At 45.2% G+C, this 241255-nt stretch overlaps 6 protein-coding genes and 1 long non-coding RNA gene across 7 annotated transcripts; 2 read left to right on the plus strand and 5 right to left on the minus strand.

The window, feature by feature from the left end:
- Positions 1 to 1976: 1976 nt before the first annotated feature.
- Positions 1977 to 4226, minus strand: LOC134431807 (uncharacterized). The gene is made up of 2 exons (XR_010031112.1): positions 4107 to 4226; positions 1977 to 2776 (listed from the first exon to the last, which is right to left on the minus strand). It is a non-coding gene; the product is annotated as an uncharacterized LOC134431807 (long non-coding RNA).
- A 150-nt stretch (positions 4227 to 4376) lies between these two features.
- On the plus strand, positions 4377 to 9251 carry LOC134432007 (gamma-secretase subunit Aph-1b-like). Its single transcript, XM_063180380.1, has 7 exons — positions 4377 to 4567; positions 5684 to 5854; positions 6922 to 6995; positions 7164 to 7286; positions 7637 to 7764; positions 7985 to 8108; positions 8343 to 9251. Exons 1-7 carry the CDS (start codon positions 4455 to 4457, stop codon positions 8378 to 8380), a joined length of 771 nt encoding a protein of 256 aa, XP_063036450.1. The 5' UTR covers positions 4377 to 4454; the 3' UTR covers positions 8381 to 9251.
- Positions 9252 to 9954: 703 nt separating this feature from the next.
- On the minus strand, positions 9955 to 25284 carry CA9 (carbonic anhydrase 9). The gene is made up of 12 exons (XM_063180121.1): positions 25127 to 25284; positions 18198 to 18221; positions 16872 to 17042; positions 14579 to 14721; positions 13838 to 13930; positions 13535 to 13601; positions 13209 to 13366; positions 12910 to 13045; positions 10821 to 10844; positions 10616 to 10642; positions 10385 to 10478; positions 9955 to 10242 (listed from the first exon to the last, which is right to left on the minus strand). Exons 1-12 carry the CDS (start codon positions 25245 to 25247, stop codon positions 10179 to 10181), a joined length of 1122 nt encoding a protein of 373 aa, XP_063036191.1. The 5' UTR covers positions 25248 to 25284; the 3' UTR covers positions 9955 to 10178.
- A 20327-nt stretch (positions 25285 to 45611) lies between these two features.
- On the minus strand, positions 45612 to 71993 carry LOC134432237 (myosin-IIIb-like). The gene is made up of 30 exons (XM_063180756.1): positions 71868 to 71993; positions 71733 to 71798; positions 71528 to 71658; positions 68729 to 68831; positions 65671 to 65773; positions 65043 to 65199; positions 64637 to 64739; positions 64242 to 64370; positions 62941 to 63049; positions 61707 to 61823; positions 61171 to 61271; positions 60626 to 60712; positions 60390 to 60455; positions 59976 to 60089; positions 58918 to 59049; positions 57615 to 57707; positions 57239 to 57304; positions 56829 to 56948; positions 55856 to 55941; positions 55564 to 55611; positions 54004 to 54051; positions 53739 to 53830; positions 52440 to 52571; positions 51976 to 52091; positions 51463 to 51662; positions 49433 to 49522; positions 48411 to 48576; positions 47808 to 48080; positions 47508 to 47581; positions 45612 to 46408 (listed from the first exon to the last, which is right to left on the minus strand). Exons 1-29 carry the CDS (start codon positions 71991 to 71993, stop codon positions 47531 to 47533), a joined length of 3225 nt encoding a protein of 1074 aa, XP_063036826.1. The 3' UTR covers positions 45612 to 46408; positions 47508 to 47530.
- A 1331-nt stretch (positions 71994 to 73324) lies between these two features.
- On the plus strand, positions 73325 to 86622 carry ARHGEF39 (Rho guanine nucleotide exchange factor 39). The gene is made up of 10 exons (XM_063180087.1): positions 73325 to 73416; positions 74742 to 74926; positions 75842 to 75936; positions 76335 to 76455; positions 77467 to 77585; positions 79277 to 79347; positions 81090 to 81218; positions 84777 to 85006; positions 85874 to 85962; positions 86136 to 86622. Exons 2-10 carry the CDS (start codon positions 74780 to 74782, stop codon positions 86149 to 86151), a joined length of 1017 nt encoding a protein of 338 aa, XP_063036157.1. The 5' UTR covers positions 73325 to 73416; positions 74742 to 74779; the 3' UTR covers positions 86152 to 86622.
- Positions 86623 to 87696: 1074 nt separating this feature from the next.
- On the minus strand, positions 87697 to 88610 carry MRPL17 (mitochondrial ribosomal protein L17). Its single transcript, XM_063180085.1, has 3 exons — positions 88401 to 88610; positions 88223 to 88291; positions 87697 to 88152 (listed from the first exon to the last, which is right to left on the minus strand). The coding sequence occupies exons 1-3, from the start codon at positions 88572 to 88574 to the stop codon at positions 87898 to 87900; spliced, it is 498 nt and encodes a 165-aa protein (XP_063036155.1). The 5' UTR covers positions 88575 to 88610; the 3' UTR covers positions 87697 to 87897.
- A 1703-nt stretch (positions 88611 to 90313) lies between these two features.
- CCBE1 (collagen and calcium binding EGF domains 1) lies at positions 90314 to 186316 on the minus strand. Its single transcript, XM_063179978.1, has 11 exons — positions 186212 to 186316; positions 186016 to 186096; positions 115070 to 115122; positions 109771 to 109905; positions 108946 to 109083; positions 103743 to 103849; positions 98728 to 98848; positions 96582 to 96721; positions 96455 to 96490; positions 95877 to 95912; positions 90314 to 94371 (listed from the first exon to the last, which is right to left on the minus strand). The coding sequence occupies exons 1-11, from the start codon at positions 186310 to 186312 to the stop codon at positions 94138 to 94140; spliced, it is 1182 nt and encodes a 393-aa protein (XP_063036048.1). The 5' UTR covers positions 186313 to 186316; the 3' UTR covers positions 90314 to 94137.
- Between the last annotated feature and the right edge of the window lie 54939 nt (positions 186317 to 241255).

Here is a 241255-nt window from a genome sequence, read left to right on the forward strand (position 1 = left end):
GAGGGACAGCTGTAGAAGCTAGCAAATATTAATGCAGCAGACAAATGTTCAGGAAGTTTCTTCCTGGCTTGCTGTACTTTCTCCAACTCAAATTGAAGAGCAGCCGGATGTGTCTCATTGCTGTTACCAAAATGGGCTGGATTTCCTGGGGATGCCCAAAGCCATTATCTAGTCCTGCCCTTCGCTTCGGGCCCCTCTGTGATGTGGACCAAGCCCTGTTGTCCCACGCTACCCAGCGGATATCCCTCTAAAAGCACATCCACACACTGCCAGGAAACACAATTCATGCTGACCCCTTGTCGAGCCAGACCCAGCAAGAGCCTGACAGGGATAGCTTTTGTTATCTGCTTTCCTTTATTTGCTGTGCCTCTCAGGTCAGGAAAGGAGGGTGTTGAGATTGCATCTCTTTCCTGCCCAGGTGCTGCTGGCCCTCCGCCCTCTCCATGGCCCAGCAATTCTGTTTTGTGGTTCTAAGGCCTTCTACAGCAGGGAAAAAAAGCTCCCTGTGTATGCGGTGCTCATCTTCAGTTCATCTTCCCAATGTTGCAAAGTCTGCTGTGAGCTGCAGCCTCCCACTCTCAGCCTGGAGGAGCTGGAGGGGAGGACAGTACATGGTATCTTGGACTGCTGAGCTGTTCCAGTGCAATGGCTGGAGCTCCTCCTTGGGCCCGCCTTCCTCTTCTGCAGTGCATCAGCTGAGCCATTCTGTTGTTTAGTCAAAGCACCTTCCAGGCAGGAGCTTGTCTGGCTTCAAAAAGGACCAGCATGTAAAAGCACTTCTTCTCTGCAGCCTGCACCCTGCACTGCAAACAAGCCTGCCCTGTGCCCCGGTCAGGGTGCATCCCAGTGCCCAGCCTCTGGGTGCCCTTCGCCTTCCTGCTGGGACAAAGAGCCCTTTCACACCCACTGTTTTTTCCCCATTAGCTGCTGCTGCTGCCTCCTGGTTTGGAGCAGTCCACTTGGCTTAACTGTTTACACCTCACTGCGCGGGGCTTTTTATTCATTTGAATGGCCTGTGATTTGGCAGTGGGATCCAGACGACTGTTCCCAGGTGATGCTCAGCCTGAGAAAGACATGAGCTATGTCATGGTTCAGCAAAGCTTTGCATTTCCTCCATTCTTCCACCCATCTCCTTTCCCCTGTGGCCTCACAGAGAGAGAGGTGGGCCAGGGAAAGCTCTGGGAGCATGGGGCACTGTGGAACTGCTGGCATGGGAGCATGTCTCCCCACAGGTGTCACAGCCCCACGATGAGAACCGAAGCGCCTCTGCCCTCCTTCCTTCCTTCCTGTCTCTCCACCTCTCCCATGGAATTTCAACCTTTGGATTTCTTTCTTTTGGCCTGGCAGACTGACGATCTCCCCAGAGAGTTTTCAGCCCTGCTGTTGGTTGCCACCCGACTGACATACCAGAGCATGAACTTTCAGCAGCCTCTCCCCTCTGCTCCAGTTTTCTCATCTCTCCAGTGCCTCATTTCATCTCTGAATCCTTGCCATTCAACACCCTTGAACTACGTGGTGGAGTAGGAGGACCACACAAAGAGCATCTGAGATACTTTGATGAAACTTGTCAAGCTGTGCAGAGCCAGGCGCAGACTACTGCCACCCCTCAGTCTCTCCCTGCATCTATAGCTTTAGACGCTGGGGAGAGGGCCAGAAAAACCGTGTTGCCAAATCGTGAGGGTTTTGCAAAGCTCTGGGGGACTTCAAAACAGGTCAGGCCCCCTAAAGCCAAGTGCCACATAAATCTCCCAGTCCCCAAATCCATATTATTGACTTGTCAAAGTCAGCAGAGGACAAGGCAGCTGGAGGGAAGCATGGAGGGCCATGACCACGTGTTGCCTGGGAGAGTGGAGTGTGCAGTACAGGAGCGCACGTGGCCTCTGCTCCTCTTGCTCAGGCGATCTGGGAGCAGCACTGGAGCATCTCTGCTGCAAGACAGGCCTACCACAGGGTGACAGGCAGAAAGGACTATTGGGGACAATTCATCACATTGGTTTAACAGTTGTTAGTGACAAGGTTGATTTATTGCCTTTCAGAGCAAAAGAAAATAAATAAAAATCACTTGTTATCAGGGCTGTGTTATGCAATACCTTTCTTGCAGGATGTCTCCCCTATGCTGTTTATTGTCTTTGTGGATTGGGCTAGGATCATCATTTTGGTGAACTGCATAGTATTATCTTAGAAGATGATAAAATTACCGGTCTTGATTCTATCACGCTGGTCCATGCTTCAACTGCTAGGTAGGTCCTGCTTTAGAATCACAGAATAGCTGGGGTCAGAAGGGATCTCTAAAGATCATTGCCCCAATGAGGAGGGGCACTCTAAACTAAATCATGTTACCCACAGCCCCCTCCAGCCTTAGCTTGAATGTTTCCATTGGTGATGGATGTGGTGATCACAAAGATCTGAGACCATTGTGGGCACCTTTGAACTTCTGGTCATTGTCCTCCTCCTTGCTGCTGCAGCTGTCCTGCTCCCTGTAGCTGGCAGAGGCATGCTTCCTTTGTCTGTCCAGCCAGCAGCCCACAGTGACCCGGACCAGGGCTGATACAGCATCTTAAAGCAGCCACTGCTGCTGCACTTCAGAAAGGAGTGGGGCTTCCACGGTGCCCCTCTTTCCCTCTATCACCTGCAGCAGCCAGGTCACCTCATGATGCAGATATTCCTCACACACTTCTGTCCATTTGGCTGTGTCCATGTTGGCCTGGTCAAAGTGCTGCAGTCAGGGCTGGATGGTCAGCAGAGCCAGGAAGAACACAAGTCTTGGAGCCAAGGCCTGGTGGATGGAAAGGGAGCTCATCAGGTTTGGGTGGGAGGCAGCAGGGGGCTGGGAACACCCAGGATGTCCCCAAAGCCTCTCTGAGCACCTGCTACCATTGAGAGCCCTAAGCCCCTCGTCCAGCCCAAGCACAGTTCTGTGGCCTGTCCCGCCCTGAGGTGCTTGCAGTTTTTTCTCATTAGAAACACCCTGGGCATTGCCACCAACCCTCTCCAGCCCAGCATTCCTCCGCATGCACGCTCATTGCTCAGCAGAATCCAGGTGTGCTGGGGCTGGTGATGTCCCTGGTGGCACCTCCTGCTGTGACCCATCCTCCCTGATGTCGCAGCCACCAGAGCCACATCTCCCAGGCTGGCAAGCCCCAGCCTTCATCTCCACCCCTCGGTGGGTCCTGGCCATCCTTGCCAAGCTCCTTGAGGCTGTCTAGGCCAAGCAGGCAGAACCCTGAGGCTGTAACTGTAACTAACACAGGGGTTCTAAGTGGATGTCCTCCGCTTACAGAGTGAGGTGTGACTTTCTCTGGGCCAGGCGGGCTGACTCTGGGCTGTTTTTCAAAAAAGTTATGAAATCTTAGGCAGGGACAAAACTATTGCCCTCTCTCCTCCTCTGTGATCCCTTGTGCTGGGGGCACGACTTGGCCCTGTAAACCCTGGTGATCAAGCCAAAATATCAGTAATGTTCCCTGAACAAGTGGAAAAGATCCTGTGATTTTCACTTCCAGCTACCAACTTGCTGGCTGCGAGGGCAAGCCATGAGCTGGTGGGGATATGCTGGGAGCCACATCTCCCTGCTCCCCTGGGATTCCCCTGCTTCAGGAGAGCCCTCTGTACTCCATGTTGGAGTGCTCTGCTGTGAATTGCGCCTCCTACAAACAGGGCCTGTTTTCCATGATGTAACAAAAGCCTTTCCAGACCCCTCAAAAGCCTTCTCTGACCTTGCTACATGTGTGCCAAGACTGGCATGGGAGCAGTGTTTCTGCCGGGTCAGCAGAACTCTACACCCAGTGCTCCTGTCCAAAGTCTCCCGGAGGCAGGAAGGGTGTGTGTGGGGGTGTGGGTGCCTGTAAGCGGGAAGCGCCCTGAAGTGCCTTTCCGTGTCAACCCCGTTGAAATGGGGCTGGACTGGAGGTGCCAAGCGGAGGGAGCACAGAACCACCGAGGGCGGGGCAGCCTGCACACCTCGCCCAGCCCGTGCTCCTGGGGGTGCCCGTGGGGACGAGGCCAAGCTCCCCTGGGCACAGGCTGCGCCCCCACAGGATCACGGGGCCTGCCGAGCTGGGAGGGACCCACGCGTCCAGCTCCGGCACAGGCGCCCCCGAGGCTCACACCGTGCGCTGGAGAGCCTTCCCCAGACGCTTCTGGAACTCTGCCAGGCTGGTGCTGCGACCCCTTCCTTCCCCAGGGAGGCCGTCCCGGTGCCCCACCCGGCCTGCCCGGGCCTTTCCCGGGCCTCTCCCGGGCCTCTCCCGGGCCTTTCCCGGGCCTCTCCCGGCATCCAACGCCGCCCGTAACTGACGGGCCCGGGCCCGCCCCGGGACGCGGCTTCCGGCGGCGGCGGCGCGCGCACGTGTGACGTCATCGGCCCCGGAAGGGCGGCGGAGGGGGAAGGGGCCGCGGGGCCCGTCCGGTCCGAGCTCCGGCTCCGAGCCCGGTCCCGTGCCCCCGCTCCCGCCGAAATGACGCTCGCCGTCTTCTTCGGGTGCACCTTCATCGCCTTCGGGCCCGCCTTCGGCCTCTTCATCTTCACCATCGCCCGCGACCCGCTCCGCATCATCATCCTCATCGCCGGGTCAGTCAGCCATGGGGGCTCCGGTGCCGCCGGGCTGCGGGACCACGATCGGCTCCAGGAGCGGCGTGAGCGGGGCGGGGCGCTGGGATCAGCTCCGGTGCTGCTACCAGAACGATGGTGGCGGGGGCACTGATTCTGCTGCTGGTGCTGGTCCCAGTTCGGATGCAGTGGGCTGCTGTTCCCAGTGCCTCAGCACGATCACTGTAGTCGCGACTGGGGAGCTGGTACCAGTGCCGGTGCTGGTACGGTGTAGGCGTGACAGGGGTGCTGGTACCACTATGGGTGTGACAGGGTGGTGGTGGCATCAGGGCTGTGAGAGGCATGTGACTGGTGCTGACTGAGGCACTGTGGTGGCTGCAGAAGGCACGCCAGTGCTCACACTGGTGCTGATGTGGGCTCACTGGGTCACCAGTGCTCACACTGATGCTGTTGTGGGCTCACTGGGTCACCAGTACTGGTGCTGGTGCTGATGTGGGCTCACTGGAGTCACCAGTGCTCACACTGGTGCGGATGGATGTAGGCTCACTGGAGTCACCACTATGCATGTTGGTGCTGTTGTGGGCTCACTGGAGTAACCAGTGCTCACACTTGTGCTGTTGTGGGCTCACTGGAGTCACCAGTGCTCACACTCGTGCTGTTGTGGGCTCACTGGAATCTCCAGTACTCACACTGGTGCTGCTGCTTGCATGACAGGAGCACTAATATTGTTTGTCTTACTGTCACAGCACATAGTAGACATGAGAACTCATACAGTACCAGTGGAGGGTTGGTAATGGTACTGGTGCATGTGTGCAGCTGGGAAACTGGTACCAGTACCGCTGTGGGACCAGAAGGACGTGGTACTGGAAGTAGTACTGGCATGGATATGAGCCTGGTGCTGGTACTGCTGTGGGCACAGCAGGGGCACTGGTGCCAGTTCTGGTGACCAGTGGGGCAGGTGTGCAGGCACAGCACAGCAGTGAGACCCATCTGGGCACCACCTGCCCCGCACCAGTACCAAAGTGGCACTGGTGCTGGTTGGGGAGTGGGCACGGCTGGGCACAGCTGCCAGTGCCAGTCCCAGCACAGTGGGGACTCTGGCACAGCACTGGTGCCAGCAAGCTCTGTCTCTTACAGGGCTTTCTTCTGGCTGGTGTCACTGCTGCTCTCATCCCTCATCTGGTTTATCGCAGTGAAAGCCAGCGACCCCCAGGATGAGCGGCTGCAGAAGGGGCTCCTGATTTTTGGGGTGATGTTCTCTGTGCTGCTGCAGGAGGCCTTCCGCTTCCTTTACTACAAGCTCCTCAGGTAACGGCATCTCTCCCACTGTGCCAGCGCTGCTGGATGCTCTTCCCAGCTGTGGTGGTGCCAGTTTTGCCTGTGAGCTGCTGGACTGGGGGGAGTGTCAGGTGTGGTGGGAATCTGTCTCAGTGCTTACCCCAAGAACGTGGGTGGCGCCTGTTTCAGTGTGTTGACCCCAGTGGGTCTGCAGAGCAGCCCTAAGGTCTGGAGCATCTGGTGCCCTGATTGAGCAGCTGGGTCACAGTCTCAGAGCAGCCTGGGCAGCTTCCAGTCTTCCTGATACCATTGTCTTGGAGTGCAGGGGTTTTGCTGCCAGGGGAGCACGTGCTGCACCCTGTCCTGTGGATGGACAGACACTGTGCTGGGGCTGGGCAGGCAGGCACAGGGAGGTGTCCTTCATACTCCCTGGTCTTCCTGGGAGAATGCAGGGGCAGCCGTGTGGGCAGGCTCCCTGTGGCAGGGCCCTGCCGGAGGCGGGCAGACAGAGGGTAGCAGAGCTCCACGGAGCAGCCTCTGACATAAAACCGCTGCGTTTCCTTTGCCTTGCCATCTCCGGTCCCAAGCACTGCTGTTCTCCCTAGGCTGAGGAACTGCCTGGCATCCTCCTGGCCTATCGCACCTCTAGTTGGTACAAATTGCAAAGCCTCTCCTCTCACAGTTTCTCTCCGCACTGAATTTTTTTAACTCTTCAAGCTCTTCCTGCACCTCCTCCATTGTTAGTCAACATCTTTCTAAGTGCGGAGATCAGGTACGGCCTCCCATGCCTGCAGTGGGGCTGCTTTCCATGCGGGGGTGCTGCTTGCCTTACACCCAGCGTCCTGCTCACACCAGCCCTGCTCTGCCGGGCTGGCTGGCACCCGCATTCCTCTGTGGAAAATCTTTCTGTGTGGCCTCACGTGATTTTCACATGCCTGGTTTGTCTGGTGGTACAGTCACACGGACGGTCTCCGTGGTGGGTGTTGCTCGGGGAGGGGGAGGTTGCCAGGAAGGTGCCATGGTGCAGAGTGAACACTGCACCATGCCTCAGGAGGTGGCTTGGCTGTGCTGAACTCCAGTGTGCTCTCACTCCACAGGAAGGCCATTGAGGGGCTGGTGGCCCTCAGTGAGGACGGCTGCTCCCCCATTTCCATTCAGCAAATGGCATATGGTGAGTGCTGTGCAGAGTGGAGCACCCTGACTGTGGGGCAGTGGGTGGGGCTGGGCAGGGCTGAGGATGGTGCTGGGAGCAATGGATTTCTCATGCCAAAGCTCGCTCAGAGCTGCATGGGGTGACCCTTGGGAGGTTCCAGGTTTAACAGTGTCCCTGTCCTGGCAGTGGCTGGCGTAGGCTTTGGTCTCATGAGCGGCGCCTTCTCCATGATCAATCTCCTGGCAGACGCATTAGGGCCTGGCACTGTGGGCATCCATGGGGATTCACAGCTGTATTTCCTGACCTCAGGTGAGTAACTGGCACCCTTTGCTCACATCTCTGCCCCACCTCAGATGCAGCAGATGAGATGCTGGAGTTTTCCCTCCTACATTGTCTTGTCCATGCTGCACTCTCACCTACCTGAGACCCTTATAATCCCCTGTCACATATCTCTGTGGCAAACCCTTCTTGCTGTCCCCTGTGATCCTCCCTGCTCTTCATTTCATGTCTCCCATATGTGGAATCTGACCCAGCACCTCCCAGTCCAGCCAAACTGTTTCTCTACCCTCTCTTTAACGATTCATCTCCATCTCTTCCCCAAGTCTGCTGGCTAAGTCAAGTGGGTGAGTCCCTGGTGACGCCTCTTCTTCTCCCTGCAGCTTTTATGACCATGGTGCTGATTTTCCTTCACACCTTCTGGGGGATCCTCTTCTTTCATGGCTGCGAGCACCGGCGCTGGTGGGAGATCGCAGCAGTCGTTATCATGCATCTCACTGTTTCGGGGTTGGTGAGTAACTGGGAGCAGGGCTCTGTGCTGGGACCTGTATTCAGAGTACTGGTCCCTGTGCTGGTGGGAAATAGCCTTTGGCACTAGCAAAGGAGCTGGCTCTTCACAAACCAAATCCTGGGGCTGGTGCCGCCTGTCTCACTCCATTCATTGAGGTGACAACACTGTCCCTGTCCTCTCCTGCCTGTTCACCCTTCTCTTCTCATTCCTCTCTCTGCAGTCGTTTTGCAACCCCATGTACGTGGGCAGCCTGGTGCCCTCCTACCTGCTGATGGCTGCTGCCGCTGCCTGGGCTTACCTGGTCTCGGGGGGATCCGCGCAGAACCTGCAGCGCTTCCTGCTCTGTAAGTGCTGCTCCAGAGAGGGGGTGGGAGACACTCTGAGTCTCATGGGGTACCCAGACTGGTGCTAGGATGGTGAGAGGTTGTCCCAATGTCTCAAGCAAGGGCATCATCCCCTTGTCTCCCAGAGCAGAGGAGCAGGTGGTTTTTGAGGCCGTTGTCAGGTTGTCGCCTCTCCTGCGGGAAGTGGGGTGGAATTTGGTGAAAACTCACTGTTTCTCTTCTTGGTTCCTGCAGGTTTACAGAGCGGAGCCAGCCCCCAGCCAGGATCCTGAGGCTCTGCAGGATGTTCCGGTCCCCAGTCACCCCTCCCCTCCCCTCCTATCCTGGCGGCAGGATCGGCCATCACCTTCTTTGCAATATCTTTTCTCCTGGACTGGGGGACCCTGGCCAGCCCTGGTGGGGCAGGCACTGGGGTCCAGCTGTGGCAGCCAGCCAACCAGCGTGGCTGAGACTGGCTCACTCCAACGCCCCTTTGGGAGTCCTCATAAAACACCTCAGTTTTGGGGGACCCAACTTTGCTGGCCCTGCTGTGAGCTCAGCCCCAGTTAGCCTGCCTGTGACTGCCAGAGGCTTGAGCCCAAAGAAACCCATCGCTTCTCCCCCCGCTGCCACAGATGTGCTGTCCCCCATGCCAGGGCAGGGGGCCCGCATTGCCTCCTCGCTGCAGGGTGGAGGAAGGGGCTTTGCAAAGTGCTGCCGTGCCCTGGGTCGTGGCTGACTGCTGTGCTCCTTTCTCCACCTCTCTGCCCAGTCCTGCTGCCCCAGGAGCCACAGCCCTGGCAGGGCTGAGCTGGCATCCTGGTGCAGCAGGATGGTCCTGGGGGACCCGTGGGTACTGACACCATGCAGGATGGGAGGAGGAGAGGGAAAAAGACAGTATCCAAAGGACCCAGTGGGCATGGAGGGTGGTGGAGGGTTTGGGAGGACATGCAATGCCACAGCTGTTGCCGGCACAGATTTGGGAGGGGGTTCAAGGGACCATTCCAATGGATCATTGCCCTCTCCTGTTCTTGGGGATTTTCAGGCGGGTACCAGCCCTGGTTCTGTGCCACAGGGCTGGGAGGGAGAAACTGCCATCGGGCTGAAAAGGCAGTTTTATCCACAGTGGGCTTTTATACCAATAAAATTAAGTACCACAGACAAGTGGGGTTCTGTGTGGCCAGCAGCGCTGCCCTCATGGGGAGGGTACAAGCAGTGGTAACAATGGCTTTGTGGTGGTGTGGCTGGAGGGGGATGGTCTGGAAGTTGCAGACCCTGTTTGCCTGCAGGCCTTGCTCCTGCTCTGTCCATCCTAACAGTGACTGAACTCTAATTTTACAGCTTTGGGGTGGAGGCCACTGAGGGCTGTAGCTAGGGAGGTTCCTCTCCCACACAGGGCCAGTTTGTTAAGGTTTTGTCATGTCCATAAAGCTCCCTGGGACTTCGCTCTAGCTCCACAGGAGCCATCATGAAAGGTGGGAGGTAGCCACAGATCTAGGGTTGTCCTGGCTAATCTAGCTGTGATAAAGCCAGAGGTGAGCTGGGTGGGGGCTGCCCAGCAGGCAAGCAGTGGCTCTGCCACCTTCAACTCTGCCTTTCTTCAGCCTTACCAAGCCACAGCTATGTTTTTCCAATGCTTTGCACAAATAAGAGGAGGAAGAAGTCCCAGAGTGATGGAGGGCAGGGCTGGGCTGTAGAAGAAGCCTTGTGCTGCTTACTCTGGAGCTCTGCCCAGTGCACAGAGGCTGATACTGTCTTTGCTGGTTGGGAAGGGGTCCCTGCCCACCCCTCTCCACTGTGATTTCAGCTGAACCAGGGTGCTCTTTCCTGCCCCACAGCTTCCCACAAAGGCAACAGAGACATCTGGTACCATGGGAGGATTTTACTTTTTTTTAATGAGTTTTTACCTTTTTTATAACAAAAATATCTATTGGGGCCAAATGCTGCCCCCCAGACAAACAGTCCATGTGGGCAGCCCGTGCAGCCAAGGCGTGCTGGAGCACTGGTCTTCCTTGACCTGGGGTGGGAGTGAGGGGAGGTGGGGTGACAGGCTGAGCCAGTGGGGCTGGGACTGCCACAGAGGTGTGGAGTTCACGCAGTGTTCTCGGTGCTGGCTGCCGTGTAGATGACCTTGGATTTGGTTGGCGAGTCCAGCCTGGTGGGGAAAGAAAGGGGGAAACTGTTAGACTAGGAGGGAGGTCTTGTTGCCTGAAACCACCATTAAACCCTCTTCTTGTGGGGCCCCTGGACCAATCCTGCCCCCAGGCACTGTCCTCCTGTGTCTCCCCATTGCTCACCGTGTGTTCTGGCTGCGGTGCTTATAGATGTACAGCAGGAAGGCCAGTGCTGTGACAGCAAAGAGCACCCCGAAGAGCACAGCCAGCACATCTCCTGCAAGCCAAGCACAGCCATGTTACAATGGGGATGGTTCCCTGTAACTACTGGCTGAGCAAGAGCAGGCAAGGAGTAGGCTGGTAGCCCAAGGGCAGAGGGGACACAAAGAACCAGCCTTGGCTGGGCACACTTACCTGCATGAAATGAGCTGGAGTGTCCTTCTGAAAAGGAGACAAAGACTGGAAGATGAGAACCAGCAGCATGGATGCTAGAGCAGCCCTACAAACCCACTGTGGCTGCCCACCCCCAGCTCAGCACGTGGCTTGCACAAGACCCCAATTCCCAGGCAGGTACACCCCCTGCCCACCTTCCCCTGCTTTGTGCCAGCCCCTCACCTACCTGCTGTTGCTGAATCATCACTACCTGTAAAGAGAGACAACACAGTCAGGGCACAGCCTTTGAAGTATTTGGGAAGTCTCAAGCCTGAAGGCCTTTAGGTTCCACTTCCAAAGTAGGGCTGCCTACAAGACTCCCATCAGCTGCCACATCTCCAGCAGCTCACAGTATCTTGCTGCAGGAAGCCCAGCCCTGACACCCTGCCAGAAGCGTGAGAAAAGGGAAGAAAAAGGGATCCCTGAACCACAGCCTACACCTGAGCCTTGCTGAGCCCAGCCAGAAACTTCCCCCACTGTTGTTGCTACAGCCAAGGAAGCAGGCTGCTGAGCACTGCGGCACCCCATGACTGCACAGGAGACCCCAGAGAGGCACCTGGGCAGAGCCCAGCAGGCAGCAGCCATGGGGACAGTTGCCTGAGATGGTCAGCAGCTCCCAGGGAGGAGGCAGCCACACATTGCAGGTAGGGCACCTGGCATGGGGATGGCTTGGTGGCCCTGCATGCTGGGAGGGAGCTGTGCTGGGCAAATGTTTGCCCAGCATGAAAGCATGGTTTTTAAAGAGCTGCGTTATCATCTGTACATGGCTCGGGTATGGTGCACAGAGTGGCACTATCTATGGGCTCTATCCAGCTACATGGCTGCTGCAGGAAAGCTGCCACCTCCACCCAGCAGCTTATAACAGGAGTGCTTAACTCCAGCTGGGGGTGACTGTCAGAAAGATCAACAAGCAATGGCACAGAAGGCGCAGCTGTAAGCAAAACAAGGTGTGATCCATCCCTCTCAGTGCTCAGCAGCCCCAAGGGCTAAAGCAGGCAGTTAGCACTGATGTGGGGAGAAACCCCCAGCAATCCTGTGCATGCAAGGCAGGGGACCAGTAACGTCATCCAAGAGTACTGGGACATTCTCCTGGCACTTGTGGCTTTGTTACAGTGGGGATTTTTGTATAGAAATAGCAAATAATGGAAAAAAAAAAAAAGTAGAGCTGGCCAACTCCCCCCTTGCCCCAGTGTTGGGAGGCTTTGGAACAGCTTCTGCAAGAAAGTAGTAAAAGAAAGGCTTGGAGGTAAATGGAAAATATGATAAAGTATCTAAGAGGTTTACCAAAGATAGAGCATGCCAGCCTAACCCGATATCCTTCTTTGATAAGTGATATTCTAGACAAAGAAAATGCGGTAGATTTTATCTCTCCCAGTTCCAGTGAAGCATTTGATGCAGTGCCACATGGGAAACTGCTAGCCAGGCTGAAGACCACAGTGATTAAAAGCCTAGAGCCATTAGCAAGCAGGCTGCAGGTGGAACGGTGAGGGAAGTGCCTTGCACCACATTGTGTGGTTATTGAGGCATTGCCCAGAGGCCTGGGACCAATCCTGTGCTGTTCCTATTAGTCACCTTCACCGAAGGTGTGGGAAATGCCATCAGAACAGAAAAGGAACAGGATGTTGAATAGAAAACCCCAGTGACCTCAGGGAGCAGCAATGGGCAAAAACTCAGTGATGCAGAGCAATAGTCACACCTGATGATTAATAGTGATTTCTACTCATGCCTGGAAATCACCAATGCAAGTAAGGCCTTCAAGGAGAAATAGAGGGTGGGCGTTCAGGGAGCCCTCAGGCAGGGGACTGTGTGCTTGGCCAGGATGGCTGTGAGGCTGTGCTGACAGAGCACAACCTTCAGCAGGAGTCCCCAGCACTGCCCTTCCTGCAGGATTTGGGGAGGGGTGTTCACTGCAAGCTCGTACCTCTGGCAGCTCCTACTGAATTTATCTATTGCTTTTGGGATTGAAGTAGCTAGCTGGAGTGCTAGGACCTGCCTCTTTGCTCCTGACCATGCATCCCCTCGTCCTGCTGCTGTTACATCTGCAAGACTAAGGATAAAATAAGTTTCTATAGACCAGTCTTCCCCAGGCAGGGTGAAGAAAGTGCAGAAATGGGAGAGAGCAGGACCCTAAGACCATTGTGCCACATGTCACTTGCCAGGCAGGTCTAAGCCATGCTGTGTTTCTGCAGGATACACAAAGCACTGAATCCTGCTGCTGCCCCCCATCACAGCATCCCTGCTGCTGGGAGCAGCCTGAGCACACTCAGCACTCTTACCAGGAATGTGTTTCACTGAAGGGGAGGTCTGGAAACTCGCCAGCACCCGCCGCCCGTGCAGGCTCTGCACTGGTCGGTAATTGTTCTGCAAAAGCTCGTCCTCAGGGCTTTTCAGGGTGGAAACCAACAGTGACATCTGGAAGGAGAGCGATGTGAACAGAATAGCATATAACATATGTGGGAATAACATCCCGCTTTTGGGAGCAGATGAGCTGCAGAGCCCTGGCACAGGGCACCCTCACCAGCTCACAGGGAGAGGCTGGGAAAGACCCAGTGCAGAGCTCATTGCCCTGACAGACCTGGTGATGAGAGAGCAGCATGGTCTGGTTGAAGATTGTCCACTTGACTGTCTGGTAGCAGGGAGGGGTGGTCAGAGAGCCATTATAGTGAAAGTAGAGGTTCAGGTTGGCAGGCAGCAGACCTGCGATGTTGAATCCAGGCACCAAGGTTTCTTGTCCTGGGAGAGGACACATAATGGGAGTGAGACTGGTATAAACCCCTTGGAGGGCAACAGCATGAAGATCATGGGCAGTGTGGCACTGCATGTGCTGCAGCTTTGCTGAGCAGCTGGTTTCTCTGCTGGGCTGCAGCCCCTGACACAGTATGAGGTGGGACAGGGCCTTACCTACTTCTTCGATTTCATGCAGATGCTTAAGTATTTCATGGTAGTATTGGTTCTCCCCATGCCCAACCTGCAACACAGAGACCCCAAGGTAGCAGCAAGGCCACGGGATGAGATGGTGATGGCAGCAGGGAGGTACGGCTCCTTGAGAGAGGCACCCAGTGACATCTTCATTCTTATCAGGGCTGATTTGCCCTTTCTCTCCCCTTCTTCCAAAGTATATTTGCACCTCTGTCAGTCCCCAAAACTGTGTCCAACTCTGCCCACCCCAGTCCCATCCTCCTGCTGCTGATCCGTGAAGCTCACCTCCAGAAAGGCTCCCAGTACAGCCAGGCCATCTGGGTGAACCATTGCTTCTGTAAGGCTGTCATACTTGGTATTGTAGTGGACCACATGGATCTGGAAGGGAAAAATGCAATTCCAGTGCCCGATGGATGCCACTGGGAGATGCTCACTCCCACAGGGCTACAGCCTGCTGACACAAGGGCTGTGAGACAAATGCAGGTGGGATGAGTACCACTGCGAGGAAGGGAAAATGCTGGTGGGTCTGCTGGTGCAAAGCAGCCAGCATGAAGCTCTGTCTGCAGGAACTTCCCTGCTCATAAACAGCAAATCAGTGCTCTGTCCTGCATAACAGGGGCTAATACTGCAGAGCCAGGCTCAGTTTGAGGACAGCAGCTAGAGAAGGAGGGATAAAACCAGATGGGAGCTGGCAGAGCAAGAGGACAGTGTGTACAGAGTAAACAGTCCCTGTAGCTCCCAAAGCAGGCTCACAGCCTCCAGAAAAGCTGGCTTCCACAGCCTGGGGACGGCCGCAGCTCCTGCACCATCAGCCCAGGACCAGGCTTGTGCATGAGTCTGGCTCAGCATCAAAGTGTGGCCTGCCACAGCAAACTCCATTGCTGCAGAGCAGCCCAGGATCCTGGCCAGGAGTTACAGCCCACATCCAGAGACAGCCATGGGCGAGGAGCATGAGAGCACTCCGGTGCCTCCTGTGCCCAGCACCGCGAGGGGAAAGGTGCATCCAGCACCGTGAGGGCTCCTCACCTCGGCAGCAAAGCGGCGCCCGTTGAGAGTGTGCTCGGAGCCGGGTCCTGCCGGGGAGCCCCAGTGCAGGTGCAGCTGCGCAGCTCGGTACTGCTGGGCATAGCCACCAGCCAGGGCCAGCGAGTCGGGCAGCTCAAGGACAACTGCAGAGCCAGAAGGAAGAGGTCAGGAACACAACACAAAGCCCAGCCCATTCCACAGGTACGCAAAGGAGGGAAACAGTCCCTCTGGGTTTCTAGAAGCTGGTCACAACAGAAAATCTTGCTTTCCATTTGTCATGAGGCTGTGGGCAGGCCTGCCAATGCGGCAGGGTTCAGCTTCTGACCTAAGGTTGTAGGACACTGCAGTAAATATGTCAGCTTCAAAAAGAGCTGCTATGAAAATGCTGGAAAGTGAAGAGCCCCTCCACAAAGACTCCTGGGGCCAGCTCCAAGCCAAATGTTATCCAACAATTAATTCAGTAAGTGAGAATAATATAAAGAGACCGTGAACAAAATTCATAGAGAAGAATACTGGCAGAGTGGTGGACATCTATGAGAGCAGGGCAAAGGGACAGAGAGCTGCAACTCTTGGCGAGCTGGGACCTTTCAAATAAAGCAGCCTGCAAGTGTATGACAGCACTAGAGCTAGTGCCATAGAGGCATTAAATATTTTGAAAGTACTTAGAGCTAAAACTTTTGCCCCTTCGGATACCATAAATTCATACTTTGATTTTTCTTTACTTTAGTGTGGTTTGTCCAGCTATTTTGGACTACTGCAGCAATGTGGCAAATCTAAAACTGAGTTACCTGGACATGTGGCAAAAATATCAGGAACATCTTTGGACCCTGAGAAAGGCTGTCTTATCCTTTTAAGCACCTTTTCCTGATTTTTAATGTAAAGTCTTTTCCTTTATCCTTTATTAAATGGGGTGTCCCTTAGTTACATCACTAATAGGGCACAGATTTGGGATTAACTGCATAACAGGGCTGTGATGAGTCATTGGCCATCTCAAGTTCCTTGCCACTGGGTTCAGAGATAGAAAACTCAAATACAGGAAGTGAGAAACTGTTCCCTCCCAATGAATTTATCTGTTTTTACACTTCTTTCATATAGGTAAACCATTGTCTTCTTTCTCCTAACTACCTGAGTCATTTTCAAGCCCTCAAAAAATCTTATATAACATTTACACTTTGTTACCAAAATGAGTAACTGTACAAATAGCTAACTAGGCTTGCAACTTTTTATTTATTTATGGCTTTTCATAAGGCAGAACAGTGGTTGCCACAATAAAAAAGGCGTCTTAAAAGCCTTGTGAGAAAGTACTTCCCCTCTCCCCAATGAAAATGCTCTCACTGCTTTTCTAAACACCAAGCAACACCAGATGCCAGGGTGTCTAAAATAGCAACTACTGAGCTCAACTAGTTTAACTCTGCAGGCACATTAGGGCAGGAGGCCACAGTGTAGAGCCCTGTGCATGCAGCACGCAGCTGATCTGACCATACACAGCAAGCCTGACCCGTCAAGTTTGCTGTACACACAAGTCAGCTCCATCTCGTTGGCCACCAGGGCAAGGAGGTGCCTTATCACACCATCAGCAAGTTCCTAAGGCCCTTTCTCCATAACCCTTTCTTAGCTCAGGGGCTGGCCAACATCAGTGTGCACAAAACTTTCTGCCTCCTCCAAGAAAAAGCTGGTAACAACCAGGTCCAACCATGCTCAGCTGTGGAAAAACGTGGTTTTCCTCCATATCTGGAATACCCAGGCTGATACTAAAATAACATGAATAAGTCGTGTCCAAAAAGTTGTTTACAAAAACCATGCTGGTATTGGAGAAGGGAAAACAAAAACCTATGAAAATTTCTTAAGATCTTGAGATAGAATCCTCAAGTACAGACAAAGTAAGGTGGCAAATGTTGTGCCCTAAAAGACAGGTGTAAGTAGCTTAAAGTCTAAGCCGCATCCAAAGACTGATGAGTCCTTTGAAAGTGAAATGCAGAGGAGGAACCAGTGGCTCAAAATGCACATCAGAAATATCACGGACACATTTTTAAAGAAGATGTGGAGTTAACAAATTTCTGGAGCTGGCTCCCAATGGCTCTGGACATGTTGGGGCTTCTCACCTTGTCCAGGAAAACAAATGGACATGTAAAATTTCTATAGCCTGTTGCTTCCCTTTTGGCCTAGAAGGCAACAGGGTCACCGCCTGCTTCGCAGAGCCCAGGGGAAAGTCATCAGAGAAGCCCAGTCCTGCTGGGAGAGTCTGAGCATCCTCTCCTTGTGCTCCAGCCCCTGCAGCTGCCTCTGCCCCCACCTGTGTGCCCGTTGTTCTTCAGCTTGAGCAGCTGGTTGGCGGGCAGGCTGTACCCAGAGAGCTGGATGGGCCGCAGGTCAGGGCTGAAGATGGCCTGGGCTGTGTCAACATTGATGGGTGACTGCTTGGTGCCCCCGCAGTCCAGGTAGTCTGTGCTCCAGTGCTTCAGGTCTGGTGACAGAAGGAAGGGAAGGACTGTCAGTGAGATCCTCAGGGTGAGGAGACCTCCAGAAAGAAGACTTGGGGTGCTGGGGAAGGGGACTTGCACTGCCCGGGGAGGTAGCCATGCACATAAGTTTAGTTTCCATGAAGTTAGCTTGGGAGCAGCTTTATGTCAACATGTGACTGAACGCAGCTGTATCAGGAAAGGTCTCAGAGCATGGTGAGCTGCCAGGAAAGTCTATTTTTGGGGTGTTTAGGAAGAGTGCAAGAAGATCATTTACAAGTGGATTTGGCAAGCAGAGGAGCTGCTGCCCTGCAGCTCATCACACACAGGCTGCCCTGCACAGCCTGGCCTCCGGCAGGTACCACCTCAGGGCTGCTGGAGCAAGGTACCACAGTGCTCCTGGGCTCTGTGGCAAAGGGACAGCTGACATGGCTGGGCTGCCGCTGAAATGGCCACCTCTTCCCAGCACTACAGCTGGGATAAGCACGGCTGATGGTCAGAAACCTCCCTTTGCACTGCAGAGGACTGCTTCTAGCGTGTCATGGACCAGTGCAAACCCAGGCTTGTCCCCAGGCCAGCTCCTCACAGGACCCCTGTAAATATGGAGCTGGGTGTGAGCAGCTGAGCCAAACCCCAGAGTGATGGGGCAGTAGAGGGTGTATCTGTCACAGCACTGTGGTGATGCCCACCATGGGTGCTGTGGAGAAGCCCCCCAGGCCGTGCTGCAAGGGCAGGGCCAGGCAGGATAGGATGGGGAGGGAGGGTGACAGAGGGCAGAGGTGAAGACAAGCTAATCCCTGGGCTGGTCAAAGTCCTAACATGGGCTGCAAGTCCAGCGTGGGGAGAGCAGCCTTTTCCCCCCTTGGCACAGGGTCGGGGAGCTCTCATTGAGGGAGGAGCCCTTCCCTGAGGGTCATCCCCCACACCCACGGGGCTGGGAAAGCCCTCATTGGAGCTGCTGCTTCCTGGTGAAATCAGATCAACCTCTGGCTCTTCAGCCCATCCATGCCTGAGTGCGGGCGCTGTGTCAGGGTCAGGCAGGAGGGAAGGGTGAGTCGTGGAGTGTGCACGGAAGCCTTGTAATAATTAACCACAGCTGGCTCTGTTCCAGGATCTGCTGGGTAGTAGGAAAAAAGCAGAAGTAACTGCAGGGTATTTACCTTCATAGCTCCAGTGGCTGTGGCCTTGAAAAAAAAAGAAAAGAAAGAACCACATGAATGGAAGGGAAAGGTTGTCAGCAAACACACCTCTGCCAGGCAGCAGGTCTCCAGGCTCCCACTGCCTTCCATCCCCCTCCCCACCTTTGCTTTCCCACTCTCCCTCTGTCCCAGCAAAGGGCATGCTCCCAGAGGGTATTGCCTCCTCGGAGCACAGGTAAGTCCCTTGCAGTTGTCCGTCAGAGGGAAAACCCCAGGTCTGACATTTTGTCGTCATTCTCAAAAAAGAAAAATCAGAGACACTGGCTTCCATTACTGAGCAGCTGTACCAGCTCCAGAGCAGCCAGAACTTCCCACTGCCCAAGGACAAGGCACTTCACAAGGGCAGCTCTCACACTCCAAGAGGAGTTTGGGCAGCAAGGTGCACTGCACCGTGCAGACACCCTCCTCCCACCTGGGAAAGCTGCCCTGGCACTGGCAGCAGAGGAAAGAAATGAGCATCAAAACCTCCTTACATCAGTGAGCGCCTCTGCAGTGGGGATGGACTTTCACGGGAAAATGTGCCAGGCCAAATGCTCAGCTCTTGTTCCTAGCTGTAGTTCTTATGATTCACCCAAATGCCCACACAGGGCTTCATAAGGTCCTACCATGCAAAACCTTTTCCTTTGGAAAAGCAGGAGGGAGGATGGGGCATCCCATGCCAGTACCTCTGCACTTCTTGTGTCACCCATGGGTCACAGCAGGGCAAGATGTGACCTGAGCTTCCCACAGCTGGTGGTGTACCAGATCTCTAGATCTAATGTGCACATCTAGAGGGGAAAAGCCCTCCTGGGAAGGTCCTGAGAGTACCCAGTACTTAAAAGGCTGGCCCTTGCACTGTCACTCTCCTCCAGAGCTGCCAGCAATGCCTGAATTCTTGGCACATCACTGGAGCTGGCCCTAGAAGTGCACCAGAACCTCTTCTCAGATGCCCCTGATCAAACACCTTTGCTATCACCAGCCCCTCTAAACAACCAGCTCCAGGCAAAGGGATGTGAGGCTCAAATTTTCCCCAGGCAGGAAAACATGGCCCAAAAGGATAATGTGCCTGCTCTGGCTGGCACAACAGGTAATTCATAGGCTCCTGCTCTGTTTTGTCCTTACCAGCAAACTTGTCGCTGCAGACAGGCTGTTGGCACTTCCCAGCCCTGGAGTGCAGGAGCAGAGAGTGCCAGGATGGGACAGGTTTGGGGCAAACGGGGGCGTTCATACAGCAGCAATGACATGGAGGAGCATTTAAGAGGTACAGCTGAGCCCAAATATCATCTCTGTCCCTCGGTGGGGCCATTTGGTGGGTGTCTGCCAGCCTGGCCAGATGCAGGAGGGTCTCAGCCGGAGCTGTCCCGGCCCCCATCCCGGCTGCTGACAAGAGCCATTGACACGGTGCTGCTATTAATAGGAGTGGATTCCAGCTCAGGGGTGAGAAATGAGGAGACAAGCTTTCCCAGGCCCAGATGTCCCATGCAAGGCCCTAACCCAGCAGGATCCTGCCCTGCACTCAGCAAGGATCCAGGCATGGGCACTGCTGGGGGTCTTGGTGCATGTGCTGCTGGGGAGCGTGGATCACCACAGCCAGGCTGGAATGGGAAGGGCTGGAGGGTGTTCAGGGCACTGTGTGTTGCAGAGATGGGAACAGATCTTGGGGCTCTGTCCTGTGTGACTGGTGACTCACTTCTGTCACATTTCTGACACTCAGGAGCAATGCTTAGGAATCTCTTTGGTATTCCCAAGGGCATAGGAGGAAGGAGTAGCAAGCAGAGGACCGGGCAACCTCTGCTGTGTGCACCAGGACACGTGGGCTGTGGGACAGACTGCAGTGCCCTCTCCATGTCTGCTTGCATGGCACTGCCCAGGGATGCACCCAGCTGTGCTACAGCAAGCTGAGATTCACCCATCCTGCCCACCTTGCTCACACAAAGGGTACCTGCTACCCGGGCACCGGCTTTGCACAAAATCCAGAGAACATGGACCCTTCTCCAGAAACACAGTATGTCTTCTCTCACACTGCTCCCACTCTCCTACCCCTCCTGGCACTATTTGCACAAAGAAACACTCACACTGGGGCAGTCCTGGCACAGGTAAGGCACAGCACCTCAGGGCTGGCACATCCTTCACTGCACATGCCTCTACTGGCACAGCCTGCCACAACACCCCACTTTTTGCTCACCTTCAGGGACTCTGCCTGGACAGAAAGCAGCTCCAACATCGTATCACAGACTGAGCAATAGCCCTGTGCTGATACCTGCCCTGCTGTGTCAGCACTGTACCAATTACCTCAGGTTCCCACATCTCCCAGCACACGCCTATTCCCACAGCCGAGGGGTCTCTGGACCCTCCTCACAGCCTCCTGCCAGCTCAGCTCGGCAGCTCTGGACACCCCAAAGGCTGCAGCTGCACCCAGGAGCCAGTTCAACCCACCCCAACCCAACAGACTTCCTCAGGGATGTCTCAGCATCAAAACCAAAAGGATCTATGAGCTCTTATACACCCACTGAAGTCCCCTTGAGTGTGTTTTCCCATCCCGTGGATCTGGGTGCAGTGATGGCACAGACAGGCCGCCCCCTTCAAGCAGGCATCTCTCAGGCGCAGCTGTGCAGGTCTGGGCCCCCCTGGCACACGCACCGAGCGCTGCAGGAGAGCGCCGAGGCGAGCCCTGGGTCAGGCTCTCAGCATCGGCCCCTGCCTCGGCACGGCTCGGAGCAGCCCTGCACCAACTCCTCCGATCCCTTCCACCTGGAGGCATTTGCAATCTCGCATCCCTTTTCCGTGAACATTAACCCACTGCCCTGCCCAAGCGCCGATTTGCATAGCTCAGTCTGCCTCCCACACCTCCCGCCGGAGCGCGTCCGCTCCTCCCGAGGGCCGTGCGATGGTGCCAGGTCCCCCTCCTGCCCGGCTGCTGCCGCTCGCCGCTAAAGACGTGGCAGCCCCTGGGCAGCGGGTGCTGCAGCTCTTGGCGTGCCCTGCCTTCCCTCGGAGCACCCACTGGCCCGGCAGGGACTGCAGAGCGCTCCCAAAAACGTGGGAGGACACAGCCCTGGTGATGCGACGCGCACAGCTGGAGATAACGTGCAAGAGGAACGTGCAAGAAGAGAAGTTCCTTGCAGGGGTTCCAGCAGGAGAGCACAGCAGGGTGCTGACAGGATCTGCCCGCCCTTGAAGGCAAAAACGCCTCCGTTCCCAGCCGCGCAGAGCCCGCCGGCTCACCTGAGTGCCGCCTGCCACCCGCCTTTCCCCAGCGGCCCGCGATCCAGCCAAGTTTCCCACGAGCTTCCCCCCTTCACACCCTCCCTTTGTGCTTTCTCCTGCTGTTCCTTGCTCCCACTCAGCCCTCCCATTCTGGGATACAGGCTTTGCTGCAAGTGCCAGCTCCCTTCCCTCCTTGACATCCAACACCATCCAAAACACTTTCCCGCCGAGCTCAGGCGGACGCTGCCATTACCAGCGTGCTGCTCCGCATGTCCTGCAGTCCGGGAGGAAGGGTAGGAGCAGCTTTTGGCAGCCTGAGGAGCCAGCTCAACCGCTGGCTGCTGTGAATTCCACGTAAGAAAGGCACCGATGCAGCAGGCTGCACCCAGGAGACCTCACCAAGGGCACGCAGGGATGGACTGTGCACCCAAAGGACTCAGGATCATTTGCACAGACCAGGAGGCAGCCCGCAGCAGGGACAAACAATAAGGAAGGAGACCAGGGGTTTGCCCAGTAGGTCTGCACCTTCTATCCTGACTTTTTCATATTTTAGGTTTTGTGCAGTCTGAGGCTGCTGCAGACCACCTGATAGCACTGAGACACGTGCATCTCACAGCGTGGATGCTGCCTGACAGCAGCACAGCCACTCCTGCTCTCTGCTCGCCTTGAACTCTAGAAGCTCAATGGCTTGTGTGTGGCATGCAGGACAGTGAGCTCACTTCCAGCTCTTCCCTCCTGCTCTCTTATCATCTGGGCGCACTGTGCCTTGTGCTCAGACACAGGGAGTTCTGGCATCCTGCCAGAGCCCCCTCTTCCCACTGGGACCCAATCCTGAGCCACATCTGGCTCAAAGCCCCATGGGATGAGGTCAGCTCACAGATGCCAGACCAGAACCACTCTGCTGTCCCAGGCTGTGAAGGGATCAGTGGAGCTCATGGCCCAGAAGAGACAGTAAGTGGAGTGTTATTCCCAAGGGTCAGTAGGCTAGGAGGTACCAGGCCATGCAGAGATGCACAGAGTGCAGGTGCCAAAGTAGGGAGCAGCCACAGCAGCCAGGTCCCAGCCTACAAAACACATCCAAACACCATGTCATTTGAAGGCAGTGTCCTGATTGTGGAACCTGGACTGTGCCACTGTGCTCACGCTGCCCAAAGCCAGCTCTCCAATCTGTGGCAAACACGGCACAGGCACAGGGTCTGGGCAGGGGCATGCATAACCCAAGCATCCTTCTGCCAAGCCCCACAGGAAGCGTCTCTATGGGAGGCTGTGCAATCCCAGCCCCATCTTCTCTCTGGTTTCTCCCTCCAGACGGACCCGACGCAGCAGCACCCATGTGCTTTCGGCCCAGGACACCACTCCATGTGCTGCCCATGGGAGCGCTGATCCCTCCCAAACCTGGCTGCATTAAAGCCCCTTTGTGTTTATAAACTCTGACCCACTGCAAGCCTTTGGGATCAGCCTTTAATCTGCCACTGGCAGCACAGGCCGCTGCAGGGATTGTTCTTTGTTCTCCTGGTGGAGAACTGCTTGGGCTATGGATCCCAACACTGCCAGCTCCCCCCAGGAGGGGCAAGGGTTTGGGTCAAGGAAGGCATAGGACAGGCTTTAGTCCAGGGAATGTTCCTGGAGTATTGCTCCTGCTCCTTCCAAACCCAGCTGCCCCAGCAATTGTTGGGGGAAACAGGAAACAATCAGAGTGCTGCAGAGAAAGGGCCATCCCAACGAAAGGGAAGAAAATGGGGAAATCCCAGAGGACAGGTCAGTGCTTGGAGCTGGGGAGAGAGATGAATAAGAAGTATTAAGCAAGAAAGATAGGTTCACTTGGAGAAAAAGGACATTGGAGAATGAGCAAGAAGAGGATACTGAGAGCAAGACACATCTGAATAAGAGGGAGAGGAAACAGGGAAAGGGAGATGCTGTTTCCCAAAGACACACTTAGCGTGGGACTCAGGTCTCTGGGCAAGCCAGAGTCTTCTCAGGGAACAACCTCATGGCAAATCCCTGAGCACGTGCTGAGTCCTGGGAAGCCACCAGCCCTACCTCATGCACTAGCCTGGAGGAAGAGGAAACCAGCTCCCCACCCGGCAGAGGTGCTGAGACACGCAGGTCCTGGCAGCTGGCAGGAGCCTTGCAGGGTTCCAGCCATTACCTGCTTCCCATGGGATTCCATCCAGAAATTCAGCCTCTTAACACTGCTATAGCATGGGCTAACTTGCCTGTTCCCTACTGACCTCCTGGCCACCTCCTTTCCTCTTCTCCATCCCCGTCCTCCCACCCAGCCATCCCAAGCCTCACGCAGTGTCCAGCCCCTCGGCCAGCGCAGCACACCGGCATGCTGAACGCCCGACACCCTCCCACCCTGTGGCCTGGGTTACTTAATCTCTGTGGCAAGAACCGTCTGCATCCCCATCTCTGTCCAGGGCTCAGCCCGGCAAGGGCGGCAAGAGCGGCTCTGCTAAGTGATTCATTGGAATAACAAAAGCAGCTCCTGGCACAAAACAATTCCTGGTCCTTACCATAGGGCAGCTGTCCTGGCACAGGTCAGGACAACTCCTTACCAGAGGCAAAACCAAGGACACGCTATGAGGCTGAGCCCGGGAAACAAACCCGTGGGCAAAGCGGGAACAAGGAGCATGAACAGGGACAACAAAGTCCCTGCGCAGGACTCAGCCCCAGAAGAGCAAATCCACAGCACTCTCCCAAAATTCCTGCAGAGCGCTGGCGGTGCCTCAGCCTCCAATCAGAAAAGGAACCAACCCCAAAGACCCAGGACTTTTTCCCTGAACCTGTAACTCCGAAAGCCCCCACAACACCAGCAAGACATCTCACGGGGAGGAGGAGGAGGGGCACACAACCCTGCAGCCCTGCGTTCTGTCACGTCCCCCGTCCCCCATGGTCAGCCCCCCTCCAGCTCTGCAGCAGGGCCAGACCCCGTTCCCTGGGGCCCGCGGGGGACGAGGTGGGCGCAGGGCAGCCCAGCCGACATCCTGCAGGGTGAAGGGGCCCGGCCGCCGTTCCCCACGCCGGGAGCGGGGCTGGAACCTCCGGGCGGACCCCGGGAGCAAGCAGTGACTGCTTGGTGCACAGCCCTTGTAGCCCCATCGCAGGAAGCTCTGAGCCCCTCAGTCTGATGCGAGAGGGACTAAGCGAGGGAAAAGGGCTGCGGACAAAGCGAGGGCCCAGCCCCTGGGCAGGGGTCGGGCCAGTGGAGCCGCACGGGAGTTGGCGGGAGCGGGGACAAAGGCAGGGACGTGCTGGGGGGTGCAGCGCCCGCAGCTGGGCGATGCTGGGGGGGCGCATCTCCTCAGAGGCACCTCATCCTGGGACGCACCTGGAGCCCTAACACGGGTGCAGCAGGAGGCACAGCAGCCCCTCCACACCCAAACCAAGCAAGGGGAGAACTCCCAGGCATTGGTGATACCTCTCCGCAAAGCATCAGACATCCCAAATCCAGCACGCCTTGCACTGGGGCGCTCCGTTCACCAAAGACCCCCAGCCTAGCAAAGGAGGGAACCCTGCACATCAGGGCACTCCATGTATCGGAGACCCCAAACTCAGCACTGGGGTGCTGCCCGCATCAGGCTGCTGAGGCACTGGCGGTCCCAAACTCAGCTCCGAGGCGCCCCGTGCACCGGAACCCCAGAGGAGCAGCGGGGCGCCCCACGCCTCGTGGCGCCCCGCGCACCGAGGGACCCCCCGCTCACCTTTCCCCGCGGAGTGCGGGGTCTCTTCGCCGCCGTGTTCCTGTTCGGAGCCGGCACGGCCCGGGGAGGGCAGGAGCAGGAGCGGGAGTAGGAGCGAGACCCGCAGCGCGGCGCGGTTCATCTCCGGCAAGTGCGCGGGTGCGGGACGGCGGCTCCGTGCCTGCCCGCCCGCCCGGCCGCACGTAAGTGAGAGCGGGCGGGGAGGGGGAGGCGGCTCTGACTCACGCCTCCGTTACCTTTTATAGGGGCTGGAGCCAAAGTCTGCCGCCGCACGGTCCAGGCAGGTGAGCTGCCCGGCGCGGGACTCGAACGCGGGACTGCCCCGGGGGCGCCCCCGGCCCAGCCCAGCCCAGCCCAGCCCAGCCCGGTCCCACGCCAGGACACGCGGGGCCGCCGGGGCGGGGGAGCCCAGTCGGCTGCTCAGCCCCTTCAGCTACGGGGTGTTCCCTCTCCTCACCGATGGTTCAAGGACCCCTCACGGGTGGGGAGTCCCTCTCCCAGCAGTTGGTGAAAGACCCCTCAGCCATTGGGTGTCCCCTGTCCTCAGCGACGAGGGAATGGGCTCTCAGTACTCGGTGTCTCCTCTCCTCAGTGATGAGTCTGGGATCTGTCACCCATGGGTTTCCACTCTCCTCAGCAGTGGTTGTCTGCTCTCTTCAGCAATGAAGTTGGCACCCCTTGGCCGTGACTGTCCCCTCTCCTCAGTGGTCAGCCAGGGACCCCTCCATCATGGATGTCCTCTCTCCTCAGAGTTGACTGAAGAGCCCTTTGATAGTGGCCGTCCCCTGCCCTCAGTAATGGTGTTGGGACCCCTGAGCAAAGGGCCTCTCAGTGGTGGGTGTCCAGTCTCCTCAGCAATGGGTGAAGGACCCTGCCCTATTGAGATGCAGAATCTCCATGGCTGTCCCCTCTCCTCAGTGGGGAGTGAAGGACTCTGCTTGCTGATGGATAGTTAAGAAAAACATTTCTACTTGATGGCACAACTCCACTCTGGGCAGAAGTCTTTCTTCTGCTCCTCAGATGTGGCAGGAAGCATGTGGGTGCTGCTCTGTGTACGTACAGTGTACCTGGATACCAAAAAGCTTTGAACATGATTCTGCACCAAAAGTGACCAGGCACATGGACAGCAGACTGTAGTACATATTGCTAGATGCAAAGTGCTGCACATTTGGTGTAATCAAGGATGCACAGCATGAGGGTGAGCTTTAATCAGCTAATGAAACACATTAGAAGAGACCAGAGAGACGTGGTAATGTCAGCTCACCACTTGCCAAGAAAAAAAAGTGAAGCATCAGAGATTATCAAGAAAGAAACAAAACCCAAACCAAAACAAAAAGTCCCCCCCAGCCTGCTGTTGAATAAATCTTGGGTGAAAACTCCTCTCATTTTTTGCCCATGGTTTTGTTTCTCCCATCACAAAAGGGTCAGGGACAGAAACAGCATGTATGGGGGCCCCAGGGCTGTTTGGGGGCGAGAGTGATTTTCATGAAAAGAAGGAGCAAAGCAGGCATGGCTGCCCAGCCTGGTGGTGTGAATTCTGTGTCCATGGCACCCTGGCTTGTATCACACCAGAGAGCAGGGAATGAGCACTTACTCTCTCCAGATAGCAGATTTACAGCACAACCAACGAGAATCATCCAGCAGAAAGTTTGAGTCCAACCAGCAAATAGTTTTTTTTCATGTGGTGAAGAAGGGAATGGGAAAATCCTTTCTGTCAACATGTAATTTGTGCACACACAAAAAGGTACTGGACAAGTTAGTGGGATATTGTGCCTTGCTCTGTGGCACTGCTGGAGTCCCAGCTCTGTGCCATGCCCCATAGGCTCCACACCTCTGCTAAACCAGTTTGCCCAGCTCTTTCCCAGGCCAAATCACTGGTCAACCCAACGCCTTCCTTTACAAATGTGCTCAGCATAGCTGTGTGAATACATCCATATCCACAGGCTTGCCATTGCTGCAAGAAGGCTCGAGATCCATCAAGCAGTACAGAAGATCTGTCTGGGGCTGGATTTTTCCTTTTGCTCCTTCTGGAGCAGAAGGAACGCATGCCAAAAAGTTGGCAGCTGGGGACACAAGCTACCATTGCCATTGGCTACCTGGCACCACGGGCTTCTGCCTTGGGCTGTGCCAGAGATGGTCCCTCTCTTTTAGAAGGCTTTGACAGAGAACTCTGCTCCGGGGGTGACCTGCAGGTAGGATCAATGCAATTATTCTGATCCACCTCATTCCTTCCCACAGCACATAAACTGAACCGTTGGATAAGAAGATATTAATTTGTCCATGCTCAAGGAAGCAGGGCTGTGGGAGGAAAGCAAACCATAAACTGTAATTCCAGTGCACTCTCCTGCTCATATCCTGTGGTTTATCTAAATGGTCTTTATCCTGAAGGGAGATGAAGAAGGCAGTTATATACAGCAGAGGAATGACAGTCTACCCTTTTTTCAGGACAAGACCCTGAGGTTTCCCACCTCACACCTGAGTTTATCAATTCTGCTTGCTTCTCCAGGGAGGACACCCTGCGCTCTCTTTGCTGCCCTGACTTTCTTGGGTTTCATTGTCCTCTCTCTCAATTCCTCTCTGAGGATGAGCATATCATATCACAGCCACTGTAACTGCACGTGTCTCCTTTCCACCTATGATCTCTTACACTTTGTCAGCTCTTTTGTAGAGATGACACTTGGCAGCTGTGGACACTCAGAATGAAAGGTGACTCCATCATCAGGGCACTTGGTCTGGATGGTGCGTCCTGGGAGTGCTGGAGTTTGTAGATCACAGCCACATTCTGCGAGCCTTGCAGGCCACGCAGAGAAGGGCGCAAGGGGTTTGTTGTCCTGTACAAGCTTCACACCAGTGCTATATCCTCACCAAAAGCTGTCCCCTGGGACTACCTGTCAGAATTACGTCAGGGGAGATCTGATCAGGGGGATTCAGCCCCTCTGTAAACAGCCCAGCGCTGTGTCCTTCTTTGCTGTGAGATATCTGGAAATATGCAGCACCAAACTTGTGCTCAGCTCAGCACGGATCCAGCCCGAGGCACAAAGCACTGGCGTACCAGGGAGCTTCTCCAATGCTGTGCAGCACAAGATGCACCAGTCTGAGATAGAGTGGGTGTACTTCTGGAAACACTGGCTGGTCTTGTTTTAGCTCCAGTGCTGTAGGGAGGGACGACCTCTAAATGCTTGTAAAAGGGTTTATTCTCAGGAAAAGGATGTCATTCCCAGGAAAATTAACTCATGTTAAGGAAAGGCTTGGATGTCTAGAAGAATTTTGGCACTCTGGGCCTGATTCAAAATTGTACCAGTAATCCTTTCCCACGGGATATACTAGTGAATTCCTGAGCTTATTGAGGGCTTTTTGTTTGTTACTTTTAGTGCAAAAACAGTGGACACTATTTTATCAGTGCTGCTGTTGTGCCCATTCACAATTTAGAGTTAAGTTCCCTGGATGATTTCCAAACAAAATCAGGCTGATCTATGCCACTCACTGAAGTGAATCCCAGGTAACAGCACCTGCAGTTTGTATTTCATTGCTGAGATTCGGGTAGAATTGCCTAAACAACAGTCCCTCCTTTGAGGTGATCTTAGTCTGCTTTGCAATTGCAAAAGCTGCAGGAGTGTCTCCTCACAGGTCCTCGCAGGTATGTTTACTTTCACCTCCACATCTGTGCGTTTGTTGTGCCAGTGCCATCAGCTGCCTGAGCCCTACACCAACACAGTGCTTGTCTCCAGCAAATAACCAACTTCCAGTGCCTGAGGGTAGGACGACAAGGGATATTTTGAGGCAAGGACGTTAATAAGGTAGTTGCTTTCCCTTGGATGTCTAGGGTAATAGTCCCTGGTTTCAGAGTACCCCCAGCACCTGTGCTGTGGGGCTCTAGACCCAGCCTAGATCCTCCTCTGCTCTTCTCAGTGCCCAAACTGCAGGAAGAAGGTAGCCAGGGGAACAAACTGGCCTGAGAGCTCCTGGGCTTGAGCCGGCCTGAGATACATGAGCTGTTTTAAAACCACGAATTCTAGCAGCTGTAGTAGAGGTGGGTTTAAAAATACACATTTTAGTGTTTCTACACACAATTATAATGTATAATATTTACACAGTCAATGTTGCCTATTGGTTAAAAATAACTTGGATAATGAGAAGCAGAATTTTATTTTTTGAAGCTTGCTTCCAGATCTGAGTCTCAAAATACCAAAACTTCTTTAAACTGTGTGAGTCTGACTTTGGGCAGAATCTACATGGGAGCCTCTGGATCCTTATGTTCCAGATAGGAAAGCAATCTTCCCAGCAGCTGCTGGCAAGCACTGGCTATAGCGTTGTTCCAGCAGGACAAAAATGTGGAGATTTAAAACTGGCAGCACTCCCAAGAACACCAAGGTGTGCCACGATCTCTCTTTAGCAGTGAATACATCAATCTGTTTAGTTGCAGTAAACAGAACAAGAGTTTACCTATAGCTGTGTCCATGTGTCCAAGTTAGGACTGACAATCCTTGCCTGGGCATCGAGTTTGATACCTCTCTTTAAAAAGCAGGTTTGTGACCTCCCTCACAACCTGATGAAGCCACATGTGAAAAGCAGTGGCCATCTTCCTGCCCTGTGTTTTGCTGATCACGCTATAAAACCTCAGAGTTTATTAATCTTCTTTGAATTTTCCTTTAAAGTGAATTTGTTTGCTCCTATATGAAGGCTGCCCTTTTGGCAGCATTTATTCCTGGTATATTTATAGGCAGCAACTCTATCCCTTCTCAAACTGTGTTTTGAAAGTTTAGAATGAAGTCTGAAAGATTTTAGCTTGTCAGAGGCTAAATGCCCCTTCTACTCAGGATCTCGTTAACCCGCTGCACCTCTTCAAGGTCCAAGTTCTCTTTTCTGAATGCAGACATGTTAAATTATACATTTAACCTGCATGGAAAACTCATGTCCTGCCACATGTGGAACCATTCACAGTAAGCACACAATTAGGCGGCTCACATGCTCTTCTTTTTTTGTTTTCTTCCACCAGTTTGTACCAGGAGTTCAAATGAGCAGCTCATGACACAAGGTTCCATGACAGGTAGTCTTCACACCTCCGCTGCAACCACCTGATTTTCAGCTGCACTGCAGTGATTCCCAGTTTGTTTCATTGGGGCACTCTTCCCCCTGCTGCCCCCAGTGATAGTATTTATGAGTGTGGGTGCTAAAATCCACTTCAGTGCATTTCTTTACCATGCAGGCCTCTTTTATTTAAAGATAACTCATTGTTTTTCCCTTTTAAAATTGTTTCTTTGCATTCCTTGTCATCTTGACTGTAATTAATACTTACATTTAAAATTACTTTAAAAACTTATTGAAATCCTGGTAAAGGAACCCAGAACATTTCTTTCGTCCAGAGAGTATCTAGATTGGTAAGCTAAAAAAATCATTGTAGCAAATTTGCATTCCTTTCTTTTCAATTCTTCTTCCTGCTTATTCCACAACTTTTCCTCTTCCGAAGACATCCAGATCCCTTTTCTCCACTGAAATTGAGGTACCATTTTTAGTCTCTGCTGTGCCACTGCCTCTTGCTAGACTAGACACCAGACCTGTAGGCCAGCTATTGCTCTTTTCAGGTCTCAGGGTGCAGTTTTCAAGCCCTTTGAACACCTTAGATTTTAGGACACCTCTAGATTTTATTCTGGACGAAATGGCATGCCCTTACACCTGCTTTCTATTTTATCCTCTTTTTCTGTTCCCCTGTCTCACAACATGGAGGTGGATGCTTGTCTGGCTGAGGAGTCACACCTGACGCTGAATTTTCAATCCTCACACAGCTTTCCTTCCTCTCTGCTGCTCTCCGTCAAAGAGTGCTAAAGACCCTTTCATGGAGCTTGGGAGTTTCCTCTGCAGGTTCTCAGCTGGGAACAATTCTCAGGTTTTCCATGCACAACTTCAGCCCCGAGTCACCACATTCTTTGTTAACATTATTAACTACTTTTATTATTGCTCAGATTCTTTGTTCATCTTCAATGTCATTCACCATAGATATACAACCACAGAGGGCTGGAGTCACCTTCTAAAATATTTAGACATTATTCAGGTCACAAATTTGAAATGTTTTTTGTGCCTAGAGAACTAAAAAATTCCATGCCACTCCTTGTTCCACGCCAAGTCCTCGTGCTCCCCGGCCCCGGTGACTTCATTAACGAGTCCCTGCAATTCATTGCTCAAAGTTCTGTCCTTGAAATTAAGTATCATAATTGTAAACATTTGTAACCTTTTACTTGCTGCAATGAAACTCTTATCAGGGGATATAAGGTTATTTTCTGTAACCAGCCTGCATACAATAATTTCCACGCACATAAGAAACAGTGTTAATGACCACCCGCTCAGGACAGGTCCCTGGATGATTAAATTGAGCAAGCCCTGCTGGTGGCAAGCGCTTCAGAGCAAACTCTGAGTTGTGTTATGGTCACAGGAAGCTACCAAGCTACTCCCCCGCTGAGAACTGGCATTAGAGAAAGAGAAACAGTGTCTCAATGAATAAGAAATTGGCTGAGTTGAGGATCTTGCCTGTAACTTACAGAAAATTGTGAAATGCTTTCTGGTGAAATTTCCCCAGCGCTGTAAACTCTATACCCTAGAAACCATACACATTTTCGCTGCCTAGGAGATACTTGGTGCTGGTTAGGACTACTCAGACAGGTCACTGGCATTGTGGATCACTGTGTGGTGTACTGCATGATGACTTTTTCTTCCTTAAGAGCTTCTCCGAAAAGGAGAATCGAGTAGCAAAGCCTCTGCTGGGGCCATAAGACTGCAATACAAACACACAAAGAAAGGGGAATTTGTGGAAGAGCCGTTCAAAAATTCACTTTCAACGATTGTTACAGTGTCTTATTGACCTAAAGCAGTTAAAATAAAATAAAATAAAAGGTAGCTGGGATGGAAGATCCCAGTGGCTGGTTGGAGACTTAAGAGCTGCAAAAAGAGTCGTCAGACCATTCTGCCAGGCATCACCTTACCCAATCACCCTGGCACCCAGCCTGGCAGCTTGCACATGATCCAGTGTTCACTTCTGGGAAATACATAGCCAGAACTCATAAACCTTCAGGGGATTTAGGATTTTTCTTAGAACTCTCCTCCAATGGATGTTGAAATTACACACTCTGTACTTGTTTTTCATTTATCTGATTAACACAATGCTGCTGCTTCTCATTCTGCTGTGTGGCCAGTCCAGGATTCTGAGCTGTCCCTGTGTGTTATCCCACACGTCACTTGAAGTACCCCTCAATAGCCACCTTGATAAATTAATTTTTAAAAGCCCTTTTAATTAATATCTGGAGGACCCTTTTCCAGCCTCAGCGTCCATAATTTTTTCCTATGAGTTCTCCAATTTTCCATCAAAATAATTTCAATGATGTGGACACCAGAACAGGACACTTTACATGAGCCACAGCCTCACCAAAACTGCTTATGGAAGAGGAATCCCTTTCCTGTTCCCACATACTAATCCAAGATCCAGGATGGAAGGTGCCCTTGCCCAGGGCAGGAGGATTAGAACAAGATGATCTTTGAGGTCCCTTCCAACCAAAACTATTCTGTGATTCATTGCAATTCATCCTTGTCTGGAAAAGGATTAGCTCCTTCTGGCACAGTATCCTGGTAGGAATTCATACCACTCTGTTTTGTACACAATACTATTTTCTAACATCTGGATTTCTAAGGAAAAACCCTGTATTTGCTAAGCCTGCCCTGCTCCTTGTCCTCATGCATGGCTTTCACGTGCCATGATTTTGAAGAGATCAAAATCATGTCACTCAGGCTTCACAGTAAATCCTCAGTTTGAGCACAGTTGGGATTTTGCCAGAGGGCCCTGGTATTTACCTCCAGACTAGAGATTGCCCCCACACAGAGCCAGTATCATCAGAACTCCTGACAGTGATCCCAGCAGGTTGTTTAGCAGCAGGAGAGAACTGCTCTGCTCTACTCTCAGACATCCTCAGGAGCTCAGCTATGGAGTTCACATGCCCTGAGCATCTCTGACACTGCTTGTGTGGAAGCCCACAGACAGAAAACATGTCTCTTTAACACGTAGCAGGATATCCCAGGGCCAGGGCACGTCAATGCACTCTTTCACCACTGTTCTTAAGAATCATCCTTGTCACAGATGAGCTGGCAAAATAGGCTGAGGAAAAGGAAGTCAGATTCACAAATGACTCTTGCAGGGTTGTGACAGAGGAGAGGAGACCCAGAAAGACACATGGAAATCATGAGGCTCTGGCATATGCCAGAGAGAGGCCCCCAGGGCAGTACAGCCCAGCAGAGCACAGCTCATCCCCCGGGGATGCTGCAGCCTGCTGTGCCTCAGTGCCAGCTGCACACACACAGCCACGGGGCAGGGACTGCCCCTTTCACACAGGGGCGCTGCTCAGATGCAGGGGGTTGCAGCACACAAATAGAAGGGGTTTTATTCATGGCCACTTGGCTTATGACAATCGAACAGGTCTTAAGTCTCCTCAGCAGCTGTCAGCCTTTATCTTCCACAGCCGCACACAGGGGCCAGGCCCTGCTGCACACAGTGACAAGCAGCAGAGGAGTGTCAGGCAGGGATCTCAGGAGGGACGTGCAACCAGAGCTTCCACTGGCAGGGCTTGCAGCCACGTGATGGCTACAGAGCAAAGCTCACACCCGTGACTGCTGCACAATAGTGCAAACATAAAAGACCTGTATATCAAACAAGCCAAACAGCTCTTCACAGCAGGGCACAGCATGTTCTTCATCACAATGGGATGAAACTTTAATCACCTTGCCAGACTCAGGGATGAAGAAAAGGTGGAGGTGAGCCTGCTTGTCACAGCCAGAATGCCTTGTTTTCAACCATGCAACCCCGTCTGGGCACCACGGGTCTGCTGTGTACATCTGTGGCCAATATCCATGCACACATCAGCTGGAAACAAAATCACCATGGAGAAGAGCTGGGAAAGAGTCCTGGCTGGAAGCAGCCTCAGAGCCAGCCTTGCCTCCTGAGCAGACACTAATGCTGCTGCGTGACAGACACAGATGTGAGGCACCATCACAGAAACAAATTTTTTAGAACAGGAGCAGTACAGCCAAAACATGGTCTCTTGGACTGAAAGGCCCAGTACCCTCATCCCCTCTTAAATCCATTTGAGACTTCATAAACCCTAAGCCAGACCTGACAAGCCTCTATTGTAGCCTTATACCACTATAGAATTATAAAATAATTTAGGCTGGAAAAGATCTCTAAGACTATTGAGTCCAGCCATTAACCCAACACTGACAGATCCACGACTAACCCACATCCTCAGGTGCCAACATTTACATGGCTTTTGCACTTCTGGGGACAGCAATTCACTAACCTGGGCAGTCTCATCTAATGCTTGATCACCCTTTCAATTAAGACATTTTTCTAAATATCCAGTTTATAACTTCCCCAGTGCAACTTGAAGCCATTTCCTCTTGTCCTATCAACTTTTCCTTCCATAGGAAGGAAGGAAAGATCCCAGTTCTGTCTTGCCTGGTTTCTGTCTGCTGCTGACTTCCGGCTCATGGCAGTGCTCCACCTATAAGTGACAGAGCATTTTAGGAGACAGGCCAGCCCAGGGCCTTGAGACCAGAGGGGCCTGGGAAACCCAGCCCCCCCAGCTTGAAGGCTGTGAGCGATGTCTGCTGGGAACAGAGTGAACAGCCCAGCACCTCTCGGGTGAAACCTTTGGGGAGCCAGCAGGACTGCGCTGCCAGACTATGTCTGCATCAGATGCATGACACTGGGGCACTGTTTTAATTTAAAATGGATTAGGCTTTGTTTTCTTTTTAGCACAATAACATTGCACGCATTGTTGGGCGATAAAACCCACAGATAACTCTGCCAGCGGGGTGTTGGGGCGGACGTGATCGGCAGCACAGTCTGAGCTGAGTGAAGAGTATGGGGAAAGCCTATGGAAATGTGCTGCTGCCAGGTCCTGGGGAGGTCCTTGCACAGCTGCTGAAGGGCCCCTACCTCAAAGAAGGCAGAGGGTCAGCCCAGAATTTGGATAGCAGCTGGAGCAGGACATGGATGAGGGGCAGCAGGGACATGTGTGAGCCTTTTTGTCCCTCTTGCTCACAGCTGGGCTAGGGGATGGTGCTGATGACTCCTGGCAGGACACTGTGAAAAGGAGACAAGGATGTCTCAATTCACCACAGCATCTCTTAGTTAACTGTTGTTTTTCCCAATCTGGTTCTGCCTCTCCCTGCATGCTGCTCTCCTGTTTTTCCTGGGCTTAAGCTCTGCATTGAGCTCTGGAGCAAGAGGGGAGCATGATGAAGGTGCACTGGCAAAGTAATTTTGTTCCCTGGGTTTCTTGGCAGGACCTTGGTATCACATGCACCAGGTTCCTTCACTACCTTAATCCACGCCTTTGGCTGGCAGCAGCACCAGGCTAAGTAAGGGGTGTTATCCAGCAGTCCTGCCCTTGAGCTGCAGGAAGCACTCCTACAGCACGAGGCCTTTGGGTGTCTCAGGCCAAGCAGCTCAGTCTGGGAACATCTACCCATAGCCCGCTGTGGTGTTACAGATCAGCTATAATTTTTGCCTCCTACAGAAATAGAGGATTCCCTAACAAATCTTTGTAGAGCCTCAACAGCTCATCAAACCAGTGCTACCAAGCAAACTCGCCTTTGCAGGTTTCTGACCCAGTTGTTCCTGAACCTCCTCTTCACTCACATTTGCTCTTGACACGTGTGATGCCTAAGGAAGGTGATGCAGGCAGCAAAATGCAGCAGGAGTGTTCCCAAGATGTTCATCTAGCAGCTGGGGACCTGACCCCATGCAGCCTTCTGCACAACATTCTCCCAGTACTTTTTTGCCTGAAACTCTTCATAACCTCTCATGGCTTTTTTTAGCATCAGTTTTGCTGCTGACGTGCTCCAGACCAGGCAACCCTTGGTTCAGATGCTAACAGAAGGCACCAGGCTCTCCTGGGATCATTTGTCACTGCTACAGGGACTGCTGGGTCTGAGAGGGGCAAACCTTTTAGCAGGGCCTGTTGTGATGGGACAGGGGGCAATGGTGTAAAACTGAAAAAGGGTCAATTTAGATTAAATATGAGGAAGAAGTTTCTAACAATGAGGGTGCTGGCACAAGTTGCCCAGAGAAGCTGTGGCTGCCCCACCCCAGGCACTACTCAAGATCAGGCTGGCTGGGGCTTTGGGCAACCTGGTCTTGGTTGGAAGGCATCCCTGCCAATGGCAGAGATGACCTTAATTATGTTCTTCTCAATTTAATCTATCCTGTGATTCTTTGAACTCCTGTGGATGTGCTGTGGGTTGGGCTCAGAGCGTGCTGCAACATAATACTATACGTACTATCTATGTACTAATCCATAGCACGTAGTGCAACCATTGCTGCTGCCTCAGGCAGGAGTGCAAGACCTCAGGGCAGCATGAGAAAACCTCTAGCTCTGCGTGACACCAGTGCCCATCTGCCCTGGCCTGCCAGGAAAATGGAGAAGCCCAAACCAGCCAGACCACAAGTCCGTGCAGGCGCTCCCAGCAGAGAGAGGAGCCAGCAGGCAGCCTCCTCCAGGGAGCAGGAGCAGGGCAGGTGTTCTGAACAGAGCAGGAAACAAGAACCAATTCCTATTGCTGCCCCAGTGATGCCAGGACAGACCAGAGCCACCAGGAAGGGACACTGTCCCCAAGTGGGGGGCAGCCCCAGGCAATTTGCAGAGGCTGATGCACCACCAAAGTCTCAAGTGGACAGTCTGAGAAGACAGAAAATGAGGTGGGATGAACCAAGTGCTGGCAGCAAAGCCAACACACCCCCAGAGTCCACCTGGCTGGAGGCCTTGCGTGATGTGAGGACTGCATGAAAGCCTCCCCCTGGGCCACCACAGACTTCTGGCCAAGTGGTTCTGTGGTCTCTTGTGAACTTGATACACCATGAATGGACAAGTTCTTTCGTAGCCGCAGTTTAATTAGACCTTCATGTTACACAGAGACTCTTCTCTAACAGGTATAATTACAACAGGAATGCAGAGAGTACAGTTTTGGTTCCATCAGACGCAGATAATTTCCCCATCCCGCATAGTCTTGCAGCATATTATTTGTCTGACACATAAGATCCCATTTTCTTAAAAGGGGAAAAAGAGTCAGCAAAACACTTAGCAATAACAAATTAAGTGTCATTAAGTTGGGTAATCACAGGGCTGTGACTTACTGCCCCGATTTATCTACCTCTTCCTGCAGAAGCACTTCTCAGCACTATATCCACTCCTGCTGCTAAAGGACTCAGGAGCAATGAAGATCCTTTGCATTTGATCTGGACTGACATTCTTCTATCCAAAAAGCTCCACGTTTCACCTCCTGTGAGGATGACATAGACAGGACTCTGCCAAGTCAAAGCTCATGCTACAAATTAAAGACAAAAGACCAGCTACCAAAGAAAAGCTCTGCAAACAGTAGATTCTCCTCTCCTACACAAGCCCAGCTAGATCAACCATCTCCTTTGGCAGCAGTCCCACAGGAAGGGATAGAGTTTACATAAATGAGGCAAAAGAAGAGCAACTGGGCAGTTTTGGGCTGAGAGAGGCAGGGAAGGACTCATTCAAGTACAAATTGACCATGCACAGAGTGTATCAAGCCAGTGTGAAGAAAACCAATGAGAAGGTAACATTGAACAAAGATGTTAATCACCAAAACTGTTGAAAGACCACAGAAAAATGTGATAATTTAAAATATATACATATATTTAATACATATGTGAGAAGAGGAAGTAGAAAAGCTTCACATCATGCTGAGTTTGCCCAGTGCAGGCAGAAAACAACAGGTGTTTATTACAAAACCTGAACAACTGCAAAGTCATCTGCACATGCTGCAGGGAAACCTGGGCCATTTATTATTAAACAGCAAAGCAGCCTATTTCTCTAACTTTATCTTCTAAAGAGGACAAAAATCTGTCAGAGAAAACCTGGACATGGCAACCCCCAGCAAAAAATCCAAGGAACTCCTACCCCAGAGTTTGGAGTCCCATGCTCCCTGTGATTCCTTGTGTTGCTCTCCTTGCTCTGGTGCCCGTGGCAAGGCTGATGCCCAGAGACAGCCATGGGGCCCACGGAGTGCCCAGCCCTATGGAGACCTGGCCCCTGCCCCCTGCAGCAGGACCAGGAGGGGATAACAGGATCAAAAGAGCAGTAACAAGCTCTGGGAACTTGTCAGGCAAATGTGTTTTTAACCAAATCCCAAATGAGCCGCTGAAGGGAAGCATTAGTGCTGTCACGTGGAGCACATGATTTTGGAATTCATTAAGCCTTTGGTGCAGAGTTAGCAGTGCTGTCCCCTGCCCCAGCCATCAGCCATCTGGCTGAAAAGCAGCCAGGTTTCTCTCACCCCAGAACCAGAGGAATGGCCTGTGCCTGCAGCAGAGCACAGGGGCTACACAGAGTTAGAGCATGCATGCACTGACAAGCTGATTGCACTGATCCTGAGGAAAAATGGCACCTCTTCTTGGAGCCCTCAGCAGAAACATGCCTCTCCCCACGCCCTGAGATGCTTCCTCAAAGAAATCAGATGATTCCAGAGAATCTCCATTTCTTCTATTGCTAAGACAGTTTAGAGAGGAATGAAAGATTTAGTTAAGGAGAAGTGGAACTAGGGATAGAGGTTCTGCATTTAGATACTGAGAACTAGAACAGACACACCCAAAATTGGATGAAATCAGAAGAGAACTGCAGGTGAAAGCTAAAGGCAAATGTTGCTGAATGTTGTTGGCTACAGCACAGGGTTATGTTTTTCCAGCTCTATCTTGAATACAAAGTCCCCTCCGAAACTCCAACTCTCCCTTGTTTGAGGACAGTTTGTAAATTAACCTTGCTGTGGATGTGAAGACACAGAGGTGGCTCCAGGCTGATGTGAGCAGTGTGGTGCAGAGCTGCCTTGGAGCTGGAGCAGCCCCCATGATAACAACTCCTGCCCCAGCTCTGACATCAGAGAGCACTGTGGGCACCCCAAGCCAGCTCTGAGGAAATGGCTTGTGTTGGGAATACTGTGCTGTGGATCAACAGTGACAATCCAGGCTGGTTTCTACAGAAGCATTTCTCGGTCTTGCACTGGGAAATATTTTCCATTATCTAACTCGTCAGGATTGGAGTCCATTCCCCCTCAGTCTTCATCCAGCAGCAAACTCATAAGCATACAGAGACACAAGCTATCTCTTACAGCCTTAAGATGGGGTGATAACTGCCTGTTCCCAGCTGGGACCTGCCTGAAGTCATGGCCTCAGTTCCTCCAGGGATGCCACCTCATTGTCCCTGGGCTGTGCAGAGCTCCTGGGGTACCTGTCACTGTCCCCTGCTCTCCTCCCAGCACAGTGCACGCAGCATGGTGAGGCTGGGGCACTCTCAGCTCAGCAGGCCCTCAGCTGTGCTGCTGCTGTCATTCCAGCCAATGTTTGGTGAGACTGTGCCTCTGGCAGGGACTGAGCAGCTCAGCAGACGCCTGCCAGACCAGCCACAGCAGGGCTGAGTTGCTGGCAGACACCTCCAAAGCACAAAAGCAGCAGGAGAAACACTTTGAAACTCTTGCAGGTCTCCTGACACTGTGGTGTTTCTTACTAATTTTCCAACATCCTAATTTGTCAAATGTTTTTGCTTGACTGGAAGCCAAGCACAGCTTTGGGAACAAAACCTGTGGTACGCAGGGGGTTTCCCTGGCTGTCAGCTGCCAGCATCTGTGATACAAAGAGCTGAGGCCAGACACAGTAAGCAAACTCAATGCACAGACCAAAACACAAGCTGAAAATCTTTTAGCCTGCCCTGCCCTGTCCAGAGCAGCTGTGAGCCTCAGATGCTCTGTGCTTCCTCCAGAGATTCTGCTGGAAAAATGCAGCATTCCCAACATGTGATGAGAGCAAAAAATGCCCAAAGCCTCATGCAAGTGTGAATGTAGCACAGGAGGGGCTGAAGACTTACCAAAACTTTGCTGCTGGACTCAGGTCCATGGTGCTGCATGGGGCGTTAATTCTGCACCTTCTCTGCATGCTTTGTAACATCACAGAATGGTTTGGGTTGGAAGGGGCACTAAGATAATTTATTTCCAATCCCCTGCCATGGGCAGGGACACCTTCCACTATCTCAGGTTGCTCAGAGCCCCATCCACGTGGCCTTCAACACCTGCAAGGATGGAGCACCCACAGCTTCTCTGGGCCACTTGCGCCAGTGCCTCACCACCCTCACAGTAAAGAATTTCTTTCTAATACCCAGTCCAAGTGTATACTCTTTCCTCTAAAGCCCATTTTCCTTAGTATTATCATTACATGCCCTTGTGAAATGTTCTCCATGTTCCAGCCTCCTCCAAACTGGCTCTAAAAGAGTTCAGGATGAAACTACTGAAATCTGGAGTGGCAAAAGTGTGGCTGATAGGATTTTGTAATGGGTTTCCAGGAAACTCCAAATTCTGAAAATTTAAATCAGCATGTAAAAGAGAAAATGAGACATGTAGGAAGAGACAACTCATGCTTTTGAGGATATTTCAACACTTTCAGCAATTCTCTGAAGAAGAGTAACCACAACAAATGAAATGGAAAAACCGTAACAGTCTGTTAGAGTGATAAGCTGAAAACTAAATAAAACCGACAAATCCCAAACCACCAAACCATTACAAATGAAAAAAAAACATTTTCACCCTGGAAGCTTGCCATAAATAGTATAACAGAGGTGTGAAAGACCATTCAGAGAAGGTAGAGGCCCAGCCAAAAGCAAAATGAGTAATCCACACCAACAAGGAATGAAGGGAAATTTCCATCCTACAATCTCCTTGTGTAGGGACAGATGACTCAAGTGAAAGCAGTTAGCAGGGTATGTTTAAAAACAAATTGATAACACAAACAGTAAATGATACAAATGACATTTATCCAAGAGCTCTGGAGGAATTCCAACAGAGTGCCATGAAATAGCCTCCATGGGCACACAGAGAAATGGGATTAAAGGGGAAGAAAGAATCCACTCTAGCAGAAGAAAGTCATGTCTCACTCTTTAAAGGAGTGAGGAATCCAGTTTAACTAATGTAGCTGTACAGATGGATGTTACTGGGTGCCCAAAACATTTTCAGAAAGATCCCTCACTAAGTGTCCTTAATTGCTCTCCTCCAAACCATGCTTATTCCCATGGTTAAGAGCAAGGCAGAAGATAATGAATGGAAAATGGTCAGTGTTTAAAATGGAACACACCAGTGTGTCCCACTAGGATCTGTGCTACGGCTTGTGATTTTTGATGCATTCATAAATGAATGGTCTGTGTGTGAGCAGTGAGGGGGAAAAGTTTGATGGTGAGGCTGAAGAATGCAGTGTAGTGAAAATGAGTAAAATCTCAGAATGAAAGCTGGGGGATAAAATAACAAATTAAATAATAAAATAAAATGACAAATTAAAGTGTGGGTAAGCGTAATTTACAAGGAGAAGCTCTAACTGTGCAAAGGTGCTCAGACCAGTTATCCCCAACTGGGAAAGTGGCCTGGGGATCAGTTACAGGTTTTCTCTGTTCCTTCTCAGAGAAGGGACAGTGGAATTAAGAAGTGGAAAACTGGAAAGGGAAATGATGACTTGTTTTGTTTTACAGTATAGGGGAAAAAAAGCATATTAATTAAGTAATGACATAGCAGGTTGAAGCAAATTAAAGTACCTTTTCACTATGCATTGAGGAGTCTCCCTCACTGGAGATATTCAAGAACCATCTGGACTTAATCCTCTGCAAAGTGCTCTAGGATGTCACTGCTTGAATAGGAAGGTTGGACCAAATGTGGCCCTTTCCACATTTGGTCACTTTGTGACTCTGTAAGTCTGAGGAATTAATTAACTGGGATTTCCAGGATGCAAAACAATGCAGAATGGATCAAAGGCAACCAGATTCTCTTATGGAAGAACAACCCAGCAAGGACCACTAGGCAAAATGATGCTTTGGTCAGAATAAGATTAAGCAGTTTAATCTTGATTAAAGATTGGTGAAAATGTGGTTTTCACCAATGTGGTGTGGAGAAAGTATGGCTTTATTCTTACTCTGCTCCTCCATCTGCTCCAACCACAGCCCACTGGCCACTTTCACAGCCAGAATCTGGTGCAGGTTTGTCCCCTAAATCTCACAGTGGTTTCTGTGCTCTTGTGGTGCACCAGGTGGAGAAAGCTGATACGCAAAGCCCTTGTCAGAAAGCCAGTCCTAAATACAGCAAAGTCACACCATGCGAGAACTCAGTATGGGTAACAAAGTCAGCTACAAGACAGGCAATTACTGTATCGCAAGAGATGCTGTCACAACACTCCATGGTGACATGACACAGGCTGGAGTGACTCCATGGTGACTTAACACAGGCTGGAGTGAAGCTAAGGGTAGTGTGGAGTAGCCCTTGTCTGGGCTGAAGGCCAAATCAGTCTTTAAGACACATTTGGGGAAGGAAACATGTCAACATACTCTATAAAGTTGCCGAGGAAGAAAGCAGACAACACGAAGGCTGCCTTCATGAAAAGAGTGTAAGTGCCGTATCAGTGCTTGGGTTACAAGCATTCCTAAATTCCTAAATTCCTAAAATGTACATCAGAGAGGATGGCCAGACTGAGGAGCGGAGGAGAAAAAACAGAACTGTGAAAAAGGGGAACAGAAAAGGTTGAGAATGGAAGGAGAGTGAAAATTCTGTTTCAGCCAGCCTGGTGGAGAGCTGCTGGCCAGATACCTCAAGGGCCAAAGGTGAGACAGTTTTAGTTTGGACAGGACAAAACTAACCTGGAGTAGATCTCAGTCCAGAGGTGATTGACTAAAAGCTCTGCAGCCAAGATCATTCAAATGCAAAGGATAGAAGAAGGCAACAAAGGGGCACAAAACCCTTCTGCAAAAACAAGAAAGCAGGTTAGAGAAGCTCTCTAAAGGATGGTATGAAACACTAGTTATAGAGAAGGAGTGTAGGGGGATTACTATTAAGGCCCAGGTTATGAAATAAAATTAATCCCAAGCCTTCAGGCTCAGAGAAGCACTTCCAGTTCTCACTCCTGTGGATTGCAAATCCTTCTTGCTGCTCTTCCCATCTTCCTGTGTGCTGGCTCTTCCCAGCTCCCCACACCTGTGTTTCTGTTCCTATCCTTCCTCTCAGAGTCAGTTTAACTTCCATGGGAAATGAAATGCAGCGCTCAAGGGATCCACAGGCTGCCTGACCCTCTTCTGAGTGCTGCCCTGCTCACTCAGCCCAGTAAAGCCTGGTATTTGCACTCTCTGTGGGACAGCAAATGCATAAATCCTATAAATGTATAAATACATTTCATCACACACTAGCTGAACTATAGCATGATGTATCATGAAAGGTCTTCCCACCCTTGCTTACACGATTTATTCTTTGCTTTTTTCTGAGACACAACTTTCCAAGTGCCACGAGGTAAGATGCTGCTGTAGGAAATGAGGTAGGGCTGCTTCTGTACCTGCTGCTCTTCAATGAATAATTGGATTGTAGAATCACAGAAAGGCCTGTGTTGGAAGGGACCATAAAAATCATCTTGTTCCAACTCCCTGCCATAGATTGGGACACATTCCACTAGATCAGGTTGCCCATCTAGTCCAGCCTTCAACACTTTCAGAGACAGGGTATCTACAGCCTCTCTGGGAAAACTATTTCAGTGCCTCAACCACCCTCACAGCAAATGATTTCTTCCTGATATCTGATTTAAACCCACCCTCTGTCAGTTAGAGGACACTGCCTCTTGTCCTGTCAATACAGCCTCTTGTAAAATGTCTTCCTCCAACTCCCTTGTAACCCCTTTAGGTACTGGACGATGTTATAAAGTCTCCCCAGATCCTCTTCTTTTCCAGGCTGAGCAACCCTGACTGTCACAGCTTGTCTTCATAGGACAGGTCATCTTCAGTGAGAAGATGAAATTAATTCTTAGCTTTCCTACAGCGCTGACTTTGGCCATGAGCTGGGGACACGCAAGCACAGACCACAGTAGAGATACTAAATCTGCATTTTATTCTTCAGGAGCCTATTGTATTCCCAGCTCTTCCTCCAGTTTTTTCCAGCTGCTGGCACACATTTGTGCCCATGACAGCCCAGCACTAGCCACACTGCTCTCCAGAAGCTTGGCTAGACTTTGTGTGTAGGCAGGGCACTGGCTGTTTGCTAATGACTCTGCAAACCAGAGCACTGCAGAAGTTATGCCAATGTCTCCTGTGTTGCATAACCTCCTCTGACCAGCAGCTTCTCACCCTCTTTTCCCTTGGTTCCCTCCTGCCTTGTCACAGAAAAAGCAGAAGTAACAGATGTGGGAGAGACTTGACCTGCCAACACAGGTGTGCTGCCTGGGTCTGTGCCAGGCTCCTGGCTGCACACCCTGTGATTCAACTTGCACCCATTGCAACAGAGGCAACAGAAATCTGTGATTGATCTGCTCTGCTCTGGGGAAGCTTGCCAGATATGCCATGGAGATCTACCAGGGAGTCATCCTTAAGCCCCCACCTCATGTCATTCCTGTGTCACTTGCAAACTGTGCCGGCAGCAGCACCTAGGAAGAACTGGAGGCACTGCTGGGGAAGAGCTCTTCACCACCCTCCCTGGCTCAGCATGATCCCCGCCAAGCTACAGGAGCTGTTCTGCAGCTGGATCATAGCCCTGGGCGTGCACCATATTCTTGGCACAGGAAATAGGAAAGAGTTACTGAGGGACTTCATTACTGACATGCATTTCTCATACATGTCTCAGCTCTGTGCATGAGTTCCTAGAAGAGTTTTGACCACAAGTGGTTCTATGTGCTGCCCAGAAGGCAGGCTTCCCAGCAGCCCAGTGGTGGAGGAAACTAAGAAGAACCCTGGAAAAGAAGCCAAAGCTGCCCAGCAAAATGCCCCTGGGCTCAGCCAGGAATAATCTGCCAACAGCAGCCTTTGACTGCCTAGACTAGTTCTCTCCTGAACAGCTTCAAAGCAGCTGCCAAAACCCAACACGAGGAAGAGAAAAGGTGTGTTAAAGCTGCAAGACAGTGCTGGGGAGAGCCATGAACAGCCACTCCTTCCCTGTCTTGCAGCCAGCAGCGCTGCCTTGTGATCCAGTACAGTTCAGCACCAGAGCAGGGAAGAGAAACAGCCCCATGACTAAAGGCAGTGCTGAGACACTGCAACCCGCACCCTGTATCACAGTGATAACAGCACCAGCCTGGACACAGCCACGCTCCCAGGGACAGGGCAGGTGGGGTGGGCAGCTTGGCTGTCCTTCAGAGCAGAGCCAGGGAAACGGAGCCACAGGGAAATGAGCTGGCTGAGAAGAGAGATGTTACAAGTGGTGTAAGGAGCACTCCAGAAGTACTTCAGGCAGAAGTAAGTACAAGAGGAGTGGCTGTTACAGGTAGCAGTTGTATGCCAGGGTCAATGCCCCACGTGCCTTCAGCTTCTCCACTTTCACATGATCCCATGTCTACCCCCAGAACTGTTAGCTGCTCTCTTTCATTTGCTATTTGTGGCTGAACTGACTGCAGGTAACAACAATAACAAAAAAACCACTGAGTTTCTCCACATAGGCAAAAAAAGAGATTTATTTTAAAAGGTAGAAAAAACAGAACAAGTAGTATGGTCCTTTACATTCCAAGCCCTCTACTCATCCTCAGTGTAAAGCAGCATGTTGTCCAGCCTGGACTTGTAGAGATTTCAGCCAGGATGAGTGAGAGGGTTTCACCAATGATTCCCTGACTTTAGCTCTGGTTAAGGACTGTGGAGCAGTGTGCCAGCACACTGGTGCAAGGGCAGTGAATCCCCTTTACAAGAAAGACCTTCTTGACCTTGTCTCAGCTTCTGTTCAAGTGCTCCTGCACTCAACAAAAAGGACACTTCAGTTTTGTTTTTTACTGCCCAAGCCCAACTTCCCTTGGCTCCCAGAGCAGCAAACACACAGGACCAAAACAGAGAATATTGAAAGAGAAAGAGGTAGGTAATCAGATATTTGTGGCAGAAGAGGTCGTTGGGAGATACCCAGTTTGTGACTATTCACAGTGCTAGGCGGGGAGTGTCCAGGAACGCTGAGGTACTGACACACAGCCTGTCAGGCACTGTGGGTCTGTGCAGAGTGTGACTGTCCCCATCCTCTCCCCTCTGCCAGGATCAGACTGGTCTGGATGCTGCAGTCACAATCTGCCTCAGTGCTGAGGAAAGGGACCTTCTGCATCAACCCTGTCTGAAAGCACAGGGACAGCTAGGTGCAGCAAAGAAAAGTAAAAAAAAAATTAAAAAAGGAAAAAGGCGGCTGTATCTCTGGATGTGTTCACTGTTAGGCAAGGCCCAACAGCACTGGAAGAGGACAGATCTGAGCCACTTGGACCTGGAAGAAAGTCAAGAAACACAACTCACTGGAGGACACAGAAGGATTCCATTTAGGTATCCCAGTACAACAAGCTTGCAGTTATCTATGCAGATCCCTGTGTTTTATCTTTCTTCTGCCTAACCTCTGACACAGGGAGCATCCCCTTTGTACATCAATGAATGGGACACAGAGAAATGAAGCAACTAAGCCAAACATTTCAGGGAGAGGATTTTTTCAGCTATTGAAGAGTTCCTGTCTTTCTCAGCTATGAAGAGAAAGACAAGACAGACCCCAGCTAGAAAGCTTTGCTCCAGCATGACTTCCAGCATGGGAGCAGAACCATGCAGGAAACTTGGCAAGCTTGGTGTGTGGCTGGAAGCCCTGCAGTGGGTCAGCAGCCAAAAGCATGGCCTTCTGATCCCTCTCCATACTCAGTTGACACATACCAAGAATCTTCCAGAGGTGTACTACAGCTCCCAGCTGCCTGCAGCAGGTAAGTGGGACAGGGAAGCTGCACATCCACCAAATACTTTGGATAAGGCAAGGTCGGTCGAAAGGCCTCTTCTGACCCACTCCAGATCAGTGCCACCCACCCACTGTATCACAATCTCAGTCACTAGCAGTGTTTCCACTGCTGAGACTTTGTTGAAAGTCCTCTTTACATCAACAAAGTTGCTGCCTTTCCCCGTGTACTGAGCATTGCCTCCAGCTCGCTGCCTCTGCCACCCCGCAGGGCTCCCCACCACCACTGCCCCTCCACCCAAGGAAGCCACTGGAGCTGACTGCTGTGCCATTCATCCTGCTAGCCCTCATCCTCCCGGCCCCAGCCCTCCAACAAACTGTGAGCTCCCTCCAGCAGCCTGGCCACCCTGCAAGCACTCCCTGCACCACAGCTGCTGGGAGCCCAAACTTAGGCTGATTTTCCCAGGTTTCCCTGGTCTCTGTGTAGTCCTGGGATGGAAACTGACTGCTGCTGTCTGTTTTTCCTGCTCTACTTCTATGTAGCTTGTGGCCAAGAGATGCTACAGGTGAAACGTGAAGGGAAAAGTTCCTTTGCTCCTCCACATCCCAGGAAACAGCAATTGCTGCTTTCCCCCTGTACACCGCCTCCTCTTACCGTGTCACCCAGGCTGTGCATTCTCAGTGCAGTGAGCTCCTCTCTCTAGACATCTTCATGGGATTGGAAGTGAACTGTGATGAGAAGCAGAGAAACAGCATTGGCAGGGGAGCACAAGCTGGTAAAGGAATATTCCAAGGAATACAGTCTTGATCTCAAGACCACCAAATAAAACCTACGACCCAGGAGCTAAGAAATCAAGTGCTAACTGTGGAACCCTCTTCTCTCCTGCCTCTGGGCAGGGAAATTCCATGTGTGCCAGAGGGACTGTGGCTTAGCAGAGGACATGCCCCAGCTCACCTGCTGGATTTCCTGCATTGCCAGGCGTATGGAAGAGCGGAGGCGAGGGAAGGCTCGTTGGCTGCTCTCTCCAGAGCTAGGCTTTGTTCCACTCTTCTCTGGGGTCTGCTGGTTTTGGCAATTCTTGGTCCTCCTGAACCACTGCAGAGCAGGTGTGCCACTGGAAGGCATGGAGGGGCAGGACTGCTTCTCTGGAGGGGTCTCCCCCTTGTCTGCTGGTGAACTCAGGGTGAGGTTCTCCAGATTTTTGTAACTCAAGCTCTCACTGCTTTTCTGGAGAAAGGAGGAGTGGATTCAGCGGTGGTTTTCAGACCCTTCACACACACTGAACAGCACAACAAAGAGAAATACCCAGCTGTGTCCACTGCTGACATTCAGGGGGCAGCGAAGTGTCATCCACCTGCCAGTGCCTCTCCCCCATCCCAGCACTCCCCAGCTAGCAGTGTTTCCCAGTTCATGCAGAAGCAGCCAAGCTGCTTGGCCAAAATGGGACATCCCTCAACAGGAACACAAAAGAGATGCTGCTGCAGTGTCTCCAAGCACTCACTCCAGGCACAGTCCACGCCCCATCCCCTTTTCCCCCTGGAGACGCCGGGCACTCACCTGCCCACAGGGGACAGTCAGTGTCTCCATGAAGGGCTGGATGCCCACGCCCTGGTGGTAGCGCACCAGCTCGGTCAGCGAGGCGTGCGCCCGGTCCTCGCCCAGGATGACATAGCGAGCGTTGGGCTGCTCCTGGATCATGTAGTGTCTGCAGCGCCCTTCGCCCCTGGGGAGAGGGATGGACAGAAACAGTCACGACATGGGGCCTCAGACTGTCAGAACCTGGCTCCTGCTTCCTGCACCCGTGGTCCCCAGAGCCAGCTGTAATCAGGATCCTCAGTAACAAGTACCACGCAGAGGCAGGAGATGTGCTGGGCACGAACATGTGCTCTTAGGTGCTGCAATCTCCTTCCAACCTGGTTTGCCCTCTCAGCCACAGAGTACAGCCTAAGCAGGACCTCTACCCTTGGAGCCACAGCACCCCACCCACAAACAGGTCTATTTTTTCAGTAAGAGACAGATTCTGCAGTATCCCAGCTGGTACTACAAACTCCCTGAGGCATCCAGTACAGGAGAGGCTGAATATGATCGTCACTGGACTCCTCTGTGGAACAGGTAATGTCCTCCAGTCAAGCAGTTTTATAGAATCACAGAATTCAAGAATTCTATGAATGCAGAATTCCAGGATCACAGAATTTCATGCAGTACTCAGTTTCACAGAATTCCTTAGGATGGAAAAGCCTTGAAGATTCTCAAGTTCAATCCTTAACACAGCACTGCCAAGTCCACCATTAAACCATGTCCCCAAGTGCCACATCTACACATCTTTTAAATACCTCCAGGGATGGTGACTCCACCAGTGCCCTGGGCAGCCTGTTCCTGTGCTTGACATCCCCTTTCTGTGAAGACATTCCTCCTGACATTCAGCCTGAACCTACCCTGCCACAGCTTGAGGCTGTGTCTTCTTGTCCTGTCTCCAGTTGCCTGGAAGAAAAGGCTGACCCCCACCAAGCTGCAGGCTCCTGCCAGGAGTTGTAGAGTGCAATAATGTCTCCCCTGAGCCTCCCCTGCCCATCACCTACCGGTATGTCAGGATGTAGCCTGGCCGGCTCTGGCTGATCCGAACAAGGAAGCAACCCAAGGGCTTGTCAATCAGCAAGTTTTCAGCTTCCCTGGAACCAGGAAAGAGTTTTTCAGCAGAGAGCCAGCAGCTGCCTTGCCACACTGCTGGGTTTCACATCCTATCTCATGTGCTAGCCTGGCAGTGTCCCAGGGAGCCCAGCATCTGCCCCGTGTGCTCCTGGCTACAGAACACATCTCACAACTCAGATTGGTGGTGCAGAAGGCACCAACAGGCTGAGGAAGCACCACACTCTCAGCCAAAGCCTCTCCAAGCAGGGCTGCTCCAAACCTGCTCCAGCAGGTTTGATTGTGCAATAGCAACAGCTGCCTTCCAGCACCACGCATGCCACAAAGCACCACTGAGATGAGGAATCTGTGCATGTGTGCACTTCCTATGGTCCAGGGATGAAGAAGTCAGGATGCTGTGGGGTACTGGGTAAGCCCAGCACCTTGGAAAAAACACCAGCCTGGATTACACCACTCTGGCTTTCTAAACTTCCTGCTGGAAGGAGGTCTTCCCCTCCTCTGCCCAACAGACAAAGCTCTGCTTTGTGCTTTGCTCCAGGCTAAAGGTGACTGCAAATCACCAGGGCAATTTGGGGCTGCTCTGGCTGCTCCATTTCATGAGGCTGAGTTTATACTGCTGTGTGAAAACTTAAGTCTCTGCTTAAGCACCACTGTCTTTGTGAAGGATCTGCCACATCCTTCACTGTGCAGTGCTCATGGCTAGTCTATACTTGAATTTAGATTGTTTTGTCTTCCAGACACTAATTCCTCTCCTACATTATTTCATCTGTGGACAAAAGAATTATTACAGGTTAAGGCATCAATAACTATCATAAAAAAATTAAAAGAAATGCAGTTACCAGGGAGCTGTGAGCTAGAGTAGTGTCCTTTACCAAGCTAATGTGCTGTGTAATGTCTCTGAGTAAACAGAGACAAAAAAAATAACCCAAGAAAGAAGAAAAAAATCCAAGAACAAAAAAGAAAAAATCTGAAAAAATCCAAGAACATAGATCTAATAAGGTTGAAGGAGAATTGCAGTTTCAACAGAAAAAGAAAAGGAAACTAAAGCAAGATGATGAGGGTGTTCAGATGGCAGCAACACTGACAAAGGAATCCCACTAAAAGAAATTACAGGATATTGACAGTTAACAAGTGTGGAGCACCACAGATCAATTTGCACACAGGTGAGACTGTAATGCCATCCTGCTCCTGTATGAGTACTGGCATAATCAGCACCTCTCTGATTATGCCACTGCTTCACTCAGAAAGCAGTGCTTGACTCAGCCAGGAGAGAAAAGTGTGAGGCAGACCTGGTAGAAAAAGTTCAAACATTTAAACAAAGTCTTGCAAACAGGCTTAGTGGATATCTCTCCCAGACTAACTAGAAGCAAATGCCACCTATGCTGCATCCTCCTTAGACAGACAGAGGTATCAACAAAAACCCTTCCTCTGCCTGTATCAAAGGGCTTTGGTGGAGTTTTGCCACTGGCTACTCCCTAAAGTCCCTCTTAATACTATTTAAAATAAAAGTAAGCTGAATTCTATATTCTCCTGCTGTAAATTGGGGTCTTCTCCTGACCTCTAGTGAAATATGAAAAACTGTCATAAAGAATCAACCCAAAAGTTCATCTTCATGTCTCTGCAAATGGTCCAGAACAGGGAAAGTTCAGCATGTGTGTATTTTTTCTCTGATTTCTTTACAAGCCTCCCATCCCTACACAGGATCTGTATTTAGAGACACAGTGGACTTATGTACTATGAGTTTCCACGGTCTTTCCATGGACCTACATAAAGTCTCAGCTTTTACAACCTGTGACAGGGACTCCCAAGCTTTCCCTTAAGGGTTTGATGCTCACAGATTAAAAGGGAAAAGTTTTGCTGGTCACTCCCATTCCTATTCCACTTCCTTTCTGGCCAATCCAAGCTACACAGTCCTAAGAACACATTGATTTCCACCTGTGGTCACTGTGTCCAGAGGACTCACCTCCGACTGATCATCCCCTGCAGCCAGCTTGGAAAGGCCCCATCATCCTGCATGACCTTCTGGGCCTGTGTCTCTGTGAACCAGCGGAGAGTTGCTCCTCTCTTGAGTTTCCTCATTTTTGCTTCTTCCCCAGTCTGTTCCTCAGTTCCCAGAACAGGAGGAGGCACAGAAGGGTTCAAGAAGTTATCAAAAGGAGTGGACTGAAAGCAAGGAGAGAGGGTAAGTCAGCACGAAAGCAAAGTCAAAGGCAGGGGACATCTGAAGAGATCACTTCAGCAGGTGATTGAGTCCCTTAAGAGAAGATGAGCCACCAACTACTGAAAGCTGCTTTCAGTTCCTCAAAGGTCCTGACCATGCTTTTTATCTAACCACAGTAGGACTCACACTTCTCATGACAAGAATGATAACATTCTCTTGGGACTGCATGCAGGAGAACATGTGCATGCAGAAGGTGGATGGAGCAGGGAACCAGCACACCTGGGTCAGGGCCCCCAGCAGAGCCAGTATTGCTACCTCTGTCAGTTTGCTGCGTGGCCGTGGCACTGGTGGCTGCTGTGACTGATCAGAAGGATGAGGACTAGACTGAGGGCGCCTCTTTCGTGGCATGGGGACTGGAAGGGAGTTTCTTTCTGCAACAAGAAGAAAAAAGTAGGTGAACTCAAGCATCCCAAGATCCATGAGATCTATTATCCACAGGCCTAGGACTGGGATAGGCTCTGCTGCATGGATTATGTGGCAAACCACAGCCTGGCCCTCCTTCCAGCACAGCCAGGCAAATTACCTTCATTATGCTGCTTCTATTCCCCACAGACAATGCCACACTTCTAAAGAGCAGAAACACCATGAGCTCCCTGCCCACCACACTGATGGAATTCCCATCCCAGGGCAGGCCATCATGACCTGGAGCTCACAGCACTTCAAGGTGATCACCACACCAGTGGACATGCCCTGGGTCACTGTGAGTGGGAACAACTCACCCTGGGCCTCTGCTGCCAGTGCCAGCTGCCGGATTCTTTCTCTCTCTGCCTCCTCCTGTAGCTGCTGTGCTTGAGCTCTCAGCTCAGCCAACAGCTTTAGGAAACTCTTCTTGCATCTGAATCCCCTAAAAACTGTTCATAAAAAAAGATGCTGTTCATGACTTTGTCATTCTCTTGGGGAAGAACACTGGGTGATATTCCTTCATCCAGTACAAAGCCCTCAACACCTGAATCATATTAATAAAGAGCAATGGAAACTCTACTGTGAGCAGGCAGCCAAAACCCTGTGAGAACTGTCTTCTACTCACTAAGCTGCAAGATCACAGATTTATAGAAATCAAATTACAGATCTAAGCTCTCATCTCTAATGCCAGGCCACTGAATACCTAAAAAGAAACCTCACAGAAGGGCCTGTTAACCATCCATCTCTGTCCTTCTAGACACCATGAAGGAGACAGGATTTCCTTGATGCCAGCCCACAGGAAAACCTTTCCCATAAGCAGCCATTTGCAGGGCTCACCAGGAGGATTGCAGACATTGTGTGATCCCACCTACTCTACCAGTTATTAAAACACATGAAGTGTTTTTTAAGAAAGCTGCACCCTCTCATTTCCCACTACCCACACACCCTCCCCACAGATGACAACCGCGCACAGCTTGTGACCATCTGATGTTTGTCACACTCTTTGGTGCACAGCTGGAAGTTGCTCAGATGCTCCAGCAGTGCAACAACCCATCCAGAACAGAAGTGTAACAGAGGGGAGCTAAGCAGGGTGACAGCAGCCTCCTCCTCCCCCTGGATGCATAGTCCTCATGTAGGGAAGTACCAATCTGCCCACAGCCACCCTGAAGAGACTGGCTGCTAGAGCAGATGCTATGAGAAAAGGAAAAGGAAAAGACCAAACCAAAATTTCACCCCCTTTCGCCTGTCTCTGAAAACAGCAATGAGATCTGCTTCACTCATTTCCCTCTCTCCAGTTCAACACAACTCACAAACAATCCTTACTCCAGAGGACAGTGAGCCAGATTTCAGGACACAGCCAAATCATGTGCCTGCCTTGCTCAGCCCAGCTCTTCTGCACACATTTTCCCTTTACAAGGCTGACACTGAGGGCTCTCCCTGATTCAGGATGAGCACTGGGAATATTGGCATTTGCAAGAAGCACTTTCACTTCACAGGGCCTTGACATAGAGATGGCACCTGCCCTACCCTTCTGTCCTCTGCAAAGGTGGAGCAGGGACTGCAGAAAATGGCTTTCCTTCCCCTGGTCTGAGATCAGCTCCTGTCCCAGCACTCACCTTTCTGTATGATAACTGCTGCTCTTTCCAGTCGCTCCACATACTTTGCCAGCTCTTCCTGATGCCAATATTTAAAGAAAAGTCGAGACTTTCTATGAAGTTGGAAGAGAAAAATGCAGTGAGAAACACTGTCTAAACTTTTATCCATCACCCTTTGAAGAGCCCATTTCTAAAACCACAGAATTCTCCCTAAAGAGAACGGGTGACAGCTTACACATGTAAAATATTAGGCTTCCCATTCCCTACAGCAGTGATCCACACCTACCCACAAATCCAGCCTTTCAGCTCCGTACTTTGCAGTATCTCCAAGCAGCTGAAAGAGACAAAAAAAGTGAAATAAATAATTTTCCACCCAAAGCCAACAACAATTTTTTAGTTGCATAAAGGGATATAAAGTGCCTCAGCAATTCCCAAGAGTCAGTAAACTGGCTGTCAGTCTGTAATGCACCTTGAGGTACAGCTAGGATCACATTTGGGAAGAACATCTGCAAAGGGGTTCCCAGAGGCAGATTTACTTCAGCTCTCTGGGAGGCAATTCTGTAGAGCCTATTTTATTCTCAGAAGTGTTTTTCCTCATTCTGTTTCCAAGCCCTTTAGAGGACACAAGTTGCAAGGTCAGCAAAGCAAGACTTCTGGGAGAAAGTCTGTTTTCCAATTCAGTTTCATTTTGCAGACTCCAGTGATAAAATTTGGGTCACTCGGAAAGATTCCCTGACACTTGGAACTGAAAGCAGCTCTAGCTGCAACACATAGACAGCTTCCTCTCTCTCCTGCTAATCCAGGCTGTGAAATCATAGTGGCACTTTTTGCTAATATCTCACACAGGAAAGCAGAAGTGTTTTTCCTTCTATCTCGGCCAATTTCCACAGTGCCACAATCCACATCCACAGGATTTTCTTTCTGAAATGCATCCCATGATTTTTGTGCCTCTAAACACGCCACACTGCCTTTTTACAATAATCTCTCCCCATCTATGAGATTCTCTTGTGACCTCAGTTGGGTTTGAAATTCTTTCTATTCAGAAGCATCAGGAAGTTCAAGGGAGCACTGTGAAGGCAGGGGGAGCTACTGCCAGGAGAGAATTGTTCCAGGAGATCATTCAAACCCTTTTCTTAAATGACTTAAAAAAACCCCTCAGCTGGCTTCTTTACATGATTCATTCTCACTATCAATCACAGCTGACACTGGCAGGAAGGAGAGGCTGGGAAAGTGGAGAAGAGGAGGTGGGGAACTGCTGCCCTAGATGTAGGAAGGAAAACACTGGCAGGGTAAAATCCTACTTCTCTGCAGAGCTGGAAGGATGTTTATGTGTGTAACAGTTGGGTTCCAAAAGTGTTGATGGTATATTTTGCCTGTACAGAGACAAAATTCTTGGTTTAGAAACATCTTCTCTAGCCTGGGAATGTTGCCTGCCTGTTCAGCATTGTCTGTAACTTCTCCCATGGGCCATCAGGAAAAAGCCTGAAGAGGACCCTGGCAGCAGTACTTGAGTGCCTGCCATGCTGCGTTTAGTGGACACCCTTGACCATTATTGTCACTACCCAATTAAATACATGGGTCAGTTTTCATTTCACAGCACAACGACACTTGGAACACTTACAACAATTGAATTTAATTGCTACATAACAATTCAAGAAAAATTTAATTCATCATGGTACCAAATGCTTTTTAAACATTTAATGTCCTTGCCTGGGATCCATTTTTCCCATCACCACAAAATCCCCTCCTCTTTTTTCTGTCCCTTTTACTCAGTTTTCTACGCTACTCCAAGTAAAAGCCTCTGAAAAACAAACCAGACTGCACATAACAAAGTTAATGTTCCTACCTTTCTTTTGTGAGGGGGACACCAGGTTTAACTAGAAGAATTCCATATCTGTGGAAAACAGACCAATACAGACACATAAAAGCCACATCCTTGATGGGCTGAGCTGATCCCTATCACCCTGACAGCAAACAACAACAAATCACTATCTTTCCTACTCAGCCTCCACAGCAAATAACCCCATGACCTCAGACCACATGAACTTTGAAGAAACTCCTTCACTCATTGCCCCTATCTGGTTATCAGGGTAACTTCACAAATAATATCTAAGGAATATTCAGAGGTTTTAAAAGACCTTTCAGCAAATTCCTCAAAGGAGGGTCTCCAGGAGAAACCATCTCTTCGGATACGGATTGTCTCCAGCAGCCCATTGTACCGCAGCTGAAACAGCACCACAAAGAGGATCAGAGAAACAAAGAGAAACAGGTCATTATGACACTGGTTTTGTTCCTTTGCAGGCAGAAATTACTTCATTCAGCCCTAAACTTCCCCAGTTCAAAATGAAAAAGTTTTTTTCTGAAAATGTTTTTTTGGTTAAGAACTGAAGTTACCTCATCCTGTAACTCTGATGATTAACCACTCTGAGCTAGAAGTTGGAAACCATAAAAACCAATGACTGAAATAACTTCACCTTCCAGCCATGGGTACTGCTTTGCTTCTGTCCCTTAGAGGATAGCTTCATATTTCCAAATCTGGACACAGAAGTACTCTGAGGCATGGATGAACTTCCTCTTAATCCTATCCTTTCTTATATACATTAAAGAGGATGCTGAGCTTTCTGAACTCTTCCAATCATTTTCAGTATTCTTTAAGGCATCCATACCTCAGATCTGACAGAATATCCAACTAAAATCATATCAGTGCATTTCAGATCCTATCAAAGCAATCCCATCTTGGTTTCTAGTCAAAGTTGCCCTGGCTGATGGGTGAGAACAGTCTCCTCTGGGAAGCAATTTTTCCAGAGTACTGTCTGTACCAGTCCCTTCCAGGGGGAGATACAAAGATGAATCCTAGCGCCTGACAAGCAGATCTCATTGCATTCATGAAAAAGAAATGAGAGAGATCAAAGACTGCAAAATCTGGACCTAGCAGACTGTGTCACGAAAACTACCAAGTACTCAGAATCTTTACACATACATAAAGTATGGCCACTCTTTCTCTTGCAAGGGAAGACTCAACTGAGCCACCTTTTCACAGCCTTTTGGTGGAATCTGCCCTCCCACTGAGATGTGGCAGAAATCCCTGTAAAGGACTCTGTTTTTGCTCACCTGCAGCAGCACCACCTGGTTGTCCAGCACACCTGGCTCCTTCTGGCTGTTGGGCTTTATGCAGCGCACAAAGTGTGGGTTGGCAGAATACATCCTCTCCATGAGCACCATCAGGGAATGCTGGCAAGGGCAAAGGAAGACCAACAGTCCATCAAGCCAAAGCACTGCCACATGTGCAATATCCTTCAGCAAGGACTGTTTTCTCACCCTGCAGCAACTTCCTGGGTTCTGGCAACAACTGGGCCCTATCCCACCATGATTAGCCCTGCCTGGCCATCAGGAAAACCCCTGTCTACATAATGTCTGCTTTAACCATGCTTAGCACTCTGGAAGCAGTGCAGTGATACTTGCAGTGATAAAATTATCACTGCTTTCATCTCACGGGGCACCTCAGGACAGCAGTAGCGTACCCGGAACTGAGCTCCAGCAGACTGCTTCCGTGTGCTGTTGAACTTGTCATCTGCACCTGGCACAACCTGAAACCAGACCAAAACAAAGGATCAGCCCCAGAAAGAAGTGCTTGACTGGCAGCCAAAGAGCACTGCTGGAAGGCAGATGGCAAAAAAGGAGGGAGAATGGATGTAATGGGAGGAAAGACAAGCTAAACATATAAATGGGAGAAGCAAGCACAAAACATGGTAAAAACCAAAGGAGAAACTGTTACAAGCTGATTGCTGTCTGCTCTTATTTTAAACCAACTTCTGCCTGCCCTTTTCCAGACAGTTTCTCAAATAGTAATTATCAGGTAACATTTGTCAATTGTGATATGGACCTGAAGTGTCCTACCTTGGCTTTCACATGAGGCATCAGGGTCCCTGTCCTGGAGACAGTGGCTGGAAGAACAAAGACAATTAGCTGATTTTGTACCTTTGCAATGCACTACGGCTAAACATTCAAACCTCACTTCACACACAAACCTCCTTACAAATACTGAATCATAGGATGTTCAGTTTCACCACATGGAACTACTGTAGGAAGCACACAAGGCAGTCATTACTAATTTCTGCCACTGAGAAGACAAGACAATCAGGTTATTAAATAAACCTAAATGACTTCCAATAGAATTATCATCAATGGGCATCCAACAGAGCAGAAAAAATGGCACAGGCAGCAAATGGGGAGCTCACCTACAGCACTCAGGAGGTTATTTATCAGATAATCATAGATTATCAGGAGGTTATATATTTATATATCAGATAGCTTATAACTAATTCAGTGACAGGATGAGAAAACCAGGGAAGTTTAATTTACTAAAGGATCTAGTAAGAGTCTTGTGCACCCTTGATGTAATGGCTTCATGTGAGTCATAAAATCACAGAATGAGGTTAGCAGTGTCCTCTGGAGGTCATCTGGACAAAATCCTTTGTCCAGCAACCAAAGTCATTGCCCAGACTGGACAGCCAAACTGAGAACAGGTTGTATCTGATGTTTATGAACTTTAAAAGAGTTGGGACTAGGCTAAGTAACAGTGCAAAAATGGTAATGAAGAAAGATAGTCCTGAGCAGTAGCTGAAAAACACAGTGGAGAATAGAAATTAAATTCATCAGTTTCTTGTAAATCCCAGAAAGTGGCATGGACTGAATGGGACCAAAAAATTACTATACCAGAAGCACAGTGTTCAGCCAGCCAATTTCCAAGGAAGTATCCACCTGACCTTTCTCTAAATTTTTAATTTAATTAGAAGCCTTGGAGAATCTGAAGGCTTATTGATAACTGGAAAAGGGGAGTGTAGTGGTATGACCTAAGAGTTTTTTTAACAATTTGAGAAGCTCTGTTTTTAGAATCTATGGTCTTGACCAGCTTCATTTCTAGACAAGAACAGAGTGTGTAGAAAGGACCAGTGGAGACAGTCCTGCACTGGCCTTGGAGAAGATGGGAAGGCATCTGAGGGGTGGCTAATTCTCTGGAAGGGGACACACCTGCCTTGCTTTCCATAGCAGGGAATAAACATGTTGCTCTGACAGCTCCAGTGCAGGCTGCAGCATTCCCAGAGTCCCTCTGGTGCTGCCAGTTGTGAAACACACTCCGGGAAACACAGGAGCCTCATGCCCACACTTAACTCTTGCCAAAGTGAGCCTTGGCTCATGCTGCATGTGCAGAGGACTTGCCTGTGAACAGCACACTGAGCAAGGGGGTGACACTGTTGATGAAGAGCCCACGGACGCTGGCTGGCACGGTGTCTCTGTTCTTCTCCAGAAAGCCCTGGGCAGTATATTGTACCTGGGGAAAGGGCAGCAGGTCACTAAGGACAGCAGGGCACACAGGCTGGCTGTAAACGCCACTTCCACAGCCTGCTGGGAGCTGACCATGAGTTAAACTGAATGTACTCTGGCCTGCACATGAATTCTTTAAACAAATATGCACCCCAGATGCCAGCCCTGAGGAACCCAACCACGCACATGCCAGAGGCATCGGAACCACAGGAATGTGCAGCATAACACCAAGACATCCACTTTTTACATGTTAAATGTTAATTTTTGTAATAATGAATGTCACAAATAATAACTTAGTCAACAATGCTGAGTTTAGATTACTAAACTGCAAGTTGCAATGACCTGAATTGTCATATCTGCTCCTGTTCCAAAAATTACCTCCAATCAATTCAATTTAATGGGGACCAATGCTTTCAATATTGGTGGCAGTAAAGTTACATGCAATAATGCTAAGTCTCAAGCTGCTTAGATACCAGTGAATGTGTAAATAACTGCCTCCACTTTCAAAACATTCATTACCCTGCTGTTTACACAGTGCTCCCAGGCGTTTGCAAAAAAATAGTCACTGCTGTGTTCTGGAACCCATTAAGTAAAGAAAAAGCCTTTAACCTCTCCTTTGGTGCTGCACAGAGGACACTGTACTTTAATTTATAAAGTATTATTTTAGGACTAAAATCCTAATAGAATGGTGATTAGAAGAATAGTAGATTCTTGTAAATCTGCTACACTTCTGAGAGGTAGCCCCACTTTCCGGAGGGTAATTTTTACATAAATCCCAGGGAATTCTACCAGGCAATCCACTGGAACACATCACTTCTGTTAGAGTCATCCTCAGACCACACATTCCTTAACATCAAAGCCTTATTTGACAGGCAAACCCCCACCCCCTCCAACATACAGTCCAACAGCATTCTTCTTGCAAACAATACATACTTTCCCAGCATAGTGAATGATGCTGAAGCCCAAAACACGGCCTCGGGCTGGCTGGAAGTGTAAATGCCCCTTAAAGCTGCTGTTTAGTTTATCCACAAATGTCTTATCAGTTGCCTGCAAGAGAGCAGATTTCATAAGCTGCAATAGAGGCCTGATGAGGACACACAGAATCAAAACAATGTTGGAAGTATCCTTGGCTGTGCAGTAGTCTTCTGCTGTACCTTCTCTCTGACTCTTCTCAGGGATGCCAATGCCACCAGACTGCCTCTGATCAAGATGTCCTGTCTCATAAGTCACACATGGGGACATCTCTGTTCATCCTGCACTCCAGCCCAAGAGCTTTCTTTGTAGCCCAGATAGACACTGATATATTAGCCCCCACAATATTTTCCGTGCCTTCTGTCTCATGTATACCTGAGGGAATGCACTCTGCTCATCCAGAAGAGACAGCAGCCCAAGTGGCTTGGCCAGGAGCAGACTCTGCAGGAAAGAAGATGCATGGCAAATACATAAAGCACTGCAGGACATCCCCTCTCACCTTACCACCCTTTGCAGAGCTTCTTCCCAGGTGCATCTCCCTCCCAGAGAAAGAGCAAAACTTTTCTCTTGGCTGGATGGACCAATTACATTCTGTCAGTCCTCCCACTCACCAAAATAGGTTCATTATTTTTGAATGTGATAGTTTCCCAAGGCAGCCCTTCTTCCTTATAGGCAGCCTGCTCCAGCTGGAAAATGTGCTGAAATAAAGAAAAAAGAGGTTGAAGCACTCACTAGACTTGGCTAGACAAACCCTGAACACCTTCCTTCCTACCCAGAACAAGAGGACGGGGGTGTTGCACTCTCAGCCACAGCATGAGAGGTCCAAGATGTGGCTGCTGCTCTCCATGGTTCTCTGTAACCCTGGCACTTACTGGTGCTGGTGCATAAAGCAGGAACACTTGTCAGAGTGTAAGTAAGTGTCCCTGCTATTACAACTTTGATTACTGCTTGATCCATCTACCTCTTCCTTTTCTGTCCCAGTGGCTCCCCTACCCCAGCAGGGAAGGTTGCTGCTCTCCATTTTGGTTCACTATTCACTATTTCTGTCCTTACAGGCAATAGATATGTTTTTCCCCAAGCTCTCCTGCATGTGCCAGGTGGAAAAGTGTTCTGCTTGCCCTGCAATACAAGGTGAGTTCACCCCCAGCAGACTTACATGGTTGAAGAAATGCTGCAGCTGCTCATTGGCCAAGTTTATGCAAAGCTGCTCAAAACGATTCACTGCAAAGTTTTCAAACCCAAAAATATCCAAGATGCCTAAAAAAAGGGAAGAATAGCACATAGTGGAGCCTGCAGACCATTCCTGCAGATTGTTGTGTATACCAACACACAACTAAATCTCTTACCACACAGCTTTTGTGGCACAGGGAAAATGCACCCAAGAGAGACACCAGTGGCAGCTCTTCCACAGCTTGAAGAGTTAGTTAAGAGAAGACCCCCTCTAGCTTGGCTTCTCTGCTAAGCCAGAGTGCCCCAGAACAGCCTCAGTTACTTCAGATCAACTGACTGCTCAGAGCTGCACAAAGCCCAACAGACTTCATACTGCTGACTCTTATCTCTGGCAGGATCACTGTTTTGATAATGCACCCCAGCACACAAGCTCTGTGAAACCTCACGCTGTGCCCTGTCCTTCGTCATGGCTGAGGGACGCACATTTGAGAACAGAACAGGAGCAAGGCAGGCAGAACTCACCTATCTCCCTCAGTTCCACATCAGGATCCACGTTCTCAGCCAGCAGCTCATTGATCTTGCAAACAATCCAGCCAAACACTCGGCCATAGGCCACCTTTGCAATGGAGTCCCGAGCATCTGCACAGAGGAACAGCAGCAGCAGCTCACTGATGGGCTTCACAGGAGAGCAGGGCACACAACACAGGCTGTTCCTCTACACCCACCTCTAGCAATAATGGCTATATGAAGCTACTTTAAAGACCAGATAAACATTGGATTGTCCCCATCCTTTGCAAGTGGGTAAAAACAGCTCTTCAATTTCAAAATCTTCACAATCTTTCTACAAGATCAGCCACGCCTACCAGGGCATTTTTGAGTCATGCCACTTTTTAGAATAGCCAGAGACTTGCTTTCCTCTCTGAAGACACACTAAGTACGGATCCCCTCACTGCTAAACCAAGGGAGAAGCTCCAAATTTTACTTGGAAAATTGGATGGTTCTCTTCCTCCTAGCCCATAGTTGCTAAGTGTTTAAATTCTGTAGTTAAGAAAAGGACACAATTGATACAACCTTGCTGACATTCTAAGAAGGAGACCAAATTAACATTACTTATGATTAGATATGTATAGTTTATTGTCTAGAGAAATCTGTAAAATAGAACTAGCTAATCCCATTTTGTTTTCATTTTCTTCTTTCATTTATTTGAAGCAATAATCTCTTTTTAAAATTATCTTTTAAAGTACTATCATTTATATGAACTTTTTGGTACAGATTATTTTAGATTATTTTGTTTTATTGAAAGGAAAAATAACACTTTGTGCTTGCTATTTTACTCTTTTCACTCAATTTCTGACACTGTGACTGACATCTTGTTGCTCTCGTGGTTGTTTCTCCATCTATTACCTAGAGCTCTGCACACTGCCAGCACTCTGCAACAGGAGCCTTCCCCTGTTTTGCACAAATACCCAGAGTTTCTTTCTGGGCGGGACTGAGGCAGAAAGCAAAGTTAATTCCTTGGTTTCTCATTTAATCTCTGCAGTCTCCTGGAGACCAAACAAAAGCAGCATTCATGGCCCTCCATGTCAGTAAGCGACTAAACAGATAAACACTGACATACTTCCCTCTGTGTGAGAGGAATGAAGGGGCACAGAAGGACATCTTTGTTCCCAACAAGCTGCACATGTGTGTGGGGATACCCTTCCATCAAAATCCAATCTTTCTAGCCAGCACATCTGCAATTCATTGTGTTTCCTACCTTCTGCCTGCTGCTGGGTGTGAAAGCGTTGGATCTGCTCGCCTCGGGTCACTGACGTTGTACAAATCAGGCATTTTAATAGCTCATCTTCCTGGACTCCAAACTGACCCTGGGAAACAGGAAAGAGAGGACAGTCAGTTGTAAACCCTCACTCTGCTCATGGGGATTGTGTCTGTGTGTAACGGGGTCATGACTCAGGCTCAGGCCTTTGTGAGCCCCACTGTAAGGCGAGTGCTACTGCTGGCACCAGAGTGAGATATGGGCTCTGATCTGCTCCACCCCCGCAGTGACCAGCCTCACACACCCGCTCCCAAACACTTTTTGTTTTGTCTTCCAGTGCTGCCACCTTTCACCTTCTTTGGGAGCCACACCAGTCCCTGCTGGGCAGTTTAATGACTTATTGAACAGCACCACACGGAGGTGACTGTGCAGGTGCTGAAGCATCTGAGCTTCAGAGTCACAGGAACCCACACCAGAGGCAGGAAACAAAGCAAACTCAGACACACACAACCCCTCAGTGGTTTAACAGGAATTCCCCTCCTGTGGGCAAGAAATGAGGAGCAGGCTTTCAGAAATAAGATAAAAAGAAGTTGGCTGCTGAACAGAAGTAGGCGGTTGTTTCTGGTATAGTGTAGGAGGGAAACAAGCAAAGAGATGGGAGTGAAACCAAAGAGCAAGGGTGCTGGGATTTCAAACAGGTCAAAATGAAAAGAAATACAAAGGGGAGAAGGATGTTACTTTTTTTCTGTCCTATGTTGTTAACAAAGAAGGATAACTTCTCCATCCCATTTAACAAAAATTGAATTATCCTGGGGAATACATACTTAATCTGTGATAACCTAATGCAAAATAATAGAAAGCTTAATTCAAAATAACCAACAAAAAATGACAGCACTTAGGGTGATATCCCTGGACAAAATCTGATGAAAACACAGAACTAATCTGCAGATATTGCACACCTGAATTTCTCCAAGGCATCAAACTCACTAACATAAAACATTTAGTTTTAAAAAGCTTGTGTTTTATGAAATCAGCAAGGTATATGCTGACTGCGCAAGACATTGGTTCTAGACACACAAGAAACAGAAGCTGAGAGGCATCTCTCTGGGTATGAATAGCAGTGAACACAGACGCTGTCATGGGGTCAAACTGTACATTTCCAAAAAAAAAAAAAACCTTTGTTCTTTAGAAACCCTCACATTCTGAGGCAGAAAACATCCTCTGGCAGCTCCTGCAGCCACACAGCCAGTGGGGAAGAGCATAATACCCATGAGGTTTCATGAAAATTTCTTGTGACTCACCGCTGCAGCCTTCAGCCATCCCTTGGAGGCCTCACTGACCTTCACAGACCCATTGCTCTCCTCAGGCTCAAAGGTCACATTGCCCAGAGACAACACACCAGCCAAGATAGCCTGCATGTCCACTTGCTCCTAAAACACAAAAGAAAGGTGACTGAAAAACCCACCAGCATGTAGCATGTACAACACAGATGACCCAGAAGTTGGAGAGGTTAAGGGAAGAGGCACAGGCAATCTGTGGGAAAAAGGTCTCCACAAAGTCTGGCAGACTCAGGTGGTCTGGAAGTAACATGGAAGATCTAGAGAAAGAAGTAGGTCTGAGCTTCAGGAGAGGAGCTACAAAGAAACCCTGTGCCTGCAGGAAGCACAGATGGAAATGAAACAGCCCCAGGACTAACCTGTTCTTGGAAGCCCACCATGTCAAGAGCATTGCAAACCTCTTGGTATTTGTGCTTCCAGTGTTCAGCTACTTCCTGTGTACCAAATCGTCCACTTATGTACCTGAGAAAGTGCACATCCCATAAAAACTGTCACACAATCAGCACTGTAACTCGGTCATCCCTGATGGGCACAAAGTAGATCACCAGAAGGGAAAAGAAACTTTTCCAAGGTAGCGCAGCAGAGACCCCTAACCTCCCAGCTTCCATGATGGTCTGTATCTCTTCATGTAGCTCCATTTAGATCCCACTCCAGCTTCCACTCACTCACAGATAAAACCCCAGTGCAGAGCAAAAAACTCCATTATGCTCTTTTCCCCTTCACCACCCATCACAAAGACTAAACTAGGGTCTGCCTTTGACGTACCTGTAGAGTGAAGGATCCAATAACCCATACATCTCCTTCTGCTCTGCAGACAGTCCAGCAAACATGTAGTAGAAGATGTGGAAATTCCTCTCCCCGGTATCTTGTCGTACCACCCGTGACTTCTCTAACAGGTACTCACTCAGCTTGGCACCTTGCACTGCACACAAAAAGGTGACAGGGTGGGGAACTTCACTCTGGAGGACATGAAGCTGCCTGGGCTGTCCCACATCTCTTCTTTGGTGCCAGGAGCAGAGAATTGTCTAAATTAACTTTCTTGTGTGCAAGACCCTCTAGGCTGCCCACTACATTGGAAATGGGCTTCTCCATGCATCCTGTGGTCTTAGAGATTTCTGTTCACCTCTTTCAGCAGAAACAAAGGCTTCTGGCATCATAGTATTACTGACACTTACCCTGCACTCTCACTCCCATACTCCCACTCTGTCCAAATCCAGGCCTAATCCCATCCAGGTCCTATCCAACAGTGGTTGCTCTGAGATTTTACTTAATTGCACACCCTTCTTACAGGGAGGCACATGCCAAAAGTTTACCCTCCACAAGTTTTGGCTACTCAGTCTACTCCCTCCAGTTCCTAACCACTCCCCAGGCTAGTAATTGCCCTTGACTTTACCTGTATTTCTCTGGAAACGCAGCTGTATGTATTTTCCAAAGCGGCTGCTGTTGTCATTCATCACTGTCTGGGCATTGCCAAAAGCTTCAAGCAAAGGATTCACCTAAAACAAGCGAAGAAGGAGAACAAACATTCTTCAGATTAAGCAATCCAATCTAACTTACTTAGAAAAATTTATCTTTAGCATTTTCTACTCAGAGTTCAGCTGGAAAAGGAACCACTCCATGAATATGGATGAGCACCTGTTTTTTCTCTGCCTGGATAAAGAAATTCAAAGAGGCAAATATCACAAAGACAAAGCAGTGTGAGATTAACAATGATCAGTACAATTGAACTGCTGGGATCTCAGTAAGATCATTGAGTCATTTTTTAGAAGATAAGGTTGGTACAACCTATTTCCTCACAGTACCTGCTGTCACCAGATAAATTGAGTGCTATACAACAGCTGTAAACAAAGTCACCATGGCACTCGGTTATTAAGTATGACAGCTTAGCTACTGAAATTTGTAGACATAAGGACAGTGTATTATAAAGAAATTAACAGAACAATCAGACCAGCTTGTTAAGCTGGATGCAAAGGTGGCAAAATGAGAGTTTTTCTATATTTGAGTAAAGAATGCCTGTCAACTGAAAGAACAATGCCGCAGAGTAGATGCTAGACAGCCTGTTGAACACAGCTTTAAGATATGATGGCAATCCCCCAGAGGACTAACTTTAGTCTTTGGATATATCTACAGGAACCAAGTAAGATGCACATTATTTCTTCACCATCATATCTAGGCTTTCCAAGGGCAGCTCATCTGGGCTGAAGTGAGTTATTTCCAGGGAAGGAACTGCAAGCCAGCTCTAGACACTCTGCAAACACAGCTCTCCAGCCTGCGGAACCTGCTCAGATCAGAAGCAGCCTGGCAGTGTGGCCCAAGCCAGCTCTAAGCAGAGACAGCAGGTGTATCAATGTCACGTTCCCACAGCCCAGCACAGGCCTTCACCTTGGACCCACCATGGATGACACCACACTGCATTAATTCACCATTCCTGGGCCCAAAGCAGAGCACGGGGCATTGAGTTTTTGTGCCAATATACTGGTTGCAGGAGGAGCTAAAGCTGGTTTCTGTGAGATGCCAGACACTTTCCCCGAGTCCAACAGAGCCATACAGACCTGCCACTGGCCAAGGCTGAGCCCACCACTGACAGCAGCAGTGTCTCTGGGATAAAAAGTGCTGCACACCCACAGAAGAGAGAGAGGAGTGGGAATGTGTGAGAGGAGCAGCTCTGCAGACACAGGTCAGTGAAGGAGGAGGGGCAGGAGCTGCTCCAGGCCCCAGAGCAGAGATTCCCCTGCAGCCCCTGGTGCAGCCCTGGGTGAGGCAGCTGTGCCCCTGCAGGCCCTGCAGGCCCAGGGGGGAGCAGAGATTCCCCTGCAGCCCCTGGAGGAGCCACAGCAGAGCAGCTGGGTGTGCCTGAAGGAGGCTGGGACCCCATGGAAGCCCGTGCTGGAGCAGGCTCCTGGCAGGAGCTGTGGCCTGTGCAGAGAGCAGCCCCTCACTGGAGCAGGCTCCTGGCAGGAGCTGTGGCCTGTGCAGAGAGCAGCCCCTCACTGGAGCAGGCTCCTGGCAGGAGCTGTGGCCTGTGCAGACAGCAGCCCCTCACTGGAGCAGGCTCCTGGCAGGAGCTGTGGCCTGTGCAGACAGCAGCCCCTCACTGGAGCAGGCTCCTGGCAGGAGCTGTGGCCTGTGCAGACAGCAGCCCTCACTGGAGCAGGTTTGCTGATAGCACTTGTGACCCTGTGGGGGGCCCACACTGGAGCAGCCTGCTCCTGAGGGACTGTACCCTGCAGAGGGGACCAGACCAGAGCAGTCTGCTCCTGAAGTAGCCCAGGGAGGGTCTTAACACTGGAGCAGCCTGCTCCTGAAGGAGTGCATCATGTCAAGGCACCCATGCTGGAACACTCTGTTCCTGAAGGACTGTCTCCTGTGGGAGGGACCCCATGCTGGAGGAGGGGAAGAACATGAAGAAGAAGACAGTAGCACAGGTAAACTGTGATGAACTGACCTCAACACCCATCCCCTATCTGCCTGTGCTGCTGGAGGGAAGAAGGTAGAGAAACTGAGAGCCAAGTTGAGCCTAGGGAGAAGGGAGGAATTGGGGAAGGTGCTTCAAGATTTGTTCTCATTTCTCATTGTCCTACTCTGACATTAACTGGCGATAAATTAAATTAATTTTCCCTAAGATGAGCCTGTTTCATCTGTGATGGTAGTTGCTGAGAGATCTCACTGTCCTTATCTCAACTGATGAGTTTTTGTTATGTTTTACTATCCCTGTCCACTTAAGGAGCGGGAGTGACAGAGTGGCTTGGTGGGCACTGGTTGAAGTTAACCTACCACACAGAGAAAGACCTCTAGGTTTCTACAGAAAATATGAAAAGACAGACTTTAAAATGAAGCTAAGAACTCACTCTTGTTAATCTATCACATGGACAGTTTAAAGTGTGATTTGTTTATATAAACCTCACAGCTCCCTGGGGAGAAATTCAAGTGGAAATATTTCAGACCAAAGAGTCAAATATGTTTCAAAATGAGCTAGCAAAGATATATGAAAAGAGCAAGCATGGCTGTTAGCCAGCTAGCAGGTATGTGCCTGACAGTATAAGTAGCCAAGGATGGGTTACTAAAGGGTGTATGAATTCTTCATCCCTCTGTACCATTAAATGAAGGTCTGATTTTTTAATGAAAGTGGCATGTTCTACCTTGTTTTACCTCAAACAGGAAATTATTTAGAGAAATGCCACCAATCTCTTGTAAAAGAGGACATCATAAATGATTGCAATGATTTTCTCTAATTTAAGAACCATCTCCAGCAAACAGAATTACTGACCTACCAACCCTTCTAATTTGTGGCCAGGTATCTCACCATTCTTATCCACTATTTTCTTATGTGTCTTGTGTGTGGCTCCCTGATTTCCAGTGGTGATTCACCAGCAGGCTTCCTAAGCCTAATGCAAGTTTTCTTGCAGCAGTGTTGCTTCTGCACCTTAAAGCACCATCCTGCAATGACCTACCTGAAGTATCTGCTGCTCCAGCTGTGAGTAGCCTTTGCATAGGTTCATTATGTGCTGCAACAACAACTTTGTACTCTCTGTTTTCCCAGCACCACTCTCTCCACTGCCAAGAAAAAGCAAAATAAATTCCATCAACCTTAAAGTACAGTTGTTCTGCCCCTTATGGCTCAAGTGCTCCATCACTTGAGAGTGCTCTGCAAGAGTTTCACAATTTTTTCAGCAAAATCACCTGTGTGACTAAAAACTCATGTGCCACAGCTTTACATGTGAACCATGAGGTTCTTCATCAGGGAACTTTTCCCCCTCTGCAAGGGAGTATAGATACACCCCATGCTGTCACTTCTGGATGGGATGTATCAGACAGACTATTTGCTCTGCTTCAAAAACCATCTGGTACATCAACTTCCTTGAAAATGCTGGAGCCAACAACTTCCTCTTTCTCCAGAGAGATTTGCCCTACCTACATTACTCCCACACCTGGATATTGATCATGAGATGCAGTGGCAGTCTCAGATCTCAAGTGTTTCATACATCCATGTGCCAGACAGCTGGGAATGCAGGTGCAGAGCTGCTCACACTCCCACAGTGCCAGCAGTGCACGTCACTGTGCTGTCACACATCCACGGTGCCTCCGCCTCCAAGTCAAACAACCAGCTCTTGGAAAGTGCATTTCCCCTGTCCCGGGAGAGGGAATGTACAATCATTGGGACAATATGCCCTTAACTGACAACATCACACCAGCTGAGAACTTCAGTATGTGCATGAAAAAAATGAATGCAGGAAATGCTGGAGGCATACTTGAGGGCAGGTCCCCATTTCCTTTGAGCCGACCTTTGAGCATGTGGTGTGGCTTTACTGCTTTGTAGCTGCCAGTGGCTCTGAGCTTGGTATCAAGTGTGTGTCATAGGTGGCTAAAAACCTCAAGCAGGTCCCTGATCTCAAGCACAGGTCAGACCAGCACCATCCAAAAACATACAAATGAAAAAGGACCATTTTGCCTGTTGAGAACATGCCATCAGTGCCCCTGCTCAGTATGCCAGGTTTATTTTTGTTTTTCAGTAACTCCCTTCTCCACAAAAAGAAAAATTCAACAGCACTTCCATGGCTCAAGCTTGACCTTAGACCTCCAACAAGCACAACACCTTCACAAGGCCCTGCAAGCACAGCTGGTGTGTAACTGCCCTCAGCTCTGAAGAAATGCTAAGTCATCTTCAGGTGACCCAGGTGCTGTACTGCAGCACATGCAGGCTATGACTAATGTCCTTTGGGACTGGGAAGGCAAGAGGAGCCAGTGGAATTTGTGGCTGAAGACAATTTGGTAGCAATGAACACTTATGATCTGACAGCAGCTGCTTCATCCAACATCACCTCATTGCATCAGGGATGCAATCCAGACCTCTCAGGCTCAGCTGGAGACACCAAAGAGACCACTAGGGACAGCAGATCCTGGTGTGTTTCTGTGGTGTTGTGGGGAACTGTGATCTAACAGGAGCGACCTCATCCTCCCTTCCCTGTTCACCCCAACTGTGCTCATGTAGGAAAATGTGTTAATTAGTGTTTCACCACCCACAGAGAGGAATACCATGAACTTCCTGTGACAGTAGCACACAGACCAGGTAAAAGGACAGGAGTATATCAGACTCACTTCTGAACTGCTGGCAGAAAACAACCAGACTGCTGACCATAAACTCTCACAGGTTACTCTTTCTTGTCTTCCACCTCCCAAGAGAAACACAATGACTGCTCTCTATCCCCCAAAGCCGCACCAGCAGTGCTTCTTCTACCCGTGACCCCACGGCCACCACTTGCTGAGAGTACTTCATGTAAAGCACAGGCAGCAATGGCCTGAAGGCTACAGAAATGAGTGGGGCTCAAGTGCCCCTCAGAGTCAGCTCCCAGTCCCACCAAAACGCTCAGCAGTGATTCAGCAGTGAACTTCCACACCATCTAGACCGAAAGTACTGATAAAATGATCAGAAGGCAAATACAAAGGAGCATTAAATCGAACAAGTTGGCAAGCAGCATTTTAACTGGGAGGACATTTAAACAGTTCTCTACAACACCCAGCTGTAGAGAAGAGGCAGTTAATGTTTCAAGGATCTCTCCTCACTTTTCAATGCTTTCTCTGCTAGTTGATGTTGTTTAAGGCTTTCTCTGCTAAATGATGCTACCTGCTGCGCTGCAGAGTTCAAGCAGACCAAGAGTGACAAAATGGAGTAAAATGTTCGTGATACTGGTAGGCTCTTCGGTTAAAAGAACAACTTTTCCCTGACTTCTAGAGCACAGAACTGCCCACGACTTTAAGATCCTCCCCAACCATATTCCCAAAGGTCTTAGAGCAGAAAAGCAAATTTTAATACTTCCTGCTCTTTGCTTACACTTGGGAAGCTCACTTTGTGAAAACTGGTTCTTTCCACTATCACCCTTCCAACTTTTACTACAGCTTTTACCATGGAAGTTGTGCTGCCAGAGCAGAGCACCCAATAGCTTTTCCCAGAGCAGGATTCCAGCGGCTGGTTCCCCACCAGAAGTGAACCCGGCATCTTTACTGTTGTAAAGATTGCTGGCCGAGCTGCTCCAGGAAAGCCAGTTTTGTCTGCCCACACGTTCTCACAACGTGCCCGCTCATCTGTCTCGAAAGTGGCCGAGATGAAGGATGTGTTGCCAGCGCAGATGGATTTTGACTCACCAATAGAACCGGAGCAGAGCTTCACCTTAACCCTGGGCAGGGAGATCCCAGCGGGAGCTCGGGGGCACCCCCGGCCCCCGCCGGCCCCGGGACCCCCGGCCGCCGCTCACCTGATGAGGATGCACTGGTTGCGGGGTCCGCCGCCCCCGCGGCCCAGCATGGCGTGGTAGGCGCGGCTGGCCACGGCGAAGATGTGGGGCGGCAGCGCGTCGGTCTCCAGGCGCCGGTACCGCTCGGAGACCTGCGGGGAAGCGGCGGCGGAGAGGGGTGAGCGGCCGGGGGGCGGCGGGGCGCGGCGGGGGGCGCGGCGCTCACCTCTCTCCCGTAGAGCGGCAGCGGCTGGAAGGGGTTCATGGCGACCAGGATGTCTCCGATGTCGGTCTGTGGGGACGGGACAGCCGGTCAGCCGAGCGCCCGCCGCCGCCCCCCGCCCCGGCCCCCGGCACTCACGTAGATGCGCTGCTGCAGGAAGCGCTCCCGCAGCCCGGCCAGCAGCGCCGCCTCGTCCAGCTCGGCCAGCGCCGCCAGGTCCCCGGCCTCGCCGGGCGAGGGGCCACGCTTCCCCGGCGGCACCATCGCTGCCCGCCGCCTCCCTGCCCTGCCCTGCCCAGCCCGGCTCGACACGGCCCGGCCCCGCCGCGCTCCGGCCCCGCCCCGCCCCGCCCCGGGACCGCCCGCCGGGGCGGAGCCGCGGTTTGAACGCGGGGCGGCGGCGGGACGGGCAGGTAACGGGCGGCGGGGGCGGCGTGCGCGGCGTGCGGCCGGGGTCATAACCATAACCATAACCATAACCATAACCATAACCATAACCATAACCATAACCATAACCATAACCGGTGTTTGTGTCCCGTCCAGTCCCGATCTCCACCCGAGGAAAAGTCCTGGGCAGGATGAACCCCTGAGTAGCCCAGCCTGACTTTGGTGGTAGCCCCGCTTTGGGCACAAGGCTCAACTGCATGACCCATAAAAATCCATTTGGCTAAATTAGTCCCTGATTCCACCAAGTATTTCCTGAATTCATGTCGCAGTCAGAGAAAAACATTTGGTTAAAGTTTAGTAAATGTTTTCTTAGTGTGCTCATGTGGTTTGGTTTTTAAATTTTTTTTTTATTACTGGAAACATTTATTTATTTGAAACATATTTCATTTGATTAAAAAAAAGGACCAAAACAACAACAACAACAACAACAGCAACAAAAAACCCCAAAACAAAACAGAACCCTGATAATAAGTAAAATACTTCGGTTTTGGTAAAGAGTAGCTTTCTGTTCAATCCTGTAAGACTTTTAATGCATCTTTTATCATCTACTGAAAAAATATAGTACCCTTGGTTTTGACTGATCCAAAATACACTTTTAGTACCCTGCAGCACAGGCGAATTTAAGGAAGGCTAGGCGCGTGTTTTGCTTCCAGTATTAACTCCTGCAGTATTTACTCCTTTGGTCCTCCGGGTGGCTGAGGAGTGGCTGTGAGCTCCAGGGTTTCTCCCTTCCCCTTTTTCTGACCTCTCAGTGTGGGATGTGCAGCCATGTGTCCCTTGGAGCTGACTCACCGTGTGTTTATGCTCCTGAGACACCAAAGAGGCTGTGCAATTAGAACAGGACATTTTTTGACGGTACCCTAAAAATTTAGAAATGGTGAAGGGGATGCTGCTAATGGTGTACTATAGATAGTAATAGAGGGTGTTCAGTGGTTTTTGAACGTGAGCTGGGGAGAAGCAAGCTGGAGCAGTTCGGCCACTTGTGGGTCAAGTGTTTTCTAGTGTACCCACAGGCTGCAGACAGCTCTCACCCTGCAGACCTCACACAGAATATATTGTGCAATAATGGGAATGTTAGAATTTCTTTACGTGAGCAGTAGATGGTCTAACTTGGTATAACTTGTTTGTTTTAATTATTACGTGTTAAAAGAAATTGATTGTTCTGGGAACTGAAAGCCTTGACTGCTGTCTACCTGGGCTAGAGGCGCTCTGCGAATGGCAGGACTTTAGTCGATTACTGGTGAGTATTTTGCAACTGCACTTGAATATAATGATGGAATGGTTTTGGTTAGGGTTAGGGAAGTCCTTTAAAGGACTAAAAAGACCATCTCCTTCCAACAGCCCTGCAAAGCCCTAGGACACCTTCCACAGACAGGGGTGGTTCAGGGCCCCATCCAGCCTGGCCTTGAACACTTCTGGACTAAGGCTAAGCTTGAGGTGGTGTTCCCTGCACTGCAGTGTGCACTGTTCCTCTCCATCCATGCCAGGTCTGCCCTGTTTGACCAACATGTGGTCTTGGCTAGGCTTGTGGTTGTGCTGTGATTGAATATGAGGGCAAGGTCTGGAGAAACTGCTGTTACTATAAAACACTGTGCATGTCCCTCAGCTCTCTGGACTTTTGGCAACTCATTGAATGAGTCCTGAAATTTTGTTTCAGATATTGATTTACACGTCTGAAATGTCTCTGGAAGATGGTGTTTGACAAATATCCTTCTCTATGATGACACATCTTTCTGTATTAGTGTATCTTGTCCATGTGGGAATCAGAACTTTACAGAGGCAACTCAGATTCCAGCAAAACGGCAGACTTGATGCTGGGGCAAGTGTGCAACTGCCTGCACTGCCTTTTCATCAAAAGAACAGTATCTAACAAGGTCTAATAATAATAGATAACAATATCTAATGTTCTGCAAAAATATGCCTCTTTCTCTGAGCGTGATAAACAATGTTTTTATGTGCAACAAAATCATGATACTGTTGCAGGAGAGCAGAACGAATCTGGCGTGATTCACGGCAGTTACTAGGCCTCTCTCATCTCCAGGAGCACAAAGACCAGTTAGAAAATGACAAAACAAACCACTGGCTTCTTAGTAACCTCCATGGGAAAACAAGCAAGAGTGTTCTCTTCTCTTTCCCCGTGGTGGTAGGGGGGAAGTCCTGTTACAGTGCCCCCATAAAACAAATCTTATTGTTATTTTCTACTCCTAACCACAGTACCTCTTCCACCCAGAAACTTTAGAGTTTAACAAGAATTTCAAGCAAAGAATGGGGAGGGCAAGGCACAGGAAGCAGTGGTTTGCACGTGGGATTGTGCACTGAGATTTGCTTGCAGATGAATCATCATATACTGCTACTGCTTTCTCAGCCTGGCCTCCCTGCTGGCGTTCCTGTTTGAGACAGGGCCTCTGTGCCTACAGGAGGGAATGCAAAAGGAAATTGTTAATAATCATTGCTGGCAGCTGACTGTCCTTATTTCCTAGGAAGGTGTTGAGTTTTTAGCTCAGAATCCTGCCCTGCAACATACGTTATTCTTTTGCTGTGTGCCCATCTTGCTTGGCTCTCCAGGATCCTTTACCTCCCTGTGTATCAACCCTGACTCTGCCATGAGTGCCTCATCCCTGCCATTTGTGGTTGGAGCAAACACTGTGGAAGACCAGCGGGCTCGCTGGGAGAGAAAGCGCAGCAGGACAGCCAAGGAGCTGCTGGAAACAGAACACAAATACCTTGAGCAGCTGGATTTGGTGCTCACAGTGAGTATTTCTGCCCCTTCTGATATGGGGGTGCCTCCAGACAGCACATACTTATTCGTGTTGCCATGGGGAAGGGTCAAGAGCAAGACTGTGGTACATCCCTAATGCCTGGGACACCTGCTGGGGCTGAAAGGGTTTTTTGTTGTTTTTCTTTTACCTCCTCTGTAATATTCAATAGCTCATGGGTTTGGCTTTTTGGCCTTGGCCTCTACACAGACATAAATCTTTTAAGTTTTGATTGAATAGGGTGCTCGCCCTAAGATGCTTGAGATGTATCAAATGTAGGGACACAGAAAAAAATTATGAACAAGATGGTGAAAAACAGATGCATTGGAGGATACTGAAATAAATTATTTTCAGTGCTGTGGTACTGTGCCATGTGTTCACAGTTATGGTCAGAGCTACAAGTAAGGCTTACGTCTGATGGTGCATATCTTAGGTAGACAGTCACAATATTTGATAGTTTTCCAAGCCAGAGAGTGTTCAGGCTGCAACTTCTGGCTTCTGCTGTGTGCCACAAGTGGCGTTTGAGTGACCTCAGAGATTAATTACCTTTGCAGCCTCCCAATACTTGAAGGGGGCTTATAAAAAAGAGGGAGAGTAACTTTTTACACAGGCACATAGCGATAGGACCAGGAGGAATGGTTTTAAACTGGCAGACAGTAGGTTTAGATTAGATGTTAGGGAGAAGTTATTTACTGTGAGGGTGGCGAGGCACTGGGACAGGTGGCCCAAAGAAGCTGTGGATGTCCCATCCCTGGAAGTGAGCAGCCAGTTTGGATGGGGCTTGGAAGATGTCTCTGCCGAGGGGGGAGCTAGGTGGTCTTAAAGATCTTTTCCAATACAAACCATTGAGTGATTCTATGATGATTTGTGAATGCTACCTGTTTGAAATATTTTTTTTTTCCTGCTTAGTACTTTGTGACAATTTTAAAGGCCAAAGGGACGCTGAAGCCTGCTGTGTTGGAAACTATATTTGGACCCCTGGAGTCCTTATATTCAGCCAGCCAGTAAGTGGACATAGGATGGAATTCCTGTAATTATTTTGGGAGGACCCTCTGTTGATGAGAAAGTAAGATTTGGGGAAATAAGGCTAACCCCTTGTAAAAGAGGCATTCACTTCTAGCACTGCTGGCCTTGGTGGCACTTGGAGGTGTCCCCAGCCAACTCCTGATCTGTATCACATATCTGGGTGCCCAGTTACTAGACAGTGGTTTAAGCTCAGTATGCCTGTTCCACAAGGTGTTCTGTGCTTACTCTCTGACCTTCAAGCACAAATTTGGTATAGAAACTGGCTATGAGGTGGAGAATGGTAAAGGCAGGTCAGCAAAGGAAGGAATCAGAAGGAGCTGTGAAAATGCCATCAGTAATGTATCCCTCACAAGCTATCTCTGCTCCTTGTGCCCAGTGTTCTGTCACTTCACCTGGAGAAAGGGAATTTGGGACCAGGACTGGAAAATTTTTGCCAGAGTCTGGATCTTTATGGCCACTATGCTGAGAATTTGGAGCATGCAAATAAAACCTTGAAGGTAAATATGTACTTTAGTCTTCATATGGTTTCTCTTTTTCCAATCTGTGAATCTGCCACATCTTTCCATTTGTTTTCTGTCTCTGGAGAGATCAGTTTTCTTACTTTTTCTGGCTTGATGAAATCCTGGCTTTCTTCCACAATAAAATGGTGACAACTTCTCTACTTAGAGCTTCAAATTTCTGATGCCTTTTCAGGTGTTTGTGTGTGTATGTGCATATGGTGAGCACTGCTTTCTGAAACAGTGTTCTGTATTTACTCCCACTCCTTCCTAACTGGCAAGTCTAGAGAGTTTCCAGGCTTTCTCTATGATACAGTGATCTCTTTCTAGGAATTGTCGGGTCTCCTAGTCTTTCCCATTACCACCAACTGTATCCCAGTAGTGGGATTTCCTCTTCCTTCACATTTTTTTTTCTATGTTGAAGACCATTTTTTCCTTCCCACTTATGTCTTCAAATACAACCTGTTTTCAAGAAATTTCTAATTTCTGCAGAATATATATATATATATATATATATATATTTATTTATTCATTCCAAAGTCGTGACAGATGTATCTGGAATTTAAACCACTTAACTCCTGGTTTTGGCAGTGCTTGTTCCCAGATACAGAATGTACAAGGATGTTTCCCTCTTTGCATGCATGTATTCATGCTTTTCATTTTCCAAGAGGAAAAGCTTTTTTGGATACTTGTCTTAAGGTGAGAGGAATGCAGATGTGCATTGCTTTTTGTTGAAAGGCATGGCAAAAAGCCACAAGTGCAGTCCTTGTTTTCCTAACTGAGTCAACCTTCTCTTTTTCTTTAATTTCATGTATGGAGGGGAGAGATCACACCCATTGATATGAACGATCAGGAGAAAGGCAATGGCTTGCTCATAGCCACAAAAGAAGTTGATGCTTGTGGGCCTGGAGTCCTAAACTCTAATCTGAAGTGTTCCAGCTTCTGGTACATACTAGGGCACATAGTTCTTTCTGTAGTCTCAAAGCTAAATCCCTTTTTTGCTGCACACAGGAGCAAGTGAGGAAAAATAAGTCATTCCGTCGGTTTAAGAAGCTCCAGGAGACTCGACCTCAGTTTCAAGGGAGGCAGCTAGAGGATCTGCTTCCTTTGCCCCTGCAGAGGCTGCACCAGTAAGTAAGCAATTGTGAGTCTTCAAGGGATTAGCATAAGAAGGGAAAAAGTATTGTATCATATTTTTCTATGAAAGGGAAAGTTGCCTATTGTGTCTCAAAACCAGAGCGTAGAGATAGCAATGAAACAGACCTAAGGATGTGCCTGTAAAGTGGAATCAGTGTACATGGATGGGAGATGATGCAGGAAGGCAGTTTTGTTTAGCCCTGGCTCCCTCCTCTATCTCTTGGATAGAATTGGATGCTTTCTGCTGTCTCAGTAGGCTACTGAAGTTTGGCTTTGAAAGAAAACAAGCTGACTGAAATGCTGCAGAAGTGGTGGTCTCTGCCAGCAATGCTTTTGCTCCATTTTTATGTAGATTGCTGACCTGGAGCATTGTGACTATTGGAGAGGGTTCTTTTTGGAGAGAAATGAGATTAATGAAGGAGAGCTTCTCTTTCCTCTGTGGTTATCAGGGCCGCATGCTTTCCACAGATATGGTGCCTATCACCTTTGTCTGAGCCTGGACAGATCCACTCAGGATTGCTGTATCTCCCTCTTGAGGCACCAAGCCTTCCAGTCTTCAAGAAATGTTTAGACAACATCACTGGATATTTGTGATTTTTAGAGTGGTCTTAAAAATGCAGAGGCATGAATTGGACTTGATAATCCTTGTGGATGCCTTCCAGCTCAGGATATTCTATGATCATCTCCCCTTTGAAGAGCCAGACTGACTGGCTGAGGAGAGTGCTGCATGCACCCATAGGCAGCCCTTTCCTGGGGAGGGTGTGTGGGTAATAATGGTGGGAACGCAGATTCTGCTGCTATAGATCCAGTAGCTGTTTTTCAACAATGATCTTATCTACACTAAAGCAAACATGAGAGATTGAGCACCTCTTTTCTTTGAAAATAACTTGGAGAGATCAGATACCACAGTCTTTCATGTAACTTTATGTAATGTTTTTAATCAGCTTGGCAGAACTAAACATGAAACTGATTGGTGGGTTTTTACTGTAATTCTTTGGATAATTGTTTTAAATTTGCAAAACAGCAGTATATTTGTTGCTGTCCAACTATTTGGAAAAGTATGAGCTTTTTGATAGAAAGTCCAATTTTTTTCATTAATCAGTTCTATCATGTTCAAATGTCTTTAAAACTCTTTTAACATATGCACTAGGTCATATGAGTTCTGCCAGTTTGTTTCTCTGTTAAGTTCCTTCTGTTTGACTTTACTGGGAGAAAGCATTTGCAGAGATCTTATCCTCTCCAGTAAAGACTGGAAAGGAAAAAAGAAAAAGACAGGACTTAGTTCTTATAGAAATGCCTTTATTTTCTTGTGTGGGCAGGAAATATGGTATGAATACTACCATTCATATACTATTAAAATAGATAGTTCAAAAAGAAATTTGTTCTTATTGAAGGCAATAACAAAATATGAGTTCTGAGACAGCCTCATGATCTTAAGTGATTTGTGAGTCTGCTTCTATTAGATGCCCAGGAAAACCCAAAGGTTTGCAGATGTACAAAATACTTGGGTTATTTTAGCTGAGACATTTGATGATAAAATGAATGAATGAAGTGTGACCAAAACTGCCTGATTAGGCTTACTCTGCCTCCTGGCTGAGTGTTGTTCACTGTGCTGTTCTAACAGGAGGTGCTGCTGCTGTTCCTGGTATCTTGTTGTGAATTAAACCTGCTCTCTCCACCTCAGGTACAAGCATTTCTTCAGAGACCTGCTGGAGAACACCAACCCAGACACTGCTGAGTACCAGAAACTTACAAGTAAGTACTGGCACTTTGATCAATGATACACTCCTGCTAAGAATATTTTGACTCCCAAATACTGCCTGGTTCCAAAGGAAAAAAAAATCTTCCTCTCTCTCTGGGGTTCTAGTGGATTATTATTTTCCTTCTCCATCTTGATCAAGATATCTCTGAGAACATGTTAGGAATAAAAATATGGAGTAACTGCCTGTGAAAATGGCCTAATATTTAGGTTGGAGAAATAGCAGCTGTTTTTTTTTTTATATTCTGCTGCTTGTGAGGCACGGGAACAGGTAGCTCAAGGAATTTGCTGATGCCCCATTCCTGGAAGAGTGCAAGGCCAGGCTGGATATGGTCCTGATCAATGTGATGTATTTGAAGGTCCCTGCCCATGGCAGGTGGGTTAGAACAAGATGATCTTTAAGGTCCCTTCCAACCCAAACCATTCTCTAACTCTCTTGGTAACATGCCTCAATTTTCTAGGATAATTCATGACCTTCATGCTATATCCAGTCACTAGAAATGTCCCCCAGGGCTCAGTATCAGGGTCAGTCCTGTTTATCTTTATTGATGATCTAGGTAAGGGAATCAAGTGCCCCCTCAGGCAGTTTGCAGATGGCACCAGGCTGGGTGTGAGTGCTGATCTGCTGGAGGGCAGGGGGGCTCTGCAGAGGGATCTGCACAGGCTGGATCCACAGGGCCAATTGTGTGAGGTTCAACCTGGCCAAGTGCTGGCTCCTGTCCCTGGGTCACAGCAGCCCCTGCAGCTCCAGCTGGGACAGTGGCTGGGAAGCTGCTGAGTGGGAAAGGCCCTGGGGGTGCTGGTCAGCAGTGGCTGAACATGAGCTGGGGGTGCCCAGGGGGCCAAGGAGGCCAAGGACATCCTGAAAGTATCAGCAATGGTGTGGGCAGCAGGAGCAGGGCAGTGACTGCCCCTCTGTGCTGGGCGCTGGTGAGGCCACACCTCAAATCCTGGGCTCAGTTTTGGGTGCCTCACAAGAAAGAGACTGAGGTGCTGGAACGTGTCCAGAGAAGGGGAACAGAGCTGGGGAAGGATCTGGAGCACAAGTGCTGTGAAATATGGCTGAGGGAAATGGGGGTGTTTAGTCTGGAGAAAAGGGGTGACCTGAGCACTCTCAACAAGTACCTGAAAGGAGGTTGTGGCCAGCTGGGGATTGGCCTCTTCTCCCAGGTAACAAGCAACAGGAGGACGAGAGGAAATGGCCTCAAGCTGTGCTAGGGGAAGTTCAGAATGGACACTGGGAGGCATTTCTTCATGGAAAGGGTTGTTAAACACTGGAATGGACTGCCCAGGGAAGTGGTAGAGTCACCATCCCTGAAAATTAATTCAAGAAATGACACTCAGTGCCATGTCTACTTGACAAGTAGGTATTCAATCCTAGGTTAACTCAGTTATCTCAGTAGTCTTTTCTAATATAAATGATTCTGTGGTTTTTACAACCAGTTAACACCACTTGTAGGGCATTTTCCTGTTTTTGCTTCCAAATCCAGGAAATTAGTCCTCTCTCTGATGTTTCATTGGCAAGTGTTTTCTAGAACTGCAAAATTGTTAGTTGGAAAGAGGCCTCTGGAGGTGTTCTAGTCCAATCTTTCACAGAAATTTCTGAATAAGCTGTTGTTGATACTTGGTTTAAAACTTTTCTTCCTAATTTCATGCTGTCTTTTCTTAGCAAGATGTATAATAAGGTGAAATACACATTCATTTGTGATAACTTCAAAGTATGCTGCTGTAATTTCAGAGACTGTGAAATCTGTTTGTGAGGTGTCTCACTGGGTCCAAGACATCTTTGATAAGAGAGAGAACTCCTTGCAGCTTCTTCGGGTTCAGAAATTGCTCAAAGGACAAAAGACTCGGGTTCTGGCCGCAGGTGGGTCTTACTGACAACTCTGTTTTTCTTCTGCCATGCTGAGATACGTGTACATATGTTCTCCTTCATCTCTGACTCAACTCACATTAACCAATTTTCCCCCTCTGCCCAAATTCCAGATAGGTGATAAAGGATTATGACTACTAATTCAAGCACTCTTTTTTTCCTTGTTTTTTTTTTTTTTTTTTTAATTAAGAATTTTTGAGTTAGGATAAGCAACAGCTTAATTGCCTGACATTCAGATAGGAGAAGCTGATGACATCTGGTTAGAAAGTTAGGAGTGTAAGTCCTGGGTGGGAATGAAAGAGAGACACTAAATTCTTTTGGCTGAGTGTAAGCAGTGGCATTATTCCTTCTCCATTGCAGGAATCACAGGTTCCTGAGTGTCAAAGGCACAAGAACTGTGGTGTTGTTCACATTAAGTTACAAGATTAATGGCATTCTGCACTCACCCTTCATGTGAAGAATTTTCTTTTATCTGCATGGTTAAACTGAGCCAGAAATCACTGTGCTTGTGTTGATTGTTGGGATAGTTAAAGCCACAGTCACTGGCATGTAAGAACATTTCAATGGATAGGTCTCTTATGTGACTGGGTGCTCTCCATGCCCAGACCACCCTCTGAGCTGTGTAGGAAATACTGTGAGAACTGTGCCCAGTCTAAGCAATTATGAGATGGTCATTTGGAGTTTCACCTGTAGCTTTACTCAACTCTGCTATTGCAGAGGTTATCCAGGCACAGTGCTGCAGCTGCAGAGGAGTGTTAAGTTACTGTGTGTGAAGGTCTCTAATGCAAGAACCTCAAGGCACTTGTCAATGTAGTTGTAATTAACATGTGTGGATTTTGGATGAAAAAATCTTTCCCCACTGGGATGGGGAAAAACTCAGGCAAAGCTCGTGGGCTGAGATAAAGAGAGTTTAACAAGTACAGCATAAGCTGTTCATGCATGCAAAACCATTCAAAGAATTCATCCACCATCTGCCATGGGAAAGCAGGTGTTCAGCTATTCCAAGGAAAGGGCTCTGACCAGAGCTCTACCACACATTGTAGTTACCTGGAAAGACAAGAGCCAGCACTTTAAAACTCCCCCCTTTCCTTCTTCTTTCCCCAACATAACAGGCTGAACATGATGCCATATGATATAGAATGTCCCTTTGGGGATTTCGGATCAGCTGTCCCAGCTGTGACCCTTCCCACATTCATGTGCACTCCCAGTCTCCTCACTTGTGGCTTGAGGAGCAGAAAAGAACCTTGACACTGAGCAGTGCCTACACAGAAATAAACAAAAGATCCCTGTGGTGTCAATGGTGGTTTCAGTGCAAATCTAAACCAGCCGCTATGGGAAAAGATAACTCTTTCCCAACCAAACCAGCATAGGTAGAACAAAGTTTACTTATCAGAGGTTATTCTCAAAGATGCTCAATCAATGGGCAAATTAATTTACAATTCTCTTTCCTGTCCCTAGAATATTTGGTGCTGCCAGGTGAAAGGGAGCTAACACAGGTATGCTCTGATTATGCTGAGCAGAAGCATGTGTGGGGGTGCCTGGGCACGCTTGGGCTAGTGTGTAAGTAAAAAGGTCAATCAGTTATCCTGATTAATGTTGGAACTAATAAGATTAGTTCTAACAAACACCCCAAACAAACAAACATTAGTTCAAACAAACACCCCAAAGCAGTATAACTAGACCAAAGATGGCCATTGTCAAAGTGTTTGGTCCACCGATTATTTTGGTCTCTGAAAATTCCTAGACATAGTAGGATAAGTGTTGAGGGTCAGTAAAGGCATTTCCATTATCTAGGACAGAGAATTCTCGTAGTCATGTTTTCCATTGGCTGGAGTTACATAGTTATCATTGGATATGAGAAGCACAAATGTAAGAGGCAGCTGGCGCTTGCTAGTTTTGGGCCAGCTTTCCAGAAACAAAATAGCTTTTGCAGGACAGTTAAGATTGTGTCCTATTGCCAGGAAGGAACATGAGAGAAAACAAAATGCTGTGGGTTCAGAACAAAGGGGGAGTGTTGGAGAGGGGTATCTGTCATTTTCCAGTGTCTCTGAGATATCCTGCTCCCACGAAGGCGACTCTGCTTTTCTTGCTGCCTTCCACATTCAGGACAAATACTGTATCAGCCAGAACTGCCTCCTTAACTGAGCACATTGTTCTGTTATCCAGAGCTTCCCCTGGGATATTTTCTTGCCCTTCTTTCACAACAACTTCCTAGAACTTGTACACCTGGGCATGGATCTATATTCCAAGACTTCCAGTACAGTCTGGGCAGATTGTATGTCTGTGAGTCTGATCACAGCATAGCCTGAGGGAAGCAGCTCCCAGCCCAGCCCCATGCTTCTGACACTTTCCTCCTATTTGTTTTTATAAACCTGGATTAATTCCTCACTCTTCTCTTCCTCAGTTTCTTATTCAGGTAAGAGGAGTGATTCCAGTGGAATAAGCTAAGCAGGAATTCACTTGCTTCTTTGTTTTGTGACTGTTGCATTCAAATAAGACACAATCTACAATGAAATCCACTGTATTTTTATTCTAAAAGGTATTTATAGCTCATGCAGAAGCTAAGGCATGAAAGAGTGGCTGAAATTCCCTGGCAGATGTTTCCTAAACAAGATCAGGTGGCAATACCTTGTTATGGATTTACAGTTTTATAAATAATCTTCCTGACAGGTGTCCTCATAATTCCGATGAGTTGATGGCTATCTTCCACAATAATCTTAGTAAGAAGTCCTGCTTTATTTTATTTATTTCATTATTATTAATTTTAATTGCTGCTTACAGCTAGGTTTATCAAATTATTTTGATTACTTCCCTCCTGCTTTCTTTTGCTCTTTTTTTATCACAATTAATTTCATAGGTGGATGACACTGGGCTCTGTTTTGCAAGAGAGGTTGATAAGGTTGCCTATGCAGACCTTCCTCATTTTCTATCTCCTTTCATGCCTTCTCTTTAGAACAGTAATCTGCAATTGGTATTTTCTTGCTATTGTAGGTCTGTATATAGTTAGATGATCTGTGAAATATGGTTTTGTTTTGCTTTGGGGAGGTTTTTTGAGCTTATTTATTTTATTAGCACACACAAACAAAACAAGGAAAAAATGGTAAGTTTTCAAACCAGAAGCTAGTTTCTGTTATACCACTAATTACAAACAAGTGGGTAACACAATTTGAGATAGTTTATGTTGTGTTTTCTGAAGGCTTATGTTAATTTAAAGGTATGCATACTGTTCTCAAACTGTGTTTTTGTTCTGATCACTTTAAACAGACTTGCATATGATAATATCCTCTTAGTTAAAATAGCAGATTTATAACAACTTCAGCTGCTCCTCATACACTAAATGTTTTGAGCTGGTTTCTGCTTCTGCACGGGTGCTATCGGCGCTGGTGGGCCGGACCCAGCTGACATCCAGTGCCTTCTAGTGGCTGGAATTGATGTAGAACACGGCAGCTTACAAGGGTGGCTCATCCTGTATTCCTGTTTGTCTCATTACATCCTTTTTACTCCTGCCTGCCCTCCCTCAGCTCTCACAGCTGTCTCTGTTTCCATGCCCAGAGCGCTGGTATATCCGGGAAGGCTGGCTTCTGGTGGTGCCTGCAAAGGGAGAAGAGCTGAAGCGCAGGATGTTCTTCCTGTTCTCTGATATCCTCATTGCAGCGAAGCCCTGCCACCCGCTGCACCTGCTGAACTCCAACAAACTGTCCTGCCAGGCTGTCTACCCGCTCCACCAGTGCTCAGTGGATAAAGTGTTCGGCCACACGTGGAGCCAGGGAGGGCTCCTCAGTGTAAGTCTTCCCACCTGTGCCAGGCAGAAGTGCCAGTGGAGTCAGCCCTGTAAGCAGGCCTTCAGCTGTCTCAGCAGCAGAGGGACCGAGATGATGGCAGTGGTGATAAAATGCAGTGAGCAAGTCTGAGTTAGGACAACCCTTCCCTTCTTGAGTGATGCAGGTACTTCTCCTTTCGTGGAGTGGCGCCTCCTGCACACTCTGGGGTTACAGGCTGCTGGTTGCTTCACTTAGCTCAGTGAGGAGGCTCCACCAGGACTCTGACATGCCCTCATCATGCCACAGGTCTGGGGGACAGCCCCACACTCATGTGACAACGAATTACACTGATTACAGACTGAACACATAGAAAAACAGAGAATGAAAAAGATGTGGATGTTATTGCAACAGATGTTGTGCATCCAACTCCCTGAGGGCTGCAGATTCCTTGACAGGGACCAGTCTTCTCTCTACAACCCCCTTCTGCAGGGGTTTAAAAGTCAGCTCTTCCAAGGTTGCACCTGGGGCTGTGTTAGCTCTTTTCTTGTGAGCTATGACAAAGAACTTTGAGCAAGCTGTGACCTGTAGATGATGGTAGTGGAAGGAGCCCTAGGGACATGGAATATGGTGGAAACTGGATGAGCTGCTGAGAATTCTAATTGCTCACCTCCAAACAGGTCAGAATGAGCTGTCAACTTTGACTGGAAACAATGGACAAGACTGGCACTTGTTCTGTACTGTACAGTCTCTGGCTTCACTAAATTTTTCTGTGTGGGAAGAAAGAGGGTAAAAATCAGCATGCAGGGACTGAATTCAGTGGTGATGATTTTCCTTTTACGGCAGCTGCTGCCTTGGCAAGGAATGCCACAAATTCTGCTTGTTTTTCAGCTTTCCTTTCCACACAAGACACTGCTGTTGATGTCCAGCAACCAACAAGAGATCAATGACTGGTACTGGAGTCTCACAGCTGCAGTCAGGTGGGCATCCAGGCTCCAGAGGTGGAGGAGGACAGGACATGGAAGTGACCACTGACCCTGTGTGTGGTTATAAGGGCGATGGAAGCAGCCTGACCCTGGCAGCCAGGACACAAGGGAATAATGAGGACAGATTTCCCACATTAACTGAATTTCCCCTTTGTTTTGCTCTGCAGGCAGCTGAAAGCCTGACCCAACCGAGTACAAGACAGACTGGCAGGACAACCACCCTCGTGACAGAAGCTTCCACAATCTTATAAAAATGTTCAGGGACATATAGGAGCACTGGATTGAGGACTACACACTGTTTGTGAGATTACGAATGCTTTGTTTGTTGCCCTAATGTTCACACAGCTACTGCAAAAAAAAGCATTTGTGCACAAAACCCCCCACGTTATCAAGGATTTCCCCCAATTTAGCTTAGAAGCTTCTAGCTTTTTTGCACTTTAGTAAAACTCAAGATAACTTAAGGTCAAACAAATGGGAGTGTGACTTGCTTTCCCTCATTAAATGTTTTTTTAAAGGAATTTTGGTATTTTGTTAAAGCCTCAGCATAGACTTTTAATCATGTGGAAGTTGTGCAGCAGTTTGGTTCAGAAAATATCTATTTGAATACAGTCAACTGCAAAGAGAACACTTTCAAGGCTATTAGAAACAAAAAGATTAAAGTCTGTCTGACTGATCTTGTAGCAGTTTGACTGTTTTTTCTTCTTCCTTAAGCAGTACCACCCATCCTTAATTTCTCACTCGTGTTTATTAAAACAGAACTGGTACTATGTGAGGTAAGTGTCTCAAGGAGAGAATATATTAATGGGGGTTCTTTGTCTTTCCATACAATTAGCTTGCTACACAGGGCCACTTGTATAAATCCCTTAAATTTGTGAAACTTGGGAGGAAGAAATGCAACAAAGTTTAGGAAGCCACACTGGTTCCACTGTGTTTTGCCAAGAAAGGTTGGGCCAGGTGTTATTGAAGTCCTTTTCAATTGGGTATTCCATCCTGTGATTTTATGTTTGGGTTTTGTTTTGGTTTTTTTTTCACTTCAAAGTTACAGCTAGGACTTTCAAGTACTAGCTGTGCCTGAAATTAAAGACAAAGCTAACAAATTAAGGTTCTTATTGCTCAGTAGTTATATCACCCTGAAAAAGTTCTGCTACTCCCCGTTTTTGTTACAATAGAGTAACAGAGATGTCTTGCAATCCTGCCTTGGAAGCTGGGGTGCCTGTCAAGCTCTTGCTGGATTACTATGACTCACACCTTTGTTACCACCTTATAAGACAAGTTTCTTTTGGTGTCTCTTTATAGTACTCAGCTCAGTGTTACCATCTTACTTGCATTCAGTGCTTCTTAAACAGCAGAAGTATCTTATTTCTCACCAAACTTCCCACCTTGAAATGCTGAACACTGGCTCCTAGAACACATGGTTAGCAAATCCATTTTTCTGGAATAAGCTATTAACTAAAAAGCACAGGAATTAAGCCGAGTCAGGGGAGGTTTACTTAGGACATTTAGAAGAATTTCTTCACAGAAGGGGTGAATAGACAAAAAGGACCTGCCCAGGACGTGGTGGAGACATGGACATCACACGTGCAGACATTAAAATTAAGACTGGATACAGCACTTAGTGCCATAGTCTGGTTGACACGGTGGTGTTTGGTCACAGGCTGCATTTGATAACTTCGGAGGTCTTTTCTGCCCTAAATGATTCTCTGAACACAACTCAAATACAAGCAAACCGACTTTCTGAATAAAGTTTATTTACACAGAAAATACCAATCATCACGGCTCCTAGCTTGATTTCCTTCTCCTGCTGAGTGTCATCTTCAAACCACTGGGAGCAAGTGGTGACCCTCAGCAGCCCTCTCCACGGCAACTTCCCTCGCCCTCCAGCCCGCCTGCCCGCCTCACACACCATCCCTTCCCTGGGGCACGGGGGGCCTAGACGGGGGTGCCGCGGGCCCGCTGCGCGTCCTGCCGGTACCCCTTGAGCAGCTGGTTCAGCAGGGTCCTGTCGGAGTCGCGGCGCGGGCGGACGAGCGGCGGCAGCGGGTTCCCCTTCAGCTCGATCACCGCCATCTTAGCGCGGTCCAGCCCGTCCCGGTTGGGGATCTGCAGCAGCCGCGTGTAGCTGCCGGCGTGCGGCTGGAAGCGGGGCGCCAGCACCTTGAACAGCTTGTGGATGAGGTCCTTCTCCTGCGGGGCGGCACGCTCAGCCCCGGCTCCGCGGCGGGCCGGGACCGATGCGGGGTTGGGGGCTACTTACGGTCAGCCAGAAATCCGCCATGCGCATGGCGCGCTCGTCCTTGTCCCCCCGTTTGGCGTAGTCGATGAGCTGTGGGGAGGAAGGAGGCGGTGGGTGAGGAAGGAGGCTGTGGGTCAGGGTGCCTCGGCCGCCCGCCGCCCCCCGGCCCGGCCCGGCCCGGCGCGGTGCCGCCGCTCACCCGCTCGGCGTAGCCGCGCATCTCGTCGGCCCGCGCCCAGGGCGTCTCGATGCGCTCATGGCGCACCAGCGCTGTCACCAGGTTCCGCAGCAGGTCCAGGCGCGACCGCGGGCTGAGCCCGAGGCGCCGGTAGACGCGGCCATGCGAGATGGCGGCCGCCACCGACAGCCGCATCCCGCCGACCGAGCGCCCAGCCTCCGCTGCCGCCGCTCCCGGCAGAGCCCGGACGCCGCGCAGCCCGCTGGGAAATGTAGTCACAGCCGGAGTCCCGCCGCCCGGAACGGGTCAGGCTGGAGAGGCTCCACGGCGGGACAGCTGGTCCAGCCTCCGTGCCCGAACAGGGTCGTCCTGGAGCACACGGCACAGGAACGCGTTCATGCAGTTCTTGAGTATCTCGGATAAGGAGACCACGCAGCCTCTCCGGGAAATCTGTTCCAGTGCTCTGTCACCCGAACGGGTAAAGAAGTTCTTCCTTTTGCTCAAGTTCCTGTGCACCGGTTTCGGCCCGTTGTCCCGTGTCCTATCGCTCGGCACCACCGAGCAGAGCCTGGTCCATCCCCTGACCCCTCCCTGCAGACTCTGACAGACCTGGATGGGGTTCCCTCTCAGTCTCCTCTGAAGGATGAACATGCCCAGCTCCCGCAGCCTTTTCTCATAAGAAACACTCCGGCCCCTTAATTCCTTTTGTCACCCTCCGCTGGACCCGCTCCAGGAGCTCCCCGTCTCTCTGGCGCTCAGGAGCCCAGAACTGGACGCAGCGCTCCATGCTGGGACACGATCTCCGCCCTCGCCCTGCTGGCGCTGCTGCTCCTCACGGAGCTCAGCCCGCAGCCGCGTACCGGGACAGGGAGCCGGGACAGGGAACCGGGACAGGGAGCCGGGATCTCTCACCGGGACAGGGAGCCGGGATCTCTCACCGGGACAGGGAGCCGGGATCTCTCACCGGGACAGGGAGCCGGGACAGGGAGCCGGGATCTCTCACCGGGACAGGGAGCCGGGGCAGACCCGGGCGAGCGGGGAGATGCTCGCGGGAGCGAAGGTGTCGCTCCGCGGCGGTCCAGGGTCCCTGCGATCCTCTGTTAGCTCTTTTTAAAACTATCGGATGTAAGCCAATTAAACAAGCAGATTTTAAAATGTCTGACTTTAATGCACTGCTGTGTAGCTGGTTAAAAGGAAAAGGACTTCATCGTGCCGTACGACTACCATATGGCTTTCCCCAAATGCACACATCAAGTAACTGAGATCCTGCTTTCCACGAATTCTTGACAGTTCTGTTCTGTTAGGCTCATACTGTCACGGAACAGTACTACGAGCAGGAGTGTACTCCTCAGTACAACCGGGAACTCCTTTGTCTACCTTTCCATTCCTAGATCTGCTAACTATAGAATTTTGTCTTTAACACTTTGCTTCCACTATCTACTTTCTAAAACTGAAGACAGTTGTTACTATGACTATTACAACTTTTTCTCCTTTTTTTTTTTTTTCTCCTTTTTCCCCTCCTCGTGTTTCACTGTGATTTATAGACACTTTTCATTTTACTTTGTTTGCACATTTTCCCGAGTATCAGGTATTTCCCCATTAGCGGTGGCGGGATGCCGGAGAGCTCCGGAGCGCCGTGCTGCATCCCTGCGCTGTGCAGGAGCTGCGGTGCTGCATGCAGCCTCGTGTAGCCCTGATGTGGCACAGGAGCCACCAGCCATCCTCAGGGCAGGGGTGGCTGTGTGCTTTATTCCCCAAAGTCTGAAACCCACCCCAGCTTGCAAAAGCTCGTGTCCCAGAGTCGAAGAACTATGACAGTATTGTTCAGCTCCAAGAAAAGTGCTAGAAGGCAGCATAGGGAGATTTCCTGCCATCCGTTTCTTCCAGTTGCAGAGAAAGGGCAAAGCGTAATAAAAAACCAGCTACCAACAGTGTAAGAAAAAATATCTTTGTTATTATGAATACATCATAAAATCACAGTCATCTTATACACATTTTAGTATTTTATATATAAATAAAGTGAACAGTATAGTTATTGGAATGTGTAAAAGGAACAAACATATGGATGTTTTTAAAGTGTGAAATTAACAGATAATTGGACCCCACCCCCGCCTTTTGTTGCTGCTCTGGGACTTGGTACATTAACTGAAATACTTCTAGGCAGAAGGCTATGCAAGCTGTGATGCTAACAGTAACTCCAGGCACCACCCTAATTCCATTTACAATCCATTTTCCTCTCCTTTTCTTATTTAGCCTGCCTATATAGGAATTCTTGTGTGTCAGAACTACAGCTTTGCAAGAAGGACTAAATCTTTATGTACTTGGCACAGTATTGAAAGAAAACATTTTTCAAGATTCATGATTTTGTTAAACCCTTCAACAATCAGAATTTTCTTATCACTACCCACTCTTGCAAATGTTCCCATTAAATATATTTCTAATATTAATAAAATAACAAATTCTTTATTATCCTTCTGCTTATAATTTGATGTCTTAACATCAAAATAATATTTCTTTCTAATAAAATTATACATACCATTTATATGAAACAAAGTTGTCATGTGCATAAGCCTGGTAATGAGACTAGCCATGAGTGTAGAAGTTTCTACTTTCTTGTTTTGGATTCTTGGGAGAGTTTGTTATTTTTGGAGCCACAGAGTAATAAATAATTTGCAAGGCAATGACTTCTGTGGCTACCACTAACAAAACTTAAGATTGGAAATGATTCCTGTGCTCTGGCTTTATGAAACATTTGGTGTGCTCAAGAAAATGACACTTTTCTGAACTTTTTTGTGTTTACCCCAAAATCTGAACAAAATGTTGCTGATGCAATGTATTATGAGTGACCACGCAGGTAATCAGAAACGAGAAAGTTCCATGCAGAGATCTCAGCTGGATGTGGATTGAAGGCTGGCCCTTCCCGGCCAGCTGTGCCCAGAGGGACTCTCCCTGCTGCAGGAATTCCTATGTCCTGCCATGTGGTCTTTGCCATAGTGTTCCCTCCTTGCTGCTGGGACTCAAACAGTTTTGAGGCATGAAATCTGGGCAGAGGAGGGCAATGACAAGGGCAAACCCGAGGAACACATTCTGTCACCTTTCTTTTTTCATGTACTGTGAAAGCCAATGATGCCAGCTCCAGAAAGGGAAGTCATTGAGGTTTCCATTCAGAAAGGCATGGAAGCATGTGCTATGTTTCTATTCATGAATCTGTAGGAAAACTTGCTGTACTTACAGCAAAATATGTATTTTATCTGCTTTTCTGGTCCAGGCTCAGAATAGCTCCTCCCCGGGCACTTTTACACAGCAGGGCAATTGGCACCTGTCCCTGAAATTTGATGGTCAAACTGTGGGAACTTCTCATTGGGTATGTGCCTCTATTCAGAAAAGCAGAACTTAGAACTAAAATAAGTGCCTTTTTTAGAATACATCACCTTGTGGGCAGCGAGCATTAGTGTTTAGTTTGTATGTAGGAAGTGACTCATCTAACAGAGGTTAGATCATTCAGTATCTGATGGTCAAAAACCTGCAGCTACTAATTCTCTAGTGGGAACCAGCCTGATCCAGCAGGGTGCAGTGGTAAACATATGCAAGGGCTCCATAATTTGCTAGATTTAAAATTACAACATTTGACATTTAACAAACTTAATTAAAATTGCATATTCATAAATGATGTAATTTATACTTAGTTGTCTGCTTGAAATTAAGAAAATAAGACACAAATGCCTCAGTTCATGCTATCTTTGAGGTTTTTTCCAGCCTGCTGCATATAAGACCATCCCTCTTTTGGACACAGGTACCTTCCTCAAGTCTCCCTTATTATGTGATTCACAAGATTGCTTGGATCTGCAGCTGCTGGCAGAGCTCCTCCCAGACATAGGGGAAGCCCAAGGACCACAGGGTTAGATTTCTAGAATTTTTTTCAGCTATCCCCACGACTTAGGCATTGCTTTGTAAATATTGATACAGATATAATGTGAAAAGAAATACAGAATACTCAGTGTTCTTAAAAGCTAATGTCCTGGCTTGTGGCTTAGTGGCAGTGAGACGTTGGGAAATGGCTACAGGAATGAACACATCCTCTTAAGACAGTACACAGAAGTTATGGAAAAGTCTAGACAGACAGCTGTTTATGCAGCGTGACCTGTACTGATGCTGTCAGGATTGCACCAACTGTCTTTCAGCCCAGAGAATATGGAATGGAATCCAAACCTTTACATAGTCTGAAAAGGCCCTTCTTATATTTTTACCTGTATTTATTCTACTAGAACATGCAAGCCCTGAAAAACATGGCAAAGTAACAATTTTCTCTTTGCATTTGTGACATGGAGACTACCAAACACTAAACATACTGTAGAAGTAGCAGCTACACAGACACAACATTGAAATTTTGTGCTTAATATACTCCTTTATATTCTAAGCATGGCAAAGTCCTCAGCAGCTGTAGTAATCCAAAAGAAATGGCAACATACTTCATCCATGAGGTATGGTATAACTTGTGCATCCAATTTTCCAGTGTAAATAAAGGGCACTCCCTTTTATCCCCATTCACAAGTATAGGATCCCACGTGCAGTACCTCACCTTAGCCATCCTCGTACCAGTTGAAATGTTTTGTCATGTGCACTCCTGCACATGCTCACATTCCTCATACACCCAGCCAAACACACTGCCACTCTGTGTTCCAGCCTGGTGAAAGCCATTTAGGTTGGTCTCATGCAGCAGAGGAAAAAAACAGGTGGAAGCTCTTTGCAAACATGAGGCCTTTCTCTGGTCTTGATGTCACTCAGACTTCAGAATCTCACCAGGGAAGACATGCACCTGCAGGAGGTCAGATCCTGACTCTTTCTGCAAGGCTGGGATATATTTCGTTCCTGCCAATAAGCCTGCCTGATTCACTTTTGATTTGGTTTCCTGCTTTAAACATCCCCTTTATCTTGATTATCTTTGTGTAATGTATCCAACACAAATCTGTTGAGAAAGCTAACTGGCCTTCACACTGAGCAGTGGGGCAATGGTAAAGAAAAAGTAGTGTTTGTGTGTGTCTCAAAGCAATTTATGACACACACATCTTCTGACTGTCTTTGAGCAATACTCTAGCAACACAAAGCTAAATAATTTACTGATCAAGCAGCAGCACCCTTGTTTAACCCTTCAACTTTTTTTGCCTTTTTCTGCCTTGATGAGGCATAGTAGAAGGCGTGTCTCACTTACAGATGGCCTCTGCTGTGAAACAGGGGTCCGCTTCTCACACTCTCCTAAGCCTGGGGACAGTAGCTGGAGACTTGACTTTAGTGGTATAATTTATTTGCATTCATAAAGTAACTGTGGACCAAAGTGTTCACTATCAATATAATTCGAGGATGATGTTCAGCTAACCCTTTGTCCCTGGCAAAATTTGTGTACTGGGTCATTTGGACATAGAACGCAAAGTAGGCAGATGGAATGCTGTGGTCTGTGTTATTAGCTAGAGCATGCCTTAATCATACTATATGCTAAGAAGGTTTTTTTTGTACAATGCACAGTGCAGGCTTGGCAGTATGGAATTTCTGCAAGGAGGCTACCATGAACCAGGAAAGCTACAGTACAGGCAGCATGGTTCAGGAAAAGCAGAAAGAAAAATGGGAAATAAGATATATATATATATATATATATATATATATACACACACACACACACATATATATATATATATTACATTGTCAGTGCATTTTTTTTTATATTGAAGAATTCTAAAGAGGCTTTGTTGCTCAGCAGGAATAGCTAAGGGTGGTCTGCCTTCTGTATCCTGGTGTTTCTGGATGTTGCCCGTGGTTTGTAGTCTTCTCCGGATCCAAAGTCTACTGTGTCGTGATAGTTTGTGAATTCCTGAGGTAATGGAAACTCTTCTGTTGATGAGTGAGTCCTGTGTCCAAACACTCTCTCTTGCAGCTCAGCGATGTCGTTTCTGATGTCTGCCATCATCAGCAATAGGAAATCAAATGAACCCGGTGGGCCCTGCAGTCACAAGGCACTGCCGTTAATCACAATCCACCTCGCTCTTACAGTTTTCAAACTGGCTGATAGAATTACTCCTGCAGGGGTTGTTCAGTAAAATTCTGCTCAGTATCAATTCCTAAAAGCTAATGGTCTGTTTTTTAACCACCTTTAATCAGGAAACAATTTTTGAAAGAATCAGATGTTTTTGCAGACAGAGCTTAACATTTACAAAATGCTCAGTCCTTTTGTCACTTAACAGTTCCTTTGCTTCAAAAGAATATCTTCACACCTCATGGAAATAGAGGGGATTAATCTTGGTTTCTTGTCTTCTTGCTTATTAAACTGACATAAATTACATTCTTAGAATGATTAATCAACAAATTCTTTTAAGACTACTATTATTTGTCTTTTCAATATGGTAACCTTGCTGCAGTCAATCACTTTCTAAATATATTTATTGGTAATTACAATGCAGAGAGTATCTGATTTTAGAAAATTATTATTTCTTTTTAGTTGACTTCACACGGTAAAATAAATTGTTAATAATGAGCACACTCTACTGGTCACACTCTTAAAAATTAACTCCACCAATGAGAAAATACCATAAATGAATAGAATCACAGAGTGATTTGAGTTGAAGGGACCTTAAAGACCATGTAGTCCCAGCACTTCTGCCGTGGGCAGGGACACTTTTCAATAGACCAGATTGCTCAGAGCCCCATCCTGCTTGTCCTTAAGCACTTGAAGGGATGGGGCACCCAAAGCTCCTCTTGGCAACCTGTGCCAGTGTCTCACCACCCTCACAGAAGATATCCTAATATCTAATATCTAATTTCTAATTTAAACCTGCCTTCTTTCAGTTTGAAGCCATTCCTTTGTCCTGTCACTACGTGCTCTTGTGAATAGTCCCTCTCCATCTTCCTTGTGGATTCCCTTCAGGGATGCCATTAGGTCACCCTGAAGCCTTCTTTTTTCCAGGCTGAAAAATCCCAACTCTGTCAGCCTTTCCTCATAGGAGAGGTGCTCCAGCCCTCTGATCAGCCTGGTGGCCCTCTCTGGACTTGCTCAAACAGATCCGTGTCCTTCCTGTGCTAGGGACCCCAGAGATTTTTTAAACAAGTTCACCTGAACATAGATCACCAATATTCATTCCTTCCTCTGGAACTCAAAACCTCTAGTTTCCCAAATCTGAGAGAGGTGAGGGGCAGGATTTTAAAAGGTTCCAGGGATCAAATTCCTGTTGGGAGCAGAGGTTGAACTGCACTAAGTAGCACCTTGCATGGTTCTGCCTTCTAAGCGTATCACCTACTGCCTTCGGTTGCACACTCAGCAGAGGAAGAGGTTTGTAGGCGAAAACATTTGGATGAAAACAGGTAATTACTTTGTTTCCAACAACATTTTCTCTGTATGTAAATTATCTGTTATTTTGGCACAGGAGTTTTTTTTCTTTAACTTTTGGCTGACCTGTGGTTAGCAGTCAACATCACTCTGTTGTGGAAATTCCTCCTGTGTGGAATACTTACAGGTATCCCCTTTGGTCCTGGTGCTCCTCGCTCCCCCTGTAATCAATACCACCTCAGTTAGTTTGCTGTGACTAAAGCAAATTTTAAAAGTTTGCTTCTATATCCTCATCTACTCTCCCCAGATCAAGAATCATCAACTGATGCTTATTTGGAAAATGAAAAGGAAGTGGAGGAGGAATGCAAGGAGATTGCTGCTGATTCTAGTGGGAACAGAGTGGAGAATTTCTGATATTTCTCCTGGACAGTAACAAGTGAATCAATGAACATGAAGAATTCACAATGAATGAAAAAGGCTAAAGCATCAACATTTCTTCATGGAAAAGCCAAAAGAACTGCAGAGAAACAAAATAATTCAGTGTGGCATAGAGCCTGGCAGGACTATTTGCAAGACCTTAGGAATGGCAAACACAAAATAGCAGAAAGAAGACATGAAGGAGTCGGAAAACAGGATGCTTTCATCTTAAAAAAGGAAATGAAGTAGCAAAAGGGTGTGACTACAAGTGTGTAGAGTCTCTCTAGCAAGCCTGCACTTCACATGTGCATGTGCCCATGTTATAGAAATTAGTACCTCTCCTCACCTTGCTACCATCTCTCCCTGGGGCGCCAGGTGGGCCCTGCAAGAGAAAAGAAAGTGTCACAAGGGTGTGAGAAGCTGTGGAGCCAAGGGCACTTGTGCAGTGCACGGCAGGAGACAGGAATACTGACCACAGGGCCCCGTCTGCCCTGCTTAATGTGTGATATATCTGGAGATGGGCCCATTGGCCCCATCGATCCACGAGGGCCTGGCTGGCCAGGAGGTCCAGGTAATCCAGGAGCTCCTTGACTCCCTTTAGGTCCTGGAGCCCCTGAAATCAAAAGCAAAAGTTACCTGCCAGGGAAAGCCTTCACGACGCTTCATCAGTGCAAGAAATGAGGAATGACTTTTTTTTAAAGACCCAGTGGGCTGGTTACTTAAACACACCCAAATCCACAACAACACAACCAATTTATCTGTATCTGCACATCAGCAGCCATCTGAAACAACATTAACCTTTGTCACAGTAGCTTACAAGAGATGACTACCAAACAATTTAATCTTGTGTATAACAAGAATTTCAGTCTGCCAGGTGATTAGGGACACAGACTGGGAGTGAAAAGAAAAGCACAAACGCCTCATTTGCACACGAAGAAGAACAAATCACATTTAGGAGCATCTCATAAAAAGAAAGCCTCAGAAAACTCATGGGAATTTTGGGTCATGGGCATCTACATGACTGACACAAGCAAGCTCTTTCCAGTGGGGGGCTGCGCCTCTCTTTTGCCCAGTGCAATAGCCAGTGTGTTAGGGGAAAAAGAGGCTCTCTTGTTCCATTTTGCTTTATATAATTTTCAGCTTCTGCTGGTTCAGCAGAGCATATTACTTTTTAGGAAGCGCTCAGGCAACAAAATATATGTTTAGCTCAAGAGAAACTTGAGCCAGAAACATAAACCAGAAAATCAGGCACCTGAAACAACATTTGCAGACAATAAAGACCATTAAAATGCCCCTAGCTCAAATGCTTCATGATTGGAGGAGGAAACACTTCTCTTCATACTGAGGGCACATGAAAAACATAAAGAATAAAAGGCAGAGGGTAAAAAGCATTCAGCAGGACTGAATATGTACAGTTAAGATTTTCAAAAGGAGACAACTCAGGTTCGGTGAGGACTCCCTGGGACTCTCCTGGGGGGGGCAGCAGAGGAGGTGATCAAGGGTTTTAAGGGTTTTAAGGGGGTTTTTAGGGGTGGTTTTCAGATTTCTACAGTACCTCGGACAGCTCAGTCAAGGGGAAACCCAGTGGGTGGGAGACCTGCAGGGTCAGGCCTCCTCAATTCCTTGGAGGAATTGCAAAGCAGCCCACTCTACCCTTCAGAGTCTGTTGCAGAACTTCTAAACATACAGTCCTTGCACTTATGGAGAACTGAAGACTGAAGATATTCATTCTCCAGGAAAATGAGATAATGACTCAGAAAACAAAGCAAGATTGCAAAAGGGAATATAAATGGGAAGATGGGGTGAGTTCAGGAGGGAGTAAATCAATCTTCATAAGGAGTATTTGCCAGTACTCTGTAAGAATCCTGATGAAATCCAGCACAATGCTTGGATTTATTGCTGATCCAAAATTAGATCTGCATTCAACATAATTTGCAAAATTTTGAGTATTGTTGGCCACCAGATGCGAGGTGTCTGGATTAAGTTCGGGCTTCAGAATTTCTCTGTTTTTCACTGTGTTTCAATCTATAACTTAGCAAAGAAGGTGTGAGTGGAGTTATACTTTTCTTTTTCAGATTGCTTTCAATCTGGGATACAACATAAAACCAACAGATGAATCCTTGAAAATCAGACAAAGAAAAATAAAAGAGTTGGCACAAACTCCTACAAACTGAAAGCACATTTTTTCCTCTAATCCTGACTGTGAGCTAAAGCAATAGATATTCCTGAAATGAAATGGAGAGTGTTTTAAGACAGAGTTAAAATACAGGAAATGACAACTGCAGCAGGTGAGATATCCCAGGGAGAGGGAGAAATTTGACACATACAGGACAAACACAGCTTGCATGCCAAGAAACACACGGAATTGCAATGGATGATGTCAGACTGTTGGCAGAGGCTGACCATAACACCCATAAAGTTTTGTTTGTTTGTTTGTTTTAATTTAGCACAAATGCAAACATAATATATCAATCAAAATATGAAACATATGAAATCATATGATATGAAATGAAGTATGAAATCATGCTGAAGTTTACTGAAATCAGACTGAAGTTTACTTTTTTAGTGCTAAACATTCCTGCACAACAATCCTGCACATTTCCACCCCTCTGGTATTACCTGGAGGGCCTGGTTGGCCAGGCTGGCCTGGGGGGCCAGGGATATATGCATTAGAGGCAAGCACTTTTTCACCAGTGATTTGCTTGCTAAGATCAGCAGCATTATTTGGCAGCAAAGCAACCTGCCAAGGCAAAAAACAAAAAATCTCTGTAAGACTTAATTGTTCAGCCAGAAAAACTACATTTTTATTCAAGCTTTCATGTGAACAAACAGCTATTTAAATATTTCAGGAAATATAATGAGTTTATTCATATCCTTGATTGATATAATCAGAAAAACATTCTTATTCTGTGAGTCTGTTCACTTTTCAAGTCACTGTGGAAATACTGCAAGCCAATCCAACGGAGGACAGAGGAAATTCATCAGAGATACAGCAACAAGTTCTGAAAAACTTGAGTCTCATTACTGCTTCTCAGGAAACCCGTTTTTCCTTATTTGAAGTTTCCTCTATTCATTTACTGCCTTTCTCAGGGCAACATTTTCTCAGATATTTAAGTTCTGAATTGCTGCACAAGCCCCTAACTTTCCATAGGTTTTAATGAGAACCCTAAATCCTTTGTGAATCTGGCCCTGGAAAGTAACCACACTGTTTAACCCATCAGATGTCTGGATCTGCTCTGCACAGAGAGACAAAGTAAGTGAGAATACAAGCAGAACTGCATAGTACAGTTTAAACTGGCATTATCCATTACCTGTTTAATTATCCATGAAACATTCACCTATCCAGTTGAACGTATTTAATAATTAAACATATTTAGAAATATTTTGCAAATGTTTAGTCTCTTAAGAGGCAGCTGAAGGATGCCTGGAGGAGCCAAGAGGCTGGTGTGCAGTGAGGAAAGGAGTTTATTAGTGGTGAGTGGCTGCATGTAGACTTGGGGATTTTGCACTGCCAAATTGAACTGGAAAACTATTCCAGCATTAGCAGCGCAGACCTACCCCTGGGTGAACTTTGTTGCTTCTTGAATGAATTTGGCTCATTGGATAAGTTGATGCTGAATTCTGCAGCATTTGCCTGTGAGAGCTGCATTGAATAATATAGATGATGACTCCTGCTATTTGACAAAGTTTTTCATCAGCTATCTGGAATTCTCTGAGCTGGGCTGTTCTTAAGACTCCTATCTGTTTCTGTAATTATTTGACATGCATTCTTCTGCCATTACTGGAAACCTAATGTAATGCACGGGGAAAAACCACAGTGTTATGCACCTGCAGTACCTACTTGAACTGGGAAAACTTCCTTTGGCAAACATGTTATTGCTTAAGGATTACAATTTAAAGGCAGCCTGTGCTGCTTGTAGTTTGGGGTTGAATGCACAGGACAGTTCTGAAGGAAGAAAACAAATCAGGAAAAAAGGTTGAAAATGCTGGAATAACTCTTGGTGGCATTTCCGAAACACCAGTTTGATTTTGAGACTGGAACTCAAAATGTGATGACAGGAACACAAGGATTTATCAGACATTTGTGAGTTAGGTTTTGGAGAGAATTGCGGTTCCAAAGACCAGATGACTACACTATAGGCAAATTAAGAATCGTGACATATGTTTAACAAGAATTTGGTAGATTCACTCCACCCCTGCAGAAATCAGTGGCTGGATGAGATCATATTTTCACAGAAGTCCCAGAGGGTGTTTCTTATATTCTCACTCCTCTGAATTTGCTTTTCGCACAGAAAATGGGGATTCAGCACACCTCTAGCTCTGGGGTGAGCTGTCATCTGTGCTTTTTCAAGGGAAAATGTGTGTTTTGTTTACCAGCGACCTTGCAGCTTTCTCAGCCAGCTTCCCAGCCAGTGCAGCACAGACCAAACTGTGGGGCTGCTGAACAGAGGGCTACCCTGTGGGACACAACACCCTACCCCTGGAGCTGAGGAGGAAAATTCACTATCTGGGGGCTCTCACAGCCTCACTGGCCCGAGATCAGCATGGGAGCATGTACTGGCTGGCTCTGGTCAGCAAAGTTTTGTTTCCTAGAGGTGTGTCCTGCCCAGAGGACACACCTGTTCCTGGCTGGATACAAAGGAAAGGCTTGCAAGGACCATGGTACAAAACTTCCACTACATGACACAAATCAGTCAAGGACTCTGTGGTTCCAATGCTGCCAAGCAAAAGCAGAGACAAAAAAACAAATCCTGTGGCTACCTGAGAGTATTATACATTTAAAGTAGTTTTTTTGAGAATATTTTCAGTGTCATCAGTGGGTGCTTTTCCTTAGGGGTGATCACGACTGAGTGGCAGATTAATTGAAGCCCTCTTTTTAGCTTGCATGTAAATATCTAATTCTGGGGATCTACAGCTGTATCAGTTGATAAATAGATGTCACTTTGTACATAGACCCAGCCATGAATACTCTTCAGGTTATACTGCAAATGGTCAGACTGGAGTAAAAAGGTGCCTTTAGTGGCAAAGAATCACCACGAAGTGGATTTGGAAGTGTATTTTCTTCTGATGCTTAAATATTTACTTGTTCCTGCCAGCCAGGCAGGGTTGTTGAGTAAGTTAGAAAAGAAATCACATAGCTGCTGTGAAAGCATCTATGCATGCTTCCCCACTGACTCAGCTGGACTTGAAGTACACACTAGGGGTGCCAAAATACCCAGGCTCTGGTCTAGCTCACTGCTCTTTGATATCTTCTGGCCAGAAAATGGTTGTTACATGCTTTGGGCCAAACCATGTGTTTTTGTTGTTGACTCACATCCTCCTAGCTATTGGATATACTCACTGGCCTAATTTCTGTTTCACCTTTTAACTGAACCAGGATCCTAGTCCAGGGTAACCTTGGCTTTCTCCATCTTCAACTCCAAATCCCAATGGCCCTTGGAAAATAATATTTTGGTTGTTTTTACCATGTGCATTCAAATATTAGCAAGAGTAAATTCTAAAGAAAGGCTGTTCTAGAAATAAATCTTCCATGTGCTGTTTTGCATGTTGCATTTGGAGTTTTGCATAGTTTCTAGGAGGTCTGTGGTTTAGAAAATTGGACAGTGCTTGTCAGGAGTGATGTGGAACATGGCTTTCTAATTAAGATGTTTAAACACATCTGTGCAATAGGACCAAGCTTACTCTGTTTTTTTCTTCTTTTAATTGTTGGCTGCATGTCAGCATGCCAGATATATTTTCCTCAGTTTTTCAGCTTCCCACTCTTCTTCCTTTCATCAAGGTCTTAGATCAACCTAGGACTGCCCACAGACCTCTAGTCTATCAGGATAGTGCATCTCATTGGATGACAGGCTTTTCTGCTAACCACAATTTTGAATAAAGGTCATAAAATCTGAAAGCCTTAACCACAAGACTGAAGACTCATTTCATAAACCATCTCCCTAGCAGACAGAAATTAACTTTTCTATGTAAAACAGAACATCTTTAACCACAGCTATTGAGAGATGTCCTCCCCAGGAGAACTTGGCCGTGGCAAGTGGCTGGTGAAACATGAGGGTTGATGTCTCCCTGGGCAGAGAAGCACCATGGGGCCAGGTCTACATTCAGCATAGAAAAAAACTATTTTCTTTGGGGTAACAGTTGCTGAGGGTGTTGGGAACCTTCTCTTTCAGCTCCTTCTGTGTGGAGCACAACCCTGTGGGCTCCCTCTGAGGATGCCAAGTTGATCAAGCCTCACTAGGGGCATACAGGGGGAAAAATTAAGTTAAGGACTATGACAAGATTTAGCTGTGAAGCAAGAGTGAGCTGCTACACAGCTACTACACAAATGCCTACAGTGACAGGTCTCAGTGGTCTGAGTTTTCCTGGAATGAGTTTTGAACACAAGCATCTAACAGCAGAAGTTAGACACAAAAACCTCCCATTAGTTCCATCAATCAATTCTCGAGCAAACAATGTGGCCAACAATGTGACCCCCAGATCCTTCTCTGGAGGTCAGTGTGAGCCTGCTCAGCATCATGGAAAACAGCTGGAGAAACAGCCACTCAAAGGCATGATCCTTTTTTAACCTCTCTGCTACCATTTTTTTTTAAAACAGAATTTCCGTCACACACAAAATTCTGTCACTTCCATGTTTGTGTTCATGCTGATTCAGAAGGAATACATGATGTTTTGAGATTTTGGAGATAAAGAGTATCTCCAACCTCAGTAAATTTCACTTTAATAAGGAATATTTCTTTCTTCTTAATATTAAATGAGTAACATCAAATGCAATGACTGAATACGCCAAATTGTGTTTTGACACAATGGAAAGAAATTGGTTGAGTACCCTGGGAAAAATAATTGCAGCCTGTCAGCATGATCTGCTGAAAATGTTCCTACAGAAAGTTTCAATTTGAAAGAACCTTAGTGTTCAAAGGAGATGCCACCAGAAAAGGCATTACACCTGCATCGCTGCATATGGCTCTCCAAATCTGAGGCTATGTCTTTGCATTATCTCACTACTACTCTTTCATTATTGTACTACTAAAATGCAAAAGGAAGCTACATATGTGAGCAACTGAAGCCCAGGAAAAGTTTCTAAATGCATTATTCTCTACTAGCGAGGGAAGAGGTAAGAAAATACCAAAAGGTTTGTGACTGAGGGTTTTTCTTTTTTAAGGGGAAAGTCATATTTAAAGCTAGGGATATTTTTGTTTAGTCCCACACCTATTTGGCAAGAATCCTGTACTAGCATCCTATTAATGAAAAATCATGTTCCCAGATCTATGAAATGTCTTGCACATGCTTACTCTAGAGGTGAATCATTTCCAAAATCCTGTGCATTCAGAGTGAATGAAAAACTCAGGCCAGCACAGATTGCCAAGAAACCTAGGCTCAGCCTGGGATGGGTGTTTGTCAGACTCTGTTATCACAAGCTTGGTAACACAGCTCCATGAACTTGGGGACCAATCTGCTTACAAATTGTACAAGAGCATAAGGAAGAGATATCATTCCTATATGATTTTAAAATATATTGCCCTTCTCTTTGTATGTGCAAGAACCACATGTCAGTGACAGCTCCAAACATAGAAATTAACCTCAGTTGCTGTAAAACACGCAGGTCTGGTAAAGACATGAGTGATCAGTGTTCATACCTTTTGCTTCAGCTGTAAAACTGTCTGCTTTATTTGATGGAATTCCTTACAAGAGGCACAGCACGTCCCCGGTTTTGCCACATTTTCAGATTTTTCAGGAAGCCCAACTGAAAGAAAGCAGTTTCCACTATAAATGTAAAGATCCAAAGGACAGAAATTCATAAAGTGATAGCAAAAGCAACTTGAAGGTTGTTATATTTCCCCAGACTGTGAAAAGAGAAGGGAATCCTACCATTATTAAATCCTTGACTGGAATTTCTATGTAAGGCTGAGAAACTTTGCAGGGACAGCTCTGAGCACATTTTTAAAGCAGCTGTTTCCAGTTAACTGTCCCCAGAGAATTCATTTGTTTAATACCTGGAAAAGTTCACACCCCTTCTTTTATCTTTTTGTTTAGGGTAGACTAACCCCATAGATCTGAACTGACTTACAGTCCCCTGAAGGGCAAATTTTCATATGCTATAAATTACAGTAAAATCCCTCAGAATATGCTTATTTCGCTCATTTTGCACAAACTGCTCTTTATCATCATGGGTTATTCTCCATGTGATGGAATTAGCCTGAGCAGAGATGGGGATTGAGATTAATGACAGGGATTTAAATCCACACAAGAGGAAGGGTCACATCTGTTGATACTACTCATGAATAGGATCTTTACAAGAATCCATTAAATTGTTCAAACTGTGAGAGATATTGCAAATGTTATTTTTGTCCTTTTCCCAATACCATACACAGTCAAGCAGTTCTCCATTGCAAGCAAACAAGCATTGTTGTAACAGATGTCTGCTTATAGACAAATCTGGTTTCCAAACCAGAGGGTGACACATACTGGTAAACTCTAGGTGAATTTTTTTTTCACTTCAACATTGTTGAGAAATATCAAGTCTATTGAGGCTTTGCACATGATGTGTAGCCTTGTATGATGTTACCTGGGAGGGCTGCTGGGCGTGTTTGAACACTGACCTTTCAGAGCATGTCCCACAATGGAAAAACTCTGCAGGTGCTCTTGTTAAAGCCAGGGAATCTTCAAAGTCTTCCAAAAGGATCAACTGCATCATGCTGGGTTACTGTGTTACGCTTGTCTCTTGGATTAAATGCCCTTCATCTTTTCAGAAATGTGTGTTGATTTTGAAACATCTGTATCTTTTGAAATGAACCTTGAAGCTTCTAATACAAAAAATATTACGTGCTACTTGATTTTAAATATTTGCAAGGTCCAGTGTGGAAGACTACAACCATCTGATGGTTGTCTACGGACCACCTATGCACATATTTGGGAAGGTATGTTTATTCCATTGCCGATAATGGCATATTGATTTTAGAAGACAAAAGTTAATCTAGCTTATCTGCTAATCAGTTAGGAGAGAGATGTAAGGGCAAGATGCTGGAATAACCAGGAGCATTGGGACAGCTATTAGTACTGACTGGAAAATTGGGGCACAAAGGCCTGGCTTTTTTCCTCAGTCATGAACTGCCTGTTCCCATGGCTGCACTCCAACAGCCTTCCTATATTACCCATATTATTTACCATTTTTATGGCAGCAAGCACACTGCTATTTCAGCTTCCCAGCCCTTTCCCCAGCACAGGTTTTGTACCTGATCAGCTTTCTGTGCAGTGCTCAGATGGTACTACTTGATGTTTTCCAATGGACTCTACACAGCACAGAATAGAATTTCACCAAACTTCAGCTATGCTGGATCCAAAACTATTTAGCCACAAGACATCCCAGAGGAGCTCCAGCATTTTTGTGAAGGTACTGGAATACACAGTATATGCTGCTTTTCTCCTTCTCTCCTATATTCCTAATGTTAATAATTTTTTTGCCTTTAATTCCCTCCAAAACCTCTTTGCCCATAAACCTTTCTCTTGTAGCTGAAATAATCTTCACCATGCAGGGCATTTTCCTTAAGAGGGAATTGATGTGGTGTAATGAAGACACCACTTTACATTTCGGTAAAATAAATTTACTCTTGACCACAAGTCAGTTATTGCAGAGTTCTTCCTTCATCTCCAATTTTTCATCTTTCTTTAGAAAACCCCAGTGTCTTGACATGCCCATTTCTGGACCTGTGTAGGAGTTACATAGGGATGTATATGGAGCCATAAAAAAAAAAAAAAAAAAAAACAACCAAAAAACCCCCAACTTTTTTTTCTTTCTTTTTCAAAGACCAATAAAGTCTGGATTTTTTACTGTTCCAAAAAAAGATTTTTTTTTATATCTATCTCACCAAATGAGTTCTATCATTGTGTTAGGAAATGTTGCTGAAAGCAACACACAGTCATGTGGAGAAACTGCCAGAGCCTCTGCTGTTGGAAACCTAATGCAATCCCACCAGAATCTGTGGAATTATATGCAGATTAAGAAGTGGTGAATTTGGCCCTGTGTTTCATTTTAGAACCCAGTTTATCTTCCTGAAGGATGTGACACAGGGGGCTGACAAGCACAGATAAAACAATCCATGGAGACGAGCGCTGGGGGGATCAGCTAATGTTTGGGAAATGTCATACCAGTGAGATTTCTGCAAAGCTGGCTGGATTGACTTGTTGGAGGAAGAAGTCCAAGATCCTTGTATGAGCCAGCATGAGCTGCATCTCAGGAGAGAGGTGGAATCCCCCTAACTCATACCAGACAGAAGTGATGATTTGCCCGGGGAAGGAGTCATCCATCAAACATTTGCTCTACCCCCATCCAACCCTGTATCAGGACCAAACTACAAGAAAAGTCAGAACAAAGTGTGGATAAAGCCAGAATTCACCTAGGACGGGCCAGCAGAGGCAAAAGGCCATTAGATGGAGCCACCCACGCATGGCGCAGAAACCGAGGTCATGTACCAAGCTCAGCTGGGCCACCAGAGAGCAAGGCACTTAACATAACTTGTTCCTATTGCACAGACCTACACAAGGAAGCTGAAATTATTTTGAAGAAGGCCTAAAGCAGTCCCATTTCATAGAGGCTCTCAGAACACAAAGTCTAGCTTACACAGGATGGGAGCCCTTTAATCTTGGTGAGACGCTGGTGAGCCCTGTGGCACCTATTGCTGAGGGATCTGCTTGGGGAGTGCTTTGTGCATGGGCATGGAGGCCGTGCCTTGCTGATGCTGGGAGAGGAGGAGGAGATGCTGGCAGGGGAGAGCTCTGCGGGAGCTCTTCTGCGGGCAGTCTTTGCATGGGGGTTCTTGAGCTGATCATCTGTGTTGGATTATCTGGGCTCAGCCTGCTGAGATGGTTTCATCTGCCTGCTTCTGCGCGGGTAGCTGCATTGTCTCCATCAAATGAGAATGTGGGTGCAAGAAAAAATGCTCCCTCTTTTTGCGTCCACCAACTAACCCAAAGCTCGGTGTCAGGACACTTACAGAGCTGAAAAACAGGTGACCACATTACAGCCACTTACAGAGCCAAAAAAGTGTCTGAATCGCATCCTTTGGGCATGGAACAATGAGAACGCGGCTGTATCTCCCGGAAAACATGCACCCTCGTTAGAAATGGAGAGCGGTGACGAGGTTTTGCCTCTCCCACTAAATTTTAAAGTGAAACGTGGATGTTCCGGCTGCGATGAAGAGCGAATGATGCGTCCATGGGGCAGGCGCTCCGCTCCGCAGGGCGCGGTGCAGGGCTGGGGCCGGCCGCGGGGTGGGGATAAAGGCAGGCGCTGCTGGGGCGCTGCCGCCGCTCCGCGCACGGCCGAACCCTGTCCTGGGAACGGGCACGGACACGGCTCCTCGTGTCGTGTCCACCCGCGGTCCCAAAATTCCCAACATCTGTGTGGAGTACAGCGGGCTAACTGACCAGAAAGCATCCTTCTTTACTTCGCACAGCTGGCTGGGGTGATGTCTGCAGAGACGGTGGGTGTTTCATTCCAGGTTATCTACTGGAATTGGCACTTTTATGTGCTGTGTACATTCAGTGTAAAAATGGTGGTTTTCAAACAGTAGAATAATTTCTAAAGCCTTGAATATTTTGAATGGTTGGTTATCCTGAATGCTTTGGACATTACTGTATAAAGAAATTTGAACTACCCAGAGGAATATTTTAAAAACCCCTCCTATTTGTAGGGGGATTATCTAGGTTATTTATCACACACATGCACACACACTCTCTGATAAAGAAAAAAAAATTGAAACAATAAGGAAGAATTACAGCTAATGGAGTGGCCCCAGATACACATTTTCAGATGAAAATGAAAATTATAAATTGCTCTGGCCATCCGGTGGGATTTGGATCACACTGTGAGACCACATTCAGGCATTAATTGATGAACCTGTGGTAACTCACCATTCATCAAAAGTTGTCGGGGTTTTTTTTCAGACCACTGTTCTCTTCCTCCCTTCTTTTTAAATTTTCATATCAGTATTTATTCTGTAGTATTCTAAATGCTGTAATTTAATGACTAGGATGAGGTCAAACCTTTAAAATAATTTGTGCACAGCACATGTGTACACTCTGAACCAACAGTGAGATGCAAGAATGAGCCCTTACATTTGCCCATTTCCTATTACATTCCACTAAATAAAAAAAGAAGAAGAAAGAAAAAAATAAGACCCCAGGCACAGGACACGCAATTTGACATAATTACAGGTCAGCAGCATTTGGTCTTGGTCAATGTAATTTAGAAATTGATTTAAGCAAGGCTTAGAAAATGTGTTGGATCCCCAAGCACACAGTTTTGAGCCTCTAAGGGCCAAGGGGCACTAGCCATCCAACCTAGGGCCTTTTGCTAATCTCAGATGTGAGCGTGTAAATACAAATTAAAATTACTGAAATTATTTAATTTACAGGTGAAATCAGTGAAAATTTTTACGGCTCTTCATCTGGTAAGATTTTTTCCTGGGTCTCCCTAGCTCAGGGCCACAAAAAGTTATAATCCAGGCAGGTATTGGAGCAAACTATGGCTTTTAGCAACTGGATCCAGCAGGAATGACCTCACTGGAGCTGTAATGGTAAATTTCATTGTTCAGCCATTCTGCCTCCCTAGGCGAAGATGCCTTCCACATCCCCCAGTGTACTTGTGCATTGGAGGAGAGAGTTTGGCAGGGCTGCTCCGCAGGTGCTCAGGTGCCCAGAGAGCTGCCTGGATACCCCAGGAGCATCAGCTACATCCCAGCTTTGGACCCCTGGCTCCAAGTATAGCATTGGGAACAGTTCCTCTTCGTGACAGACCAACCCTTTAGGCATCCAGGACATTTAATCTGCACTAGCACCTGCCTTTATCTCCTTTGGTGCATGTCCTGCCATCCTCCTCCCGGACGTAGCCTTCGTGACACTCGCACCTGTAGCTGCCCACAGTGTTGACACAGATCTGAGAGCACAGGGTCCCGTTGCTCGTGGCACACTCGTCGATATCTGGAGAGAAGCAGAGATTAAAAATGCCCTGTAGCTGGAGGTTTCAGACCTCCAACACAATAAAAGACTTCCTTTAGAGGTAAAGAGAGATTTTGTGGTTAAACAAACAAGTAGTTGGAACACCACAATTGCAATTGAAGCTGGAGCCTTTGGTCTGGAGCTCTGTGCAAGACGCACTATTAGAATTATTAACACACCTGGCATTTTATCAGTGAACATTGTTTGAAAGTCTTCTTGCATTGAAAAGCTCTCATGCAAAGCTCAATCCTGGCATGGCAAACCACGCAGGGAGGGCAGGACTAGCCACAGCAGGACCACATGTAAATGATCCTGAATTATATACTGGCCGAGTCAAATCCCAAGGATTAGTTTTAGTAATTAGGCCTAGTGATAATGCTTCAATATTCAGTATATATGGCTCACAACCAGCAGGAGGAATTAAAGGAAAAATTACATAAGCCCAACACTTCAAAGTGTTTGGGTGTGTAAGTCTTGTTGTAGGTAATACCTCCTAATAATTTCAGGGAGATCTACATCTCTCAATTCTTAACATAGTTAACTGCCACATTTCTTGTGTGATAATATTGAGAATAAGAAAGATTTCAGATTCAAACTGACTCCTAAAAGTCTGAAGGGAGCAGGATAAATCATTAACCAGGGAGGAGCTCAACATGCTCATCTACCCACCCAGGCAGTAAGGCTTCTCTCTGTTCCTGTGCCTCTCCCGATCATAGCGGTATCCAGGATAGCAAGTGCATAAGACTCTCCCAAAATTATCTGTGCACTGCTGTTCGCAGGGAGCTTCAGCACAGACATCGTAGTCTAAGGGAGAGGAAAACATGGTTAGGAAAAATACCAAAGTCAGTAGATGGATGTAACTTAGATTGCAAACAATTCACCTCTCTGCTAATTAATGTAAAGATGAGTTACATTGTTTTTAAGGACTCAAGGAACGTAGATATAAAACATTCATGAGACATAAGCAAAGGAATATATTAAAATTGTAATTGCTTTTCACAGCTTTACAGTAATTAGACTATTTCTTAAAGCTGTTAAGCAAGAGTCACTTTTGCATTTGGCAGATTTTAGGAGTTCTTTTCACAGAAATATTAAGTTACCTAAAACATTCTTTTAGCTTTCTTCAACAGATTTTTAGGCCTGATAGCAACATTTCTATGCAGAATATTGTGAAAAACCACGAGGTTAACTGCCAAAGCCAGGCAGAAAGTCTATCACAAGGAAAAGTTAATTACATCACATGTTAATTGTTTGAAGCCAGATATAACCCTTCTGGCAAACAGTGCATTGTTACAAATTCATCTCTCTTAACAGCTGCAGTGTGCAGATCAGGGTATGTCATTGAAACCCCAAAAGACTGAAGTCCCTATTTGAAACCCAAAGGAGGGAAAATCTGTTTCTAATTTCAGTGCTGTGTAGCAGCAGAACTGAAGCCTCAGGGATGGACACCAGAGCACAGTGGGGTTTGACCCACATCCCTGTCCTGTCAGGGGCTGGATGTGGCCCCTGGCATGGTGCTGGTGGCAGGGCTGGGGTGAGGGACAGCTCCCAGCTATGGGTGTGAGGGTTTTGCAGCGCCATGGGGAATATCTGCCAGGAGACACCAGGACCTCGAATGGCATCTGCTCTCAAAACTAGCTCCGGGCACAGCCTGCCCAAGGTGAGGTTTTACACCAAAGCAAGTGGCAGGTCCTGTCACCATTCCAGAGAACATCACCCTGCAGAGAACATTCAGGTGGCTGTGACAATCCAGTGAGTGGGCACTGGGGGCCACAGCAGAAATATCTCATCCATGCCCCAGACCAAACCTGTCCAAACAAAATCTAAGTGGTTCAAGCAAGTTTCCATCAAAGCATGCACTGTGTTTCCATATACATAATTAAAACTCATTATTGACTCACCCTAATGACTAGCAGATACCTCTGGGTATGGTGATTGTTCCAAACAATTAAAATGAGCTAAGAGATGGTAAAGCAAATGAAAACACATTTTCTGTACAAAGTATATAGAGTACATGCCTAGCACTGGGGTTAAAAGTGACAGCATGCCAAAATACGGGAAAGCACAAATTGAGACTTAACAAGATGCTGTATCTCACACCAGAACCCCTTAGAAAAAAATGTACTGTTCTAATAGACATACTCCTGTTATAGTGCCAAGCATTCTGTTTGTCATCTCCTAAATAACAGATATCCCTTCTTTCCTTCTTTCTTCCCAAACTGAAGTCTGCCCACAGTGCTGTCGTGGTGAATGGCAATGCTAGGACGCCCTGCAGTAAACAGTGTCCAACAGTGCAGAGCCATGAAAGAAAATCATAACTCTTGCTTTCACACTGCTCAGTCTAGGGGTAGTTTGGACTCCTTAGGTGATGCTGGGCTGTAAATTCCTATTACATTTGGCACTACTAAATAGTCCCGGCTTTAAAGCATTGCTGGTATTTTTCCTAGGCATGGTTGCAATTTTTGTTTTCCACTGAAACAAAATCAGAGTGAGAACAGGACGGTATGTCCAGCACGGGGGTGAACGAGCTGCTCCTTACCCAGTGTACCCACTCAGGTGTGGGACTTGGCCTATGCCATGTTCAGCTATTCAGAGCAGAGGCAAAACAAGCTCTGGCCTCTCTGTGCTTCTGTGAATAGATGTGCCCCAACAAAATCAGGGAAAACAATGCTGGAAGGGGCCATCTCCCATCACAAGCAGGAGTAGCTATGCATAAACATTTCCTAGTTTTCCTTTTCCCTAAGGGATGGATATGGCTTGCCTAGTAGTCTAGTCCCAAGATGAAATATCCTTGCAGACAGAAAGCTTTTTACTCATATCTAATCCAAACTCCCCTTGCAGACACTTAGGCCCATTATTTTTGTCCTCTTTTCCTCAGTCATAAAGAACAATTTACCTTCCCCCTTGCAGAAAGTTTTCACATACCTAAAAACTCTTATCATGTCTCCCCTCAGCCTCCTTCTTTCTAGACTAAACAATGCCAGTTCTTTTTATCCATCTGTTGCCAAATTTGATGTGACCAGCCTTTGAACGTGTCCACCTCAGCACAGCTCCATCATGTCCATTGCCTCATTTACCTTCACACAAAGCTGCAGAAGGGTCCAGGAAGGGCAAATATCCCTGCTGGTGGTCCCACACAGTCAACCCAAATCACACAATGGTTGTAGGCAGGTCACAGGTCCAGAGCTGCATCCCCAGGGCTTTGGTCCCAGGTAACATGACTTCCCTAGAAACAGTTCTCTCAACTGAGATTAAACTAGGCAAAAGCTGCTGCACCACCTGTGCATGCTCTGCAGAACTGGAGATGAAATTTCCCTCCTGTGTTCAAACCCCTCGTTTGCCAGCCTAAGCAATGTGGTTTAGGGATGAATCAAAACCATACAATAAGGATCAGGCTGTTCCAGACTGTAGGAAAATGCAAAAGCCAAAGCAGAATAACAAATGTCTCTGTATAAGTTTCAATGAACTCAGAAATGACAATACGGCACGGAAAGTTTACCAAGGAAATTTTTGAAACAACATTACTAAGGAAAGACCAGACTTGACTATAGTTGGCTTGTAACCGAGTATTTTACTCTGAATTCTTCCACAGCCAGCTCAGGAAACAAACCAGCAATAGGAAGGGTGGCCTCCAAAATAAACTACTCCATACTGCATCTGTCCCTTCTTCACTCTGACACCATGGGACAGGACCCAAGACTGGACTTGGCTGGAACAGTGAGTCTCCAAAGCAAAGAAAAAGGAGATCACACAGGAGAAAAAGGTGAGGTGCTGTTCTTTTTATCCACTTTGCTGAACAGGTGGAGCAGGAAGAGATGCTATGGAGAGAATCAGACACACAAGTAACTCCACTCAATGTTTCCTGAGTATCCCAGGTCCTGTAGCTGGAAGCCACAGTGGCAAGGTGAGTACAAAACAGAAGAAATGCAGAAACTGGAGGCAGAGACTCATACTGTACTACACTGATTTCTGTTGCTTTTCAAGGGCAGATGAAAAATAACAGGACGAAAACCAATAAGGGACGTGGACAAAGCCACAAGCCCTTGGGAAAGAGTCTGTTTAAGGAACAGCTGTCCCAGAAGGAGATTGGTGTGTTCCTCAGGCAGCTATAAAAGGGTGGAAAAGGGAGGATCTATACCTCTGTCAACCCTCCTCCCTGCAGCCACTGCTAAATCATAGAGAAGACAGGGCTGGAACTACTTCTCACAGTTTCAATGTGCCAGTACTGGATTAAAAGGTGCAGATGTGCTCTAATAAACTCACATCTGTAATGCATTTATGTGTCTGTTTGGAGATATGGATTTCATACAGCTACTCTGTCAAGATTATGCCAAAACAATGTGTGAAGAGCCAAGTGATGTCTTGTAACAGAGTAAGTGAAACGAATACTTCAGTGAATCATGTTTCTTGCCCCTACACCAAGGGCCTGAGATTGTCTCGGATGTTATAGCAACTGCTGTGGCCTCTGAAGTTCCAGGCAAAATACAGATAAAGCTGAAAAGGGGGAATGGAGAAACAAAGGGAGAGAAGCAGAGAATTGAATTAGGGGCAGAAACTCTCAGGTTACTGAAATGCAGTTAAAAGACAGGATTGGACAAAGTCAGTGGGCACATAATAAAAGCTGCTTTCATAATCACCTAACATCTCAAGAGATGAGAATTAAAAGCCAAAGTAAGAAATTGCCATGGCTCTCATTTTATTTTTGCTCCTATTAATTCTCTTGCTGTATCCATTATATTCAATGAGTAGCCAGTACATAAAATTCTTAAATCCATAGGAAAGCTGGAGGCCAGAATGTAGAGTCCTGGCTTCTTTCCACCCTGAAAGGATTCAGGAATTCTGCCTCCAACACACACAACTGCCTCTTCCAAGTGTCTGTCTCACACTGGAGCTGTCACCCATATCACACACGCTGAGACAAAACTCACAGCAAAACCATCAGATGAGGAACTATGTGTGAGCACCAATTTCACCCAAACTCTATCCAGCTCCTCCAGGCACAGGGTCATCATTAGCTGTTTCCCTCTTTTTTTCTTTCTGTCTCCACCCCCATCAGTCCACCAATTGTTTTAGTGTTTCTAGCCAGCAGCAAAGAAGACACAAATTAAAAACAACAACAGCAACAAACTCACAACAAACCCACAAGGATTAGAGTTTGAGTTAGAATCCCTTTTGGTTGGAGACTGCAACTCAAAACCAGCTGATTCTCCAGTACATGGATTTGTCACTTTTTTTCCAAAACATCACAGTCACAAACTAGGAAAATTCTCAGACCAAATCAAGGCTTTCCATATATAATCAAATAGAAGAATATGTTGCCATAGATCAACTTTTTAACTTACTTGTTGTAAAAAAAAAGCTTTTTGGCATGTCATCTCTGGGCGTTTGCTCCTGCCTGGTAGTTCCCGTGGTCCAACAAATTCAGAGCCAGTTTCATCCAAATCAGATCCATTTTTACTACTGCATATTGAACTATCCTGATTAAATCTGCATCTTCCTTGGCCCCTGGTGACAAGGAAGCCACACCCATGGGAAATTACAGCAGGACTAACTCACCTACTCACCCTGTGCACTGACAAGTCAAGTCAGCTATACCATATCCGAGGGATAAAAGGGGAAGGGCATCATCCATGAGAGGTGCACAGAGTGCTCCCAGCTACCCAGCCAAGGGCAGAACATGTTCCTCTGTCTGCAGAGCAGCAGGTCATGGCACAAGATCTGTGCAGCCATGTGTACTTAGGGGAGGATCAAGGCTTAGAATGCTAAGCAGCACTCTTGGAAGTTGTTGATCTTTTTATTTTCCCAACAATTTCTGGGAAACAGCTCCTCCCCACACTGATACATGAGATATGGTGAAGCCTGTGCTTCTGTCAGGTCACTGTTCCAAACAGACAATGTGGAGAAGATGGCAGATGGGGAAAGACAAAAGCATGGGGACATGACATGTAAGAACAGTGAAATCACATACCTTCAGGGATGCATTGTCCAAGAACAAACTTATAACCCTTACAGCATTTTTTCCTGAAAAACAATAAAATAAATAAATGAATAAATAAATGTATTCTCTATAGATTTGTGCTGTCTTTAGAAACAGCCATAAGTGGATTGTGGATGCGACGAACCAAACAAGCAGCTGGAGTTCAGCATTACAGAACACAACAGGGAAATGCACCACCTGGCCCAGGAGGAATTTCCCATGGCAGCATGTCCAGCTACCTCAGGAGGCAGAGTAGCCCAACACTGACCCAACCAACATCCCAAGTAGTTTCCAAAAATCTTGCTCTCTTGTGTTGTCTGGCTGTTGTCTGGGCAGTTCAGTGCTGTCCAAATACACAGCTCAGGTCATCATTTTCATGGTACAGTCAAGGCTGTTTTGAAATATCCATCACTAAATTGTGAATCTGCAGGAAGGGGTAAGTCTCAGTGAGGAGTACACAGAGGATAGATGTTATCAGTCATTTCTCATCTTCTAATAGACCTGGAGGAGGTAAACTCAATATATTCAGTACTTCAACTGGAGCAAGGGAAAGTATCTTACATAGTACGAGAGACAAAATTGCAGGGTGGAGTCAATAGGATCAGACAATTTTTATGTGCCTATGACATGAACAAAGTCTGAATGCTGAGAAATTACTGTTTCTGACACACTGGCCAGTAATGACATTTAGGCATCCAGCTAAACCTGCTGGTTTTCTCTCCAGGCATCAAACCACATTCAGTCACTAAGGCTCCCAGCAGCCCTCAGGAGCCTTTACAAATGGCTGTGTGCCTTATCATCCTGAGAGTCTCTCTGCAGGGACCTAGTGACTTTCAAAGGGTCCCAGGTTGGTGACTACCAGGACTGCTCTAAAAGCAAAAAAATCCCTGTTGTTCCATGCATTATTATATTGAGTATACATGAATCTGGGGTGAATCAGTATTTTACAAATACACAGTTTTTTCATGCATTGTGGAAATGCATGAAAACAGGGAAACCATCCATTCTGTCTTTTCCTTTGAATCAATAACTAATGCAGAAGAATGCTAAAGCCATGTCAGTCACTGACACTACACCCCCCTGGACAACATGTAGCCATCACAAATCATCATTATATTGAATTTAAATTAGCTATCAGTTGCAACCGATGGCTTAAAACAAACAATGCATTTCTCCAAAAAATGTAAAAACAAACTTTGGCTCCCTATTTTACCCCCTTCCTTAAGATTAGCTGGAATATAAATTATGCCTAATGAGAGTTGAACATCTGAAGAGGAAGCCTTGCTTTGTTATGCAAACAGTGGTGCCTCATTAGACTTCTCTCCAAACACTGCTGTGAAGTTTTATCTGCAAGACAAACAAATGCAGGAGGAACGAGTTCAAAGGTGCATTGGGGAGGCTGTTCACAAGCTGCAAGCCCTGCTGATGGCTTTCCAAGTGCACATTGATCTCCTTCCCTCTGCAGAAGAAAAGAGGCTTCCTTGTAGCTGCTCGTCAGAGGAAGATACAGCCCAGCTTGAGAGGCCTGGGAGATGAGAAGGAGAGGAGGACATCCCTGCCATGAGATGCTGACCTGTGGGGTCGTGCCAGCCAGAGCTAACAGGGAGCCACAGGGAGCAGCAACTTCCATAATTTGTATCCTTCTCCATGGAATTCCCACCTTATTTTCAGGTTTAGGACCAATGAGACCTGTGTCAGCAGATGATGTGATAACCTGCTCCTGGGTAAGGGGTCACCTGCTGGCACCTTGCAGGAGCTGCCTCTCTGCTCTCAGCTTGTCTGGTCATGGCTTTTGGCTGGATTAATTGGCTTTCTTGTGGCTAAAGTGAGGTTTTATTTGCCTAGCTGGATTCCCCCGAAAGCCAAACTAATTGCCCTGATCAAACCCTTCTCCCACAGCCATACATTGAGAACCCATCACATGCTAAGTTTCAGCCATTAAATGCTGCCCTGGCACCCTGATATTGCACAGCCTTGTGCTTTAGCTTTCACTTAAAACAACCAGAAAATCACGTTCCCATGGCTGATATCCAAGTGTTTGCTGAAATCCCTCCCTCCAGCAGCTTCTTGCTGCAATGGGTTCCACAGTAGGATGAGATGGTTTTCAGCGTCTCTCTCAAATTTTTGTTGGAATTTTCCCAAGCCTTACTGATAAGGGGATTTTGAAATATTCTCTAAATGTGTGAAGATTTTTCTGCATTGTGGAAGTTTTAAATTATACTTAAAGAAGTGTTTAGAAGAGGGATGCCATGAATTCAGACCACATTCCACATGATAATCTCTTCCCAGTTGAAAGTTACAGATCTCAGCATTAGTGCAGCCTGTACTCAACAGCACCCTTATCAGCATGATTTCGCCAGGGAAACTGCTACTTTAGGGTTAATGCAAAGGAAATACAATACAATACAATACCTTTTTCTCTGAACATTACATTGCAACCCTGGGATTCCTGCATGCTTTAGCTTTCTACATTCTTTAAGTGAAATCTGTCAAAATGATGGACACACGAGCATTAGCAAAGGCATTTTAATAGCAACACTCATTTTCAGACGTCCAGGCTGACATGTCTAATCAACGTTGCACAGCAGCAATCTCGTTGTACATAATGAGAGGTAAGAAGGGGTTCCTACTGATAATTTTAGCTACTGGATAACTTTCAGCAAGGTGGTTGCCATGTAGCTGTACATGTGGCCATGCATGAAACACAAACATATGGCTGTGGGTTTGAAGCTCCACCACTAAAACCTGGAGCCCTGGGGAAATTAGGTTGATTTGTTAACCTGAAATCTGGTTTACAAAGGATGAAGCTTCTGGCAGACTTTTATCTGTTGCAGCTTTAAATGGGGTACTTCAGCAATTAAAAATGCAGTAACTTTTGATTCTCATGCAATCTTCACTCAGGAATAAGAACAACTCCAAACTGACAGAGGGTTTGGGGCACCATGATTTTTTTAATGCAACATTCAGCTTTTGGGGTTGTAAGAAAATCCGTAATGATAGGGACACCCCCAAAACCAAGTCATGCCTTATTTTTTCTGGCGGGTACCTGATGGAGAAAGAGGGAGACATTATGCTCCTACCCTCTGCTCTGGAGTTTGAGATGTTTCTAGAAGACAAAACGCCAGAAAATGGGATTTAGGGTCAAACTTTTGATACCAATAAATATACCTGTGACTAGGAAGATCTGTGGCAGACAGTGGCAGATCTGTCTCTTTTTTCAGGATTTGTGGCCTATTACCTTGCAAATTGAGAGAGGAGGTGAGTTTTCCAGGAGCTCCCCTGTGTCCCACCACCCATAGCCCCCTCCCAGAGTGCCCAGAACACAGAAGGGTGCATCAGCACAGCACCCCTGCCCCATTCTGCAAAGCAGTAGCTGCTTGATAGCATCGCCTCAGACAGGCAGGACGAGAGGCAAGATGGGAGGAATGCGGCTTAATTAAGCCACGGCTTTATTAAGTTAGCTTATCTGGCAGCTATCAGCAGTAAGTCATCCAGCAAGGACCATGTTTTTTCCCCATAATTGCTTCCACCTGGCGCAGAGCTGCCGTCACCCCAGCCCACCTCCTGCTCTGCACGGGACGCCGCAGTGATGCCGGAGACACCGAGCAGGGCAGGCTGAACCCAGAAAATAAATACTCTGTGTGAGAGGGGAGGGAGTCACTCAGGGTCCTACAGCTGCTGAAAGTCTTCAGAAATGCAAACAATAACAGGATAAACATTTAAAATTATAATTAACCTGCATCTGTTTGCAGTAACATGGCAGTGAGTTGGGTTATAACAACAGCTGCTCCGTGCGTTTATTGAGGTTTTGGAGAGGCAGCTCTAAATCTCTGCCATGAGTCATGCTGAAAAAGATACATGGTCATCATTTAGTGATAGAAAAAAGGGAACACAAAGGGGAAATGCAAAGAGAAGATGAAAAATACATGTTTTATGCTGGTTTCAGACTAAACATAAAATGTTAAGGAAGCTCTTGCTAAAGATGTCAAAGTAGAAAGAGAAGAGTCTGCTCTAGGAAATATTATCCTCCTAGGAGCAAAGCAGACACAGAAATCTCTATGCTGAGCCTGAGAGTGAGTTCTTAGGATAAAATATTGCCCTTGCTTTATCCCTAAAATGCTGCCAGGCAGTCAGTGAGCAGGCTGACTCCTCCCAGACAGAGGTAGTTCAAGAAGAGGAACTTTACCTCCCAGTTACTGGGGCTAGGAGAGCACTCACAGAACAGTTTCTAGAGCTCAGCTGAGACCTGAGGTCATGCCACTGGAAGATGAAGCTACTCCCTAGGTGGCCAAGCAGGAAAAATCCCTACTCTCCAAAACACTCTTTCTGATCTATGAATATCAGATCAGTTGCAATTTAGGGGGCAAAAGAGATGCTTAGGATTTCATACAGATTTAAATAGATCAGCACTGTTCTTTCAAGTTGGTACAGGTATAAAGCAATCATAATACACTCAAGAAATGTCTTTAAATAAAAAACCAATTACCTATTGGGGAAGGGGAGGACTTTTTTCAATACCAGACTTCTTCAGCCTAAATCATAACTTGAACTTAGAAGAACTTGTGCTGTGTTCTGAAGACCTGCCAGTTACACCTGGCATGGTGTTTTTAATTGCACAAAGGGTCTTTGTTAGATCCCTCTCCTTATTGTTCCTGCCCAGTGTTTCTTTTTTGATCATGCTGACTTTGAGAAATAAATGGTGTAGCAAAAATGCAAATGTAAAATACAGAAATGAAAGCACAAAAAATAATTAGACATCTATAAATGCCAGCCAGTGAGGTACGCTAAAAACAAGCCTAAAAATACCCAACCAAGCAGCAAACTCACTTTTCTTCCGTATGAAATCCAAATGAGCAACAGGTTTGTCTGCCAAAGCACGCACAGACAAAGCCCATCTGCAGCACAAGTGCAGCAGCTCAGTAGCTGTGCACAGTTTCGCCGTAATTCACATGGAGAGAAGATTTATGTCAACATGGTGTAAAACTGAAGCAATACACTTTATTTTTGTTTGCCTTTCTGTGGGACACATACCGAAATCTTGAGTAAGAGGGGATGGCCTCCCTGCAGACACTTGCTCAGCATACACTTTGCCACGATTTCCAGACTTAGTCCTTTTTCACAGTTTTGTAAAGAGATAATTTATGTTCACACTGGGTGTAATGCAAGGTCCAAGGCCAGCCCAAGCCCTTCCTGTCATCATCCCAGCTGAGGGGAAATAACCCAAACACAGTGAAGTCTTCCAATACTGCAGCACCTATCTATGAGTGCTGCGGGTACCTGTGTGCTTCTTTATTTCTCTTAACTGACTGATCGGAGCAGGATTTGCCTGAACAACCCTGGGGAACTCAGACCCCTGAGAGCAAGCCACTGCAATTTACTAGCTGATTTCTGTAGAAGTAAAATTTTCAGTGGTAAAAGCATTGCCTGAAACCAACTCTTGTTTTTTGTAAGCTATTAAAGTCAAATAATTTTGCCCACATATAATGGTTTTCTTTCTCTTAGCAGGGAAAAAAAACCAAAACGCCCTGCTATCTGCTCTTTTGCTCAACTCTGGCTATTAAGACAGATACCAGAAATGAAATCACATTCCAGTCATTGCTAATGGGAAGGTTTTGATAAGATTCACAGTTCCTGGACTTCTCTTGTGTCAATGCAAGCCAGGGACCAGATCCTCCCCTGGAAAAAGCCACATACCTCTCTTGACTCTAAGGAACTGTGCCAGTGCTTACCCTGGGAGACCCTGACTGATGCTCTTGAAAGCTTTCAGACACGCTCCTTGGCTGCTCCTTACTGTTAACTGACCCCTTCCCTCCTCCAAGTGCTGTTTCATGTCATCTTTTTATGGCCCAAGTGATTTTTATGGTGGCAGAGCATAAACTGTAGCTCCTTCTTCTCAGAAGAGAACTTCCAAACAAATATGATGGTTTACAGCCCCTGCTGAGCACAATATTTGTGAATGCTTGAAGCTCATTCCTCTATAGAAGAGAAAAGAAATGCTTTGAGGTGTGGGAGAAGCCCTCTACCCTGCATGGGTATCAGTGGGGCTGGGAGGCACTGACCTGCATGAAACTGAAAGATGCACAAAAACAAAACCTCATAGGTCTCACAAATTTAGGTACCAATATAAAAGTAGGTTATTTTTGTAGAAAAACCTGGGCCTCTGTTCTCCACAGGAACGGTGCAGGACACCTCTCCCAGTGGGGTTTGTGGTTTTACTTAAGTAAATGAGATGTGGTGAGGTATTCAGTAGTGGTTTCAAACAACATCAATGCAGGGAAACCATTCTCCCAACACATCCCCCTGCATCAGCAGATCAGCACTCCCAGGAGACCATCTTTTTTGGACTTTCTTAGGGCTTCAGGATGCAGAGAAAGGGGTTGATGTGAAAATCCTGCAGGCAGCCACAACAGAGAAACATTTCTCATGAGCTTCTGTTCATTGCAGAAAGAGCTGGCAATTAAACCTCAGCTTTCTATCTCTCTTCTGGGCAGAAGAAAAAGACCTTTGGAAATGTTTCCCGTGATCCTCCCTTTCAATGTGTAACTTAAAGATGCTGCTATTGTGAAACATAAAGATGCCGTTGGGATTTCCACATGAGCCACAGAGACCACGGTTCCACGCTTTTGGGGAAGCAATGACTCTGTGCAACAGGGCCAGAACCAACAATTTCCCTGGTCGGTTCCTGGCCCACCCAGAGCCACGGGGCTGCAAACACATCGACCAAGCACAGGCTGATCAGCATCTTTTTCTGCAGAGCAGACCAGCTGGCAGCATTGGTAACCATCAGGGCCTGTGTCTCACTTAGCATACCAGTGTCCAAAAATGACTGAATAAAAGTCTGCTTGCAAATGTCCCCTTAGGAAAGAAGGAAACTCTCAGCAGGAAAATGTTACACAACTTTGAAAAGGTAATGACCTCGGCCACCACTGGAAAAGCCATTTGTTGGATATTTTACATGTAATGCATGTAAGCATCATCCTCGAAATCACATATGAGATCCCTTCAAGTGCTAGACTGTACTTTCTTCCGCTCTTTCCTGGATTTTTATTTCATAGTTGTTTTTTTCATAACACAAGGGAATGCTCATGTGGTTTATCACTAGACAACATGTCAAAAATAGCAGAATGATTAAGTAAAAGGCTTTTGACTGTTTTCATCTGCTTAGACTCAGCTGTCAGCTTTGTCTTGCTCTCTTTTCTAACAAATTTTTTTTATTTTCTGGCATTGTACCAAGAAAACGATTTTGTTTAGTTTTGCAGGTGAAGTTGGTATGGATTCTGCAGAATCCAAGTCAATGTTTGACAGGTATGAAATCTGAGGGGAAGAAAAAAAGGAATTTTATACAATGATAGCACTGTTTGCATTTAATAAAAGGTCTAATGAACTGGCAAAGTATAATGCAGCCTCATAAATATATAGTCATGACTATGAACAAGTAGCCTACTAAATATCAATTTAAATGATCCAAGATTAGGCTTGAGTTTTAAAATAACTCACTGCTTTGAGATCTAAAGCACGAGAATCGAGCAAAAGTCCTTTTTTCCACCATCTCTGACTTCCAATTAGAGGACTACGAGCCAAATTTCCTTCCAAGTCTGTAAGTAGTATGTTTTGTTGATGGCACACATTCAATTATTTATCTAACCCAAGGTGAGCCAGAGTACAGGACTAATCACAGCACATCTGTCCTGTCTCTTGGATTTTTAAAACTTCCATGACTCTTCATTTCGTAGCTCCAATTTCCTACCAAGTGTCCATGTGAGATAGAGAGCAATAAATTCCATTTCATGAGGGAAGGCAGAGCCAGAGCAGCACTGCGAGGAGCTGCACTCATGGGCTGGCTGCTGTGCTGGTGCTCGGTCGCTGGAGTCAAACAGCCACTAATTGCTGGCAAGCTCTCAGACTTACTGAATCCAGCCCAATGCAGCCCTGTTTATATAGCATCTCTCATCAACAAGATCACAAAAATGCTGCATAAGCAATGTCTAATAAACTCCTTTAGGTAAACAGCAAAAGGAAAGCTCCTTTTACGCACGCATGCACAGAAAAACACATCACACAAACTGTGCCAGGAAGTCAGATCTCTAAAGCTGGATCTCCAAACCGGACATAAATCCCAATTAACCTTCAGAGACAAGCCAGTCACTCTGTCTACATTTACTTACTGGAGTGCTGATATTAAAGGGCCTGATCCTGGTTCTGCTGCAATCCCTGGCAGCCTTGACAGGAACATGTGTCAGATTGGGAACAGGATCTGACCAAGGCTCAGGATGGTGGGTGAGGACATGCTCAGCTCTGAGGATGTGCTACAATTGGACTTCTTGGAAGAATAGTTCCAGAAAATCACTCAGACATAAACTTGATCAAGTCTTGCTGACAGTTGTCTTTGAAACAGTTGCAAGACTCATCTTGGTTTTGATGGATTTGGGATGTGACATCTACCACTGCTCCTGTACTCCCCCCCAGGCACAACATCAATCTACACCTTAAACCATCCATCTGCACCCTAGACACAGACCTAGACACTTAATCCAGATATTTGATAGGTGTTTTAATTTGTTTTTTGAATGGTTTTTGAAATTCCACTCCAGGAAAAAGTAAGTAAATAAGTCCAGCCAGGCTAACACTTCCAACTTAAATAGCCTAGAAATGGGGACAGCCAAACACAAAGCCTTCAGCTTTTAAGAAGTCAAATAGCATGGAACAACACTTGAAGAAAGATACATCTTCGAGCGCCTTTGAGCTGTGATTAGTCCTGTACTCTCCACACTGACTCTCCATGATGTCCAGACCATATTGTGGTTTCCATCACTTGGCTGGAAACTGACAGGGGGAGGATGATTGCATTTGGATACTCTGCCTCTCTGTGGAAAGCTCATGGTGAAAGGACAAGGATGTCTGCATTTGGATACTCTGCCTCTCTGTGGAAAGCTCATGTTGAAAGGACAAGAGGCATGCAGGGCACAGAGGTTTATGTGGATTGCTCCTGATTTCTGGGACAATGTGAAAATCTCAATGGTTACTCCCCACACCACCTATAGATAAGGGGTATGTGATGGCTCCTCTCTTCAGAGCGCACTTTGTGCAAAAGGCACAAAGCAATCTAATTTTATACATTGTGAATCACATAAGGATGCTTAACAACTCCTTATGCCTATGGATTTTTATCCTTCCAGAACTGGCTTAGAGTCACTGGGGCATGACCCTGCTTCAGCACAGCTGAGGGGATTTTTAAGGCAAGGTTTCAGCCAAGCAACAGAAACAAAACCCCTATAATTTTAGAAAAACAGATTCACAGCATAATTTGAGTGGCAAGGGACCTTTGGAAAGATTGTGATCCAAGTGCACCTGACAGCAGAGAACTGCTCAGAGACTTGCCCAGACGAATGTTGAATGTCTTTGGGGATGGAGATTGAGATTGCATCACTTCTCTGGGACCCTCTTCTGAGTGTTTAACCACTTCACTGCCCATTTTCTCCTTTATATCTGCTTAAAATGTCCCTGCTGCAACCTGTGGCTTTTGTCTTGTGTTGTTTTGTAGTGCACCTCTGATGAAGGTCTGGCTTCATCTTCTCAATACCCCCAGTATGTCTTCCCTGTAACTCCCCATTAGTTAGTGGGAGACATCAATTAAATTCACCCCTAACTCCCTCCTCTCCAGACTGAGCAGACACAGATCCCTTGGGCTCCCCTTGAATACAATGTGCTCCAGCCCCTGAGCGTCTTGTCTCCAGCTTGGTGAGTGTACGAAACTTCACGTAATCAATTCAAAAATAACATTAGCAGGTATTCTTTAAAAATACAAAATAATTGGATACAAACAAAAAACTTAAAAAAAAAAAAGGGAGGAAAAAAAGGGTAATTCCAATTAAATTGGAGCTTTGGTTCACAATCACTATTTTGTCTCCCCACTCCATCTCCAAATGGAAGTTTAAAAGAAGAAAAGCTGACAAAAAAGGTAGTAAAACTTGAATGAAATACAAACAATACTATTTTTTTTTTCATTAAAGTATTGTCAGCAGAAGAGTTGGCTGGTTATCATCACTATCTAAGCAACAAGAACTTGAAGCTGGTTTTTTAATACAATTTCAACATCAATAGCAGCAATGGAATTAAGTTCTTAGTGTAAGCCCTTGGAAATATCTATAAAGATATTAAAAAGATAATATTTCAAGTGTTCACTGATCCAGATGTTTCTCTCTTTTTCCCCTCTGTTTTATTGTTCCCAGAGAAGACCTTATAAATGCTGAAACTGCTTATTAAGTATACAGACTTAATGAGTTGGACAAGGGAAGAAATAATTCTTAACATAACATGTTCACAAGTCAGACCCATGTTTATTGTCAATGGAGATGATAGCAAAATACTCTCTGTGCAGAGAGTAGTCTCTTTTAGGATAGAGTCTGTCTCCATGAACCACTTCCAGCATACTGAAAAGATTAATTTCTAAGACAACGCAGTATGAAAGTTTGTTAAATTATGTAGTGATGCTGTACCCTGGCCCCAGTGCCAAGGCTTATTTTTGGAGCCACACATCTGCAGGTTATTTGTTGCAGGATGGGGTGGATGGAGCGAATCCTTAAACAATTTCCTAAGTAGAGAAGCATTACTGGAACGAGCAGTTGTTTACATGGTGTCACTGGAAGGCCTGGTATCTGGGATGTGCCTGGATAGCTGAGACTACTCCACTTATGCTGCAGTCAGCAGACAGTGAGAAGTTCACAAAGCAGCTTTTTGATGTGGCACCCAGCTCCTCTGTTCAAAGTGGCAGGAGCAGGAATGCCATCCAGCCATGGGCTGCCGTGATTTTGGCACGGAGTGAGGTGCCCCCTCAAAGCCAGTGCATTCCACTCTTTAATTTATAAACAAATGAGTAACTAAGACAGTTCTAAACATAAAAAGCAAAGCTATTTTCAGAAACTTCCCCACATTTCCCCACCATGCTGTGTCCTACACAGGGCTCAGCTTTCAACCCAGCCTGAGCCAATTGCCTGTTGGCCATGTACTAATTGCAGGAGTGATCACACCATGCCCTAACTGATCAAACCACTGCCCCACTCCCTGGTTTTATTGCCTAATTTAATGGGACTGGCATTGGCTGCTGCTCCTCTTTCTCATTCTGCTGCTGGAATATGGTTTTAGCTCTGAGTAACCTGCTGAGGTTGAACACAGGACTTCAATGAGATGCTGAAATGCTATTGGGAAAACTCACCTCCATTTTACTCTGTATACTTGATATTTGCAGCCATGTTCCAGTTGAAAGACTCTCCTCCCCCCTAGTCCCCTCTAAACCACTGCCTCAAAAATAGGGATGAGGTCTGCTACCAGGCATGGCACCCAGGCAGCCTGAGGCTGCAGGATGAAGGAACATTTTGCTCTGGACAGCTATGAAACACTGAGAGCAAAGAAGCAGAAATGGGCCAAAGGAAATTGGACCTGTTGTGGGGCAAAACCTTGCTGCTGGGACAGACTTCTGAAGGCAAAACCTTTTGGGATGCACAAGGGAGGTGAGAGGAAAGGTCACAAACCCAAACCTGGACCCTCCCATCCTCAGATGGGCAGTGAAGATGTGGTCCCGAGCTGGTGAGGGTGGCTTGTGATGGATGCATGGAAAGCCTCAAGCATGATGAATTCTGAGAGGAAGCCTGATTGCTTGCAGCACTGTGCAATTGCCCTTGTATTAATTACACCTCCCATTAAAATGGGGTCATGTTTTCAGATACTGATGCCTGCAGGCATTCACCAAATTTGTATTACTTCACCCTCTCCTAAAACCAATGCACTCTGGGGATGACTCTGCTGGAGCTGGTGCAGCAGTTCCAGATCCAGGCAGCAATTCAAAGCTGCAAGTGCTGGAGTGACTCTGGCATTTGGAGCACCAAAAAGGGCTCAACATTTGGGCTCAAAAGTGAAAAAACCTGACGCCAGAGTGAGAACAGAGTCAGGGTTACTGACCAATTTACCCAGGAAGACTGAGTAGGCCCCTCAGTTTGTCCCATTTCATCAGGTTTCCCCTCCCTGCAGTTCATCCTGGACAACTGCCCTGCACACCAGCCCAGTTGTGACATTCAGTGGTTTTGTCTGTGACTGCAAGGTCTTTTCAACTCATTTGCAAATGTTTGTTTTCTTCTAGTGATGGGACTTTGCTTTGTCTGCCTTACTTCCGTGCCCCGAGATGAGGGCAAACATCCTGCTGGGTGTCAGTTTTAAGACGTGCTTTCTGCTGGTCATGTTCTTGTTTGCCTGTGGGAACCCTTCTCTCCCCATTACTTTTGGTATCAGCTTTTGGTATTTCTCTCACAATGTCAGTCTTTTGATGACTAATTTTGGTGGTCTAGGTCAGGCGGCTGTTTCTTGATAATGCTCAGTGCCACATTTCTGGTTCTTCCTTTACCATTACTATATTTAAGGTATTACAGCATAAATATCTTGCTACTGTAATGCCTGTTCATACCTAGGAAATATATGGAAAAATGGTCCTTGTGGTAGGACCTGGGCCTGCCTGCACAGCCCTCACTGGAATGGCACCATAAAGCTGAAAATTTGATGTTGGTAAAAAAAGTTATACAGCTGCTATCATATGTGCCTTCATTTCTGCTAATGCTTTATTCTCTGTACAGTATTTAAACATCTTTTTCATGTCACAGCAGACATGGCTGAGAGGAGGCTCAGGAAAAACCATGACCATGGTCATAGGCAAGAGTCATCACCTTCATCTAAAGTAAGCCACCAGGGAAAGTTTGGGTGATTTCTTCCTATTAACTTATCCTCCTGTAATATGTTTCATGCTGTGTCATTACTAAGCTTCCAGAAATTTTCAAGCTGATGTTGCACTTAAATAAGTAAATACAAAGTGACTGCTAAGGAAGTTTAGGAGATAAGAGAGCAGTATATTTTTTCTGACTGGCTTATTATGCCTGGTGTAACTGTGGGTGACAGTCACTTTGGCTCTCCATGAGTTAAATTCAGTTCCTCCTGGAAAATGGAAGATGTGTCCAAAATCGGTCTTGCAGGTAAACACACTGTACACTCAAGGCATCTGTCTGTGCTAGCCTGTAGAGACAATGCTAAATTTAGACCTGAGGCTAAATCAGTATCAGTAAAAACAAGATTATAATTGCTAGATTCATCCCTCAGAACGTCCATTTTGAGTTTCTGTTCCTCTCAGAATATACATTTTGTGTCACTTTGTACTGCTTCTGCATTACCACTTATTTATCTTACGCAATACTTGTGCATTGCCTTTGAGTACACTGTTCACACTAGAATACTTTTACAGAGGTAGTATTTTATGAAGAATAAAACAAACTAATTGTTTTCTTTCCTACTCTATTCACAAGTTGGTTTTTATTTCTGAGACACTCCAAGGAAGAAAATCCAACATTTTTACTGGCTGAGATATCAATCTGATTCTGTAAGGCTGTTTGAAAGCACTATAATATAACTGGCTCACTCTAATATATTTGGAATAAAGTTTTGGCATGTGGTGTAAAGCAGACTCCCCCAAACCCATGAGTGCAAACAGCAAAGTGAAATCAATACTGTGTGCATTCCTTGAGAAATTTCACCTTGGTTTGGATTTTTTTCCCACCTTTCCTACTAATGAAGTGCTTGTTCATCAGTGTTACAGCCCAATGGGCACAGTGTGTATTACAATCTCACCATCTGCATCATTTACATTCCCAAATGTGGAATCTCAGCCAGATGTCTGACTTATCTCCAAGGCGCTGACTTCAGACATATGGTTTTTATTTAAATGAATCACAATACTAACAGAAATCCAGTATCTATTATCTGTCACAATTGCAGATAATAACTCAGAATAAATTTAACTTGAGCTTTTTATTGTTGCCCACATAGACAATTCTGTGGATGAATCTCCTAAAGTGCAATAATAAAAATCAAATGAAAGTTAAGTCACAACGTTAAGCAGAGTAGTTCGTTATAGGAGAAGTTTCAGATTCTATTGCAAACAGAAGAAAAATGCACAACCATTAGTAACACAGAGATCCTGAAGCAATGCATGACACCGAGACACAATTCAATGCCAGGACATTAAGTAACCCCAAGCCATAGTTCTGTTAATTCCATTAAGGATCCAGCAAAACCCAGTGCACTGGTGCTCGGTACTGATGATTGCCATCAGGTGTGGGGGGTTCATAACCTGAAAACAGCATCACACTCTCCTGTTTGCATGCAGAGCTTGAAGGTTCTATTCAAAACTTGTGTGGTGTTTGCTGGCACAAAATAAAATGCACACTTTCATTTAGAAATGTGTCTCTATTATTTTGCTCTGACTTGGATTTCTGGACCTTTCCACACTCTTAATTAGTAGTGGTAGGAGTAATAATATGTTTTTACTTCCATGATGTTAACCACTAGGGTATGAATGTTGCAAATAGAAACTAAGTTCAAAATAAAGAAAATTGATAGTTCCTTACTCTGATTCTTTTTCTTCCCACTTTGATAATTCTATGATTCCTATTCCTTCAATTTGCTACCAAATAAACACCATTCTTTACCTTTCACAGAAGAAAAGTATTGATGCTTACACTATATTGACATCAAAATGTGCCTGTCACAAACCAGAATCCCAAATCCTTATGCAAACCCTGATCAGAACAATTGTTTCGGACTGAATGTATTTTCAGCTATGACAGGATGCAAGGACAGTGTGAGTGCAGGAAAATCAAAGCCATCACATTCCTTATTATAACTGTACACAATTTCCTGTGAAATAGATGATTTTCATATCAAAACCACCATGACAGCATGCACAGGGACAAATGTGCACAAGTACAGGTGCCTCTGTCTTCCTCAGGGAGGGACAAATGCTTCTGGAGAGCATCTCATCCTGGTGGTGGCATGGCAAAACTCCTAAGCCCAGCGCCTTGCTTGAGACATGCAAGCAGAGAAAACCTGGACTTCAATGCCGCAGATTTCACCAGAGCCAAATGATTTCTTTAAAATCTTTCAGAGCTCCACTCCTAGGGAAGGTGATCAAAGGCCATGAAATGATGAAATTTGCACCAAAACCAAGAGGAGGAGATGGCCTCCTTGCTCACTCTGCTGACAGTGTCCAGCCACGTCCCTCCTGGGGCGGGAAGACCCCACAGAGGCACCTCCTCAACCCCGAGCACCCCTATGCACAGATGCATCGCCCCATGCGGGAGGCTGGGAGTGCGCCTGTGGTTTGACAGCCAAGCATTGTGAACCCAGAGCTCCCCCAGAGAGGGGTCAGCCTTGAGGGAGCTCCTAGGGGAACTCTGTTTGCAGAGCTGGAGACAAGGGCAGCCGCCCCCTCAGCTGTGCAGCTCCTCTGACTCTCCCTGTGGGTTCAGCTGTTTCCTAAGCCAGGGAGAGTGCAATACTAAAACATCATTGTATCTGGACCTCTCAGGAAACCCTTCCAGAAATGGAACTGGAAAAAACCTCCAGACTACAATCATGCAATTAAACGCTGAATCACAACAGAGAACCACAGAAGCCCAGTGAAAAATATGCTGGCATGTGGTTAATGTTGGCTTTTCTTAATCTGTGAGTGCCAAACCCCTTTGTATGTTCACCAGGTCACTGTCATGTGCAATGGTGACTTTATTTCTCACCACTCCCTGAACAACAAACTCCCTTTCAGTGCTGCTTGAAGCCATCAGAGATTATGCTTGTCTGCCTGCACATTTTCAGCCAATGTCCAACTTAACTACTTCATCTGCCAGTATGTTTTAACGATGCAGTCCTGCAGAAGATGGGGTCAGGGCACCACATTGAGACACCATGGGCTGCTACAGCAGCTCAGTGCCAGCCCTGAGAGGGGACTCTGCACCATCCAGGAGTGCTGGTGGATGTTTAAGGGGGGACAACTGTAAAACACAGGCTGGGGTGAAGAATCGTGGGAATTGGCTCTGCAGTCATTATGTCTGGATCTTTTCTAGCCCAGTGTGGAATGTGTATACCTATGACAGGGTCCATGAATAAACCCCTTGAGCTGAGGGTGCTCCACCCCCAAGCACAGACCATAACTAGCCTGATTCTTCTCCAACAGCTTGGCCAGGAAGCTTCAAGCACTGCTCTGTTCACTACCTGATGACATGGGTACTGGCCTCACAGGCAAACAGCTCGAATCTCTGAATTTTCATTGATTCAATTCACTGCTCACGAACAGTGTAGTGCAGTAGTGCTCAAAGGTGCCCAAGCAAGTTTTGAACATGCTAGCGTGGGCCTGGAAGTGGGGCAGCTGCCTGAATTCATCACTCTGCCCAGACATTGCTCTGTGCTGATATATTTCCTTGTTCTATGGTTTTGGGGACAAAACAGGGACAATAGGATTTTTGTTTTGCTTTTATTGTTATCACCACAATGACAGTAAAGCAGCCACTCTGATTAGTTCCTGCCAGGGTATAATCTTTGGAGTAAATGCTGCTGAGGATTGAAAAAAGTGGCTGATAGTTTTGCTTGAGGAGCAAGCTCATGGCTTGAGATCGCCCCCTTTAATATCACCTATGCAAAGCACAAAGTCCAGCTGAAGCCTCCTGCCCTTGAAAGCTGTGCAACTGTTTAGGTGTTGTCTGATGCCACCACAACTGTCCTCTATGGAAGGATGGGCAGGACTGGTCTGCCCTTCCACGAGTGATAAAGCAGTTAAAAGAACATATGAGGTCTTATAAAAATGATGAATTCACTTTCCACAGAGAGTCCGGTAAGTTTTATGCTGCTACCTACAAAAATGTCAGCTGCTCAATTTCTCATTGGGATTTAGCTGTTGCATTTTGACAGCAATGGAAAAGAACAGCAAAATGGCCAAATCTGCTCTTATTAGAGCTGGACAGTAAATTACATGCTCTGCTCCATCCACAAAGAAATGTTTATCAACTGCTGCCAAAACCCACAGCACCCTGGTGTTTCCTCAGGCTTGCCTTCCATTCCTACAGCCACTGAGGAGGCTGTTACCCTTGGGAAGTCTCATTTAGAATAAACAGTTCTTTATGTTCATTATCGTGATTCCCAGAGAAAGGGCTGGGGGAGCTAATTAGCAGCTAAGCATGACGGGGAGCGCCAGGCTGGACCCAGAGGATCTGCGAGTGCATTCTCCAGGCTGAAGAGCTACAGCAAACCTCATGACTCTTCCTCTGGCCTCAAGGATCCCTGGGCTTTGAGCTGGGTAATTTCTTTTTTTTTTTTAGTGGGATGACAACAGTTCACTGGAGGAGGGCAGGGGAGAAACCAAACTACAGCACTGTGTCAGGAAATGACTGATTCTAAGAAAAATATAAGATGGACCTAGGGGCCAAGGCATTCCCGTTCCTCACCAAACAGTGGTGTTTGCAGATCAGACTTGACTGACTTCTTCACAAAGGCAAAAAGGAAACCAGAAGCCCCCAAGCACTAGTGTTTTGGGGGAAGCCCAGTTTGCATTGTTTGGGGTTTCTTTACAGTTCAGTTCAGCCTGTGCATCTGTTTGTCTCTGGTTCAGTCTCACCCCTGTGATGATGGCAGGTCCAGCCAGGCTCAGTGAGCTTGGAGCTCAGGTGGGAGCACCCAGCCATGCTCACAGCCTCCTCACCCACAGGCACCGAGGGCTCTGGACCGAGGGAGCAGCTTGCCCAGCTGCTGAGGCTGGGGGCTCACGCCCAGGGGTGCCCAGCTCATTCCCCTCATCCCAGCACACCAGAGCTCCTGGGCCTGGCAGCTGTAGTCCATCCTTCAGCCAGTGAGGGGAAAACAGGACTGATAAGCACCCCTTCTCAGAGCAAGTCTGCTTTAAGTCCAGCAAGAGGAAGCATCTTGCCAGTTGGGGAGCTAGCCACAGACTTTCCCAGTGGCACAGATTTTTGGTTCAGCTTTCTGCCTTCACCAGAGATTTAGCTCAACTTCTAATAGTAGGGGTTAATCTCCTCTAGTCAACACGGCTTATTAAGAGATCAGAGTAATCCCTGTATGGGTTCAAAATCAACAAGTTAAAAATGTATTAACCTATGCAACACTGTGGCAGATTAAAAGAAATTTTGCTTGTGCTGTGGCCTATCTGTAAAGTGGGGCTGGATTTTGTTCTGCTGCTTGTTCTTCCTAAAAGAGCTGTTTGATAAAATACAGCTTAATTGCTGTCTAATGTTTTTCTAACAGGCATAGAGATTGTCTCACTTTTGAAACATCTAAGATTTCAAAGACCCACTAAGACAGTCTTCCAATTCCCACTGGCTTGCAGGAAATGCTTGTAACCCATGAGTTTGAATCAGAGCAGTGCTTTTTTAATCAAATCTCATTCAAGTTATTTTTTCCATTACCAGTTTCTCACCCCCAAATCATTACTTAGTTATACACTCTTTGCTACTTAGAAACACAGGAGGAGAGGAGGAGAGAACAAATGCATCAGCCAGCAATGCACTGAGGATCATCTCTGGGAATGCTAATGACTTCTCACTCAGCAAACAGATTTTGATGTAGGCATGTCTAGTTCCGACAAGGAAGGCAAGAGAATGGCACCATTTCACATGAAAGCACATAGGCATGGCCAAAACCCTTATATAACACAATGGGATTGTCAGCGTGGTTAAAAACAAAACCATCACTGTGGTGCTGGACTGCGCTGTATGCACGGTGCCCTGGAGACCTGCCTGTCCTGGATGCAGCAGGGCGTACAAAAATCTGGGCTATTCACATGGATGAGGAATCATGGCCAGAATTCCACTGCATCTGCAGAGCCTGGGCTAGCCAATGTGATCTGGACATGCAGGGAGGGCTTTGCAACTGCACCAAGATGAGAATGTGCTGCATGGCCCCATCTGCCTTCTCCTCCTCAGCCTACCTGGATTTGTCTCTGCAGGCCAGAAAGGAAAGTGAGGAATTAAGGTCTGGTGTGGGGGAAATAATATTAAATAAAAGCCAACATTTAAGTTTCCTGTTGCACTGAAAATCAGAAAACACATGCAGGATGACCTGAAAAGGCAGGTTTTGATTTGTAGGGAAATTCAGCACCTCCCTGCTGCAAGACTGCATGGGGGCCCCAAAAGGCAATAACTCACTTTGCTTTAGCATTTCCACAGTACCTAGAATGGCACTGTCTTATGAAAGGAGGAGAACAATGAGGCAGCCCTGTGGCTGGGATGACACCCCAGAGCTGTTCCCCCCTTGCAGGAACGTGCTTCCCTTGCCACCAACATATTTGGAGCCAGCAGTTTTCTCCCAGCCAGCACAGAGAGCCATTGCACAGGGATACCCGAAGAGATGGGCTAATCCTAGGTACCCTTCCTCACCTCTTGGCTGCATCACCCAGGAAACTGAGGCTCCAGCAGCCCTCCCTTCACTGCAGCCCCTGAACAGACTGTGGGGTTGATGGTCTCTAACCAGCTTGCAGGCAGGTGTAAGGGGCTCCCAGCATCTACAGGATGGGACAAAATACCTGAACGCAGTTGTAAACATAAAGTGAGTTGCATGCCCAGCTCCCAAAGAGCTCACCAGAAGATACCCCTAGAGGCAGATCCTGGAGTGAGGGAGGGATCTTCAGATGTCTGGAGAAAAAGGACCATAATGTTCAAAAGCATGGAAGTCTGCAAAGAAAATTTGCAAACAAGGCAAGAAGTTTTCAATGTAAAAAAAAAAAAAGAAAAAAAGGACAGTGAAAGGGAGGTGGAACAATGGGCTGAAACTCCAGAATGGTGGGGAGCAGGCAGATAAGGAGCATTGCTGTGCCATGTCTCACTTCATAAAGTCCAAAGATAACCCAGGGAAATGATGAGGCAGCAGAATTAAATAAACCAGATAGCAAGTAGTTTTTCATGCAACACTAAGCTCCAATATTTGGGGTGAGTTGGAGGCTAGAGGACAAAGGAGGTTTATACAGGACTCAGACAAACCCACAAGAAGGGCTAGGGCTAGGCAAGCACCACAGGTGCAAGCCTGCCTGTCCCCAGTGTCACAGGCAGGCAGAGATGCTGCCAGCTGCTGATGGTTGATAGGCACAGCACCAATCCTGCCTTGTGCTGCTTTTGTGCTGCCACCTGCAACCATTTTATCCAAGCTGATACAAAAGCACCCTCTCAGGTCATTGAGTCCAGCTATTAACCCAGCCCTGAAAAACCCACCACCAAACATGTCCCAGAGCGCCACATCCACCTGTCTTTTAAACGCCTCTAGGCATGATGACTCTACCATTTTCCTGGGCAGCCTGTTCCTGTGTTGACAACTCTTTTGTTGAGGAATTTTTTTCCTACTATCCAAGCTAATCCTCCCCTGGTGCAACTTGAGGCCATTTCCCTCGGTCCTAAGCTTTGAAGCTCTTGCTGCAAGCAGGAATGCTGTGGAAGAGCAGCTTTGTCTCTGCCTACCCAGCTACCTGGGCTAGTTTGAAAGCAAGATAAAGCAGCCCCCCAAGTGTTATGACAAGAAGCTTTTCAACAAAATGAAGCAGGGAGACTCTGTTTACAAGAACCTCTTGTAAATGGAAACCAAGACCCAAATCTGAAAGGAAAACCACATGGCCATAATCTCTCTCTTGTGAAAGGAGCAGTAATTACAGTGTCACACAGCAAGCTAAATGGTCTCTAACCAAACGAGGATTACAACTGCATTCCTGGGTCATACCTGACCTGGAGAGTGCTCTGAAGTGCAGGGAGAAGATCAGGCCTCCCCCCAGCTGTGTTACATATCCCTGGCACAGCTGGACAAAAGGTTACAGATCAGCTCAGTGAAGTTTACCCAAACGATTTTCCTGGAATGAAACCTTGACATGAAAGTTTCCAGTGGGGATGGATACCAGCCTGCTTCCACGGCTTCATTGTCAAGAGGAAATGTGTGAAGTATGTGATGGGATTCTCCACATTTCATAATTCAACCTATAGGTGCTAAGTAAGTGCGGATTGAGGAGGCTGTTGCAGTGTTGATTCTACCAGCAGATGTTCCATGCAATGCTTGGACTTCAGTTTGTACTTCATCCCAGCTGAACCATGGGTCAGGTTTGGATTTGCTCTAAAGGACTGCGCAAGAGGGGGCCCACAGGGGCCAGCATACGCTGCACATGTGCACTTGGACAGATACAGATGGATAAACCAGCACTTCTACAAGCAACAAGCCTTAATTGCATGGCTCTCAATGCTTTGGAGCTACGGAGTAGAGATTCCACCCAGGGGCTTCTGCCCCTCCATTCTGGCCATTGGAATGTGGAACAACTCCAGGGCTGAGCTCCTCCAAACCCCTGTCTGCCTCTGACATGGCACCCATGGAAATGTAGGGCTGGAAGAAAGTCTAAAAACCAGCCAGGAGTTCTAATGCAAGTGAGAAAACATTATGGGGTAGTATTACACTGAGTAATACTAACAGAAAATAAGAGACAGCCTCTAAAGACCAAAATCAAGGTCCGGATCAGAAGGCCTTTATCATCAGCTCTGAAAAGGAGGCAGCAGTGTGCACTGACGCAGGACATTCAGCCAGAGGCACAGCTAAATGTGTAAGAAAACAGGCAAGCCCTTGTTCTCCTTGGGAAAACTCCAGAGACAGACACTCTTGTACCCACAGAGCTAAGCACCCTATTGCACAGCCCTGCAACACGATTCTCACGGGGTTCCACACGGTGGACACGATGAAAGGGCTCACTGCAAACCCTGACATCAGCAGGGACCTCCCCTCCTCTAGATCACTGCGCACACAAAGAGCAGGGGCTCGCACCAAGCCCTTACCCTCAAACACAGCCACGGCCCCCTGACAGCCACAGTCGCTGGTCTTGGTCCGTGGGGAAACAAAAGAGTCCAGTGAGTCAGTGACCACACAGTGCTGCTGAGCACCGTGGTGCAGACAGAGGCAGCGGTGCCTGCAATTCACAGCGTTCTCTCTGACCAGCACTTCTCGTGGCAAATGCTCACATTGAAGTGACTGACAAACCACTGCAATCAGTGCTTGCCCAAGCCCAGACCCCAGTCAGCTCAGATCCCCAAGATACAGCTGTTTTTCCTGAGTAATTTGCAACTTTCAGCTTTCACTTGAGAATTCAACACGCTGCAAATTCTGAGAAACTGCTGATATTTTTAGCAGCATCACATTCAGAAACGAAAATCAAGAAATAATCCTTAAAGCATCATCCAAAAACAAATAATTCAAGCAGCTAATGGCTGTACTGACACCCTTTTCTAGCTAAGCACAGGTTATGCCTCAACATATTTCTGATAACTGAGTGGAGGCACATGCCAAGCTTTCCCTACATCAAAAATACAGCAGTCCTTTTTCAAGAGCTGAAATTTCACCAGTGGCTGCTTGTCACTGTGCTAACCATCACGACAAGCTGGCTTGTTGCAGAAGGGAGTTGTTTTCCTTGTTAATTATGCTGTTATTTCCAAAAACATGCTTTAGATGATAGGATATAAATCTTGGTGGGCCTCTCCTAAGCACATTCTGGCCCACATAAATATCAGCAGTGAAGAAGCATTTGACAAAAGCATTAGACCCAGAAGAGGAACAGTGGGGAATGCTGGTGAGAAGCACAGCTCTGTGATAGCAAAGCAGCCAAAGAAAACAGGGCTGCTCTGAGGCTGTCCTTCATTCAGACGAAAAAACCAGATAAAATACATTAACCCCACAGGTAGCAGCCGTGCCACAACCAATATGTTTCTAGTTCCAGATGCTGCTTATTATTTCTCCTCTTCCAAGGGGTTAGGGCATCTGTAGAGATCCCTGCAGGAGACACAGTGGCATCCACAACACAATGCAGGCTGAAAGTGCTGCACAGGACAGGAACTGAAAAACCTGCTGTTTTTTTCTCAGAGCTGAAAATACCTTGCACGATTGCTCTATCTGCCCCACAAGACGAAGGTAAAGCTCAGAAAGAACCAGGACAAACAAGACAGGGCTGATCTGCAGGAGGAAAGAGGGAGGTAGGAGTGCTGCCAGTCGCTGCTGGGTGCTCAGGCAGGCACTGCCTCGCTGCTGGACATTTGTGACAATAACGGCATCGGACAGGAGGTGGGAAGAACTCACAAGAAATAACCTAGTGCAGATGAGAAGGACCCCAGGAGTGACCAGAAAATCCATTCACTGAGTTCAAATGATTCATCCACTTCTTCAGTTGGTCTGCATGGAACTTGCACATTTCCCTGTAGCCTTTGACTGGAGATCTGTGGTTTTGTATTTTTGGAAGAGACATTTCACCTTTCGCAATAAATTCTTGACTGATGCAAGCACAAAGAGATGCAAAGGAAACACTGGAAGTGATCTTACCAAGGGGCTAAGAAAACACTTCAAAACCCAAATGTCAGCTAAGGACAGATTCATGTGCAGCACGTGCTTATCTGTGATACAGCATTTTTTGAAAGTATTATTGCTATGAGAGATAAAGAAAATTTACTAGCATGCATACATTTCCAAAAACCATTTTATAGGATTCAGATTCGAGATCAGCAACTGCAGCCAAGAGGAGAGATTACAGGATTAAAAACCCTGTATTTAGCACAAAAGTCAAAACATGACTGCTCAGTCAGAATTAGGATTGTATCAGTTGGAAAAGATGAATGTGTTGCCCAAGAGCTGTTTTCTAACAGTTCATTTTATATCACAAATTTTATGTATTGAGCTAGACACACTCTCTACTACATACACACAAAAATAAGCAGGTTCTGTGAAATTTGTGGAGAGTTTCCTCTTTTCTTTGCCAGGTAGTGAGCTGAAATGCAGGGAGATTAGGACACAAAAAACCCCTGACCAACCATACAAAAATCTCCACTTACTGTGGAGTGGTTTGTGCTGCAAAGAGGCTGCTTTTTCAGTTTTTGTGCTGTTCTGTGTTTGAAACCTGGTTCCCACTGACTCTGGGTCTAGCTGTGAGTGGTCCCTACTACAGTAAATGCAAACCAAAGTCCACAGCCAGGCATCACCTGAGAAGACAGCTTAAAATATTTTTTGCACCAGAAAGGACTGGAAGGTGAGCTCCAGTTCTCCCCAAGCTTTGCCTTCTGCAGCCCTTGCTTTATTTCCACACGCTGTTCTCCACCTTTCCAAAAAGCAAAGGGTCGTACAGAAAAAAAACCCTCTTGATATTCTCTGTGAGAGAAGGGAGAGAAAGGAGAACTTCACCTTCCACCCCACCTACTCTGCTGGGCAGACACCACTTCTAGGGATGCTGGCCTTGTGCAGAGATGTTCTGGCATGGCCTCATCCATCCACCACCTCCACGAAGGACCCTCCTGTCCTGTGCAACCATCATGTGTGGGGTCTGCAGCCTTGGGTACCTCCTAGTACATTGCAGTGCCTTTTCTTCCCTCTCTTCTTCACACACTTGCACACAGAATATTGTCAAGCATTGCTCCCCATCTCCTTCCTCTTCATGCTGTTGGATAATAGGGGAAACATAAACCACAGGACAGGAAGTTCTCATGTTGATGATATTGCAAGGTCACAGCTACCCCTTTTTCATCTTACTTTAAAAGATCAGTAACACTGCCACTACTCCAAAGAGAGTTTTAAGAAGTTCCTGTAGTTGACTCTGTGCTGAAGTATTATTTAATATATTTCTCAAATCTCTGGCAAATGCAGAAAGCCAGCTATGCTATTAGGTTTCTCTTTAATTTTCTTTTTAAACACTGCAATGCTAAGCAACCCCAGCTATTGTAATGAACTCTGCTTTAAATGCAAAACATGTTTTTCAGCTCTTAAAAATCAATCAAGTTGCCAGAGATTGCTAAAATAGCTCATATGAATTCCCTGCCATTTTCTACATGCAAAGGTCAAGCCTGGGAGATGAGCAGGCACTATGAGTTTGCAGACTGGCTCCATCTGTTGCACATAAAGTTTGGGTTTGGCAGTGAAAACACTGGAGGAAGGGGGGGAAACCCAAGACTTACTGTCTGTGTTTACTAGCTGCAGGGCTAGTCTTGCAGGGAGCTGGGTGTCTCAAGCCTTGGTGGGGTGGAGGGGACACAATGGTGCTCACCCATCTTTGGGGTCCTGCACAAAACTCACCTCTGCTTGTTTTTATTAAGCCACAGAAACCTGCATCTCCTTGGAAGCTTTCACCTTGGCTTTCTCTGTGCCTGTGCCACTGGCTGGGACGCCCATGACTGCTGTGGTGTAGGAAACACATCTCCACTTGGGTTGTCCTCTGCACCCACAAAAGTGGAACGGAGGTAGTGAAAGGCTGTGCCTGTTTGAACCTCAAGACAACTGGTGCTGCTGGCCACAGCTGTGCCCTGTCTGCAGACAGTGATAAAGAGGGAGTCATGTTTTTAATACCAGAATGTGAGAAGACCTTGTATCAGCAAGGACACGAGAGAGAGAACGGCGCAGCTGCCTCCCCAGCATTCCTCCCCGCGATGATTAATGAGCGCAGACCATCAGCTGCATGGCCGTAATTGAGGGTGACATGCCAGCAAGGCCTTGTGTTTGTGCAAGGATGGAGGCAGCACGAAGCTGCTCTGGTGGGAGAGGTGAGCAGTGAGCCCTGGGCAGGGAAGGCAGAGGCATCCTTGCCCTTTGGATACTCAGCATTCCAGCACTGCCAGGTTGCCCACTTCACCTCAGCCTAGACTGTACCCATGGAAACACAAGACAAACAAACCTCTTTTCACCTTCATTTCTACCTTACTTTCTGATTCAAAGGGTTAAGTGTTGCTCTAGCACTGAAGGTATTTTTCTCCTGTTGTCCTTTATCCATGACAGCCAACTACTGATATGCCACGGCGGCAGCAGAGGGGATGCAAGGGACACAAATACACCTTGCATTGACCCGGCAAGGCTGGAAAGCCACTGCTGGCCTGGGGCAAATCTTCAGTCAGGGCATTCCTCCTGCGTGAGTCACATCAGGGACCAGGAGTGCCAGCCTGGGTTGCTAGCTAAGCAACAACCAAAAACAACCTAATAAAGAGAACAATGTTATTGCATCTTGAAATTACGCTTGTGGTAAAATGAAAATCTTTGCAAGAAATGTGAAAGTCTGCCAGATTGGAGCAGAGGGCAGGAGGAGGAGGAGAGCTATTAAAATGGAAGTCAGATCTGAGTTTCTTGTCAGGCTGAATTCCTTGCTGTGAATAATAAGCTTTTGCCACAAAGAGAAAAGAAAGTTTGTTCACTAGCTGGGGTTTTTCCAGAACCCACACAACATCTAAAATTCTACAGCCTTTCTTATCCCAATGAAAAATAATTACTCCAAAGAATATTCTTCAATGAACCCTTAGGGGACAAATTATGATACTTCACTGGAAACACTCTGTTCTTTTCCCTTCCCAAAACAATGTTCTTGTGCTCGTTTCCAGGAGGTAGGCAGGCAAGCACCGCGGCCAGCAGGAAGGCTCTTTGGTAATCCATTCAATATCGCTGCTTTTTAAAATCCATTTAATATTGCGTGGTCCGTGACAGCTTTGCTGCACCACTCGTGATGGAGATGCTTCAATTCTGTAAAATTCAGCAGCACCAATCAGAAGACTCATCTAGCAGCATCCCTGAGGGAACCCCCAGAAAAGGTGCATTACAGCCCAAGGTCAAGCACTACAGGCACTCAAGAGACATGCATTCATCTGCATTTGTCAGTGTAAATCTTCCTATAAGTACTGGGCCAAATCTGGACGGCAAATTCGGTTTTGAGTATCCAGGAAATAAGGTTTGTACACAGCAGAATAACTATTTTAAACAGGATGCAATAAGCTCCTCTTGTAGGATATTTATGTTGCTGCGATGTTTTATAAATAACAGAGGGAAAATAGTAAATAAAAAAGGAATTGGGCTTTTCATGAACACACAGACTGTTTCAATCATGTCAGATGTTGCCAAAAATGCTACTTTATTGTGCCTCTAGCTGCCACCCATCCAGATTTTCAGATACACCTCAAAAAGTGCGATAAAGGCCAGTGATTCCATGGACAATCTTTATTTTCAAACACTGTAGGGTGCATTTTTAATATACCTCCCTGTCTCATCTGAAAATTCTTGACACAGGTGTCAGAATCACCACTGCTTCCAAATATGTACTACCACTAACGAAGAGTAAAAAAGCAAAACCTTACATGCACTGTGGAAGTCCACAATCCAGGATGTTCGGGGACTTACTAATGTCTCATTTACTATGCAATAATTAAAACAGCTATTCCTGACATCATTAAATTATTACCAGTAGAATTACATCAGGAAAGGAGTTACCCCTATTACCTTACAAATTTTTTGATTGAACAGCACCAAATAGATAAGTGCTGGAATCTGTTCACATGCATGCAAAAATCCAAAAGAGAGTATTTTTGAAAAGCAGCATTCCAGATTGAGCATTTTAAAATAGCTACAATAGGAGTTACTTTATTTACTTTTCCTTTCTTTATGTAGAACAATGGTGGGCTCCAGGCTCCCAGGAAAATTATTATTAGTACTTTGTTGATGCTGAGATTTTGGATTTTGCTCCATAGGGCAGGCAGGGTGCATTCATAGGCTTCTGTCACAACAGCTTTGCAGTGGTGCTGTGCAACTTGTTTTATTCCAAACTATTCCTTCTTGCCATCTTCCAGAGTCTCCCCTAACCACTGTGTTATCTCTGACTTGATCCCAACATGGTTATTACTCACAAAATGAATGATACCTACACAATCATGTCACAGATAATAACTGGGAGGATGGGATTGCTTGAAGTATTTTCTGTAATTGTGGTCCACAAAGAAGTGAGATTTCATTCTGTGCTATAACAGAAAGCAAATTAATTCAGCTCTATGAATTTTCAAAGTAATCTGATCCCAGTGTCACGTAAATAAATCTATATACATGTACATCCATTGAAAATGAAATTCCATTTTTAAAACTATTTCTCATGAGCTCCCTTCTAAGTGGCTTGTCTCTGACTTGAACAGGCTAGGTCAAAAACTCCAGGCAGACCCATCCAGGACAGGAAAAATGCTGATTAATGGTAATTCAAGTGTTTTCCATGACTATGTTAATTTTGATGACATTTTCAGTAAAAATCCCAGATAATTTAAAGAGCATTTCAAGTTTTTTGATACATAAATGTTTCAGGCAACAAAATATTTTAAAATTCTTATTTTATCCCTTAAATCAGGAGATAGCATGCCCTAAGTATTGTTATTTCCTTTTTTCTGACACATTTGTTTGTGAACTCTTTAATACAATTAGCCTCTGCTCCCAACTTGTGGTGCTCAACCAATCCCAGATCCTTTGGGTTTGCTCCCAGCAGGATGAATGACAGGCCTTGCCCTCCAGAGGACTGAGACCATACAAGTGCTGCCAAACCACAGCCAGGCTTGTGGTGCTGCCAAATAACTCAGGTGGCTTTGGTGGCAGTGGCTAAGAGATTAATTTATGCTTGAATATCAAATCTTTGCTTTTAAAAATGGGTATCTATCTGAATAAGGTGAGATTTCTTTTTCCCCCCTACAAACAAAACGCTTAAGCCTGTTACCCTGCTACTCTCAGTGCCTGTAATTTACCCTTGAGCTCACCCACTGATTTCAGCAGAGAAATCATCCATGCATTCTCCAGCACTGATTTGACCAGATTGGTTGCTGTGATTTACTTTCACAAACACTGCAAATGACAGTGTCCTGTTTCCATGGGTTATTTTTGACCTAGCAATGCCTCATTTACACACTGCAGTCAGTAATTTTTCTCCATGCTCATACTATTGGTTTGGTTTTCAAACGTGGCAGAATGGTAACGCTAGCCCCTCCAAAAATGCCACCCATTAGGGACATCAGCTAGGTAACTGGTGACACTAAAACCCTGTATCCAGCTTTCAAGCTCATGAAAGGACAATTTCATCTTGTAAATTCATATGGCAACACTCCAGGCCTCCCCATGCCTTTGGACATTATATGTAAATATAGACAGATGCCATGTGTGCAATTTGAGACGTGAGGTAAAGTAGTTTTGTGAACATTTGCATTAAAAAAGCATTAAGCATCTGAGTGCCACCAGCTGCTGGTGTAGCTCGGTGTGGAGCCACCCCATTGCCCAGCTCTGAGAACGCCACAGGGCAGCACCACACATCTGCTTTCCAAACAGAGGGCAGTGACTCACAGCGCAGAAAAACCAATAAATCCCTGGGTAAACAGGCTCAGAATCCAAATATCAGAAAGGGGGCTCTGTAGCTGAACAGTGAATAAAGACATCAGGCAAGCCCTGCTGTGATCTCGTTATAGCTGCAGTTTAACTCTCCAAGTCGTGCCAGGCAATGGTTTGATCCAATTGCCTGGAGATGCGGTGGATTCTGATGCTGGAGCTGCAGGACAGCATTTGGACACAGACTATTAACTCCTTGGCAAAGTGTAGGAAGAGAAGATGTCTGTGTAAGCAGAAGATTGCTCCTCATGACATCCTTGCATGAGGAGCATGCCTTCACAGGCAGACACAGAAGAGACAGTCATGCTCGTCTCTAAATATACAGGAGAATATCATCAAAGGAAATGAATAACAAACACTGAGGTTGAGGAACTGGGTCAGGCATAGGAAGGAGAAATTGTACGTGAGTCATGTAACAGCCTGGAAAATATCCTTCAAAGTCACAATGGCAGCTGACACAGGGCATGAATTTTAGGGAATGTAGAAGAGCACACAGCAGTGTGCACAAGATTTGCAGTGTGTAAGCCTTTATAAGGAAAGTCAGAGATCATCCTCCCCTGGAGCCACTTGGAGTAAAGTGGGGGTAACTTTACTCTCTCTTCTAATTTTCAGCTAGCAATCAAACAGTGATAAAGAAGACATCTGCCTTAGCTCTGGAAGACAGCAGGCAGTGCTTGCCTTTCAATCCACAGGCTGCAAAGCAGGTGGTTAAGATCTATGGAATTTAGGCTGTAATTTTGATAAAAGCATAAAATTCAAGTTTGTCTCATATCTGCAGCCATGGTGGGGTTGTGCATCCCCCAGAAGCACAGGCCAGCTCACAGCCCCTACTTGCGTGCTTCAGTGTGCCGATTAACATGAGGGTGGAGGAACTGGTAGTCCCACAGGCTCCCCAAGGCAGCCAAAGCTGAATTCAGGAAAGATTATGACAAATAGACAGTAGGAATAGCTCTTGAAGATGTGTAAATAGACATGAAGGAGAGTTTCTGTATATTTTCAGGGCAGCAAGAAGTAGTTTTAAGATAATTGGTGGCAACAGATCATGCAGGGCCGGAAGGAGTGTGTGAAATGAGAAGCACAGCAGACTGGGCAGTCTCACCTCATCCTACTGCAAGCATCCAGGCAATGGTGCCTCCTGAAAACTTTTGGGCAGGAATCAAGTGCTCTGTTTGAGAGATTCCTTCAGCAGGATTTATGCTACACTATAATACCAGTAATTTAGTATTTTGAACTCTTTTAAGGAAGCATTCTATCTCTGTGTTTGTGACAGGAAGAAAACTAAACTAGAGGACAAGAAATCTCCACACATTACAGAGAACTGATCAGAAAGAGAAAACCAAGGAAGACACAGAGGAATTAAAAAAGAATACAGTAAATCCACTGACAAGATTGAAAGCGCTGATGCCAAGGTACATGTATCAATGTTAGACTTTTTTAGTGCAGAAGAACCACTGAACACCAAATGGGAGCAGATGAAGATACTTCCTACTTAAATGACCTACAGAGGTTAGAAAAAGGTGCCATTCAGACATTGCATAAATTGGTAACAAATAAGGTGTCATATAGACACAGAGATGAGAGGGCTGGTGAGAGGGCTGATGCTATTCACTATCAGGGAGACCCTGCACAGTCTTGGTTTAAATCCCTGTGTCTTACATTGGGAAGCAGCAGCTGCTGTGTAGCCCCTTGGCTGATCCCTTTGCTGCTGTGTGCACAGAAACTTTGAAAGGCCTCTCTGGTGACATGCCACCAACACCCTTGCACTATCCCAAAGTTCTTTATCCTCATCTTGCTGTCTTTCTACCGCAAAAATCACAACATTTTGGCAAACAGCCTGTTCTCCTGCTCTGTGTTGTACAAGCATCATCCACCAGAGCTGGGAATGCAGGGTGCTGGGATGGCACAAGTAGCAGCAATCCAGACCTCACTTTTACTCCCTTTGCTTGAGTGAACATGGGCATGCACAGGTTGAGGAAGGAAGGATAATAATCATCCTCTTGCTCATGGATTTGGACACTTTTACTGTTTAACTGGCATATGTTTCCATAAGCTAAAAGCAGCAGAGCATCCCTGCATACCAACAAGTTATTTCCATTGTTGGCTGGGGGTCTTGATTTACAGCATTGAAACAGACTCACAATCAAAGCATTGTCGTGTATAATCCAGCTGAGGCAGTATTCTTGTAGCAATTGAGAATTAGACAGGTTTTAGAAGCTGGAACCAATTGCAGTTACAATGAAAGAGGAACCTCTGCATAAATGGCTCAGGATTTCCTGTTATTGCAGATTGATTTTTGTGATGCAAGGCAAAATTCATTTCTCTCTCCCCAGTAATTAAACACATGTGAAGTAGCATTCTTTCCAGTCCACAACAATGACTTTCCTGGAGATTGTTTTGACAGCGCTTTCAACTGAAATATTTTTTTATTAATATAAATGTTTTTTTCTCAAAGTCATGACTGCACAATGATATCACAGCACACCAATCCCCTTTCTGAGGAAAGAAAGATGTTATTTTAAGAATGTTGACAACACAATTCCTTGAAAAAAGACTATCTTAATCCATTTGCTGGAAATTTTTGGGCTTGCTGGCAAACATGAGGCTAGTGCAAAAACCTTTAGCAGAAGGAAAAGTAAGATAAGGTTTAAAAGTACATTACTGTTTCATACAAGAAAACTTTAAAATTACAGTAATTCAAATCCACTGATGTTTTTTGCCTAAATGGCATTACAAAGGTAAACTTCTCAGACAGTTTATTGCATCTCATCTGTAAAATAAGTGCTTTTGATATAAAAAAATGTGCAGAGCTTATTACTGCCTGGAAGTGGACTATGGCCCTCGTCCAAAACTTGTTGATGTTAGTGGGGATTCTTACACAGAGTTTAGTATCTTAGTTAGCAGGAAGTGCACTGTCAAGAAACTTGCTTTTACAAATACCATGATCTAACCACTAGAGATAACTCAATGGTTTCTAACAAGAGTTGAAAATACTACTGGGGTAAGCAAAAATTAGGAGCAGTTTGTGTTATTCCTTGTCAAAGGGGACAGATATTAGTGCCGCAATAGTCCTGCTCAGCACTTTTCACTGCACAGCCTGTGGTCCCCACAGTCCTGCCACTTCTGACAGGACTTCTCAAAGCTGTGTGTGCTCTGCACCTCCCTGAGCCCAGCCTCTGCTTCATGCTGCATCTTCCTTTCTACCTGGACTCCAAGGCTGAAGCACTCCCCAGTTTGCCCTGTCCCCAGTGCATGTACAGAACCCTATTTGCCCTCTCCCCTCTGCAGAGGCCCCTGCCACCACTGGAAAGATGAAAGTGGGTCATATCAAGGAGATTTAGCCATAAACCAGCGAATGGGCAAGTGGCCACACAGCCCACACTTCAAAGGGCAATACACTCCTTGGGTCTCTGTCCTGGAGAAAGGCCTGTGTGCAATAAACGTCAGATAACTGGAGCCTGAAATGATCTCTTTGTATTTTCACTGTTGCTTTTTATTAAATGTGGGACAACGTATCTTTTATTACCTCCAGTGAAGCAATTCATTTGTACCCACAGTAGCTTTGGGGAAAGACCCAACTTCATTTTCACCTTGACTAAGCCCTTCCACCCCTTGCCCCCCCCTCTTTACTGTTGCTTTTTGTGCCGAATGAATGAATGCTCACTCAGGCTTCAAAGTACATGGCAGTTTAAAAGGCCTTGTTTGTTAAGATCTCCCAGCCGTCTGCTGGGGAATTCCACACAAAAGCAGATCTCCCCTTAGGGATTATTTCGCTACCTTTGAAGACTGTTTGCCAGCATGGCTGCTTTTTATTTGCAGAGGTATTTCAGCCTTGTGAACTGACGGGCTGTATTATGCACTGGGGATGGCTTCGCTAAAACAGCTCCACAGGCCAAGCGTCTAAATGTTGACTTGCTGATATCCAGCATCCATGAGGATTTTTTTTTCCCACTTAGCCTAGTCGTTTGAAAAGTAGTTGGGCAAATCTTCCCACTGAAGCTGAGATATATTTTGGTATTAAGGGTGCAAGTCCAATACCTGTTTTTCCCCAGGGACACTCAGCACCTTGTTCCTGACCATGCATCCAATGCCTGAGTTGAGGCTCTCACTGTCAAACAGGGCTCATCAAAAGTATCTTTCTACTTTCCCCATTAAAAAAAGGTGCCTGCAATCCTGAAGAATCCCAAAGATGCAGGAAAGGGCTCCAGGCAGACACTGCAGCACTGAGCAACATCTTAACTTAAAATTTGTCACTGGCTTGCTCAGGCAACCTCTCCATCTCATGGGCTTCCATGGTGCTCCCTCATTCAGGTCCTTTGTTTTCCCTAGATGTCTCTGGATGTCTGACTTTGGGGTCTGGAATTCATTAGGTAGCCTGGTGCCTAGAAGTCAGCCACTGCAATACCAAAATCCCTTTGGGATTAGCCCAAAGCAACATGCCTAATGACACCCAGCAGCTGTAGTTAACTCCAGAAGGATTCAAGATGGTCAAATGTGATTGAGAGACCCACTCTTGAACCAAATAGTCTCTTTTCTAAAAGATGTAATGCAGCATTTTCCTGAATAAAACACAGATGCATTCTATCTTCTCAGCACTGAGCATATACATCTCTTCCTGACTCCAAACTGGGATTTAGAAGTGCTGACAAGTTTTGAGAACTGAAATGCAAAGTCTGAGCCTGAAAAGATGCCAAGATGATGGCTTTAAAGCTCACGATCTGATGGATGTGGGCTGGCACAACAGAACCAGGAGAGCTAAAAGATGGGAGATGGGGGACAGCCCAGTGCACATCCTCTGTCTGCAGTCAGTGCAGGCAGCCCATCTCCCTTTGCCAAGTTTTCTTAATATTTTAGAGTAGATAAATGATCTCCTTAACACTTATCACACTCTTCTCTAGATAACATGAGGGGAGGCAAAGAGAAAACAGACAGGGAAGACAGGCAACCCCACTACACCCTAAAATGATAAATTTGACTGTAAACACATGAGCTTAACATTTATTTTAAATTAGTAGGTTTAAGAATTAGTTCTGGTCATGTGCTGTAAACAAAACCAAAACAAACACAAATGGTTGGGCATTTCTTTTTATTCCATAGCTATGGTAATGAAGAAGCTGCACGGAACAACTGTAAATGTTACAACTCATTTGTCTAAGCCATTGCTATATCTGTCTGAACTTCATTTTTAGAAATTCACCAGCTAAACCAAAGTATATTTCTAACTGGAATGAAACAAAGGACTTCTCCCATGAGGTAATCCCATAGCAGAAGACTCCTTTGTCCCATGCACAGAGCTATTACCAAAATACTGCCAAGCTGAAGTTTCTGTTCAAACTGTTTGTGTATGCTCAACTGGAAAAGTGTATGAGGAATGGCATGGATTAGCTGTACTTGCTGTTGCTCATGGAGCAGTGCAGGCATGTCAGGCCTGTCATAGTACAAATGGCAGATGCTCAACTTCAAAAAGCTGCAAATTCAAGTGAAGTGCAGTAACTTAAAACTGACCCAGAGAGACAGCCCTATATTTATGCCTGCAAAAAACCCTGGCATATCAAAGCTGAAAGATTAAGGACCAGAAAGCCACCACCTCTCATTATGTCACATGCACTATGATGTAAATATTAATGATTCATTGTCATTTCTGACATTATGTAACGGGCCAAGAAGTTAAAAAATAGAGAATGAATTTTCATAATGAAAATGCAGGCAGTTTCCAACATTAGGTGAAATAGTAGGATAATAATTAATGCAAGTTAATTACCAGCTGCATAAGGTGGGAAGATCCTTGGCAGGCAAAGCAATCTGGAAATCTGCATTCACACAAATCCAAGAGACACCAGAAAGCCAACAGACATCCCAGCACCCTGGGAAACTTGCTGGGAAGAAACACAGCACATCCCAGAAGGAGCTTCTACACATTCATAAATTCTAACTGAATGTAAAACATCCAGGAAAAAGACCTCAGAGATGCGAGGAATCCAGTGAGAACATCTGTTCACTGCACAGGAAGATAAGTTACATAGCAAAGAAAATATTACATTGCCTCAAGAAAGATAAACTAGGAGCATTAATTTTCTAGCAACAGGTTTGAATCTCTATAAATAATAAAAGCTAACTCTTGTTTGGGGGAAAACCTAAACCTATCTCTACCTGACTCTGAACCTCTCAGAAAACCTGGTCTACAGAGAGTTATTCATCCTGTGTAATCACAAGAGGGGATGGCCACATGAGAGAGAGACCTTTAATATGTGGGCACTCTGAGATTTGCTCTGCAGATTCCTGCTGGCACACCAGCCTGTGTCCACAGCACTTGGGATAACAACCCACTGGCAAGGTCAACACTGGGCATTAGCAAAACTTAAGAAATGCTTCCAAGAGTGTAAAAAATATGCAGTTTATGTCTGTGATGTCAAATACTCATACAAAATTAAACTAACTTGGTAAGAGCATGGTTTAAATCGTAGAAGGGACAAAGAAAAAAAGCCCACAGACTAAGAGGAGTTTTGTTACCCATCATAGGGATCCTTCATTTTAAAGACACCCAGCCTGGTAACAGAGCATCCATGCTGACAGTGGGAAAACATCACTCCCAGCAGCTGCTGAACTCATTAGCATCCAGCGTCTCACAGCCACCCTGAGGACATCCCAGAAAGTACAGAAATAAGCCCTTTTCTCAGACTCCAATGTTCCACCCAAATGACATCCACAGCTGACAGATATTCAAACTAAGCAGTCATCTGAGGAGCCACTTATCCTGAGTTTAGTTAAAAAGCTCACAGCTGCTTAGCATGCTTCATGGGCTTTACCTCTGCTTTTCAGGATCAGCCTTTCCAGCAGTACTTGGTGAAAACCGTAATTTATATCCTGGGTTGCATGCCACATCATGCAGAGATAAGAAGCCTTCATTTCACCAGCTCTCCCTTTTCCTACAGTTTATCAGTAAATACCATGATCTCTGTTCTGTGTAAATTTCCCACCTATGGAAAATCCCTGTGTCAGAGAACACATCTCTGGAGAGTTAACAGCAGGCTCACCTCTTCTTTCCTAATCCCCACACCATCCATCCCAGGGGCGGCCATTGCACACCCAACCCAGATAGATGCTGGACCAGCAGCTGCTTTGGTGGGTTCCCACCTCTCTGGGAAGCTGACAAAGGGAAGAAGTCCCCACCTTCTCTCCTGGCCCCAGCATGGTGATGCACCAGCCGAAGGATGGGTAACTGAAGAGCTCTCCTCAGCCTCAGCAATGTCAGGCCCAGCAGTGGGGATAAGAACCAAACAACTTGCAGGTTACCTGTTGGACGTGTTTCGGGCAAAGAAGGGAGGTGAGGAAAAAGTTTTTGCATGAGCTGAGTGGTGAAACAGTTTCCTGGGATCCCTGGAAAGATCCTGGTCAGGATGTTCAGGGTTGAACCCATGCAGGGAACCGGCCCCAGCCATGACCACAAGGCAGTGCTGCCCCAGGGCTGGGGATCAATCCCTGGAGCTGGGCTGTTGGCACTGTACAGCTTCTCATACACCAACCCAAAGCACACACACAACCCGAAGTGAGGTCCTTTGGACATCAAGGACAGGTTACAGCCCTTGTGCAGAAACCAGAACAGGGCTGGAGGAAAGAAATGCATCACCTCAGTGGTTAAAGGTGGACAGGATAAGGCTAGAAATCAGCCACAAACATATAACAATGCTATACCAGTCAGGTGAGAAGGTTTTGGGGAGTCAAATGAGAGGTCAACCAACCCTGTGCCAGCAGAAACAGCCCCAGGCTCTGTGGGTGCAGACCTGCCTGTGCTGAATCTGGCCACAATTCCTCCCTGCTTCTGCAGAAAACCTCAGTGGAAGTACATCCCTCAATAATTTCTTTCCTAATTCACTACAAATGAGACACATTTTATTTAACAGAAAATATGTTTTAAGAGATGTTTGTCCCAGAAATCAGATTTAAGGAATACAAGGGGATTAGAAACAGAGACTTTATAGGAGAACCTCTTGTGATGGAGTAACTTTAACCAAATAAATGTCTGTAAAATATTCTGGAGCCTCCCAGGCTGAAAAGTCTCAAAATGTGTGATTGCATTTTACTACCTGATGCTAAATCATTGTCTCATTGCAGAAAACAGGGGGCATCAGATGAAATTAGTAAGAATCAAGTACAAATTAAATAAACACAAGTTTTACCCACACAATGGCTATCTAAACAGTGGAGCTGCTTTCCAAGGGATGATAAAAATTTCTTCAGTCAAAGGGGAAATTGAATTAAGTCATGCAAGAGTAATCCACTATTTTGACTAAATGTAACTGAATTGATAGAAAATGTCTCTTGCTCATGAAGTCCCTGAATTGGAAATGGTTGAAAACTGGAGGAAAATTACAGAAAACTGCAGCAGAGTATCGAGGAGAATGGCTCTGGAAGCTCATGAAGGTGACATATTGGGACTGATGGACTATCAGAACCACTTAACACGATGATACTGGTGGTTTTAGGCAGCACTTTAGGCTGTAGTATTGAAGCTTGGTGGACAGGAGGTGTCAGAAGATCTGAGTTTTCAAGTACAGTCATCGCTGAGGGCTGTGAGGAGCATCTGCAGCCTGCTCACCCAGTCCCCCGAGTAATCTCATCACACTGGAGTGGGGAGGACCCACCAAAACACAGGCACAGGCAATTCCTGTGCCCAGCAACCAAAGAACCTTCTCACAGTTAAACAAGTGAAAACACCTTTACCCTACACCATGTTCCTACAGATCCCACAGCTGAAGCCCATGTCCACACCCGGTTTTGTCCGTTCTCAATGGTGTCACCTCAGCTGCCCTCATGGGGGTGAAACACAGAGAGTTTCCACTGCTGCAGCTTGAAAAGGATTTGCTTTCTTGTGGCTTAAGTCTCGATATTCACACACACTCTGTGAATGGTTTGCAGTTCTGTTTTGTCCCATCAGCTGGCTCGTAAAAAGCAAACCATCCTCTAACAGGCATTCCTGGAAAAAAACAAGGACATGGGACCAAAATGCTGGCAATGCATGACCAAGTTAGAGCAGGTTGTTAAACAAAGGCCCTACAATGATCCCAGGGACCAGGTGCACCTGCAAATACAAAATATTTTTAAGCTGGCACAATGACAATAGCATTACAGGGGAAAAGACCCCAGAAAATAAATTATGTAAAAAAGAAATGTATAATGAGTTGACAAGAAACTTGCAGGCAAGCAACTGATACCTTTTGCTTTTCTGGACAGATGCTGACACAGAGTAACATGTCCTTTTATCACTTCCATAACAATCCAACCACAATTCCAAATATTTCCTATGACATGTTATGGAGTATCAGCAGTCACAACACTGGAAGTACGGATATTAGGCAAAAAAAGAAGAATGTAGTTAGCTGGAAAAAGGTTAATGGTATACAAACTCACTAAGCTATGAAATGCAGGTCCTAGTTGCATAACGTGGGTGAGTTTAGTGTTGATTTAAGCTTACAATAACAGAGTGTCTAAGGTCCTGTATTATTTTCAGCATTTCAGCAACACAGGGAGCTAAAATTGAGGGGATAGGTGACACACAGCTTCAACAAATCCAGGACTTAAAGTTGTCTCCCTTTCCTTTCTCACCAGAACGTGACATTTTGGCAGCTGAATGTGTCTGGCTCTCCTGAGAGATGCAAAGATACGGACTGGGACTTTACATTGCCTATTGCATCAACAGAAAGCAATAAACAGCTGCACACAGTGTCTGTAACAAAAGTTCCCCTTTACAGAAAACATGGAAACTCACAAAGTAGGGGTTAAAATCACAGTGGAAGTGGAGGCTGCAGATTTCAATCTGTTCAGAGACTCGGTTCCCAATTGCACATCCTGGCGTGCATGATCTGCCCTTGGCAGAGCAGCCAGGCATCCCCCTGCCTCCTGAGGAATTGCAATTTTCCTATTATTTCTAAAAAAAAAAGAGAAATCTTAATATAGGCTTTCTCCCTGCAGGAGCACTCAGCCCTCTGGCAGCCCACGAGCAGAGCTGCTTGCCTTTACAGTGGCCTCACAAAATCAGATTTTCTGAGCCTGGAAGAGAGGTTGTTGTGGGGAAATCTGCTCCCTTGGAGAAGGGGAGGAATTTTGAGATAACACCAACAGAGGATATAAACAATGGACACCCAAAGGACCCACACACACCGAGCAAATGCCCTTACACAATAAAAAAAAGGCATAAGATACATTAAAATGCCCACCCAGGTTTGACAACACTGCAGACAGTCTCCTATTCCTTATCCTCCAGAGTAATATAGAAAACAAAGAGTTATTTTTTTAAGATTAAGAGCAGAGACAGTGGGATTATATGAAAGATTTGACAAAGTGTATAATGGACGGACTCAGCATGGAAATGGGTTTGGGTGAGTGCCAAAGGCTCAGGTCACAAAAACTACATTGTTTCTTCTTTCCCCCACTTTTAAAGTCTTTATAAATAAGCATCATTGGACACAAACTATTTTTCTTCCTATTTCTAGACATCAAAATGATTTCTTAAGCCTGGAAAGTATTTCAGATCCAACTTCAGAAATCAGAAATTTGAAGTTAAATTTGCTTCTGATGATAAAAACAAATGAATTAAATAGATACTTCAGCTATTTGGAGTTTAGAGAGAATGCTTCTTCATATTAAGTTTGGTGACATGAAGAGCACCAAGTTTACCCAGTTTCCAGGATACCTTCTGGCATTAGCATACAATGTGCTCAATGATCATGCACAAAACACAAGTAACCTTAATGCTTCTGCAATATAATATTCACTTTTATGCTAATAATTGAAATTAACTCAGTTGTCTCACAGTGTTTACTTCAGGACTGAGATATGAATGGTAGAATTGAACATGAATCATTTAGGGGAAAATTCACAGAGCTACTCGTGGGTGAGGTTGGAAGCACAGATTTGCTTGTGAACATTCTTGGTGCCAGCCTGAAGCTGCTGTGCAGGCAGAGCAGAACAGGGACAAGCACCAGGGGATGGGGAGGCACGAGGAACTTGTAGTGCCAGCAAGGACTCTGCACCACAGAACTGAGGATGGATCTCTGCTTGAAAAACACCAGAACAACAAACACGGCATTTCCAGGGGGACACTCAGGATGATGCCATCACTGTATTTCCCAGCACCAAAGTCAGGCCATTCTGTATGTCACATCAAGGGGGTCCAACAAGAGCAATAGAGAGGGATGTGGTCATCAAAGCTGTTCCTTGGACCCTAAGATCTTCAAAGGTGTTCTTTGGACCCTAAAACTGCAAGGATGACCTGGGCCTATAGGAATGTGGTGTCATAAGGGTGGGATGCCACCAGTAAAGTGCTGAGGAAGGCAGCTTACAGTAGGCACAGGCATACTGCACACCTTGGGGGTCCTTCACTTGATGTTTTTGGCTTTTTTTTTTGTTTGTTTGTTTATCTTCTTGAGTCCCTCTACAGAAAACAGTTTAAAACATAACCACCACCACCAAGGAATCCATCCCTTCACCCCACAAGAACAGCTTTTTCTCAGGACAACCAGGAATCATCAGCTCAGGTTAAGCAAGACCTTGGAAACAAGATTCCCAATGAAACTCAAAGGCTGAGAAACTCTGCCACAGCAGCCAAGGGTTCCCATTGATAACTGCACAGGTTGAGAGTACTGTGCTGGCCTTTCTCTATCCAGCAAACTTGCCAGATATTTGATTGGAAGCTTCCCTTATCCTCCAGGAATCCAGATGCAGCTTTTGGCATGATACCAGCTCAAATTATTTTTAAAGCCCCTCTGTGCACTTAAAATGGCACCGTAATTAAGATTAGAAAACAACAATCAATCCAGAATTTGATAATATCACTGAAAGCCCAAGAATGAGCAATTAAGATTCGTTTTAGTTGTGCAACCCATGTGTAGGATGAATTTGTTAGAGACAATCTGGAGAGGAATCTTTTTAGTAAGCCAAGAAGTTTAGGAGAGATAAAAGGAATGTATTAGTGCATCCAAACTGTTAAAACAAGTTTCAGAGTGTTTTGTCATTTTTGAATGTAGCATTTTGGCTCTTCAAATCTTTCATGGCTTTTTAAGAGACGTATTTTATTTTCAAGTTACTGAGAAATTAAATCAGCCCGTCACCTCACTAAGTACATGCATGTGTTCTCCAAATACCCAGAAAGTTGAAACACTGTAAAACAAGATTATTTTGGAAATTATTATACAAAAGAGCGGCATTAATATCCAGTGATGATAAGGCCACAAAACTGCCATAGGTAGGTCAGAACAAAAGCCCATCTATCCCAGCCCTGTTTTAAGAAATAGCTTAAAGAGCTAGAAATAGAAATACAAATGGTCAAGCACAGCATGTTTTTCCTTCTGCATCCCGGTCCCAGCAATAAGGAGGTGGCATTCCAAGGAGGTGGCCCAAACAATGTGGAGTCTAACAGCCAGAACCAACAGAGCTGGGGTTTTGCCATGATCCCAGCCAAACAGGGGTGTTTTAAGGTGTTTTTAACTCTAAAACTCTTAGAGTTGCAGTGGACTCTGCTCCAGCCCGAGGTGCTGCCCCTGCATGCTGTGCTCAGGGCCAGCATTGCTGCCCAGGGAGCTGCATCCTTGTCTGCCTAAAGCTCCCTAAACTGCTCTGATGGTTGGCAGAAATTCAACAACACATCCTCCAATAAGTTCATTGTCTGTTCCTCATGGAAGACTGACCCTCAGAGCATCCAGGACCTGGCCAGCTCTTCACCTCTTGGGCAAAGACTTTGGCTGAGGAACTGAGACATCTTTGTGTCCTGGCTGCATTGGTTTGGGTTTCAAAATATTCCCCAATCCATCCCAGAAGAGGCAAACTGCTAACCCAAAAAATAAAGTAAACAGATTTAATTTGCCTTTGAAAATCTTGGCTTCTCTAAGGCCAGTGAGATTCATCTTCTTTTACCCCCATAAACAACTTCAAATATCACAAAGCTTTCTCTGGCACACGATTTATTCAAAATTTGAATGGACCAGGACAATGTAGAAAACATCTTTTTAAAAGTTCTCCATTATGTAAACACCTCAGCTATTTTTGGTAAATGACTGCTGCTATAAAAAATATGAAAAAGAAATCACATAGCAATTATTATTATTATTATTGTAACTACTCACAAAATAGTGATACAATTATTTTTGATTAAACAATGCTTCACCCATGGGATTACGGGGAAAGGTCAAACAAAGGCTTTGCTGCATTTACAAAGCTGCTCTGAAATCTTGGAATGGCCTCAAGTTTTTAACAGTTTCATCCACCATTTGGGACTGAACTGCAGCTGCAAAGGTACACTGTGTGAAGGAGCAAAGTGCCTCTCAAGGGGCTGCCTCTTCAGAGGCGGGAATTTGTATGTTTTGCTACCAGTTCTCTGCCTCTTAAGCTCTTTGCTGTCCCCCCAACAACAACACTATGTTCCTATTCTTCTCCATCCTTCTTTGTATGGTTGTACCTGAATTGCTTGGTCCTGGCACACATGTAATAGTGGAAGCATGGTGGGGCTGAGTGTGATGACACATTTGACTCAGAGTGCATTAATTCAGGCTGGATAAGAAATTTCTCACTGCTGGGTACTACTGAGAGCCCAGTGTGCTGGGGAAGGAAGGAGATGGTCCACAGAGCCAGAGGGAGGGGGCCCAAAAGGAGCAATGCAGACTATCCCATCCTCCAGGATACATGAGGATATGAGGAGTGTCCAAAGGAAGTGGAGCTGGCACAACAAGAGGTGCACTTCGTAGTAATGTGGCTTTTTAAAAACACAGGATATTTCCCTGGGCATTTTTTTCTTTTCCTTTCTTTTTTAAAATCCCTATGAAAAATCAAAGTGTGTTCTTTATTTTAATTTAGAACTTTTGTTTAAAGCTGATGTTAGAAAAGCCTATACTAAGTTATGCTCATATAAATTAGCCAAAATTCTTTTTTCCTTGGTGATATATCTCATCTTCAGCTCTGGCCATACAAACTGTTTTCAGACCCATATCAACAGGATACCCACAAGATAACAAGGAGAGCCTGAGTAAGGAGAATTTTAAAAGTCCGTGCACCATTGACTGCTTCAGGTTCAGAACTCAGGCTTTCTCATTTCTAAAGTATTACCTTTCTTTAAATTTAAGACTGATTTCATACTATAGTTTCACAGAAAAACATTCTGGATGCAGAAAGGCAGCAAAGTAATTCCCCTCTCTTATGGATTACAACTTGAGAAATATCTCAGTGCATGCCTCTGCTTTAAGGAAGGGTGAAACTGGGAAGATGCTTGAAGCAGAACATCTGACATCTGCTCTGACCACTTGGGAAATCTCTCTGTGCAAAAGCCTGAGAGCATCGAATGATTTTAAGGAATCTTTCAAGTGTTGAATGATTTGGTGCATACTGAATGAGATTTTTTGCTGGCAGAGTTTATGTCACTTGGAAGAAGCTGGGACAGAAACATCAGGAGTTGACAGCTGAGTGCTGGCCATGCACATGGCAGCTCTGAATTGCCAAGTCACTGCTGCCAGGGGATCCTTCTGCCCCAGGCTTTGCCAATAAGCTTTACCTTCCTTGGTCCTAACCGTGGTGATGGCCATCCCATGGGGCTGCTCCTGCCCCTGGAGATTTGGACACAGCTCCAATCAGGCCAGAGACCCCATGTCTGCATCAGCACCAGCTCTGGCAGTGCAACAAGCCCCAAAGGCCTCGCTGGAGACAGGTATCTCACAATCTCTGGTGTGGAGACGGTGCAATCTGAACCCAACCTGCTGCCTCCCTTAAGCATGGCTCATTAATTCCCTTCTGAGCGCACCCATCAGCAGAGGGGCCAGCTGCACCTCTGTGTGAGCATGGACAGGAATGCATACCTTGTCTGGGCTTTTGCTTGGCCTCAGTAAGCAATCTTTTTGAGCAAAATTGAAAAAAGAGATGTCCAATATCAGTGCAACAAATCAATCCCTTCCCCAGTTAGCTCTCCTCCTCTCCACAGCAAGGTTTGGGTTGGTTTTATAGTTATCTACCTTTTTTGCTATCCACTTGAAACACCGTAAAATAAAATTAAACAACATAATAACAATATTCAGCATGGCATGACTGATCTGTAGAATCAAGACATATTTGCAAGGCATTGCTCTGATACCTGTGTTTATACACCTGAGCTTCCAGGCAGTCTGGTCACTTAGTTCAGTGATAAGCACACACAGATGGGCATGTCTGAGCCTATTTTTTAGGAATTTAGCCATAGATAATATGGCAGCGTTACATCACTCTCCCAAAATCTGGCCTCCAGCTCTTGGTGCAGGTCTTGGTGCAGAGGAAACAGCATCTGCACAGCACAGTTACCCAGTAAAGATTTCAGGCAAAACATGCAAGCCATTAGTATTCATGAGGGCTCCCTCATTTCTTTGTTATTGTTCAACAGAAAGCACTTTGGAAATTCTGCAGCTGAGTTTTAAAGGGGAAAAGCAAGGGATAACTGTAGCCAAATGAACCTTGACAGAAGTTCTCCGGCACTGTACAGATGTGAACAGATTACATATCTGCTTGCAGGAACATACAGGTTTGCTATTATACTTCAGAAGGCATCTCTATTAATAATTTCAAGTATTTGGAAAAGTTCATGCACTCTGTCTGAGGATTTTTTGATTAGGTAAAAGATTTGATTTTTCTTTTTCTGAGCCAAGTATGTACACTGGCAGAATGACACAGACCCACTATGATACTGAAACTGTATTCATCTTGGGGCAATGTGCAAGATTTTCCTGCTAAGAAGCCCCACTTGGAAAAAGCACATGAAAGATAAATAGAAATGGTATTGTTTCAAATGAAGAAAACAAAAATGTCCATGAAGAGGATAAAGCGAGTGTCTGTCCTGGTGGAGGAGGTCATAGGTGGAACAAAAGCCTCCAGCAAAAAATCTCTTCAGAGGTTTCTTCAGACAGGTTTAAAATCACACTGCTCTCTATCATGCTGGCCTTTGACTCCTGCTATCATCTGCCCCAGGGCACTTGGCCACACAAGCTTTCTGAGGCTGGGCTATGAGACATCTAAAGCATCTTGGTGAGCGGGGAGGGAGTTCAGCAGCTGGGCTTCACGGCAGGGAAGGGCTGATTAACTGCATGGATGAAAAGCCCGATTAGTAAAACACGCATCAAAAAGGCAAGATCGAGCCATGCCAGAAGTGTCTTGTGGAAGAGATATGATTTAAATAAGGAACAGAGCTAATTAGGTTTTAGGAGAATAATTATGGATCATATGACTTACTGAAGAGTGAAATGCTTGTCAGATATCACTGGGATTTATTTAATCTTTTGTGATTAAATCCCCTTTATAACTCTAAGCTTTGGAATCACTCTCTCAGCACCAAAGGACAAATTAAACCCTCTAAATGGAGTTTAATTATACTCTGATGGCTATTCCCTCTGCCACTACAGGCTGGTAAAAGACTTTGGTGCAAATACCACTACTAAAACATAACCAAAGTCTAGTTTCTAATTTAGAGCAATTATTGATTTACTGTTCTTTTGATGTATTTTCTTTACATTAAGTGTGAAATGACAAAAAAAGCCCACAACAGTGAGGATGCTGCACTTGCAGATCTCTTCCGAAGGCAGATTGCAACCTCCTCTTTGACAATGCCAGACATGCAGCCCTATGGTAAATCAACAAGAAAAAGACACGAAAACATCACTGAGGCCAAAGACTTTGTTCTGTCCTGGCAAGCAAGTTAAAGTTCTGGTTTGAACTTCATAATGAGCCTTTCTCTCAGCGTCACACAAAGCCTGGAGGAACTAGTTAAATTCGGGGGTGCCATTGTTTTCTTTGGCCATCACTGAGAAGCACCAAATGATCACAGCATGGATAATAGTCGAGGTCTCTCTCCTAGAGCTTTGAAGTCCCAGGTGGTCAGTCATCAAGGCACAACCTCATCCTCAATTATAGAAGAAAAAAATCCCGCTGTTGTTCCTGATAAGCCAACCATCAGTAGTGCTGCCTAATTGCAAGAGTGATGAAAGCATATAGAGTTTATTTTTTATTTACATGCTCAACTGCTTGCTTAACTGAATTGTCAACAGCTTAAGACAATTATATCAGAAAATCCTGGATCAATTAACTCATAGACCAAAGAGAGGCCATAGGCAAGGAAAGTATGCAAGAAAATAACTTGTAGGCATCTCTGCAGTCTTAAGGGAGGCACTGAATGGGGTGTATTCCCTGCAGTGCCATTTTACCAAGCACCATCAGAATTAAAGACTAAAAAATGTCTTTAAATTTGCAATCTGAGTTTGCATAAAAAAAAACACTCAGGAGATCACTGGTGTGTGAGGATTTGCCTGCCATAGGAAAAATATTAATAGACTGTGTAATGGACACATTCTTGTCCAAAACTGGAAAGGCTAACACTATTCACAGGAGATAAAATTCTAAAAAGCAGCACTTCTGTCAGGAGGATTATGGATCTATTTTCATCTTTAATTAATTGTGTGCTATTAGCAAGTACAAATAAAATAAAATAAAATAAAATAAAATAAAATAAAATAAAATAAAATAAAATAAAATAGCCACCAAAATTGACATTTCTGCACCTACTCTTACTGAAGATCTCACAAAACAGGGCTTTTCACCCAGAGTTGACTAACATTTAAGTACAGGGAGTCCTCTTCATTTTCAGTTTGCCACCTCATCTACCCTAAATTCATTAATGATTACTCCATTTTCTGTGGCTATGCTTAAAACCACAAAGTTCTTGCTCACACAAAAACTTCCTAGTTAAGAACTTTCTCTGCATTAATTCAGCACTACCAGGAAAGAACAGGTTCTTCCTTATGCCCAAGGAGAGGATGTACTGTCTTGTCTGCGACACAATTGCCCAGACAATTTCCCATCTAGTGTGTCTGCCCAACATTCATTTATGACTACAAAACCAAAGTCAGGTGTTATAAAACACCAGCTGTACTTAGGCCAGGAATGAATAATCAAATCACATCCTTTACACACCTATTTTCAAAATTGTGCAGATTTTAAAAGTATTGAGCTGCCACCTTAAAAAGAACACAAATTCCATATAAAAATCTCATGTATAGCAAGGCACATTCCAGATCTGGAGAAAATTTAGTTTTGTTATTGACACTTGAAACACACTCAGTATTTTAGACCTGTACTGGATGCCAGTCTCCCTTTGATTACAGCCCAGGACAGTGTTTGGCTAGCTGGAGATGTCCTTTGGATGTGCAGGATGCAAGTAGAGAATCAGATTTTCTCCCTTGTTTCTGGGCATGGCATCTTATGGAAACAGGAAACTACTCAAAACATTGCTTCATTTTAAAATACTTGGAAATTATGTAACTTCAGATCATGATTTTAGTGTTAAGTAGACCATGTTTTCTTATCAGTCAAGCATGAAAAATCTTATTAAAGAGTACAATTTTTTTCATCTTTAGTGAATTTAATGACATTTACCTGTCTATGGTTTACCTGAAGTATTTTTAGTAATTCTTTAGTAACTTTAATAATGGTTTATTTGAGGGTTTTTTCAGTAATGGTTTTGGAACATTACTGAAAAGAGATTATATAAAATACAAAGTATAAAATATTATATTAGCATTATAAGCAATCAAGTAGAAAGAGCCCTGTTAAGATTGATAACATACAGACTGCAGTCTGGTGATTGTAACCTATTCCTTGTAAATATGAAGATAAAAGTAACTTGTTATTTCTGTGATCTGGGTGATTCTAAATTCTGTCTAATCTGATATCCTGTTTTTCACAATGCACATGTAAATTGACATGAATTTTTAACAGAAAATACATATTTAACAGGAATTTAATATTCCCCAATATAGCTACTTGACCAAGCTCCTCTCTCTCTGATGGCTGTGTCAGCTCCAGCCCCAGAGGGTTTGAAAATGGAAAAATATGTTCTGTGTTTGTGCTCTAAGAGAAGGGGAGAGCAGTAAGCTCTGACAAATTTTAATTCAATGAATTGTGACTTTGACAAAACACATTTCTGTAGTGTTGTGTTGTTTGGAGCAGAATTTTCCTTTAGTCAGATCTTAAGTAGTTGCCTGCACGTTCGTTTACTATCTCATTTGTTGTTGATAAAACTTTGTAGTTTGGGAAATCTCTTTCCAAGCATGAAACTTTGGAACAATTTATTCTCTGCTGGCCAGTTATTTTAAATTACTAAAAAAGAAGCCAGGGACTCTTGAAAGATAATTATCTCCTGCTGGGTATCTGCCAGGAGCACAAAAGCTACAAACCAGCCCCTCAACATTACCTGAAGATTAATACAGAAACAAACTAAAAAAAACCCCAAAATTGTAATATATTCATTCCTTCCTTCCATTGTTTAAAATACATTCTAACAATATGGAGCTGAAATACTGGCATTTGTTTTAACCTCTTATTTTACAGTCTGTTACGCATAATCATGTCTTTCCTTTGGAAAGGATCTGAGGAGTGCAGGGATGTGTTGGCCGTAGAAAAAGCTAATGTGGATACCACCCATCTGCGGGACATGCTGGTTTCCCAGGGGATGTGGAAATCTCATTAAGCTGTGCAATGAAAGACAGTGTACACGGGTATTTGTGACTTCCCCAGCTGTGGGGCAATTCACACCGAGCCGCGGATGCACAGCCAGGCTGGGGGTATGGAAAACAGCTTAATGCCATCAACGCCCGGCGCGGTTTCATGCTTTAGGATACGTATTGTTTGAAGACCATGACACTGTTAAATGCAAGCAGAGCCATGAAACCAGCCCTAGCTCACAGCTTATCTCACATTTACCCAATTAAATGGTCATTAGGATTTCAAAAGCCACAGCAGATGAGCCAAGCCTCTCTCACGAGGCTACGGGCCATTTACAAGAAATGCGCGTTACGGCCATTTTGACAAATAAATCATAAACTAAGCAGAGAAAATGTGAGTCATGGCCTTTGCTGAGAAAACCACCACATTTGTAGAGCCCAGCTGAGACACCTAGCTGGTGGAAGAGGGTGGATTTTGAGGCAGCCCCCCCACCTAAAGCCACCACAACCGTGGAAATTTGACATTCCATGAGCAGATGAAGCATTTGACTCCCCATCACCCTGGGTTTTAGGACAAAGTCATCCAAAACATAACCAATGCCAAAGGGCAGATCTGATGCTCAGCAGAAGGGAGCAGATGGAAAAGGTCCCTTTGGTCTGTGAGTGTTTATTTCTCCAGAACCAACACATGTCTTCTCTTGGATTATGGTATGGGGGCATACAGTGTTTGTTAAAAATGTCAATAATACAGGTGTAAAAGCTGTTATAAAATGGCATTCCAAAACTTTTTTTTTTTCTTTTTTTAACTAAGTGTTTACTGAAACTGTTGATATGAGTTAAGTGCAGGGTCCCAACCACAGCGCACTCCCAGGGCTGACTGAAAAAAAGACAGGCAAAGTCGGCCAAAATAAGAAGCAGAACAAAACCAATAAAAACAGTGTTTCCAACCTCTCAGCAAACTCCATCTCACGCAAACTGAAAGCTACATAAATCTGTTTTGAAGCTGTGCCCTCAACAAACACCTTCCAGCCTGAGTTTTCTTGTAGAGATCTCTGCAGTTTTCTGCGTCAGCAGAGTTTACCTGCACAAATGAATGAAGATACAGATATAGAAGACATAGAAAGTATTGGTTGTGAAATATTGTCATAGCATTACGGATAATAACTTTGGTAGTAGCTACCACCAATAATATACCTTTCAAAGTATTCTTTTTCAAATTAATGCTTTAAAAAAATGTCTCCATTTGCCTAGTGAAATCAAAAAAAAAGAGATAAAAAAGATTTTTGTTTTTAAATTATCATTGGCATGCCTTAAAAAAACCCTATAAACAAGAAGGAGTAAAAGAGCACAAAGTAAAAATTGTTTCAAAGTCAATGAAACTTATCTGCAGCTTTCAGTTTTTGCACTTTCAGTAACTGCGCTTTTGTACTTTCAGTAATTGTATTTTTAGTTTGTCCTGTCTTTTCCCAGATTCCCTCTCCAGGATGCAGGCATATTGAAATGGAGTAAGCTGAGAAAAATCCCTAACTCCAACCTAAGCCAAAGCAAAATAATAAATCTTCTTGAAAGGAAGCTCAACAAAAATAAAAATAATTTCATGGTCTATCCTGAGCCAACAAAACGTAAAAATAAGAAAAAACTAGAATTCAAAAATCATTGTGTTTCATCTTCAACAAAACAGATCTTCAGGGTTTTACAAACTAGTATTAAATATGTGACCTTCTGTCATCTAAGTCATTATGATTTCAACATCTAGACTGAAAACCTAATTAAAAAGTAATTTTTAAAAAGCTGCAGACTTTCAAGTGTAATCTCACCTAAAGAAACCTTTGCTACACTTATACAAATACAATGCATGAAATGATGCCTTAGGGAATGATGAAGAGATTTATACATATATAAAATACATATACAAAGCCATAAATATTTGAGATTATATGTGTATTATATAAATTTTATTATGAACATAGTAAAGATGATGCTATATATTTAACATATTTTGATATATTTATGCTAAAAGTAAAGCTTGTCTTAGGAGCATTTTGCAAAAAACAAACCTTCATGGAGTAATTCATAATGCAATCTTTCATATCTGAATGTGTAAAATCCTGTGAAGTAGACTGATGCTATCATTTTTCCTATCATCTTCCAAGTAAACTCTATTTGCTCAAACATTTATGGGGACCAGCAATAATGTAAAGCCCATTAAAAAACCCTTTGATCATACACTTTTTAAGCAGGGCTTAGAATCATGCCTTACCTATATTTTCAACAATATCTGACATACTTTTAATTTTCTTTCTCTTGATGAACCTCATCAACCATTTGGATCTGTTCAGCTGTTTATACTGCACAAGCATGCTAATCACACAAGTGATAAATGCAGTCACTTGGGAATTTTGCGTGTTCAATTGACTCTCAATAACTCTTAAAATTATAAACATTAGGTCATAGTCTCACAGCCTCTCCTTCAGGAGGCAATATATCCTGGAACACCATTTTCCTTGTGTGGTCTTGAGCTCTAAAACACCACTGGCAAAATGTCAGCAAAAACGCAAGCAATTTAGGTTTCTGTCCCACAGTCAGTATCATTATATTGTTCCTGAAAACAGATCACAGTTGGAGTTTTGTGGGCACTTCATGAAAGGTCCTATCCCTTCCCCACCCAGTCAGTTTTGATGCCAGCTGATGGGAATGCTGATATTGGCAGGAGCTGACTTATTTTATTAGTCACAGATATGGTTTGGACTTGTTTCTTGAGAGTGTCCTAAGTGGGATGTGCCCCATGCCCACTGTGCACCCACATGGACATCCCACAGCTCCTTCCCTAGGGAAGCAGCCAGAAGGAAGCTGGGACAGTGGGGACAGGAAGGCTGAGGGTTATTTCCCTCACAAGTTACTGTGTTCACAGTGTTCTTCTTAGAGGATTTACAGCTCCTCCGCCTCCTTACTGAATACGAAATACCAGTTGTATCCTCAGGGCCCCTGTGGTGCTTCATTTATCTCATCAGTGCTATGTAACAGAAATTAAAAACACCAGCCTAGTTCGGGAGAAAAAGCCCAAACCACAAACCAACCCAACAAATGAAAAAATGCCACATGAGTGTCTGAAAATCTTCTACATGGAAGATGGTAAATAGCAATCTATATCAGAGGAAAAACCAATTTTTATATCAGTTAGCAGCAGTCATCTCTTTTTCCCCCAAAATCCTGCGTGGCTTGAGGATATACGGAAATATACACAGTTTCTACTCTGAAAAACAGTGTTTCCTGTGCTGATTTTACTCTGCAGTGTGAATCAAGATCATATTCAAGACAAGTGGAACAGAGATCCTAAAACCTATTAAAATTGTGGCTCTTTGCTAGTTTTGCCTCTTCTTAAACATTACAGTAAGCTTACAGCTGTCACAGCTGAAAATACTCTTTCACCTTTTCCTATAAACCAGGTAAAAATTATAGATATTGGGGGCTGTCAGAGCCTACGAAGTCTTTTCCAGACCTGATTTTATCTTTGGATTTTCATTTCAATTGATAAATGGAAGAGTCTGAGAAAATGTTATTACTGATACCTCTCCAGAGAGTGGAGATAATTCATGTTCTTCCATTTTCTCCCATACTGTTTGTTCATTTTTGACTTTTCCAAGAAAGTTAATGTTTCTTGAGATCTCCACCCATTTTTGCTAAACTGTACCCTCTCTGGAAATCCCTGCCAAAATAACAGCATGAGATACAGCTATTGGCTTTAGAACTGGAACTATATTTTCAGATCCTAACCTAGACACAGTAACTGCTCTTAGCTTGTAACAATTAATGGCAGAAAAAATATTTGGCTTATTTCTGGCTTCCTTTTCTAGGTGCCATGCACCAACCCCCCCCCCCCCAAAAAAAAAAAAACCCAAAACTCTGTACTGGGAAACAACAAAAAATCAAACTGCAAAAATAAAAATTGGAGAATGAGATAGGGTACAATCGTGGGAAGCACTACCAGCCACTTGATCCATCTGAAAAGGTGGCTTGGCTCCTCAGTGGCACTGGAGTGTCAGTGAAGCTTGCTGGTGTTCCCATAAGTTCCTCTGTCCAAACTCAGGGAGTTTAGGCATGGGATTTGTTTTATTTCAAAATTGCATTTGGGAACACATTGACCCACAGCACGTAACTTCATCACCTTAATATCCTAATTTTTTTGAAAAGTAAACATAAAAACCAAAATATGCCCACAAGCTGAAATCCATTGCTTTACTTTTCTAGAAATCTTTTCATTTAGCTCATTGTACCTCCTGGTCTAAGATTTGTCAGGTTGTTAAAATGACACAGAATACTAAATTTCACTTAACAATTTCATCAGGATAAAAACCAAACCCTTGGTATCACTTATTTACTTGAATTTTTCCATTCTGTTCATTTTATATATGAAGTTACAGGATTGTCACCATATGGCATGCACCAAAACCAAGCACCTATGAGGCTGCATTACTCTTCCAGAATCTTCCAGCACCCTGAGTCCTCCTGGCAACTAGTTACCAGCTCATGTGGTAGCTATTTCTAAAGAATTAGTTATGTCTGTTCCTAGGACTAAAAGTGCCAGTAACTTGCAAATATGGCAAGCTTGGCAATATTTGCCTTCTTTCTGTTGATGGTCATAATGCCTTTGGTGGTGGCCTGCTGCCATGACTCATGATTGCACTGTTCTTCATTCATTCCCCAAGGACCTAAAAACTAATAAAAAGACCAGAATCTACCCCAAAATCTCTGGCATTTTTGGTAATGACCCTTAAATACAGAAGGCTGTGAGAAAACAGCTCTAAATGTTGGGTTGAGAGTGGAGTGGATGGGTGGGACAGGCTTGCCTTGACTTCATCCTGTAAATCCTCATTCAATAGTAAAATCCTACCCATGATAAAAATCATCTAGATGGACCAATTTCTACAAATTATGGAAAATAGAGCCATAGCCACTTTCTTTCTGGCCACGGAGTCATTTAAACTTAGTGGAAATTATGTTTTCAAAGACTCTTCTGTCCTTCTTGGATGAGAGACACACTGAGAAGTTTGACAAAGCAGAGAGCTCATTGTAATAATGCTAATTATCCTGTTTCAGATCCCTGTTTACAGTTGTACAGAAAGGATGTATTTTGTCTTCATGCAGCCTTAAGCAAACCCAGGGTCTGACCCTGCGGCCTCTGGAACGCAGTCACGACTGTTGGGGAGATAACATCGCCCATGTCGCTGCTGTATCAGCTTTCTGCTGGCATCGGTTCAGTTCTCCTTACAGCAACAATCTCCCTTTTCTTAGCTCTCAGCTAACTTCCAGCTTTCACCAGAGCAACTGCTGCTTTCTCAGTTATTCCAACTTTAAGGGTCACTGGAGAGCCAACCTCCAGATTAAGTCTTCTCTCTCTTCTTATCTAGTAACGAGAATCTCTGAAAATCACCATAACGAGACAACCCACTTCTTCACTCTCCTAATGGAAGATAGCAAAGGCAAACTATTCCAGCTTGTGTACCAGCAACTTCCAGGCTGGATTTGAGCAGGCAGCAGGCATACAAAAAGTTTTCTTTTTACATGTGTCATGAGACATTTAATCCCAAAACTGCCACTTGGAACAACAACATAAAGACCAAAGTTCTGTTCTTTGAACAACATCATGGCTATTACCCAAAACTGTGTCCCTGGAGATACTGTCTAATTGACGTTAAAATCTGTTGATCAGGTACTGAGAAAAGCAGACTCAAACATTTCTCGCCACCCTCAAAAAGTAGTGCAATGCCATACTGCAAACTAATAAAAAATTTAATTTTTCAATAATTTGTGCATGGTCATGACATTAATTCCATTTCAGGTTTTAAATCATTCTGTACAAAAGACTTGTCATGATTTAGATCCATGAAAGAGACTCTTGACATTTCAAACTCCCCATGTTATCTTGCTCGGATTCAAAAGGAAAAATCAACATTCAGGACTAGACAAAGAATGCTCTGCTCTAAATGTGCATTAGTAAGCTCCTTGGGAAAACCTTCAGTTTAAACACAACTCTGGTTTATAGCATGTATTTTCCATATTTCCTTGTTTTGTTTATTTCCAGGGATATTTGTTCCCTGCTAACAATGACAAGGGAGACGTTCATAAAGAGGCAGCGCCATCGCAGGATGTTGAGCCTAGCCATGGAAGTCATTTGGACAAGAGATAAGATTTCCCACATTCACCACGTTCAATAACAAGGCTAAAATGCCAAAAAGGAAGGAGTCCGTGATTTTAAGGCACCAGAGGATGACGGTGTGAGCCTGAGGGTTTCCATCCTGCTGAAGCAATCAGTGGTAGAACCACAGGTACAGGTGCAAGTGTGAGGGGTTGAGCTGGTGTCCCAAACAGCCTGCTTGTGCTGACACAAAACACCTCCAGGCTGGAGCAAGCAGGACCACAGGGGGCTGCTGGTTTCTGACATCTAAAGGTGGCACTGGCATTTCCCATGAAAGCTGGGAATACCCTGGCTCAGCGTGGCCACTAGATAGTTGGCTACATGGCACATATAAAGACACAGTTTTGATGGCTAGTGAAAGCGTCTGAGCTTTGCAGTAGAAGGAAGGCAGCTCTAAGCTGGTTCTTGCATAAAGATATCTGCAAGCTGTCATCAGCACGTCCAGAATTCCCCATGAAAACCAGTTCCAAATCCAGAAGATTTGTTTTTCACATGAATATGGCACTATATCTAACAAGACCCATGTCTTCAAGCTTAGTACTCATTGTCACTCAAATAAATACATCATTTTTAAACTAGGAGTGCCTTCTACCTTTCCAAGAGGGTTATTGCTTCTTTCCATCTCTAGACCACTTCCCTCTTGCCATCAGGCTGTCCATGTTTCTGAAAGCTTTGTGCCAGGTATGCCTCCTCATCCTTGCAAGTTAATGACCCAATTATTCTTCCAGCTGAGGTCTTGTCAAGGGTTTGCACAGTAGTATTAAAAATTTCTCACAACTACTGAAAAGACTTCACCACGCAGACTGTGGCACCACACTTGACTTTCTTATTTCCAGTTCCTGGTTGTCCAGTAACCAAACCTTTCCCCCTGTGCCTTGCCCAGCTGCTAAGCTTCTCATTTGCAGTGCCATCTCCTTAAAGAGAGAATTGCCCCAACACTCCCACTAGACCAGATAAATCTATTTTACTTACAACAGGCTGTCTGTTTAAAGGATACACGGAACAGCAAATGGTTTAGGTAATCCCTGTTGGGGATCAATTGCTGCCAAGTTTAGACCACTATTTATTTTCTCTCATTTCCAGACATTTAAGTACCAGAGGCGATGATCCACCAAGCGAGAGTGTTAGAAAAGCACAAACATTCCAGCAACTGAATATATTCCTCTAAGAAAACACTGAAGAAATTCTGACTAGAATGACATCTCTGAAGCAGTTGACATCTCTGAATGTGCAGTTGTCTCCCCTGGGATGCATATACTTTGGCTGTTCGCAGATGACAGAACAAGGAGCACTTCAGAGCACCTCCTCACAGTTCTGGATGCCCCAGGGAAAGCACTATGATTTTCTCAGAATTCTAAAATGAAGACCAAAGTTTTCAAAGACATAATTCTCCCCTTATTTATTCAAGTTAATGGGCTTTTTCCTTGTCACTGCCATGACAGACTAGTGGTTTCAGGGACGCTTGTCCTGCATCTCTACATTTCCAAATCTACATGTCCCAGAAAAATTACCCACAATTAATTTTCTGTTAAAAATCAAAATCACAAATGCAGTTTTACATTTATGATCAGATCCATGTCTTTAATTTCCTTTCAGACTCACGGCATGGTACCATGTCACACAGCATGGAACAGGGACAATATAATCCTGCCATGTTCCAATGCTGGTGGGCCTTCCCTCCTGGGCATATCCAATTCCTGCTTTGGCAGACTTACACACTCTCCCCAGACTCCTGAAGTGTTTTCCATCTCTCTGCTTACTTGCTGCACTGTTTCAGCAAAATTATGGTATTTGCAAGCAAATAAAAAAGAAAATTTTGAGGCAGCTTTGCAGGGATCTACACAAAACTTCATGAGTTAAAATGGCACAGTTAGGAAGGCAAAAAAACCAGACCTGTAACAAAAGCCACTGCTGAGCCTTCTGGATAATTAACAAGGGAAAAGAGAGAGTATGCTCTGCCTTGGCATCTGGAAGGAGCAGACTCAACCTTAAAATCAATTCTCTTTTCTACTCTCTGCAGTTCAGAGATGTTGATAAATGCAGGAGAATTCAGAGAACCAAGAAAGTGATGGAAAGGTGAGGGAATACAGAGCATCCTCCTATTTTACCTGACAAAGGTATTGAACACAGACTTGATCACATTCTAAAATGATATTTGTGACTTGTTGGTTTTGTTTTGTTTTTCACATCAGTAAGTTGAAAAGTTCTACCACATATCAGGATTAACTGCTCCCTCTCAATTCTTTTGTTCCATCTACCTTTTACTTGATCACAGGCAGATGATACACAGGCATTGAACTCCTACCAAACTCAATGGGTTGAAGCATCTAAATGGTTTGATCATCCATCTCTTAGGGCATCACAGGGCTGAGAATAAACTTACACTGATATTGACATGACAGGGCTAAAAATGCAAAGTCTCATTTGTTTTAGTGAAGATACACTAGTTCATTGAGGATTTCCAACTTTTTAGAATAATTTCATATATGTTATTTATTTATTTAGAAGCAGCCAGAAGTGCAGATCAGCCAAACAAATTGTGCAAGAAACCTGTGTTTTGCTAGGTTTTTGTTGGGGCTTTTTCTCTTGCTGTTTTTTTCCTTTAATCTTGCATAACCAACAATCAAAAATAACTTTAAAAATCTATGGTGAGACAGAAGAGTTCTAAAAAACCAGAGCTTAATTGCTCATACACAGCAATTGCTGAGTTAGATGATTCATTGTTAAATACAATCAAATTGCTTCATCCTGATGGGAACAGGGAGACCTCACAAAAGTTGAATTTCAGGGATGAAATCTTACTTTCACCATTATTTAAAGCAGCTTAAATCTAGAGAAGTTCAATCAAATCCAATGGAACTATGTCCAGTTTGCACTAGTGATACAAAACTGGTTTTGACTCTAGCTAAATTTTTTGCACACAGGCATTAAACCCAAACACAAAGTATTCATGGTGACTTGGATGAGAGATTAATTTATGTACCATTTTTATGTGTACACGCTGTCGTATCTCAGGCTAAATTTCTTCCAAGAGAATTCATACTTTGCCATTGCAGATAGCTAAAAGATTGTCAGAATCTTTCTAACTTCAAGAGCTGAGATGGTAAGTTTATAAATAATTTCTTTTTGTTATGGTTTTCAGCCCTATACTGTAAAAGGAAAACCTCAGGGTGGCTAATCCTCCATCTAAACATTGACTTTACAAAGGGAATGGTGAAACATCCAAATGTAGCCTATGAATTACCTCAGAGTAGTTAACACAAAAATACATTGTGGAAAATTTACTCTTTAAGAAGGAAATTTATAAAATGAAGTTGTATGAAAATCAGTATGAAAAAATGCAAACCAAAGGCAGCAGGTGTCTGTGCCTCTCAAAGTCTTCCAAAGATGTGCATTTAGTCTGAGCAAAGCAGGCAGATAATCTGCAGTGCTCTATGTATCTGCTACCAAATAATGAAAAACATCTTGCATCTGCTCATAAAACTTGTATTTCAGGAAGGGCTGCAAAAGAAATGTTCTGCCCAATAAACTAAGCTACATTTCATAAAGGTATCACGAAATGTCCCAGAGAGTCTTTCAAGTAGGGAATGTTTTCCTACAATACAGCAGTAAAAGACAGAAAAGCATCTCCAAAGACAAACAACTTAATTTTGTCTCCAGGAATAAGGAAAAACTTGGAATGATTTAAAATCTGCTGTTTAGTCCATTTAAAAATAAAACTTATTTCTAATAGAAGCTAGCATCTAGTTCTCTATTTACCAAGACTCTGCTTCTCCAAATAAACCTTCCTCACCAACAAACTTTTTCATACATACAAATGGGCTTAGGTACTACATTTTTCCTTCCAAATAAATCAGGATTAAGGTAGTTTTTTGTTCAGATATTGATATCCTGCTGCAAAACACCAAATTGACGCTCAACTTCCAAATCCATATTTTGGGAGTCTCTTCTTATCTCTGCATTGTCATCAGATAGTTTGGGATGATGTAAGGATACATGGTTCAAGTCTTCCCCACAGCAGCCTGATAGGGAAATTGGGATGTGGTTAGGATCAATTCTAAAACTTATGTTCTCAAGCATTTCCCACAAATATCAACCACATGCCTACAGAGCAAGACATCACACAGCCATTTCCAGTTCTCTGCTGCTTTGCAGCACTTTTCCACATGCATCCCATTGAAGCAGGCAGGATATTAAATCTTTTGAAACACTTAATCTTCTCACAACTGAGACTGGATTTCAGTAATAAACACTTGCTGTAATTTTTCATCCTTTGGGCCATTATATTTCCAGGAAGCAAGGTCAAGATGGCATTTAATAAAAGGATTGCTAGATTTGTTTGGTTCTTTCTTCCAAAAGAGGAGCCTTACAGAGGCAAGCAATAAATGGAACAATATGGAATACAGCCAGGATCTTCAGACCTAATACACAATTAAGAGGAATCTGAACACAGGAAAGTTTTCCCTCTAATTCCATCCTGAATATATATTTGTCCTGTATTAAATCTTTGTCAAGTCCTTGAGGAAAATTTCTTGGAGGAGTTTTCTTTTCATTGGAACTACTTGTAAGTGTAATGACTGTAAGGTCAATGAAAATGTTTGAGGTCTACTTTTACTGGTATTTAAAAATATCCAGAGGTCTATACTGCAAACAAGGATGTATAAATAAATATATGTGTATTTTTGCCATTGTTGTTCCTGACTACTTGTTTTCTACTGCTATTTTCACTCTGTCACAGTTATTTTCACTGGAGATGTTCCAGGGATGTACCATTAGCTTACTCCCACTGTGGAAATACTCTGGATACTTTTGAAACATAAGAAAACATCTGAAAAATCTAATTTGTCTCTTGGTGGGTATGAAAAAATATACTTTTAAAAATGTGCATTTTTTATTCTTATCTTGAACAGTAGTATTTTGTTGAACTGAAATGACAGCAAATCACTAAAGTAAAAGTCTAGCAAGTTACTTGAACATTTGATTTACAACAATCCTCTTTGCTGTAACAGGAGTGCTACATCTTCAGCATAAGCTTTCAGGTTCTCTTTGTGCCTCTCTCTCTGTGAGGCCTAAATTAGTCTTTCCCCTCCATTTTATAGCTGGAGAATTAGGTAATACTGACATCCTATAGAGAACTTTAGTGGGTAACTGAAAGCAGAATTTGGCATGATACAGCTCCTTGAGGAGCAGAGAAATGAAGCCCAGGACCTAGAACTCGACTCTTGGCAAGGCCCTCCTAAGGTTAAACCCTGCTGCCTCCCTGGATCACAGAGCTCCCACTGATGTAAATCTGGAAGGGCACTGTCCAGGACCCTTCCAGGCACGGTCAATAAAACCGCAAATTCAAGTGTGGGTCAGTGCGAGGACAACAAACAGCAAAAACAAGACTCTGGCCAAGAATCTCTGCTTGGAAAACCAGGCAGAGAATTCGCTTTGTTGGTAAGATGTATTCAATCTGCTTTAACATCTTTCTGCATTCTTTTTTTTTTTTTTTCATGGAATGCTAAGAATAATTATGAAGAATTCCCCAACTGACGCACTTTGGTGTAGGTCCAGGGAAGTCAGCAGAGCTGTGGAAATGCAAACCTCTGCAAATCTTTCCATACAACCTCTTTAGTGCCCATGCAGAGACCAAGAGAGACATCGTTTAACAGAGGTGAGCTTCTAAGAAAAATCGAAAAGGGGCCAGTCCTGCAGACACAATCAGAAAATGTTCTTAAGCTCCTGTGCCACATAGAGAAATTTCTGCAGGAAAAGGGCCTAATTTAAGATCAAACACAAGGAGAAGGTTTGATTTCACTTTGAATTTACTTCAAACCCAGAGGAGATTCAGGAATACAGGTCTGTCTTTACAAAATCTTGTGCATAAAGCTCTTTGCTGAGGTTATATGACAGCAAAAGTTCCATTTCTCTTTAAGTTCTAAAACTAAGAGGAAATATTATGTTAGCCTGCTGTGAAGCAAGCTTTCCCTTTCTCCTCATTGACCATAAACACTGAAAAGAACTGGTGCCTGAACTCCTAAAGCAGACTCTGAACAGAAATATCTGAAAATTGGGAAGTGTCAGATTGTCCCAATTCCCTCTGTCATCCCTAATTTACTGTGCATTGATGGAAGTTAGAAATGTAGGGAACTGAAGTGTGAACTGAGCAGGGCAACACTCTTTGAAGTAGCATGTCCAGTACCTTCTGGTTTGCTACTAGACAAGCTAGAAGGTGAGCAGGATAAGGTAGAATTAAAATGAATCCCACATTCTCTATTTCTAATTACATTCCCCATTCCATTTTATGTTTCTTAATTTTAAAATGAGAAGAGCTTGAAATGAATACTTTTGCATGAAAACTCTGAAAAAACCTCAAACCCCATTAAATTAAAAACAAACTAACCCCCACAAACCAAACAAACTCACAAACAAAACAAAGAAACAAAAAAACTCCAAAAAAACAGAGAAGCAAAAAGTCCCAAACGAAACCAAACAACAACAACAAAACAAAACAAAACAAAACAAAACAAAACAAAAAAACACCAAAAAAAAAAAACCCCCAAAAAAATAAAAACCAAAAAAACAAAAAACAACCCAAAACCACAAAGACCCCCCAATGATCTATTTGCAATAGGCTCCTTATCTCTCCAGGCAAGTCCAGTAGAGTAGGCATACACTTTCCTCGGGAAAACAAAACAAATAAAAAAACCCTAATAAGATTTTAAAATTCAAATATGCATCAAAATAACCTTCATACAACTGCCTAAGCAAACATACTATTTGCATACAAGCAGCCCATTAAGTAATACATCAAGAAATCAGTGTTGAGGCACCACAGGAGTCACAGTCTGAGGTACCACTTGCCCTTAGACTGTCCAGGCCACTGTGCAGACCAGCAGCTGGGTTCATCATGCTACAGAATTCCAAAGATCAGCCCAGGCTGCCAGCACTGTTTGTCTCCCACTGCTCCTTACTCCTGCCTCAGGAAGCTGCAGTTAAAAGCACATATTCCCAGTAGGATTAAGCACTTACCAAACAGTAGCTCTAGTCCTGGTCCCTCAAGCCTCTTTCTCAACCTCCAGTTCTCAATCACTAAGAACTACCAATAAACTACCAAAAAACCCTGTTTTCACCTGTTTTTTCCCTCTTTGCACATATAATGTTTTAAAGATAAAATAATTTTCCCTTTGGCTATTTTTGTTTCAACTCTCCAAGGCAATAATCTCTAAACGAAGAGGTTTTGTCAGAATTCCAGAGAGCAGTGTTTAGGAAATGACACCACAATTTTGGTGCAGCTATGATAATAAACTCTTTAGTGAAAATTGAGTATGATAATAACATCTTATTGAGTAGGCAAGATGTCCGGTTTACAACATACATTTAAAGTGTTGAATCTGATCACAAAAATATTAACGTTCCGCAAAGACACTGGAGCTCTGGGCAGGAACTTATTTACAAAGAAAAAATGCATCCAATAAAGTAATTTTCTCTCTCTTATACAGAGTTCTGAGCACACTTTTTTCCTGGATGTACTTTCACAAATTTCTATATTTTCAGCATTCATCTATTTCTCATGAGATATGATAACACTTTATGTATTTCTTCATCCATTTTGAAGACTGTGCCCTACAACTTCTTGGACATGCACACTTTGTTACAGAGAATTAGGTGGTTCGACTTTCCTCCTTTACAGCTGATAATGAGATAATGAAGCCAACATGAACACTCCTGCTTTATGCTGGAAGCTATGCACCAATAATTTTTCCCTAGAAAGATAAATAATGTGTTTTCTAGCCCAGACGAATATTGTTTTATATTTCTCCAAACTCACACTCTACAACAACTTGCCATTGACCTATAATATGCTTATTCATTTTTCCAGAAATCATCCACTTAAAAACTTGGATTATAGCTTAGATTTTGCCTCTCTTTCCCACTTGAAACACTATGTCTACACCACTTTATCTCCCAGTCCATTTGAAAAGGAAGGAGAAGAATTCTGTTTAATGTGTGTTTGCTACTAAGTGGCTGCTGGAATTAATACAGTTAGTACAAACACTGTGTATTTCACCTCATTTCAATTACAGCACAGACTGTCAATTAAAATGAATGTGGTTAGAGCTTGAAACTAACAAAGAAACTCAGAAGAAATTATTTATAATAGCTGGATGTATGCTAAATGCTTGATGGTCTTGTACTTAATTTTTTGAACCAGGATCAGCAATGAAATCAACACAACACAATGGAAAACACTCTTTAAGGGAGAAGGATTTTCCAAACACTAAACTCTGAGATTACTGTCTAAAAGAGAAATTGTTTTTCTCCTCAACTGTTAAACAGAGCTACTCTCATGGAGATGCAAACAAATTGTTTTTTTTTTTTTACTAGGCCAAGAAGAAATCAAGTCAGGACTGCATGGATTCTGCTTTCCATTGTTTCTGCTTACAATTGGAACCACATAGAAGAACTGGCAAAGTTGAGCATCAGGGTGACATTTGCTACTGTTAGTTTATAAAAGAAGCTCCTATTAGTTTGAAAACTGAAACCAAGCAAGCAGAAAATGGACAACACATAAAAAAAAAAATCTGAGCAGACTTTGGGGAAAGCATTTTTTTACTGCAAATCAAAGTCAGCTTTGCTTATTTGGGCTGGTGGGCACAATCAAAAAGAGGAACCCTGGAGTGATCCATATGTATGAGATGTAAGCAACACAAGGTCTCCAGAGAGGAGAGACCCATCTCCCTGTCACTGGCTCATGACAAAGCCCTGTGCCATCCCCAACAGCTCCAGGTGGAGTGACATGGGTATTGAGCACTCAGCAGTGACTCACACTTTGAGGCAAAAGTCATCTCAGGACTCAGGGCACTGGGGTGGAGGCAAAACCAAAATATTAAACTCAAGACTGTGAGAATTCACCACAATCCCAAAAGTCACCACAACCCCAAAATCACACCTGCCCAAATGACCAGCACTGCACAAGAGTGAGCATAATCTGAAATGAGATCTATCCCAGGTAGAGGGTAACTGCTTACTGTACATCAACATCAGGCACCTCCCTTATACCTGCTTCGTGTGACCTTGTTCCCCACATACAGTAATTTCCCTTCCACACATGCAATGACAGAAAAACAGAACTGCACAGCAGAGGTCTCAAAAACCCTGTTGCTCACACGTTCTTTGTACTGGGCAATGGTTTTCACAGCATAATATGGGCAATCCTGTTTTACCTGGGATCTTTAGCAAGCCTGATCTACTTTTCCACAGGTACCTTAAATATTTCATGCTTAACTTCTTCCAAAAAGCCTCTTTGCTATGACAAGGAACACAAGCAATCTGAACAGAGTAAGGAAAGAAAGGGAAATTTAAATATCTGCCTGTAAGTTGTCCCTCCTGCCCCTGCACAGACACACACTTTACAGAGAGGGACAGAGAGGGAGAGAGATTTTCCAGACTGAGGAAGGAAGGAAGGGGAGAGGCTGTCAAGGGAAGATGCATCAGGGCCTGTAGCTTAGCTCCAAATCTAGCTGGGAGAACAGGAATCCTCCCAGGAGTGCGTGCGTGTGGGTTTTTGTCTGATTTTGGCTGATGTTTTGTTTTTATGGGTTCAACTTAAATAGAAGCCTGGGAGCATTTAAATTATACTTCTTTGGGGAGTGATTGCCTCCCTTCTGTCACACACATATCTGTCACACAAACCACCACAAAGACAGAATTTTTGTCTTTTTATGGCTGAATCAGTTCTTTTTTCTGCTTGCTCCATGCCCCTGGGTGTTTTGTCCTTTCTCTTCACTGTTGCTCCATATCTTTATCCTTCCATTCCTGCCTTTTCTGTCTTGCCTGTTTTGTCTGCAATCAGTACAGCACAACTCAGCTCAATGGGTGTCTACCACAATGGGAGCAGTAATACAAGTATTAATAACATCCTGCTGTTAGTAGGAGAGACTACAATCACTTTTTTAAGGACAAAACAGCCTGACCTTAGGGAACATATACAATACTTAAGATAATTACAAACGTCATGCTCCCTTTGGCGGCCTATTTTTATTACCTATTTCGTATCAGGCATGGGAGGCCCTGGGGCTACTATTTTGTTTGTCTGGAGTCTCTGAGCTAGACGACATGGCCAGCAAAGTCAGTTCATATTTAACCCTATATTCTGTAGATGAAAACCATAATGCAAAGCACCTGGGTTTCATTATCAATCAAACCACCAAGTAGGGCACTTATCATAAAGCTCTTGGCTTGCGAGTTCTAAAATTCTCCAAACTGCTTTGATGTGAACATCAAAAACTCCTGGCCTACGTGAACGACCACTTGCCTGACCTCATCCTTTAATTAGCACATTGTTCCTGAGAGCACCACTCACAGTAATTACGCAACGTTCTTTAAGACCATTAATTAAATTGTTTCATTTTGTAGTGAATTGGCTGTACAGAGGAGACACTGCATAGGAAACCCACAGGAGCACCAGTTTTTGCTGCAGGAGTCTCTGCTGCAGCCAATATCATCCACATCTGCTGAGATCTCAGGTGTCCCTAACACCACCAAAAACCAGAAATAATTTGGTTTCTTATTCTTAGCACCTGAGACAGAAAAGTGACACAGAAAGCCACGGCCACCCAAGTGTAGTGTGGAAGCCTAAAAGCAGCTGTATGGCATTGGTGTTACCCTTAACCAGCAGATATTCACAATGTGTCTCAGTAGCTATGAGCAATCTGTTCCTCTGGCAATCACAGTGAAGAAAAATGAATGAAACTCAGGGCTGAATGCAGTCAGAACCATACAGCTTGAAGGTGCTACTTCCAAAGCAATAGTGAAAAAAAATCTAGGAAAGCAAGAAGAATCTCTTGACACCATTGTAGCCTACACTGTTTTGTAAGAAAAGAAAAAAAGTACTGTATTGAAGAAAATTTTGTTCATAGATATGTATAAAGTTCTACCTGTGATGACAATTCCCTGGAAGATTTTTTTTAATGTGAATATATATGTATATTCTGTATGTTTAGTTTTCTGAAACCAATACAAAGTTTGAAATCATATTCTCTCTACATTTTCAGCAAAATTCTACTATGGAGTGTATTTCCCTTCAAGATAACTGGAGACTAGGCAGTAGTTTGCTCTAATCAGGTTAGTTGCTTGTTTAACTGTTATTTCAGTTGGGGCTCTTTCAATGACACGGAATAGTCAGCAAAACTTCAGAGAGAAAATGCAATAAAAACTATAAAAAGGAAATTTATGAAAAGTAAAGTCAGAAGATAAGATGACCAAAGATTATCCCTGCTTGCTCCAGCTGAAAGCTCCAAAACTATATACAGCATTTTTTTCTCATGTTGGAAAGCTCTGCTACATGCTTGCTAAGTATCTGGGAACCAGGAATTGCATATGGTCCCCAAGGGCATATTAGTGAAAGTGCTGCTCTTTGTGAAACAGCTACAATCCAACTTCTTTGCAATTACTTTTATCTTTTAAGAATGTGCAAAATTATACAGTCTATAAAAAAATAGTAGGCTTCACCAGCAGTATCAGCATTGAAGAGGGTAAAAAGAAATGCTTGTGATCTCTGTTTAGCATCAGAACAAAGTAGGACATAAATATATATGCATTCTCTTTCACAATACATTTGAATTGTCTTTTTTTTAGGAAGTGTAGAACAATTTTTTACAGCATAATTTAAAACCTGAAGTGCTGGAAGGACTTATGCAATATACTTGTAGCTGCTAACTATCAGATGAAGAAGCTGATAACCTACACTGAAATGAGTTAGCCCTATTTAAAAGATCTTGCTTGCAAAATACTAAAAAAAAGTTACAGATTAAGTTCTTAGCCAAGATTTAAGTTCCTCAACATGGAGCTTGCTTGGAGATATATATAAAGAGTTGGCTCATCTTTACAAAGATTTCACCATCATTAGCTAGAATTGTGCCCAGCACCCTAATTCTAAACTGTTTACTCCTTGCTGGTCTGCAGAAGAAAGGACCAGGATGTCTCCATCACTATATACACAAAATTAGGGTACAACCTGTCCTTGCATGCTTCATTTTCAGCAAAAAATATAGGAGACTACTTACAATGATGCCAGAGAAAGATGGATAATTTCTCTTACCATATCAATAGTGTAATTGTTTTAAAAATACTCAGTTTTGTCAACCAATTTAGACTAACAGTTTCATCTGAATAAAAGAAAAAGAAACCCCAAATCTTCCCTTCGCCCATGAAGGCAATGGGTAAATTGTTCGTCTCAGATGTGCAGATCCAGGTTCAAATTTTCACCTCCCCGATTTACGGCCGTTGGTTTCCTTAATTTAACATTTTATAAAATTTTTCTGAGGAGCAGCAAGATTATTTCTTTCATGTCAACTTACAACAACATTTAAGTGTCTAGTAGGCAAAGAGATGGGCATAGTCAGGCAATAAAAATATTCTTGTTTTCCCACATTTCATGCTTGAATCTTCCTACAGCTTCTAACAGCTTCCCACTAGAAAATGTTTCTAAGTACACATATTGAATAATTCTGAATAATTCACTACACTCTCTGAATTCTGAGTAAAATATTTAGCTCTCCTAATGTACAACAGTTACTGTGGCAATCACGCTTGTTGGTTTTTAAGAAGGGAAAAACTGCAATTAATAAATTGTACCAGATTAGATGTTGATCCTCCTGAATTTGGAAGTGACATAACCACTACCACTCCCTTATGGGAACACAGGTCCACACTCATGTTGAAGCAAGGAAATACCTGCCCCAGATGCTGCTTTTCCGTCTGGACCAGAGCAAAAACATACAGAAGCACTGCTTAAAACAGAAATGAAGGAAGGACTGTAATGAAAGGACTACTGCAAGGATGCACAAACTGAATTGTCACAGGCACTGGAGAAAAATGCAACATTTGTGTATTTTTTTATGCCAACAAAGTCTGTATGAGAGTGAAATAGGTTAACATCACATCCAAACTGGAGAAGACACTAACAAGGCAGTGGGGCTTCATATTCTCATGCTGCCCAAATTTCCTAAAATTTGATTAATTTGGCATACAGTAGGAATTCAAAGTCTTATTGGACCATACTGCTATCAATAGATCTGCAGAAATTTCTCTCCATACCTACCTGATGGGGACATCAGTACTGGGTACTTTGTGCAGTTACATACAAAAGTTTAAATGAGATTTCCACACAAAAGATTTTGTATAAGCTCCCTCTCCTTTTTGCATCTGTTCTTTTGTACTCTTATGAAAACAAATACAGAGGACATATAAAAAAAAAAATCACAAATCAAACTAAACCAAGGGCCAGACTGCACACATTCAAAAGAAAAAAAATGTCTGATTGTGTATGTGGTTGCTATGACCACAGGGAAAAATGCCAGTATATTCTCAGTGCTTGGCCCCACTTCTGGCTTGGTCCTCCACTTGGATCATCTTTAATCATAAGTAAATCTGGTTTAAAAAAATAAAATCAAGAAATATTTTTTGTGATGAAAAGATGCTATTTTTATTGAAGTGCTCTAAAAACATGCTGATTTTCATGACAAATTCCAGCAGGAGGAACAAAAGGATGGTATTACTTTCTATCAAGCATTTTGGTCAGGAATTTTGATATCTAGCTTCATATGTATTCCTTATTTTATTTAACTAATTTCACAACAAATTATCAGTAGTGGTGCACATTGCCTTATGCCTGATGTGTTATGATAAATTTTGTGTCAGTTTGTATAATTTCTACACAAATGGTACTTTGACCTAGAAAAGAAGTTAGGTGTGTCTGCTAATAGTAAATAGAAGCTGACATTAACTATCCTGTTATCTACCTCTAACAATGTACATAAATTACATAACTATTGTCATTATGAAATACTGTAATAAAGATGTGTAGGAAGATAAAAAATGAAGTGTTGTAAGAATAAACTATAGAACAGCAAAACCAAGTTTATCTGAAACCTGGAGTGAAAGCTCCTAAAACCCACAGCTGAGTTTCTACCAAGCTGAAGTTCTTTAAGAGCTGGTTGTCATTCCAGAGATGAAAACTGAATCCTTAAGCTCCTGAATGTCCTATGAAACAAAATCCGCCTTGAGGCACCACAGGATTAGTCAACACTTGCAAGTTTCCTGTTGTCTTGTTAACAGCCTCAACCTCAAAGTATTAATGAATCTTACATTAAAATGTGTTCTGCCAAGGGTTATCCCACGTGCCTGCTGAGAGCACACCTTGCTACCCGGAGCAGTGGGGTGCCCCTGGGGTTCACCACCTGGGGTGGGTGATGCTGCAGGTCCTTGCCAGGGCACGCCACAGCTCCGAGGGGCAGGACTGCCAGCTCAGGTCAGTGCTCGGTGCAGAGCTGCTCCCTGTCAGAGTTGCTCTCCTGCTCTTGTGCATCTCTCATGAAGGACACCTTGCAGGGTGAGGAATGGAGCCCTCACCCAAGCCTAAAGGTTAAACCTTAAAAATACATGTTTACACAGAAATGGGTTTTTTTTCTTTTTTAAAGCAAGGGAGATTTGGAAGTCATAGATACAGAAAGTGCTTGAACTAAAACAACCAAGAAGTCAAGGCAGCAATTTCCAAATTCTCATCCACACAGACTGTGCTGATTTGGGACAGTGAAAATCGCTTGGGATTGTGCAGAGGGAGAGCTGGGGAGGGAGGCCTGTCACAACCAGAGCCCAAAGGTCAGAAATACCTCAGGAAGGATGAAAGAAGTGGGAATTGGCAGCTGGACAGAGTCCTGCTTTCTTTGCACAGTGGTCCATAGCTGCCAGTGGAGCCTGTGTAGTCCTAGTCTGTCACACACAAAGCAGAATCACTTTCCTCAGATGGATTTTGGGACACGTACAAAGGAGGAGGATGGTCATGTGTGTACTGTCTTATGCAGCTCCCACTCTGGCTTCTTCAATCAGTAACTCCCCACTCAGAACTGTCTTGTCCACCCCAGTGCTCTGCCCGCAAACCAGAGAAATGCTGCAGCTTCAACCAAGAACCTGCAAAACCTTCACTGTCCTTCTCCAAAATGTGTTGCCACTGGGTGCTACAGAGCTGCTTGTAAGAGGGCTCTGCCTCACCTTCACAGAGAGAGGAGAGAGAGAAGATAAGGAATGCAGGGAAGGGTGGTCTCCATTCCCTGCACAGCCCTTCCCAGGGACTGGGGGGAAGCTAATGCTCCTAAGAACTGGGCAGTGGCAGGACACTGTCCCAGGTGTCCGTGTCTGCCAGAGGGCATGAACAAGCCCGAGAGCATGGGAGAGGGACAGCACTGCTGCAATGTTTGTCTACAGCTCCTTGGAACTAATGCCAAACAGAAGAGATAGACACTCTCTGAAGAGATGGACACTCTCTGTAACACTTTCTACATGTGTTACTGTATTTTTGGTGTACAGAAGTGGCTCCTTGTCACACGCAAGCATACACACACAGGCAGAGCACAGTTGCCTCCACAAAGCAGCCTCTCATAAGAAGCAGCTTTCATACATGAAACATCTCGTCTGTGGGGATGAGGCTAACCTGAGGGCATCAGTGAAGGGATAGGTGTGTGCTCATACTTTGTGTACAGCTCTTCAAAAAAGCACATCCACTGTCAGTTACTGACAGTTCTGGACAGCTATCATCATTAAATAGATTATGTTTCTCAAACACATAGCTGAAAAATGAAAACTCGTGGTTAGATTAATCTTACTTAATTTCAGAGGCCTCTGCCGCATTTCTCCCCCATTGCTGAAGAAGTTACCCATTCTGAGAGTGATTCATCTACCTAACTTCAGTTACGTTTTGTGAAGCACAAATCCAGACGATCTCGCTGATTATCCTGTAACTGATGCAGCTATAGCTCCCATGTGGTCCCGGACACCCAGGCCAGAGGAAGCCTCTCTCACCGTATCAAAACTGTCTGTGGCTTCGGTACAGCAACGAGAACCACACGCGCCCTCTCTCTCCAGCGATGTCTCAGAGGTGACGTTTGCAGCGAGTTACCGAAACCCTTCCCTGGGACAGCCGCAGGACTTGCCAGGGGAGATGCGGAACGCGGGAGGGATGTGACCAAGTTACCTGCTCGCGGTCCACGGGGTCGTGGGAACGCCGGGCTGGGCTAGCACAGAGCAGGGGGGAGACAAACAGCTGGCACAGCTGCCGTCCCTGCCTCTGACACTCATACGCGTGTGTCCCCCCCGCCTTCCCCGCGGGCAGCGAGTCCCCAGCCGGGACACGCGTGAGCCCCGCGCCCCCTCTGCCCCGGGTCCTCCGCGGCTGCGGCGCTCACCTGAAGCAGGTGGTGAGCTCTCCCGTGGGCTTCAGGCAGGGGTACCGGGTGGTGGCGATTTTGTTCTCGGAGCAAACCTCCCTGCAAGGCGGGGAGTCGGAGTATTAAAAAAACCCCACAGGGTAGGAAAAAAGAAAAAGAAGGTGGTAGATGGGGAGGACACGCACAGAAGCAGCCTCGCTATCGCAACACCCACCTGTCGCCGTCCTGCGGCTCCTCCCGGTAGGTCCAGGCGTGTCCCAGCGCCAGGAGCAGCAGCAGCCGGAGCGGGGCCAGGCTGCCGGCCGGCCGCCCCATCGGGCCGTCGCTCCCCTCCGCGCCGCGCCGGCTCTGCCCGCCCCGGCCGGCGGCGGGGCTGCGCCGACCCGCGCTCCTCCCGCCCCGCCGCGGGGCCGCCCCCCGCCGCCGACAGATGTGCCCGCGGGGAGGGGCCGCGCGCGCCCAGATGTGCCGGCAGATGCTGCCCCGCGGCGGGGCGGCGGCCAGATGTGTCAGGGTCGCGGCAGATGTGCGGAGGGAGTGAGGGGACATCAACACACAGCCCCGCAAAGCCACGCTCCGCTCCCGACCCCCCGGCTGCGGGCAAGGCAGGGGAGAGGGGGAGAAGGGTGCCCGCCCCAGGGTGAGGGGGACGGAAAGTGGTGGAAAGGTCCGGAGCGGCGGGGGTGATCAGCGGCTCTCGGTGCACCACCACTGATGTTTTCCAGATTCGGCTTTATCTCAAATCTCTTCCCCAAAGGAGCAGAGCAGTTCAAAGCCTCTCTGCTGCGACGGCTTGTGTACAGCTGCCACTTCCCCACCATTTATAAAGACGGAGATTAATGACAGCAGACTCCGACAAAGCAGCGCATCGGGTCCGGCCCGCTTTACCATATCCTGTTTTCACGGTTAAGCTGCCTGGGACCAGGGGAGCGAACCTGCAGAACCACCGTGCCTTTGCAAAGTGTTGGGCAGATGCATGGGCTTTAATCACCATGTAACTTCTTACAGGTACCAGAAGCTCCAGGGACATGACAGAGTGCGAATCAGCCTTTCCAGCACTTTCACCTGCCGTGTAAAAGACCTCATTTTGCAGTCAGAAAAATCAGAGAAATGTGAGCAATGGGTTGTACTCATATATCATTACAGCCAGAAAGTCAGGGTTATGCCAGGAGCTGTAATACCTCTGTTAAACCAGCACAGGAGTAATAAAAGAGTGTAAGATTGAGAAGCACACTTCTATTATTCCCCCTGCTGCAGGCACCATTTAAACAAGTAATTTCACCATTCTGCGCCTCAGTTTCCCATGTCTCTGAGGAAGTTTCTGATAACAAAATAAATAAATAAAAATGCAGATCCCCATATATGAATCAGCTATGATTAAACTGTTAATCCCTTTGGTATGCTGTACAGTACTCAGGAAAGAAAAAAACCTAACTATAGATGAACTGGGAAATTATCGGATTTTTGAGAAGTTTTTCCTTACTTGCACATCATCCACTGTCTTCATGGTCTGCCGACTGTGCTGTGAACTGCCAGCTTCAAGGTATTTCTCTCCTCTAGGCAGCACTGCACACTGTCTGTGCTACTGTGCTCAGTTAAGCAAAGAACTGCTGCACGGCAGGCTTTTTTTCCCCATTTGTTTTAGCTTTTGCTCTCAAGAGGATGTTTCAGATGTTTATTCTGTCATAATTACTTCTTTTTCCTTTATACAAATAATGAGTAAGCAAAGGCAGGACTTGCTGTTCTGAAGCCAGAGAAAGCTGTGGGTCTTTCTCACAGGGCTAAGCCCTCACCTCTCCCAGGCAGCCTCTCCTGATTTGGAGATAACAGGAACAAAAGCAGGACCTGGTTGCCCAGACCCCAGAGATCGAGAGACACCTGTCTCCACGCCGTGTTCCTCACCCTCCTGCTCCAAGCAGAAAGTATCCAGTGACAAGGCCTGAAATGAAGAGAGTTTTGCACTGCTGTAACCCCTGTGATGTCTGTCTATAGATAACAAAGGATTTAAATTAACACATTCCAGAAGTGGTCACCTACCCTCCCAAAACACTTCTTTTTTTAAAGAGATTGAATCCCCGAACACAGACCCAAAATCCTTTGGATGATTTCCAGCCCAGACCCAAGTGTCGTGAACAAAGAAGGACTTTGATTTTAAAAGGCCTGAATATAGGCCTGGCATACGTATGCTTCCAAAAAGGTGTTTTTTTCCCAGAATTTTTGCCACTCAGTGAAGATCTGATTCACTACATAAACTACTTGTCTCCCTGCCTATTCTTTAATCCTTGCCACCCACATAGCACTGTATCAACACACTGCTATCTTTTTAATTAAAAAATATTATTATTAACTTACATATGTATTTATTTAACCCATGCTAAAAGCCTTGCTAATTTAAAGATGGTAACCTGCAGGTGAAGCTAATCCTGCGCTCAGGTCTTTGCCAAAGCAGGGCCCAAAGTTTCATATTCAAAGGATTTCAGTGTGGTCAATAGTTGACAGAAAAGAGAGGTTAAACAGCACCATACTTTGCAGTTGGTGACTATATTGCAGCTGAATACATTAAAGTTGGAGGTTTGGTCATTTTGCTTCATCAGCTCCATCTCAGCTTTAATGACCACGCAGGCAGGGTCATCCTGAGAACAAGGCTTTCGTCCTGAAAAGTGTTGAAGGGTGACGGTGGTTAAGGAAACATGGAAAAGTTCCTGTTGCCTCAGGGAAGGAATGGCTGGGGCTGTTTTCATATATAGTAAATAAGCAGAATGGGATTTCTCGTGCGAGGGATGCTTTTTCTTGTGCGGGGTCATGTTAGTTTTGACTTGCCCAACTCAAGCACGTATGAAGTTGATTAAGCTGCACACTAAACTTTGGAACGCTCTCAAAGGAAAGAATGAGGAATTCAATGCAGTAAAGTGCTTATCAGAAGTTTTATTTACACTGTTTACATAGGAAGAAGATGCATTGTTTCCTGCAGTTCATTCATAATGATGTTGTTGAATTAATAATACAAATTCAAGTTCCTTTCTGGATATTGCTGGTAATTGGAATAGCCTAGAAGCAAACCTTGATTACTGCCTCCAAAGAGGCTTTTTCTGTACTGGAAAGGCACAGCCTCTGAACGTGAGGAGAAGGATGTTCAGAGTATCCCTGACTCCTTAGAAATACAGAGGTTGTTTTCATGCATGAAGATCTTAGGCCATTATTAATTATCAACTACTCATTGGTCTCCACCAGGGCAGTTGTATAGGCTCAGTACAAATGCATTCCATAGATTTGAAACTTTGATAGTGATCCTAAACAGATGATTATTTTTACCCCCTTTCTACTCCCACCTTAAAAAACCTATGACCATGATGTTTGGGGAGGAAGGGTAGGGGTAGGGGAGCACAGGATTTTTTGGTTGGTTGGCTGGTTTTTTTAGATGTTTCACTGCAGTCTTCAGAAGTATACACTGTGATTATTCTTGATCTGTTTGCAAACAACATTTTCATTGGTGTGTTTTCCATCTTCTTCAAACACAAAGCAAGTAACCAGTTATTGTAAATAATCTTAATCCCACTACAGCATTGTGTTTGCATCAAATGCCAGGTCTCCAGCTGTCAGCACTGACATGTTCAGGGACATCAGAGCAAGGCTGAAGGTGTAAACAGACAGAAAACAGAGATTTGCAGGAACATCTTGAGTAGATACTTTGAAAGGCTTCATGTTGGCCATTCATGGATCAGGGTCCCTTCCAGGTTAATGCCCAAACTGAACCTGGAAATCCAGATCCAGACTTCCACTTTCAAGGAATATTGCACAATCCAGGCTCAATTGCTACACACTCACTCAGGCCTGGGCAGAGTAAAGATTTCCCACACCATTGGAACTCCAGGAGGCACCTAGAGCAGTGTTCCATCTCAGAAAAAAATACAGAATCAGATAACAGAGAGATAACAAAAAATCCTGAATTATTCTCTCTCTGCCTCTCTCTAGATAGAGGTAAAACTTCTTCCTAACCTCTACATGATCAACAGTTACCCAGTCTGTAAAAAGCTGCATGAAGCAAGGAATAAGCAAGCAGAGGCTAGGAGTGAATGCAATAGCTCTCAGAAATGATCCCCTAGAAGCAGGTCTGGGGCAGGAAGGAAGAGAGAGAAAGTGAACAAAAATAGAGGAAGAAGAAGAAGAGGAAATCTAGGGAAGAAAAAAAGGTTGAAGAAATGTTAGGGAACCATAAGGTCTGAGCAGGGTAAACAGGTATTACATCCTGAAAGATGATGGTAGAGCACTTAGCAAAGCATCTGTCAGAGCAGGGAAAATGGAGAAAAAGGTGAGAAAACAGTGGCATAGCCACAGCAGCTCCAAGTTACTTTTGGGAGGTAAAAAGCAGAGGACAAGGTGAAGAAGGGCTAAAAACTGTAGAAGGGCTGTTATTCTTCTTCCCTCTTTGTTCCAGCCATTCTTTTACCACTTAAAAAGGTGTGAAACTGAGGAAGTTAAAATATTTTATTTATTTTGCTTAGTAAGTTCAAGGAGTTGTCTTACTCTGTGCTACAGCCCAACATGTAAAATGCCCGACAAAACTTGCATTAAATAAAAATATTGAGGCAGAGAAAGATACTTCTCATCACAAACACTAGAATGGTACTTAATCCATCTAGGAGACAAAAAGTCTTTGCTTTTTGTCTGAGGTATTTTTGGTAAAACACATCAACAAAGGACCAAGGCAATTGAAATGCGATGCAACTGTTTTGAAAATAGCCATGGAAAAAGGCATGTTAGAAAACAGAAAGCATCAGGCACTGCCTCCAGAGAGCATCACAGCTACAGAAAGGAATTGCTTCTCTTTTGCAGATAATTACAGGGCTCATCTTAGATTAGCAGCAAAAATAAACACCTTTTGAAAGTATCAGCTAAAACAATAACACTGCTGACCAAGAAGAAAACACGTAAATGAGAGCACTAATCCACCAAAAACAAATCCTGGTGGATACATGGGACATGGCATCACACTAACCAGACCTGACTTATTTTTTCAGGGGTTAGGTTTGAATTCCGTTTTGTTATAAGAGATTAGAACTGAAGAATGTGAAATCTTCCATGGCATCCCAGCTATCAAACGCCATCAACCTCTGCAGATCTTATGTGCACCTTTTCAGTCTGGGCTCCTTTGAAAGGCCTGGCACACTGCTCTAAGTGCATGGACAGCAAGATAAACAGACCCCTTCTACTCAGTCTTTGTAAGAGTCAAAATGAAGGCACAGTGCTTCTGAGGTTTACAAGGTTATCCACCTAAATTTCTCCTTTGATGAGCATCCCATGCCAGTGTCCTGTTCTAGAAGCCCTGGGTTTTGGGGAGGAAGGTCGCTGACCCAGAAATCACTTTTTAACAACAGGCATTTCCCACGTGTATGGAGAAGGAACTGAGTAGGTGGGAAACTAGATCTGATGATACAAACTGACCTAAAATTTGAGCATGTGTTCTTCTATTTGCAGAGGGACATTGTGGGGGCAGCATAGAGGAAGATATTCCTGGGAAGTATTCCTTCTTTTCCACAAGCCAAAGGTGTTCTTTGACTAAAAGAAGCTGTGGGAGCCCTGTTCCAGCACACAAGCTGTTGGCAAAGGAAGTGCAACACTCAAGAGTGCTGTGTGTGCATGCCACAGAAACACCCTGTAAATGGCCAGACTCTGACACCATTGACCCATTTAGGATTATGGTGGATCCCCAGCAAGGTGTTGGGATTTATTTTGCAAACACTGTGCCAAATACTGCAGAGACTAGACACAGAGGGGCAAGAGAAAACCTTAGTGAAAAATCTTAGTGAAAAATGCATGGTAACTGAACATTTACAAATAAAGGGAGGTATTTTGTTTGTTTTTAATTATATATCATTAACTGACAAGCCTTTATTTTGTAGTATAGAATACTGCTCATAGAAGAAAATAGCTTCTTGCAATGGTTTGCAAATGTTAAGAAAAATGTTCCAGTGACTAAGGCATCAAGCCACACCTGTGGCTTATGTAAAGTCTCAAGTATTTGTTTGTTCTGATGGCAGTATCAAGTTAATAAAATAGACACCTTTAAAAGTGAAAAAATATTGGAGATTTATAGAAGTTATGTTTTACACTATAGAATATTAGAACATGCAGCAATAGTTTCCTAACTTGCTCCCGGTGCGGATTTCTTCAAGGAGTGTTGCACACTGTTCATCCTAGCTGCTAAACCAAAATTTTTCCATTATGACTCCATCCACAGCAAGTTGCAGACAGCTCAGGTATCTGGTCTGTATAGATGATGCCTCCCACAGATTTGCCATCTCACCTGCAGAGCAGGAAACATTATCTCATGGGCTGTGCAGCTGCTTTGCAGCTATGGCCTGACACAGCTCCCGGCAGCTCAGGTAGCTATAGCTACACCTGTGAGAAAGCTGCCCCTCCATATCTCACTGCAGAATTCCTTCAGCGTGCTCCCATGCTTGGAGCTATGCAGGGGAGCTGAGGAAGGCCTGTGACACGGGGGAAGCAAAGCAGCCCTCATGCTGCTCTGCTCATGGCAATCCTTGGAGCCTGTGCCAAAGCAAATGCAGCCTGGAGACTCCGTGCACGTGTCCCTGCTGTGCCATCTCCTCCCAGATGTGTTTTCTTTGGCTCAGGCTCCTGTGGAGCCCTGGGCACTCTCCAGTGGTAGATGCATTAACAGGATAAAAATCTCAAAGTTTTTGAGTGCTCTTGGGGAGCAAAAATTCCTTGCTCATATGGCTATGGAATCATCGTTCTTGTAGCTATGGGCAAAGCCAGGTGCAGGGAGGCTTGAGATGATTGGTATGCCACAGATTGAAATCCTGGGGTGCTGACTGCACCTGCCCTCCTTGGAAATCTGGGTCACACCCTCATGCAAGCACAAATCCTCTACCCTTACCTTTAAATCTAGCAAGGAAGGAATGTTTTCACTTCCATGTAATTTATAAGTGGGCAAATTAACTTTACAAAAATATAACCCCCCACATTCACAGACTTGGGTGGGTTATTTAAACAGAAAATCAACCTGACATGAAGTGGAAGCAACAGTTTTGCACTAACATTGCAGTTTTCCCTGACATGGAAATGCTTGTATGTTTCATGCTTTACATCTCCTGCATGATGGTTTTGTTGCCTTATTAATTCTGATACATTTGTTTCCATCTGATTTCCTTCTAAATAAGGCAGCTTGGACTGGGAAGTTTCATTCTGCCCTACAGAGCAACACATGTAACTCATCACAGAAATGGGCTTGATTCAGACCAGTCACCCGTCTCATTGAAGTTAATCTGGCAAAACACAAGCAAAAAAAAAAAAAAAAAAAGAAGAAGAATACGACCTTCACTCCACGGCTTGTGACAGCTCACTCACTGCTTATTTATTCTGCACTCCTTGCAAAAACACTCCACACATTCAATCACATCTCAAAGAAAGGGGTCAAAAGGCAAGTGTTTTTAAACTGTCTCAGTTAAAGAGTCCCTTCCCATTAAAGCTGTGCTGGTTGTGTCAGAGATAAAAGACTGTTTTCTATGAGGACTGACCACTCTGACAAATCAACAATAAATTACTCAGAAATAGGCTCTGGCACATTCATTGCAGGAAAATGAATCTTCAGGCACCCTCCATGATTAACAGAGAATGCTTCTTAATTCTATGGATGGCTGTGTGAAAGGTACACGAAATTATCTAAATCTGTCAGTGTTTATTTCATGATTAATGGTACTGCTTCTGGCCTTATCCCTGCAGTGGATGGCCAGAGACTAAGAAGTTTAAGGCTGTGGTGTGGGACACTTGCAAGGGAGAAAATCTATGACAAAAAAGAATTGTAAAAATCTCTTATTTTGAGCTTGTAGAATGCTGAATTTCTGCTTTCAGTGATGAATGTGGGAGATTTCAGGGTCTGTCAAGTACAGGCAGGAAGCAAACTGAGCATGTTGGGAAAGATAATTTTCCTGCCAGAAAAGGGGAAAATCCACATTCAGACGTCCATTTATTGAGGTGTTAATTGTTAGGATAAATACAGATTTTTGCCTTGAGAAGGACCTTTCTCTCCAAAATAAGCAATTTACATCTGGTTTGACTTCAGGCTAAAAGAGTCCTAATCCTTGCCTGTCACTGGGTGGCTGATTTGCCACAAGGAAAAACTGTGCGTGCTTTACACCAATGAATCCTAGATACATTCTTTCCACATTTACCCTTCTGCAGGTCCTTTAGTACTACAAGCAGGCAGGGCTTGGTCTCCTGCATCTTGCAAGAAGGTCACGCAAAATGTCGGGCAGTGCCCAGTGATTCATGGTGTGCATGTTCCAGGTGTCCTCAAGGAAATGCACAGTGAGGTCTCTGAGGCCTTGGGGCACTGTGATAACAACGATCCAAGTTCTTGTGAAAGGAAAAATAAATCAATCAGCTCTATGAAAGTGCTTTACAATGTTCAGCATCTCTCAGCAGCGGTCTGAAAGGACCAAAACACTGGAGAATTAAGCTACACTTTTCTTGTAACTCCCACTTTTGCAGCCAGAATACTATATTTCAAAATTGTGTTTCTCTTTTTTTAACATATATCAAGCAATAGCTTTTTTCAGGTCTGTATTTCAGTCAAAGAAAAACCAAACCCAAAAATCAAAAAAACAAAACCCAAAAAGCAAAAAAGACATACATACAGAGAAAAAAAGTATATGTGGAGTGATATTTAGTTTAGTTTGATTTCTTAAAGAGGTGAGGCAGATCTCAATATTCCAGAAAATTATGTTTCTCTATTATACCTCTGGCAGCCATTACTAACCAAAGTTAGAAAATCTATTTTTCTGTCTAAAAAATAATGGCTAGTAAAAAAGGAACAAGCAAAGGAACAATAATGATAGTAACTCATTTCCACTGAACAACAGGGGAAATTAGCAATGCATACCTTGGCACTTAGCTGAACCAAGCTGCTTTTCCTAACTGACTCTTCTTTCAGGCGTCTTGTCAAAATATTTCCTTGAAATGCATTCCTAGTGTGTGCAGGAGCTATTTATAATCTACAACACTTATTTTTGGATTAAATACATGTAGGTGGCTAGTTGCCATGAGAGCAAAGGGGGGTTCAATGAATTACAAGAACGTGTATGAAATATTACCCTTGGGACAGCGCCTTTCCAAGCCGAGCAGCCCGTACAAGCAATCAGACTGTCAGACGTGGTGTCAGAGCAGGCACAGCACAGAAACTGGCCGAGGGATGCATCAGCATGGCCTCACCCCACTGCTGCTTTCTGCCTCTTCCTGAGGCAACCCTCCAGATCCTGTCCCGGGTTTCAGGCCAGCACTAAGGAGTAGCCAAGGAGCAGCTCAGGAGGGCTCCTGTTTGTTCAGTACCTGCCCTGATTTTAGTCAGTGTGTCCATCAGCTGAGGTCAGCCCCATGGCCAGCCAAGCACCTCTGCAGAGGAGAAGAAACGTTTGAGGAGTGGCTGTCTGAAGACTCCCACGTGTGGCTTGGACAGGACAACCCTGGCCTCTATGCCATTCATTGCTGGCTTGCTGCCTTCTCCTCCAAGCATTTTTCCTCTCTGTCTTTCAGCGCACCCATCCATCCCAGAATTCCCACTCCCTCCCTGAGCTGGTGCGGGTGACTCTTTGTCCCCAGGAGCACTGGTTTGGAGCTGGGGTGACAATTCCCCTGATGTGTCAAGCTCCCACTCCAGGGACTGATGGCATCAGCCCCTCCACAGTGGATATGATTAATATGTAACCCTAACAGCACCTTCCCCCCTCAGCAGTTTAGTCAGAACAGAAGGGAAAACATCCGTTGGCTAATGGTTAGGTACACCAGCTGTGCTGCTTGTGCTGTGCTCTAACGAAGGGTGAGTAATCATTAATAGCACAATGCACTGGCAAACTAGTTCATATGTGGTTACTCTTCAGTCACCCCTGATTTACTGCAGCCTTTACCAATTTCAGTAAAATAATTTGGCATTCAGCATGTGTTGGGCAATCCAAGCTTGTGCTGAGAGAGCCCTTGGTGTATTTGACACTCAGATGCTGCCAAAGCCCTGGTGAGCCCTTCACAACTGAAATACAGAGCAGCAAGTATGCTTTTCTTGATATGAAAGAAGCATGACACTGGTGGCGAATTGTCCTTCCATCTATCTATCTATCTATCTATCTATCTATCTATCTATCTATCTATCTATCTATCTATCTATCTATCTATCTATCTATCTATCTATTTATCTATTGCTCTCTACTCTTTTGGCCCAGTCACAGTCACTGCTCTTAATGTTCCAGATTGTCTCATACTAGGGTTTTCATGAGAATTGGGTCTCTCTTTGCTCTGCAGACAAATTTACCTGCAAATTGGCATTTAGTAAAAGGTTTGAGCTAACCTTTGGACCCAAAGGTTGTGTGGGTGTCACAGAAATACATCATATTCTCATACAAAAGAGCCATCATTAGTGCAGCAAGGCAGCAAATATTCCTAAGGATCAATAAACTAGACTTGATTCAAGCCCACTTTTTCTAACTCCTGTATTTCTGTCTTCAAAGAAAAGCATTAAGGGTGAATAAGGTCAAAATAAGGCAAAAAAGGCTATGAATAGGAATTGTCCAGCTGAAATTAAGGATTTTGTTGCTTTAAAAAATTAGTTCTAAGCTGTAATTGAGTAGGGGAAGGGAAGAGCACAAAAAGACAGTTTTTAGTATCAGCTGCCTGCTAGAGGCTCTGGGAAGCTGCCTGCTCCCATGGATGTGGGTCAGGGGCTCAGCACAACAGTGAGAGCCTAAACCTCTGGCTAGTCACAGCCTAGCCAAGAAGGCTGAAGGGAGGGCTAAGACCAAAAGAGGACTTCCAAGATACCTGTTCAACTACGTAATATGGTGGAGTATAAAAACCTGCCCTTGTGTGAGGACTGCTTTGCAAGAACAACCAGACTGACACTGCAGCAGTTTTCTAAGTGTTAATTTTTGAGCAAATTACAAGAACGTGTAACCCAAAGCTTTCTTATTCAAAATATTTTGGATCGATGCAAATGTCTGGGATGTACATATTGGTTTGAGCTGCAGAGAGCAAAGCTGGAGCAGAGGAGAGAAAGGGAAATACCAGAAACCTATGCATGACAAAATTACTGCATGAGGATGAAACACGCGGACTTAACTGGGCACAATGGCAGTGGCAAACTGCTCATTGTATTCCAGTGTTTCTGAGGACAACAAGCCATATAAATTAAGGGAAATATGTCTCCAAAGTATCTTCTGTAACCCCAGCAAACAAAAATGGGAATAAGCAACAAAAGCAATAAATTAGGACTGAATACAAGAAAGATATTTTCGCCTCCACAACTTTATAAAAATATCAGTTTAACAACTGTGAATTCTTATGCTACATTCTCCCAGCATCCTGCCCACTTCTGTAGTACTCTTAAGTATAAAAATCTCTATGGTAATACTATCCCTTCTTTTGCCCCTTCAGCGGCTGGGGGTTGCAAATGAGCTGCTGGTGATATCTGGCCTCATCTATAGGTGGTGGCCCAACAGAAGTGAGCATCTGCAGCCCCATGGTGCGGAAAACACCACATGGAAAACTCTCTCCTCTAGAGGATCTTCATAGCAGTTGTTTGTGACTAGGGAGGAGACATGACCTCCTATCCCTCCAGCTCATCCCACACCAGTGTATCCCAGTAGCTCAGCTTTCCACCCAAACCCCTTTTCACTCCCACACCCATCACCATAAACACTTCAATCCTCAAAAGTGCAGTGGTGGGAAGGAGAGCTCTGCTTTCAGAGTTCACAGCCCATCAGCTTCGGACAATGACCAAAACAGAACCAAAAGCTCTGCCAACTTTCTGACCCAGCTTGCTTTCTGGCTGTGAGATGTGGCTGGCTCTGATTTCAGAAAGACTCCAGTGATAAAAACCACAGGGTCTTTCTCACAGGGCCTTTCTTACCCCCAGAGGCATCCCAGGTTTTACAGAAGTTTTTCTCATCGTTTCCCCACACTCATAGCTTTTTACTGACCTGCCCCATTGGTGCATTGCTGTGGAGGACCAGCTGCCAGAAACAAACAGCTGAGAGGAAGGTGATGACCTAATTTCATCTCACGTGGATTTTAACAGCATTCCAGCCTCTAAATGCAATGGGAAGGGAGAGAATGGAAAAGAGAGATGAAGACCCCATTACAGACACTCAAGCCCCAAAGCCAGGAGTAGCTCAGATAATGTGAAAAACATGATCAAGGTAAGATGAGCCCAAATAGATGAACGATTTTTTTTCCAAAAGGGACACAGAGGTTAAACTGATGTGAGCTTAGCTTTAGCCTAGCTGCCTGAGCAAGGACACCCTTCCTTTTTCTCCCTCTCTTGGTTCTCTGCCAAGAACAGCCAAGGGCTATGCTTGGGCCACCAACCTACTAAAACAATTACTAATAATTTGTTAATCAACTCAGGACATCAGTACTGTAAGATTTAGCAAGTGCCCACAGCTTTGCTGACACTTTTGTAGTGTGTGGGCGAGAACCAAGCGCACAGGATGTGGTAAGAGCCAGCAGCTGTGTATGAATCCAGAAGAGGCTATTGAGAACTGAGCCTTTTGAGTTGTAAGCAGAAGTTTTGATGACTTTTGCTGAATGGAGATTTTGCTGCTGTCTGCAGTGACTCTCACACATCACACATCTGTTGAGTGAGGAAATGGTTTTATGCAGATGGCAACACTAAGCCTGATTGCAGGAGAGGTTTATGTATCACCTCAGGAAAGGCAGAGTTGAGTAGGAATAGCAAGGAAATTACACCAAGGGAGTGACAACATTCACCGGTAGGAAAATGCAGAGTTCCCAACTCTGTTGCATTAAATTATACTTGGGTTCAAATCCATCAATCCAAATGAGCTGCTAAACTGTGAAAAGGGGCAGGCAGGTAGTTAATATCACATTTGTTTAGTTGAGATGAAGACTTTAAAAAAAATTCCTGCTAACTTACATCTGCAATGTATACAGAAAAGCTATTTGTCCCATATTTTGCTGTCCCTTTTGTATTGGAAAAATCCCTTTGCTCTTCCTCCTGAACTGACTGGTGTTGTACTGTACAAGTCCTTTAGGATATACTCAAAAAACCTAATTACCAAAACAGTTACTGCATTTGAACAGCAACACTGTTCTTGCTGGAATCAGCTGAGAGGAAGACCAACCCAAAAGCAATTTAAGATCCTGCTTTAAAGTTCATCTTGGGCCAAATGCATTAAACCCTAACTGATAGCTTCCTTTACAAACAATCAGTTTAAATTACTTCCTCTGACCTCCTGTTGGCAACTGACATTTCATACAAACTGATCAAAGTAACGTGAGATTTAACTGAACTTCATCCCTAGTGGAATTTCGATGCTGAAGTGAAAAATTGAATTTCCCACTTGTGCATGCACCATCCGACACAAGGACAGAGAGCTCGTTTGGGTGTAGGAGGATAAATCATTCCTAAAACAACACTGTGACCATTGGGCATGCAGGGCCTAAGCCAAAGTGACCTTGGGTGCAAATCAATTAGGACCAGGGGTGATCCTCGGTCAGGATTACCCAACTGCAAGCTTGAGGAAGCTGGAAAGAAACATGTATGTGTAATATTGCCAGAAGCCTCCTGTCCTAGGATTCAGCCTAGGGCTCAGGCAAGCAGGCTGGTAAGAAGAGGTCATGCTGAGAAGCTGTCTCAGCTCACTCTTTACTGGAAACCTTGCACACACTGACAAACTTCAGTCTGTGTTTCTTGTTCACTGGTCCTCTTACTGCAGAGAAGAAAACTCTCCCTTTGACCCATAACCCTTTTTTACATGCTTTCCCCAGGGCAGAGAAGAGTTTTCTTTACTATATATAACTTCCCTGTGCATATTTCCAAAGTGACTTTTTTGCTGCCAGCAGTTATTTCTTTGAAGGCTGGGCAGGGTTTTGTTTCCCTGGAGGAACAATTCCATAGCACTGATCAGTCCTGAGTCTGTAGCATTAATCAGGGATGCAGTCTATTGAACACTGACAGAGTGAACTTCAAATACTTTGAGAGTTTCCCTTGTTTCATTAGAATCATTTGCACTCACAGAGGCCATCATGTGCAGAGTTAACTTTAGCACGTTATCTGTTTTCTTTAAAGAAAAGGATTTGAATAAATATGTGAAGTGTTTACATCAGAGACTTTGAATGTGAATTTAAGTTTTCAAATCTTGAGGGATTTAAGCAAGTTAATCTCATAGCTAGACCATTTACCCAGTTGGGCCATTTCAAACATGCCTATTTCTGTAACTATTGCATTTTTATGCAGTCATACCCTTCCCACACCCTTTTACTTAAGTCTGAAATGTGAACCATATTAGAAGAGATACACACAGTTTTTTAGGAGCATCTTTAATTTATGTTTTCTGGATATCAGACAGCAGACAGGTCTGCCACTGACTAGATGCAGCAGGAAAAAGAAGTTACTATTCTTTACTTCTCCTGAAGTCATCAAGGGGAAGACTAAAGGATTAAGAAGCTGCAAAGTGACTGCACAGTAGGACAGTGTGCCATGCACTTCATAGTCCACAGGGCTGCCAAGGGTTGCTCCAAGGAGAGGGGTTAGCATATAATCATCACTTTAAGTTGATCAAGGAACAAATCAAAAATTGGAGCATTTCCTGGGTGGTGCAAATGTGACAAAAAAACCCCACTGCAGTAACATTTCAGTTGCAGGGTTTCTTCTACCAAGATCTCCCTTTGTGCATGGCCAGCCACACACACAACGGCCCCTGCGCCCGAGTGTGCTCCTGGAATGGTGCGGTGCCAACAAGGTGCATTCAGAGCATGGCTTGAGCCAGGGACACACAGACAGGGAGAAAGAGGTCAGGGGAACTGAGTACAGGTCCGATGAGAGAAACAGGTGTGTAGGTGTGTTCAGAGTATCTCCACAAAGTTCTCGATGGTGCAGAAACAGAGCCAGAGCTGGGGCTGCAGAGGCAAGGGAAGACACTTCTCACTGTTAACCATTTACCATTTTCCTGATCAGCTACAGAAGTAACAATCATTTTCTTGTACATAACTCAGGCAGAACTGTGCCTCCCTTTCTGTGGGATTTCCCAGGCAGGATCCCAGAGGACTACCTTGAACAGCAGCTGTTTTGCTGACTCTGACCAGAACCTCATGGCTCTTGAGGCTCAGGCTTAAACATGGCTAAATAATTTTTTGCTGCTAATGGCAGCAAAAAGAAATCTCTTTGCACAGTAGAAATATTTGAAGACTTGCTGGGAGCACGTATTTTTTCTGCACTTAGAAGAAATCATGGCAAAATGCATCAGGAAGGCGGTTCTCAGCAGAGGAGGTGAGAGACACGCTGACAAACTCCTTTTTTTTTTTTTTTTTTTTCCAGAATGCCACAGGCTGCAATTATTTATTCTCTTTTACCACTAAGAGAGGTCAAGCAACAGCCAAAGGAAGACCTCTCTGAAACTGGAATGCAAAATTGTTGAACTTCTGTTTTAAGAAGAACCATTAAGTTTAATGACACAGACTCAAGAATGTTTCAAGTTATATGCCAGTAAAATACAAATGTGGCCCTCACTTACTGACTCCTGTGACAGACCAGAGCAGGGATATGAAACACTGCAGCACCTCAAACAGTCAAAAAATAGCTAAGTCTGCACACATTCTCTTCAGCATTGTAATTTAAATACACTTTTGCACATGGTAACTGAAAACCTTTTACCTTCCCTCTGAATCTAATAGGAGCCAAGCTTACTCTTGATTTCCTTTACTGCCAGCAAAGCCATTAGGTGGCAGTACATCCCAAATTATTCTTAGCCATGCCACGGAATTTTGGTGGTGCTACAGTACATTTACCATCTGTTGATGGTGTCATTTGAACATCACAAACATTTAGTATGATTCATAGAAACCATTTGTCCAGATAACAGCAAATAGAATGTGAATGTCAAAAAACCAACAAACAAAAGCAACCCACAAAACACATAAAAAAGGAAAGAGCAAAAAAGAAGAATTTGATCAGAAGCAGGTCTATGACAGGAACTATGCCCTTCAGTCTGAAAATGGAGTGTAGAAAACATCCAAGCTTAAAAAACCCAACAAGCAAAAAACCCACAGTAAAGCCAAACTAATATAGAATAGACCACTGGTCAGAGATATTTACTGATGTTGCCACAGAGACTTTGAGAACCAATCTTGTATCAGGACACCTATCGCATGAAGGAATTTTCTAGCACAGGATGAAGGGGCCAGAAAGCAGGAGCAGGTCCTGCCCACAGCTGGAGCCAGTGTCTGTGCAGACAGCATCCCAGCACAGCTCCCACGGGAACCCCCAGGACTGCTGCCTCGCACACATCTGTGCTTCAGGCACATTTCATCACCAGCTACACCAATGTAAATTACCAGGATGTTTATTGCATTGCAGGGAGGAAACATTTGACCGGCAGACTTATACCACAGTGCTATGATAATTCTGTGGGAGGTCACCACAAGTTAAGCAGTCTGCCTTCTTAACCTATCCTTACAAAATGTACAGTGGTGTTCATCACATTTTATGTCCATAAAAATCCCCTAAGGAGTTACTAATCATGATAAAAATGTTCCCATCCTGCCAGGCTATGAAAAGTCACTGCTAAATGTAGATTTGGTTTAGGATATCCAGAATCCAGGAAAAAGAGACCCTTGGTCTGTTCCTGGTGCCACTGACTCTGGGGTCAATAGCAAAACTACTAATGTCAGAGAGGGAAAGGACATGGGAGAGAGGACAGGGTCTTTCTCCAACTTTTCAACAGGATACACACAGACATTTCCTTGATAAGCTATTTTGTCCCTGAAAATTGTAGCTTTAATTCATCTGAAATGATTCTTAAGTTTAAGCTGAATTTTACACTTCACAGTTGAGCCAGAAAATTTATCTGTACAGACATAAAGAAAGAAAGACAGAAAAAAAATAATACTTTAGGTATCAGTATTGAAAACACAAGGTACTGAATTCTCTAAGCTAGGGAAAAAATACTTCTCTGTGGGAGATTGGAGTCCTAGTTCTTGAAAACCTCATCCCTTCTTTTATTAAAAATGCCTTCCTTCTCTCATATCCTAGATTCAGACTGAGCAGCTATTCACTTTTAAATCTTCTTATAGACTACCAATTGTTTATATCTCTGCTTATATTCATCTGAAGGGAAACGGAAAAACCTCCTTACAAAGGAGGTGACAAAGTGGTGTCTTATCAGCACAACCAGCCACCAGCAACAGGACTTGACCCAAGTCACTGTTACTGTGTGAAGGCAATATTTTTGGTATAAGCTGTTCCTTTTGGTCTTTCCCCAGGTGCACAGTAGACAGGTGTGCTTTCACACACATTTAGAAAAATATCAGTGTGAATACTTCATTGATATGTTAAATCACAAGGTCCATGTAGTTTATTGTTGCATTAATTGGTATAAGAATGTAGGGAGTGTTTGCATTTGAGATTATATCTAAAAATGCATTAGCAAACAATGTATCACATGAATTAGGATCTCTATTATTGTAAATGGATCCTCCCTATAAAATACAGGAGACATTTAATAATGTACTCCCTTGCTATTACTTTAGCAAGTCTTTGGAAAGCCCATCTACTTGGTGTCATTCCAAAAATATGACATACAGAGCCACATTCATCCATGTGAGTTGGGACTTTATTGCCATGCCCTTTTATTCAACATTTCCTTGCCATTTTTAAATCACGAATCACCGAGCAAAAGTTATGTGACAAATATCTTGAAATGCAATGCAAAGGCCAGGAAAGTCTCCATCTTGAGTTGGCTTCTAGGGGTAGATGCACTGAAAGTCAGATTTCATAGAGACAAGGCATCTGCTTATACTTTGATCTTTTAATACTTGGAACTGTGCCTTACTTTAAACTTAACCTCATTAATTAACCTTGGAAGGGGTGAAAACTCTCAGGGGCTAAGCAAGAAGGCAGAGATTTGAGCAGAGACTGTGCCAGAGATGCTGGACAAGATCTAGGCATGAAACAGGATTTATAAAAAGATAAATAGATGTAAAAAAAATTTAAAGGGTGATATTTGGAAAGCACAGCTGATGAAAGGGGTTTCATGAATTCTGTGAAAGCTTTGAAATTCAATGCAATATTTGTGACATTTTTTCTGGGCTGTAGAGAGCTGAGAGTTCTCTTTTGAGCTCATGCAAGGAGAGCTGCAGTGCCTAGTGCCAGACAAGGAGGGCAACAGAACCCACTGCAAGAAGCCTCCAAGAGATGCTGACAGTATCCCATCCACCAGTTCCATGCTGAGCTTCATCCTGCAGAAGAATTAGCTCCAGAGGAAGTTGAGAAGAATCATCCCAGCACTTGACCTTATGTTACCCCCCCAGCATGGCCAGGACAGAGGAGGGTTTTATGTTGCATGCCCTGCTGCTGCTGAATCACAGGGTGATGTGCTGCCCCACGGGTGCTGTGTGCCAGGCAGGATACACAGGAGCTGCACAGTACTAGACCAGCATGTAAAAAATTTAGTAAAGCAAACACTGACAGATCAGACTTATTTTTACATCTTAAGCCATCTCCAAACAAACAGCAATAGCAGGAAGCTAGAGGGATTTGCATTTCCCATGCTAGGTTCTCTCCTCTCCTTCTAACACAGTATTTTACATGTGGGGATGACAGACCCTAATTTCTGCACCAGCCCTGGGTGGAACAGCAACACGACACACATTTCCATAGCAGAGTCATGAAACATCCAAATCAGCTGAAATGTCACTGGCCAGAAAGCTGGGAGCCCCGTACACAGAAATGAAGAACCACTCTTTCTTTTTTCACCCAAACAGGAAAACATTTAATTCTGAGATTGCCCAGATTGGCTGGGCAGTTTGTCACTCCTCTGCCTGCAGCCCATGTAATCTTAAACCATTATTGCATCAACTATGAACTCACCCTGCCATCACTGTCTCCTGGTAAGACCACCACCAAGAGCCATATTCATGTTTGGGCTGGTGACAAGAGCTGATGAAACAGGAGAAGTGGCAAAACTGTTTGTGGGAGAAATAACTGTTTTTCCTAACTGGGCACCATAGTAGGTAGATCCTGCTTGCCTCCTCCTGCTTGCTACCCTACACCAGTGCAGAGAGCATGTGTAACTAACAGGAGCTGGAGGCCACTGAGCAGCAGGAAAGCTGTGACATAATCATGGAAATATGGTGGGATGACTCTCATGGCTGGAGAGCTGCAGTAGGTGGCAACAAGCTCTTCAGAAGGGACGGGCAGCGGGGTTACTCTGTATTTCAGGGAGTGTTTTGGCCATAGAGCACTCAGGAATAGTGATGATGGGTAGGAATCAAGGGAAAGGCTAGCAAAGCAGATATGCTGGTGGGGGGTTGTTATGGACCATCCACCCAGGGTGAAGAGGAAGATGAACTATTCTGTAAGTGCCTGATTGATGTTTCACATTGACAGCCCTCCTTCTTGTGGGAGGCTAGGACTTGCCAGATATCTGCTGGAAACTTATAGGAGACAGGAGGGGGTCTAGGAAATTCCTGGAGAGTGTGAAAGAGATCTTCCTGACACAGCTGGTAAGTGAGCCTACCTGGGATGGTGACCCACTAGATCTTGAAGTTGAGCATCAGGAAGCATTTCTTCACAGCAAGGGTTGTTAAATGTTGGAATGGGTTGCCCAGGGAGGTGGTGGAGTTACCATTCCTGGGGGTATTCAAGAAACCACCAGGTGGGGCAGTCAGTGCCATGGTCTACTTGACAGGGTGGTGTTCAGTCAAAGGTTGGACTCAGTGATTTCAGAGGTCTGTTCTAAATGATTCTGTGATTCTGAAAACTGCTTCCTGTCACTCTTGCTCTCCAGGAACTGCACATGCCCAATAAAATCCCAGGATGTCATTCCCATTTCCCAGCCCTGGGCAAGAGATGTAGCCAGTTGGCTCACTTTATGAGCTCCTGATGGCAGCTGCAGAGAGAAGGGAAGGCAGAGCCTATGCTGCAAAAGCAAAGACATATTTCATACACTGCTCAGCCACAGCTTTGCCCTATGGCTCATGTCCAGCCACTCACCAAGGTCCAGCTCTCTTCCAGAGAAAAGGCAGTGCTGAGACCCTCCGCAGAGCCTTGACATCTTGAAAATGTTGGTATGGGTAGGGAGGCCAAGGGATGCTTGAATTTGGCACATCCCCTGATCAAGTACTGCCAAGAATCCTTCTAAGGTCCTCCTGCTGGCAATTAAAGCTGTTAATTCACACAAAGGAGCTACCTGCGGAAACATGGCATAAAGCCCATCTTTTCTTGAAAGCAAATCTCCTGCCTAGCAAGGGTCTCCTTGGCAAAAGCAGATATTGTTGACATATAGGAAATTAAGCCAGGCTTGGATTTAAATGCTTTATTTTCCCCTCCTTTTTTTTTTTATAAGTAATAGTATTGTAAGTATATGGACTCATATACTTACATTGTAAGTAATATGTAATATTGTAAGTATATGGATCCATTTGGAAAGTTTTCAGCTTAACACGCACTACCCAGCACTCTGAGATATCTGTGTCTGGGTATTCAGGACTGAGTCAGGCCTTATGCACAGTGTTGACATGGATCCCGGCAATATAATGTACCAGGTGACTGCTTAGAGCACTGAGAAGGCAAAGGGAATGATTTGTTTTAGTTCTTGGTGGGCTTGTTCCTGCGCTTGCCCAGCGCTTTTGAAACAACATGAATCTCCCAGACCCACTTGTGTTGAAGGCAACAGTGATTATGTGTTCCCTAATTTATTGCCAGGAAGCATCTGAATAACAAATACGCAGAAAGTATGCGTGAAAAAGCAAATACAGCATTAAAAGCTATCAGCTTATTACTTGAGAATGGACAATAGGATATCTAGTCGCAATAACGTCCAATAATAACATAAAGCTGAGGTCAAGATTTTTGGATTTCGGCTATGCTGGCATTTGTTCCTGCAAGGAAGAAGGGGGAAAAATGTTAAGTGAGGTTCCCACAGACCTTAAAAAGCAGAAACATCTGTTGTTGTTATGAGCAGCTCAGATGCTGAGTTCAGCAGGAGAAAGTCCAGCAGCTAGGCCAGGTCTCTACTTACCACCACATGCCTCTGTGCTCAATGGGAAATGATCAGAGACAGTTTCAAGGGACATATCAATAATTCAAAACAGCCCAAACTAGCATAAACAAATAAGAATTAGTGCTCTCTTCTTTCTCCTGCCAGCACGACTGGAAGATGTTACTGATGCCTTAAATGTGCAGTCTCAAGCACTGTTGTCAGAGCTGTCCCCAGCTGATGAGTTGCTCCACATTGTGCATTTATTTCATTTTTTTAACAAAAAAGATTGAGCTGAAACACTGCACAGAAATTCCGAAGAAGTGAGTCTTGTTCTCAGGAATACAATCTTCTGGGGGGCTGATGGAAATGGCAAGTTCTTATGGACTCAGCTTTTCTGTTGGAGAAATTAACCCCCATTCTAATGATCCATTATTTGCTCTTTCTAAACAGATCTTCATATCTTGGGTTTATTATTTTCAGTTTACACAATAAACATATCTTCTAACATTAGGTGACATGCAAATGTCAGAGATGCTATTTTGATACGTACTGATGCAAACTGTGCTCTATGAAACTCAGAAGCTTAATCAGAACCTCTTTTGTAAGCAAAATCTTTTGGCAAACTGCTCTCAGCATTTGCCCAGCAAGTAGCATGGGTAAATATTCACAAAAACAACACTGCTTCTACTTGGAAAACATCAAACTGCATCAAGGCTGTAGAGACCATGAGTACTGAAGGAAAATGCTGATGACTTGGCATTTTGTACTGCCTAATCTCTTAAATATTGCATGTGGAAGCCTCACAGAAGTAAAGTCCTGTCAAAGGAAAGAACTTCTGTATGCCAGATTTCTATGTAAAAACAGATTTCCAAATACAGTGCCTTATTTTGCTTTATGGTCTTACATGAAAAACCTTCCAATGCTGTGCACAGCTCAAAAGCAAGGGGAAACAAAGTTAAGACCTCTGGACTTGAAGGAGTGAATCTTGGCCCTGCTTTCTCTTCACTCATGTGCTGGTATTGACCTGGAGATCTGCCTCCTTTCAACTGCCAGCACAAAGAAACCCTTGCCCAATTTCCAGGGAGAGGGGACTTAAGAGACTGGAAGAACGGGGCTTAAAGGAGTACAGTCTTTGGAGCATGGATTTATTCCTTAATTTAGTTATTGATGTTATGGAAATATACTAGGCTGTAAGCAGACAGATTTTTTGTTTTATTAACACATTGAAGGAATGGACGTAAAGCTAAGAATACGATGATCTGCAGTTTAGATTTGTGCCATAACATTTGTGAGGGCACAGGGTTAAAGACAAATGTGCCAAGAAATAGAGCTACCAGATATGTAGTTTGACAGTGAGACATGTATTTCTTTTGGAAACAATGACATTGTAAAAAAAAAGCCTTTTTCCTCCTTTGCTCCCAAACCACCACCCCTTTTTGTTGTTGTTGTTGTTGTTGTTGTTGTTGTTTAAGAGCCCCTTGCATGAACACCAGGTCAGACACATGACCACATACAGCACCTGGTGTGGTAAAACACAGAATATCTGAGGACATCAGATACCAGTACTGAGGAGGCAACAGAAAACAAAGGCTGGTTCAGCCATTGCTGCAGAAAACCAAAGTTTAAAAAAATTCCTTGGGGTTTCATTTTTAGGTCTTTTCCAGAAAGTTACTTCCACATTATACTGAGTCTGAGATAATTCAAAGAAAACATGTCCTGTGCCTGCCTACAGATCTGGCCTTCTGACAGCATCATGTCTTGCAGTACCTTCCATCTCCACCTGGTCCAAGGATGAAGAAGACAGTATATTTTAATTTCTTTCTGTTTTGCAGAACAGCTGCAAAAAGAGCAACTCCAAGAGAGCAGCCCACCTACACTCCTGTGCTCAGCACTGTTTGACAACTCTGTCTTTGCACAGCTTTGAAAGCAAGTGAAGAATCACAGGCTCTGCCAAGTGGTCTGGAGGCACTTATGTTCACACATCTTGGGACTAGCCCTCTCTGAAGCAGATTGACATGTTGATTTCTGAGCAGTTGCTTTCCTTTGGGAAACATATGATATTCCACTTGCTCTAAACCACTTGCTCTAAACTGGCTGGGGTACTTTGGAGTGGGAAGAGAAAGGTGGATAAAAAGGAGGGTCACTTAAGCATCTGAATGTAAGCATCTGAACACAGCCTAACAAGGCTGTGTTATAGGCCACCAGTGTGCTGTTTTACTGTGAGTTAGGGTTACACATGGCACACATGGCTAGCAGTACTGAGTCAGCCCTGTCCTAGGGGCAGCAGGCACAGCATCACCAGCCAGGCAAGGGAAGGGATTGTTCTGCACTGGGATGACCTCGCCTCGAGTGCTGGGAGCAGTTTTGGGTGCCACAATATAAAAAAGGTATTAACCTGCAAGACAGTGTCCAAAGGAGGGCCATAAGGATAGTGAAGGGCCTGGAGGGGAAGCCGTGTGAGGAGTGGCTGAGGTCATTTGGTCTGTTCAGCCAGGAGGAGACTGAGGGAGGCGTCACTGTGGCCCTCAACACCCTCACAAGTGGAAGCAAAGGGGCAGGCACTGATCTCTGCTCTGTGGGCACAGTGACAGTGACAGAGGGAATGGCCTGAAGTTGTGTTAGGGGAGGTTTAGGCTAGGTATCAGCAAAAGGTTTTTCCCCCAGAGGGTGGCTGGGCACTGCTCCCTAGGGAAGTTGGTCACAGCACCAGCCTGGGCAGAGCTCAAGAAATGTTTGGGCAATGCTCTTGGGCCCATGATGAGACTCTTGGGGTGTCCTGTTTAGGGCCAGGACAGCCCCAAAATGAACAACCTAAACATGCTCTGACACAGCTTTGTGTTGTAAATGTAACATTTTCTTTACACATATTTGCTAATCCTGGAATAGAATTGACTGAGAAATGGGAAGTCACTGCCTAGTGATCTCAGCTCAACATCAATGCAAGGTTCTCAGAAAACAACTCTATTCTAGGAAAAAAACTTCAGTCAGAGACCAAAGTGGAAGAGAAAATTCTCCCACCCTTTCCCCAGATACCGCTGCAGCAGGAAGCCTTGCCTTGTCCAAAATTAGCAACACACAGAGTCAGAAGTCCTGAGTAAGTTTATGCTCTTTACTTGATGTGATACAGATACACTAACAGTGGCCTCTTCTGAGACGTTCTCTCCGTCTGATCAATATAGTATCTTCTGTCTGCTCCCTTTCCATGGGGAATGGAGACATGAAGGAGTTGGGTACATCCACCTTGTTCTTTGCTGCATGGACAGCAGAGACATTCACCAGCTACTGTAGCCTCCTTGACAGCAGCAAGTGAATTTTGCCAAACAAGAAGAAAAAATCCCATAAAACTCAAACAAAAAATAAAATAAAAACAAAACAGAAAACCAAAACAAAACCAAAAAATCCAAAAGAAAAACAAAAACCCCAAACAACTAAGAAGAAACAAACAAGGAAGAACAACAAACGTGACATCTTAGCTGTTTATGAGTTAATCACATGAGGAACCATTGCAGTCAGACTGTTAAACTGAAGACTACAGATTAATCAGTTATAGATCTAAGGGATGAAACTTAAGGAACTTCCCAGAATGGTCTCCCTCAGTGCTTCCAACTTTTACAGTTTCTTATTCAACTTATCAGATTTAGTGTTTCTCAATGACCCATCTCCTGAAGGCAAATGATCTGAAATGAGAAGAGCAGGATGAAATGCTCTAAGATAGTCCATCTGTTTTAATTTCAGAGAGATACAAGATATTGTGATATGAGCACTACCAGATGGGAACTCTCTGAAATAAGATTTTTTTTTCCTGTTAGGAAATGCTGACTAGCTAAAATTTAAACCCATCACAAAACTCTAACAGTTTTGACAAAAGTTCTCAGATCCAGATGAGAATCTTTGGTCATCAGATAAAAGGGATTCCAGAAGCAAGTAATTTGGAAAAGTTGCTTTGAGACATGCATCTGTGGGTACAAATTTACACAGCCTATAAGACCAAGATCCACCAGCACATGTCAGTTACTTGAGTACATCAAAAAGAAAAGGAAGAGCTCTAGCCCGTTCATCCTTCTGGGTTGGGGCTATTTTTCTATGTTAGGCTTTAGCCTGAGGCTAGCAGATAATGTTTATTTTTGAGAAAAACCTAACACACTGGGGCTGTGACTGGAACTCAACAGAAAAATAGAGTGATCATGGGGACTTTTGCATAACTAGTTTCACTTTAAAATACTTCACTTCTCTAATTTCCCTCCTTAACTTCCTCTAAAGCTCACCCACTGCCAAAATTTCTTATTTCTGGCAAGTGTCAAAGTGTTTTCCAGGAGAACTTGTTGACATACCAGTTGTGCTCCATTTTAAATTCCTCTGGTTGTTTCAACATACATGACTCCCACTTGATCTAGACCTCTCTTTTTAGCTAATTTTTGCCCCTATAAAAATGCATATCCTGGTTTTCTCTAGGGAAAAAAAAGGTCTCTTTCAGTGACCTTTGTTCTCTTGTTAGAACAAAGGTCACTGAAAGAGAGGGGGAAAGATTCAAAAGGAAAAAAAAAAATAAAGCACTTCTAAGAAATTAAGCACTAAGAAATTGGCACTAAGAAATTAGTCACCTTCCAACATTTAACACATACAGCCTTGCCAAGCCAGAAAATGAACAAAATATTAGAGTAAAGGTCAGAAGACAGAAAAGGGGTATTCCTTTCTCTCTTGATGCTACATTTTCTAAAACCATTATGATTAAGTGGTGTAATATTTGCTGGTTAACCGAATCACTCAGAGTAATAGACTTGCAGGAATGTGTTGAGAAATCATTCTTAGAAGTTTTATAATTTGCCAGATACAGGGAAGAGAGACATGTTTCTGCAGTAGAAAGTTGTGTCGAGCATCCCATTCTTGATCAGATGGTAATTATTATTTGTGTGGTGGTTGGTATCTCAGAGGTGGAAGTACTCATTTTGGTCAAAAAAATTCCCTTTTAAGTCTCAACTTGCCAAAGAAGTCCTCAACCAAAACCAGCACTGCATGTGAACACCACTGGAAGCACACAGACTTCCACTATGATGCCATCAGCCCCAGTCAGCATTTTTGTATCTCTGGTGTCCAGACCATTTGCAGGACACACAAAGTCTAGCATCAATTTAAATGGCACTAGTATTATTCTCCTGTTCAGTATTGCTTAGAAAACCCATGTAAAAAGCATGACGTATTGACTGAGACATAGACTGAGATTTGAAATTTTGGCAGGTTGTCAAAGTGGCATCAAGAAAACAAGAATTACTTTTTAGTGTGTGTGTGCTGAAAGGATCAGGACAAAAAAAAAGGTGACCCTCAGGAGTTCATCGTCTCCTAGAGTTATGCCTTTATGGCCAGCTGAAATAAGTAATAATGTCATATTTGGGCTGAACTGCCATGAGGAAGCCTCAGAGAATAGAAAGAGCATGTACAAAGGAATTGGCCAGATATGACCAGGAATACTTGGGTGTAGAAAGTCTTAGGAATCTTTGTGGAAGTGGAAAGGAGGGGGCTAAAAGTAAAGTAGACATGCAGTCACAGTTTTATGAAATCAGTACAGAAAATGCTCTTCTCCCAGTGCCCCAAAAAAAGAATATTTTCTGCGTACTGGCATACAGATCTCCAGAAGATCTTTATTCACTGAACAGACTTCGAGCACACAACACACATACAGCTGCAATCCCACAGTCACACAAGTATTTTAAATCCACATAAGCCATTACAACCCCGAGACAGTCAAAGGCACACAGCTGCCATGGGAGTGCTCTTGCAAGCAAGCAAGAGTGATCTCATTTCATTCCCATGAATTTGATTTTTACATGAAAATAGCTTTTGCACATACACATTCAGAACTCTGAAGAGTTTCATATTGATTTCTTGTTTTAAACAAATTTATTCTGTTCTCATATAGTAGAACAGCTACTGTGCTTTTTCAAGTTATTGTAAAATCTTTCAGCATCAGTTACGTTAATCTGTAACATGCACTATGCAGCTTGCCACTGATAAATCAGACATTAGAATCAAACATTTTGCTCACTTAAATGTGGCAATTACTGCCATGGAGATAGCAGATATTGTGAAGGAGACAGATGTCAGTCATTACACGCAGTTCTTTTCACAGAACTGCATTACTGCTTTGTATGCTGCAGACAAGTTTGGCAACATTTCTCAGTCAATGTGGTTTGCCCATGCACAAAAACTGGGGAAAATTTCTTATTGCAGATTATCTCATTATGTAGATTTTTAACATCAGACCAAAAATAACTCCTAGGCTAGAACTGCTATTCCATATGGGAAAGATTTCTCAATACAAATCCAGCACAATTTTCCCTTCTCACTGCCCTGGCTTTGTACTTATTTGAGGCACTAAGCTTGATCCATGCCCAAGCTATGGAGCAGACCCAAATGATGGGATCAAAACTAAGTCTCTCCCCCGAATTTAAGAAAGGTACAGAGATCATTTAAGATGAACAATTACCCTAACCTTGATCTAGCTGCACCAAATCCCTCCAAGAACTCTCCATCTGCAATTGGTTGTGCTTGTAATGACCATCAAATCAACATCAAAGTGCTCATCAGCGATTGCAAGTCAATCTTTGACTCTTATATCCCAACAGAAATTAACAGCAATGATATTTTAAAAAACCCAACAATTATTAAAGGAGAGAATAGCAAAATCTGGCTTTTGGCAGTGTAGAAATTAATCCCCCCTACATCCGCAGATATATAATTTATCACCATGAAAACATGATGAGGAAATGATTTATTGGTATTCTTCTTCAGAGGGGCAAATTAGAAAAAAGGAAGAAATGACCCAATCAGTGCCACACAAAGACTCTAGCAGATACAAGTATTGAATATCTTTTCAGCTCTTATGCAGGACTATAAAATTATTTCAGGATAAGAAGCAACATTGTAAGGACTCAAAACATCTCACTGAGTTTTTGAGAACCTTTTCATATCAGAAAAATTCATACGAATCTAGATTATTCTATGTAGACTTGGTTTGCATTTGATACTCCTGAGATCTACATATTCTATGTAGACTTGGTTTGCATTTGATACTCCTGAGAAGATACTACTTCTAGAACTGGTGTTGAAGAGCAGAGATATTTAATATAAAGGGAGTTATCTATAGGTATGGAACAGAAAAAAGTTGCAACTTTTCACTGAAAAGCCACATTGCAGAGGGCTGAAAATGTTATATCACATAACAAAAAGACAGGTCACTCTCCCCATTGGTTGTTTTTTAGCCCTTTCCTTTCCTTTCCTTTCCTTTCCTTTCCTTTCCTTTCCTTTCCTTTCCTTTCCTTTCCTTTCCTTTCCTTTCCTTTCCTTTCCTTTCCTTTCCTTTCCTTTCCTTTCCTTTCCTTTCCTTTCCTTTCTCTGTACATTTTTCATGGTAATTCAGGTTTAAATTAGACACCAGCCTCTTTGTTTACTTCTTAATCGGAAAACAAAAACATTACATCACAATTATACAGTCACGCTTTTTAAATTACAAAGTGGTGAAAGGCCTTGTGAAAGACAAAGTGGGAACTTTGTGTCTCTGGCAGCTCCAGTTCTTCACTCAGGGACTCATATCTTAAGTTCAGATTCCCCACTGTGAGCAAGAGTACAGGACAGGGCATGCTCAAGGAGCACCCACGATATCTTCAAGGCAAAGGTTCACTTTCAGTCACTCCTATCTACAAAATAGCAGAATTCTCTTTGCAAGTTATGCAAAATAAGCCATGGGCATCAGTGTCTGGAGATGTGACTGCACACATGGTGTTGTCCCACTAAGACAACATGCATTAAAGTTATTCAGATGAATATTTAGAATATCTGTCAGGTGGATGAGAAAACTACCAGTGTCTTTCTCTCAGTGAGAAAGTTCAAACTTTCTCCAGTGAAGCCCTCCCTGTCTGTCTGAAGCCTGGATGATTTGTCACCACGTCCTGACACACAGGAAGCAGCTTACATGACAGCTTCCACAGCTCTCTCTTTCACTGATGAACAGACACATCTGTAAGCTGCTGGTTAGCTAAGAGGTCAGTGCCTCTGTGTTCCAGATGTGCATTTAGAAACACAGCCCAACCTGCCAGCCCAAGCTCTGTAAGTGTCTGATACAGAGGCTTTTGGAAGCTGCTCACTGTGATTGTGAAAGCATGAGAAGACAGTGTGGGAACTACTCAGAAACTCAGATTTATTACAACTTGATATCCCCCAGTCAGAGAGTATCCTCCAGAAAACACACATGTTAATCTCTTGCACTCACCAAGGTCTCCTACATAAACAGAAATTAAGGCAGGGCATCCCGATCTACTTTCTAATGAAGCCACAATCTTTTTGGGTTACCACAAAAGTATCCTAGAATTGAATTCCCTGTCGTGATTTCTTGAAAAGATTATTGTAACACCAAGAAAAAAAGCATGGGTTATTAAATTCCACACATTTATTCACAAACCACAAGAACATCTTTCTTTCTAGGACACAAGCTCTGATGTAGGCTAAGGCTATCCTCTAGAAACCACATTCTTTTTTGTCCTCACCAACAACCCTCTACAGAAGCAGAAAAAGGAATATAAGACACAAGTGAAGAACACATGTTAAAAAAATAAAAATAAAGGAAGACCATAAGAGTCATTCCTATCATCCATCTACTAGTTCAATGAATGACCCAAGATCAACCTCCTGAAATAGCCACACAACAGCACACAAAATGTTCCCCCCGCAAAAATGTGCTTGAAATGAAAACATGCGGTGGAAGAGTCATTAAACCTGAATAAACTGACCCAGAGTTCAACAAACAAGCTTTAAGACATTGGTGATAAGAAGTGAAAACATCCAGTACAAACACGAATATCACTGCACAGCAAAACCCCTGAGCTACATGTACACAGCTCCTCAGCACACAGAAACACAGCAAGTATTCTTCCAAATATTTGCTGTTTATTCCCACTTATCTCATGTTCAGGTACAATACACTTATGTCATAGGGATAGTCTGACACATACATTTAGTATTTATCATGTTTCTGATTATACAAAGATTTTGATTACAGATCTACACTGCTGCACTCTAGTCAAGGCTTCTCATTAACTCCTTTTGGCATTAATCAGTGCTGAACATCCTCAAGTAGAGACCAAATACAGTGCATTTCCAATTTTTATCTCCTGGGGGATATAAAAGTTTTCACAGCAGCTGCTTTCTAGTAGGTCTAACAGTTGAGATCGTACAGCAGTGTGCAGAGTTCAGGCTCTGAATGGACACAGCCCCAGAGAGGCATCAAAGCACAGGAACACAAACCAGAAATTAGTGGCAGAGCTAAGAAAAAGCATTTCCAGGGAGACCTGGATGCTGGAGGTCCCCATTGAGGCTTCTGGTTCTACATTTTTAACCCCCTTCTGTTTTTCCTTTGTCATCCAGTGCTCCTTACAGAGTTGTTTTCCTTCATTTTCAGATAGGAAAGAGGTCCCGAAGGATGAGCCAGGCAAGGCTGCAAGAGTAAGGGATCTTTCTGCTCCAAAGAACATGCATGAGTTGAACAACACAGCAGGCACTTACACCTGCTTCTATTAACCTGCAACCACAAAAATTAGGTGTGGGTGGTGTCCTGCACAGCTCAGCCCATTCCCAAGCAATGTTTCCCATTCATTTAACAAATTGAATTCATTCAGTGAGGCTTATAGTCACAGGGAGAGAGGAGGAACATCAGTTCAGACTCTGCAGGTTTTTGCAGTGGGGCTGTACCTGTGTCCTAGAAGACCAAAGGATGCAGAATGTCATGCCCTGTACCTCAGATGGTCACTGCTGCATGTTATGGCCTGAGAACAGTGGTTGTACAGTTTGGCTGTCTTGATACTTCCTCAAATGACTTGATGCACCAACTTTCCATCAGCCAAGGCTGTGCAATTGAACTTCATCCTGTACAAAGTGAACCCTGAGGGACCCCTTCAGGGCTGAATTTGAAATCTCTTATTTTTGTAAATCTCAATCTCCCCACAGTGACTGGGGACAATTTCTGCCCCAAAGGACAGAATCCAGTACATATCAAGTGTCTCTTAGGCTGCACCACAACACCAAGACATTTTGAGAGGCAGAAGTTGGACATGGACTTCTTCACTGACATGATGGTGATTGCCATGGGAAGAAAGGGGGGTAACAGGGGACAACACTTTTTTCTACAGGATCACTAGCTCCCTAATCCACCTGCATAGCACCTAGATATTGCTCCTGTGATAATCCAAATGTGATTTGACTGGGTTTGAGTAGCTCAATGTCTCACTCAACATATGTCTTTCCAGAGATCAAGACAGAGGCAAACACCATCTTAGGAGGGTTCCTGTTACATCGGTTACAGAGCTTCCACACTAAGGGTCTCCACACTCTCCCACTGCTTTTCCCTTTACTTCTGAGGACCTTTAATGCTTCCATTTCCTGATTTATGTCTAACTGGAGCGGTCGCTCTGTGGCTGCCTCCTGGCAGAGCACATGATGGGCTGTGTGCCCTGCTGAGCCCAGCCCAGTATCAGCTGCCATCCCTCTCCAGTCTCACCACTTCCTATCTGATACCTCACAAGGTGAAGTCCTGTGACTTCAGGCTTTTTTCTTCCTTCTCCTCCCTCCAGGTGCCTGTTTTTGCGTTATGTATTATTGCTTTCCTGAGCTCTACCCACCAGCACCAGTTGTTCTATGCATTATGAAAGCCATTTCCTGCAAAAAACGGGAGAGCCCTTAGCTCTCCCCCTGCTCCCTAGCTGATCAACAACAACCTTGAAGATATCGGGATGCACTTTTTTCTCCTCTTTCTTGCAGTAACAGCACCACCTTTTGGTTCGCGGCGCAATGCTGTGATTTCAGGTCAGCAGCCCAGCGATGCCTCTGCAGAACGCTGACGTATCCCCCCCAAAAACCTTGTGTGCCTTAACTGTACTCATATTTCATCTGCAGTAACCATTGCCTGGGGAAGAGAGGATCCCGCAAACCACTGGAGTGAGGAGTCATCCTCTCATCCAAACACACACCACCTGAGTACTACTTCTCCTAACTCAATGCCTTTCAGATAAGATAACTGGGTAGCAAGGAATTCAATCTCCACCCAGCTCTGACCTCAACAAAGCAGGTGGTAGTACGGCTCACAGCACACAGACCTTTTCAGCTCTGAACATGGATTAACATACCAATCCTTTACCCTTCCCAAACCGGCCTTCAAACATGAACTAATCAAGTGCAAAGGGGCAGTGCTTATAAACCCAGCTCTTGGAAACAATCGAGACATAGTTGCCTGTCTGGGGCTGGTGGTGCACTTTGGAGAGGAAGAAATACTGGGAAGTTTTGGGGGGGCAAGGCAGTAAGAATCTGACGTGCTAGGAGGGATATGACAACACATATGCATTTAAAGTAAAGGCTCAAATTCAGTGTTCAGTCAAGGTTCATCCTGAAACCCTGGGTGTTCACTTCCTTTAGTGGTGACATCAGTTACAACCCAAAAAACTGCCATGGTTTGAAGTAAGTGCTCTAACACAGTCTTCAGTCGCCCACCAAATTACCCTTTCCCTTCCAGCCCTGATAAATCAATCTGACTTTATTGAGTTCCTCCAGCTGGGCTGTGATCCTCCTGTTTGCCTTCAGGGCTAGCAACAGCAGCAAAGGTGAGGCTCTCCTAATCAGGGGTAAAGCAGAACAGATGCACCTCTTTAACAGTGTAAATTCAAACCAGTTCCAGAAAGGAAAGTATTTTGCTCAGAATTCAGCAAAATCTGCTTTATTTCAGGGATTAACCTTTCCTTTACACTTTCTTGTAAATCTCATTCCACAGTCCCAATGCCTGTGACACCAGAACTAAACCACTTAAAGATCAATAAATAAATGCACCTGCAGCTGTCTGATGATGTAGAGCAGGTTTCTGCTGTCCCTGAACTCTGAGATGAAAAACAATTATAGGTTGACTCATGTTTTCTTGGACTATGACTGTGTGTCTTGAGCTCTGCACTGGTAGAAAGGGAAGTAGTCAGTCATATTTAAAGATATACTCACAACCATCTACATTCTGATTTATGATGTGCTTCAGTATCTTTGAATTACATTTAGTATATTTAAATCAAATTAATATTAATTTGCAAGACTTTTCAAAATCAAAGCATAACTATCCAGTAACTTTCCTTAGCTACTTGTCATTAGAATTCTAATCTCAATTAGAATGAATGATTCTAATATCCATTATTTCGTGTTACTTTTCTCTGATTAAGCTGAGGATCCTGATTCCACAGGAGTAACACTAAAGATAAAGCACCAGGGAGTGCAGACACCATCATAAACTTGATGTGTCTATTGCCTGGGCTCAAATGCTATCAGTCTCAACAAAACTGATATAAATGTAGATAAAAAGTCTTGTACACTTTTATCTTTCTCAATTCATCTGTTCCAATGCATCTCTCAGTGGTTTTTCAGGGTCATAGTTTGGCTAATCAACAGCCATCTTTGGAATGAAAACTTGGCTGAAATGAGTATATTAGCCTCCCTATGAGTGTATCTAATAGGAATCCAAATGAAAAGTAAATATTCAAAGACTGGAAAAATGTTTGTCTGTTAAACCAGTCTAGATGACCACAACATAGGAAGGAAATAGCAAAGAGTTCAGGTATACACAATAAAGTTGGCACAGCTTTTTTCATGGTCTCTCCCACCTACATAGCTGTACCTGGACAGGAAATTTCTAAATATCCTGCACTGCTAAAACAGCAGCTCCTGAAGAAAAACCAGAACTTTTGCAAAGGCCATTGCTAATTGCTGTCAAAAGTTTTCCTTTTGCTTCACTTACATCCTGATCCCAAACTCCTTGAGCTTATAGAAAGACTCACATTAGCTACTTTAAGCTTTCATATGGATGCAAGCTCTACGTTTCTAATGGGGCTGCTATTAAAAAAAAAAAAGGGGGGAGCAAATAAATGTGTCCTTTGTTTAGCACCTAATGAAGGATTTGAGTCTTGATCATAGAATCACAGGATGGTTGAAAGTGACCTCAAAGATCATCTGGTTCCAACCACACTGCTATGGACAGGGACAACTTTCAGCACACCAGGTTGCTCAGAGACCCATCCAACTTGGCCCCAGGGATGGGGCATCCACAGCTTCTCTGACAAACATAATCTATGTTGGCCTTCAGACAGCTGGTCTTGTTCTGGGGCAAGGGAAATTCTTAGTAAGTTTTGATCTTATTACAGTACAACCAGAAAGTACCTGAGAGTGTATTTTGCACACAACCCAACAGGATTTCAAGATTTTTCTGCTGATAGCTCGTTTTTGCCAGCAACCAGCAGCCTGAAAATTTGTGCTGACTGACCTCTTGGTTGTTCCAGCTGAAATTGGCAGAGACCATCCAGCCCCAAATCGGTTTAATTATTTTGTAATCTTAACTTAGTGAACAGAGTTCACTTAAAGTGGCTCTGAAATACAGATTGTTCCAATTCATCCACAGCAGAAGTGAGGCTAATAAACCAACTCACTTCAAATGCCCTGGAGGTACCTTTGATAAGATACCTACTGCCACACAGTCATCAGTAGTTTGTTTTCAGCCTGTAGTGGGAAGTACAACGTGATCATGAGAAGGGAAAGCCATTCCTGAATGAAAATAGAAAACCAGCAAGGCTGATAAGGAAACTAGCAAGAAAATGTTAATACGTAGGCTAAGTATCTGTCAGGAGCAAACAACTCTCCTAGCAATAAGAAGTGCAAATTTACATTGTTCTTTAATTTTATATCCCGCTGCTGTTTAAGCAGTGGGAAGAAAATTAAAATATTTCCATAAGAAACTAGAAATGTCAATCTCCCGTGAAGAAACTGAGTTACTGTCAATGTTGGCAGCGGTGTCTCTGACCCCTGCCTTGCATGGCTTGTGCTGGTGAAGCTGCTGGGGGCTTGGACACCACCAGCAGAAATACAGCAAATAAATAAAAGCCAGGCACATTCTGACACAAGATCTCCTGTAATTTTTATTAACTGAGAGTCCCCTTTGATTTCCCTGAAAAGCCCATCCAAATCCTCCTGTCTCAGACCAGCTCACACACACACAGCAGAGGGAGCCAAGCTACTAGAAAATATCTCATGGCTGGGAAATAGGGTATATACCATGGTGAGTTCACAGGCCTGAATCTCCAATTATCCACTATAGAAGTTCCAGTGTGGTGAGGTCCTCACTTCCAACTCAAACACCCCCTGAATACACAGCTGGCAGTCAGCAATGCATCTGACTGCATCTCTCTGATTCTTCCATTTTTTCAGGCATTATTTTATTTTTAGGATTTTTTTATTTTTCAGATTTTTATTTTTAAGGATTTTTTCCTTTCATCAACATGTTTTGTTCTATGGGTTGTATATAAATCCCAGTACTTTAAGGCACTGCAGCAACATCAAAAACTTTTCCTTTCTGTGGTCGCTCTAACCCAGCTCCAGATTCCCTTTACATGGCAGCAAGCCATGGAACTCTCCTGTGAATCTGTCCTCATGTGGTGCTGACCTTGACCCTATCCTAGCCTTGGTCACACCTCTCAGACACGGGAATATCGCGTCATAAACTCACAATCACTGGTACTCATGGGGCAGGATGATTTGTGGAACAGCCTTATTACCACTACACTGTGTTGCAAAAAACTTCTGGATAATCTTGCAGCACTGAAAAGCAATGACATGGCAGATTTAATTAAAAGACAGGCAACTATAAAGGAGTAGACTTGGGGAGGGGAATGAATCCCCTCAGAAAAAATTCAGAGTCTGTCTCAGGTGGCCAAAACAGTTCCCCAGACAATTATCCTCTCTTTGACCCTACACAGTACTTTCTAAAAAAGCCAAGTTCCCCTAAATAGTGAATATGCCTTCAGTTTCAGCCTAAGAGCCCCACGAGAACTATGAAAACACAGAAGGTATAACCCTCTTCTATCAGCACCCCCTCTAACACCAGCAAATCCTCTGCTCTTCAGTAGGTGAGCAGAGTCATTCCTATCTGAGCCTGGCTGAGCGTCCTCAGCAGGAGTCTGTTGTGAAGACCAAAAAGAGGCCTTAAACCCAACAACTCAACCTGAAGAGCCACGTACTGTATTAAAGGCAGTGGCATTCTTGCACACCCTGCATAGCCCAAGTGGTGTTGGCCTTGACATAGTCACCTGTATGGTGACCTTCAGGACTTTCAGCCCAAAGGCCACCTACAGCAGGACAGCATCTTTGTGCCTTGTTAGTTTGGGCGCCAGAACCAACATCTGTTAGGGTAAAAAGTTAACATTTATGTACCCTATGTCAGATCAAGTTGCATTTGTATTAGAATAGTTTGGGATGATGAACTTCTGCCTGTACGAAAATAGACATCCTGCCTTTTCCGCCTCCACCTCTTAAATTTTAATCCACGGAATCACAGAACATTTGAAAATTTGGATTGAAAGGAAGCTTTAAAGGTTATGAGCAGAGCCATTTTCAACTCCACCAGGTGGGACAAAACCCCATGAGCCCCACCTTGAGTGTTTCCAGGGATGGGGCATTTACCAACTCTCCCAATAACTTGTTCTATCTAGTGTTTCACTACCCTCGCTATAAAACTTTTCTTCCTTTTAACTATCTGAATCTACTCTCTTTTACTTTAAAACCATTACCCCTTGTCCTATTACAAGAGGTCCTGATAAAAAAAATCTGTTCCTGTCTTTTTTATTAAATATTAATAATTGAAAAACCACAATAAGTTCTACCCAGAACCTTCTCTTTCCCAGGCTGAAAAATCCCAGCTCTCTCAGTCACAGCAGAGCTGCTTAATCCCTCTGATCACCTTGGTGGCCCCCTCTGGGCTCATTACAGCAGGTCCCTGTGGTTCCTGTGCTGGGAGCCCAGGGCTGGATGCAGGGCTCCAGGTGGGTCTCAGCAGAGCAGAGCAGAGGGGCAGAATCCCCTCCCTGCCCTGCTGCCCACGGGGCTCTGGGTGCAGCCCAGGACACGTTTGGCTCTCTGGGCTGGGAGTGCCATGGCTGGGCCATGTGCAGCCTCTCACCCACAGCACCCACAAGGTGGTGGGTGAGAGGCTGCTCTGGGCAGGGCTGCTCTGGGGCTGGTCGTGCCCAGCCTGTCCTGATGCTTGGGATTGCCCTGACTAAGGTGCAGCACCAGCACTTGGCTTTCAAACTCATGAATTTTCTCATGAACCTCTCCTCAAGCTTGTCTGGGTCCCTCTGGATGGCATCCTGTCCTTCAGGTGTGTCAAACCACCTCAGCTTGGTGTCATCTGCAAACTTGGTGAGGGTGCAGTTGATCTCACTGACTATGTCATTGATGAGTAGTCCTAGTACAGACACCTGAGGGTGATGAGTGATGAGGGACCGCCTGTCACTGACCTCCATCTGGACATTAAGCCAGTGACCAAAACGCTCTGGATGCAATCATCCAGCCAATTTCTTGTCCAGCAAATAGTCCATCCATCAAATTCACGTCTCTCCAATTTAAAGACAAGGATGTTGTTGGGGACCATGTCAAAGGCTTCACAGAAGTCCAGACAAATGAAATCTGCAACCCTTGTCCACTGATGTTTTCACTCTGTCATAGAAGGCCACTGGATTTGTCAAACCAGACTTGTCCTTGGTGAAACCTTGCTGGTTGTTTCAAATCACCTCTTTGTCCTTCATGTGCTTTAGCAAAGCTTCTAGGAGGATCTGCTCCATGATATTTCCAGGTGGAGGGGTGAAGCTGATGGGGTGGTAGTTACCAAGTTGCTCTTTTCTACCCTTTTTAAAATACTTGCCATAATGGTGTAATTAGGAGTTTTATACAACAAGGAGTTTTAATAATTCTTCAGCTCTAAACACAATTCAAGTACTAAACAATACAGTCTTGATGCAGCAGGGAAGAAACCACGGGACTTCCACAATTTATGGTCAAGGGAACTGAATCACAGAAACAGTGCAATATTTTCCTGAGAAATGTTAGCCTTGCCCTTAGATGTCCTGAGTTTGAACTCACTTTGCTATAAATACAACAATGTCCCACAAGCCTATTAGAGAACAGAAGTACTTGGGCTCTCAAGTCCCCAAAATAGCACAGTCATTGCAGTAATTTTCTTTAAAAGACCTGTTTTCAGATCTGTACATCTGCTGTAGATGGTACCCAGATGTGTCCAGTAGGTGTCATTCCTGTCTACCCTTGCTTGCTTTACTAAAGGTTAATGGCAGTCAGAGGTATCATTGCTTTCCTGTTTTGGAGAGAAAACTATGGCATGTGCAAAAATGATGTGTTTGACCTCCAGGCTGAACAAGAATGGTCAGAATCAGTTTGATGCCTGATTATTTCTAGATTGAACTAAAACCTGGACAGGCAGGTCCAGATTTTGCTTGAAGTCCAGTTCTTCAGGGTTTGGCATTTTGAAATTACTATGACCCTGTCCTTCTCATTTCTACATATCCTCAGTCATGGTAAGCCACAGCAAACCCTCTTGGTACCTTTCCCTGCACTGCTGGGATATGAGATATACAGACGATCTACAGGAATTTCTGGTGAAAAATGTGTTACGTCTTTCCCTGGCTACAAAGAAAATCATAAAGCACTGAAAGATAAACTTGTGCACAGGGAAGTTAGGCCATGGCTGCCAGGAATTGGAGTGAACCAGCCAAAAATGATTTCCTGTCTGTCAGATGTGCCATTTCTGTATTGCACAAACATCTGGAACAGGACATCAAGCACCAATCTGTATCATCACGCAGCATCAGGTCAACAGCCTTGACATGCAAAATCTGGCAGGGCTTACTGAGGGAAAGCATAAGACATTTTACTAATTTCATGATTTTTTAACTTCTATTAATTGTTCCCTTTGTCCACATTCAGGAAACTTCCATCCCACAGGACAGTGAGCTAAGGAAACACATGTTTCCCCAGGGACACTTTAGAGCCAAGTCTGGCACTGGCTGCCATTGAAACCTAGACTGGGGGTCTCAGCACTGGCTGGAGATGCTGGAGCTCCAGGCAGACATGAGCCCACCTTTGCCCTTTTGGCTGACCCAATGGTAACCTCTGCCAGACGGACACAGCAGTCGCTGCTGCTCCCTGGTCCCAAGGGAGAACACACACAGACATGTGGGAATCAGCACCCACGTGCAGGAGAACTCCTTGCTGCCTCCCACGAGGTGCACAGATGGCGTGAAGCCCAGACACGAGATTAAATCGGCAGCAGCCGCAGAGCTGCAGCTGTGTGGGGCCAGGAGAGCTGAACCCATCTGCTTCTCGTGGGCGGCTGGGGCCAGAGCTGGGGCTTGGCTGCCACGGGGACTGTGCCAACACACAGGTGCCAGGCCTGTTCCTCCTCTCAGCCTGCTTGGAACACCACAGCTGTGAAAACTTCACCCTGATGCTGTGAATTACTTAAGCAAGGGCAAATGACCCCCCCCAAAAAAGGCCATTTTGCATCTACTGTCCTTTTTGGTGAAGTCAGAAAATTTGTCCCTGAGTAAGCTGCAAACTATAACCATACATCTGAAATTTCCACTTAGGCATCTTCACAATGTTGAAGCAGAACTTGCAGCAGTGTTGCTTTCATGCAAAACAAAACAGGTGTCTCCAGCTCCCCACAGCTGTCCCCAGCCTCTCTACAAAGAGATGGCATCAAAAGCAAAAATATAATTTATTATTCTCCAATAATTGAAATTATTTCTCTTACTAAAGAATATCTGACTAAAATTAATGCCTTCCTCCATGAGCCCACGCTAGCCATGAGCCATCATTTTATGCTAGGCAACAGGGAAGCAGCCAGAAAATATAATTTTTATAGACTTAACCAGTTTCTCTGGTCAAGAAGTATCCCTAAATACAAAATTCTACTCTGAAATCAGTTTTTGAAATTCAAACCATTAAAGGCTGCTGTTGCTCCTTTCTTCTCTTGCAGAGATAAAATGCAGCTGTTTGCAAACTGCTGACCGGAATTTTTCTTTGCCTGTCTAATAGGGTGTTGCGCCTTCCTCCAAACTGAAGGAATTTGTGCTACAGTGTAAGTTTTGAAAATGTAATATCAAATTATCCATCAGGAAATACTTCTGTGAAGGGGTGAGCTGAATCTGAAGACCTCACACAGTCACAATGGAGCTTAGTTTTCCAAGGTGGGATCCAGCCCCTCAAGTCATGTTGCTCAGACTCCAAGAAATGTGCTGAGCTTCTGAAGGAACCTGCTGCTTTCTCATAACTGGCTTGGAGCCCCCTCTTTCAGAGCACTTTTTTTCTCAATAGCTGCCATTATGTAAAAGCCTGGGTCCTGAGGCAGGCAACACTCACGTACTCATTGCTTTTTCAACCTGCCAGCAATGATAAAGCAAGATAAAAGACATCTGGAGAGGTCCAGGCAAAGGACAGCGCTTCTTTTCAGCAGCTCATTCAGTCTCATACAGTCCTGACAGCAAAGGCCTTCGTAATCAGACTGCAGTGATCTTTGATTACAGCACACAATAACTACGGAAAGGAACTGCTCAGCCCACTGTACCCAGAGGGATCTGTTAGTGTAGCTGGTCTGAGAAAACAGATTTATCACCAGTCAGACAGGGCTGAACTACAAGGTGAAGAAAACCTCAGACATCAGCAATCACATTTAATTCAAAAAGATACCTACTATGGGAAGGCTTCAAGGTGAGGTTTTTCACAAAGTTATAAATAGAAAAGATTTATGTACTGGGCTTTGGGAACCTTTCAAGATATGTATTTACAGAAGCGTGATATAACCAGGCTGACCCATTTCACTGTGCTTTGGGAAAAGCAGAGACTTTTCAGGATTAAGCCTTTCAACCAGCAAGTAATATCTGAAAACTCATCACATAGTCCAAAAATTTCAATATTAATTTTCACTCAGACTTGAAAGACTGTGTGCTTTTTTTTTGGATGGTTTTGAATCAGTAACTTAGGGTTTGGTTTGTAAAATGAGGGCAACTGGATACACAACTCAAGCAAAGCTGGAAAAAGGACATGACTTTTACCCAGCTGAGGGCTGCTTGAGGGGATGACTCACTGCTCTGCTGGGTGACTTCTGCCGGGCAGTGATGAGCACACTCATGCAGAATAATAAATTAACCCCCTGATGAAATGATGCAATACCTGTTTTCTAGGTTTTACACACTCCCTCTGAATTGTCTACTTTAAAGCCTTCATTTTCACAGGATTTTTGTAATGCTTGGGTTTTTGTTTCCATTAAATTTCCTTTCTGCAGAATAGGTCCGTGTCTCCATTCCAAGAACACGGAACAGCCCTTTCCTGGGAAAATCTTTGGTAACAGCTTCCTGCTGTTGCACTGAGCTCTGTGCATCTCCTACAGATTCTGCTTTACCAGCTGTAAGAAAGTAAGAGACCATTCAGGTTTTCATATATCTGTCACTGCTTCCATGGCCATTGACCCCGACACATGTAAACACTTTTATCCTTTACCATTTTAGCCCACACTTTTATTCTTTACCATCTCCTGTACCTTTCCCTTTCACTTATTGTTTTTTCTTCCTTCATCCCGAAGCAGCTTGAAAGGCTCTGGTAACTTCAAAACTTTCTCGATCACCACCCTACCCTACCCGAATCCTTCTTCATGGCGTCTTTCACTCCTAAGTGCCCAGGAAACCTACGCAGGCAGCGTAACAATGGAGGTGCTACATGGCATATTCGCGGGTTTCTCGGGACTGAACTGAAAAACAGCCTGAGTAAGCACCCATTCTCCATCGATTTTGAATGGTGAGAAGGCATTTTGAGGGACTATGCTCAAGTTAAATAGAGACCACTTGTCTCCCTTCCTTCATCTGGAAACTATGTAAAGGTGTCCAAACAAAGGCTGTTTGGAAACTTGTTGCACCAACATCACTGCATCAGCATTTGTCTATGCAAAGTCTGCTCACGTTCCTCTGAAAATCAAGCTGTTTTCTGCCTCTTGTTAATTTCTCTTTTTTAAAATAAATGCTTTTATGTAAGCATGACTGATAATTATTATGGTCTAGCTAGTACAAGGAAGGAAACTGATTAAATTAGTTTTACCATGCTGAGACAAAAACACAGAATTTTAAAGCCTTTTTCAAAGTGCTCCTTACTTACAGTGCCTTTTCCGCCCTGTTGAACAGGTTGTTCACAGTCATGAGGGCATCTTCCTCAAACATGGGGTCAAATATGGACCATGAGTTATTTCAGGTCCTCTTTGAGTAAACCTGAATATCAGGCTTTTCAGGCCACCTCAGTGAGCAAATTATTGAAATTTTGCCAAAAGCTGTCATCTGCAACTCCCCCGTCCTGGGCCACAGTAACATTTTTTGTAGATATCTGAGCAGTCCTACAATGCAAAATTATGAGGTTTTAAAAGGTAGTATACAAATATGTCATCTCCCAAAAGAAGAAAATGAAAAGAAAGGGGGAGAAAAAAGAAAAAAAGTAAGGAAGAGAGAAAGAAGGAGGAAAAAAATGAAGAACGGAAGAAATCAAACTGGCTGTATAGCAAAGTCTATTGCTCATGAAACTGCAACACAGAGAGTTGCAACACCACTGAGAGTTCCTGTGATTATTTCACTTTCTTGCGGCTGGTGGCAGAAGCCGCCACAGAGGGGAATTCACTTCTCTGAGCAAGCAGCAGTGTTTATCACCCCACCCCTCCGGGCATGCACGCACACACAGAGACACAGAGACGCAGAGACACAGAGACAGACACAGACACACACACACACACACACACGGGATCTCTCAGGGCAACTTCACTCCAGTGCCTGTTGTCCCAGAAATTCAGATGGGGATACAGGTATCCGCAAGCCAGCAGCAGAGGAAGAGGAGATGTTGCAAGAGGGCCAAATTGCTGTGGTCATGCAGGTGGCCCACTGGAACAGCTCTTTGAGGATATGCAGCAGTATTTTAAAACCAGGGAGAGCACTGGGGGAAAGGATGGTAATCAAATGATGCAAGTGTTAAACTGGGTATTTGGAGTTGTTATACTGAGGCAACAAAGGAGAAGATGATTTATCCCATTCCCTCCTCATGCATTCTTGTCGCAATGCCATGAGCCTGGCTCGGTTACCAGCTCTGTGGGCCAAAGATAAGAACTTAGGGAAAGGGTACAATTATTTATCTGATGATTATGTCCTTCCCTGGGGTGGCCTCTCCTTCAATTTTTGTCTTCTGCACCAATAGCTTGAAAAAACCCAAAAACTCCCATATGTATTTTGTAAAATAAATGCCAAAGGAATAAAAGAATGAGAAAATATTACCTGATGGGGATTTCCACTGAGTGGCTGTGGTTAGGCCAAAGCTCCATGACACAATCAAGAGTAGAAAGTATCAACATTAAACAAAGACTAACCTTCCAGCATGCTATCTACTAATTTAGCAATGAGCAGAGCTTCTGATCCCACAAAACAAGAAGTGGCTAGTCCTCTTCTGGTGTCTGTAGGAGGGAGAGAGGAAAATATAATGATTCCCATAAGGAATCCTTGGAGGCCTTTTCTTCTTTCCCTTTCTCCCTCGCCCCAGGTTTTACATTTTAAGACTCTCTGGGAACACAATTTAAAGGTCTTAATTGAGTGCAGCTTTCCCCACGTCTTGTTCATATATATGCTTCGTCAACTGTAAATATGTAAAGATTGTCCTCCCTCTAAAACTTTAAATTTATTCTTTTAAAATGGTCCCTTTTCCCAGTCACTAACATTGCCTTCAGCTACTCTACACACAGAAGTAAAAATTCCTGATAATTCAGTGCTAAACAATCAGAGAAACACTATAAAAAGGGATTATGGGTAGGCCTCTTACCCTTTTCTCTCTACCAGAGATTACTGAAGTGTGGAAACATAAATTAAGGCTAAAGCAAAGAGAAATCAGTATAGATTTTAATTGTGTTGAGTACTGTCTGAAGCAAGTTTTAAACATGTAGTTTAAAGTTGTTCCATTTCCTCTGTTTCAGTAAATATAAGATCTGTACAGTCCATAATTACATAGACAAGTTTTGATGACTGCTTTCCTCCTTTGCAAAACAGTTTTTCTCAATTTTGTTCTTAAAGAGGCCCTCCCATCAGCTGATTTTTCCTGCCAATGGACATAAATGAAACAGACTAACCAAACATCCTCAGAGACAAAGCAGGCTTGGCCTAGGTTTATTTTTGTGAACATGTCTCATCATTCCTGGATTTCTGAAAGTTTACTATAGTTATCCAGCTCACGTGTCTTGCAAATGATGTAAATCACAAATGAGTAATACTGGCAGAGCTAGAGGAAAAAAATTAGGTGATAAATCAGAGCTAGGGTAACCAGGTTGCAGGTTGCTAACACCTGTGCAGAATTTATCCACACTACCAAACAGTAGAGTCCAAGTCAAAAGTGCAAATGGGTTCAGAAGAAAATTTCCTCTTGTAGGATTCAATATCATTATATTTATTTAATAGGTAGCTCTTAAATATACTATCTGAATAAAGGAGTCCCCACTTTTCTAAATTACAAGAAACCGGTATAATAAAATAAGAGAAATATTACTTCATGCCCATTTTGTTTTCAGTGGTCCAAACATCTTCTTTCTAAGATGTCCCATAGCCACCACTACCAGCACTTTTGAGCTGCCCCTGCCTGGCAATGCTTAATGTGTTGTGCTGATTCTCTCTCAAGCCTACAGCATGTACTTAAATACTTCGCAACTACAGGAAAATGTACTGACCCAACTATCCCAGTGAAAACAGTGACTTTGACCCTCCACACCAGTAACATTATTCTCAAATACTCCTTGACTTACTTTGAGAATTTTCTTCCATCACATTTCACAGAATGGGTTAGGTTGGAAAGGAACACACCGGCCCATGGGGTCCAACTTCCCTGCTCAAGCAGGGCCCTTCTAGGACACACAGCCAAGGATTGCATCCAGAGGATTCTTCAATATCTCCAGTGAGGGAAACTCCACAGCCTCTCTGGGTATCTGTTCCAAAATGTTGTAACCCCCACAGTGGTTCTTCCTCATGTTCAGGTGGAACTTTCCATGCCTCAGTTCCTGCCCATTGTCTCTTGCCCTGTTGCTCAGCACCACCGAGCAGAGCCTGGTCCCTGCTCTGACCCCTCCCTGCAGACACTGACAGACATTGATGAGGTCCCCTCACAGTCACCTCTTTAGAGGCTGAACATGCCCAGCCCTCTCAGCCTTTCCTCACAAGAGAGGTTCTCCAGTCCCTTGATCACCTTTGTAGCTCTTGGCTGGACCCACTCCAGGAGCTCCATGGTTTTTTTACTGAGGAGCCCAGAACTGGGCACAGCTCTCCAGACAAGGCCTCACCGGGGCTGAGCACAGGGGCAGGATCTCCTCCCCTGGCCTGCTGCCAATGCTCTTCCCAATGCACCCCAGGACAACCTTGGCCCTCCTGGCCTCAAGGGCACTGCTGGCTCATGGACAGCTTGTTGTTCACCAGGAGCCCCAGGTCCTTGTCCTTCTGCTTTCCAGCAGGTTGGGCCCAGCCTGTACCGGTGCCAGGGGTTGTTCCGCCCCAGGTGCGGGATGCTGCACTTGCCTTTGTTGAACTTCAGACAATTCCTCTCTGCCCGTCTCTCCAGCCTGTCCAGGTCCCTCTGAAGGGCTGCAGAGCCCTCTGGGGTGTCAGCCACTCCTCAGCTTCGTGTCATCAGTGAACACCCGGAGGAGGCCACTGCCCCTTCCTCCAAGTCGCTGAGGAGTAGAGTAAACAATACTGGGCCCAGTAGTGAGCCTTGGGTGACACCACTAGTGACAGGCCTCCAGCTAGACCCTGTGCCACTGATTATGACCCTTTGGGATCTGCCACTCAGCCAGTTCTCAATCTGTGTCACTGTGCCACTGTGTCACTCATCCAGTCCACCCTGCCTGAGTTTCTCTATGAGGATGTTGTGAGCCACAGTGCTGAAGGCCTTGCCACTGGGTGTGACCATACACTGGTTGTTGGGGGATGGAAGAGCAGCCAGATGCATCCAGCTGGAATGACCTTAGCTATTGAGAGAAGGGCACCAGAAAGTCTCTCCCTTCATGGCTGAGAGCATAGTGTTTCAGCAGCAGGCTGCCTTGAGCACTCCCTCCAAAAAACTCTGTTCTGAAACATGCCTTAGCACCAAACCCCTGGGGCTGTGGATGAGAGCTAAGTAGACAAAAATAATATGGCAGGTAGAAAATACCTTTTTGTATGATGACTGCAATGCCTAGAGGTTTTGCTTTTATGAAACTTGCCCATTTTCTTACTCTATAGACAGCACACCATGTTCTGCTCCTGGGAGAAGTCTGTAACCATCAAGGTCTTGGTATCTTGATATCATGGGAGGTCACTGAACAGACCCCATTTCCTGGCTGCCAATGACTCCATTTCTCAGTTCGCATTTTTCCCATGAACTAGGTTTACAACCTGTTGAATTTATAGGGTCCTATTCTGCTGGTAAAATGTAAAAAATAATTGAAAAATTAAATCATAGAATGGTTTGGGTTGGAAGGGACTTTAAAGATTGTCTTATTCTGAATTCCCTGCCATTGGCAGGGACACCTTCTATCAGGTTGCTGAGACCCCCATCCAGCCTTGCCTTGAACACTGTCAGGGATGGGGCACCCACAGCTTCTCTGGGCAACCTTTGCCAGTGCCTCACCACCCTCACAGAAAGAATTTCTTTCTAATGTCTACTCTAATCTATTTTCTTTCAGTTTAAAGGCATCATCCCCTGTCTCATCACTACATACCCTTGTAAAAAGTCCCTCTCCAGCTCTCTTGTAGCCCATTTAGGTACTGGAAGGTGCTAGAAGATCTCCCCAGAGATCTCTTTTCTCCAGGGTGAAGAACCCCAACTTTCTCAAACTGTTTTCACAGAGCCATCTTCCTGACCTCCTCTGGACTGTTCCAACAGGTCCGTGTCCTTATTGTGTTGCACGTCCCAAAACTGGATACAGCATTCCAGGTGGAGTCAGTTTAGAATGAATACAGGAAAACACAGTTAAGGATGTTTGCAATCTGTTTCTAGTAATGAACCCTGTACTGATGAAAGAGAAGTAATACTGTTGCTCTGGTTTTAGGGGGAAGCTGGGCCTTAGAGGTTTTCAGCTTACAGGTCACTTTGCCTATGCATCTATGAAAAAATGCGATTTTCCTTTAAGCTCTTGTAAGTCCCAAGTGAAATGTATCAACTGGGTGATTGCTCCAACTACATGTATACCACACATTTCCAAACATTATGCTATAAATTATGTGTAAATTAGTAATGCAATTTTTCACACATTAATGAACTTAATAATAATGATAATAATAATGATAATAATAATAATAATAATAATAATAATAATAATAATAATTATTATTATTATTATTATTATTATTATTATTATTATTATTATTATTATTATTATTATTATTATTATTATTATTATTATTATTATTATTATGTCAATTTGATGTCATGAACCAATAACCCTCACCTCAAATATCTTACAACCTAGGATAGCAAGATAAAAAATAACAACCAAAAAATTTGAAGATCAGTATGGTTACTGTTTACCAGAAGTGCTTAAATGTAATTTTTTGCTTTAATTTTTGGATGCAGTTGAATTCTGGGACATGATTCAGAAGAAAGAGACAAACTGCTGTTCAAAACCCAGAACTACTGCTCAAAACACATTACAAATTAAAAAAAAATCTTAAAAAAAGAAAATAAAAACTTCTTCTGAAGTAAAAAAATCAGAAACAGGCACTGTGAAAAATACCATGGATAGATGCAATGATTTTTAGAGATGCCAATTCAGTGTGTTGCTTATTGTACATGCTTCATCATTTGGGGGATAAATTCACAAAGAGGGCTTCTAGAGTTTCTCTGTGCCACCCAGAACTGAAATTAGTCATTGACTGATGGCTCTTGTGAGTCTGTTTTCATGTATACAATGTGAAGACATTTTTAATGGAGGCTTTTAAAAGCCTGACAGGGTATTTCACTTGTTGTTTTGAGGTATGATGTCATTTTCCAATTTTTGACAATCACTGAGATACCACAAAAAAGGTGGTTTTCGCAGTGAGTCAGCCCTTAGCCAAAACTGAAAGTTTACGTTATTTAATCTGACTGAGCATCCAAACTTCTGTGGGTATTTCTCATCTGAGCCTCCTGGGTTTTTAGACTTGATCCTATCACTGCCAATTTTTTTGGCCAGATCTGCAGTTCCGTGAGCCTGTGAACTCCTGGGTGGAGACCCAGATGCCACAATTGCTACATATAGTGTGATTTCTGCCTCATGTGGCCTCTGCTGGGCAGCAGGAACATGCAGCTCAGGGGGCAATGATACACTGCCAGTCCTGAGACCAACTGGTCCCACACCCTGGGACTTCAGGTAGGCTTCTCCACCTCTCACCCCTTCCCCAAGGTCCTTTGTCTCCTCCTCAGCACAGAATTTCCCTCACCTCTTCCTTTTCATCACCATGCTCTGCCCATAACCACAGCAGCTTCTCCCCTGCTGGACACCTGAAAACACCTGACAAGAAAATTGCTGTGTTAAAACCAAAACAGCTCACAGAATAAAGAAACAAACAAAAAAAAAAAAACCAAAACAAAAACCCCAAAAAAACACCCCCACAAAAACAAACAAAAACCCAAACCAAACAAACAAACAAAAAACCAACAAAAAGAAAACCCAAAAAAGAAAAAAAGAAAAGAAAAAAACCCCAGAAAACCTTAAAACAACCAAACAAAATAGAAACAACAAAAGAAATTCTGACTTCCTGTGCCTTTGCAGATTGAGAGCTCCTTCCAGATTCAGAGCCTGTGTGCACTTTTCTGCAGTTGCACACACCATAGCCCACCACAAGATGATGAAATAGGCAGGGTGGATGGCATCATGACCACAAAACAGGATGCAGCCCAAGATGCTGTCACGTGAGGTCAGCTCCTACACCTGCACCTGTGGGACACAACCCCCACCCTTGGTCAGACTGTCCCCCTTCTGTTTTCTCCTTCTGGGCACCCACACTCCTCCACTCCTCACCTGCACACGTGGAACAGGTGGGAACGGTGACAGCCCTGACAGGGCACAGGGCACGCACACAGCACCCACACCCATGAGGGAGGCATGGAGCAGCTGGCATAGATTTTTCCCATAGCACATGGGGTTCAGAGAATAGAAACAGGTTGTAAAGTACAAAAAAATAGTTTGTTATTAAGTGCAACCCTCTTTTTTCTGTTTCCCCTATTTACTTCTCCTTTATTCTCTTTGGAGTCAGCCGGTGCATCTGCAGAGAGGTCTCTGGTGAGGAAGAACACGGTGTCCTTACCCTTGAAGGGAGACTTGTTATTTCTCACTTTTTTGTTTGCACTCTTAATGCCAAAGGTCATCCTCCCAGTTTTGCCTCTCACACCAGTAACCAACATCCCTCAGCAGCACAACCACAGCCAAAGTGTTCACGCTGTGAGGAGACACACCTCCCACAAAATAAAGTTATGGATGCTTGGCAGAAGTTCATCTCCATGTTCAGAGCCAGCATGGATATGGAAAACCAGCTCTGTGCTGGTTTTGCATTCCATGATGCCACCTGGAAAAAAACACGAAGCAGGATCTCAAATGTGGGGTACACTTAGCAAAGAGGGGATTATGATCTGCAGCTGATGGTGCATGGAGCTGCTCCCCCATAGCAGGGCACTCCTGAAGCCAAGATGTGGATGCATCCAATGGCTAGGTCAGCATGGTAACAGGATCTCAGGGAGGACAGCACTCCTCTCTGCATCTGACCACCCTGTCCAACCACATCCGCCATCTCCTCCTCTTCTCTGGGGGCAGAGAAAGCACTGGGAGCCCAAAGGGACTCCTTTCTGACAGGAAGGAACAAGCTTCCTTCCATTTCTGTGCAAGGTCATCGCCATCAACACATTTTTTCTTGCAGCCCCTCATGCCCAAGGCTCCTGGGGCTTGTCTGCAGAGCAGCTGCAGGGAACTTCCCATCTCCTGGGAGGCTTTTGTCTCCCCTTCAGAAAAGGCAGCAAAAGTCAGCTTCTTCTTCTCCTCTGTGTGTGTCTGCAAATCAAAACTAGAAACGGAAATGAGCTCATTTCAGTGCTATCAGTCATGAAGTTTAAAAGTGAAACTACCTCACAACATGGGATGTTGTCAGCACTCTCATAATTGAATCTGTTGTCAGACTAGTGATGATTCAAGTGGTCCCTCTGCCTTCACAGTTGGTTGCCACCCTGTCAGCTTTCACCAAGACACAGTTTCAGCCTGTGCTGCTTCTCTACCAGCACAACCCACAAAGGGACCTCTCGTGTAGAGGTTTCACACTGCCACAAGGCAGCATGGCATGCAGATCCTGAAATGGAAATGGTCCAGCGTCCCCCAGCAATGTTCTGGTGGCAGGATGCCACCAGATGTCAAAATAAAGTCTCATACTTTTCATTGTGCCTTTTTTTTTTTCCTAAATAGACATTTTGAAGGGAAACCTAAATCATATTCTCTGTTTTTTTTCTTTGCTATAGCAAGGACATGGCCTCAGGATGCACCAAACACACTTAATGGCTTATTCACATAAATCACAGACAATTCAAATGGTAGAGGAGATTCTATACTTATTATATTGAACATACCACCTACTTATTCAAATGTATAGTTCTAATCTTTAGAGTGAATGAAATACCAAAACACTTTTTCAAGCTCTAAAAAATTTCAAGGGAATTTTGCTTCACAAAAGATAGTGTATTCCACCTTGGTTCAGTCCCTGCATTCTCTTGTTAAATCTTTTACTCTTTTGCTCTAAGTTCACAGAATCATAGAAAGGCTTGGGTTGGAAGGGACCTTAAAGATCTTGTTCCAATCCCTCTGCCATGGACAGGAACACCTCCCAGCAGACCAGATTGCTCAGAATCCCATTCAAGCTGGTCTTGAGCACTTCCAGGGATGGGGCATCCACAGCTTCTCTGGGCAGCCTGTTCCAGTTCCTCACCACCCTCACAGTAAAGAATTTCTTCCTAATATCTCATCCAAACCCACTCTCCTTCAGTTTGAAGCCATTCCCCCTTGTCCTGTTGCTACATGCCCTTATAAAAAGTCCCTCTTGGTTGTTCTTGTCAGCTCCCTTCAGCTACTGGAAGGTCAAAGTTAGGTCACTCCTAAGCCTTCTCTGCACCACACTGAACACTTCCATCTCTCTCAGCCTTTCCTCAGAGGAGAGGTGTTCCATTTAAAACCTTTTCCACTTCATGTCTGTTTTGTGGGATTTAGGCACACTAAGGAGTTCTTTATCCAAACAGGGATTGTTCAAAAGAGGCACTTCCAAAACCCAGCTCACCCAGCTCAAAAAAATCATTGTTCACAATAGTCTGAAAATCTGCCCATGCAAAATAGCACCTGTCCCCCCTGGAGAGCTTTGGAAAGGGACAGGCGAGACACTGCAGCACTGAGGCACTGGTGCTGTGTTACACTGGGAATCCCAGATCACCATGCTGGTGTCCAGAAAAGGTTGCTTGGATTCTCTAATCTCCTGTTAGACTTCACTTTAGATTCACTGCAAGTCACCAATAATGAGCCCTGTGGGGGTTACCAGGTTGCTGCCTCAGCTGCAAGGCAGTGGCATCCCAGCAAAGCAGCAACTGTCTCACAAATGAGATTTCCCTTTTTTTCAACCCCACGCCTGCTGTATTGACTATACACAAAAATTATGACAAAATGCGGGGGAGGTGCAGGAAACAAGGGAACCAGAAGAACAAGGGAGCCAGCACCCGAAAAAGATCTGGCAGAGCAGGAAGCAATAAAGAATTTCAGAAATGGAGCACATTCACATTCTGAGCAAAGATAGCAAGACAGAAAACAGCCGCAGTCACTGTCCAAGGGAGGACCTCTGCAAAAACCCAGCAGTAATGGCACAGCTGTGCTAACACTATGCCTGGCGTTTGCACAGACACCTACACACATGGAGGAGAGATCTTCAGCAAATACCAGCCTCATAAACAGTGATCAACGCCAATATTTACTTTACTAACTCCTACCTCTGGATAGCAGTCGCAAAGACTGGCTTTTATGAGGGTGTTGTCAACTTCACAGGTGCTAAAACCCACTTAACAAACTACCTTGCCAATCTTTCCATCTCTTACAACCTTTTTAGAAAGCTAGAAACCTTTTTGGTGACTACTAAGAGGATGAATTGGGAATGACTTTACAAGGAGCCACCTGCAGGAGCTCTGCTCTCTGTTTTTACAGAATATTCAGTTCACCAGATAATCTGCTCCACCTAATTTAAAACTGATCTTAGCCTAAGACCAGGAAAATTATGTCAACAAAGGTTCCTTAAAAATACTTCTTGATTAAAGAGCATAAAATACAAACTTTCTTACACTCCAGCTATATCAAGGAGTCTCTGCTATTCAACCTCATCCTCAAAAAAATGTTACTGCTCTCAGCAGGAGTGCTCGCTGGCCCATTCTGTCTTGGATGGGCACCAGATCAGACACATATGAGTAATTCTTCAGTAGCATTTTGCAAGTAATGGATTACTGCTGCCTGCTTTGTACAGAGGTAGTCACAGAGGAAAAGGTGTGTGTTTAACCATCCGGCAATGACAGAGCACTGTGATACATGAGCAACTATACAGTTAACTTTTTACTAAGAAAATTATGCATTTAAACTTTCAAGGGAAGCAGGCAAGAGAGAACAGCATAGGAGGGAGAGTCTAAGATTAAATTGTGGGGCATAAGTTAACATTTAAACAGTGCATGAGATCTGCACAAGTAGGGTTATATCCCAGCAGTGGATGTGCTGTTCTTCTTAGTTTCTTTTCCTGTGTGGTATGGAATCACATTGTCAAATCAAAGTCAAATTAGCTGGAGTATTTCACTCAACTACTGAAAGCTGCATTAACCTTTTCCCTCACCACAGCTGAGGTGTCGGCAGCAGTAGCTGCTGGAGGCCAAAGTTTTACTGCAGTTGCCATCAGAATATTATTAACAGAGAGCAAGGCCATTTTTCTGAAAAGAGAAGTTGGGATTAATGCCTAAGGCTGGAGGATTTAGGAAGCTTTACTTGTAACAGTGAGAGGTCCCTGGAGGAAAGGTGCCTGAGAAGAGCAAACCAGAGAATTAGAATGATTTATGAAAAAAACCCTGACAAAAAAAACCCCAAAACCAAAAACCAAAGCCAACCAAAAACACCACAAAAACAAACAAACAAAAACTTGCCCATGGCTCTCATCACCCTCTCAGCATGGCCCATGGCCACATGCCACTGCACTTTCCTGAAATGACCTCGGTTTGTACTCCTGACAATAGAGCCAAGTTTCCTGATCGGTGCAGAGACACACACGGATCAACAGGAACTGCCGACTCTGCAGTCTGCACAAATGGGAAAAGGGAGACAGAAAAACAAACAGCCTCTCAGTTAACACAAGAACTGTCAACACCAGTCTTGAGAAGATGAAAAGATAAACTCCAGTGATGAAGCAGTATCAGAGATTTATTTAAGATCTTAGAGTAAAGCGCAGAAAGAGCTTGAAAGTGATTCAGCACAAATAACTGAGTTCAGAGAAAAAAAACCTGGTTTCCTTTCTCCCCCACTCTTGATTTCGTTTCTGCAACATTCGATTTCCTTCCAGCATGCCTGCCCACTGTTGTTATGTGTGGTGAGAGTATGTCACATGCTGTCTTTTATGGACACGTTCCTGATAAAACCACATCACCCACACCAGTGCAGCTTGGGCCACATTATCTAAAGATAATTTTCTCTTCTCAGCTGTGTAATTGCAATAACTTTGAATGGTACTAAGCAGAAATAAACTGAACAGAAGCTCCAGCTGGGCAGTGCTCCTTGGGCTGCTGCTTTGCTCCCTGCCATGGCTGTGCCCAGCTGGTGACCTGTGGTCCTGCTAAGTGTGGCCCCAGCAAAAAACAACTTTTGTGGCTGCTGGTAGAGCAGATTCCCAGGGGTCTGTGCTTTCCACATTTACACTTCTTTATTTAGAGGAATCGAAACAAGAAAACATCAGACCTTGCCAGTGGCTTTTGAAACCACAATCTACTTCTTTTCGCTCAGCCCTATTGCACAATCCTATAATTAGCAGCAGCCCCACCGTGCGCTGTTCCCACCAAAATGGGCTGTGATTTACACATCAGTAGCTCCCTCATACACCAGGAAAACCCTGTGAGGATGTGGGCCAGATCTGGAAATTGAGGCAATTCCCCTCTAAACAGCAGTGGGTCTCCGTGCATTACACCACTGCACTCAGACACATGGCTCTGACTGCAGCAAGAGGGAGATAAGCAAACTTGAGGGACTCAGGCTCACAGGTTGGTGTATTAACCCATTTTGCAGGCTGAAGTGTGCCCTTTTTTATTACATTTTATCCTTCTGTATTACGTTGTATCCTTTATTACCTATTATCCCATTTTTAACACTACTTTAAAATAAAACAAAGAAAATAAATTAATTCTCTCAACTATCCCACTGATTTGCGCCCAGCTGCCCTGCTAGGAAAGAATCTCTCCCACATACACCCAAAAGAAGGGCCCATCTCTTTGTGTGGCTGCAGGGGTATAGAGACAAGCTGCCCTTTAAGCTTATCTGCCTTCAGGGTGAGGAAGTGTTGCTGAGCAGGACAGGATTGAGGTTAATTTGGTTTTGGCTTCACTAGAGGAAGAGTAATTTAAATAATTTGCCCAAGGATTTAATCTGTCTCCAGATTCACAAAGAAGAACAAGCCTCAGGTCATACCTGGCTCTGTCTAAACATGCAAAATAAATGTGCAAAGTCACACACACGTGCCAGCAACACAAGAGACCAGCATGACTTCATGGCTTGAGTCTGTGGGTGCTTCACCTGCACTGGGCACTGCCGGGCACTGAGTAGGACAGGAGGGGCATGTGGGCCCCCTAGTAAGGGGGCAGTCTCAATAAGGCCCCAGCCCCTTGTGCTCACATTCTGGAGAGGCTTCCATGATTTGTGGAGCAGCTGTTGGACTGTGGCTGTGACACACAGCCCCGGGCATCGCATGCTGCGGACCACCACACCTCCCCCACGAGGGATGACGCATCATGCAAACATCCTCCTGACCTGTTTACCTGCCTTGCCATCTCCTAAAACCCAACAAACTTGTTTTGAAGACACAGTTTCTTATATAAGAGAAATGACTGTCAAAGGCCAGCTCTGCCTGAACAGGGCTGAGTTACTAACAGCAGTGTTCCTACAGCTGAAGGGACCCCAAGCACTTCGGGTCAAGGAAATTAGCCCACGTGCCATATAGGTTTTATACCAGCTGTGAGACAAAGGCAATGCATCCTCAAAAACATTAGAAACTTCTCTGTGGCCAACCTGAGCT

The sequence above is a fragment of the Melospiza melodia genome, chromosome Z, assembly GCF_035770615.1.
Source record: "Melospiza melodia melodia isolate bMelMel2 chromosome Z, bMelMel2.pri, whole genome shotgun sequence".
Lineage (NCBI taxonomy): Eukaryota > Metazoa > Chordata > Aves > Passeriformes > Passerellidae > Melospiza > Melospiza melodia.

Coding starts and splice junctions, on each gene's coding strand:
- ARHGEF39 (XM_063180087.1), top strand. CDS start 74,780: ATGAGTGCCTCATCCCTGCCATTTGTGGTTGGAGCAAACACTGTGGAA. Junction 75,937..76,334: donor TCCTTATATTCAGCCAGCCA/GTAAGTGGACAT, acceptor CCTTGTGCCCAG/TGTTCTGTCACTTCACCTGG. Junction 77,586..79,276: donor CCCCTGCAGAGGCTGCACCA/GTAAGTAAGCAA, acceptor TCTCCACCTCAG/GTACAAGCATTTCTTCAGAG.
- LOC134432007 (XM_063180380.1), top strand. CDS start 4,455: ATGACGCTCGCCGTCTTCTTCGGGTGCACCTTCATCGCCTTCGGGCCC. Junction 5,855..6,921: donor CTTTACTACAAGCTCCTCAG/GTAACGGCATCT, acceptor CTCACTCCACAG/GAAGGCCATTGAGGGGCTGG. Junction 8,109..8,342: donor CCTGCAGCGCTTCCTGCTCT/GTAAGTGCTGCT, acceptor TGGTTCCTGCAG/GTTTACAGAGCGGAGCCAGC.
- CA9 (XM_063180121.1), bottom strand. CDS start 25,247: ATGAACCGCGCCGCGCTGCGGGTCTCGCTCCTACTCCCGCTCCTGCTC. Junction 13,602..13,837: donor TACTGGGAGCCTTTCTGGAG/GTGAGCTTCACG, acceptor TCTGTGTTGCAG/GTTGGGCATGGGGAGAACCA. Junction 10,845..12,909: donor TTCAGTGAAACACATTCCTG/GTAAGAGTGCTG, acceptor CTCTCTTTACAG/GTAGTGATGATTCAGCAACA.
- CCBE1 (XM_063179978.1), bottom strand. CDS start 186,312: ATGGGGCGGCCGGCCGGCAGCCTGGCCCCGCTCCGGCTGCTGCTGCTC. Junction 109,906..115,069: donor TGGACAATGCATCCCTGAAG/GTATGTGATTTC, acceptor CCTCTCCCTTAG/ACTACGATGTCTGTGCTGAA. Junction 96,722..98,727: donor TGGCCAACCAGGCCCTCCAG/GTAATACCAGAG, acceptor TTTTGATTTCAG/GGGCTCCAGGACCTAAAGGG.
- MRPL17 (XM_063180085.1), bottom strand. CDS start 88,574: ATGCGGCTGTCGGTGGCGGCCGCCATCTCGCATGGCCGCGTCTACCGG. Junction 88,292..88,400: donor TGCGCGGCTACGCCGAGCGG/GTGAGCGGCGGC, acceptor TCCTCCCCACAG/CTCATCGACTACGCCAAACG. Junction 88,153..88,222: donor TGGCGGATTTCTGGCTGACC/GTAAGTAGCCCC, acceptor GCCGCCCCGCAG/GAGAAGGACCTCATCCACAA.
- LOC134432237 (XM_063180756.1), bottom strand. CDS start 71,993: ATGGTGCCGCCGGGGAAGCGTGGCCCCTCGCCCGGCGAGGCCGGGGAC. Junction 61,824..62,940: donor CACCCAGCAGCAGGCAGAAG/GTAGGAAACACA, acceptor TCCTCTGTGCAG/ATGCTCGGGACTCCATTGCA. Junction 55,612..55,855: donor TTTGAGGAATTTGCTGAAAG/GTCTTTTAAAAC, acceptor TGTTTTCCACAG/ATATGGAATTCTTCTAGTTA.